Here is a 282,065-nt window from a genome sequence, read left to right as displayed (position 1 = left end):
AACTAAAAGTCATAATTATGTAAATTATGTTATTCCATATAGCATAAATGGAGCAGCCTGTATCGAGTATGCGCCGACCGCCGACCGGTTCTTGTTGCTCGGCCGGCCGCGCGCTCAGTTTGTGATTCTCTGCAATCATTTTGTTGTTTACGAGTTATTGTATATGGAGTATCGAGACAAACCATTCTTGAGAGACTCTCGCTAGGTGGTTGGATCAAGGGTCAGATGCAGCAGGCGGTGATCTTGGACACGGCGCGGATAGTCCGCCGGTTCCTCTCTCTGCGGCCCTGACCACCGGCAGTTTGGGCCCTGTCCCGCTGCTGGCGACACCCTAGGTTAGGTTTTTTATAATATGTTTATATGTATTTTATATTGTTTTTGTACGTGTTTTTGTATTTTTTTTAATATCCATGTTATAAAAACCTAGCCTAAGATGAAAGAAAAATAAAGAGAATAATAATAATACTTTACTAAGTATTATTATTATTCTCTTTATTTTTCTTTAGTATTACTATACTAATTACATAATTTATTTATTAAATTTTTTAAATCAGGCAACAGGGCCCATACTACAAATACCTTACAGACTAACATACATAATGTACAAACTTAAAACTAAACACTATTATGCGACAAAACGGCGTGGCTGCGTTGAATCGGCTGTTTTTGTGTCGGATACGGCAGTTTGCCCCGGAACCTCCGAAACACGACACTCTCCGGCCAGAAGTCGGTGCACTTGATGGTCCCCTGCAGCGGTCGCGGCACGCGCACCACAAAAGAGTTGAAATACACACCGTAGTGGCGCGATCGAAGCTGGAACACCCTCAGCGTGTAACCGGTCGTCTGGTGTACATACTCCACCACTTCAGCCGCCGTGGCGGTGTAATGCAAGCGCGATAAGTACAGCGCCTTACTCGGTGTAGCAATCCGCAAACCAGAATTAACCGGTTCGACGGTACCACACTGAGTCTTACGAGGCTCATCCACGCTGACAACAGGGAGCTTCTCCTTGGGAGCCGCTCGCTCTTCAGTACCCTCTAACCCGGTTCGACGCGACTATCGGACAAACATAACAACAGTAACAGAACAACAACAACACAAGAACACACACACAACACAACAAAACAGCAACACAACACTACAGAAGAACAAGGTTAATTATGTTATCATATCATTTGCTGGCAGAGTACTTATTATTTTAGACGGTCGACCCTAATTCGTTTACCTAATTAAATACAAAACCAGCAAATGCCATTCTAGTTAAATATAGTGCTGGTCTTTAAAAACGAGAAAAAATATTTTAGTATCGTTTAAATAAAAGGTAACACGTTAAAAAATTGTTAAATTGCATCAACCAAGATGAAATTTAACAATTGCTTGTATCAAAATACAAAAAATAATATTTTTATAAGTACTACAATAAAATTAACTGAAAGTAAAACATATTGTTTGCAATAACATTCACATCAATACTATGCAATAAAACAAATGTTATTTTCTACCTCGCAAAGATTTACAGATTAAAAAAGTATAAGGTACCGTGTTTCCCACAATATCGACATTGTGGTGAAATATGATGTTTAAATGGTTGTTATTGGCATTATTAATTAGTTTTTCCATTACAAATGGAAAAATATCGTATAATACGTTGCGATCGCAAATATTAAGTAGAGTAACCGTCCATGTACCAAAAGGTCAGTGTAGCTAAGTCAATAAGTACATAGGTACCTACTTAAGTGGGCATTAATTATGCCCATGTTATGAAGTTAAAAACCATTATTAAATTTCTCGAGGGCCTAATGCCCATGATTTCTTTGATTTGTTTTGACGGCGTTATTTATGTTCTGCGTTTTTGTTCTGTTTCTATTACCTACGTCATGCCTACGTCTGAAAGGCATTCTGCCACTTTTAATGTAAAATAACATCTATCATATTTGGAACATTTGGGCCAGGTAGGGAACAGTTCTGGACTTAAAAGGTAATTTTTGACGGGACTGGTTCGTTATTATTAAGTTTTTATATACTAAGCAGTTTAGGTTTAATAGGTTAGTTTTAATTTTATAATAGTATAGCTTATTTATTGCAATACTTTAATAAATTATTAATTTTATCTAATATAAATAACATCTTAATTTGCCCATCCGCCACCTAAATGTAACGTGATGTGTTTTTTTCCCTTTAAAATTATAAATACTAAATGTTTTAGTTATCAACAAAATATGTCTCCTGATACCGGACGAAGGGCCATGTCGCGCCGAAATTCCGATGTACTACTTCCAACCGGAGACTATGAACTGCAGTACTTTCCGCTGGGGGGGCTGCCAGGGCAATGGCAACCGATTTGATACCCTCAGCGAATGCTTGACAACCTGCACAAGTCAGCCTGGGCAACAGCGTAAGTATAGTTATTTTTTGGAACGGGAAAACTTGTTGTTTATTTCATCATTAATATATACTTACCAGCGTAAGCAAAAGATTCCAATATTGAACCAAAAGTGTAGCGCGTGGTTTGAAAAGTGAAATTTTAAGTGTTGTGAGGGTTTCAAGACACGAGGGATAAACACACTTTGCTACCAAGTGAAATACAAAAAAAATCACTACACTGACGCGAGCAAAATACTAGCTAGAACAATACAAACAAACTTCTAATTAACGTAATTAAATTGGGTTAAGTCATAATTGTTTGTCCACATTTTCGTTAGTCATAATTTGGTTTTTCTCAGAAACGTGTAGCTTTTCAGGATTGCCATAAAACAAACCTAACCTAACCTATCTATAGGATAACCTGAGTAAGATACTGAAAAGTTAACGGTTTCAGAATTATGACTAATGATAATAATATGACAATCATTACCTACATTATAACTTTCAATAATTATGTCAAACAAGGGGACCCCAATTAAATTATATATTTATTATCCAAAATCAAAGTCAAGAATTGACTGCCAGCCATGCCAACATGAGGAACAAACTAAAAATTTGCATCAGATTACTTTGACACTCTTATGGACAAAATGCAACTTTGTCATCAGTTTTTGAAGTATAAAGAGAGCCTTTACGAGCTGACCGTCTAGCATGAGTTGAGTTCTCGCGTGCGAGTCCATACTTATAATATGAAGTCGCGCAAGATGTATGGAGTCGCGCGTGAGAACGCAACTCATGCTAAACGGTCTGCCGGGCTAGCACATGATTGGCGCGAAAGTATCTCGCCGCGACATAGACTACCCTTCCCTCTTTAATTCATACAGTTAATAAAAGACGGTGAAGTGTAGGCATAGAATATTAGGTATTTATAGGATTCGAATAACATGTAATTAGATCATAAGGATCATATAGCTTAGCGGTACCATATACGGAGAGTCATGTAAGAAGACTCTCCCCCATATTAGGTTAGGAATGTAATCCATATACGGAAAGTCATGTAAGATGACTCCTCTATATAAGGAATAGAATTTAGGTAAACAACCATTTGACACCTTTCACGTGTAGACCTCCCAAGCAGTGTGATTCATAGTTAACCTAGATAATTTAGTATATAAAGGATTGTATTTTTAAATTAAGGCATTATATCTACAGTTTCTACTCGACAGTCTTGTGTTTTACTTCTGTCTTGGGTCCCATCTTTACATGGCGATCCTGCCAGTGGCGTAAAGTCTACGCCATATGGCGCCTGCCGGTGCAGTAGGTGGTTCTGCACTGGCAGGGCGCGCTTCAATGGCAAAATTTCGAGTAAATAATTCAAGTAAATAATTTAAAACTCTTAATATGTGGACATTCGCAAGAAAAAAAAAACAGTGAAAAACTAAAATATCAAAAAGCAAAAACTGAAAGTGAAAAACAAACAATAATTTAAATAAACTAAAATAATGTGTGGGAAAGTGGACTCTAGTGATAAACATACGTAAAATTAAATAAAGCAAGACATAATATGGACAAGAAGGCAAGTGATATACCAGCGCCGGTTTGCTAATATAACGTAAATAAAACTATTTTTGTGAGAAATCTATCAGCGTCAATGTGAAAACGTGATTTAACTATTCGGATAAAGTACTGTGCAAATCCGCGAACCAAGACTGCATGTGTATGTGATGACGGTTATTGCTAACCAGTAACGAAAGCTGTGGGCGCGGCTGGATGACTCTAAGTGGACCCAAATGGACAAGAAGAAATGGACTCTTATTATATTAAGGTACACTCAATAATTGTGTTCGAGATTTTAATTATTTTTTAAGTGTACATGTGTGTGTGGAACTTGCACTTTATATTTAAAAAAAAATTTTTTTACCGGATTTTACTTTGTTAACATGGACTTGATGCATAATAAACAAATAACGAGGAAGAAAATAAGTGATATTTATAGAAAAATTAAACGTGGAATACATATATGTAACAAAGATTAAACGAAAAACGGTTAAATATTATGATATGTCTATGAAATAAAACTTGATGTTATTTTACTATGGGATATGGAAAATTAAATGTTCGTAGGTAACATTTTGTAAAGTGATGTTAAATGATTATTTTAGAAAATGAAGTTATTATAATGTAAAGGACTGGTTTAGGAGTGGTTAGAAAATTCGCGAAGATAGAAGGTTAAAATTGTGAGGTTTATAAAGTTGTGTTAAAGATGGCAAAGCTAAGCAGATAAGTTTTATGATGTAATTAGCCTGATCACCTAAGAGCGAATTAAATCCTTATATGTTATAGTTTTGATGGTTTATGAGCAATATGAAGCAGATAATAATTGTTTTTAGGTTATGAGGAAAATTAATTATTTTAAAAGAGATTATATGAGAGCGGTAGTAATGATATTCGTTAGCTTCAGTGGCCCGAAGGGACCTGTTGTGCGAATTAAAATAATGTAGCAAGGTACACCGGGATACAAGGGCAGGCACGAAATCCTTGTTACCTGATCATGATTCGGTCGAGCTACCTTTCGTGAAGGTCCTTGGACACGTGGTATGTTTGTTAAAGAAAGGAAGTGTTAAAAGAACTGCCTGTTAAGTAATAATTAATGGTATAAATAATATATGCGCAATAAAGAAAGAAATAATAATAAAAATATACCTTGTATCCAGAAAGAATAATGAATAAAATAATAAATGAGTGAATTAATGAATATATGATATATTGAAGAGATATTGTAGCGCTACAGAATAGATAATTATGCATGTTTTATAAAAGAAATTGTATGAATACAAATAATAAACATAATAAGCATGCGAAGACGTCGTAAAAGAGAAAGAGATACATAAATAAATTGTGAAACATTATTTTCTTGCAAGTAAATAGGAAAGACGATACTATGAAAAGTTATGCATACTGACAATATGAAAAAAAACCTGTGTAATTTAAGGTACCTAGGATTGTGACAAATAATTAATACGCGTATTAATCAATGACAATGACAATGAGAAATAAGAGAATTAATAGAAAAGGAGATTAAATTAAGAATTACTTTGTTATCAAATAAGTTTAATTTTATTAAGATAAGAGATTTTTGTATTATTAATGGTTTTATTTTAACATGTAAGTAAAATTTTATGTTAGCATAATTATAAAAAAAATGTCAAAAAAAAAAAGAAAAAGAAAAGAGAATGTAAAAAAATATATATATAAAAACAATAATATAAAAAATGTGAAAAAAAGAAAAAATATATTCAATAATATATTTTTCCTTTTCCAAAAGGAGGGAGATGAAGTGTAGGCATAGAATATTAGGTATTTATAGGATTCGAATAACATGTAATTAGATCATAAGGATCATATAGCTTAGCGGTACCATATACGGAGAGTCATGTAAGAAGACTCTCCCCCATATTAGGTTAGGAATGTAATCCATATACGGAAAGTCATGTAAGATGACTCCTCTATATAAGGAATAGAATTTAGGTAAACAACCATTTGACACCTTTCACGTGTAGACCTCCCAAGCAGTGTGATTCATAGTTAACCTAGATAATTTAGTATATAAAGGATTGTATTTTTAAATTAAGGCATTATATCTACAGTTTCTACTCGACAGTCTTGTGTTTTACTTCTGTCTTGGGTCCCATCCTTACAACGGGTAGTCTATCTCGCGGCGAGATACTGTCGCGCCAATCATGTGCTCGGCCTACTGGTGTGGTTAAAATGTATATTCTTACCGACTAACGTCTAAAGTCTTCTGCTTAACGCTGGCAGTAAGTGACTGCAAGCGTTAAGCAGAAGACTCCGTAACTTGCGCAACGCTGTTTGGCAACTTGAAAGAGAAATGCAATATATTATTGAGGTAGCGATGCGAGTTGCCGACCTAAAAACATACATTTTGAGGGTGGTTGACAAACGTTGAATTTTAAAACTAAATCTAGTTAAATAGATAGAAAATGAGCAATTTATCACAATAAATTGGAAACTTAAGAAATGTATGGAAAATAATAAAAAAATACAGAACCTGTTGAAAAAAATTTCAAATTCAAAATAGGAAAAAATTATGGTACCTACCATAAAATAACGCTGCCTGCGTGATGGGCACCCTACCAAGGGCACAAAATTTTGATAGGTATTTTTAATTTTTAGCTTTAGTTATTATAATTGTAGTTAGTTTTAGTTTTATTATTTATTTATAAAAGGTAATTACTAAGTTACCTGTACCTAAATGGTCCTTACATTATATTGAAAAAAAAAAAAAAAAATTGTAATAAATACATAAACGCCATATTTCACTCGCAATTTCCTTGTTTTACATACATCGAAACCGCTTATAAGCAATACTTAGCGACGTTACATGGTGACGTTACTATTACAATGTATTGCCGTTTTGTTAGAAGCGTCTCTTCAGTAAAGTGCGGGTGCCAGACATTGACGATCATTTGTGACTTTTGTATTGCTTTAAGGCAATGGGTCTTATGCAGATATTTGATCCTTTTGATCCTCAAAACAAACCTGATCGACTGATATCATTTAATAAAAATTTGTCAAATACCCTATTACTTATAAAGCATTGTTTGGTTGTTCTAGCGGGCCGCCCAACATACTGTAGCTTGAGCTTTGACTACGGCTTCTGTTTTGGTGCAGATAAGAGATGGTATTATGATGAAAAGTGGCACGTCTGTAGAGAAACTATTTACTCTGGCTGTGGCGGAAACAAAAACAACTTCTACAGTCAAGTCGGAGTGAGTAATATCAAAGAGAATTAAAAAGACAGAGTGCTCACTCCATACATCGGTTTTGTTACGAAAAAGACTATTATTTTCATAGTCTACATCTAGCGTCAAGTAGCAGAACTATCAGTACTGCTACTCGACAATAGATGTCCCATGTGTCGCGATTGACGAAAAGTGTATTGCTCAACAATTTATAACTAATATTATAAGCAGAAGGAGTTGAAAATAGAGTTCCGGTTAATCCGGTTATAATATTAGCTGAAAATCGTTGAGCATTAGACTTTCCGCTTGCCGCTACATCTATTGTCGAGTAGCAGTACTGAGAGTTCCTCTACTTGACGCCAGATCTGATGTAGACTACGAAAATAATAGTCTTTTTGATAACAAAACCGATGTATGGAGTAAGCACTTTATGTCTTCTTAATTTTCTTTGCTGGTAATATTATCAATAACACAGTGGCATTTGGCACTCGACTCTTAGATACGTAGGTAGATAGGCTTTGGAACAGTATTTCCGCAGTTAAGTTTCCACATTTATTACATGATTCAGTAATAAACATCCAATACAACTTTCCCATTTATAATAGGTATGTATATGTAAACTTGATTTGATTTTGAACATACAATCAACCAATTGAAACCCTAGGTCGCTGACAAACCATTTCAAGTTACAGGTGATAAAAATACACAAGAATATTTTCTTACAGTGCGAATCAATCTGCCGGTTTGGTATCGGTCCACCAGCACAGGGAGAAGGAGGTGATGGCAAATTGAAGAAGGTATTGATTATAAACTCGCCCGATCAAACGACTCCACGGAGCCAAAAACAACAGGGCTCTTAAACCCTAGCTAATAGCGAATATTAAGTACTTACACTTAATGTTCGCTTTTTACTAGCATCACGAAAATTTTATAAATAGTATGTAGGTATTCTTAATTAAATAGATAATCCCTCAGAATGCCGATAGGTTTATATATACATTCATCATTTATTGCCTAACGATTAAAAAAATCCTCAATGTCGCCATAATACACTAAAGAGCAATAACACATGCCACTTTTAATAAAATTTCCACACAAAATCATTCATCTGATTTGCTCTTGTGTGTACTTAATACGTACATACGAGTTATATTTTGATATTTAAAAAGATTTTTTTATGCAAATGGTGAAAGAGAATATTGCATCTATTTAAAATTAAAAGAATGAATAACAAAAACAACATTATGTTTTATTTAAAAAAACTCCAAGTACAACTTAATTTATTTCAGTCATCTTATAGTTTGTACTACTTACCAATCCTACCATACCTACACAAATTGTCTTTTGTATGTTTGTTTTGTTTTAATATATAGCAAGACCGTGTCTTGAAGATTTTTGAATAAACATATTTGAATTTAGCTACTATTAAGGTTCAGCAAAGCAATATACAACAAACGGTCCCTGCGAGAGCATAGTCGAACAGAGTGTATTCTTTTCTAACAACATGGCCAGTATATATATAGTTTAGTATAGTTATATATATAACTTTGTAATTTTTCATGTGAAAGAAAGAGACAAACTCCGTTTAAGTCGTCTCACGCGTCCCGTTTTTTCGCTCAAGTACACGATCTTGCTATATAATAAAAAGTCTTTGGTTTGCATAACACATCGAAGGTGTTTGGTTTACATATTGCTGCGGTATCATCATGGTATCATATGATGATACCGCACACTGTCTTCCCCACACTAGCTTGAAAAGCCGTCTTTTATCCTTTAAAACAAGCGGGTAAAAACGCATTTTATCCACTAGTGGGGAAAGTAATTTGACCTTGGGTGGAGCGTGTTTAGCAAGTAGCTTTCGACAGATAAGAAAACGTAAAACGCTCATAATAATGGTTCGTTCGATATTAGTTATCATAAATAAATGGTTTGAGAATTTAATAAAAAAATACCAAATTTAGATTTATTTAATGATTTTAAGTCATAAACCTTAAAATTCCATAAGAAACATTTGTTTTTTTCTTATAATGATGTTGAATGTAATTCTGATCGTACAGGTTGAGTCGATGCAATTTCAAAACGCATCGTCAGAAATGTCAAATTGTCATTTTCTCACGTAAGCATACACAACTTCCAGAGTTTTCTGTTATGTCGTATAAAAATAAGGGATTCCAGTGATGAAGATGATCTGACGCCTGTAGATGTTGCACTTTTCTCGCTATAGTGAGGTGAAAATTTTTGTGTTACACACGGGTGCAAATGTATTTTACTTCTCGTGTGTTGTCAACACTCGCGGATAAAATACATCTTTGCAGCCTTGTATAACAAATAACTATCCTATAGCAACAGTTAAATAAATAAAAAAATTCGATCGTAAAATTCAGGGTGAAGTGAAGTAACAAAACGAGATGCAGTCGAGTTTTGCTAAAACAGGCCCGAGAATTTAAGACCTACTTATGTACCGTTGCACACAATATTTTTTCAAAGTACACATAAAATAATAAAATATTCGCAAAATTACAGGAGTAAATCAATTACGTTTGTAAATTTTTCTGATCAAATTACCTCCTCTTTTGGCCAAAAGCTTCCGAAATACATGATTAGTCTCTTTGTCACTTATGATAGTTATGATCATTATTTTAACTTGATAAATTTTCCACTCAAATGAAGTTGATTTAGATACACGCTGTCAGTCATTTAAAATCACACAATGAAATGATGAAGAAGAAAAAAAAAACTATTTACAAACCGGTAGTGTTAAAACGGATTTAGGTAACTTTTTAATGGCATCTTGGAATCTTTGAATTTTTTTTATATGGCCACATTTTGAAAAGTGACGTCATTAATATTGAAAATGGATTTGCTTGCAAATATGAACAAATTAACTTAAATATCGCTTATATTAATTAATTGCACTATGATACATAATTTAAATAATCGCCATGTCCACCAATGTCCACTTAACCATCACCAAATCATTCTTGATTATAATTATTTAGATTTGACCACCACATTTTTTAGTTGCCGTGATTATAACGATAATGCCATTTTTGCTACTGCTTGAAGATTGTCCGATAGTAATGCAGTTCTGAAACAAAAAGAACTTAAGAATAACTGTTGTGAATTGACATTGCCATTAATGTTTTTATTTAGCTATTAAGATCGTTGACATTTAATATATTTTTATTTTATTCTTGTCTTAAATTATCTGATAAAGTTATTTTTATAACTTAGTATTTTTTATAAATATTTTTGTTTGTTGTTTTTAGGGTTCCGTACCCAAAGGGTAAAAACGGGACCCTATTACTAAGACTCCGCTGTCCGTCTGTCCGTCCGTCTGTCCGTCTGTCCGTCCGTCTGTCTGTCACCAGGCTGCTCGTGATCTGTGATAGCTAGACAGCTGAAATTTTCACAGATGATGTATTTCGGTTGCCGCTATAACAACAAATACTAAAAACAGAATAAAATAGAGATTTAAGTGGGGCTCCCATACAACAAACATGATTTTTGACCGAAGTTAAGCAATGTCGGGCGGGGTCAGTACTTGGATGGGTGACTGTTTTTATAGTTAATGGTACGGAACCCTTCGTGTGTGAGTCCGACTCGCACTTGGCCGGTTTTTTCTTGTTCTTGACATTCGACAATACCTAGGTTGGCCCTAGCTGTATGTGTACATTGACTTCTCTTTTTTTGCGACATTGTTTTATTTATTTATTTATTTATTTTATATTCTTTTATTTTATTTCTGTTCTAATGTTGACAAACTTTTAGTGAAAGCCTTTGTTTATTTATTTCTTATCAAACTATACCAGGGTTGGCATACGATTAGACGGGGTGTTGACGCTTTTAAAATTTGGATTGGCACCGACTTAAAATGTTTCAGTTTCTAGCGCATATAAAACGGGATGATATTTTATGTATCCTTTTTGAAGTCGGTTTTACTTTTTAAAAAAGGTAAATATTATTTTCATTTTTAGTTTTGTTTTTCTCATTAGTGATGCATCATTCTGTAAGACTCGTTGCTGTCTGGTCAAACTGTCATGTCACTAAACATTTTTGCGCTTCGGGTACGTATCAATGTTCAAGGTCTGGATCTGTAGCTATCAAGATTTGAGGAGTTGGACCTCATAGAACCCATGATCAGAACTAGATCTTAATATAAAATGTTCCTTTAGAACGTACTTGCTTAACAAACATAACGAAGAGGACAAATCGCCAAAAGTGAAATATGTGTTGTTAAAGAGTTTCGTTCTGGTCATCGTCAGCAGTTCCACTTCATCAAATGGCACATCAGGTAACATACATAAACAAAACGGTCTAATTGATAACCTCCTTTTTTGAAGTCAGTTAAAAATAAAACATACCACCAAATTAAGAACCTAAGAATCTCCTCCTTTTGAAATAATGAAGTGTGTCAATAAAGAGTAACACTTCTCACGCCTTATTATTTCAAATTTCAACCAAAAATTTTGCTAAGTGCTACTAGCAAAGAGTACAGTCAGTATTGATAATAGCGGATGACACAACCCGCCAAAATTGTCTGCTACCCTGGATAATTAATGTCATTAACGGGTCTAACGCGATTAAATTTCATTATTTTACCTTTTTCCGACGTTTCAGCTAGGTTGCACTAGCGTGGTCACGGAAGACTGACGTTCCAGCAAAATGTTAATTGGAGATTGGTAAACAACACTAAACTATCAGACATTAGTTTAAATAAATGTTTGGGGTAGACAACCACAGCTACCACAGCTACAGCTCCGTCCGGACGTTAGGTCCGTGACCACAGCTAGTATAACCTAGCTGAAACGTCGTCGGAAAAAAGGTAAAATAATGAAATTTTATCGCGTTACACTCGTTAATTACATTAATTATGTGTACAAAACGCGAGTTTAAAGTGTTATACCCTGGATAATAAATTCAAACAGAGATAAATCTCTACAGTTTGCACTCAAAAGTATATGTTACAGTCTAATTGACCTCCATAGAGGGATATATCTCTCTTTGATAAGCTGTTTGAGAATGGTAGATACTTCTGACGCATAGTTTAATCCGCTACTTTTGACGCTGACTGTATGCACTCTTATTTCGTTTTTAATTTATTGTCAAACATAAGTACCTTCCATGGCTAACACCATCCGTGAGCTTGAACATGTAGCTAGGGACAGTCTCCGGATGCATGAACCGGGCGTGGAACAGGGTTCCCTGACAGAGGCAGTACATCAGCTCTGCTAGGGGGACGTTGGTCGGTAGTATTTTCTTCTCGTAGAGAATTGTCGAGTACAGCTGTGGAACCAGCACTGATTAGATTTATACATTTTAGAGTTTTTAGTGCAAAGTATAAATTACACATAGAAATTGCTTTTCGTGTTTATTTTTTATGTTAACTAATGAAATATTTAATAATTTTAGGGAGTTTTAGAATCATTTGTAATATTTATTGAAATTTTACATATTAAAATATGTATATCACTATGTATATAAAAACATAAAACACTTAAACATAATAAATAAGTGCGTCGTTTTGTCATAGCAATTAAATGCCTAGTTGAGAGAGGCATAAACACTATAAACCTAACTGATACTGCAATAACGTCATTTAGTTAAATTTTAATTGGTATCTTGTAATTTTCTAGCTCAAGATTTTTAGGTTTTTAATTAAGTACATTATAGAAGGATGGATTGGATAATACGAAATGTATGTGTAGTGAAACTAAATTATTTTGTCAATATTATTGTTTTACGGGCGCATTTTTTTCAACTTGATATGTTATAGTTATAACAAGAAAGGAACCGAACATTGTAAAAAAAATTAAAACATACCTTAGGCAAATACGTCTTTAATGGAATAGGTACACGCGTAAGCTTTGAAAATAGAAGCAGACTTTTGCATCTGTTTAGTTTCTTAATTTTTTTCCATATATTTATTTGGCATTTGCGGTAGGTTAACCATGTTATTTTTACTCACTTTCAATGCCGCTGTGATTGATGCAGTCGCAAACCCCAAGGTTGGACTGAATAGGAACGATAATCCAGCAAGGTATCCTGCCGGCAGCGCATACAACGCCGAGTCAGCGCCCTCTTTACGGCACAGGTAGCATATAACAGCCTGTAATAAAATATTGATAATTCATAATTGTAGGATATAGTGTTAAATGTACGAGTACAGGTTTGTCCGCGTTTACATATATTACAAATAAATAAAATGTTAAATAAATTGTCGCAATTTTCTTTATAATTTTTAATAAAGACACGTTCCTTTTTTACATAAACAAAGCAAATTGGGTATGATTTTGAGATATGTCCTTAAGTTACGTCAGCAGATAATAGTTTTCCTAATGAAAGTAATGAATTATTGCACAAAACCTCATTTCAGAAACATATGTACTTAAGGCGTAACGGAAACAAAACAAGTAATAATAATTTACATTTTAACATAAATATGCATACAAAGATCTGTCTTTGAATTTTGAATAATTATTTTTGACATTTGGCTTATGAAGCTGTACCTCGTGCGAATTGCGTCATGATGCTAAATAAAGCTTGTGTTGATTGTCTTAGAATGTTAGCTAAATACAATCAATAAGTATTCGATGCTGTTATCCACTAAGCTGTTTTGGACTCATTTTGTACTTCATTTAGTTTCAAAAACCTATCCTCCAGCAAAACCTTATCACGACACGACTAAGGTCGAATAGTCCGCTAGAGCTATCAGTCTTATACCTAGTTAAGCTTTTTTCACAAAGGTCCCATTAAATATTATAATTAAACATATCATTTATTAAGGTAAATATAAATATTCTAACCATCGTGGGTTTCACAGTTTCTCTTGACGACGTTATAAGATGTTCAAAGCATAGTACCTACTCCTAAAGCCGGTCTTTTAAATATTTAACTTCAACTTAAATACAATACATAGTAACAAATCGTACTCTGTAAATACCGATATATGAACCGAAAAATAGGCCCATTTTGAAATGCTTGCGCTGAACTGAAGCGAAGGCTCTGGCGGGGGATCCGATCTTAGGCAGGATGACCCTCGCTAGGGTAAACGCTGATCCTACACCAAAGTACGTGGCAGCACCCTGAAAACAATAAAATCTCGCTATTAAATATATATTTACTATACCACCATGAGCATAAATATGTGTACACCGTCACCAACTTGTTCTCATAATATATAGAAGGAAGTATTATTTATGTTGCAGTGGATTATACATCTCAGTCTCAGTACATTACTCATAAATATGTATAAAACATTTTTACACTAAGCAGATACGGCTGCAAGCGATATTACACATTATTAAATATAAATGAAATTCTTTCATTATATGTATAGACTACTAAAACCGTAGCTCTCTTATTTTGTTTTCGTATATTCGTAAAGCCTATATTCCTACCTTTAAGATATATCGCAAACACGGCCCGTTGTGTGGGCAGGGGTTTTCAACATCATTTGTCTTCTGTTTGACTTTTTCGGGCGTAAATAACCTGGAAAACCAAGAGATCTGTAATCAAAATCTTACACAAGAGTTTAAAAACCAACTGTTTTATGGTAAATTCTAGTTACAAATTTAATAAACAATATGTATGTACGCATCTTTTGAGTTTTTGAATATAAATCCAGAAATAAAATAATGACTGCCCATCAGGTTTTGTACATCATTAATTGGACCCTATCATTAATTTTTAAGCTTTTTTCCATTTCGACTTGAACCTTTCAACTGATATGTCGTTAGTTTTATGTTTTAAAGAGTTTCTGATTCATACGAGTTTACTATTTTGCATTTTTGTTAGGTACTTTAGTTTATTTGTAGGTCTTTATAGAGTTATTTTTTTAAAGACTGCACTGTTCATTTGTACGTTTTGCACTTTTGGCTAAATACATATTATTATAGTACAGACAGGGTAATATGCGGTTTTTGCAACGCAGCTATGATGTTCTTCTCTGTATTATTTATTAGAAAACCCGGGCTTATGGCCATTTCCAGTTCGCTATCGTCTACCATCAGTTTCTTAGAATTGTTTTAACACCCTTTGAACATGTCTCACTGACTACATGGATTAACTTCACTACTAGTTTTTCGTGGAAATGCCTCCATTTTGTGTTTGTACAACATTTTTTCATGTAGTCTTTTCTGTGATGGCGATATCTTCGAAAATGTAAACGAAAGACTTATTTTTATAAAAAATAAGGAAACAGATATTTTTTTACATATAACAGTCTCCTTAAGCCTTTTGTCAGAAGTCTGATGTGCAACCGGTGCGAACACAAACGACATTTTTTTCTGGGACAAGCTTTAGTTATCTATAGCATTCAAAAGTTAAAAAAAATCCTACTGAAACTTGATCATGCCACATCGTGCCACGCTGTGTTTAAACTTTAACTTTACAAACAACACAATCATTTAAAAACTCGCATCCTGTATGAGTAATGCAAGTGCTAACAAGATTAGGCAGGACTGTTATTCCCATAATACTCCTATGAATGATAGAAGATAACACTAACGCTGGCTTATCTTCAGCAGACACTCGAAAAAAATCATAAAATAGGCCGTGGCTAAATTTCGAAGTAAGTAACCAGTATGTATTTATTTTCGTTGTATCATTTCAAATGTTCCTAAATGGGAATCAATCGTTTAATAGCGGGAATGTTTTTGCTGAAAACAAACCTTGTGTATGGTTTCCATATATAGTTAACGACGACCCATCTTCTGTCTCTCTCACTCGTCGTATAGAATCTAGAAGAGCGCCATCTACAATGAGCTTTCAGCGGCTATCCCCATTGCTATTGTTAAAGAACCACACCTCATGGAGGTATCCTAAGGAGGTTAAAATTTTTAGAAGTAAAACATCTGCTAACCAAAATAGTGGCGTCCGTTCCTTTTTATCACCCTCTAAGCGCATTAGATAGAAAAGGACCGCGCTGCCAAGCATAAACATGATTGTTTGTTTCGTTTTAGTCATAGATAAGTAACCAGCTCTCTCCATAGTAGTAATCCAGTATTCTAACATCTGAAAATTTAAACAATAGGCTACGAATTCTGTTTTTGCACTGACAATTTGTAGTTGTATTTACTCGTAATAGGACTCGCGCATGGTTCCCAACCCATACCTACATTTTAACATTTATTCAATATCCTAGTTCACAATCATACGAATTACCGCGAACATTTTGTTGCAATTAGTATATACCATAGTTAGTGCACAAACAAAAGGTCTTTATTACAACCAAATTTTCTGCGTCATTATTTAGCACGGGTGTGAAATAGGGTACCTATCGATATCCATCTTGCATTTGCATCCAAATCACTTTATGTTTTGTTATGGGTACGTGTAAGTAAAATGTAGTTAAATGTATTAAGTAATACATTTAATTTTAACAAATTAAAGCCATAAGTAATTACGATTCTTGTAAGAAACAGCATAGCACATTGTAATAAATATAATTCCATATTAAAAACTTACCAAGCTGGTAAATAAATTGATTATCAGACCTCTTCTGCTTGGTGGTTCCACGTATATAAATATACCATTTATTGTACTAGGTATAAGGAATAGCGAATAGTAGTAGAACTTATTGCCCAACATTTTCCTAAAAAAAAAATGCAATTTAGATACTATTGTGTCTTGAACTCTTGATACTCTTGATCACCATAAAAAATGTAAATAGCGTCAAAAATGTTTAAGTAGATCGAAGAAAACTAGGTAGACGAAAATATACCTACATGAGTATTACATGAGTATATTATGTTATTACTATTGAAAAGTCTAAACAGACAAATCATTTACCTCAAAATGCAACCAAAAGTGCAACAGGTAGCGCAGATAGCACCCCCAAGGACCGCGGATCTGGCGTAATACTCCCCCATTTTGAGCCATTCCTCTTTTTTCTTCAGTTTTTTACCTTTCATTAGAATTTGCGCCTGAAATATTTAAGTTAATGCGATTAAATATAAACAATATAGTTAGGTCCTAAAAGACTAATTGAGACTCAGTCATAAGAAAGAAGATTGTCGGGTATTAAACGTTTAATGGATAATCATGTGTATAGCAGAGGCCAGAAGGGTCTTAGGTCATATCGTGGCACGACATTGCACTTCATGTTATGGGTAATTACTTAATTACCCATTTGCTGGCCAACTCATTATATGTATAAGGGCATCCGCTAGATTGCGCGGTTGCAGTTGCATACGGAGCGGGTAAGCGGGATAACAAAAAATAGTATCATCAACGGTAAGGCTATGCGCGCATCACGAGCAACTTAGTCGCAAGGCGATTTATTTGTCGTAAAGAGACAGCGCGAGATGCGCGTAATGAGAGCGACTTTTGTGTCCGCAACTATTTTGTCTCTCACATCAAGCCTATGGGTAAGTATGAAAGTGCGCGCATGTAGCTACGCGACAAGCGGGATACTTTCTGATAGCCTACCGCGAACCACGTTCGACGTGTTGCCTCCCTGTCACACTTACATACGAATTTACAAGTGCGACAGAGAGGCAGAACGTCGAACGTGGTTCGCGGTAGGCCTTCTGGCCGACCTGCAACTCTTTTGTCGCCCGTGCGCGCACATGCATTGAAACCAATAGGGAAGGAGACAGTTGCGTCGCGGGCTTGTCTCCGAACCCGCGGACTAAAAAATCTCCCGGGAGTCGCGTCGCTACGTGTGCGCACTTCCATACTAACCCATAGACTTGATGTGAAAGACAAAGTAGTCGCGGAGACAAAAGTTGCTCGTGCGCGCATATCCTAACTGGCGCGGACGCGTGCGCCCCCGCTCCGTGCACCGGCGCCAGCTATGGCGGACGCCCAAGCGGAAAGGGTACGGCCGGCCGTTTCTCCATACAACGTAGTCCCCATTTTCCTCTCTGGATATTGACATTTTGGAAAATATTTTTACATAATTTGATGTTTATTAACCATAGCTATATCCCTACGTTTGAATTTCTTTGATTATTGTAAAAATTAGGAGCGAAAAACAGATTCCATACAAACTTTTAAATGATCCTAACTCTTATAATAATTAAAAATTCGAAAATAAATCAAACGTAGGGGCATAGCTGCGGTTGATATATGTGCTATTTTCAACCAAAAGGGTACTTATTGTCGCTTGTCAGTAAGGCGCTATTTCCATATAGCTCCAATTAGAAATCAACCTTATAAACAAGCGACAATGTGGTACCTTTTGGGTGAAAACGTCACATATAATCTAATAATACTTACTACATAAATTATTGAGTAAAATTTGGCGCTTCCTATGAATGAATGGATGTATGTATGAGGCATAGATTTTATACAACTCTCATGCCAGGGATGAAGTAGAACATGGCAGTCCAAATTCTGGCACGCCTGCGCGAATAACGGTTTGCTTATTTCCACCATTTTGTTCTTTTGTGTTCTTTATTTTCAGACATAAATATCTGAAAAAAATAAATTAAACAATTTTAAAGATTTATTAAAAATATTTGTTAAGTAGTATTCTAATATGTATTATTAGGTACTCTTTTTAATTGATGTACATCTATAGCATAATTATTATAGTTTTGCTTGTAGTTTTAAGATTGTTTATACCTATGTTGTAAAAATACATCCTGATTACTTTAGAAAACATAAACGTATACGTCCTGACTGACTATCTGACTGTGAGTATAAAACATCTAACAATTGTTGACTTAAAATAATATTGTTTTCGGTATTTTAATACCGAAAACAATATTACATATTGTTATTCAGACAATTATACAGTTACACAATGAATAATCCAATAAATACAGGTTTTAAACTGCGTTAGAAGAGGATACATTAGTGGTCATATTTCCATACAAACGTTGTCGACATTTTCCTGTCTGGATTTTGGCCCTACATGAGTATTTTTTTTAAATGAGTTCAATATTACCAGTATCTGTATCTGTACGTTTTACTTTTTTTGATGTTCTTGTTTTTACTATAAGAACGTTTCTTCAAGTAGCGCTAAAAATGTATATGCTAGTATATTCTCATAACCTCAAACTGTTTTAAACTTCAAGCCTACGAGCTCAAAATATTCGAAAACCCCAACATATTTTAGGCCTAAAACAATTATTTTAGGTATTAAGATAGGTAACCTATTTTTATACTACGTAGTATGTACTACCTACATCTATGGTGTGGTGAAATAGTACATTTCGATGCTAGTGCGGAAAGTATGTCATTACTTCACGAGTACCGAGATATCTTGCCACGAGCCGTAGGCAAGTGGCAAGACTCGGGACGAGTGAAGAATGACATACTTTCCGCACGTGTATCGAACGACGTTTTTTTTAATACAGTTGCGTAAAAATAAGAAAAGCAACAAGTAAGTAATGGAATTCGAAACTTTTATATTATTAATTCTGTGACATCATTGACATTGACATTATGAAGAGGTGTTTTTCTAGCTTTTATTCGACTAGAATACATTTTGTTATTAATATTGAACCCACTTCAATGAGTTTTTTTTTTCAAATGCATGTTCTATAAGACAGAAACGATTGTAAATATTAAAACATTGTACTATTATTACCTAAATATCGTTATTTACGATTATTTGTGTATCGTATATTTATAAAAACAATATCGAATGTTGCCTTTGGAAACTTAAAACATTCTTGCAGTAAGAAAATACGCCTCTTCTTTGACAGGCGTTCCGTTCCATTCAGACAACTTATTAAGAACGGTTTTTCAACATTAAAATATAAACGTGTTTATATACTTATAATGATGAAGAGGTAAGTAATAAAATATGAAATATGCATATTTTTCGTATTCTTACATTAACAGTAGGTTTTTATGTTGATTACGACGTTTAAAGGAAACTAATATATTAACACTCATCAATAAGTAGTCATGAATTGGAACAAGTAAAAAATTAAAAAAATTGGAAAAGTAAAAAGCACTAGTTCGCGAAAACCAACTTTCCGCACGCTAAACAGCCACGAAAAGTAGCACTTTATGAGCAACTGTATTAAAAAATATTTTTTAAATTGAGAGCCCCATAAGAATTTGACATTTCTGCCACAGCTCATGCTTCAATCGTTGACTCTACCAGGTTCACCATGACCGTGCTCATTCATGGCTGAAGCCGTGATAGATGAATGTGTATTAAATTGATATTATGAGTAAATTACCCTAGGTACGTACACAATAATCAGGATTGGAGATCGTTTCATTTCCATTTGCTGGAATCTATTTACGAATACCTATTATATCTTCAAACGCCAATTAATAGCTATTGCATCGTTCACGCCTGTTTACACTCTTGTGGTCTTACTATTAGAGTCGTAACTATCTCGGGGTATACTGTGTGATTGTAGATTTGTAGAAGTATAATAGACGCACATTGATACTAACTAGGACACGAAGCTATAGGTACCAGTTATTGCGTCAATCTGCTTGCAAGGAAAGTTCCTGGACTTTACTGTTTGGACAACCGGTCTGAGTACACAACACAAGAACAAATAAAAATAAGGTAGCTTTGGTATTTTTTTTACGATGCTTTTGTTTTATAGTGTGACATTACAAAGAAAATACTTAATATTTAATCATTGAGTTAATTGTGAAATAAAACGATATATATTCAATATACGCGATATAATTCGTTTTCATAGTTTTATTTCATGAGTAACTATCGCGGTAACCGAAGACAATATCATTGAGTTAATTATTATACTATAGAGAAGCTATACCAAACAATAAAAATGTCGAAAAACCCACCACGCGACCAAAACGTAAGCGCCGCTTCTATGGTTTGATGTCAAAACAACATCAACTGAAATAATGGTTCTCTGTGCCGGTTCTATACGTTAGTAATAATAGTTCAACGTATTCTATATTCATTAAATTGCAACAGTTAGATAAAGTAGCAGCAGTAATTTTAGCTATAGCCACGTCAAATTTAGCCGAAAATGGGCAATCTGCGGTAATAATTCGTGGTTTTGAAAATTATAATAGTTATACCTTGTGGTGTCCATATGAAAACACTAAAAGTCCTCGGGGGTGGGGGTTGTGCTGAGGGTGTAGGGGGGGGAGGGGGGGTTGAAGGTGCCTTTTATCAGATTTTTGCTCATATCTCGAATGTCTGTACGAATAGTTAAAAGCCTATTGTTTTATTTTTATTTTTCAAGTAAAAATCTTTGTCTGCGAAAGATAACACTATTATATGAGCATATATATTAGACTGTAAGGAAAACAACCTGTGGAAGAGCGGGTCTTCTCTTAAGACAAGTATTTTAAATACTTAAAAAGAGACACCTGCACAGATATTGTAAACGTAATCTTTTGTTGCTGAATAAATACCTATATATTTTAATTTTAATTTTTTTTAATAGTATTATAATTACTTCGGACAAAAGATACTACAAAAAATTTCCTACAAATTAGATCATATTCATTTTCAGGGTGTTTAAATAAACAAAGAGATAAAAAGTAGACGATTTAAGAAAACGTCGTTTTTTCGTAGTTATTCATCATAACTCAAATTTTTGCATGGCCCGACATGATCTTGGCCGGTTTATTTTTTATTTTTGACCAGCAGGTGACTCAACTAGCTTATTTTATACAAAATTAAATTTAATTATAATTTAAGTTAGATTTTGACAAAAAGTATGTTGTAATTATGTGGGTACCTTCATAATAAACCAAGGAGGTTTTATAGCAGCCTAGTTTATTAATAGAATGCTCGCTTTAGCAGCCTAGCTTATTAATAGAATACTCGCATTAGCATATTATCTCATTTCCACCAAGATACCTACAATCAATATTGTTTACACTAAACCCTATCCTCAATGTAATAGGTAGAAAATAGACATGCTTCGATAATTTAATTCCTACGTAGAACTGTAAAATCATTTAATGATTTGTAAACGTACAAGTTATCAAGCTGATAAATACCTTATCTCTATTTAGTGTAGAGTGCAAATACCTTTAACTCGATTTGGTATGGCATCAGTGATGAGCTACAAGGTGTAGCGGCTTGAGGTCTTAGGTCATGAATATTGTACCTTGCTAAGTTATACCTGTTAATAGATTGTGGGTACGAAATGAATTTAACTCGTGTAGTCGTTATATGTATAACAGCGTAAGTTAGTAATTATACCGCATACGGAATAAACGGATACGGAAAAAATAATAAATAATTCACTAAACTTTAAATATTTTTGTTTTTATTTGCGCTTTGTTGTACAAGGACATGTAAAAATATTTGATTGAAAAATATTACATACATGCTTAGGGTTTAGCGCCCTAAGCACTTAAACTGTTTACAATTTCTGTATATATTATATTTATTACACATTATGAATCTGGCTACCATATAGTTTGGCACTGCCATAAACGCTATTGGGAAAGTAAATTACGCAGACGTTAGCGTATTATGTCAGTTTTGACACTGTCAGTGACTCATGGTTCGGGTACTGAAATATTAGTCATTACATGTTCCTGTATATAGGAACATGTTATAAAAGTATACACATAATTTAAAATGGAATTGAATAGGCCACATATTAGTTTTAATAACAGCTACATATTGCTTTAATCTGGCGATTAATTAACCATCAGAAGTAGCGGGTAACAAGATCTGCCAAGCGGCTATGGATTAAACAATTTAATTTAGACGCAAACCACATTTGTTTGACTTCCATTAAACGTTTCTAATTTCTACATACAAATTTTAGTGCAAACAATTCAAGGGCTCTGAATAGAATAAACATAAGTAGGTAGATATATAAAATATTAAAAACAAAAGCAAAATTTTTGCTTACTTGTTTACAAACTTTACTCGTGACTTCGATTGAAAATAATGGAAAATGCTAAGACACAATGTAAAATTTTGTAATGTTCTCAAAATACGAGCACTATCTACTCTTACTATTCAGGAACTTTGCAAATATTAACTGCTTTAATTTTTAATTTAAAATCATTTCATGCTTTCACTGCATAGAATGGAGGAAATATATGTAGGTACAGTCCGTTAACTCTCAAAACGACATTCGTTTTTCGGGTAAAATCGGATGTAATCGAGTAATAGAAAATGACAGTCCCTTACTGATTTAGTAATTAGTTGCAATCCAACACCCAAAGAGTGCAGTCGTCTTTTCAGCCTAAAACTATATAAGACCACCATTACAACAATATCACAATTTTCCAATTGTATAATTTTACCATATGAATTGAAATATTCACATATTTCAATCTGGTATTATCATATTTCTGGTATTATCAACTCTATATAATTTCAAATTTGTTTTCGAATTTCAACTTCTAATTCTATTTTATTTAGATTATGACAAAAAGTCAAATCGCAATAAATCATCAACCGAATATTAAACATAATGTCATTAGATTAGGGCTTATTTTACATTGAGACAATAGGTATCCTTAACTTTTTGCGGTATGTTTAAAACTTTTTGTGAGTTAATAAGAAAGCAGAACAGCTGTATCACCTTCGCGTGTTATCGCCGATACCCGATGTATCTTTCTAAAATCCGAAGGTCATTCTGAGAGTTAACGGACTTGTATAACAAACAAATCACGAAGTTATGTAACATCATAATTCATAATATAATATTTTAAATTATATTTTATGTATCAGTAGGTATGGAACTATGGAGGTATCAGTAATGGAATATGGGACGAACGACATAACATTAATATTTTTTAAGAAAAAAAATTGTGTCTAGAAACAATTATCTTTTTATGTTTGCGTTTCAATTATTCATCATGTATTGTTATATTTTATGATCACGCCTTAAATTGATCAATAATAATAATAATAAATAAAAATAAGAAAACAATAAAAATTTAGAAAAAAACATTACAAATTGATCAATAAATTGTTTAAATTTGTGTTAAAAGATAACTACTACTACTTATTCATAAAACTTTACGGGCTTGATTTAGTTAAATTATGTTTTATCCCGTTCTTACAAACACATCAGTCAAATTGACAGATAAAGACAAACGATATAACGCCATAGGAATATTAGGATAGGTACCTGTACTGCAGCAATAAGACGTAGCTATTAGTTGACTGTTATCAAATTTTTAGTACGAGTACGTGAAGTTAAAAGTGCTGTGCTGTTTTGACTGACGTAAGTGTCAATATCAGAGCACAATGAGCATTGTCTTGGAATTTTAAATATGTATTCAATATTCATTCATTATGCATATTTAATCGAATTAATGCATGATTACCGATAAACGTCAAGTAGGTACTCGTTGGCGTTTTGTACAAAACCAGTCTCTGAATAGTATAATAGCTGCTTGTATATTCATAGTTAGTACGCATCTTTAATGTAATAAAATTAAATGTTAAGAAATTTATTGTGAGTAGGGACTATTGAGGTCAAGAACTTTTCTAGTACATGGATTAGGGTTAATTAACCCTAATTAATTAATCTAATTAGATAAGGTAACAGATTAACTGGGTTGACCAGTTGTTAATCATGATGCTGTCATAAAATCGATTCTAAGCTACTTATTATTTACAAGAAATAAATTTAAATTCTAGTTGATGATTACTTAAAAATAAGTACAATATAAGTTGTCAGTAATGTTTGAGAATATAATTGAAAGCAAATTATCACAAAATATTCTCGAACTGATTTTAAATATGTAACATACTTACTATTAAATAGATCAATATGATAAAAGCTAACTCATTAAGTTAATTTACTTGAAATAAAATATTTGTATATGATATACGTACCACACAAAATCTTACGAGTATATTATAAATTGGCCTTTGTTAATCAATTGAAGCAAAACAGTTTGCACTGAACTTCACACAATAATAAATCTAAGAATACATTCCTACACCATATCACCTCACGGTTTATTTAATAAATGCACACACAATTAACATAACTTCACTAAATTATGCAAGAATATATTTTTTATTTTTTTTTCTACAACACCACGCGCATCGTTGTAGAGCACATAAACGCTCTGACATGCGCATGAGTCGTTCCGTATTACTACTAGCTACGACACTACAATTAGAGAAGCGTTATCTCGCTCATGACTGTAGGAAAACTGCGGTTAATGTTTGAAAAACAGGGAAAGATAGTCCGATAAGGAATAGGTATATGATAGCACAATGTAGTATTTATTTATGGCATTATGGTGTTATTCATAAAACCGCTACAGGCCTCGATTCGATTAATCGTTTGTCTTAATCTGTCATTTTGACCTATGTATTTGTAAAAAATATATAATTCATAAATTAACTAATTGAAGCTTGTAAAGTTTTATTAATAAGGGGGTTAGAGTTTATACTACTTATTAACAATGGTACGCTCCAAAGATGGAAAGTGGAGTAAAGAAATTACAAACTGGGGTACCTTAGAGGATATAGCCGAAAGAAAGGCCCACAGTTCCGCAAGTGGGAAAATGGACGTTGTGGCAAAATGGGCGAACCGGGAGCGACTATGGACAAGGACTCACTGGAGGGATTTAGAGGAGGCCGTTGCCAGGAGGCAAACTGAGTTGCGTGATATCATATAAAAACCACTATAAACGCGTGTTAATTATAGCTCTGTGAGTACTTACGCCGCACAATGCCCGTTAATAGTCCTAAGTAACCTACTTTTGCAGACCAGTTCGTGTTTTCGTTACAGAAAAAAGTACCTAGAATAACCAAATTATTGGCCAATCTAGACACAATGTGTGTATCGGATTGGTGACTTTTAACCAACCAATAGTAATTTAGAAAGTTATATAATAAATAAAAACTACAAATTTTTTTGCTCGTTAAAATTGAGGCTGTTTAGATTACGGCTTTTGAATTAGCAATTTCTATTATTTTTCAATGTATGTAATTGGCCAGTAATTTGCCAGATTGCGACCCTCAATGCGATAGACCGACCAAGTCAAAGCTCTCACCGGGTCACCTTTAAATCTGTGCGTGCGGAATGCAATAAATAGAGAAGCATGGCGGGAAACTACGACAAAAGCCGTACAACTACCTCAATGACCAGGACTGCTCTGACAAGAGTATCCGACAGGAGAAGAAGAGCAATTTCATTTACTAGCAAAAACTAAATATACAATATTTTCAACTTTTGCTAAAAATTAGGCTAAAACAACACTTAAAAATTATAAACTTATATATATAAAAATTGCCCTGAATCGTAGTTGCTCGGTAAGGTGTCCAGAAGGCTGGCCGCGTTGCCCCGCTGGATGGCAACGCTGATCCGTTGGGCAAAATATTGGCCAGCGCTCTGGTCACCAGAAGCCTTGTAAAGCAAAGTACGGCACAATATTGTTTTCCATTGCGTGACAACATAACCTTAAGGACCATAGCTCAAATCGATGTATAGGTATATTTCCGTTCACTGTGTATAGGTATGTAGGTAGTTCTTTTGATGTTTTTGAATAGTAATGTTTACATTGACGCAACCCCGTGTTCGTTAGTCTACCACGATAGGCATTTGATATAAACACGAGTGTGGTCCTAAAAACTTCAGAGTAGATATTAATAGAAAGAAAAAGAGTGTTTGTACAATCGATTTAGATTTTGGTGCAAATCAATGTTAAAATGTACTTACGGATACAAACCACAAGATTACCACACAACGATCAAAACAGCACTATGAGCATTGGTTGACATTAAGATAAATCAATTCGATACCCGGCTAGATAATTATTGTTTGTCTGAATTCGATAAGGACTAATTAATGCTTTAGCTGACTGATTACCTGTAGGTTAATTATAATAATATTGTGTGCCCATTTGCCGTGAAATCGAATTACAAAGGTAGTTTGCTGGATGATTACGGATAGTAGGTGTAGGTACAATCCGTATTCATCAAATGCATGATGTTTAGCTACTTAGCCTTCTTGGACTTGGCGGCGTCATGAGTTTCAAAGGTGAGGGTCCCACAGAACATAATTATGATTTTGTAAATGATTTTATTTCAAGATACAACTACGTATTAAAAATAAAATAAAATAAAAACTTATATATTTCAGACCAATGGTAAGTACCTACTCGTTACATAATTCAATAAACTTCGCTAGAAAAAAAACCACGTATATGTCTTTTTTAGGGTTCCGTACCCAAAGGGTAAAAAAGGGGCCCTATTACTAAGACTCCACTCCTCCGTGTGTCCGTCTGTCGGTTTGTCCGTTTGTCCATCTATCTGTCACCAGGCAGGCAGTTGAAATTTTCACAGATGATGTATTTTTGTTGCCGCTATAACAACAAATACTAAAAAGTACGAAACCCTCGGTGGGCGAGTCTGACTCGCACTTGCTCGGTTTTCTAAGAAGAAGTTACGATTAAGACCTATGATTTACAAAACAAAATCAACGTGAATGAACTCCGGCTTGGATAGGTTGTTTTCTTCACCCCCGAGCATATAATATAATATATGGCGCTCTCACTTTTTGACCCAAAAAAGCACTTACCTTGGCGTTTAGCCAACGTGCCAATCGTTAACGTTCCGTGGCGTAGATCTCTCTATCACTCTTCCATATTAGTGCGACAGTGACAGTTTGCTTTTCGTTCGCTACGGAGCGTTAACGATTGGCATATCTATAGAAAGCCCAGAGTCAACTCTGCAACCAATTTGACGTGAAAAAGTGTGGAATTGTTACAATAAACGTATTTTTTTCGTAGAAATTCGAGATTTATAGGGACACTTCCACACCTCGTCATTGCAAAGTCTACGCAGAGAGCTTAGTATAACTCTATACATATAATAATAATATTATATGCCGTAACATAGTTAAGGGGCCCACTGATTAACAGTCCGCCGGACGATATTAGCCTGTCAGTTAGAACAAAAATTAGACAGTTCCGAATAACTGACAGGCCGATATCGTCCGGCGGACTGGTAATCAGTGGACCCCTTTAAAGAAAGCGTACCTATATAAAACTGTTATACGTGTACAAGGTAGTACCTAAGTAATATACTTTGATTAAAACATTATTGAATAAGTATCATTATTTAGTTTCAGTTACAAAGTTACATTGACGATCTCTTCTTAACACTACGAGTATGCTGGACACTACGCCAGACCCAATAGAAAGAAAAATGGGATTACGCCCATAGGCGTCGATATGTTATGGGCGATATGTATATGTGGGTAGTTTACTAATATTTATAAGTAACTGGAATATTCTTCGTGAGAGCCAAAGTTAATTTATTCGTATTTTTTTCTAATAGCCCGTTAAAGTGTCCCACTGCTGGGCAAAGGCCTCTCCCCTTGATCTCCACAACTCTCGCTGTTGTGCTTTTTCCGGCCAGTTACCGATGAAGGTGTCTAAGACATCCCGCCATCTCCGTCTGGGCCTGCCACGTCCGCGCTTCTTTTGCGGCATCCACTTGGTGGCTATACTAGCCCACCTATCCGGATGCATGCGGCAGACGTGACCCGCCCAGTCTCACTTCAGCCTAGCGGTCTTCACCCCCACGTCAGCTATGCCTGTTTTGGAGCGCAATGTAATGTTTCGGATGCTATCCGTCCTTGTGACACCTAGAATACTGCGCTCCATTGCTCGCTGGCAAACCTTCAATTTGGACTTTTGACTCTCGGTGAGTGACCATGTCACCGTACCGGGCACGGGAACCAGGGCACCGTAGGTTAGGACAGGCAGAATACACATGTCAACGAGTTTACGCTTAAGTGACATTGGAAGGTCGCCTTTCATTAGCTCCTTCATGGACCAGTAGCTCTTCCAGGCGTTGTGAACACGGCGCTCAACTTCCTTGTCTTGCCTGTCGCTGAAAGAAACTAACTGGCCCAAGTATATGCTATTAGTCATCACCTGAGTCTTTGCACGATTCATTTGAAGCCCAACTTGAAGGCTTGCGTTGCTCAGATCTTGGAGCATTTGCTGAAGTTCTGTGGCAGAGGAGGCAAAAAGAACACGCAAATAAGGCAAATTTTAAAGTAAATAAATTTTAAAGATAAATATTTAGGGGGAAGTCCCCCCCGTCGCGGACACCTAAGCTTTTTTTAAGAAAATAAAAATAGTATGAAAAAAATGTATCTTTATTTATGAGTCAACAAATTTTAGAATCAAAATAAAATGACACAAGTGCAACGTCTACATGAACTAATTACGGAATAATAGCATGTAAACATTAACCCTCTTATTCATAAACGTCTACTAATGTTGAGACGCCGCTAATAATCGTTTGTCTCTTTCCATCATACCAATACGTCGGAAAGGGACAAACGATTATTATATAGCGGCTTGTCAACTTTAGTAGACGTTTATAAATAAGGGGGTTAATGATTAGGTACATCCTGTATAGAACATCAGATTTTAATATCACTTCTGTTTGTTCTGCGGTAGAATTACGCAAAATTATGTTTAAATAGTAACATGCTATAGACAGGGTTTTTAATCCTATGCAAATATAATAATAGCTAAAATACATTTCAATTTGGGACGTAGGTACGTGGTTAAAACAGACAAAGGGTATCCGTTTTAATTCGGCTGGTTCACAGAACTTTGTATTCGCTTAATTTAATTTGGAAACCAGCGAATAGCTTTTACGAAATGATGTATCTAGGCATAACGTTATTATATCGGCATGTTCACGTAAACTAATATGTAGGTACTACGTACTACGTCTCACAATTTTATTTCAAGTGGAATTTTAAACGAACAAAAAATTCATACATTTTAAGTTAAAAATAGTTATTCAAATTGGCATTGACAAAATAATGACTGACACTAAAGCAGACAACTACATATGTGACATTCAATGTTATTGTTTGCTAGGACACTGCGGTGCGATACCTATTCATATTGTTTGAATATTTTTTTATGATTAACAGTATCGGCCTGTCAGTTGCTCGGAACTGTCAAAGTTGTTCTAACTGACAGGCTGATATCGTCGGGGCCCACCCTTAAAGATATATCTTAACAGAACTGACACTTTTGCCGGATGCGCAATGACTACGCCAGTGAGAAACAAAAGCCATTTGAATCTTTAATCAATACCGACAGTGCTTAGCAACCGAAGCTTACCTATTTATAAACAAGCACGAGTAAGGGTCGGTTGCACCAAACCGTTTGTCACCGTTTTACCGTTCGCAATTTTTTTTTGTATGGAAAGTTTCATAGTTCTATGCTGCTTGACGTTAATCAGTCTATTAATTGTGGTTGGTGCAACTGGCCCTAAGTGCCATGGAATACAAATTTGTATTTAGAACATTTTTAAATGACACTGTTTTTGGGAATACAAATGCCTAAAATGAGTAACTATTAGATATAGTTTGTCAAGGGACTGTCTCATTTCAAACATAGACAGAATCATACTATCTTTGTCTAACACTAGTACTAGCACCCAAAAGGAAAGGATGAGTATAGTTTTTTTGTTCTTATTTACTGAACAAGATATATATTATATTTTCGATTTATTTGTGACTTTTTATGCCATTCGATTAAAAAAACTGAACAAGATTTGCTTGATATATCATCTTTATCAAGATTCAAGAATATTCAACACACACATAGGCGGTTAAATTGCGAACTAGGTTCGGAAATGATTTATTGAATTGTGATTATATTTTTCCCGTAATATTTATGATAATTAAATGTTAATATATTTTTTCCTTTTTTATTGTGGGACGTACCACATTATTATAATCTATAAATTGTATATACAGATGTCAATCACAATGAAAAAATCGAAGATGATCAAACTGGTCAACGTGGGACTCGAACCCACATCCTTGGATTGCCAGTCCAATGCGTTACCAATTGCGCCAGCTGACCATCCCTGAGCATGACCACTTAGCAGCAGCTGCTGCGTGGGATGATGCAAGTGGCGCTTAGTGTTAGAACCCTTAATTTAATACTTATGTTTATGTTCTTCGCGGCGTACGTTTAGGAAAATAATAACATACTACCCGTAGCTAGTAATGTTGTAGAATATTGGCAAGTGTGTGCGGTGGTTCTGGAATGTCAGTACCGTACTAGGCATGTCATAAATTAGTAATGTCATTCTAATATTATAGTGTCTGGTCTGCAAAATACTTCTACGACGACGAAGTTACGGGCTGGAGTTGCTTGTCGACCGCCATCTTGGTTGTATCGATGCGAGATTGTTTTTTTTTTGTTTTTGCTCATTAACGTTGTTTGAAGTGTAATACTGATAGCTTATTATGCAGTAAACTAATGTGGAAATGCAGATAATGAAGAATTAATCTAGAAACGAGTTCATCCATCGTTCTGGCGTCAACGCCCAGTAGCTCCACGTGGCCCTTATACAGTCCTGCTATCGCTATACAAGAACTAATAACCGTACACTATCTTGTACTAACCGTACAATATTGGTCTATTTTATAGCTGCCTATACCTTGACACTGGATAAATTGTCCCAATGGACTGAAGCCATCTAATAAAAAAAAGTTACGGGCAATGGGGAGTTAATAAGGACAGACAAACGATACATGAAGAGCATAAAATATCATTAGGTATGATAGTTAAACAAACGATAAATTGGAGGTTTTAATCGAATTTATATCAATCGCCTACAATCACTTAACTGCGATTAATAATTACTTTAATCTGAATTATAAATGGTAAATTACTATTGTAAACTTGTTGAAGGCTGTTATATAATGAAGCGTAAGTATCTCGACTACCCGTTCCCCTTTAATTCATACAGTTAGTAAAAGACGGGTAGTCTATCTCGCGGCGAGATAGTGTCGCGTCAATCATGTGCTCGGCCTACAGGAACAATTAGTGTAACGTTAATAATTTGAAATATTTAATGTTCAGGTACAGTGCGGGAGTTAATGCTGGTGTAAATAATTTCCGTATATTTACAACTCTTGGAATAAATCTTAAGGTTTCAACAAATCTTTTAAACTACAAAATTAACAAGAAACATTGTGTGGGCTACAAGACCATAAGTATCTACTAATACCAGACATCTTTAGTAACAAAACATAACAATCGCACCATTCATCTACAATGAGTTTACAAAAACGTTTCACACCCGAGTATCCCGGACATAAGAGGCGTCATAAAAATTATATATACACCCATTTACAGATGAAACTGTATACGTTGGCACAGGGCCAATACAATTATATCGCATGTAAGTGGATCCACATCTAAATAACGGTTCTGACCACGGTAGATTACCTCTGCAACGATTAAATGCTCGAGATATAGCGAGATATTTCGACAATAACCATTTCCATACGGGAATTATTGTAGCACAGTAGGTAGCTCTTATTAGAATGTTTTGAATTAGGTTATCAAAAGTTCTCATATCGATATCGAATAATTTATCGACGTTATTATCAAGAGCATAGTCAATCTTATTAGCCGACTAAGGAAAGGGCGCCAAAGTGTTATAGCATCTTAAGGCGAGTATATATGAGTAGGTAGAGGTATATACGAATATGTGAATATGTTTGAGTGGTGACCTCCACTACGGGTTCAAAAACACAGTACTGATTTTGATGAAAGATGAGTCAATAGGGGGTATTACTGCAATATTCTGCCACCAGAGTGCAGCACTAGCCCCTTTAGTAAACCATAGAGTAACTTATACATACTGTGCCTTTAACAGTTTATTGACAAGTTTTCAGAGATAATAAAATATGACATTGATGCATCAAGGCGGTTTGTTTACAGAGGACCTACCGGGAAACGCGAATCCGAACTTTCGCTATCTGCCTCTTTATCGCTCGAATATTATGCAAGAGTGACAGAGATGTTAGATAACGAAATTTCGATTTTCTTGTTTCGCGATAGACCCTCAGATTGTGATAGTGGCGCCCACAACGCAGAGTTTCGCGTAACATTACCTATTGATATAATGACTTTGACGATATAATATACAAGAGCTTTAATCTATTTCCAAATATAGAACCTCTCTATAATACGAATAAGGTCCATAGTCGAACCCCGTTATTCATAAAACTTAGCGAACCTCTGTTAAACTTTGTCATTTTCCAACAGGAATAGATCGGGTCAAACAATTATCAACGGCTTGTTAGATTTAACAGGTTTTTATGAGCAACGTCATAAGTATTTAAGTTATTATTATTGTGGAACATACCTATATTATGCTTCGTATTTATGGCGCGCATCCGCAGTGTGTTCAAATGGACTAATCTGTGAATTCAGCAGGTGGCGCTACTTCTTTATTTAGGGACCTACTTAATTATCTAAATGCAGCTCAGGTTGACAACAGAAATACTTATAGGGAATCTCCCGCGAAAATATACCGTAAACTGGGGTACTTTGTATCGCGGAGCGGAATCGATTTAAGCATTTTACCAGTTTACCGGTACTATATTTTATCTAAGATGATGGAGTAGAGTTTTGATGCAGAGCAGTGTTACTTTGAAACCATTGTAAAACAAAATACAAAGACTTGTGTTGAAAATTTTATATTATCGGGTGAGAGTAAATAATATGTATTTATTTCCTATGCTATCGATAACATTTCGGTCTACTAATAACTAAATATAATTTTCACCAAAAAAGACTTAAATATATCGTAGGTGTTAGTTTCTTTAAGGCATCTTATCGGGATAGTTAATATATATACTTAGGTATACATTTTGTTTATTTTAATAAAAATCCTGCATATATATGTATATATTCTTATTTTACAGATTGACGTAGCCTCGATTAAATTAAGCAAAGCTTTTACTACGGGAACTAGGCGATGATACTTGTACATACTTAAATCTAAATCCAAATTACTTGCTATATTCACATTTACACATAAAAAAAACATAACTCGAGAATTAATATTTATTATAATAAAACTGAAGTGCGAGTCGGACTCGCCCACCGAGGGTTCCGTACTTTTAGTATTTGTTGTTATAGCGGCAACAGAAATCTGTGAAAATTTGAACTGTCTAGCTATCACGGTTGATGAGATACAGCCCGCTGACAGACAGACGAACAGACGTACAGATGGACAGCGGAGTCTTAGTAATAGGGTTCCGTTTTTACCCTTTGGGTACGGAACCCTAAAAACAGAAATACCTATGAAATAAAACTATGAAAACGGATTATATCGCGTATATTGAATTTATAATACATCTCGACGTTTCGAACCCTTTACAGCGTTCGTGGTCAACGGGTGACTGTACTGTGTGACGGGTGGTGGGTGGGGGGGATGTATTATAAATTCAATATACGCGATATAATCCGTTTTCATAGTTTTATTTCATGAGTAACTATCGCGGTAACCGAAGACAATATTAGAAATACCTATGTTTATGTAGTTTTTATTTTCGATGTTTCCAGAGTTTCACAGTTACATGTTTTAATTTAACCGGGTCACAAGCGTAGTAAAGTTCAAAAATAAATTTGCATAAGCATGTCACTGTAATATTTTGTGCAGAAAAATCTCAAAATATGCAAAAATATTCATAGAACCTAATAATCGTTTAGCAACACACTTAGGTTAAGGCGATAAATATAACAGCACTACGCGATTATATTGGCCTCAGGCCAATTTTAATTCCGAATGGAGTTGCATATCTCTAGGAGATACGACTTCGCCGCTGTGTAAATATACGCTTCCATGCTGTGGTGTGGATCTACGAGATTATATGCATGTGTTAAGAAATTGGACTTGCAGATGTTTTAGTGGGTGCAGCATAGTTAATGTTACGCTATTTAGGTACATTGTGCTGCAGTTATAATAGGTATTCCTTGTAATAAACACAAGTCAACATCATTATTATGCAAATGCAAAAATATAAAAAACCAGCAAAGTGCGAGTCAGACTCGCGCACGAAGGGTTTCGTACCATTACGCAAAAAACGGCACAAAAATCACGTTTGATGTATGGGAGCCCCACTTAAATATTTATTTTATTCTGGTTTTAGTATTTGTTGAAATGAAAATTTCAACTGTCTAGCTATCACGGTTCATAAGATACAGCCTGGTGACAGAGACAGACAGACAGACAGACAGACGGACAGTGAAGTCTTAGTAATAGGGTCCCGTTTTTACCCTTTGGGTATGGAACCCTAAAAATAATAGGTAATATTATATATAAATATGCTATAGTAGCTCTGTCTGACTGCCTGTCACGTTTAAACCGCTGAACCGATTTAGATGAAAGAGGAAGGGCATATGATATAGTTTTTATCAATAATCATCATCATCATTCCTAGCAGACAAAGTCAAGGGCAAAAGCTAGTATTTGTATAAAATTGAGCCCTAGTAACATAAAACTGAGGTAAGTTCATCCATTCATACATATTAGTAGAGCTAATATTATAAATGCGAAAAGTAGCTCGGTCGGTCTATCTGTCTGTTACTCTTTACGCTTAAACCGCTGACCCGATTTAAATTAGATTTGGTGTGGAGAGACTTTAAGGCCTGAGAAATGAAATAGAATAGTTTTCATCGATCATCATCATCAAAGTCGCGGACAGAAGCTAGGTCTATGATAAATAAAGGATTATCATAGTAGTATTTAGTTCAATTTTTTTAACATGCAGATACGTCTGCGAGCGATACTCCAAATTTTATATTAAAAGCAAAAATGGAAAAAGTTATACTTCCGGCAGGATTTGAACCCGCAACCTCCGCAATCCGTGCGTTGCTCTTAACTAATTGAGCTATGGAAGCCTACCAGAACCTTGCAAATCTTTCCATTCCTTCCCTTATGTATGCACGCCTTTGGGGTGGCGTAAAGCGACATCTACCGTAAGACGATTACATCTTTTTAACGGCACCGGAGTCTCAAGTTGCATTGAGAATTCACCAGTAACAATGTGCTAACCCATACTAAAATCAATTTTTTAACATGCAGATACGTCTGCGAGCGATACTCCAAATTTTATTGACCGAAGCGTAGCGAAGGTCTACGGTTTGACTCGCGCATTTTGCTTTTGTATGTCCGGATGTTCTCCTCTACAGGTCGCAATTCTCAACCGATTCTCGTGAAATTTTGTGACCAAATTATATGACTAAATAGAATTTTTTTGTCGATCCGGTTTTTAAAAATTTTTCAAAATGGCGGAGTCGTGATAGTTCGCGCCTACACAAATAGTCGTATCGATACCATAATAGTATTTTCTTTTTGAGATATGTTTACAGATTAAATTTCGAAAAATTCAGAAAGTTTGTATTGCTGGTTTTGGCGGTATTTAGATATTTAGTTTTTACTCAAGAATGAGTAGCTGAATTTCGTCAGCTTAGGTAAGCACAATCATGGTGGGTTTTGCAAACATTCGCTTTTTTCGTTTGCACCGGGTGGTCCCTGGTTCGATCCCCAGTAATTGTATGCTGCTACATAACTTTTTGTATTTTGTTTTTTACATTTAAAGTTAAATTTCGTATTTTTTTTAGTTTGTTTTTTATTTTTCTATTTTGAAGTTAATTGATCAAGCGCGGGCTTAGCGTATTCGTTTCATTTTTACAAGCTTTTATTTAACTAGCCCTAAAAAATATGTTTTATTTTCGTTATTTTAATTTTCTAGTGTTTTGAACGGCGGAGGCATACATTTAGTTAGCTTTAAGTGGTTCTTTCCGAATTTCATACAATTTTATTTACAGTTTTTCTTTTAAAATTCGTAGATTTCTTGCACCATAAACTTTGAGGTTTATGTAGTATAGATTCGTTTGTCTGAGCGGGTTTATGGAGCCAATTATTCAATTGAAAAATTCAATAAAGAATTGAGAAAATATTACTCAACGGCCGTTTGTGTGAGTGACCTTTACACTATACATGTCAAACAAGTTGTTTAATAATAACTAACAAAGATGTCACTTTAACACAGGTGACCTAACTAAGTAGTACCTAATTTGTTCGACAGCTGGTGACATCGTCAGGTCGAAACGGGCCGATTTTTAGGGTTCCGTACCCAAGGGTAAAAACGAGACCCTATTACTAAGACTCCTCTGTCCGTCTGTCTGTCACCAGGCTGTATCTAATGAACCCAAATTTTCACAAATGATGTATTTCTGTTGCCGATGCCGCTATAACAACAAATACTAAAACGTACGGAACCCTCAGTGGGCGAGTCCGACCCGCACTTGTGTGCGGTTTTGAGTTTCGTGCGCTTGATTTCGTGTGGCTCCCTTCGACATATCTCCACTACTAAGCAATTGAATAATTTTAGAAATTCAAAAATCAGCCAGGTATACAGGTTGCAGGTTGGTTTGGGCAAGTTTGGGTCAGTGAGGGCAGCTACCAGATCCCGTGCTGGTACGCGAAAATGGTCTTAGAAAACCTTCCCTCAATTTCAAATTAATAAATTTTGGGGTTTACAGATTTTGGAAAAAACATAGGTACCTACAGGATGCGAGAAAAAGGTCATTTTTGACAAACGTTTTTTGACGTGAAACGTAAGGTGCACGTCTTTAAAAACCCGTAGAGGGGCTCGGATCGAAAACCGATATTAACGAAAAAGTGTTATGGCGCGGTGGCGGTATATCATGAATGGTTTTGATATCAGTGTATCAACGAAAGTAGCCATTACTCGGAACTGCATGTGCTGCTGACATATATAGCGCTGATTCTGCCCTAGAAACGACGCATTCTGAGCTAAAATTACCCCTATTTGCAGTGTTTATTTAATAATTACTCATCAGTCCATTAACCGATTTCGATACAATTGAGTTCATTTGATAGATCTTTTTGAAATATTATGAAAATAAAATACGCGGTATTATAAAAAGCTGGAAAAGAGTTAAAATGTGGCATTTTTACAGGAATATCACGACTGCGTTTGTTTGAGGCCACCGTGTGCGAAAATTAAGGCATAAAAAGCTCAAATGCGCTCTTACCTACAGGCTTTACAATATAGGGTCGGGTAAAGCCTGATATTCAAGCGCGCGAAGCGCGCTTTTTATACATGGCTCCCGGGGCGCCTTTTATATTGTAAAGATTACATGCAGGGCGCCTGTGGCGCCCTTTACACTGTAAGGTCGGGCGAAACCCGACATTCAAGCGTGCGAAGTGCGCTCTTTCACACAGGCTTCACACTGTAGGGTCGGACGAAGCCCGACATTCAAGCGCGCGAAGCGCGCTTTTACACACAGGCTTTGCACTGTAGGGTCTAGCGAAGCCCGACAATCAAAAGCGCGCCTTACGTACAGGGCGCCTGCGGCGCCTTTTTCCCGTACCTACAACTTTTTCACTGTAGGTTAGGGTAAAGCCCAACATTTAAGTCTTACATACAGGGCGCCTGCTTTACGCTATGAGGTCCCTAAGCGGCCCTATGCGGTCTTCGCAATGACTGTTTAGATTAGCTACCCAAAATTTTTGTTCCCCAATAGCTTTTTCTTATTCTCCATTCTGCTTTTTAACCAGGCGTTAATTAATAAAACGCGTATGTCCCAGTCGCTTTTTTCCCCAAAGAGTAATGTTTTCACGATAGTCACATTAAGTCGATAGATAGATAGGTAGGTAGGTTAGGTTCGTTAGGTAGCTTCAGATGCCCGAAGGGCAAACCGCCCAGAAATAGGAGCCCCGCGTAGCGGGGCTCCGTCGGCTCAGGGTACGAAGGGCTTGTTCTCGGAAATATTACTTTTTCGGGAAAAAAGCGACTGGGACATACGCGTGTGATTAAATTAACTACTGAAAAAATAAACGCCTGGTTAAAAAGCAGAATGGGGAAAAACGCGAATGGAACAAAAGCTATTGGAGAACAAAAATTTTGGGTAATTAATCTATACAGTCTTCGCAATAACTTCCACGTCACGTTTCACATCAACCACTGCGGCTGTATCCCTGATACAGCCCATCGAGGAAAACTTTTCCCATACAGTTTGTATGAAAATGAAAACTTTTATTTTTCACATGCTATTTTTTATGAAAATTATTTTTAAAGCGAAATTAACAAACCTACAACATATTATGCTGAAGCGATCAACATCAAAATCAAAGTGATTTGTTAAGATTTAGTTAGTGGTTTCCACTGGAAACCGTTTTCTGCCGAAATGGAAATTGTATGAAAGAAGTACCTACTGTCTGTAGCTATTCTACCCTCTTAAACGTAACAGGACTGATTGGCGAGATAGAAAAATGTGAATAAAATTTCACGTTTTCTCCATAGTAAATGTAAAAAAAAATTACCTACTCAAAAATGTGACTCACACGCCAACAGCACTAAGCTATCAATAGAAGCGTTTTTGTAGTTATCGGTAGAAGAATTCGCGACACTCAATTGATAATAAGAATAACATACACTTAACTTAAAAAATAATGTTAAAATTATTTAAAAAAAATTTGCACCATGGGTTTGAACCATGTGGGTATCTCAGCTATTATCTGTTTTTTTTTCAAACAAGAGATTACGAATGCTACGAGCACATGACAATTAATGTCTGAAAATATCAGTGCCTTGTCAAAGTCTCAAACAAGAATTTTAATTTAATTTCTAATCTTTTTTAACAATAAACATTCCATCCGCTATCTACTGATCTTTTGTTAGTTAGTCGGCAGGACAGCTCTACACATCCATCTTATCTTAAGCTATGCTCGCGAGGTCTAGAGCTCACAGAGCCACTAGTATTAATTTTTTTATTATTTTTGGTTGCGGGTTCAAATCCTGCCGGAAGTGTAACTTTTCCATTTTTTCCTTTAATATAAAATTTGTAGTATTTAGTTATTAAAAAAACCGGCCAAATGCGAGTCGGACTCGCGTTCCAAGGGTTCCGTACATTACACAATTTTTAACAATGCATTTTTTTATGTGAAACGTGAGTGAATTGTCTTTAAAAAACCCGTAGGGGTCGGATCAAAAACTAAGTAATTAAGTCTGACTCACTTTTGACTGCATATTTCTAGTAGGTTTTCCTGACATCTATAGGTAATTATAACTGTTTTGTGTATTTTTTTCAAAATTTTAGACCCAGTAGTTTCGGTGCTAAAGGGGGTGGTGGTCATTTTTTGCCCATTTTCTTGAATAACTTCTAAATTGTTTATCCTAAAATTGTAAAAAAATATATATTTGAGATACTCACAGTAAGTAAGAGTTTGATATGTAACACTATTTTTTTTTTTTTTTGCATTTACCCCCCAAATTCATTTGTTTTTACATTACATGTTAATCTTTGGGACACAAACTTACATATACATATGTGTACCAAATTTCAATTTAATTGGTCCAGTAGTTTTGCAGAAAATAAGGTAACTGCAGGTATTAACGACCCCCTTAAGGCAATTTTGGAACCGACCATAGTTTTTAAGCATACAGGATGCCCTCAAATATACTTTTCCATTTTTATATGCTAATATTATGTTTATAAAACGTAATTACTAAATATAAAAAAATAATTTTTAAAGTTAATGAGTCAATTGTTACTATTACCGACCCATAATAATGGCTGTGAGGGTATTAACGATTTTTAAGCAGCTATTACCGATCCATCGATTATAAGAGAAGGTATTAGCCCAGCCAGTGAGACGTATAATACCTAGGCTGGTGTGGTGAAACAAAATAAAAATGCAAATATTTGCTTACATGTTTATATTCTGTTTTTTATTAAAACAAAAAAAAGTACTTATTTGCTAAATGTTTTACTTTTAAGAAATAATCAACAAATATAACTAAATATCGCACGCACGTTTTTTCCTTGGACTGTATCCATCTATTACGGAGTTATATCTATCTTTGATATGACGAATATTTTATTGTGAGTTATATAAATAAATACATAGGTAACTACTTGTATACATAGATGTATTTATCTATATCAGATACATACTTATATATATTATCGTTGCCTACTTTCCATAGTACACGCGTGTATTTATAATAATAGTGGGTACCTAACACAAAAGTAACTATGAACAATTAACATTATATTATCTACGATCGGTAATACCTTCTTATGGTTGCTATGACCGATTCCTATGAGTCGGTGTTAACATATGTAAGTACGAACATACAATGTATTACCGACTCATAAAAAAATTAATGTTTTTTATCTAATTGACCTTGTGACTAAAAACACGTTGTAATTTTTTATGTGATTTAAAAAAATATAAGCACATACACGCAATTTTAAGTAATAAAAAGTTAATAATGAATCTTGTTGCTACACGACATCAGTCCTCGAAAAATAACATAACTGCGTAATTTTACAACGTTGATAGAAGAAAACTAGATAACAACGTGTATGTCGTTAATAGATTTTTAAAACGAACTATTATTTGGATTTAAAAGGGTCCATTAAAATAATTGTGTTGTTATGATATAATAATATAAAAAAAAGAAAATCTAAACCTTACGTTATGGTTATTACCGACCTACGGGTCGTTGATAGCTGCAAGAACTAAAAATAATGAAGCTATCACCGACCAATTTAAATTTAATGTTTTATGGTTGTAAATGAGTTTTTTTTTCAATAAATTGTGATACAAAATCAAGAATTAACAGTAAAAAGAATACATTTAGTAATAAAAGGTGAAGTACAGGAGTCAATTATTAAAATAAATGTCTTAAGGATCGGATTGTCTTTTTCGACTCAAACTAACGTAAAAGTACCCGATACTCAAGGAACAAACGCTTGTGGAAGTTTACCTACCTACCTCTGAATTAGTTCAGACAACGAAAAAATATCTAATTACTTCAATAGGTCGGCAATACCTGCAGATTTTCGGTGGGTCGTTGATAGCTGCGTTTACCTTAGGCTGTGACAGACGGACAGACAGACAGACGCACGAGTGACCCTATAAGGGTTCCGTTTTTTCCTTTTGAGGTACGGAACCCTAAAAACATCTATGTTGTGCCGAACCCTGACTACCTATAAGCAAAACTGAAAGAAAAGTCAGCGTATTTTTTCGGTACTCGACTGTACATAGGCCGAGTGAAGATATAAAAATTGTTATCATTAACATCGTCTGTGAGAGAGCACAGTTCTTAGGCTGTCGTAAAAGTGAGCATTCTTTTGAATTCGGCTGCCTTCGACAGAATTAAGGAGATGGGGTCTACTACATTTCGTGCTTTGTTTTTGTTTGGTCTCTTTTAATGATTGTTATAATTCTCTACAACTGTACAAGCATAAATTTAAATATATAAAAACAACTTTTTTTACAATAATCAGCATTGCTTATCTGACCGGAGGAGCTGAGCTAAAACAACAAAATACATAGAAACCCTGCAATTTCATTTTTCGACAATATTAAGTACCTACAGGTTATTATAGGTAATTATAGGTAATGAAGGTAGTTTATATACTTTTTAGCCTTTGTTTTAGATATTTGGATTCGATGAGTACCTACTTTTATATTTTAAATGTATAAAACACCATTTATGAAAATAATAAGATTTGAACCTTTTCATATCAGTGGCCGAGAAACTAGTAATGCGAAAGTTAAACAGCCAGAATTATTAGCAGTATCTTGATCTAATATATACATCATTTATGAAAGGTTTTATTTAGCCCGTCTAGTTACTAGCAAGTAAGCGAATGCAAGATAAATGTATGTTTTTGGTTCTTAAATCAACGGTTTGTCATCTGTGATATTTAAACCGGGTCATATTAATAGTCTTAAGTAGATGTCGACACCGTCAATAAATAAATCTGTTCCAATTAGATTTATCAATACTGCGCCGCGCTGAGAATTCGTAACCCAAATAACAAAAAAAAATCGAATGACACTACTAATTGTAGAAAAAAAACATATTAAAAGTTAAAGGGGTAAACAATAACAACAACAATACAGTACCGGCCAATAATATGTCACCTCCATGTTTTTACGGTAACTTTTTTTTATATTTGTGAATGCCTTCTACTTCACTGCTTTAGGTAGTCTAGTAGTATTCCTTTGTGCGGCGAAGAGATAAATTGGTCTCATGTAATGGTTTTTTCATAGAGGTTTTTTTTTTAATGTATTGTTAGCTTCATTTTTTTTACTAGAGGTTTTTAGTAATATGCTGAGTATCCTATTGTAATTTACGGTATTTTATTGTAATATTCATTATAAATTTGTATAAAATGACTAGCAAAATATGCAATCTACAAACTAACCTATATTATTTACTCTATACAAGCATATACAAAAACACTCAAAGGTGATATATTATTGGCCGGTACTGTACTATAAAAGTGGTCCATATAAATACTATAAGTATAAATACGCCTACAGTTACGTCGGTATACTTGTAGTGTGGGATCGCATTCACGTCCGATTCTACATCACCGTACATCACCGTAGTACACGTTGGTAAACGTCATAAACTCCAATCACATACGACCATTAACGTCCATGTACATTCGGCCTTAGAATTGATCACGCCATCTATCAAAATTACAAGGCACTCGAAATCTAACATGAAGGTAACATAGTGTACATTAGACAGGTGCTCTTAATATAAAATGGATGACCCGTTAGCCGGTTGTGGCAGATTTTGGTCAGGTATTTGGGGCTTACTTTTTTGGCACGCCTGACGTTTTCTTGCCATAACGTTCCATAGTGCAAGTGTTATTCAGTGCAACTAACAAACATTCAAACATTCCGGGAACAAAATGTTCGCAGACCTTAACCACCAACCACCAGCTGATGCTGATTGATTTAGAATGAGGCAGGAACGATGAAATGGACATAGACATAGACATAGACATAATTTATTGGTAATAAGGTATTACAGGAATGTGTTGCTGACTTGCATGATATCTTTCACTATGTTACTTTTCTATTAAAAATACCCATACTACCTACCAGCCCAAACAAAGCATATTTGATGTACACAAAATATCTATTTTAAATAAAAAAACCTCATCCACATTACAGACAACCCGAATAAAAAGCAATGTCAGTAGATGAATGTTCTTTCATGACTCATTAAAACCGGCCGGTCTCCACAATTCCTTATTATTTTGTGCCCCCACTTTGTCCGGCTTGTTTGTTCGAGTCTTCATTTCCGGTGATATTTCAGGGGATATCATTGGCTTTAACTTTTTTATTTACGTTTTAAAATGGACGCAGTTTTGTCATGACTAGCTATTTTAAGGGTTAAAGATTTTTATTAAAGCTCTTACTTTTTACAGTTTTACCCAAAATTGTTCCGTAAAGTATTTAAAAGTAAAGGCTGGACCGCATACAAAATAAGTTGGTGAGGTTTTTATACCTGAAATGTCATGGTGTTTGTACCCGTTTTACCCCCTTATGTTCCCAACTTTGTTTAGGGTATAACCAGTTGGAGGTTAGGCGGGAGCTTGCTCTAGTGTCCTTTATATTTAAACTATTGCGCTGTAGGATCAATAACCCAGAGCAAAGATAATATATAGAATAGAGGGTTACTGTCATAGTAAATTTTGTAGTTACAGTAAATTTACTGCCATCTATCGACACATGATTAAAACTAAAAATTATAATGTATAATAATACCAAGAAAATTATATATAATATATATATCCCTTAGCTACCTACGTCTGATTTCTATAGCATAACCACCTACGAGAGGTCATGTAGACCACTATTGCAAATGGGTCTAAAATATTTATAAGAATTATGTTAGAGGGACAATTAAATAATATTTACCTATCTAATGGTTTAAGGCATTTCTTAACAATTATCGATAGAACATTAATCAATAACATATAGCTTGAACTTAACCTATAACATTTGTTTTTATTTTTAACAAAAAAATAATTGAAAATTCTTTGGGACAAGGGATCACAAAATATTATTTCATTGTATTTTTTATTATTAATAAATCTTAAGGAACAATAATCAGTCTAGCTAATCAGCTATATTTTTTGTACAAAAACGTATTATTGTTATAAAATTGCAAGCTATTCAAATAGCCATTTTTCGCGGCAGCCAATACACAGCCAATAAATACAATACTTACACATTTTATTCAATTCTTCCACCTCTAAAAAAGGGGGTGCAGTTCCGAATACATAACAAGTAAAACTGATGAGCCTAGGGTTTACATAAAAAGTTGCTACCCGGATTAATGTGTTCCATTGCTCTGAGAATGACTTCATTAAAGTCACTTTGTTTGTGGTATGTTATAATTCTTAGAAATAATTGGATAGGTACTTATATAATATATATGTCTCTACATTACTATTTGCTACACTATCGCATTGGGCAACTGTTATGATAGCTGTACCGTTATTATAATAGTATTTTATACAATCGTGATGTAATAGAGAGCTTTTCAGTCGAGTACCGTGTTTAAGCAACGAAGCTTGCTGAGTTGCTTAAGTTAAGGTAGGAGATTGAAAAGCTTGATTATATCAATATTACAATACAATACTTTTTCTACGAGACAAAAAAATAATACTTTCAACTAGTACAATCATATACTTAAGTAAACAAACCAAAAGTTTACAGCTAAGATACGCGAGCTGCCGCGACCCGCGATACCTTCATACTCGTACGCGCACCGGCAGCCGGGCCCGGCGCCCCCGGCGGGTTGGTCAACGACACCTCCTCGTAACTCATGAGACCCTGGTACCTGCTCCGCGCTAAATTCAATTTTAAGACAGTTTTTTTTTTGTTTTTGCCACCGTAGCCTATGGAGACTAACAAGCAACGCTAAGCGGTTTTCGTAGGATATGGATGTTGCTATATGAAGGGTGTCACATGCGCGTTTATGACTTATGAAGCAATTGTTGGCCGACCAATCACAAAGCAGATACGACGCAGCAGCGTGTTTAAGTAGACTAATTTGCATTGAATGGAGTCTCCTTAAACCACGGATTTAGATTTTAATAAACCGGATGGAGTACACGGGCCAAAAAGTGTGTCCACATGAGTAGTCAAAGTGGGCGGTTGCATCTCTTTCTAATTAGGGTGACCATAAGTCATATGTATGTGGGATATTAGGATAAGTTGGAATGTATAGTTTGGCCAAGATCTTTTTTCATTCATGCATAGGAAGTCAGAGAGAATGGATATAGTTTTTTTCTCCTCTGTAAAACGCTTCACAAAACCGTACTTAATTTAGTCGTTATAAAAGCTGTTACTGATGACAGACAGACTGACAGGGACAGCGGAGTCTTAGTGATAGGGTCCCGTTTTTACCCTTTGGGTACGGAACCCTAAAAATGGTCACTTTTTTCATTTGTAGTCTGCCTCTTTCGCACTCATGGTATGTTCATATACGTAATGGCTTCTCTTGTGCACACTTCAGCTATTCTTTAAGCGTCATCGTAGTTAGTTGCACCATTTTTTTTTATTTGCCGCCTTCGTGTACTGACGGAAATGTGTGTTCAACTTATATAGAATATTATGTATAAATGTGTCTGTAATATTTAAATTTTGGCAATTATATAGCTCTCATTACGTGCACAAATAAATAATTTATCTATCTATCTATCTATCAACCAAATAATTAAACATGCCAAAATAAAGATATACTTATTTAGGTAAACTTATTTTTACATTAAGTAAGTACGTAGGTAATAAGAACTCTGTAAGGCCGATTCACATCGTGCCGACATCATAGTCACCCTAATGAGTTTGACAATGTTTTCTTGTATTTTTATCGTAAACTTTAATAGTTGAGGCTTACCTGTGAAAAGATATACCACAATCAACAAAACTTTCACTTCTGCAACCTTTCACACAACATCTTTTACCCATTTTATACTTTATTTCGCAAATAAATCTTGAGCGCCGCCATTCATGTATTTTGAAAATTTCTTTGTCAAGTTGGGGATACCAATTAATATTCAAAGTTACTACAATGTCTACCATATTAAAATTAATGTATTTTTTGTTGTGCACATGCTTGGTTAAATCAGTTAATAATATTGACATTATAACTATTTACAAATTACGTAAAAGATATCAGAACCGCACTCTGAATATAGCACTTAAATAATATAAGAAGGTATTTAATTTTAGTAGTTATTGATATAAATACTACCAAAATGGTATTTTTTCAACATTGGCAACATGTGCGAGTGGGACACCGCGACCCACTTTTGCTATCTCATGTGGACCGTTTTCTCTAGTCTGGTACGAACACCTTTCTGGCTCGGTGATAAGGTTCAATTTAGTATGGCAAAAAAAGTGACAGCTCGCTCCTGTTTAGGGTATAACTTCATGCCTTAAACAAGAAATATTTTACTGAAATGAAGTTCTATTTTCAAAATTTTTATAATTGACTAAACCGTATCGATAAAATTCTTATGCTTGAGTCGGAAGTGCCATAGACTATCCAACGTTGAAAAGAGTAAGGTTGTAGTGTTGCATGTGAAGTCGTAATACACAGATTATACTCGACGAGTAGAAAAATAAATAAATAACTTGCTTCTTTCAAAATATCGTTGAAATGCTATAAAACGTGATATCTATCTACATTCTGACGTGCCTCTAGAAAAGAATATTACTCTCCGGTACTATGGGCCTCTAGGCTACGCGCGCACTGCGGTGCGGCGAGTTGCGGTGCGTTTTTAAAAACGCAAAGGAAAAAAATCGTGTGTGTCCATACGCGCACAGCGGTGACATCCGAAATTCCGCACGTTTTTCCATTCTAGTCCCAACTCAAGTTAAGAATGGACGTTGAAAATGGACTACTACGCTAGGCGACGACATGACCGCGCAGCACCGTGTCGCGAGAACAACTGCGTCACTTGATGGCTGCCGGCTGATGTCCGCATCAGCACGGATTTTATTCCGCAGTGCGCGGATTTATTCAATAGTCCATAGGATGCAGAAAATTCATGCGGCGCCGCACCGCAACCAACCTGCAGCAAACCACAGATTTTAATCCGCATACAAATTATTTTCCGCAATGCGCGCACTTCAAGGAGGTTGCATACTTCACAGATTTTGCGGAAAAAACGCACGGCAGAAATCCGCAGTGCGCGCGTAGCCTTACTTTACGATAGACACCCGGGCAGTTTAGACGTCAACCACCGCACATAAAGTAACCCCCCGAAATTTGAGCTACCCCGCCGCTACAGAAATCCTGAATATTGAAAGCAACCCCACTATTCAAGTAAATATTACTGATTGAGTGTCGGTCTCTGTAGGTAAATACTTACTCGAAAGTGGGCATTGCGAGAGTAACTAGGCAAGTTTATTTTATTTTTCTAAACAAGTTTTAAACAAAGAAGGTTTCAATATTTCTGCATTATATAGTAAATTTTGTAGTTATACAATAAATCTACTGCCATCTATCGGCACACGATTAAAATTAAATTGCATAAAATGCCAAAATAATAATAACAATAATAATGGCCCGCAGGGCAGCTTGTGGCGAGCTGTTGAGGAGTGACGACCCCACGGACCCGAGTGCTCCAGAGAGTCGGTCAGTGTCTCCGTCTCCGGCGTGTCTTCGTCGGTCGGAGTGGACCCCAAGGGTACCCGCAGGACTCTCAGCTCTGGCTTAACTTCATTGGCCGTCTAGAGGGGAGTCGTAAGAGCTATATGCTACAGGGGTGGAAGTGAAAGATGCATAAGACGCGAGTTGGCACAGTGGCTGTTAACATCAGTCACTGGGTAGAAAGAGCCGCACACCTCTCGACACCCCTGAGCCGCTCACACCGGTGTTGCTCCTGGTTGTCTTCACGACGGCAGTTTCAGGGGCCCATCTAGTCAGCGGCAAGTCACCACTTGCCTCGATAACATTGTTATGGCAGGTGTCCGGACTTCTTTTCAATAGCCCAGTCTCATTGTCCACCCAAACTTCAATCCATAGACCGGTATACTGTTCACTTTTTCTACAATAGTCCCAATGCCTGCTGCGACCGGTTCATGGGTGTCTATTGTTGCACCTGTGAACGGGTTCCAGCAGGCGTTCTACATGACATTAAAGCTCTGCAAGGGGCCTCTACCTGTTGGATCTATATCCCCACGCAAGCTTATCAAAAGACCGGGATTTATAGGCCCGTGAAATCCGAGGAGACAATAATATATATGTGGATAAATGTTTTTTTTATTTGTGTATATAAGAATGCCACTTACAATTAATTTTCAACGGCCTGCATTATAGTGTGAATAGTGTGATAAATTCAGCTTTAAACCCTAAAATATGTTTTTCACATCACTGGCATTGTCCTGTGACCTGCTAGGAGGGATCAAAGTGGCATTTTACTGTTTTAGGGCACATTTTTTTTACTTTTTAGGGTTCCGTACCCAAAGGGTAAAAACGGGACCCTATTACTAAGACTCCGCTGTGCGTCTGTCTGTCCGTCTGTCTGTTACCAGGCTGTATCTCATGAACCGTGATAGCTAGACTTTTGTAATTTTTTTAGATGATGTATTTCTGTTGCCGCTATAACAACAAATACTAAAAAGTACGGAACTCTGCTCGGTGGGCGAGTCCGACTCGCACTTGTCCGGTTTTTTTGTTCATGCTATTTCTTTAGCTTAGATAATATTCTTCATCATAATAATTTCCTCATAGGTGATGTAAAAAGCAGTATGTGTCACATGATAGCAAAAATATTCCCACCTTGGGCGTTAACACGTGAATCCCTCTCTACGCTCAGGATCAATTATAGAATCCTTCGCTTCGCTTCGATTAAATGTCCGGAAGTTATCAGTTGCCATTTCCTATCAAGTAATTCAATTGTCCGACAAGAAAACATGGATTTAATGCTAAAACGAGTTTTTTTTTCCTATTTACTTACCTACCTGTCACAATATCCCGGAGGCAATTTCCTTGTTATACAATATAGAGGAAAAAGAATAGGCTCAAGAATAAATTAGGTATTCGATCGCAATTCGATAAGCCCACGTTATAGGAATATTTACTTTGATCATAAATAATTGAATGTTTGAGATCAACAATGATTTTTATTCTTTAATTTCGAAAGGTTTTAGGTATCGAGGCCCCTTTACATTCAATTTCGTTTTAAACACACTTTTATTTAGCTTCACTGCGTATATATAGTGCACCTTTGTATATATAGTGCTTCAAATCTTGTAACTAAAATTTGAACCACTTCCCGGTATCTGATTCAGCTGAAATTTGGAGTACTGTCGTAATTCCGGTGACAATGCAATAATATGCTAACATGGAGGTGTTCTGATGATGCAGCCGGTAGGTAGCCAAAGGAACTCCTCGTTGGAAAAACACAAACACATCAAATTTAGGCTCATTATAAAGGTCTCAAGAAGTACTCGATAGACATGCAAACGAGAAGAAGTACAGTCAGCAATAAAAGTGTGTCACAAAAAAAAAATTGACAGTTAAAAATTTAATTAATTTCTATGTTTTAGTATTAATTTCTTTGGTTGATTCTTAACGTTACCTAACGCTACGGTATTTTCTCTTTTTACGGATTTATAATCTAATCAGCCTACTACTCATATTACAAGAGTGTGATATTTTCGATTTGGATGTTTGGATGTATGTCCTCCATCACGCAAAAATGGATATACGGAATTTAATGAAAATTTCATACCTAAGATAGTTTTTAGCAAGCAAAAAGAAATACTTTTGATGCTGGAATCCATTCTCTAAGTGATTGCCTGATTTGGTCCTATGAGGGTTACAGTTTAGTACGAAAGTAAATAGGAGAGTACTAAAGGAAAGGGGTTGGGGGAAAATTATCGAGATAAATTCACGGGCACAGGCTACTTTAAAATACATTCACTATATATTTACACTATACTATATTGCTATGTAATATTACTTTAATATTGTCTTTATTTATCTAGATTATTTTTTATAAAAAATATGGAAATAAAATTAAAATATAAAAACACATAAAAAGAAACCCAACCTAGAGTACCGCCAGCAGCGAGCCAAGCTTTCGGTGGTCAGGGCCGCAGGGAGAGGAACCGACGGACTATCCGCGCTAAGTTCAAGACCACCGCACCATCCACTATCTGCAACTGATTCTCATAATATGGTAATGCTTTGTATGGTAAATACAAATACACATCCTTATTTTTTTTTGGATGTATGTCCTCCATCACGTAAAAATGGATATGCAGAATTTAATGAAAATTTCATACCTAAGATAGTTTTTAGCCAGCAAAAGGAAATACTTTTGATGCTGGAATCCATTCTCTAAGTGATTGCCAGATTTGGTCCTATGAGGGTTACAGTTTAGTACGAAAGTAGGAGAGTACTGAAGGAAAGGGGTGGGGGAAAATTACCAAGATAAATTCGGGGGCACAGGCTACTTTTAAATACATTCACTATATATTTACACTATACTATATTGTTATGTAATATTACTTTAATATTTTCTCTTTTTATCTAGATTAGTTTTTATAATAAATATGGAAATAAAATTAAAATATAAAAACAAATAAAAAGAAATCCAACCTAGAGTGCCGCAGTTGCAGATGGTGGATGGTGCGGTGGTCAGGGCCGCAGGGAGAGGAACCGACGGACTATCCGCGCCAAGTTCAAGACCACCGCACCATCCACCGTCTGCAACTGATTCTAATAATATGGTAATGGTTTATATGATAAATACACATCCTTATTTTTTTGGACTTATTTTTATTTGCCCGCTATTTATTTTTGTGCGTTGAAATAAAATCATTGTTCGAAAATTTAAATGCAGTTTAGTATTAGGTACAGTAATTTACAGCTCAGTTACTTATCACAAATTGCATCTTTATGCCCGTCTTATTAACAAAGAACCGCCAGATTTCTGAATCCATGCTAATTTTGCAACCTTGTGACAATACGAGAGTGGTATATCTACCTACTTCACATTCCATTTAGGCGAAGGAAGTGGCGAAGTCGCGTGGGCAGTTAAGGATGACTCACGTTAGACCGGGCCGTGTCCGAGCCGGAGCTTCCGGCGCTTCGTTTTCTATGGAAAGCATCACGTGATCACCTGTCATGTCATAGAAAAGTTAGCGCCGGAAGCTCCGGCCCGGACACGGCCCGGTCTAACGTGAGTCATCCTTTAGGCTAAGCGTATGCTGAGTGAAACGCGGGCGACGCAGTTCACACACAGAACATAATATATTTTGTAAAGTATGAAACGTCCTTACGCTGCAGTGCGTAGTTACATAAAGGACGTTTTATACTTTACTTACACAATCTGCTCTGCGTTGCGCTGCGCTGCGTCTCAGCATTCGCTTGGCTTTAGATTCGACTCGTGTTTTGCAGAAATGATTTTTCACCATACCAGCTCTTAACTTAAGGCTCTCTTGGTACTACAAAAACCGATAAGAAAGTTGTATTTTATTCACATGTATGGCAAAATAATCTGATGTAATTTTTGAGTTGTTTGCTCGTGTTGGCTGATAGAATTGACTTTTATGTGATGATTTTGAATGATTAATTAATAACTTTTATTTGAATTTGATTTGTAATGTTTTCCTCGCATTGGAGTGGTGAAAAAATTCGTGTTTCACTCGGGAGAAAAGTTTTTTCAACCCTCATGCCTCGCAAAACTCAAGGTTCCACTTTTCGAACCACTCACTACGCTCATCGTTAAATTTTAGAATTTTTCACTAGCTATCAATATTAGGACTATGGGTTTAACAACAACTTTGCTCCCTTGTAAAATAAATAACTATTTTTATTAATCATTTACTTAATGATTACATTTACAGACATTACACAAATTATCAAGCACAGCAATTACCACCTATACGCAGATGACGTCCAACTTTACTGCTCAGCCCGACCAAGTGAGTTTGACGAAGCACTTGTTAAAATAAGTGAAGACCTGGAAAATATCTCCACTTGGGCAGATAATAACGGGCTACTATTGAATCCACTCAAATCAAAGTTTATGATATTGGGATCCAAGGTGCACATATCTAGGATTTTAAATAATGAGCCAAAGATCAGCATAAGGGGATCACTGATCGAACGCGTAGATGAGGCAAGAAACCTGGGGTTAGTGATGGACAGCCAGCTAAGGTTTGAGAAGCATATAGGAGAATTGGTGAAGTCGTGTTTTTATCGCTTAAAGGTTTTGTACCAAATTCGAAACCTTCTAAGCGAGGAAATACGTAAGTTGCTGTGCGAATCGCTGGTTCTCTCCAAGTTAAACTACGCAGATATTGTGTATGGGCCACGACTGTTGGAAAAAACTCGCCGTCTTATCCAAAGAGTCCAAAATGCTTGTTTCCGTTTTTGTTGTTCAATCCCGCCGAGAAGTCATATTACACCTTACTTAAACAAAGCGTCCATATTAAACATGTCCTCTCGTAGACACCTACATCTTGCGAGTCTGCTATTTGGCGTTTTGAATGACAAAAAGCCGGAATACCTGTTTACCAAAATTCGTATATCCTCTTTCCATAAACGACACGGTACTCGTTCCACCAGACGATGTCTCCTAGAAGCACATCCTCACAAAACCGTTGCTTTTACAGGCTGCTTTCGGTATCTCGCAACCAGGTGTTGGAACAATATTCCTCCACCTATTCGTGTTATGAAAACTAAGCGTAGTTTCAAATTTCATTTCAAAAAATTCCTTTTAGAGAAGCAAAGTTTGGGAATTCCTCACGGTTACCTAGTTGCTGATTACCGAATTTAGTCTTAGTAATCCTGCTTAAAAATAAAGATTTTTCTCTAAATCACATTTGACACTACCTACATGCTAACCACACTGACTTTTCTATGTCACAACTATGTGCAAGCATTAAATGTCTATATAGTTTAAACTGTGTCACTAGTTATTTATTAATAATTAATTAGGTAAGTACTAACTTTCGACTATTTCATTATTTTCCACTGTTTTTTGTTGACGTGATCAGGTCCTGGCAGAAAATCAGTGCTTTTCCTAATGGGTGAAGCGTAATACTGAGCCAGAACCTTTTTGTTTTGCTGCGACGCACACAGGATTTTTATTTGTATAAAACAGTATTTTTATGTATTTTTTCCTTTTTCTCTATTATGTAAAAATCTGTGTGACTTATTTGTTGTTGTAATTTTTATTTTTTTCTGGATTGTTCTGTGTACCTATGTCATCTCTGTATTTGAATATTTTGTGTGTATTGTGCCAAACAAATAAACAGTTTATCTATCTATCTATCTATTTAATGAAACAAATTAAATAAAAATATAGTTACAAAACTTATAAACTATACGTAACTAAAATATACTACCTATCCTAAACCTTATTTTAATTTAAGTAGGTAATCTAAACGTAGTTAACGAAACAGATAATTTTCAGATTTTTAAGTTGTTATGTACATATTGTGTGTTAGTATTACGCGTGTATTATGGTGTATATCTATACATTGCCCCCTAACTGGTAAATGATTTGTACATAATAATATTAAAGTACAATTTCCTTTTATCCTCTTCAAAGCAAAATTACCCCCACAGAATGGATGTTCATAACCTCTCTCTTACCAAAAATTGTAACGGAATTGAGAAAAAGGCTGGCTGGTCGCATATGTCTCGGCTATTGGCATGGTTCCACTGATTCGGCTACTCCACCGCTGCGGCTTCGTACATCAGCTCTGAGCACGGTGATGGACATTTAGTTGTACATTGCTTCGTGAGAATATACATAGTTTATCTTTTGCTTTAAATATTTTTAAATTTTTCGTCGCGGACACAATAGAGTTATTTATTGAAAACCAGAAGGGTTAACAAGATTTAATAACTGCTTCAAATTAAAAACTTGTTAAGAGCGTGGACTTTAATTTTTATCAGTTGTTTACCTTCTCATAATTATTTCGTAAGAAGTAAAGCTAAATTTATAGGTTTTATATATTTTTATTCCCAAAATGAGGTTCGCTAAACATTGCACAAGGCTTAATCTCAATACCAATTGCTAAGTACCTAGTTAATCTTTGACTTTAATTACCTAAATAATCTTCACCATCTTTCATTTTCATAATAATCTTTTCTGCTTTGCCCTAAAGTTGAGTAGTATATGGCATGGCATTATGTTCGCCTTCTGTATATTAAGTTTTTGCTTGCAATAAAGTTTTAATAAATAATATCTTTGAACAATTTGACATTAAGCGCGGCATTCCTACGGCTTTTATTTCAATTGGCTTCAATGCACTCAAAACAATTGAAAAACTTCGCGCCGCTGAAGGTTAACTTAGTAAAGGGCAGGTCAAGCGGTAGCCAAATCGATTGAAGTGGAGGCCCCAGGCAGATTCATGTAGCTTGCGCCAATGCTGTTTAGGTTAGCTTAGAATTGTTTGAACAGGTTTTGAAAATAAGCCAGCTTTTGTCGTGGAACAATTTGAGGTAGTTTGTAGTGCGCTTTTGTTATTCCAAGGCTTTATTGTCAAGTAAAGGATTATAAAGTTTTGAGAACGACGACTAGTTCTAAGAAAGTACGAGCATAATACATACATAGGTAATAACACTGAGCTATAACAAACATGTGTATACTTGTATATGTATACTTATAGTACTATCAAAGATATATGTAACTCCGTATAAGATAAGTAAAGTCTAAGAATAAAACGTGCCTCGGAAAATCAAGAAAATTTATGTTCGAATAGATGAGTAGAGGGCGACACCTATTGATATTTATCAATTTTAATACATATCAATGAAAGAACATCAAATAAGTCATATGGCGTTCTAAAAATAATAAAAAATAAAAATCATTTACATATGTTTATTTATATTTTTAATCATTTTCATTTTTAGTTTTAATCCTGTGTCGAAAAATGGCAGTAAATTTACTTTGACAATAACCCTCTATACACTCTTTTCTCTTTGGTACTATTCATATTTTAAGAATGTTTAGCAAAATGGGTTGAATGTGATATTTACGTAAATATTTGCTACAAGGCATTTGGTAATTATACCTACTTCCTTTTGTGTAATTTTATTGATGTGCTGCTTAATTGTTTTTTTTTTGCCCATCATTTTGTTAGTATAGTACCTAGTAACTACCTGTACTATCCTGGTATTCATTCTGTAACCCTACCGTACCATGCAGGGAATCTTATTTTTTCTTGTTTCGGCTATTTGCATAACAAATATAAACAAAACTTGTTAACCCAGTGTCCTTCTGAAATTGATATCGAATGTAAGCTTTTCAATCCAAGTATCCATAAGGATGACGCTGACGCGTCGTATTTTCCTCGTTGCTAAACATTCATATAAACATATTTTCCTGTTCATTATTTCTACATTTTCATTGCCAGACAAATACTTATACCTATCTGAAAATATTATCTTAATAAAACCACGGGACTGACATTGACAAATACTAGGGAGGCCAATTCCTTTATTGTAAGTTTTTATCATGCCAAGTTTGACGTCATAAAGTGAAAACAAATAACTTCGGACGTGGGTTGGTCGTGGGAAACATTTTGTTTTGCACAGCTTTCGGGTACAGTCTCCATTTTTGTTTATTCCGTTTTACATTATTCCATTTTTGATAAATAATATATTTATGTAATTTTTATGTGATTGGAAAAGTTTTAAAGGTACAGTACCGGCCAATAATATATCACCAGGTTTTTACGGTATAACTTTTTTTTATATTTGTGAGTGACTTCCATACTGATGAAAAAAAATTGGTCTCATGTAATGGGTTTTTCATACGGGTTTTTTTTAATGTATTGTTAACGTCATTTTTTTACTAGAGGTTTTTTAGTAATATGTTGAGTATCCTATTGTAATTCACAGTATTTCATTGCAATATTCATCACATATTTGTATAAAATTACTAGTAAAATATACAATCTACAAACTTATATATATTGTTTACTCTATACAAGCTCATACAAAAACACTCAAAGGTGATATTTTATTGGCCGGTACTGTACATTGAGCTTTGAATTGAACTAAGGGAGTTATTAGGTATCAGGTTTACAATTTGAAAGTTTACTCGTGCATAAACGAGATAATAATATGTTCTGTATGATATAGTATTTACAATGCATGTGCTCGAAAAGTGCGTTTCCTACGGAGCCATATCATGCGGAAAGTACTACTTTTCCGCACTAGTGCTTTTTGTTTGCAATTTTTTTTTACAGTACATATGGTGCTACTTTCTCGCACTAGTGCGGAAAAGGGCCCTTTTCCGCACTAGTGGTTTTTGTTTTCAATTTTTTAATAATTAAACTTATTTGCCATGATATGTTTTTTTATTTACTCGCACAATGCATAGTAAAACATTGTATGATACACGTGCGTAAAGATGATTTCCGACTCGTATTCCTTTATACACTCGTCGGAAATCATACACTTTCCGCACTTGTTGCATAAATAGCTATTTTTTAGAAGTTTTGTGTTTGTTAATAGCTTTATTGTACTTTTATTACAACACCCATAATCTCAGCGCGCAACGGAACCCTGTTATTTATGAAATAAAATGAAACTTAGCATGATACAGCTACAAACGTTGACTGTTGTGAAGAAAAGAATGTCTTTGTTTACGTGACCATTGAGGAGCTCTGTATTGTTTTCAGGAGCACTTAAAACGCGGCAACAGGAAAATAAGAAATATGATAACCTTTGAGAAATCAAGAAGTATCAAAAGTTTTTTTTTAAATATGCTAACTATCCAGTTACCATAAATAAAGAGGATATAATAGGATAGAGCAGTACTATCATAGTAAATTTTGTAGCCACAATAAATTCACTGCCATCTATCGACACACGATTGAAACTAAAAATGCAGATGTATAAAAATACGATAAAATGTATTTATATATGAATAAATGATTTTTTTTGTTTGCATTAATTATTTCTATATGATTTTGACCCATGTTATTTCACTGATTTGCGTTAAAATTGTTAAATAACAAACGAAACCGTCAACGCCATCTATTCGTGAGTAGGCCAAAGCTACCTTTGGCCTTTGGCACCATCTGTTCGAGAATCAAATTTTCTTGATTTTCGAGGCACGTTTTTTCCTTAGACTGTATCCATCTATTACGGAGTTAGGTATATCTATCTTTGCCATAAGTAATCGCACAGTTATTACAAGCTATAAGATAGGAGATAGGACGCGATGAACCCTCGCTAGACTCTATTATCTATTAACTGAGTCTATTAAATATTTGAGTTAAATGGGATATATACACACTAAGAAAACATTTTCATGCATCAGCCAAAAAAAACACGAAAAGTGCGAAATGAAATATTTGGATCTAGAAATCTTTCCCTTTGTCATTATTCAACGCTCTTTCTCTACCACATCGTAATATGTATTTTAATTTTTTTTCTACATAAATAAAAGTTTAAAGTTCTAAAACCCCTGACTAACATATACATACTTAATCAGGTATAGCTCTAACCACTTCAGCAGTTCATATTAATCTTTTCCCAACTTTTAAAGAAATTTCCCATCTTCTCGGGTTTTCCTTATTCACATACGTGAATCCTCAGGCACCCCATCGCACTTGGCAATACAATAAAACGGTGATCTGAATCGTCAGGTACGCACAATGGCGAGTGAAAGTTTCCGGCGAAAGCAATTTCCTGTCATATTGCAATATACTAGATAACGGAAAGAGCGGAATTCCCGATTATTTCGAGCCGAATACTGAGACAGATTTGGCCCTGACTCCGATCTCGCCAAATCTACGAGTATGTGTAAATAAAGTCGTTTAAGGGTAGGAAAAAATAATCATTTATGGAGAAATATTATAAAAAATGGGATTTTTGTTTCACAGCCATTTAGTCGAAAAACTAAATAGTTCTGGGCGTATTTTATATTACAGAAAAAAATAAAAAAAATCAACCCTTCGGGCAAGACTTGAACTTGGAACCTTTCGGAACACCGCTCCGTTGTTTTCTTTATGAAAAAGTTAGACAACTAGACTGGTCGTATCCTGTACATTCTTGACTATGGAGAGTCGAAAGATGGCTGATGATGATAACGATCGATCGTTACAATTTTCTCCGTATGATAATACTAAAGGCGCACATTTTCCCAGCGATAATGTAATTGATTTTCACCCTTTGACCATTAGATAGTAGATATATAACGCGACAAACCCACATTAACGAGTAGATCTGCTGATAATCTACTGCGGAGATATTATAACACATTAGCAATATAGGTAATATGTAATATGACAGTAAGCTGGGTTGGCCGAACATAATCATGTTGTAGATCAGTCCATTAGATATCTTAATGTTAATTAGTTTTTGCTACCTTTATATCATCAATCAAATCCCAGATGGTATAAAGTTTATATTATCTGGTATTTTAACATTAAGCGATAAATTATGTAGCTTTCTTGAAATCAAAATGAGTATAATAATAATACCATGTCTACTCTAAAAACTTCTGTTTAATTTAAAAATATTCGTCTCAATATTATTTTTTAATACAGTTGCTCAAAAAGTGCTACTTTACGTAGCTGTTTAGCGTGCGGAAAGTTGGTTTTCGCGAACTAGTGCTTTTTACTTTTCCAATTTTTTTAAATTTATTCTTGTTCCAATTCATGACTACTTATTGATGAGTGTTAATATTAGTTTCCTTTAAACGTCGTAATCAACATAAAAACCTACTATTAATGTAAGAATACGAAAAATATACATATTTTATATTTTATTACTTACCTCTTCATCATTATAACACGTCTATTTTTTATATATTGAATATAGAAAAACCGTTCTTAATAAGTTGTCTGACTGGAACGGAACGCCTGTCAAAGAAGAGGCGTTTTTTCTTTCTGCTTTAAGTTTCCAAAGGCAACATTCGATATTGTTTTTATAAATGTACGATACACAAATAATCGTAATTAACGATATTTGGGTACAATGTTATATATTTGCAACTGTTTCTGTCTTATAGAACATGCATTTAAAAAAAAAACTTTCGTTGAAGTGGGTTCAATAATAATAACACCCTGCTCAAAAAACACCTCTTCATAATGTCAATGTCAATGATGTCACAGAATTAATCATATAAAAGTTTCGAATTCCTTACTTGTTGTTTTTCTTATTTTTTCGCAACTGTATTAAAAAACGTCGTTCGATACACGTGCGGAAATGTCATTCTTCACTCGTCCCGAGTCTTACTTTATACTTTACTATTTACTTACTTACTTCTACTTACTTTATATCTTACTCTATACTTTCCGCACTAGCATCGAAATGTACTATTTTCGTTTATAATTTTCAACGACGTCAAATTTTGCTATATAAATGTATACTAAAACGAAATGAAACGGGTATGTTTTTTTTTTTATTTCTCTTGAAAATAACAGAAAAATGAAGCGATATTGTAAATTTCGAAATGATAGCTGTCAAAAGGCATATTAAATCGTATCCCATATTATTGATATGTTCTTTCAGTTTCAGTTCTTTATTTGCTTTCTTAAGATACAAGTATCATGCAAAAAATATGATTCACTTCAATTTGGATTTTTCCTAACTATCGAGAGTCGCCGAATCTACGAATGTAAACACACTTTTTTTCAAGCTGTTCACCTTTGGTTTCCATCAGAAATCCATTTTAGGGCCACACGTCATTAGCTAATGTGTTAATGCTTTGAGGCAATGACGCGACAAAATGTGACTTCATTCGCACAGCGGCACGTCTTTGTACTCCATGGGGATGAATAAATGGAAGCTGAAAGTAAGGTGCGTATAAAAATTACCACATACCTACCATGTCTGTCGTGGCATGTAGTATTTTTTTCATTCTTTTACAGCAAATAAATATATGTCTGATACTGATAAACTTTTAGGCTTCCGTAAGGAACCCACATAGTTTTGCTGATCGTCTGTCTGTCTGTCTGTCCATTGCTGCAAGTTGACATATTACAACAATGCTACATAAGTAGGTAATGTACTCAGGTATTTATTGGGCTATTGGCTGTTTTGTTTATAAAAGTTGCTAAGTATTTTCGTGTCTCTATATGATGTACTGTAAGTGTTGTATAAAATAAATAAATATTATAGGACAAATGCACAAAGATCGGCCTAGTCCCACAGTAAGCTCAATAAGGCGTTTGTTGCGGTTGGTGTTGTTGCTTGGGTAAGGTTGTGGTGTTGTTGTTGTATTGACTTGTAAAAGAGCGCTTGAGGCCTACTTGCAGAATACAGTTTTGAATTTTGAATTTTATTGTAAAATTTTGTAAATATGATGCCAACAACGTGGTAAAATAAAAACTAGAAAAAACATCTACTTAAAGATCTAAACGTCAGTGATTGATTGAAAATGTTTTTTTTTCACTACATCCCTATAGTGTGGGGTGTCGTTGGACAGGAAAATATATTTTAAAAAACCGGACAAGTGCGAGTCGGACTCGCTCACCGAGGGTTCCGTAATTTTTAGTATTTGTTGTTATAGCGGCAACAGAAATACATCATCTGTGAAAATTTCAATTGTCTAGCTATCACGGTTGATGAGATACAGCCTGCTGACAGACAGACGGACAGACAGACGGACAGACAGACGGACAGACGGACAGGCAGACAGAGGAGTCTTAGTAATAGGGTCCCGTTTTTACCCTTTGGGTACGGAACCCTAAAAAGATCTATTTTAATGAAATTATTTTGATAAATTACTTTTCTGAGAAAGGCAATTGCTCCGAGAGTCTAGTGTCTTCCTTCCTCTAACTTTTGGACCGTAGGTCCAAGAAATAAAAATAAACAAAGCTTAGTAAAGCTATTTTTATTAACATGATCGGTTAAGCCTTTATTGAGTTTTCGCAAAAAGTCATCTATTTTTTTGTAAAAGGACTAAACCTCTTTTTAATAAGATGTTACGTTTTACTTTCATACTAAGCGCTGCGAAAATACTCTCTTTTGTTTGTTTTTTACACTTTTTTCGATTTGATCGCTTTAGTTATGATTTTTTTAGATGTCCTAATGTTACTGAAAGGCTCGACCTACCACCATTAAAATTCAGACATCCTTAATAATTATAACGACGTAATAAAGAATACTAAGGCGGCTTTCAAGAAGACAATTGAATTCTTTTTAGGTATTATATTATGTTCAGTACAGTGTGCCTATTTAATTCCGAGCCGTCTCGCTCCCAATACACTTAAGTATACAAAACAATCATAATTTTTATCATGCTATACGACTGAAATGTCGAGGGACCACGAGCTTGCTACATGATATTTTGCACCTTATTTTTGAATGTTGGGTTTATAACTTTATATTCTTAAAGTGAATAATACTTTTTTTAAATACTATCTTCATTGATTGTATTAACAGTATGAATACGAATATTAAATCTCCAGGAATCTTAAAATCATTTGTTATTATCAATAACAAATACGTAACTTTATTGTCAACAACAGAAATGTCACTGTTGACAGCTGACAGATCATATCCATAACGGTTTCATAACAAGATTATAAAGTTCGAACCGCCCGCCCTCCTGGTTGTATATTGTAGCAGTATTCTCCTTGCCAGCCTTTCACAAGTTAAAGAATAAAGCTTTTACTTGACTTAAATTGAGAATATCTGTGGTGGCTCGAGGCCGATAAGTCAAACTTTCGATTGGATTTTCTAGTTCGAAACTTAGTGAAACTGCCAGGTATATCTTTTTACCAAAGAGGATATAATAAGATAGAGCGGTACTGTCATAGTGAATTTTGTAACCACTGTAAATCCACTGCCATCTATCGACATACTTTAAAACTAAAAATGAAGATTTATAAAAATACGATAAAATGTATTTAAACGTGGATAAATGATTTTTTTATTTGCATTAATTATTTTTATATGATTTTGACCCATGTCCTTTCACTGATATGCGTTAAAATTATAAATAACAAACGAAACCGTCAACGCCCTCTATACGAGAGTAGGCCAAAACTAGTGGCGCCATCTGATTGAGAATTAAATTTTCGTGATTTTCGTGGCACGTTTTTTCCTTAGACTATATCCATCTATTACGGAGATATCTATCTTTGTTTTTACGATTACATTACACTATATATATCAATGGACTTACTAGGAGCTTGTGGATACTCGCACTATCAATTTAGTAACAAACGTCTGAATAAGGTTACAGGAATATGTAAAGTGCGCTAAAAAGGTACCTAATTGTGTCTAAACTCGCTTTATAGGGTTGCTTTATAGTTAGAATTTTAAAGATGTCTGAATGTTACTTAAAAGATCTTCCTTCACTTCGGACAACTTAAATATTTCTAGCCATACCAATTATTTAGACAAAATCATAAGTGAAATAGGAGTAAGCGCCAGGAAAATGTAAGAGACCCATAGAAACTAGGTTATTCTCGATAACATCAGATCATTGTACCCCTTCTTTATTACAAGTGAATCAATAACTGTCACCAGCAGGCCCGTAAGTAAAGGGCCAAGACCTTTAGTAAGTAGTAATATTGATAGAACGCCCATTGGCCTCATAAATTACGTTCGTTTCTATAGAAAAGCACCGACGTACGGATATGATCTAGACTGATTGAAATAGAATCGCTTTTATTTATGTAAACCTTTATGTACCCAAAACGATAAAATGTATTTATAATAAAAATACCACACTTATCTTGTACTTTATCTTGTAGGCATAAAAAGATTTAGGTACAAATGGCGGACAATATAATGATGGGTATCAATTGTGATGAAGATAAATCTTAAATAGAATACTTACCTACATAAATTCTATTATGTCGAATTTATATTTTATTGTGATATAAATAAAATATAAAATCGACTATCAGATATGATATTTACTAGATTGTATTGTACACCTCAAAAAACAGACCCAGTTTTTTTTTATTAAAGATAGAAACAGACAACTGGAAGAGATCCCTTATAGGGATAAGTCCGCCTTTGTACATTGTATATATTTATGTTCTTTTATTGTGCTTGTAATCTGTCTTATGTACAATAAAGTGTTTACATACATACAACTGGCCAGGCGGTCTTATCGTTTAAAAGCGATCTCTTCCACACAATGTTATGAAATACGTTGTTAAATTGGCAAACGCAATATACAATTAGCTAGATAAAAGTTTGCACAACGCACATTTGCAAAATTGTATGACAAGTGACGAGGCTCATCTTGTGACATAATCTTGATAAGTAGGTAGGGTAAGTGTAAGTGCACAGTAACTATCGCAAATTCTGAAAAAACGCAAAATATTTCTGATACATTTTCCGCATAAAAGGTGCCCCTTGGCAACAAGTTTTTAAGGAGTGGTTCGGAAAAAAAGGGGCAGCACATTATGTGGATTTTTCATTACATATTGTGATAATTTTTAAGCAGTCTATAAAATCAAACACAATCGTATTGAAAATAAAATGGCGAATTCAAGTTTTCGTCTTTTATATTACATCTCTCCTATGTCCTAAGAGGGCAAATATTTACGATTTTTAAAGTTTAATAATATGTGACGTTTTCAACCAAAAGGTACCACATTGTCGCTTGCCGATAAGGTTGATTTCAAATTGAAGCTATATGGAAATAGCGCCTTATTGACAACCGACAATAAGTACCCATTTAGATGAAAATGGCACATATGTTTATCCGAAATATATAACTATGAATTATTTTATATTTTTTTCTTTTTAACTAATTTAATAAGGTCTCCTACTCCTACATGACATTGATTTATATTTTGACTCATTGTTTATTTTTTTAATAAAAAATATTATGTAATTATGGCCTGGCTCGACAGTGGATCGACTGGATCAGGTTGAGTGGATCAAAGCTCGGTAAAGGAACCCTGACAATGCAAATTTTTTTTGTGAATAAAAAGTTTATTTTGCTTTGAAACTGCCTGGAGAAATTTCCTAAGTAGGAAAACATTGTAATAGGGGCTTAAAACTTGTCTAATTAGGATGTTTCCTCATCAATATTTTTTGACTTATTTACTTAGTAGAATTCATTGATCAAATATTTATTTTCAAAAAGATCGCAAGTCGTTTGAGTATAATAACCCACGAGTCCAATAATTTAGCAGACGAATTTAGATTTTGAAGCATAACATAATGAAACTTGAATAAATTATGTCTACAATATAGTCATTAAATCAAATATGTATCACAGTTACTTGAGATACGGGCATTAGAGAATGGAGTCCAGTGTCAACCATCTCACCCTACTTATTATTATAATTATGTAGTTGTTATGTTATGTAAATGTATTATACTTACTCCACTTCAACTTTCTATCGATAAGTAACATAACCACTAAACTATTCTTGCTGTTGTTAGTCTGTGTAGCTCGTTTCCTACATCCTTAGTTTTCACCAAATTGTAGTCAAAATTTCCCTCTTTGTAATCATAGCAAATCCGCGTGACGTGGCGTCGAGATTAGCGCTAATTGGGTTAGGTATGCATTTCGCAAAATATATCGATCATTGTTCGCAAAATTGGCATTACGGTCGCCATATAAAGAACTAATTAATGCTCAGAGGTCTCTAGTAAAATATAGTGTTATTAGTACTGTCGCGATATTTGCGCGGCGGCCATTAGAACTGTGGGAAAGCCCCTGTGTTTACCCAGCCTTCCTCCTTCCGGCATCGTGCGCTCAGCTAAAGAGAGAGATGTTATTGCATAGAAGGAGTAGTTACCTACCTACAGTTGAATATCATAAAGTACGTGCAAGTTTTCACTCGTAAGTGCGTCGCAATCGCAATAACTCATTTTACATTACATAACCTTGAAATAAATTACACTGCAGAAAAAAAAAATGAGTAGAAAAACTGAATTCGATAGAAATTTTCAAGTAATGTTTTGTTAGAGACTTCTTTCCTAATTTATGTGTATCTATAAAAAAAGGATATATAAAATATAAAAATATGACCCAACTTTGAAGGTATATATTATGTATGTGACCATCACGGCTACTACGAGTTGGCATTTGACACTTACGTTAGCGACTGCGTGAATTCGATTTGCATTCCCTCTCTATCGCACCAATCCATCAGTCAATTTACGCAGTCGCTAACGTAAACGTCACGCATCAACTCATGGTACGGCAACTGCTCTTTAATAAGTTCAATTCAATGACAAGCTAGTCCCAAAGTCACTTGTGAAAAATAGCGTGGTCACTGTCAAATCATTGCAATGAGTGATTGAAATTAAAGTTCCTTTAGGTACTACCATTATACTCTGACAGGCCTCTGTCAAGGTCGCGGTGACGATTCTTGGAGAGTTAAGTATCGGCAGTCTCAACAATAGGCATCGTTATACCTCGAGGATCATTAAATACCTACACATTCCCCCTAATTACATTTTATATGGATTCGTGTCAAATAGCAGCCTTAAAACGTAATCGAATCATACATTGCTATTAGGTTCACGTTTCTCCTGTGAACGCAACCAAAGCAAAGGATTTTAACTATAAAGGTTTATTATTGCCCACTATCCACATAAAGAGTTCTTCTTTTTTATTAACCAGTGTTAATACAGTCATTACAGTGCACACAAGCTGTTGACTATTGTCCATAGGAGTGCCAACGTTTAGTATGTTATAATATAACTTAGTAGGTATTTCTGTAGTGTAATTGTTGCGCTTACATGTGATTTGCAGAGTGATCGGGCGCCCAGCCACGGCTGATAAACTTTTTCAAGTAATTTCTGATTTTCTGATAATACTTAGCTGAAAATGATGTGAAAATGTTTTCGGTCTCGTTGAATATCAGCGTGTACACAACGTTATATCGATGACATAGAAGCCGTCCGGTAACCGAGCCGCACCCGTTAAGTGAGCACTTAGCTCAGTCGCGTCAAATTACAGCGGTGTAAAAAAACGAGATTGCGGACGAGCTATCTGTACTTACCGCGTTTTTTGAGTGCTAAATTTGACTAAATGACGTTGCTTAATGCGACCGACATGATCTGATTTTCTAAAGTCTTCTGACATTTTTAAACATGAATAAAGGTTTAAAAATAGAGCGTACAGAAATAATAACTTCATTAGATAAATTTAATAGAAATAATATAATATAAGCTGTACAAATAAACCTAACCTAATCTCGCAATCGCAGCTCGTAATTCTTATTTAGGCAGATGAGGTGTTAGTACTACTACAGAGCTACGCCTAGAGCGAGGGCCTTGGCATCAATTTACACGTGTGTTATTGCCTTCACTATCCTTGCAGGCGCGCGGTCGTATTCGGACCCCTCTGTTATTGTAAAAACCTTTGACATAAGAGATACAAATGAAGTGCATAATTATTTTCCATCGTATTTTCACGGAAACGTACGAACGTGTCTTGCTATTTCAGTCAGTCTTGGTACAAAAAGTACTGAGATTGACTGAAGTATAGCATGACAAATACGATGGAAAACAATTATGCACTACATCTGTCTGTACCTCAGTAGTATTAAGGTAAAAGGCATACAACGCTCTGCGCGTTCAATATAACAACGCGTACAGGGTGCTGATGGGGCTGCCCAGATTCTGTAGCGCGTCAGGGATGTTCGCGGAAGCGCGGGTAGACTGCTTCTACACCACGATGCGCAAACGAGCCACATCCCTGGTGCGCAGAGTACGGGCCAGCTCCAACAGCATCCTGACCATGATTGCGGACAGGGTTGATAGCCTATATATAAATAACTGCTGCATGATTCATGTGCGCAGGAATGGGTAGGTGGGCAGATTTTCTTTAAACTGGTTTTTGAGAAAATCTGCTTACTTATTTATTTTAGAAACTAGAATTTTATATAGTTAGCTAGTCAGTAAATAATTATGTATATACTAACATTAGCCTTAAGATAAAACTGTCACTAACACAAATTGATCCAAGTTGGTCCTTAATAAATGAATTTATTATTATTATACAGCAATTCTATTGCTCTATGTACCAGCAGAATAGCTTTTATTACTATTTATTTATTATTATTATTCCTTGGTTGCATACCTACTACATCGTACTAAAGTTTTAATAAAAAGTAATTATTACTTAAGTGGAACCACGGATTACCATAGATGGTACAGGCCGGGGGTGCAGGCAGACCGAAAAGGAGATGGCGGGACGACTTGGACGCATCTTATCCGGATTGGCGGGAAAGTAGGTACAAGCAACAGGGTTGAGTGGAGGTAACGAGGGAAGGCCTTTATTGCCCAGCAGACCTGTGGGACACTAAGTTATTAGGCTAACAAAAAATACTTAATAGGGCCGCTGTATGGCTGCATTTACAATTTATAAATGTACCTAGGCATACTTTCCTAAAAGGTAACACTTTCCTACATTAGGCTTATATACTCTTACAATCTTGCATATGTTTTTCAATCTTTACATAAAATAAATAAACGGACAAACTACCTACTAAGGGGCCCACTGATTATCAGTCCGCCGGACGATATCAGCCCGTCAGTTAGAACAAAAATTTGACAGTAAAGTTCCGAACAACTGACAGTCCGATATCGTCCGGCAGACTGGTAATCGGTGAGCCCCTTTAATTATACCACTCCTGTATATTGAATGTAGGTTTTATAGCCACAGTTCGTTTTATTAATGTCGGTAGGTATTTTCCACAACATTAGATTTGATGAAAATAACATAATATTGCTTAGTTATTAACTCTTAATAGCTTCTTGTAACGTGAGTTGGAAGACGTTCTGCCATCAAAACTGACTCGTAAACATATAAAAAGTCCATAATAACTTCATAAGATGTCAATATTATCAGCTACTTACGCCATAAAACATGTTATCCGAACATAAAAATGTAATATACCCGTTTTTATTGTATGAATTTAGGTTTAGAAAATATATACTAGAACCGATATTATGGCCACCAACATAGCTAATACAAAAATGGCGCCTAATGATTTTTCACGGTTTCAGGTTGTGTCCATTACAAATAAAACTTAAAGAATGGGTTATTCAACTCAATCATGATTAAAATTAGCGATTTATGAGTAGGTACGAAGTTCTTATTTGTCTTCAACGGTAACATTAGACATTCAAAAGCACCGTGTCATGTCATACGAACTCTATTTTGAGAAATTTGGATAAACGCTATTTAATTATAATTTAATTGCAAAACACAACGTGTACAAGGTACCTACACAAATACATCCATTAAACTTAATTTTTCATCAATCAATCAAACATTCTAGTCTTGTAACTTACAAAAACTATTGTTTATTGTTTTGCAAAAATATAAATACACCAAAACGACAAAAAAAAAACATTTTAAAAATCAAAATTGTTTATTGCCAAACCATTCAATATCAACACTATTATGTGTGTTAACACTGTTAACAAACACTTTCTTTTTAATTTACCTAATAATAATGTCGAGACATTTTGCTATTACACAAAAATAGAACGGTATATGAAGAATAATTCATAGAAGTGCAAAGACTTACTGTTAACAATAATGAACATGAAGTGTCTGTTTTGCAAATTGTATCTAAGTTTCTTTTTTATTAGTTAGGAGAAAGCAGAAAGTCGGATGAGAAGTATATTTTAGACAAACTGATACATACATCCATTATTGTAAGTACTCGCTACATTATTAGAGTTATGAAAGGTGCTCTCTTAGTGGAATAACTTAAAAGCCAGGCAATATAATACTTACAAATATAATGAAAGTGCTTCTTCCATAGATCGCTTTCCGTATACAAGGCCGTTTATCTTAGTCGGTTTATCGCTTGCGGCTTCTTACATAGCGTATAAAGAATTATGAATAATGGAGGAGTTTGAAACGTAGTGAATTTTATTTATATCTTGTAGACTTTCAAAAGATGTGTTGCTAGACTTTAATCGCCTTGAGATGTAGGTAGTTACCCTAATGTTTTACCACTTTGTCGGCGTTATTAATATCAATGTCAAATGAGAGCTTCATAGAACTAAAAAAATAAACGTAACATAAGAATGAAATGTTTCATCTGAGTTTAATATTTGGTGCAATCATATATGGATGCAGGAAATGTTTTAACAACTTTTTTTCTATATAAGTAGATATTTAAAACTATTCTCATCATTTGCGCCAAACTAGATTGATTGAGTTCCCTCGCACTTGCAATTTGATGGTATATGGCCCGTTGTGTGCCAGAAAGCGGCCAGTATTAAACTATCGCATTACGCCGGGAATATTCATGAACACCGCTGCGCGTTTGTCCCGTCTTAGCCCGATGCAAATGCATTGTCGGGGTAAAACTGTAAAGCCCACTGAATCTACCTAAAAGGTCGACGCCGAACGTAAAGCTTTATATGAACATTGTGTGAGAGAGGCTAACTATTGTTTAATACGAAACTTAACAATTAAAAATGAACAATTAAGCTAAATAGTAGTACCGTAAAATGGTCCTACTTTGCTCCTTAGTGGGTAACTATGCTCCAATACAAAAAAGGACTTAACGTCTAAAATATTCAAACAAAATACTTATTTCTATATTATTATTTATATACTCAGATAAACGAAATTACATATATATTTTGAATTGCCACGTTAGTCATAAAATTAATCTCTCCTTTTTGGCGGGGCCTATTAAATAATTTGGCGCACAATGGGGTAACTTTGCTCCCGTAAGTAAACTGTAGGTAGGAGCAATAATACCCCAAACAATGGGTATCTTGTGCTCCATATTCATAGCTTCGTTTTATATAAAACAACATTATTTTCATTAAGTTGATTTACCGATAAAATATGTTACATAAGATGGTCTTCTGAATGTTCAATTCGTCCAAATATTTAATAATGAACAGTTTAAAAAAATATTCAAAGTTACCTTAAAGTGGAGCAAATATATATTACGATCTAGTTCTAATCTCATGCTTGCTATTCCTCCTAATAAGACGCGAACGTATGCAAAATCTTTCACGGTTCGCGCTGCACTGTAAAGTTGTGGAACGAGTTGCCCCTGTAGCTCAAACAGTCCCAGTCTGTAGCGTCACTCAAGGCTAATCTGAAGAAGCTTTGGCTTTCCAATCAGCGTGATCTGGTTAAGTACTAACCTTTATTTTTATTTTCTTACACTTGTGATATTTATATATATTATAATATATATTTAGTATTGTATGTATGTATGCTAGATGTATTTTATGTATTTTAATCTATAATGTTATTTTTATTTCTGTATTTTATGAGAAGTCAATATGTTAAATAGTTTACTTTTTTAAATATTAATTTGTACATCCTGTAAGTTTGTCTATTTGACCTGGCTATAATAGTTTTCCACTCATCTACTCGAAGGTTAGCTGGAAGAGATCCCTTATAGGGATAAGTTCGCCTTTGTACTACCATTACTGTAATTTATTTTTGTAAACCTGTGTTTTGTACAATAAAGTAATTACTACTACTACTACTACTAATATTGGACCAAAGTAGGACCATTTTACTGTAATAATATTTATAAATAAGGGTAGGTATATTTGTTAAACTAAGCATTCGTACAATGGTAACAGTAGGTAATGTCAGGGGACGCGACGGTCAGGGCTGTTAGCAAGCAAAATTTTAGTCGCAAAAATGTAAAATTGATAGATTTAGTCTGTGAAATTGTACACCTTTTGTAACCTAATTGAAATGTCAAGTACTGGTTTCTTTTAGGACGTCTTCTTATCTTGCCTTTTATAAGAGATTTTTTTTGAAAACAGACTCGCAAACTTAGTACTTAATGATTTTTTTTTCTGATGGACGTTTAGGTAAACGCGCGCAAAGCACTGATTTTGTCGCTCTTATTTGTAAATTTCGTAAAGTTTGCACTACTAAAAATGGTAAATTTGTATTACACATATTCTGTACTTGACCTTTATCAGATTACATTTTTGTTATATGACTTAGAGTTCGAGGAAGTGAAAGTTAAACGAATTCAATTTTATCCTGAAATGACCTCAAAACAAGTGACAATTTCTCCGAAAATCTACTCATTTTCGACGTAATTTTGATACTTAAACAATCTACAACATTTGCTAAAACTATTCTTATACATCAATTTGTATAATTTACCACCATAATTTTTTGATAAGTTTATAAAAACTGCCCCTTCTCTTCATATATTACCGGCGAGCCGGCGACGCACGCTCGCGACCTCATTATTAAAAGGCAAGATGAGAAGACGTGCTAATAGAAACCAATACTTGTTATTTAGATATTACGTAACAAAACGTGTATAATTTCAACGACTAAATCTATCAATTTTAAATTTTTGCACCAAAATCGACACCGGCCTCTTAAAAAGCTGTACTTTGAACTCGCGCCTGATAGACAATAGGGCGCGTAATATGTAGGTCATACGGCATAATTTTTACAAGGGAGTAGTTGTAGGTATTTGTATCATCTGGCTAAGGTAGGTAGCATCATACTCGCATACAATAAACCAGTCTCAGCTCGGTGCCCGTGTTTGATTCACGACTCCGAAACTGAATAATAACTGATTTAAACTTTCACGATTTTTACTAAACGTCGGAGGTGGCTTTAATACTTATTTTACGCGATTAAGTCCCGTCGTTGTAAATAATACTGAATAATAACTGTTAACTGTTATTAATTTTAGTAGGTATTATAAAATATACATGTAGTCTAAATGCAGTTTTTAGGGTTCCGTAGCCAAATGGCAAAAAACGGAACCCTTATGGATTCGTCATGTTTGTCCTGTTCATCCGCATGTCACAGCCACTTTTTTCCGAAACTATAAGAACTATACTGTTGAAACTTGGTAAGTAGATGTATTCTGTAAACCGCATTAAGATTTTCACACAAAAATAGAAAAAAAAAACAATAAATTTTGGGGGTTCCCCATATTTAGAACTGAAACGCATAAATTTTTTTTCATCAAACCCATACGTGTGGGGTATCTACGGATAGGTCTTCAAAAATGATATTGAGGTTTCTAATATATATTTTTTTCTAAACTGAATAGTTTGCGCGAGAGACACTTCCAAGGTGGTAAAATGTGTGACCTCCCCCCCCCCCCTCCTGTCACTTCTAAAATAAGAGAATGATAAAACTAAAAAAAAAATATGATGTACATTATCATGCAAACTTCCACCGACAATTGGTTTGAACGAGATCTAGTAAGTAGTTTTTTTTTAATACGTCATAAATCGTAAACCGCAATTTACCTTTCATTCAATCAACTCAAATATAAAAGTGGGGCTCCCATACAACAGACGTGATTTTTTTGCCTTTTTTTGCTTAATGGTACGGAACCCTTAGTGCGCGAGTCCGACTCGCACTTGGCCGGTTTTTTGTCTGTTAAGGCGGTCAGAAAAATCCTTAAATAATATAGGCAAATGTTAGAAAAACGTCCTGTATAAAAATAAACCCCCTAAAAATTGTATATACAGATGTCAATCACAATGAAAAATTAACTCTGGTCAACGCGGGATTCGAACCCACATCTTTGGATTGCCGGTCCAACGCGTTCAAAGGGAAAAAATATTAACTTTTAAGTTTATACCCCCTTATCTTACACTTCTGCATACAATTGTTTTCACCTTGGTTTTATGAAATGTTACACAGGATATTGGTTATAACATGATACTGAATTTTATACCGACAGGTACAGTCAGCATCAGAAGTACCTGAGAGGGCCAGGTATTCAAAATGATCTCAATTTGCTCTCTTATACAACAAAAGATTTGCTCCGATTATTATGAGTTGAACATATCGCCCATTTAGCTACTGCTGCTTCAACCAATTATACTTTTGTTTATGTTATTTTGTATAGTTTACTGAAAATAACATGTATATATGGCTTTTAAAATAAACAAGAGAAGATGAAATTGAAACATGAAGCCAAAGTAAGTACCTCTCGTAAATAAATATCATATCCAGTAAAGATTAAAAAATAAGCCAACGTTCATAAAACGGACATTAGCAGACAATCGAATTTAACGTGTGAGACATATTTTAAAATATTTAGAGTACAACGGTTACACTCACTTGAATTTTTAGTCGCCACTGACTAACAACCGAATGAAAAATCAATAGTAAGTACTTTATTGTTGAGACGGGTAATGTAGCTATTTGCCGGAGGCGCATTAATTTTAAAGCGGACGACCTTAGTAGTCTATTTAATGTTATATAGGAACGATGCCGCTAAATGCCCTCCCATTCGAGTCACATAGATTTTCTCAAAAATGGTTAAGAAAACTTGAGTTACAAGCAATCTGTATATCGTAAAAAGTTCTATTTATTTTAAGTAGCTTTAAGTTTATTTTTCTCTTTTCAAATTGCACGGTGTTCTTGCAAACGGTGCTAATATAATAAAATTGTTTAATTTTGCTACATAATGTTTCAAATCAATTTGTTTTCTGTGTATTTTATAATTTTTGTCAACCGTACATTAGTTGATAAATTTGCTGTTTTTTTAATTACCTGAAACAAACAAAGTCAAATGGAATGCTAATATTTACATAACGAAGACAATATAAAACAGCGTTTTCATACGATTACATCCATTGCTCTTACAGTCAGGTCAACAAAGTTCCATCATCAGTTCGTGATTATGACAAAACTACTAAAATATTTTATTTTATTAAAACTGTGTGTATTGCAAAACGTTTACCAAACAGTTTCACATTCAATGCAAATAGATGAAAAACCTACAAATGTATGTTTTCTAAATGTATTTTTTTTTTACTTTGCGATACATAATTACGTTTTTAAAATTAACTTAATATTCTACATTTATAGAAACTAAATGGCTTAAAACTTTTCTCTCGCATGTGCTAGTGTGTCACCAATATATAACTCATATATTACATAACTTTATTTGTGCGTGATTCGCGGTAACACATTTGTAATACATTATTTAAACTTTTTCTTTCAGATGACAAGTGATAATGAAAATGTTACCGACGTAAGATTTGATTCGGATCCTTCAGTTTCAAAAAGGACTATTGGGGCGCCTATATCACTTTTGATACATCACATAAAGAAACGGGCATTAAATCCCAACCAAGGATCAAGTGAGTTTTAAGACGTTCGCCAGCGGTAACGACTACCTACCTTTAGCCGTTACCATTTAAAATACTCAATCAATCAAAAGTGGCTGCATAGATTTAAAATGATGCCCAGAATTGGGAAGAAAAGAATATCTAAACAAACAGCATACAGGTAGTTAGATAGGGGTACAGGTTTTAGGCGAAATTAACATATTTAAAAAAAATTCCAGGTTGGTTAAAGTACGTGTGGAGACAGAGACAGTTTAAGATCCCGCAAATGTTCCTCACGAACATCCGGAATCTTTGGGCAGTGGACCCAGCCGGCGGCCGGCACTTGTTCGACTCCGGGGTCCCCTTTGGCTCCGTGTACCTCGTCAAAACGTTGTTGCTCGACAATTTATTCCCCAGAATCGGAAAAAATCAATAAATAATTCATATTTTTGCGCATTATTGTAATACGTAATTTTAAGCACGCAGGTACTGTATTGGGTGGTAGTACAATCCACATTATAATTTTAATACTTTGGCTATAGGTACTTAATTCGAACTACGAGTAGTAGGGGAGGGGAAGCCTAAAACGAGTAAGTCTGTTTCATTGCGAAATTAAGTGCGTATATCAAAGCATGCATATGTAATGATTATGGGAACACTCGTGAGTTCCCGTCCGACACCAGAGTAACCTATGATAAAATGTAACTTCATGGAATAGTGAAATTGTAAAAATTATGAAAGGAATGTTATACCATCGGTTAATTCGAAAACTAGTATATCTATAATAATGTAGATAATGACGGGCGACAGAGAGGTATGGAAGAAAAACACATACTGTGCCGACCCCAAGTGAATGGGACAAGGGCAAGCGAATGATGATGAATGTAGATAAAACTACGAGTATATTATTTGGCACAATTTAACTCCCAAAGGCGATAAGGGTGCAGGCGTTGTTTAAAAAAAAAATTGGTACGGGTCGCTCTGATCGCACGTGATGACGACAAGCGACCTGATGGTATTACGCTCATTTCAAGGAGGCTGGGGAGAGGACGCTGATGTGGGACGCCACATGCGTTGATACGCTGGCGTCGCACCTCTATGCGACCTCCTCTATAGCTGGAGCTGCGGCTGCAACAGCGGAAGCAAACAAAAGGCGCAAATGCTGCTCCGTCCTTGGCGACGGCTATATATTTGCGCCTTTTGGGGTGAAAACCTTCGAGTCATGGGGCCGAGTGCCGAAATTTTATTCAATGAAATCTCCCAACGCCTAGTTGATGCATCCGGTGACTAGAGGTCTGGCAGCTACTTAAACTAGCGGATAGGCCTAGCCATTCAAAAAGGAAAACGCTGCCAGCCTGATGGGCACCTTGACCTACGAAGAAGACCTGGGGAGCATATTTTATTTGTAGATATACTTTAAGTTTCATAGTTTGTTGTTGTTGTTGTTGATGTTGTTGATTAGCTTATTCGATAAATTGTTTTTTTTTTTTTGCTTTGTTGCACCTAATAAATACGTTTAATTTAGAAATGTTTTATTTTCTTTGTTCTACACAGAAAACCTTTCATGGCTTAATCTTATATATGTCCTTAATAATGCTTTTAAAACAATTGTAGTTTCGATTGAGAATTAGTTATTTAAACTCTTTTGTTTTGGAAGTTTGTTATTGAAGAAAATGGGCCTGAAATAAGTAGGTACGTAGTACGTAGGTACGTTAATTAATGATATAACTCTTATGATTAAACATCACGTAATGAATTCGAAAATTCCCCGTTTTATAATAGACTACCTACCTTTATTTAGTTGCAAAATACGACTAAAGGCCACGTGTATGTATCACGTGGCCGAAAGGGTTTAAAACAATTAAATTAAACGCTTAAGAGTTATTGTTATACTTGGAAATTAAAACTAGACGGAAAAGAAAAGTATCAAGTAATTTCATCTTAAAGTAAATTCTAGAAATAAAAACAAAATAAGAAGAGTTCCTTTTACTTAGAAGTTTGGAACTTAAACAATAGGTACGCCTGTTCAGAAAATCCTCTTTGTTTGTACATTACTCTACAGACTAAATAAATCTTTATGTGGATAACTTCCTGACAGACCTTTGTAAATGCTATCTTGTTTGCGGCTAAATTTTGATTATGACTGCAGCGGTGCTACTGTTGCAGTATTGCTACAAACTGCATTGCTGCTGCAGGATGCAAGAAATTTTAAACTTAATAATTTAATTTACACAGGAGTGTAATTAACATTTCCTGCAGCAATACAATGTAGCACAGCAACGCTGCAGCAGTAACGCTTGTGCAGTCTGAATTAAAACCTTTAGTTATCAAACATGCAATAAAATAAGTTTAATTCCTACCTCTACCTAACTCGATTAGTTGTTAAATGGCATTCAACTTGGAAGTCATAACAATGTACTGTGGCACATTGTAATAAATAAATATCATCTGATCATCTTGCACAAACCAACCTAGGCCCACAGTAAGCTCAACAAGACTAGTATTTTGTGTGTCTAGACGACGATATATTGATAAATAATTAAATACCTACATGGAAACAATCATAACTCAGGAACAAGTGTCTGTGATAAACATTTAAATAAATTCACTTACCATGATTTGAACCCGGGAACTCCAGGATTTTCAACATGGGTCTTGAAATGTTTTTTTTTTTTACCCGATGGAACAACAAGCGGAGTTGAGAGCATTTTGTGACACTGTTTTTATACTGTTGTCTTTCTTGACTATGGAAGCCAACACGAAGAGACCCTTTCGACAATTTAATGATATGTAAATATGAGGAGTACACTAAGTGAATGCTGCCCTTGACCGTGTCGTGGAACGCGCGCAGACGAAGTGCCCATTAGGGTTAGGGTAGGGTTTATAGGGTAGGGTTTATTATTGAGAGTTGATGAGATCTAAACTAATCTACATTTCTAAAATGTTATAAATTGAATACGTTAAAAATTTGAATGCACCTCGTAGTAGCTCGTGAACGGGTACAGAGTAGTATACTGGGAGATAAGAAATCCGGAGGTAATTGGGCGATTTATCATGATCCATCTTGCAAGGAAGTGTTTTAATACTTAGCTAAATGCGCCGATATACCGCTTCCAATCAGTCTAATGGGATCCTCATCAATCTGGATATGCGATCAGAACTACATATGACATGTTTTCTTATATAAATTTTATTACTACTTTATTTTAATTGTAACAATTCCTAGTTTTACTGGTATTTTATGTTTGACAATGTATTTTAATTAAAAACTGTAATAGATGTCATATATTAAAGAAAAAGTGACGAAGCCCTCCAGTGGTAAAGGCCGGATTCGAACCGGCGTCTTTAGCTATCGCGGCTAACGCCATGAACCCCTAGGCCACCCCGCCACAAAATATTTAATAAAATAATTTGATTTGTTCCCAAACTTGTTAATGTATTTTAATGTTTTTTTTTACTTAGTTTGTTTTTAGAATATCAAGTACTTATGTTGCTGTGCCCTGACAGGGTAAAGGATGACTCTCGCTAGACCGGGCCGGGGTCGGGCCGGGTGTCCGGGGCGTCATTTTCTATGACGGCTGATCGGTCTAGCGTGAGTCATCCTTAATGGTTCTGCAATGAATAATTAAATTTAATTATTCTTCAAAACTGATTGGAACGTTGCATTTCATCCTAAAGAATAACACAATAGGTAGATACAATCGAGTGTGAAATATGGGTGAACATATCTCACTCAAAAATATATCCCCTATTAGCTCTATGTTGGCCAATTAATTATTGAACTTGACTGTACCTAATTCTTGGAAAACTAAATATAAAGCCATCTTCCACATTAAAAACTAGTAGCCCTCAGTATTGTATACTATAGTTTTTTCTTGAACGTGGGCCAAAGGAACACTTAAAGAAGGCAATCAATCTTGCCTAGACATTGCAGAAAAACTGTAGAAAGAAACTAGAAATTCTGTTTCACTGTTTTTTAGTTCTCGACCCAGATTATGAAATAGGAATTGGTACGCAAATTTTATAAAAAAAATGAAGACTAGATTATCACGAGACCGTATAAAGCCAGACGGTTTTAATAGCTAGAGTTAGACCAAGATTTTGATAACACACGCAGTGCAAGTGTTATTTTAATCGCCGAACTTCTATGAAATTATGACGTATAAATAACAGTTGCACTACGTCATCATCATATATTTAAGAGTAAGACTAGAGGTCGGTAGAGCAATTTCCATGTTTGGCGCTCTGCCTTCTCTTTGACAGCCTGATACGACACGACGTTGAGTTTTTCCTTTATTTGATGCATGTACGCTCTCCTTGGTCTTCCCTTCTTCCTCTTTGCTTCAACTTTCCCTTTTGCACTGCGTATGCTATCAAAATAAGTAATTGCAGATTTTTCTTGTTCTAACACTACCTACGCATATTTTGTTCGTACGGCGACCGGAATGATTTTGACTTTTGACAATTATAACACACTATAAATTATAGTTTTTGTGACATAAGCGTGCATAATTGTTTTCCATCGTATTTTCTCGGAAACGTTCGTATCAAGCTACTTCAGTCAACCTCTCTACTATGGATGGTATAGAAAGGATGCCAATCTCTTATGGCAGAATTGTTGCAAAAGTGACCGCTTTCAGCTTTAAATAATAGTTCCTAATCTCTCCGGTGGCGCTAGTTAGGCTCTGGGACACGAGTATAACATGAACCATATAAGGCAACAAATAACCCGACCAAATTACGTAGGTTGTTTTTGGTAGTATTTCGGTGTATGGTGGCGCCGCCTAATTACTGTTCTTGATGGACACTTTTCATACATAGAGATTTGGCTCCTTTATATAGTCTCCATGCTCAGTACTTTTTGTACCGATACTGACTGAAATAACAAGACACGTTCGTACGTTTCCGTGAAAATACGATGAAAAACAATTAAGCAATCTGTTTTAAAAAGAGGAAGTCTTCAACTCAACGAATGATGTAGAATATCTATTAAATTTTTCTGGAAATCTTAGTACTGAGTTAGTCAATTAAGCGATTCGAAAATTATATAATTTGAAAACTTTAACCTGAAAAACAGCCGATACAAGATTATTTTATACTTAAATATAAATAGCATTTCATATAAGTACGAAAGAAAAAGTGATTAATAAAATAATATAATCAGAGGCAATTAATTTGTTTCCTAGTTATATGGATATCATTAAGTACATAGTTTATTCCTAATAGTTCAATCGTGAACACAAACATAATAATTACGTAAGATCCACATAAAGGGTTGAAAGAATGAACATTAACATTACTCAGAAATCTTGACTGCTTTTCGCGTCTTACATAGTGATGTGTCACACGATGGTGTCTAATATTTCTCTTCGATTTTTTTAGTTTTAGGTATATTAATTATATCCTAATGATTATACTCATTATAAACAACAATTAGTATAATAATTACTAATTTATTATTATATACAATAAAAATATTCCTTATTGCATACCTCTACAGATACATAAAACAATACAATAAATACAACAACTCAAAAAGATGTGAACAATACAATAGGCGGTCTTATCACTAAAAAGTGATCTCTTCCAGACAACCTGTAGGTAGCGGAAATTAATTTAATGTCATTGCAGTAGGGGTTCCAGATGCAATAGAAGAAACCTGGCACAGAATATACACAAAACAAAACAAAACAATATACCAAAAAAAATACATAATATATAAATAAATATAAATACACAAAAATATATTAAATTACACGTAACAATTTCAGCAGAGCTATACGAAAAAGGAAGAAGAAAAAAGTATCACGGAGCAGCAGATAAAGAATTAAGTTTAAGGAGTCTCTTGAAATAAATAAGAAATTGAGTGCACCTTAAGTATGAAGGCAATGAATTCCATATTTTTACAGCATATGACTATCCTTTTTTGAGGGTTTATAAAATCAGTCAATGATTTCCATACTTGCAATGTAAGATTAAAAAAAAAACCGGCCAAGTGCGAGTCGGACTCGCGCACGAAGGGTTCCGTACCATTACGCAAAAAACGGCAAAAAATCATTTGTTGTATGGGAGCCCCCTTAAATATTCATTTTATTCTGTTTTTAGTATTTGTTGTTATAGCGGCAACAGAAATACACCATCTGTGACAATTTCAACTGTCTAGCTATCACGGTTTATGAGATACAGCCTGGTGACAGACGGACAGACGGACAGCGGAGTCTTAGTAATAGGGTCCCGTTTTTACCCTTTGGGTACGGAACCCTAAAAAATGTCCTGATGAGTTTCTTAAATACGTCTGTTGTTCTTGAGACAGAGGTTTCCCCTTACGAAGGGCCTTAACTTGCAGTAGTTGCAGTACAGTAATAAAATAGGTACTTATTTCTTAAGAATTAGTTTTGTCATTTTAATTTTTTATCGTGCGTCCATCTGAAGTGTGTACATGAGAAGTTAGCGAATAATGCTATTCTCTGAGTTTAACATTACCTTGCTTCAATTATTTATACGTTTATGAGTTAGATGCCCATGCGTAAAAAATCAAAATATCTCAAATTCTGTAAACAGAATGTCCCATCCCTATACTTGCGTAATTCAGAACAAACCCGGTGAACCCATACATTATTTACTGGCGCTGGCACGGACAAGTTTACGGGCCCTACATTGCCCTCTCTCTCTATTGTGTCAAAAACACACAGTGAGTGGGACGCTTTCTTTATATCGTTATATTTACTGCAGATCGGTTATTCGTTATGACAATTGGACGAACAAATCATGTCTTTTGTACACGTGTATTGTTTACGTTTTATTTTATTTCTGTATCAAAGCTCTTATAAAGGCTTTGTTTTTAGGGTTCCTTGTTCGAGTAGTGTACAGTAAGCAACTCAAATAATAACTTGTTTTTCCGCGTTCTGATTCCGCGTCCTCATTTAAACTCGTATTTGTTCTAACATATGACCTCTAGACAACTTGGAATGACATATAGCTACCTACCGGGTGACCGGACGGCTGAGACATAGGTACCAAGCCCAGCGCATTGGCGTTGCCGTCCAGCAACGCCGCCAGCCTTCATCTGACCACGCTACCGGACAGCATAGAGCTGGGGCCATTTTTTTTTCTAGGCATTTACTTTTTAGGTGGGTTTAAATTAGTTTTTCTACTCGTCGACTATAATCCGTGTATTACAACTTCATATGCAACACTACAACCTTACTCTTTTCAACTTTGGATAGTCTATGGCACTTCAGACTCGAGCATAAGAACTTTTTCGATACGGTTTAGTCAATTATAAAAATTCTGAAAATAGAACTTCATACATTTCGATAAAATATTTCGGACAAAATCGAGAAAAAAACTGTCTTAAAATTATTATATGAATTAACAAGGAGCAGGTACCAGGTGTCGTTGACCAACCCGCCGGGCCCCGGTGGCCGGGGCGCGTACGAGATTGAATGAAGGTATCGCTCCGCTCGCGTATCTTAGCTGTACCTATACGAGTACCTACTTTTGGTTTGTTTACCTATATGATTCTACTAGTTGAAAGTATTTTTTTTTGTCTCGTAGAAAAAGTATTGTATACAATAGTAAATCAGGCAACAAGGCCCATATTACACATACCTTACAGACTAACTATATATATGCATTTTATAAACTTAAAAACTAAACACTATTTAGGCGACAAAACGGCGTGGCTCCGTTGAATTGTCTACTATTTGTTTAGGCCATAGTTTCATTAATTTCTGTTAATTAAAATTAACAGAAATTACTTACTAAAGTAAGTAGAATATAACGATCATATTTTATTACGATGATGAAGAACTTATCAAGAATGTTACAAACTTCGCCAAAATAACAATTATGTTTCAAAAATTACTTGTGCCTGAAATCGTAATCTGGCGGGCAAAATTAATAACCAAGTTTTTTCGTATATACCTAAATTGTGTTTGCTAGCTACATAAGTATGAACACCTACCTAAATTCTCACTTTGTAAAACTCCTCGAGAATCATGAGTAGCGCATTCTTTACACTGGTAACTCATGTTAGTTTTGTACTTGTGAGATAAAACAATACCGTGAAAGGGTAATCTTGTATATAAGATTTGCCTGAATGTTGTTTGTTACCTACTTCACTCGCGGCTTGCTGATCTCTGGAATGGTTAGTTCAAGCAGGTACTTACCTACGGCAGCTTCTACAGATAAGCCTTTAGAAATGGAAGTGAATGTTTCTGAGCTTGAGAATTGTTATACTAATGTAATAAGGTAATAAGTTTAATACACACAAAATTCGGAGGAAACGTATAGGAAGCCAGTACATATTGATGATATTGACTATAGTTATAGACTAAGCCTAAAATTAGCAATTGGGTAAGTAAGTGATTATATTTCTTGTCGATAGGTAGGTACTTTTAGTTTTGGAATATTATCTTCTTAAGGCGGTTCCCTGAGCCAGAAGGCGAAAAATCTCCTTATATGATCATGTTTTTTCTAAGAGGAGTTGATATTCGTAAACGTGGAAGAAATATATATGTAGTTCTTGACTTTACTTAACAACATAGCTCGATAGCCTAGCTAGCTTATACTTCGCTCGATACAATTAATTCCCAAAGTAACCTCTAACCCGGACTTTTAATCCTGCTTTACTCGGTTATTTATTATGTGATACTATAAACAAAAAAAGAAGAAAAAAACAATCTTAACATAAATAGTAATTTCATAGCTTTAGAATTTCGATATTGTAAGGTAACGTTTTTAAAATAAATAAAAACCGACAAAATTCGATCAAAATTGACACTTGGCGCGTATGTTCTTTCCCGTTCTTTCTTGCGAAATGTGACAAAGACAGCGGCAAACCGATGGAACGGCCTTAACGAACGAGCGAGCGAAGCGAAGTGAAGTTCTTACAATTACATTTAAATTGGAACACACGGCCGGCTAGGGGCATGTTCCGGCATTTCGATGTTTTTAAGCTGAACTATCAGAGGATAGTTTGATGGACAATAACTTAAGTAAATTTGTTATAATTTAAATGAAATTGGGTAAACGTGTAGATAAAGGCATTATATTTTAGTTATTAAATTATGAGCAGGCTCTATCAAGAGGTTATGGAGCTAGAAGAGCGTAGAAGGCCAAAAAACTATTTGTGAGGGGACTTGCTATTCTAGTCATATTATTTGCAGGAGGGCTATGATGCTTTGTCACCATTTCATTTATAATTGTATAAGTGAAAAGACGGCATATCTGATAAGTGATATAATTGGATATAAAGTCGCGAGGATAACGTATAAGTGACAAATGATAGCGATGAGGTTTTGAAAAATCAATTTTAAAGTCGATAACTTAAGGTGTATTTTAAAGAATAGATTGTTAAATCACATTCTACCACTTATCTATGTACAAATGACATAGATAGTTATAAATTATCCATGGTTTGAGCTTTTGAAAAATCAATTCTAAACAAGTTTAATTAAAGTGTATTTTAATGAATATTTGGCTAAATGACGTCCTATCACTTATCCATGTACATGTGATATTGATAGTTAAAAATTATCCATGGTGTAAGCTTTTGAAAAATAAACTCTAATTGAGTTTATTTAAGGCGTTTATTAAAGTAAAACTTTTATACCGTCGCCTCAAATTTAACCGTCTTTAGCATGTCGCATTACAGCAGTAGTAAAATTCTATTTTAATCATATATGTATGTAAAAATGTTCTTTTAAAATGGAAATATGCAATGTAAGAATTTTGTGGTACGGTTTGAAATTGTGTTACGATTACGACCCTATCGAATTCATTGTTTACCGATGTCCCCGAAGGCGCCTGTAAAAACTAGGCCTACCCATTGGAGTGCCGGCTTTCGCCTGCCCTTTAGCCCCTTTCGTTTCGACGCCCTGTCTGAGGCCTAGCGCTCCGGCTCCGACCAAGTCCCCGCTGCCGCCGCTAGATGCGACGGTGCACCGTGCACACATCGAGAGTGTATCGACTCTGCAGTATCGTGCCAGACGTTAATTGTGAATTGTTTAGTTATACATAATTATATACTGTGGTTTGTGTTTGTTATTTGATATAAGTTTCTCATTTACTATGTTACTATTTCATGGTGTTAGATGCAATGAGTTCTCTGTCTGAGTCGTCGTGCCCCTTACTGTCTTGACTCGTCGCGAGTGTTCACGTCCCGAGGTCTTAAGTCGCATATTACTCGTTAACACAAAGATGTTCCCCGCCTCATGCCTCCGCAACTCGCCGGCGAGGCCTCTGTTCGCTTTAATATCACACCACCATCACCAGCTCCAGCTTCACAAACACATAGCTGTAGCCTGGACCAACTTGTTTCATTAAGGGTCAGTGCGAGATTTTCGCCACATTCCAAAAGGGGCGAGGAGTATCGCCGCTAGTAACTGATGTAGTATCATTGATAATTGCATTACAATTAATGGATTGAACGAATGGTTCGCCCTCCTATCTTTTTCCTACAGAGCCCTACGAACGCCTGTATCAGAAGAAGCAGAATTTCTTACCGCCATGCCATTTTAAATGCGTCTATCTTTCTCAAACATGCATGAATTAGGTATTTTATTTAGTAACTAGCTTTTCCATGTGACTCTGATCCTATTAGCAGATGCTTTTAGGGGTAAACGCTATCCTATATGTTAATCTTATGAATGATACTTTTTGTTCCGCCATGTAAACAGTAATCTTCATGTAAGAGTCCCGGGCAAGCTCGGCCGAATTTCACCTTCCCATACAAACGGAGTTTCGTTCTCATTTTAAAACTACGTGTTGGATTTTAATGAAACCTTGCATATACGATAACATGAGGTATATCTAGGTCTGTAATTAGTTTATATAGCTCTCGTAAACGTAAACGAAATAGAGCAAAAACAAGTTTTCTATAAAAACTTATATTCGCTGTATTTTTTTTACTATGGTATCTGAAGCTACATAAACTAATTATAGCCGGGCTAGCACATGTTTGGCGCGAGAGTATTTCGTCACGACATAGACTACCCGACCCCCTTTAATTCATACAGAAAGACGGGTAGTCTATCTCGCGGCGAGATACTGTCGCGTCAATCATTAGGTAAGGGAAATTAGCTAAAATTACGGCATAATTAATGGAAGACTTTTTTAAATTGGGATATGTACGTTATGGACCGAGGTTATTTTTCATCAACCCTCCCCATCCCTCCCCCTCTGCGTCACCCCCCCCCCCCACCCCCCCGCAAAGGGCCTGAAACCCGGGTTTTCTCAATTTTTAAGGAAACCGTTCAAGATACAGAAAAAGTGTGTAGGAACGAAGTGATCCTTAATAAATTTGCTATTAATCTCTTATACACACTACAGTGCTATCACTTATAGTTTTTGTGCAATCTGTCACCAAAGATGCAAATTTTTTAGCATTTAACGTTTTTTTCTTTTTTAAGATAACTTTTCTCAAAAAATTCTCACGATATCGCCCAATTTTGGTTTTATTTAAGTAAATAGTTAATATGTTCTTTAAAACTAAGTATTATTTATTATTAAACTCCTTCATTTGACGATTTTATGCCATTTTGAAAATACATCCTCGTCAAACATATTCAAAGTCAGCGAATATCCTTATTAACCACTTGTCTGTATGAAACGGACCCTAACCGAAATTCATAGCTAAAGCACAACCCGAGGGTGAACCCACGATTTTCGACCACCACATTTACATATGAAAAGTAATGAGCGAAAGAGATATAGATAGTTAGATTTTGCTGTTAGGACACTTTACGAATGGGAAACGTAAACATTTCAAAAGCTCCCTACGTGTGTCCAATGTATATGGTTCCTTGGTTACTTTTTAGGTTTCCGTACCCAAAGTGTAAAAACGGGACTCTATTGCTAAGACTCTACTGTCCGTCTGTCTGTCACCAGGCTGTATGTCATAAACCGTGATGACAACACGTGCGCTTGTTTTTTAAGAAATTCAGCACCTGAATAGATATTCAGGTCAATTTGGTATAAATTCAGATATTCTTTGTCAAATAAACTGGTCGGAATGTTTATCCTACCTATTCATAAACTTTGTCTTAAACTGAAACTGAAAAGTCCAGACTCAAGGTTTGTCAGAGAGCAATGGAACGCAGCATGCTGGATGTTCGTAGAACCGACCAACCGAGCATATTACATATAAACACCGCACTGCGATCCAAAACCGGTATTGTGGATGTGGGCATGAAGGTCGCAAAGCTATAAGTGGGCTAAATGGGGCTGGGCAGGGCACGTTGGCCGAATTAACGAACTAGCCACATACTGGATCCCACAGGATGGACCTCGGAGCAGAGAAAGACCAAAATAGAGATGGCAGGACACTTATTTAGAAAAGAAGTGGGAGTGTACATTGGACAATTTGGATAGGACTAAATAGCGGTGAGAGGGAAGGCCTTTGCCGAGCAGTGGAACACTCTTATATGTATATGTCATCATCATAACTCTTAAGAGCCTGATGGCTCTTGTCGGTGGAGTAACCGCCACGCCACTCCGTTCTTCTTTCTGCCACTGTTTTGAGCTCCTGATACGTCACTACGTTGATTTTCTCTTTGGCTTGGTCCAAAAACGCACGTCTCGATCTTCCTCTGCCTCTCCTTTTTTCTATTCTTCCTTCTATTATATATGTATAGGCTAGTAAAAAAAACACACAAAATAGGTGACATAGACAATATCTAAATTAATTGCGTGACCATAAGAGGTTCAAGTGCTGAATATCTGAAAAAAAGGCATAGAGCATGTCGGGCCATGCTCATTGTAGGGCTCCGTAGTTACCCGTCCGTCACAATAGGCTGCCTTGAATGGAACCTATTAGTAAGTAACAACATAACATAACAGGCAAAAGGGAGTAGGTGCATACCTTCGCAACGCTTTGTACATAGGTACGTCTTTTTACTAAGAAGGGAAGTTTTAGCGATAAGTCAAAAACGACTTTTCATTGAATGTCTTTCTACAGCTCTACATTCACGTTTTTTTTTTTTGTTTTGAACCCATGGTTCAAATGATAGACTTTGTACGACATATAATTTGATGTTTACCAGTCGCTTTTCGGTGAAGGAAAACATCGTGAGGAAACCGGACTGATCCTAACAATGCCTAGTTCCCCCTCTGGGTTGGAAGGTCATCAAATGAATGAGCTCATTGTGAGAATCTCAAATATATATTTTTTATAATTTTAGGATAAACAATTTAGAAGTTATTCAAGAAAATAGACAAAAAAATACCATTCCCCCCCTTTATCTCCGATACTACTGGGTCTTAAATTTAAAAAAAAACACACAAAATAGATCTTTACATATAGATTACAGAAAAACCTACAAAAATGTGCAGTCAAGCGTGAATTGGGCTTAATTACTTAGTTTTTGATCTTACCCCTACGGGTTTTTTAAAGACATTTCACTCACGTTTCACATAAAAAATACATTGCTTAAATTGTTAAATTGTGTAATGTACGGAACCCTAGGAACGCGAGTCCGACTCGCACTTGGCCGGTTTTTTTTATTCCCCATCGTAAATTTGAATGGTTTATGGTGGGCTACTCGACCAATCATATTGTCGCATTGCGTATGTTCTATCCCTCACGGGCGCACGCGGTAGGCCACTTCTATTATAGTTCGATAACTTTTATTATTCGATGACAATACAGCCCATGAGAAAAATCTAAGATCATCAGTATTTTTGTTAAAATGTTTTCAATCCTCGATTTATCGCAGGAAATGTCAGAAACTGTTTAAAAACCTCATATCATTTTTTTCGATTGATTTATATTTTATATATCCATGCCAAATTTCAGCTTTCTAGCACTAACGATCACGGAGCAAAGCCTCGGACAGACAGACAGACGAACGGACATGGCGAAACTATAAGGGTTCCTAGTTGACTACGGAACCCTAAAAAAGAAAAATCCTAATTCTCAACGATAGGCTACTCGCAAGCATGTAGACATCTCGGAAACCCCAGTATAACGTGACCGTGACATTCGTAACAACCTATGCGTAATCGGAGAGCTTACTTATACCGATTTCTTTAGCCATTGACTCGCGTATACACAATACTTGGTTGTATGAAGTAACATTGAGAAGGTTGCATATACCTACCTAATTTTTCAAGCCCATTATTTATTCATAATTTATTATTGATATAAAGTACATATTAATTACTTTCATCAGCTTTATGCATACTTATCTTATGAACTTCATTTTTAAGTTCCACATTTATTTATATTAATACAAAAAAATATAAAAAAAATTATTAGCTATATGTGTATTTATTTATATAACAAATATTAAAAAGTATACAGAAATTTACAAACTTAAAACCTACATCTAAAAATTATGGATACTATATACTAGGGTCGACTCGACAGGTACCCGGGTAAACCTCTGGCGATGGATTGCCGGGACCGCTCGTCTCCTGGGAAGAGATATCCATTTGTCCTTAAGTCAGTAAACAACCCACCACTTTTATGATTTGGTACCTTAGCTACACGTAGCTAATATTGAATAATACTTCCATAAATATGGAAGTACAAGCTTCGAAGAGTCCTAAAGAAGTTGCATTTAATAACAAAAGTTAGGTACATATGAATATGAATATGCATTGAAATATTTAGAAACACTTCAAATTACTTTTAATTTTCAAAAATACACATTCAAGCCTTATTTCTATTTCATAGTCCTCAAAATTCTACGTAAGTATGTATTAGGAAAAATGTATAAATATAATGTTACTGACTATGTATGTGATTACGCCGTATAAAAGGAACATCATTATAGTTCTTATCACCTGCGTCAGTGGTGTTCAGTACCAAAATGGACATACCTTCTATTCACCGCAGTCACAAATTGATCTAGGGACTTGCTGACGGTAGATTGAGCAATGGACAAGCCATGGTCTTGTCCAGTTCCCCTTTGGTAACTACCGTCAGTTAATAGGTGCAGTGATGTTAGAACCTAAAATAAAGAGTTGTAAGTTGGTATGTCATTATTAAACAAGTATTAAGATCAAGGTGGTGGTAAAGGTGACAAGAAAGATTTGAGGAATAGTGCAACATTATATCTTTACTTTAAGATGTGCCGGCAATCCATCGCCATGTTGAGGTTTGAGGTCGGCGTCGAGTTCGCCACACAAATAGAGTGCCAATTTTTTGCGCACTCTATAGGTATATATGTGACGAAACTCCTTGTTAGGCATATCGAATGGGTTGCATGCATCCCTTATGGCCCGTCGTTGCAGTTTTCTTTCCTCTTTTTTTAATAGCAGCAGCTGCCAAGAAGAAATGGTGTCTTGCCATCCCTACAAAGAATGTATTGATAATATTATATGTAAATAAATGGAATCCAAATTGTATATATTATAGTGAAAAAAAAAACAGATACTTACTGATATTTAACTCCAAAAACTGGTATATTTCACAATTTATATTCCACAAGTCTTTTTCGCTAATCTTAGCAGAACAAACGAAAGATGTACTATCCTCACAAAAAGACCTTAAACCAAACTTCACGGTAGAATATGATGGAACTTGCATTAATTCTAACTTAAGATCACATCAATGTACCATATTTTGACAAATAAATACTTTTAATTACATTTCATTTCATTTCAAATCCCCTTCTAGTATTCAAGTCTATGTGTTTCCACTTATCGTGCCCAGTGAGCACTACGATAAATTAATCAAAGGCTAGCCGTCAAAAATCGACTATATATCTATTTATCCAACAATCGTAGCCATTTACCGGCTATTGCTGTCAAAGTGGACAAAAGTGTATAAAAATGTATAAATCTGGACAAGTGTCATATATATCATTTAACTTATCCACTTATCATCGAATTTTAAGGTGGAAATGTGGACAAATGACATATTATCCAACGACCATGTTATGCAGTATATCATTTAACGGCTATCGTTGTCAAAAGTGGATAAGACGTCAAAACTGGATAAAATGTCAGTTTTATCATCATTTATACAGCTATATCATTTATACAGTCGAGCATCATAGCCCGGCAGGAAAGTATGGTCGAGTTTGGTATCAAATGAAAGTGCTCGGTTTACGCCTTTATAAAATATTGTATATTTATATTTACGATATTAAAATAATTGGCAAGTAAAAAATGAAATAAAATAAATATAATATAATATAAGTAGGTATTTGACATTTGACAAGAAAGGTTACGGCTTACTACAGTTACAAATACAGTTTATTTTAATCTTTATGGTGACTAAAACCTATCAGTTAAGGGCTCCACAGACCTTGCAATAAATCGCACGCGGTTTTCGATCCTTTGCCGACTAGGTAGGTAGGTGCATTCAATTGATCTAACTTTTTGGCAAACCGAGAGTTCTCAGTTTGGGGCGAACTACGCGGGGAGTCCACTATGATGTGGATTGGTTATTTCAGTTGTTATAAATGGTCTAAAAGTCTGAATTTATAATCGACTTTAAAACCGTTTTGGTATGCTTTGTAGTTCAATGCTCTTGTTATATCCTTTATACGGTCAAACACTTCTTTCATAGTCAGGTTGGAAATTGTACGTTTCTTTTCTCGTATCTTTGGCACGTACTGATTTTTCTCCTGGAGGGCCTTTTTTATATATCCCGGCAACAATTCTGAAAACGGAAAAAAACAAGTAAAGGTACTACATACTAGTATAGTGTCATTACAATATTTATATCAGTAAAATATAATACTATTTGACTTGAAAATAAGACCTAATAAAGTACCTATATACCTAAGTTCATTTTATGATACTAGGTATACCCAGGTAAACTTAAGTTTACTTAACCTTATAGTATTGACCATAACATTTAAGATGTCCTATAATATTTATAATTTATTATTATCTCCTTTTTTCATTTAACAAGATGCTAATTAGGTTATATATAGTATGAATATAAAAGTAAAATATAAAAAACACGTACAAAACAATACGAAATACATATAAACAAATTATAAAAAACCTAACCGTGGTCAGGACCGCAGAGGGAAGACTATCGGCCTTATTATTATTATTCTCTTTATTTGTCTTAGGGTCTTTATAATATGGACATAAAAGTAAAATATAACAGCACTTACAAAATAATACAAAAAAATATATAAACACATTATAAAAAACCTATAACCTAGGGTGCCGCTGGCAGCGTGGCAAGGCCCGAGCAGCCGGTGGTCAGGGCCGCAAAGTGAAAAACCGATGTACTATACGCGCCGTGTCCAAAATTACCGCCTTCTGCATCTGACCCTTGATTGAACCACCCAGCGAGAGTCTCTCCAGGTATTATTATTACCCAAGCCTTTTGGGTAAAGCCCGAAAATTAAGCCAACTTTAATTTGTATTCGGCGTTTACCCGTAAGTATACATATAGGTCTACCCAACACTCGGAAGGGTAATGTCAGAAGTGATGATGCAACACCTAACATTACCCAGCCAGTGTTGGGTAGACCTAGATGTGTACGGGTAAACGCCGAATACAGATAAATGTTGTTAAAATTTTTGGACTTTACCCAAAGGGCTTGGGTAATACTAGTAATACCAGGGTAAACTTGAGTTCAATTAACCTTCTAACATTACCCGTAACACATACATTGCGTATGTATACGCAGATCGCCAAGATCAATAAAGTTTGTCAAATAAGTTTGTTTGGTGTGGAGCTACTTATTCCCAACAAGACTTGTGTAAACAGTGTTCACGTTCCTCATGCAGGTACTTCTGAAGTTTCATTTGTAAACATTTCTGTTGTTTACACGTGGAACTGCAGTACAGTGTGAGTAATGCACTTACCTGAGGAAGAAAATAAGGCTTAAAATCTTTGTATTCCGTCCAACTACGTAGTAATTGTACGTGTATTTTGTAGACTCCGACACAAAACTGGGTTTTCGTTAGGGGGTGTTCAAATTGTCCGATATGATATCGGATGTCGGATGACCTTTGGGGAAAAACAGCTGCTAGAAAATTTCCGATAGCAAGTCCTTTTTTTTGCATTAACGCTTGCTTTTGAACAACAAACAAAAAACAAATTAAATGTATATTAAAGGCATTTTTTACTTTTTGCTTCTTTGTAGTATCATGTGACATCTGATATCGGATCGGACAAAGTGAAAAAACTCTTAAGGTTGTGTCAATTAAGGAAGTTCCGTAGTAAACAGCTTTTATTGACTTACATCTTTTTGCAACAAATTTAATGTGAATCAAGAAAGATAATACGGATTTAGGATACAACGATCTACCACACTAACAGTATATTATAAATTTGTTCAAGAAGGGTTAAAATTAATTGGTAATAAGACTAATAAGAAATACGCGTTCGGAGTGCTCCAGGATATGAACAAAGCATAAATTTGATCGAATCCGACATAAGTACATAACATACTCCTAAATAAACTATACGGAATTGGCATTCGTGGTACTGCGTATGAATGGTTTAAGTCTTACCTAATGAACCGCCAACAAATAGTTGAAATAGAATTCTACAATGACAATACTAAAACATTATCTAAAGTTAGGCCTTGCACAATAAATACAACTTAGCAAAGTAGCATGTTGGGCTGCATTTTTTAATATTGTATATTAATGACTTACCAAAATTCCTTAATACCAATATCAAATCCCTACTCTATTCAGATGATATTTCTATCATATTTCCTAGCGCAAACACCACTGAAATTACGAACACCTTAGACACAATATTTAATACAGTTTTTCCTTGCCTTGAAAAACATAATCTAATTATAAATCTGCAGAAAACGAACTTAATTCAATTTAGACCCCACCAAAGACTGGCTTTACTAATAAATTATTCATACCTATCACAAAATCTAGAACTTACCAGCACTTGCCCATTACTTGGATTGAGCATCGACGAAAACCTTAACTGGAAAGCCCACATTGATAAAATCTCTATCTAATTATCCAGATTTGCTTATGGTCTCAAACAAATATTAATTAATACCAACTTAAAAACTTTGTAGTTGTATATGCTTGTCATACTTTTGCCAAGTCATGGCTGCATTATGGTATCATTTTGTGGGGCAATAGTGTAAACGCTAAAGACCCATTTTTACTACAAAAAACGAAACGAAGATAAGTAATGAAGAAAGTTGTAGACCACATTTCACGAAATTAAATATACCTTACATCCTTATACATCATGGAAACCTGGAAGTTTGTGCGAAAACACGAGACCTTATTTGTTAAGCCCCAAAATCCCAAACCACAACTATGTACATAACTTATGTATCCGCGATAAACTTGTACAAGCAGTTCCCGCTAACCTCCATATCTTCAACAAAGGCCCTTGCTCGATGTCCATTCGAATATATATTATAACCACATCCCCCAGTATATAAAAAATTAAAATAAATATGATAACTTTGTAAATAAGCTCAAGACTCACCTTTTAACTGAATACCTATACACTCTGCAAAAGTTTATGGACAATTAAATAGGTATGTCATGTGCAATAAAATGGAACGCAATGTGTTATAATATAAATACATAGTTATTTTAATGTACACATTTTAAATATTTGAATTTAATTTGGGTTCTGTTTGTTACTACCTATTTTTTATTTTCTGTGCCATAGAAAAGTGTGTACCTATGTACGTATAAACATGTCGCCACGCCCTAGTAGGGTCCATGACTGTACTTATTTAATTTAAAGAACATCTGTAATACCATGGTTGCATACCATGGTTTGCAAAATAAATGATTATGATTATTGACGTCTCTCTTTTTTACAAAAGTGGCTAAATTTCACAAGCCGTTTTCAATTTAAATTTTAAGTATTTCTTATTAACATATTATTGAATATGGTTAGTATTTAGTTAATGCATACCACCTCCGGGGTACCGAGGAAACTCCAACTCCGCTAAAACACAACCGATGAAAAGGAGTGTCAGTATAAGCGACTGCATCGTCAACTATGTGCGTACTGGCGATTGCGCTTGTTTTCATAATATGTATGCGGTGTTTTCTCGCCAATCGAAGGAAATTTACGCAGCGTAGGCGAACAACACACGAACGCGAAGCGGCGCGGCGCGGTGCGGGGTGAATCAATCCTTTGATACCTATCGAAGGTGTCCTACGTGGGCGATCTCGTTGCGGACGCGAACGCCGTGGGAGCGCCGCGCAGTGCCGCGTCGCGCCACTTCGCTACGCGTTCGCGTATTCGCCTACGTAAGACGTAGCGTTAGGGTTCAATTAGCGTTCTTATAGTAAAAATAATTATGTACCTGCACCTTTATCACAATTAAAATTTAATATTAAGTAAATATAAATTAATTTAATTTTATTATTTTTATCAATATAAATTCATTCGTATATTTAGTTTAAAATAATTTATATTGTAATTTAGAGTATAAACTCATTCAGAAAGCTATTTGTATATAAATATTGAGAAGAGATTTGGCGTCAAATAATATAATAACTTAGTTAAGGGAACCGACACCTTCCTTAATTAAGAAAAATGCCAATGAGCAAAGCCAATTACTTATTCTTATGTATTATTAATAAACATAATTATTTAGACATATTTACTTTTAGTCTATTGGATAAGTAGCCGTACCACGAGTTGACACTTGCCGTTTAACATGAGCGACTGAGTAAACTCGATCGCCGTCCATCTCGCTCGCACTGATGTATTGGTTGGACTGCGATCGAGTTCACGCAGTCGCTAATTTAAATGACAAATGCCAACTCATGGTAGCCGTGAAGGTGCCTAATAGGTATTTAAATAGTAAAGAGACCTAGACAGGTAATAAACGTGTTAGTGTTTTGTGTCCGTGCCCAGAACATCAAACTAGCCTTATTATTTACCTACTAGATCCTGTATTGGCTTTTACACAATGTACTCGAGGTCCATTACCTTTCAGCGACAAGCGTTTACATAAATCAAGTAAACAATATATTAGTAAAGTTTGTCCGAGGAATGAGGCGGTGCGTCGCGTCGCGGCCAGATGTTGCCTGGGTATCGCAGTTCGAACATATTGGGTTTGTTCAGTCCGCAATCGCTACTTCAAGCTGGGTGCCTAGCCAACGTGCCCATCATTTATGTTCCGTAGCGTAGCGTTGTCATCTCTCTCTATCACTCTTCCATATTAGTGCGACAGTGACAGTTGCGTTTCGTTGCTTGTCTACGCACCCTGAGGGCCTACCACCGCGAACCACATTCGACGACGTGTTGCCTCTCTGTGGCACTTGTAAATTTGTACGTAAATGTGACAGGGAGGCAACACCTCGAACGTGGTTCGCGGTAGGCCCTCTGGTGTGATGGTTATGCGTTTTTAAAACTTCCAACTCCACGATGTCTGATATTGTAACCATATTATTTGTGTCGTCCTCAAGTAAACGGACGCTCTGATAGGTTATTCGTATAGAGATGCAAGCAAATTTCACCCTTATGGTAAGCGGCAATGTGGTACCTTTTACTTCAGAACGACACATTTATGCAGGAATAAGCGGCGCTCCTCCATAAGTAAGTTACCTATACGTACTAATTTCATGAAATCCATACTAATATTATAAATGCGAAAGTCTGTCTGTCTGTCTGTCTGTGTGTTCCCTCTTCACGCTTAAACCGCTGAATCGATTTAGATGAAATCCATATGTGTAGTATTTAGATAAATATGTAAATATATGTGTTGCAAATGTATGTACACCTGAAAAGGTAAAGTCTCAGTGTAACTGAACGTGTAATTGTATATTCGACCTGCAATGTAACCTGATTCTTATATACAATAAAAACTAACTAACTAAATACTCCATACTAATATTATAAATGCGAAAGTCTGTCTGTCTGTCTGTCTGTCTGTGTGTTGCCTCTTCACGCTTAAACCGCTGAACCGATTTAGATGAAATTTGGCATAGAGATAGGTTGAGTCCCTGAGAAGGACATAGGGTAGTTTTTATCCCGAAAATCATCCCTTAAGAAAGTAAAAAGCGGGGTGGAATTGAGATAATTAACGAAGTGCCTGCTAATTTGTGTGTGTATGCTCAAATTTAGATTGCTATGAAAAATTTTCCAGGCGCTATTCTTACTCTAGCTGCGGTTACTAAGTCCACGCAGACGAAGTCGCGGGCAAAAGCTAGTTTGGCATAGAGATAGGTTGAGTCCCTGAGAAGGACATAGGATAATTTTTATCCCGAAAATCATCCTTTAGGAAAGTAAAAAGCGAGGTGGAATTGAGATAATTAATGAAGTGTCTGTTAATTTGTGTGCAAAATATGCTCAAATTGAATAATTGCTATGAATTTTTTTCCAGGCGCTATGCTTGCTTTAGCTACTGTTAGTAAGTACGCGCAGACGAAGTCGCGGGCAAAAGCTAGTATATCATAATATTCCGGTTATAAGAAAATATTGTAGTTAGTTGCTAATGTATCGTTTGACGTGTCTTTTAATATGTTTTCTATGTTCAATGTTACAAAATGTAGTAGGCATAGAGTAACTTATACTAGAGCGGTACTGTCATACTAAATTTTGTAACCCCAGTAAATTCACTGCCATCTGTCGACACACTTAAAAACTAAAAATAAATATTTATAAAAATACGATAAAATGTATTTAAATATGGATAAATGATTTTGTTTATTTGCATTAATTATTTTTATGATTTTGACCCATGTTCTTTCACTGATATGCGTTAAAATTGTTAAATAACAAACGAAACCGTCAACGCCATCTATACGACAGTAGGCCAAAGCTAGTAGCGCCCTCTGAACGAGAATCAAATTTTCTTGATTTTCGAGGCACGTTTTTCCTTAGACTGTATCCATCTATTACGGAGTTATATCTATCTTTGGTAGTAGGTAATAAGCTTAATTAATCTGACTGAATAATTCTAATAAAAGGCCCACAGACTATCAGTCCGCCGGACGATATCGGCCTGTCAGTTAGAACAAAAATTTGACAGTTCCGAACAACTGACAGGCCGATATCGTCCGGCGGACTGATAGTCAGTGGATTGGCAGTGTCTTTATTCCGTACCTACAGTGATGACTGCCGTGGGATGGTATCCGTAATATTGATGACAGTAGTATGACTTTGACTAACCCCTCGGCGTACTTAATTAGTAACTAAGAAGAGAGGACTTTCAAATCATAATCAATAATTATATTTCCTGCTTTGAAAAAAGTAACTTACTAGGCACGCGATAAAAAAATTCATTCAAAGTGAATTAAAATTGATGTAGGAACGGATTATATATCTTATTCATGTGCCTATAGATTTATTATGAAATGATACCTACGTAAATCGGGCGGAATGGTAATAATTACTACTCACATTAATCACTCGCGATCGATGCCGTCATCGAGGTAATGATTCAACTTTTGACAGCTAGGCGTAATCATGAAAGTAACAGTCATTATTAATCGAAAGTAATAAAATAAAGTATGCCAAAAAAGCCAAATGCCAAATAAAGTACATATGTATAAAGTGTGTGGCAAAATGCCGGGAAAACGGTAGGAAGATGATGATTATAAAATAAAGTTCCTTTGTGGTGGCGGAATAGAAAGTATTACGCTAATCGCTGCGTAGGGGGCGCCACTAGCACACACTGTAAACAAACCGCCTTGATGCATCAATGTCATATTTATTCTGTGAAATGTCATAAAATAATCTGTGAAAACTCGTCAAAAAACTGTTTAAGGCATAGTATATATAAGTTAGGTGCTCTACTATGGTTTACTATTTGTGCCAGTGCTGCCTCTGGCGGCAGAACATTGCAGTATTACTCCCTATAGATATTAAATAAAACGACTTTGTGCTCCTGTAACATTAAATATCGAGATTAAGTAAAATTTAGGCCTTGATTCGTTTATTATCAAATTTTAAAGCGAATTTCCTAGCCATTAAAGAATGCAACAGTTCAAGAACTAAATATTGCCTAACTGAATATCAAATTTACCAGTACAAGTAAGATCTCTATTCCTATAATTAGTGCTTCAAATTAGGGATAGTATTATGCTGGAGCATCTAAGGCGAGTGGTCGGTAAGGGAAAATATTATCACAGCCCTTATCACGTCTTCAATTAATTTATCTGGGCTACGAATAGGCTGCGGGACTTTGACAAATTGTCGTCAAGTTTTGTTAAATAAGTCAAGTAGGTATCACTGGCTTCTATCTGTTTTGGCACAGACCATTTCTAAAGCCACTTGCCGTTAGTCACGAATTGTTTTCGCAAACAATATTAATGACTGACCGACAAAATACGTTATTCAAAATAATTTGTAGCAGTGTATAGGTTTCAAAATAATGCCTATGGCTCTAACTGGTACCTTTTAAGAACAATGGGTCCAAACTATTGGTCTAAAATTTTGAAAAATACAGAAATATAGATTAAGTACATCAAAAAAGTTATATTTACTTTTTATAAAATATGTGTAGTTCAAAAACCTTGGGGTGTTATTAATAGTCAAATTCGCACTTGGCCGGTATTTTTGAAGTGAATAACTAAATAACAGTCCTAAGTCACAAGTGTTACAACTAGTTTTAAGGAGAAACGCTATTGGCATAGCGAGAGAACAAATCACCTTTATTCAATGTCAATATCAATTGAATCCGTAATATTTTATACAATTTCTTTCAAAATGAAATAGACACTTAGATTTGCCAAACTCGTTGCATTGAGGGAGAAGAAATGTAGCGTAAAATAATGTACGTAGATTTTCCTTTTCAGTATACGGATATAAAAATAAATATTTTTGGTTTATTTATTACAACACAAACCTATTGCATTTTAAGACGGAACTAGCCTCACTTTATCAAGTAATTAATAGCTGAATTTGCTAACATGATGCATAATAAGGTCAGATAAATACTGCTAGATGATTAGTTGGGGATGTATTTAGCTTCCGTTGATCAAAAAACACAATTACAAAAATTAAAACAAAAAAATAAAAAATAAATAAAAATAGATAAACTTAAAATTGTTTTTAATTTGTGTTTTATTGTTGTGTTGTATAAAAATGTACTGTAATTTTAATAAATGAATAAATATTACAAAAAATACTATTTCAACAAATATAATTTAAAAGGGTCACAATCCCGGTATATGACACACTCAATCTTCTTCTCGGGACCTCCCTAACCATTACCAAAAGCAAATGACCCACTCCTGTTTCTATTGAAAATCAATCTGCTCAAAGCTTCCCTAACCTAAAGCATTTAACATTTACTACCTACAACTATTAACAATATTCCTACTAACTTCAGAACTTCGGCATTTCTCGGCGCTATTCGGTGCTCCCCGGCATTTCTCAAGGCGTCTAGCCGATTTGTCAACGTCACTTCTCATATTTATCAACTGGGGACAATGGTAACTACATTTTGATATCGGCTCCGCCACAGTGGGTATATACAGGGTGGATGCCAGTAAACCGAAAAACTTTACCCACGTATTGCGAAACAAAATCTATACCTCATAAGCTAAGCGACTTTTGTGTATATGTTACACACAAAATACGCAGTGGGATATAAAAAACTAAAATATTAGACCTGTTTCCGTAAATTAAGGCAACGACTTAATGATACCGACCAAATAAATTACTCAAAGAAGGCATATATACGATAATAACACAACGATAAATAACAAAATATATTATTATAGAAGCATGTGAAATATGTGAATATTGAAGACAAGAAACAAAAAATACAGGAATTTTAGTTTATTTAATTGTTCACACAAAAATATTTAGCCAGGACGGATCGTATGACCTTTTAAATATTAAAGTGTAGTTAAGTATAGTACACGTACCACTACACCGCCCGGCCAGGACAACACAGGAGTGGTCTGTGGGTCAGGTCAGGACGTTAGCCGCGTAAGTGAAAGACGGCGTTCGATTCCCGCCTCGGCCACCAGTGGACTTGGTCACTTTTTCTTTAGTGTACGATTTCTATTTCAGTTTATAATGTATATAAAGCACCCAGTGTAACTACTTAAGAAAATATATATAACAAAATAATTTGATTTGTTCCCTAGTTGTATAATATACGTACCTACCTTGTGCTTTTAGAGGTCAATATCTGTGTGCTGTGCAGTAGTTTTTGAAGCGTTTGATGGATAGGCAGGGTCGCGACGGCTTGTATTTGATGCTATCGGTTTCTCGTCCGGATTTGACAGGTGTTGACACTGCTCTAGTGAAGATTCACAAACTGTCATAATATTATGTTTGTATTATTTTGATAACTGCCGCTATCAAATAAATAAATCTCATCTTTGTTTAAAAAAAAATACGTATAAAATAATTTTATTATTGAAATAAACCATTACGAGTATCCTCTTCCTGGAATTTAACTATTAGATGCCTGCGATGAATTATTGCTTACTTTTAATTGAAATATTAATTTTCTTCTTCAAATGTATGTAATAAATGATGTATTGATATTGAAATAATGCAAGCTTCTCTAAAGTTATATAAAACAAAAAAATCTACCATTTGCAATTTCGTTCGAATTAATATTAACCTTTCCTTTTCCTGTAATGTTTTTTAATTAGAAGACCATTATGAGCAAAATTTTTTTTTAATTAAGTAAACACACTGGATAGAACCAGTTACCAAATTTGTTAACGCATAATAATTATTATACCTGTCGCATGCACCCAGAAATGTGAGCCAAAACTACTGTTATTACTATACTAAAAGTTACTGAGTGGGACCCACGAAACACCATAGACGGTGCAGGCCGGGGTTCAGGCAGACCGAAAAGGAGATGGCGGGACGACTTGAACGCATTCTATCCCATATGGTGGGAAAAATGCCGCCGACAGGGTCGAGTGGAAAAAACGAGGGGAGGCCTTTGCCCAGGAGTGGGACATCAAAGTAGGCTAATAAAAAAAATACCAACACCTTTGAAATTCATGAAATAAAACTATGAAAACGGATTATATCGCGTATATTGAATTTATAATACATCCCGACGTTTCGAACCCTTTACAGCGTTCGTGGTCAACGGGTGACTGAGGAGAAATTACAAAGTGCAAAAATACCCACATACTAAATATAATGAACAATCATAGACTATAAACTTTAAGGCTGATTATAGTCTATGATTGTTCATTATTTTATTATAGTTTTATTTCATGAGTAACTATCGCGGTAACCGAAGACAATAATTCCTTTGAAATTACCAAATCTAAGAACAAAACAAACCTCTTAAGAGTCCCAAAACATTTAGTTGCAACGGCAGACAAAAAAGGTTTCATTCCTCCGCTTCTCGGCCATGTACATTGTACACGTCTGAATTAACATTTACGCGTTGTCATGTTCCATTTGCTTTCATCAAAGCAATTATTATTATTACCACACAAGACATTGCCAGGGATTGGGGTGGAAAATTGCTTCATAACCACGGCCTATCCTGGATAGATGTACCGAATTATGTTAATGTGTTATGATAATGCGTATAATGGCTTCCCGGCGAAGCTCGTCTTCGAGACATATGGGTACAGCGTTTTTGAAACCCTTAATTTAGTTTGACAACTCCATTCTGCAGTTTATACATATATTTCAATGTGGAACTTCATGTATTCAGGCAACTTATTGGTGGCACGCTATAGCTAGCACTTACCTACTTTGATTAGGTAGGTATGTTCTATCTGGCTTAATCGGAGATTACCCTGATTGCGCAAGGATGCTTTCAAAATAATTTCTCAAATGTATTTTGATGAATTGTCTTAATTTGTTTATGGCACATTATAATGTATATGTGCCATATTTTTACGTGTATAAGTAATGGTAACCACCTCCCATCAAGCGGACCGTAGTTACCTACCTATGGTTTGTTTTAATGGTTCATTTTCCTTACCTTGCTTGTCAAACGCAGGATCTCTGTGACACGCTACTCAAGAAGGCAGATGGCTGCAATTGGACATTATACACCGTCCGTCGAGCAGCTAATCTGCTTTTCCAACCAATTAATCTGATTAAAACTGAAATGAATTAAATTACCTACCACGTGCCTGTTTCGTCAGTGCTACAATAAAATGACTTATTCTTTTCTTTATAAACCCTCGTGAACATTTTAAAGCTTAATAATAATCATTAATTTAGAATTAAAAGGTGAACAATATTGACGGAATTTGAAAAGAAAAATGTTAGGTTAGGTTAGGTTAGCCTACCTACTCGATGCTCCTTAATACTTAGTGCCAGTTGCACCACCCGCACTTGACAGACTGATCAACGTCACCCGGTGCGCCGCGGCGGTTTACTATGAAACTTTCCATACAATACAATTTAGCGAACTCTTTAACGATGACAAACAGTTAGTGCAACCGACCCTTATAACTACCCTTAACTTCAAACATTTTTCATATTTTTTATTAATGTTGTTTCATTTCTTTGAACATGACATGATGACTTGCATTTATTAATTATTATACTTACATCTTATTTTGCAATAAAATATGTTGTTTGACTAGTTGTGTGACGTGTGTGTAATATTTTTAGGTACAGTCGCCATCAGATATATCGGAGCGGCCAAGGTGCTCACAAATAGCGGTATTCAGATTTTACTAACTATCAAGGTTTTGATCTTTTTTTTTCTCGGTGTGGGAATGCTCAGCTGTTACGCATCGTCCCCCTGACCTGAGGTGGGCCTATTATGGGGGGGTATGTGGGACTCTCACCTCCCGGCTCTTTCCATTGAGAAAAGAGGGGAAGGAGCCTACCAACTAAACCCACACCGGCGTTTCCCACAATATGCCGTTTGGGGGGGGGGCGTCCTGGGATCGCGAACATTCTACCACGAAGCCCCCCCGGCGTCCCTGGCCGGCTTACGCCGGGGCACCCGCATGTGAGGGGGGAGGGTCAGAAACGCTTTGACTCTCCCCCCACCCGTGTAAAGCCATGCAGTGTGGGCCCTCTACCCACTGGCCCTACTGGGGAAGTTGGCGCACAGCAGCTGCATACTGCGCTCTTCTTCTTCCCCTCCGTCTGCGCCTTAGTGGATGCGCGTCTACGTCTTCCTCGCGCAGCCGCTCCGCTGCTTCCTTCTGTGAAATCACCACTTCACAGAAGGCCTCCACCTCTTTCCATGTCCTCTTGCTGTGCAACATGGTCGAAACAACGTTGTGCAGCGAGAGGTCCCCTCCCAATCAACGTTTTGATCTTGATATGATACAACTTTGACGATCACGCAAAATAGGCGCCAGTCGTCCAGTTGCGGAAAATCGCCCGAACTACAATACAATACAACTTTGACGATCGCTGACGCTGATTAAAATGCACTGGGATTCGTGTCAAGTAAAAGAGCAATTACATCAACCCTCTAGCGGGAAAAGAATCAGTACGACGCTTTTAAATAATTTTATTATATCCTGAACATTTAATTTTCATGGTAAGTCACAAAACAGTCCAATATCATTGGCAGGTTTCATTTCGCTTTGAAAAATTAATAAGAAATTATTAGCGACACAAAATGTAATTTCCAACTTTTCCGAGATCGAGGTCGCGGAATTAGGTCGATCGACTCAGAAACAGGGGAGTTTTAGGGGTTTGTAAATAAATACAGAGTGACACCGAAGACAATCTAAAATGACAAGGCGTGTTGTAGAATTTAAAGCTAAACTAAATTAAAATATTGCTTAATTGGCGCAAAATATGACAATAACGTCAATGATGCTTGTTTGAATAATATAATTTGTTTTTTCATATCAATATATTATGTAAAATAATATGGCATGTATTTAACAGATCACCAGATTTAGTAAAATTTAACACCAAAAAAATCGTTTTTACCACCAAAAATAATGAATGATCACCAAAATAAGAACTCCTATTTAATGAGAAATGATTACCAAATTTGTACCATTTTTTTATCCTTTTAAAACATATAACACCAAAATAATCATTATTAATCCAAAAATAGTAAATCATCACCAAACTTAGAACTCCATTTTAATGTGATATTATAACCAATATTTTTATTCTTGTTATCCTATTAAAGCAAATGACTCCAAACTAATCATTGTAAACCCAAAAATAGTCAATGATTACCAAAATTAGAACTCCATTTTAATGTGAAATTGTAACCAAATTTTTTAATTTTGCTAATCTATTAAAGCAAATGACTCCTAATTAATCATTGTAAACCCAAAAATAATAAATACCACCAAAATTTTAACCACATTTTAATAAAAATGTGCAAATATTTAACATCTCGTTATTTCATTAAATTAATTAATCCACTTCGTCACCTTTTTCTAGTAACATTTCGTTTCTGTAAGGGTCGCAGTTCTAACCTAACCCACTTTTCTGGTACCATTTCGTTTCTGTAAGGGTCGCAGTTCTAACCTAACCTAACCCACTTTTATAGTAGCATTTCGTGTCTGTAACGGTCGCAGTTCTAACGTACGGTGCGAGGTACGGGGGGTTGAGCGGGAGGGGCTAGTAATTTTGCCATCATTTTACTTTATTTGGTAATACGTACACATTTTTTGGTAATCATAGCGGTTTATTTAGGTAAAAATATCGCATTAATTTGCTGTTCAAGATTTGGTGGTCATTCATTATATTTGGTGATCATTCATGATTTTTGGTGTTTGTATACAATTTGAAGTGCAGTCGTGATTTAAGCAGGTGGTAGGTTTGTAATTTTAGACCTTATTTTTTTGGTGTTTAGTATTTTTTTTTGGTGAACGGGATTTCTTTATTTAGGGTACCAAAGTATTTTTTGGTGGTCATTATATTTGGTGTCAAATAATTATCAGGAAAAGTGACTTTATGTCTGTAAATCAGTATATATTATTACCCTGTATAACATTGACGCCAATTCTACGGGCGTAATTAGAAATGTGACACGTTGACAGTTGATACTCTTTAAATATTTAAAAGTGATTTCCTACACAAAGCTTACGATATTAAAAAATGAAGAATAGGTATAGGTATAATACTGACTTAATAGGTTCATTCAGCATCAAAATAATGTATCATACTACGCGACAAAAGTACTTACCATTCTCTAGTAACTTCACAAAAATAGATATGTCTCTATGTGTCGAATAATTAAGCCCTTACAGTTAGATTGATGCTACTATTGAGGCTGGATATTTTGTTTGTGAAAATATATTTTTATTGAAAGTATTAAGCACAATAATAACTAGATCCTATTTTTTTTAATTTAAAGAAATTTTTGAAACTTCACTCGTCATATTTTTTTATTTCATTACCTAGCGATCATATAAAATAAATGCATTGTGTAAACTATATTCATTTTATCATTTACACCAAAACAGGGATCGGAACCGGTTTTTAGCAATTACTTCGAAATAACCATATATCATATTATGCGAATTATTTTATACCCCAAATGTAGGACTCAGTTGTGTTTTTAGGTATCGGCTTCGCATTATTAGATTGCTCAATCAGAAATGAAATAATTAATAAAGAACGAAAAAAATACCGGCTTCGTTTCCATACAAAAAATACCGGTCTACGAAGCCTGCCCCAAAATAATACTTATCCTTACATACCGGGTGAGGCTACAGGCCTATACGAGAATTTTTTTTAACTGTAAGCTGTACTCCTCACACTGACCAACATTTATTCAGCGACTTTTAAAAATAACTTGTGTTTTGATTTTTAATACACTTTAAAGTTTTTTCTAAGACGCATGTTATGTTTAAGGATAGACCAGCAACGACCATCATAATGATAATGGAGTACCTACATTGAAGATAATATATTTGTATGAAAAACAGGATGTCGAAAGAATTCTTAATTTTTAAAAGTTATTGTACAAAAGTGTCACCTTTTGAGAAGTACAGTCTATAATATTGTCTTCGGTTACCGCGATAGTTACTCATGAAATAAAACTATGAAAACGGATTATATCGCGTATATTGAATTTATAATACATCCCGACGTTTCGAACCCTTTACAGCGTTCGTGGTCAACGGGTGACTGAGGAAAAATTACAAAGTGCAAAAATACCCACATACTAAAATAATGAACAATCATAGACTACAAACTTTAAGGCTGGTTGTACATGCAAAATCGGTTCATAAGGCTAGTTATACACTACAATTATTTTCAAGTAAAGATATATATATACGCGATAAAAACTACGCCGGCTCCAACCCTACACCACGGACCCGAGAAGATTTAATTCCCTCCTAAATTGTAGGAGGGTATCCCAATATGGGACCGGCAACAAACTCGGCGGGACACATCTTTTCAAAACATCAGAATGTCCAGCATCATCCAACACTAAGGTCTCACAGTCTATGTCTCGCTTGCTCCTTTATCAGATGGACTACAGGATCCCAAGCTGGTGGTAGAGAAAAGCCATCTTCCCTATTAAAGTTTGGATATTTCTTAATCTCAATGGCCTCGTGCAGCATTCTGGGTATGTAACGCTTCTCCTTGGCAAGGTTCATTATTTTTGCACTTTGTAATTTTTATTTTTCCTCAGTCACCCGTTGACCACGAACGCTGTAAAGGGTTCGAAACGTCGGGATGTATTATAAATTCAATATACGCGATATAATCCGTTTTCATAGTTTTATTTCATAAGTACAATCTATGTTTTAATTATTTGCTCGTGTTACAGGCCACACCCGGTATAATATACAGTTATTACAAACGAAGCTTAGGGCGATCACTAGAGTATAAGGTAAAAGTATCGATAATTCAATTTATCGATATAGACACTCCCTATCTGTCAATAAATGATGCCCGCTAGAATCCTAGGTCTCTACATGTGACATTTAATTTTGTTAATTCGAACTCTAGTACAGATGTAGTAAATAATTCTTGCCCGTCGTTTTTCCTCGGAAGCGTTCGTATTTGTTATGATTTGATTTGATTTGATTTATTCATAATAATAAATTACAGTATGTACAATTTTATATTAAAGGAAAAAATGGAAAAAGTTACACTTTCGGCAGGATTTGAACCCGCAACCTCCGCAATCCGTGCGTTGCTCTTAACCAATTGAGCTACGGAAGCCTACCAGAACCTTGCAAATTTGGAGTATCGCTCGCAGACATATCTGCATGTTAAAAAATTGATTTTAGTATGTACAATGCCAATCTACACGAATTTATATTATGATCGTCAATATTTTCAATTTAAATGTCAAAAAGAAATACAACGTAATAAAAATAAGTAAACAATACTACTTTAGTCATCAGTCTCTGTACGAAAAGTACTGACTCAGTACTTTTCGTACAGAGACTGAGGTTGACTAATAGTTATTTGTGCAACAAGAGAGGAAGGTCGGTTTTTCTTGCGAGTGTTGATTTTGAGTCCCGAGTAAGCGAAAGATTCTATAATTGAATCACGAGCGAAGCGAGTGATTCCAAGTTAGAATCTTGAGCGTAACAAGGGACTCAAAACACGAGATGTAAAATAACTTTGCTCTCTGGTGCACATATAATTTTTAACCTCAGTAGTGAGAACATATTAAAGGTTAAAATGTATTTCTAATTTGTAATAGACCCCGAAGTATGAAGTGGCAGTTCATGGTCTTCACTGGCCAGTCACTCCCTGGAGTGAAAAGTAGGCTTGTTCGAGCTGCTGAGGTAAAAAATAAATAGCACGACAACTAGCGTTTCCAAAAAATACGTCGGGAAAGAAGTATTCATTACATCTCTATACTATGAGACCCGATGTTCACGACGGCTTCGTTCATTTTTATTCACATTTACGCATCTTGCTTACTGGTGTTTCATAATTAAATAGAAAGTAAGATTTGAATTTAAGAATATGGATGTCACTTCAATGTTTATCGAAATACGTGAAATGAGGATTTTTTCCACGTAGGTAGGCTATTTTGACGACAAGATTACAAGACAATAAGGGAATATGCGAAATACCAGGAGCCAGGCTAACTACCACACTAATACAAACTTATACTTTTACAGACGGCGGTCGCTGCAACGTTGTTTGCAAAAAGACCCAGGTACAGCCGATTCATCAACTCATTCATTTCATTGTATGTTTATTAGTGTGTAGTGTATTTGTTTTAGGTTCCTCTTTTATAGCAAGTTGGAACTCAGCCAGTATGAAGGTAAGGTACTCCTACTAGCAACTTTTAGGGATCAGAACTTCTTTCTACGCAAGAAACCCGCCATGATTAAGTATGATCTAAAGTTTTTGTTTCTTGATGGTATTAAATAACTCTTGACATTTTTCCTGTAGCACCGTTAACTCTAGAATTCCGCCGTTCATTAAAATACTAAAAATACTACTAAATACAATTTTAAGCATTTTAGGCTTCTTTAATTACAACTAAAAAAATTAAGTCATCAGAGGAAAATAATTGCAAATTAGGTATGTGTCTATTCTTTCATTATTAAATAGTGGCATTCCATTTGAAGTCCGCTGAATGTCTATACATACCAGTAAATACATATTATACAATACCAGTAGACCGCCTGTTCTTTAACTTCTTCTTTTATGTATTTTTTGTATTGTTTTCTGTAATGAGGTGTGAAATAAAGTGTATTTGTATTGTATTATTTTATTGTAGGAATTCTGTCCCTAGCCATAATTTTATTCTTTTTTTCTACAATACAATAATTGTACACAAAATTTCCAACTCTATACTATAAATGACCATTTTATTTATCTAATCCCGTTTGAGCAACTTCGGTTAACAATAAATATAAACAGGCAGTAAATTTGAAAGAGAACTATCCAAACCTGAAATAAAATTGTTCGATGTATTTTTCCTACCTGGCTTTAGATGGAAGGTAATTGAAACAAGGTAGGATAAAACAATAGAACCGAACAAAGTTAATATGAGGGCGGTACTAAATTTCAAAACTTCAGCAATAGGAACAACCTAACAATTGTATCTATTTCATTAAATTATGTGCCTTAACATATTGAGCGTAAGATTGAATATTGCAAGAGGTGAAGTTGTATACAAGGTGTCATTCTGTGTATCACGGAATTCAAGTCACCCTACAATGTTGATAAGGGTCGCAGTTCCTTAGGCGGCGGTGTCCTATCGCGCTTTACGCCCACTTAAGTATACGGGTTAAGTGAGGAGAATATTACGGTAGTACGTTATGCAGCTCTTTACTACATAATATTACCTAATCAGTCCTGTGGTCGTGACCATACCTTATTTACAGTTTAACCACAAAATCATAACGAGTATAAACATGTTAATAAACGTACCTGAGAAAATGTCAAAATCAATAAATTAAGTAGCCGATGTTTTCCAAAAACCAAATTTTAGAATTTAATAAAACGGTGGTGACATAGTTGATTTAACTTTAAACAATCGTTACAATATCTGTATCGCCAAGTCGAGCAAAACAAATCCTTTTCTCGAAGCCATTCAGGCCATTTTCGACGTCCTGTAATTTTGTGCTGGCTAAAGCTAGAACCCTAAATATTCAGTGACATATAGGGCATAATATGGCTTAGATATATTCACAAGAACATTCAATTGACACCTCAGGTGACCGGAGGGCTGGCAGCTACCTCGGCCAGAGGATAAGCCTGGCCATCCAAAAAGGTAACGCTGCCAGCCTTCTGGGTACTATAACGCATGACGGTGACCTGGGGAGCATTTTTTTTACCGCAAAAATTAACAGATTTGTGCACAAAATTCGTAAAATTACTTATTATAAGTAAACACTATTTTTAGCAACACTTACCTTCAAAGCGCTTCTGGTAAAACAGAACTAATGGAATGTGATTTCCGCAATCATGAATTTACCTCTCTTAAGAGATTATTGAAATTTTAGTATGCGTTCTTCCCATTACTGTAATAAGTTAAGGTACTAAACGCATTATTGCAAGACAGACAACACGTGTTAACGGATTTGTGTTAACCTTTTTTCTCTTTTGGTATATTTATAAATTTCAAATCACTAAGGTCATTGTTGCAAAATGAAGTCGAGCGGACCAGCTATGGCATTAAAATCTCAATTTTAAATTTTTGTGGGTTGACACATTATTGCTTATCAGCATCCAATTGCGTTGCGAGACTTGCAACTTTTTACAATGTAATGTTTTTGATGGGTTTTCATGTTAGTAGTTAATCTCTGTTTATTTAATACTTAAGCACCTACGATACGATACCATATTCCATATAGTTCAAATGTACTGGTACACTGTCAAATATGTAAATACTTACTTAGAATCTGACAGGCGTATTCTGATTTTTATAAGATGTTATGAATTAGATCTGGATATTATTATTTATTTCACATATTAAACTAACATTAAAACTAAAGTATACCCAATAAATAACAAATCTTAAAGTAAACTTATAAATAAAAAATGCTCCCCAGGTCACCGTCATGCGTTATAGTGTCCAGAAGGCTGGCAGCGTTACTTTTTTGGATGGGCAGGCTTATCCTCTGGCCGAGGTAGCGGCCAGCCCTCCGGTCACCTGAGGTGTCAATAAGGCGCTGGGAAATTTCCTTGAAAAGGGTTTTTGCGCTGGGCCCCCACGGTCCTAGAGTTTCTACGCCAAACGGGGCAAAAATGTAGCCCTCGCCGAGGACAGCATATTTGCGCCGCTTGTTCTGTTTTACGGTTGTAGCCGCAGCTCCCGCCTTGACGGAGGTCGCCTGTAGGTAGGACGGTGCGAGCGTGTTAACGCAGGTTGCGTCCCACACAAGCGTCCTTCTGAGCCTCCACGGAATGGCGTCGGGCCGCTTGCCGTCGTCGCGTGCGATACCGTTCGGCTCTAGGATGGCCGGCACGCTAACGGAAGCTACCGGATGACATCATTCAGGGAGGCGTGGCGAGAGATGAGATGAAATCTGGATTAGTTATGGATCTGATCTAATTCGTAACCTGTTATTCAAATCAGAATATACGCTTGTTACTTACACCGACTCGTAATTCCCGGCAACAAATTGAGTTTACAACATTGGATTAGAAGCCAAATTCGGATCATATTTCGCAGGCCAGTCCGTTGTTATCAGTGTTTATTCCATCTTATTGTATAACAATACTGTTAAGTGATTCTAAATGACTTGAAATTTAATATATACCGTTAGTTGAATATTTTTAAGTCAATTAAATATTTTCCCTAATCGTATTTTCCAAAGGTTTAGGTAAACTGAGATTTATTTGCGTACCTATTGACAAAACGAATTGGTAACTTAAGCTTGCGATTAAAATTGGATTATATCCAATGAGGGTCGTTTTCTTGGAATTTCAACACCTTGAATATTGAAAGAAAAAATCCAAGGGGTAAATACGAAAAATAATGTGTCCAAGTTATAGAAAGGTTAGTGCAAAATTAACAGCTAAAGCTAGTAGAGAGGTATACACAATAAACTTTTTACAAATGCCTGATCTATGAACGAGATTAATGAATGAATGAATAATATTTATTTCAGATTAATAAAAATCCATATTCTTGTCAGTACACATATGTCGAAACGTTGGTTAGTAAACAGTTTAAAAAAATGACAGTAGATGAATTAAAATTAAAATAAATTAAATTAAATCATAAGCATAACACATAATTAAATTAAATCATTATCCACATTTTATTGCAGGATAGCTCTATAGGCTCGATAGGCTCACTATCGTGTCGTCTCGTCACATTTCTGAACAAGTATACATCTATAACAATCTATGCCTTAAGACGAAAGTGGCGGACCCGCGCGAAATCACCTTTTCATACAAACGTAGTCCTCGTTTCCTTCTCTGGATAGTAATATTATTGAAAATATTTTGACACAGTTTCTTGTATATTAACCACAGATTTGCCCTTACGTTTGACTTTTTTCAAATTTTTAATTATTATATGAAGAGTTACGAGCTTTTAAAAATTTGTATGAATACTGTTTTTCGCTTCAAAGTTTTACAATAATAAAAAAGTCAGTCAATAGCTATAGGTAATATACATCAAATTGTGTTAAAATATTTTCCATAATGTCAATATCCAGAGAGGAAAATGGGGACAACGAGAAGCGGCCGTTCCGTACCCTCTCCTCTTAAGTATTATGCAGAAATCAATTTTGTAAAAGCTGAAACACATTAAACTAAATTAAATTACTGCAACGTTGGCTAGTAAGCTTTACCTGTAATGTGTTTGTGCAAATAATTATAATTATCTTCCATGTAATTACAGATTCCGCGGACCACCATGAACGAGCCAGGCTCATGGCTGTGGCGGAAAAAGAATCGGGTTATTGGCTGCACGCGCTCCCTTCACGAAACTTGGGCTCCGCTCTAGAACCATCAGCTCTGCGAATCGCGGTTTGCCTTCGCCTGGGTCTGCGAATTTGCGAATCCCACTCTTGCAGTCGGTGCGCCCTGCCGGTGGACACTCTGGGGCGGCATGGCCTGCTCTGCAGATTGAGCGCTGGCAGGCTTTACAGGCATGCCACCCTAAATGACTTAATCCGCCGCGCCCTCAGCACTGCCTCTCTCCCAGCGACTTTGGAGCCGTCAGGTCTCTGCGCAGCTGACGGGAAGAGACCTGATGGCTGCACGCTCGTGCCCTGGAGCCTGGGTCGCCCTTTGGCGTGGGACGCCACCTGCGTGGACACGAGTGTGGAATGAGTACGAGTTTGCGGCGCTTGCAATGGAGACATTGGGCCCGTGGTCGACCGACACCAAGAATTTTGTAAAGGAAGTGTCGGTCCGGTTGATAGGCGTCTCAGGCGATCATAGGGCGGGCGCTTTCTTTGCCCAGAGGCTAAGTCTGGCGGTGCAGAGGGGTAACGCCGCTAGCGTCCTTGCGACCATGCCGGAAGGAGGTGATTTGGGGGAAGTCTTTTATATTTAAGGTTTAGTTTTAGGTTTTGTTAGCATAAGTTTAAATTGTACATGTTAAATGTTAATGTAAATTATTTGTTATTAAATCCGTAAATAATAGTTAGTAGTTTAGTTAAGTGTTGAATCTATGTAACGCATTGGTGTAAACTGTAATGTTACTTTAATTTATGATTCCAATAAATAAATAAAGTTATTTTATTTGACATTACAGATTTATTCAGGTTCATATTAATTTTTTTAGGTACCTACTTTAGCATAGTTATAAGCACGATTTTAATATATAACTTTTTTTGATAACGAGTCATGTTAGGAAAAAAGGAAAAAATCGCAGCAGATAAACGCAAAAATTTCGTACATCTACGAGTATGTCAGTCAGGACACGTTTAAGCCTTGGCAACCTCCCATCGAATCTGCATACAGGAACTCGGTAACGATTTGAAACTATCTTTCGTGTCTCATTCATTCGCACAAAATACTTTCTGCCATCTCAAACGGAAGGAGGCAGCGCGTTGCGACATTCTTGAGATGTAAATAGATCTTGAGATAAGCCTCGATATATGGTGGCAATTTCCTACGAAGAAGGGTGAACGGAAAAGAGGGATATTTCGCTTCACCCGTTCCTTTTTAGTAAGTGAGAATTCTATAAGTGTGACGCAACTATTGCTTCTACGTTGCAATAAGGTTTTCGCAAAAATAGCGGTTCCACCTGATAGAACCAGAGATCGCACACATGGGATTAGGAATGATACGCGCTGGATGAGTTATAAATGTTTATGGCTATTTCTAAACTTTTTCATAATTAGGTATACTTTATTAAAGTGAACCAAGTAACTAATGAAGGACTTAAAATAATACTAAAATACGTTTTTAATGACAAAAAGTAGGTGGAACGATACAACTTTTATGTAAAATAATTATTGTTCTTATGAAATAAGGAAAAAAAATTTAAATAAAATTAAATAAAATTAAATAATCATTTATTTTCAGGCATGGCTCATAGAAGTGTCAGTAACAAAAAACTTAAATACTAATGTTAAACAGTACAATTAATTAAAACCTACCATGCAAATCAATATACTTAGGGCTAGGACTAGGACAATACAATACCGGGTGAGCTGTACACTTTGGTAACATCATATCAGTAGGTACATTTACTATTACATTAAAATTTAAAATTTGACTAGCATCACAATCATAAAAACATGTCAGTAATCAAAATAATTCATAAAATAGCAGCGAAATTATACATATAAAACTAGTGGCTCTGTGAGCTGTAGACCTCGCGAGCATAGCTTAAGATGGATGTGTCTAGGATGGTTTAAATAAGAGGGTAGAATAGCTATAGACAATAGGTACTTTTTTCATACAATTTCCATTTCGGGAGAAAACGGTTTCGACTAACTAAATCTTAACAAATCACTTTGATTTTGATGTTGATCGCTTCAGCATAATATTTTCTAGGTTTATAAATTTCGCTTTGAAAACTATTGTGGCTTTTTAGTAGGTACATTACCATTAGTTGAAACCTATGCAACTATTGATACTGGATAGGAATGGAATCGATTGGCATAAAAACAAGCATGTGAAAAATAAAAGTTTTCATTTCATACAAATTGCTTTCCTAGGCGAAGTTTTTTATGGTCCCATACAAGCTTTTGATCGTGGATAGGAATGGGATCGATTGGCATCAAAAAAACATGGGAAAAGGCTATTAGGGACACAGCCGCAGTGGTTGACGTGAAACGTGGCGTGGAAAAGTTATTGCGAAGACCGCATAGGGCCGCTTAGGGACCTCATAGTGTAAAGCAGGCGCCCTGTATGTAAGACTTGAATGTTGAGCTTTGCCCTACCCTACAGTGAAAAGCTTGTAGGTAAGAGAAAAAGGGCGCCGCAGACATTTGTCAAAAATGATCTTTTTCTTGCATCCTGTAAGTACCTATGTTTTTTCCAAAATCGGTAAACCCCAATCTTCATTAATTTGAAATTGAGGGAAGGTTTTCTAAGACCATTTTCACGTAGCAGCACGGGATCTGGTTGTTGCCCTCACTGACCCAAACCACCCTGTATACCTGGCTGATTTTTGAATTTCTAAAAGTATTGAAATGCTTAGTAGTGGAGATATATTGAAGGGAGCCACACGAAATCAAGCGCTCGAAACTCTAAAAACCGCACAAGTGCGGGTCGGACTCGCCCACCGAGGGTTCCGTACGTTTTAGTATTTGTTCCTATAGCGGCAACAGAAATACATCATTTATGAAAATTTCAACTGTCTAATAGCTATCACGGTTCATTAGACACATCCTGGTGACATGCAGACGGAGAGACGGACAGAGGAGTCTTAGTAAGTAATAGGGTCCTGTTGTTACCCTTTGGATAAGGAACCCTAAAAATCGGCCCGTTTCGACCTCACGATGTCACCACATATCGAGCAAATTAGGCACTACTTAGCTAGGTCACCTGTTTAAAAAGTGACATCTTTGTTAGTTATTATTAAACTTAACCATCTTCACCATCCATTCGTACTTCACCATCTTGTTTAACATGGATGATCACTCACATGGACAGGCGTTGGGCAAATTTTTCTCAATTTTTATTGAATTTTTCAATAATATTATTGAATAATTGGCTCCATAAACCCGCTCAGACAAACGAATCTATACTACCTAAACCTCAAAGCAAAAAATCAACGTATTTTAAGAGAAATACTGTAAATAAAATTATAAGAAATTCGGAATAAGGTGAACCACTTAAATCTAAATAAATGTATGGCTCCGCGGTTAAGAACACTAGAAAATTAAAATAAAATAAAACATATGTTTTAGGTCTAGTTATAGAAAAGCTTGTAAAAATGAAACGAATACGCTTAGCCCGCGCTTGATCAATCAATAATATTATTTTCATTTTTGAAAATAGAAAAATATAAAATAAATAAAAAAACAATACGAAATTTAAGTGAAAAATAAAATACAAAAAGTTATGCAGCAGCATACAATTACCGAGGATCGAACCAGGGACCACCCGTTGCAAACGAAAAAAGCGACTGTTTGCAAAACACGCCACGCTAGTTCTTATACAAGCTGACGAAATATGGCTACTCTTTCTCGAAAAATAACTAAACATCTAAATACCGCCAAAACTAACAATACAAAATTTCTGCATTTTTTGCCGTTTAATCTGTAAACATATCTCTAAAAGAAAATACTGTTATGATATCGATACGACTATTTGTTTGGGCGCGAGCTATCACGACTCCGCCATTTTGAAAAATTTCCAAAAACCGTGTCGACAAAAAAAATCTATTTAATCATAGAATTTGGTACCAAAATTTCACGAGAATCGGTTGAGAATTGCGACCTGTAGAGGAGAACATCCGGATATACAAAAGCAAAATGCGCGAGTCAAACCGTAGACCTTCGCTACGCTTCGGTCAATTAATAAAATTACAATTATAAAGCGTACCAAGTCAAATTTATCGCGACTATAATCGTCGAGATTAATTAATGCAAACATAAAACATACTACACCTAACTTTTGATTCGTTATCATTTATCCTCGAAAAATAATTGACCGACATAAATTAAACATACTGCTCCATGCTATGTGAGCAATTTGGAAAAAGCAATTGCGACCATACATCACTGCCTTATCGTCGGATCTACGAGCCGATTGTCACTGTGGATTTGACGCCATTCTGTTGGTTTTTTTTTTGGAATCCGTATGGAGCGCTTTCAATGTTTTGGCTAAGCGGCACAAACAAAGGGATCGTTTTGTTTTTAGACAATGCATCGGATACGGTGGAAAACTGTGAATATTGGAAACACTTTTGTGTAAAAGTACCTATTTCGATGTTATGTCAAAAGCGTGCTCTTAGACGATTTCATGTAACAATAATCTTAAGAGAAATGTATATTGAAAATATTTTATGAATTGCAAAATAATCTAAAACGGCTGTCATTGGGTATTTGAAAAATACTACAGGTTTCGAACAAACAAGAAATAACTAAAAACTATAACTCGACTTTTTTGTATAAACTATCCATTATGGAATTATGTGAAAATGTAGACTTTGTTATCGGGCCGAAAACAAATCGATTAACACCTTCGAACACTAACACTTTCGACACGCACGCACATAATACTCGTAAAATGTGTATTTTACCTACATAGGCCACGTATTCAAGTAAAAAAGTCGTGCGACTTAGTGTTGTGACTGCTGATACGTGTCGCGAGACATTTGCCCTCGGCTGAATTCAAGCCTACTTGAGTTCAAATTAACCAAGTTTGAGGAAATACGCTACTTGACAAATTATTTAACCAAATTACGGTTGTATTAAGAAAGTTTACATTCATGACGAACGCAAAGTTAGCAAAGATACAAAATTACACACTAACAAGAGAATCCACAACGTCGCCAATTTTCATAATTACCCCCTAATCCGAGCAGCACTTTATAATTTAGCAGATAACATGCAAACAACTTACAGATCCATTATCCATTAACTTGGCGCACTGGAGAGTTCTAATTAGCATAATCGATACCCACAAGGTACTATTAACTAATTTCTTATTACTTTGGTCACATAAATGGAAATGGCTGATTAAAATGTTAATAGTAGGCAGTGAAAAGCGATATCGTGCATAACGGGTTCAAGGGGGGAAAAGGTTCGGAGGTGGCAAATGCATTAGATATTTAACTTGGCTCTGCTGCAGCATTGGATTTTTATCCATACACTTACGCATTAAATATACTAACAATAGACTTAAATTTATGAACTTAGCAAAATAAGATGCTAACCCATTAGGAACCATGTTTCATCTATATATCATAAGGCCAATCGTGACGAGATAACACAGGCGAGTGCAGCACACGAACCATTACGTTTGCAAAATAATTGTATAAAAACCCCCTGGCTGTAAATTTCAGTGTGGCTGCCATCTTCGCTATATAGTACAGGAAATTAACAGACCAATTCGAACGTACACTGACAGTGTACGTTCAGTGTAACACTGTCATCAGAATGATATCTTTTAGTTACGCAGCGTACCACGTAGGCGAACAACACGCGAACGCAAAGCGGCGCGGCGCGGAGCGGGGTGAATCAATCTTTTGATACACTGTAGAAGTGTCCTACGTGGGGGATCTCGTTGCGGACGCGAACGCCTTGGGCTCGCCGCACCACGCCGCGCCGCTTCGCTTCGCGTTCGCGAGCGTTCGCCTACGGAAGACGCAGCGTTATCGTGCGTCTCGCTCGTGCCAATACATACACGGACAAGTGTACGAGCAAAATGCACGATAACTAATTTACATTTAAATTATTATTCTGAATCGGCAACGGCGACCGTAACTAATTTCGAGCGTGAGCTTTAATATGGCTTACAAAGCCGAACTTCCTAGTCACACCAACAATTAAAGCATATCAATATGCTTTGCTTATATAGTAGGACTTGTCCCATTAGTAGATTGTGTCACAAGGGAGCAAAATGACATATTTACGGCGAGGGCGTACAATTGAATCCTAAACGAAGCGAAGGAATCTATAATAGAATCCTGAGCGTAGCGAGGGATTCTAACATAGAATCCTGAGCGATGTGAGGGATTCAACGATTCAACTGTTAACGCCCAAGGTGAAAATAATTTTGCTACCATGTGACACATACTGCTTTTCACATCACCTATGAGGAAATTACATACATATATTAGGTTCTTCGTTTTTTATAGAAAACACCAAGTGATCACCGATCAGCCGTCATAGAAAATGACATGTCGGACGTCTAGCGTGAACCATCCTTAACTGGCTGTGGTCTAATTAAATTCTGCTTACATCATATTTGTTTATTCTCTATTATTTGGAAATAAGTTTTAATTGGTATTCATATTCGTGGTTTCGTCATAACGAGTTGCCAAACATTTCAGAATTAACGAGAAATTGATGGAAAGTAATTAAATTAATGATTTGGACTGAGGAAGACAAACAAGTGAATGTAGTCAATTTAATAACAGCGTAAAATCATTTTCGGAGTTTTATTTAAAAACTAGACAAGATATTAAGTCACACTCGCGCCTCACCTACGAAAAAACGCGTGTCCTATAATATTTATTTATTATAAATTAAGTACCTATGGTCACACCTAAGTATGTTGTATTGCTGGCTTGTATGCTTAAACGTCACAGTTCAAACTTACATAATGTTAATGTACATTATTAGAGACGTACGTACTATTAGCGTAAATATCTAGTTAGAAGTCCGCGATTATCCGGCGAATACTCGGCAAAAAAGGTCCAAATCCATTGTCGGTACATCACTATAAATTATTAAATAAAAACTTTATTATTAGATCTGAAAACCACAACGTTACCATGGAGATCTGTCCACAACGTGACACTTTTTCGTGCATGCTACCAGTGTTCATCGATTTATCGCGTTATCACGTTATCACGTCAAAAATGTTTATCTATATATATATAAATTCACGTGTCCTGACTGACTGACTCATCAACGCAGAGGCGAAACTACAAAAGCTAGAAAGTTGAAATTTGCACACCAGGTTACATTTATAATGTGTACAAGAGACAAGAAGCGATTTTGAGAAATTCTACCCCTAAGGGGGTAAAAAGGGGATGAAAGTTTGTATGGGGTTTAAGTTTTATTTTAAGCTATGAATTCGAACCTTGGGTAAAAGATATATTATTAAACAACAAGAAAACTAATTTCAGCGTTTTTGAAAATTCATCCCCTAAGGTGGTGAAAAAGGGGTTGAAAGTTTGTATGGAGATAAAAAAATTATCAAGTGCGGGACTTGAAACTTTGTACATGGGCATATTATTAGAATACAAGAAAAGTAATTTCAGCGTTTTTCAAAATTCATTCCCTAAAAGGGTTAAAAAGGGTTTGAAACTTCTTAGAAAGGCATAATCGCCGCTAACAAAAAAAAAATTCGACGTTTTTGGAAATTCAACCCCTAAGTATTATTCAAGTTTTTGTACGCCATCAGGCAGGGTATAGTGCTACAAGTATGTATTTACCGCCACTGTAATCAGTTTGACATATACTCACAAATAAAAACACTTTGAACTTTGAACTTTAAGTAGGTTAAAAAGGGGATGAAAGTTTGTCTTGGGGTTAAAAGTTTATTATAAGCTAGGAACTTAAAACTTTGCAGAAAGGTATTATATTAAAAAACAAGAAAACTAATTTGAGCGTTTTTAAAAATTCATCCCCCAAGGTGGTGAAAAGGGCGTTGAAAGTTTGCATGGAGATCAAACATTTTTTTGAGTGCAGGACTTGAATCTTTGTATAAAGGCATATTATTAGAATACGAGAAAAGTAATTTCAGCGTTTTTAAAAATTCATCCTCTAACAGGGTTAATAAGGGGTTGAAAGTTTGAATCCATTAAAAATGCTTTGAAACTTCTTAGAAAGGCATAATAGCCGATTACAAAAAAAGTGATTTCGACGTTTTTGGAAATTCAACCCCAAAGGGGGTTAAAAATGGGATGAAATTTGTTTTAAGTTTCAGTTTTTATTCTAAGCTAGGAACTTGCAATGAAACTTTACAAATAGGTATTATATTAAAAAACAAAAAAAATAATTACAGCGTTTTTTTTAAATTCGTCCCCCAGGGTGGTGAAAAGGGGGTTGAAAGTTTTTATGGAGATCAAACATTTTATTGAGTGTAGGACTTGAATTTTTGTATAGAGGCATATTATTAGAATAGAAGAAAAGTAATTTCAGCGATTTTAAAAATTTACCTCTTAAAGGGGTTAAAAAGGGGTTGAAACTTTGTATAGGGTTCCAATTTTATTTTAAGCTAGGAATTAGAAACTTTGTAAAAAGGTATTTCATTAAAAGAGTAGAAAACCGACTTCAGCGTTTTTGAAAATTCATCCCCCAAGGTGGTGAAAACGGGGTTAAAAATTTGTATGGAGTTCAAACATTTCTTTGCGTGCAGGACTTGAATCTTTGTATAAAGGCATATTATTAGAATACAAGAAAAGCAATTTCAGCGTTTTTAAAAATTCATCCCGTAAAGCGGTTAAAAAGGGATTGAAAATTTGTAGGGGTCCTAAATTTAAAATTTTGAAACTTCGTAGAGAAATATTTAATTAAAAGGGAAGAAAACTCATTTCAGCATTTTTCAAAATTCATCCCCCAAGGTGGTAAAAAAGAGGTTGAAACTTTGTATGGAGATCAAACCTTTTTTTGAGTACAGGACTTCAGTCTTTGTATAAAGGCATATTATTAGAATACAAGAAAAGTAATTTAAGCGTTTTTAAATATTCATCCCCTAAAGGGGTTAAAAAGGGGTTGAAAGTTTGAATCCATTACAAATGCTTTGAAACTTAATATTACAAAAAAAGTTATTTCAACGTTCTTAATAATTCAACCCAAATTCAAAGAGGTTTAAGAAGAGGATGTAAGTTTATATGTGATTCAAGTTTTCGTTTAAGCTAGGAACATAAAACTTGGTAAAAGGGCATTATATTAAAATAGACGAAAACTGATTGTTAAAGTTTGTATCGGGAGCGAACATTTTTTTTAAATAGTGGACTTGAAAATCTAAGTGTTTAGAGGGATTATATCGAGAACAATTATTTTCAGTTAGGGGCTTGAAACTTCGTAGTTTGTGAAAGACAAATTTCATGCGTTGTATAATTATTAACAAATGATTAACCGTCCCTACTGATATCTTTTGCTGCATAATGTTCTATGCTCATGTACAATATATAACCACCAACATACAAATCCACGCGTACGAAGTCGCGGGCAACAGCTAGTATAAAACAATTTTGTCAGTTTTCGGGTAAAGTAGTATGTTAACCTCAAAAAGCCTAGTACATATAGGTACGGAGGATAGTACTCAATTCAGTGCACCATTCTGTTCTTACAGGATCCTCGATAGTACAATTGCCGTGTTGCGGCTACACCAGCCTTTGCTAATATTTACTGCTCCGATCTATGTACAAATGCACTTAGTGCGGCTATCCGTCTCTCCCACAGAAATATTTGACCGGATTGATACATCAATTGCAAATTAAAATTACTATATCGAGATGTCGATTGTGGTCGATATCTTAACATATCAAGTATTAACAAAACTGTATCCTGGTAGTAAATATACTCATAGTTTGCCCCTCACTCCTATGTATGTAATAAGGCAAAAAATTTAAACATATATTTAACGTCAACTGTAGACATCACATACTACATGTACGAGTAACATACCTATATAGCGTCTTTATAAAGACTATTAGAGTGAATGAAAGGTATCGTTGTATTTATTAAAATTCAAAATGTTATCTATCATGATACAGGACCAGCCGCTTAGCATTACTTGAATTGTTGCGCGCGATTCTATTCTTGAAGTTGCCTTTGACATAGGGAGTCGCGCGTGACAACGCAAGTCGTGCTAAGCGATCAGTCGCTTTCGCCTAGATGACAATCATTGATAGAAAACGCCTTTGCACCCAGGTGCCTTAAAAATGTGTCCCGCGACAGATTACCGATTACAAAATTTAGTTAAGTAATAAAAAAATATAACCATAATGGTTTTTTATTTTATTTTATATACTTACACCTAAAATATAAGAATGGGCAGTTTCGCACCGGGAGCGGCAGGTAGAGGGAGAGGGAGGTTTTTTTTTCAAACCAATATTAAATTATTAAAATAAATAAAATTATAATAAGTAAATAATAAGAAAATGCTATTTACCAATTCAGGCTTTGATAACAGTCTATTTTGCGCTATGCTATACGCTGTACCATACCTTAGTTTGTATTTACAAGGACATTAGTAATCCTAAAACAGATATCTTTAAGTGAACTCCGTATCGTTTACGATGTTTTGTCCTTTGTTCCTCTTTGCAATAGAGTGGATTTATCACCGGTAAGTGATTGGGATACAGTCAATATGTACGCTTGATTTGTTTTGAGCTATATGAGTTACATCTAGCGTTTTGGTACCCTATACCCTAACGTACTTACGCCTGTATCATTTCAAGTGAATAGTTAATTACATTTTAGCTTTGAAATGTCAATTTGATTTCATTTTTACTTATAGTGTATACGTTAGGTACTCAACAATTTAGGTGGTATTTTATAACAGTTCCGGTAGCGTTTTTATTTTCGAAAAAAAAATTAAGACGTTACATTTCAGGTGACATATTCTTAACATGTTTTTCGCTTGCTACATCTTCTACTTTTTTACAGATCAGGTCACGTTGACCTAATCTGTATAAATATATTATGTAGTATTTATATATAAATCACTCATAGTTTTATTTTGAATATGACAATAACCTACGAAAATAAATTTCAATTTTTTACCTACATAAATACTCAACTCTTTTGTTAAGAAACAGAGCCAATATTAATTATTACTCCACTAGCGACCCGCCCCGGCTTCGCACGGGTGCAATGGTGATGTATTTTAACCCTTAACTACCTACATCCGATTTCTATAGCATAATCACCTACGAGAGGTCATGTAGACCACTATTTGAAATGGGTCTAAAATATTTATAAGAATTATGTTGGAGGGTCAATTAAATAATATTTACCTATCTATTGGTTTAAAGCATTTATTAACAGATATCGATACAACATTAATCAATAACATATAACTTTTCATTAACATATAAAAATTTTCTTACTTTTAACAAAAAAATCATTGTAAATCCTTTGGGACAAGGGATCACAAAATATTATTCGCATGATATTTTTTTTTATCAATAAATCTTAAAGAACAATAATCAGTCTAGCTAATCAGCTATAATTTTCATATAAAAACGTGTTATTATTATAAAATTGCAAGCTATTCAAATAGCCATTTTTCGCGGCAGCCAATGCACAGCCAATAAATACAATACTTACACATTTTATACTTCATGATGTCTGTCCTAGAAAGCTGAACTTTCCCATGTAGTCTAGGTTTTAGATACGTACATAGAACAGTAAAACTAATAAATCTGTAACTTTCACCCTCCCACCTCTAAAAAAGGGGGTGGTTCTGAATATATTACAAGTAAAACTAGGACACTTCTCGATGTCCTGATGAGCCTAGGGTTTACATAAAACGCTGTACCTTAACCCCCCTCCCCCCTCCCCCGCTTGCTATCCTAAAACTGCACCCCTTTATAAAGGGGGTGCAGTTCTAAATACTTATACAGAACTAGTGTACCCAGGGCACTTCCCGATGTCCTAGAGAGCTAAAATATTTGGTATGAAGCCTATATGATTTCTATACAAAAATTATAAGAATTAAGAAATTTGTAACGTTTACGCTCCATCCCCTATTAGTGGAGTGCAGGCATAACAATTTTACAAAGATAAAACATAAAATGTGTTAAAATATTAAAAATTACAAGCTCATAAAAACAAACGTAACCTCCTAGGCAAGGTCTCAGAGACCAGCGAGATATAGTATATAACCACCTAGGCAAGGTCGCTGAGACCACCGACGATTTGCTCACCAAATTCACAAAGACACAAGTCCGAAGGCGTCGATCACATGGCCGGCACTGAGACGGCTGCAGGAAAAGGTACAAGGTCACAGAGGTCCGTGCAATGAACACGTGTTGAGTTATTCACTATTTTGTATTTGCAAAGGTCTGAGAGACCTTGCGTAGGTGGTTAAGGGATATATATATAAAACTTCCTCTTGAATCACTCTATCTATTAAAAACCGCATCAAAATCCGTTGCGTAGTTTTAAAGATCTAAGCATACATAGGGACAGACAGACAGCAGGAAGCGACTTTGTTTTATACTATGTAGTGACAATCTAGTATCAGTACACAAAAGACCATAATGAAAGCGTTTATTTATGCCTCTAATAATTCCCATCTTGAAGTTCCCAGTAGGTACAATCTGAATCCTTCGGAGCTCGCAGATATTTCAACTGCTGTCGTCGAGTGGTTCAGCGTATACTTTCTATTGCTATAAATCTTGTAAATGGACATCGAAATGAAGAGGGTTGTCATTAAAAGGTCTGTGTACCCGGCATCTTCATGGCACTACAACGGCATCATAAGAAATATTTTATAACTACGAGTGCGCATATATACCAGCTCGGATACACAGGGTAGATTCTTGAAATGGATTGGTACCTAAGGCCAGAGACTAGTAAATAAAAAAGACTTAAACCTTAGACCTCTATATAACGCCGCGAGAATCGTCAATGTTTTAGATGACACTAAATATTATTTTACATTTTAGTTATTTGCGTATGAAAACTGCCACCATATGACAGTAGCCAGGAAAGTCAGATTTTAGGATAGTAGGTGACAGATTTTATACGTATAAAGCTTGAAATTTAGTAAAAAGGCATGCGAGAAACGCGGTGTTCTATGACTTGTATGGAGGTTGTCCGTCTTGAATATTTACTAATCTCTGGTAAGGATCACTGCTTGATCCCGTGTTAAAAAGCGAAAATGTTAAAAATAATACTTTTTTAGGGTTCCGTACCCAAAGGGTAAAAACAGGATCCTATTACTAAGACACCGTTGTTCTGTGCTAAAGGACGAAGCGAAGTATGTTTACACGTGAAATCATGAGCAAGTTATAATAATCATAATCATACTTTATTGCGACCATGGTTTTAAAGGTGTTCCACAATATTTAAAAAACAGTTTCACATGGGCCCTGTTAGGGCAAAGCAAGGATGTATGTACATAGTTTGACGTTTATTGACGAAGAATGTATGAATGCATACGGATCCGGAAGACTCTTTAAAGGATGACTCACGCTAGACCGGGCCGTGCCCGGGTCGAGGCGTTCGACATGTCATTTTCTATGACATCGGTGATCACGTGGCGCTTTCCATAGAAAACGAAGCGACGGAAGCCCCGGCCCGGCCCCGGCCCGGTCTAGCGTGAGTCATCCTTAAAACTATACAAGTGGTCTGTCGCAAACTGCTCTTGTTTTCTTACCACAAACACTAACATATTGATGCCTTAGAGAAACGTTACTGCTTGTACTTTAGAGTTCACTTTATTGTGTAATACGCAAATATTCAAATGCACGAGCTAAAGCTTTACAAAGTAACGGTTTGTCACCGTGTTACAAACCTCTTATCTAGCTAGTGTATACTTTGTCCTGCGTCTCAACTGGGTGACTTGTAAGAAATAAAATGTATACTTTACCAGACCTTTACTATGTATTTAGAGGCACCAACGTTATAACTGCAATATACCCGCGACGACCTAGTGAAGGTCGTGGGAATTCGGTGGATGCGAGCGGCACAGGATCGGTCGGAGTGGCGAGCCTTGGGGGAGGCCTATGTCCAGCAGTGGACGTCTATCGGCTGACATGATGATGATGATGATGATGATGATGAACTGCAATATTTGTTATTATTGCCACGACAAAATTGTATCCTCTTAAGACTCACACGAACCCGCCGCCAAAAAGCCGCTCCCGTACAATTAAAGTTACACTTATTTTAAAACGACATGTTTAAATAATATGAAACTGCATTAGTATTTTATACAATCGTGATATAATAGAGAGCTTTTCAGTCGAGTACCGTGTTTAAGCAACGAAGCTTGCTGAGTTGCTTAAGTTAAGGTACGAGATTGAAAAGCTTGATTATATCACTATTGTATACAATACTTTTTCTACGAGACAAAAAAATAATACTTTCAACTAGTAGAATCATATAGGTAAACAAACCAAAAGTATACAGTTATACGCGAGCTGCCGCAGCCCGCGATACCTTCATACTCGTACGCGCCCCGGCCGCCGGGCTTAGCGCCCCCGGCGGGTTGGTCAACGACACCTCCTCGTAACTCATGAGGCCCTGGTACCTGCTCCTTGCTAAATTCAATTTTAAGACAGTTTTTTTCTCGATTTTGGCCACCGTAGCCTATGGAGACTAACAAGCAACGCTAAGCGGTTTTCGTAGGGTATGAATGTTGCTATATGAAGGGTGTCACATGCGCGTTTCTGACTTATGAAGCAATTGTTTCTACTCCAACATAAAATAAAATGTTTTTGTTGGCCAACAAATCACAAAGCAAATGCGACGCAGCTTGTTTAAGTAGGCTAATTTTCATTGAATCAAGTCTCCTTAAACAAGAAATATTTTATCGCAATGTATGAAGTTCTATTTTCAAAATTTTTATACTTGACTAAACCGTATCGATAAAATTCTTATGCTTGAGTCGGAAGTGCCATAGACTATCCAACGTTGAAAAGAGTAAGGTTGTAGTGTTGCATATGAAGTTGTAATACACAGATTATACTCGACGAGTAGAAAAAAACATTTGCGTAACACATAAATGTATTTCTAGTACTCGTTATTCGTTGCTAAAAAAAATTATATGTACAAAAAGAATTTCTACCAACGAAAACCAAGTCATATAGGTATGGTATTTGTATGTTCATGTATCAAACTTCGTGATATTTCAGACTGTCGTTTTAAAATAATGAGAGCGTAACCACAGAATAACTAATAGGCGTAACATCGATTGTATGGCGGTGGCTATTATATAGGTTCGTTCGTGTGACTGTTAAAGTAACAATTATGTCAGCGAGCGATCAAGGAATTCAAGGATGACACCAATATATTTACTGAGGCTGTGGGCTGTGTGTTGTGTCCTAGGATTCTACCGTCGAAAGTCGCCTTGGGGCAGTATGTAGAAAGTCGAATCTTCAGTTTTACTGGCGTTTGGTTACTCATCATGCCATAGAAATTTTTATAATTATAAATAAATATATTATATATTGTAAATTTATATTTGCATTTTATTTCAAAATAAGAATGTTAAATTAGGGTGCGTGTGTAAAATATAATTCACAACATATAACACACGTTAGGGATACGAACAAAAAATATATATGTTTATGGGTATATGGTAGAAATTATCTAACATAGGTATATTATATTACTTACTCCTTAAATTAAGTCTAAGCACCCCATTAAAATAATTTAAAGTCATCGGCTTCTGTACAGCATATATACATCATCAAACTTTAACACAAAACTCACAGGAAACTGAAACAAAGATGTGTCGATAAAAGGCAACACAGATACAGAAATAACACACTGCTCGCAAATCGAGAGCTTGAGTTATGGCAAAAGTTGGACGATTTCATTGCAACCCACTGAAGCTGAAAAGGAATTAGAGAAGTCTGGAAATGTCTTAAGAAGCACGCAGGCGAATTCTCATCAAACAATTTGTTAAGATTTTCATCATGTTTTGAAACGATCTTGACGATCGCTCGCCTTTATTGGTATGCGTGAGTTGCCTAACGAACATTGTATTAAAACGAAATATTTAAACCAGCTATCCAATAATGTTGGACTTTTTCATTCTTCATTATTCACTCGCACTCCGAATTATTAAAAAAAATATTAGCCTACAGTAAAAACGTTTACCCTGTTTCTATGTATAAGTGAAAAAGTAGTAGTAGTTTTAATTTATTTTATTTTATTTATTTTTGTCAGCAATGCACCCGATTTATATAAGGTGTGAAATTTCTTATTGCAATCCATGGGCACACCTACCTAACCCACCAATAGCAAATAAATAAAATAAAATAAAATTAATAAAATATCGATACCTACTTTTACTTCTTCTTTTGGTTAACTTTTTGTTTCTTTAGGGTTCCGTACCTCAAAAGGAAAAAAACGGAACCCTTATAGGATCACTCGTGCGTCTGTCTGTCTGTCTGTCTGTCCGTCTGTCACAGCCTATTTTCTCCGAAACTTCTGGACCAATTAAGTTGAAATTTGGTACACATATGTAAGTTTGTGACCTAAAGACGAACATGTAACGGAAACAAATGAATCTTAAACACGGGGGCCACTTTTGGGGGTAAATGAGAAAATTAAAAAACTGTCCGTCTGTCACAGCCTATTTTCTCCGAAACTTCTGGACCAATTAAGTTGAAATTTGGTACACATATGTAAGTTTGTGACCTAAAGACGAACATGTAACGGAAACAAATGAATCTTAAACACGGGGGCCACTTTTCGGGGTAAATGAGAAAATTAAAAAATAATGTTTTTCAAACTATATCGTGTTACATATCAAATGAAAGAGCTTATTATGAGAATCTTAAATATATATTTTTTTATAATTTTAAGTTAAACAGTTTAGAAGTTATTCAAGAAAATAGGCAAAAAATGACCATTCCTCCCCTTTTATCTCCGAAACTACTGGGTCAAAAATTTTGGAAAAAATACACAAAATAGATCTTTACCTATAGATCACAGGAAAACCTATTAGAAATGTGCAGTCAAGCGTAAGTCGGACTTAATTACTTAGTTTTTGATCCTACCCCTACGGGTTTTTAGGGTTCCGTACCTCAAAAGGAAAAAAAGGAACCCTTATAGGATCACTCGTGCGTCTGTCTGTCTGTCCGCCTGTCACAGCCTATTTTCTCCGAAACTACTGGACCAATTAAGATGAAATTTGGTACACATATGTAAGTTTGTGACCCAACGATGGACATGTAACGTGAACATATTAATTTTAAACACGGGGGTCACTTTTGGGGGGTAAATGAGAAAATTCAAAAATAAAGTTTGTCAAACTATATCGTGTTACATATCAAATATCAAATGAAAGAGCTTATTATGAGAATCTCAAATATATATTTTTTATAATTTTAAGATAAAGCGTTTAGAAGTAATTCAAGAAAATAGGCAAAAAATGACCATTCCCCCTTTATCTCCGAAACTACTGGGTCAAAAATTTTGAAAAAATACACAAAATAAACCTTTACCTATAGATCACCGGAAAACCTATTAGAAATGTGCAGTCAAGCTTGAGTCGGACTTAATTACTTAGTTTTTGATCCGACCCCTACGGGTTTTTTAAAGATTTCACATAAAAAATACATTGTTTAAATTGTGTAATGTACGGAACCCTTGGAACGCGAGTCCAACTCGCACTTGGCCTGTCTCACGTTTCACATAAAAAATACATTGTTTAAACTGTGTAATGTACGGAACCCTTGGAACGCGACTCCGACTCGCACGGCTGGATTTTTTTTACTAGCTGATATTCCTTCAAAGCTGATGTTGTAACACAAGAACATGACAACCACTGCTCTAGATATAAGTACCTTATTTTTATCCCCTTCTGTACAATACTAAACTTTATTTTACATATTTAGGTAATAAATTTACAATATACCTACTTTTTGATTAAATGCTCACAAACTAAACTTAATCCAGGACACACGACTTCATTCGCATATGAAAGAAAATAACAAGTGAACGTTCATTTCTGTGTCATTCCTGGTAAGCTGTGTGAACATGAAATGCAAGAAAGTTAAATATTCACTCTTCAGGAACATCATTCGAGTGAACCGTCTGATATCACCTTCATTTACAGGCCTCCCATTCCAACAACAATATACAAGCATCTCACAAAAAAAGTAACTTTTTTGTGGTTTTAATTAAGCTGTCGGTTTGTATTAGTTCTACATTTTTAAAGAAGAAGTAAGAAGGGCGAGTGGGAGTACAAGTGTTATATCCCTCGGCTCTTCCTATTACTGTTTTCCTAATTCTTAAAATGTCCGCTTCCAATTACTTTATCCACGCGTATATACGCAGCCATAAATAATAAGTGAGGGAGCGGGGGCATGCCCCGAACAAAAAGTAACAAACAGCTCTTAAATAAAGAAAGCACCGGCATATGTTAACATCTGGTACAGTCGCGGACACGAGCCCGCGTAAATAAATACGACTACTGTACTCTACAAAAGCGGCGTAAAAGTCGTTAACGATCATACGTTTATACAGTACTCTGCTAGGCGGGTTAGTAGGGTTTAAATTATCTTTTCTATTCGATTTTTTCGTGTTTTTAACGTTTAACGGCTATTCGCTTTTACCAGTACCAATAATTTTATTGTAAAAAAAAGACGACACGGGGAATAAAGAAGACTGTTTTGCTTCATCGTAGTTAACGCGACAAAAAGAAAACATTACTTGTCTTTTTATTTTTTAAATTCTCTTGAAAATCAAGTTTATTGACAACAAAAGATTGAACAGAAAATCTACATTCATGTCTAAATACCGTGGCCGGATTTCTAATCAAACATTTGCTTTCAAAATAGATATGAAAGGATCGCTTACAGTAGTTACAGTTCAGTGATAATTTTATTTGTAATCGAGAGGTATCATATCATGAGCACGGGAGACGGTTTGAACCCTTTTTATTATCATAGCGGTAGTTTTGTTGTCATACTGAAACAACTTCGTCTTTGAAATAACGGTTATTGTCAAAACAATAAGATAATCTAAAATATAAATCCCAATTTCAACGATTGCTCGGAGGCACGGGCCTTCTTTAGGGAGCTCGGGAGTCGGTTGCGTGAGAGGGGTCTTGATCCCCGCTCCGGGTCATTCCTGGTGCAAAGGTTCAACGAGGAAACGCAGCGAGCGTGTTGGGAACTTTTGCGCCTGGAGTGACTCGGGTGGGTTATTTGATTAGTGGTTAATTATGCTGCTTGTGCTTTTTTTTTTGTTTTGTAATTAAATAATTTAATTTAATAATTGAAATTGTAACTGTAATTATCTAAATTGACATTGTAATTTCTATTTAATTGAATTCTGTATTTTTTATTTTTAGTAGTATAATAAATAGTTTTAATAGACAAATAGTAAACATATATAATACAGATGAATATTTAAGCTATAGCTATGTATCATCCAACTTTGTACTTGTTATAATGGTTAATATCTAGCAGAGGAACCGTGTCAAGGCCAAAGCATAGCCATATTTAAAAAAAAAATTGCAACGATGGATAGTTAATATTCTAAGGTAACATTCGGATTCAGACTGCACTAGCGTTACTGCTGCAGTCGGCAGCACGACTGCTTTGGTGCATCAAATGTTAGAAAACCCTGGTATCAACACTGACTTTAACACACAATATCAGGGCTGATTATAATGTGTCGCATAAAAGCTGTTTGTTCAAGGGTTTGTCGCAAAATCGATCAGTGGATCTATCAGCATAATTTTGCCGGTCTAGCATAAGTTGCATTCTCGCGCGCGACTCCATACATCTAGCGCGACTTCAAGTACGGACTCGCGCGCGAGAACGCAACTTATGTTAGACCGCCAGAGTTGAATTTCACCTGTTTGAGTATTCAATAAAAAAAAACAGTTTCAGAACAGTTCTAATAATCTATTTGTTCATTAATAAAATCTGCTATCATTTTTCAACAAAGCCCTAAGAGCAGCTATACCATATCGCAAAACCATTCTAGCGAGAAACAGTTTTTCGCGATTCCGATCTTTCGAACAAACGTTCGTCACGGAGCCGTTCTGTCAACCAAACAACAGTTTTTTTAACGCAATAGCGATCTGTCGCACAATCGTTCATCGCTCGTTTATAAATCCAAGTACAAAGTCGCACTCCGGTGGACTGGTACATTTCATACTTACCAACAATCTTTTACAATCTAAGATATACCTTCACCTAAATGAATAAATTTACAATGTTATTACAAACACTACTCAAATATTGACCCCTAGACAACCTTGAAATCTTGTGTACAATAATTTATCACTCATAGAGTTTTTCTGCCAACAAACCACTGTGTGGCTGCCAACAAACCACTGTGTGGTTTGGCAGAAGAACATATGTATTTAGTTGTAAGTAAGATCTTTGAATAAACGATTTATTCTTTTATTATTATTTTTTTAGCATGCAGCATCTAGAGGAGACTTGTGACCGACTTTAATTTTCTAGTTACTTACAAAAATAAATTACATTTTATAGGTAAGTAATCATACTTATTTTGGACTACGTCGTTTTGATTGACGTTCACTTTAACCTCTTCAAAATTAAAGTTATACTGATTTTGCTCCAAAACTTTCCTATACTGACAATTGTTTGGAGACAGATAATGTTAAATGTTCCAAAACTTTACAATAATTTTCAAAAATGTTGTCCTTTCAGTGTAATTGGTATAAACTTTAATTTTACTGATATTTGGTGTTTATAGGTGCTATATAATGATAAGTATATACTATACCAGTACCGAATAATGATCATGATTATTTATATATCTTATGGCAAATTTGAACATCATAACAGTTCGTACTTATTGAAAGTGTTCCCGTGAAGTAACATCTGCAACGTGGTTATTTTTTTCAAACAATTTATTCAACACATATTTTCGTTTCAGTTACAGGTGCCTAATTTTAAAAGACGGGCAGAGGTTACAAATAATATTATTCAAAAAATCTTAAACATTTCAATAAATTTTAAATCACCTATTATAATATTATTACATTAAAACTACTATATACTTAATTTTATTTATTAATTCATTCTTTTAAATTTAAGGAAACTTTTTGTCCCAGACTTAACGGCCAGCGTTCATTACTAATAATTAATAATGATATGCATTGCATACTGTTCTTATACATTAACATGAAAATAAAAACCAAAATCTGACATGAAATCGCAAAATGAAATTCAATATTTATACTTTGCTGAAAATCTCAAACTTTAGGTCGTGGGTTATTTATGATACAATATAAATAGAAAACGATTTTAGTGCCCGTAGAAAAAGGTTGATGTTACAGCATTGAAAAATTTGAAAGAGTTTCTGTACAGATGGCATACAAATCAAACAGCGATAAAAGTGCATTTAACGCGTTCTATTTCGATTTGGTTCCTGTCATAAATGCACCCATCATTAGCAGAAGTGTAAGCAAAGCATAGAGCAGAGTGCCATATAACGGTCGCTTTTATATCGTGCATCGCTGCCATGTTTTGACATTAGTAATAAATGTTCTGTTTTTATTTACTGTATGGTGGCAAATTAAATTAGAATTTGATAAATAGTTTGCAGCATCGAAGGGATAGTGCGATAAAAAAAAGTATAAATTACATAAAATGGATCCATACTAAATTGTTGCCAAGCATTTTACGTCAAAAATGTAACAGTTACGTAGGAAGTGGAGCCCTCAATACTTTTCTACTTTTTCTTGTCGGGCTATATACCAAGTGGGTTGCCATCAATTTATAGGTAAAATGGGATTCACTTTATCCGCATCTCCACAACGATAATTTATTTGAATTCAGACTGCAATAGCATTACTGCTGAAACCTTGTTGCTAACTGAATTTTTGCAGGAAATGTTATATTTCAGGCATTAACATTGCTTTTGTCATTTTCTGCAGCTCTCGTTACTTTACCTGTAAGGTGACATTCGGATAGCAACTGCAACTATAATGTAGCTACGGTTGCGACATAAATGCTGCGGCCTTGACGTGGAGTCTGTCAATTTATAATTTCTTTGATAAAACGAGTGACGGAATGAACGTTCTAACCACGAACGTCACTCATTTTATCAAGGAAACTGATAGTTGACATTTACATCCACCATCGTGAACAAGGCCACAGCGGTAATGCCGCTACAGTGTAATGTCGCTACAGTAATGCAGCTGCATTATTGGTGCGTACAAGATGCGCTGCACATTATGTCAAATGGCCTGACAGGCCAATTTGAACGTGCACTGTCATCAAACCGATGATTCGAATAATATTGGATCATATCAGTTAGCTGTCATTCGCGCAGGCGTCTCCCTCACACTACTACTTGTGCGAACAAGTCTGAGTGCAATGAATGCGCGAATAACTGACATGATTTCAATATCATTCTAATATCGGTTTGATGTCAGTGCACGTTCGATTTGGCCTGATTGTAATTAATTCATTACAGAGAACTAGGGTTGCATAAAGTCACGCTACAGGCATGACAAGTTTAAGGAAAATACAGTAGGTAGGTATATTTTTTTTAATACTAAGCGCCCTGTCTATTTCTGAAGTAATTTGACGTGACTTGTGTTTAGACTGAAATAGTTGACCTTTCCTCCCCTCCGATCGCAACGACAAATTTCACTAAATCCGAATCAGACTAAAATAAACATCTCGGATCCGACGTGTCGCATCAAAATGGAGTCATTTTTAAAAGTTCCCCCTCCGTTAAATGGTTGGGATTGAAAGTGATTTATTAGTTTTGGAACGAATCCCACTGTGAATATTTGGATAGATTCCGATGAGCTGTACGATAATTCTATTTAGTTAAGCCAAATTTGACAGGGTATTGATGTGCTATTTGAAATATTTACTAAAGGAACGATATGTAGATAATCCCACCTGTTTTATGATACCGTGGAATGGGTTGATCAATTTCAAAATTAATATGTATTTATGTCCCCGAATATGGAATCTAAAAATAAACACAAATGATTATAAGGATTTCGGGGTTACGAGACAAAGAGAAACATCAAACTATCCTAGTTTAGGTAAAATAAACTTAATTGCAAAACAGTCTCATATTTTACTAAGACAAGAAGCATAATTAAACAATAAAAACCTATCATAATTTACTAACAGTATGTAATCAACAATACGATGATGTTCGGATGCTTAGCGTATCGACAGCCTGCCTTCGACCACTTGTCACAGCCCGATTTAAAACTTTTTCAGAGTAGTTCCGATATGCTAATGCATTATTCTAAAACAATAATACAAAATTATAAACTGAAATAGATATAAAATATTTCATTAAATAATTTGATTTGTTCCCTAGTTCAATAACACAAAAATCAGTTAAGAAACCTTCAATATCTAAATAATCTAAAAAAAACTATGTAATTGATCAGTAATCAAAGTAAACCCTTATAGGTGATCACCCCATGCCACAAAAACCGAAAAAATACAAATGGCCGCCATGATTATGATTTGCAACAAGAATCGATGTCATATGCACATGCCTGATTCAATGAATTACCTACATAAAATGTACGTATTTACTATATAGAACATTGTACATTACAAGTTATACAGGCTATTATAACCCCATAACATTCCACGGTACCTAATTTTAATTTATCAATCTCAGAATACCCTTAAAAAATCTACTTTAAGTAATACAATACTTACTATTTATCGAGTTAGTTTATCTTATAGACGAAATGTAGGAAAGGTCAAATTTATAAATAATATATTATATTATATAATACATATATTATATTATTTATATATTTTATTAATTCATATTGTGCTACTTTATTATTAAACGAAAGAAAATTTTACCTTTATTAACTAAGAAGTTACTTAGTTCTTTACAACTGGTGGATGACCCGTTTACAGCTAAATTACAAAGTTTTCAGTTACACAAAACTCGTTTCTTGCTTCTAAGAACCCAGTTAAAAGCAGCGGCGATCCTGAATCCTTAAAGAAACAAACAGAAGGAGTATCGTCGGATTTAATAATTTATTTCAGTCTGAATTCGGAAAATACACAATGTTGGATATGAAACGAGTATTCAGAAGCGTAACGTTCTTTAGAAGCAATAACAGCTTTAAACAAGTCCAACAGTCGAAGATCAAATGAATGACGAAAACACGTGATTTATCACAAATGATTTACTAAATACCTACCTCATAATTTAGTCAAAGCAACCAAATTATAACATGTTATAGTGCTAACCTAATTTCAAAAACATCCCAGCTATTAATGAATTTTATTTTATCTACGCTTAAGAATCTGAACCAACAGTTAATTTCTAGTGACATAAATAAAAATTGAAGAGGCTTTCCTTCGAGGGAAAAAATAACAAATATATCTCTTAAAGTAAGAAAACAAACAACGTATGTTAACATCTGTCGCGGAACTCAGTACAGGCGCGCGCGCGAGTATTAGTGAGCGTCGCTTTGTTGTGGTGTCGGTAAACAGCTTACACTTTACTGTTGTAGTGAGTGCAATAAAATTATATATCATAAAAATAATGTAAGTAACTTTAATCGTGTGTACACATTCACGCTTGCATTGGCATATAAGAAAATAAGATTAAGATTAAAATTACCACCGTCAGCCTAATACATATACGTTATACGCCCCACAGATACTCGTAGTAGGTGTATACGTTATATCCCACAGAAAGTAGGGGTGGGTACAAGTGGGGTAATAGTCTGTATTAATAGCCCATTTTTTGGGCTTATAATAGTCCAAAGCAATTTGGGGACTTCACATTGTATAGGAATATTTTTTTACAAATAAACCTTGAATTGGTTCAAATATAATAACAATAACAATGATATGGATATCATAGAAATAATCTGAATCTATTCTTAGAAATTCCTTAGGTACAGAAGGGATATCAATAGGGATAATTTATGGTCGTCACTTTGTTTGACGTCCAGTAAGTAGGTATGGTATAACTAAGCGAGCGCGCTTTACGTTTTCACTAAAGTGTTAGTAGTGTTTTACATATTTTCATAAATAGGCATGTTTATGTAATTTAGTTTTATTAAGTCCAATCTTTATGTCTCATGATTTGAATTTTCAACGACATTAAAACCCTTTTGTTTTTTTCGTAAGTAGTACCTATAGAATTTTCATCATTCAAGAATTTTTGTTCATAACTGTACAAAATGCTTGAAATTCAATACGTCAGTGTTGATTGCAGTTAATTATAAATCCGTCTCCCTTCCTTTGTGCCCGCTATTTATACTCTTATCTTAGACAATTCGATTTCGACTCTACTCAACAATCACAGAGTTCATAATTGTTAATCGTCTATTTAGAATTCGGTTGTTTATTCTGTACGACCTTAAATCAAATCGAAATCAGTGTTTAGAGTCCCTTTTAAGCGTATTACTTCCGCCAATAAAAAACTTTTCTTTTGTCCGGTCCGTCTGCGTTCAGACGAGAAATCTGTCTCTTAGATCCGTTTGAAGTTGTTTAAATTGGACCTGATTGGTTTCCATCTCGCTTTTAACCTATAAATGCTATTAATATACTTCATCAATATTAGTAGGCTTGGTCTTAAACTTCCGCTGCTGTAAATGTATTAATTAATATAATTGACAATATTTAAGGGTCCCGGCACGCTCGGCCGAATTTCATCTTTCCATACTAACGGAGTTTCGTTCTCATTTTAAAACTAGGTGTTGGATTGTAATGAAACTTCGCACATACAATGGCATGAGGTATATCTAGGTCTGTAATTAGTTTATAAAGCTCTAGTATATAAAACACACGAAATAGAACAAAAACAAATTTTGTATGAAAAACTCAATTCGCTGTATTTTTTTAACTATGCTATCTGAAGCTACATAAACTAATAACAGACCCTAAATATACCTTATCCTATTGTAAGTACAAAGTTTCAGAGCAATCTAGCTAGTCGTTTTAAAATGAGAGCGTAACTACGTTTGTATGGAGAACCGAGCTTGCCGGGGACTCAAGATATGTAAGTACATACTTATGTGTTCTTAGTTCATTTGGACAAAAGTTATAATTATTCGCCGATACATTACAGACATTTTACCAAAAAATCACATGTCACCTACATTTATTTTCAAAAATGTGGTGTTAAACATAGTTGAACAGTAGATAATTTTTCGTGCGTACATTTTATTTAAAGAAGCATGCAAATTTTCTTTAAATGTGCCTCCTTACCTCTAGACGCTACTGTGACCGCTTACCAGGCGGGCCGTATGCTTGTTTGCCACTGACGTAGTATAAAAAGTTTATTATTTCATTTCTTTGATTTGTGATTAAAGTTTTAAAGTGAAACGATTAAAGTACCTACCTACCTGGTTAAATATTTTTTACACAATCTCTGGATCTCTGCTTTTCATGCACAGACTACACAGACACTGCACTATGAAGCGTTTACAAAGAGCACGTGGTTACCACACATAGGTGAAATTTTACTTGTAAAATGCTATGATTCGAGTAGCACAACTAAGTTGTATTCTCCACCATTTTATTATATAACAAACAGTCGAGGTACGTCACCCCTACAGCTTAATTGTTATAAATTTAATATTTTTAATTTGCATAAGTACTGGTCGTATTTGTGTGTGGAGCGCTGTGTGGGTGACCTCGATTGTCATATGAACTCTATCTAGTAGGTGGTATATGCTTTCATGCCTTTACGTCAAAGAGCCACCCCCCACTAGCGTCTTTTGAGCGTCGGCTTCTAGACAGCGCTATGGAAAATGGCGTCGCTACGCAGTTGCGTCAACGTTGCTTCGAGCATCCGCCTAGTGTTGACTAGACGCCGACGCTCGAGAGACGCTAGTATGGGGTGGATCAAAGTGGCTCAAACTATAAACAAAATGGCGGTCTATATTATGCGCTCCACGCATCGTGCTTCTACTCGTATGCTGACTATGCTGACTCGTTAACAATTTTGCCCGTACCTCCTTTATTGCACAAATCACTTAATGTACTATTTAAATGCCGCTGATATTACTAGACATTATTTGACTTCTTCATAAGTTTCTTTAGACATACGAGCCCCGATGCATATGTTTTCGTCTAGTCAGACCATTTTTTGAGGTTCTCGCGTTTGTACAAAAATAATGTTTAAGTTTAAAAATCACTAACATTTAATGCTAATGTTAATGTAGTTGATTTTCCAATAACTAGATCCAAATACAAGAAATACCGTTTGTACTGAAAGAAAAAAAAAAAGATTTTTTATTTTTTATTTGACGGGTATATAGGAATATAACAGATGTGAAAAGGGCTATTACTAGGGATAGCAACACGGCTCTACCAATGTACTGACAATTTTGTTTCGAGTCCATGCAAGCAGCAGTGCTATAGGAGAGGATGATTTGGAGAACGTTTTTGAAAAGTACATTCTTTTCACAATAAGAGTCTCATGCAATTTTGTTATACGATCAAAATAAACTAGATTAAACATTACTATTACGGTTCCCATTACTGGGTCATTTTACCTTCATGTGTAAAATTTATTAGAATAAACAAAATTGTTGTGTGGAACTAGACGAACTTATTTGCATCGGGGCTCGTAAATTATTAATTAAAGTGCTATCCTACATACTTAACACCAATTTTGTATATATTTTTTACAATTAGTAATAGGTATAAGACAGATTCTTATTGTAAGATTGTATGCATAAAAACCAGTATTTTAATTTTTATTAAACGCTCAAACCGCAGTGATTCGCTGTCTTTTGACTAGGCGGCTAGTGTTATTACACTGTATTGCGAAATTTAATTGGCGGGTTTCCCATAGGTATACGTACATAAAGATAACATAACGATGTTGAGATTGTTGAGTTCAGCTGGTATCGGTACATAGTACATAACAGTAAAGTCGACTGATTCGAATGAGCAACGCGTGCTGATTGCTGGCGAATTGGCGATACCTATAACTGTTTCCAAAATACTTCACATTTGCGTTATTATATGTGAGGTATAAGATTATTTTAAACCGGGTCACACGTATTATTAAGTCGAATAGCTCGACATGTTTCGGTCCAGTTTACGAGGACCGTCTTCACGGAGACACGACACGTCTTCACTGGTCGAGGGCGCGGCGTGTATATGTGAGGTATTAAATTTAGTTAGTTCCTGGCAAAAGGGCTTTTCAAACTATAATTTCACCGGTTTAAATCCGTCACCCAATAAACTATAATATGTAACTATACAATGTGTGGCCTGTAATAGGAGCAAAAAATTAAACTGTAGGCTGTACTCCTCATACCGACCAACATTTGTTCAGCGACTTTTAAAAATAACTTGTGTTTTGATTTTTAATACACTTTAAAGTTTTTTCCAAGACGCAATGTATTGCGAATTTTGTTATGTTTAAGGTGGGACAGGCAACGTCAATCACAAAGATAATGGCGTACATTGAAGATAATATTCATTTTGTATGAAAAATACGAAGTCTAAAGTCTTCATTATTTTTTAAAGTCGCTGAACAAATGTTGGTCAGTTTGAGGAGTACAGCCTACAGTTTAATTTTTTGCTCCTATTACAGGCCACACATTGTAGAAGCCTGCCTAAAGCTCAAAAACAGGGTGCATTGTGCAGGGAATCCTCTCGGTTCTGATTTTTTATGGCAAGAACCGGGAATTTCCGGTTCCGGTACTGTTTTTTTACGGAAAACCAGTACCGGGAGAGCACACCTTAGTATTGGGCTGCGAGCGACAACTGTAGGTATGTACAGCGCGCAGATTGACAATCCCAAATATTGTCATTGCCGCGCAAGAGGTTCCTATGGAATTGAATTTTAGCCAATCAAATCTTTTATCGAGCAATCGCAACTACCTATTTTTTAATAGCGGGAAGTTGTGTATTGGGTAATATTTAAAACTGGGACCTTTATTCGAAGAGATAACTATCATACTAATTCCGTATGATACCGTTTTCTGGAGCTCATTTTGTATTGAGAGCTTAGTCTATATTGTTACTAAAATGGAAACTGGGGTAAGGTTATACCTTACTTATACTTATGGAACTATTCATGTAATGGTTTTCCAATACAAAAAAAATACACCTGTTTACTATCAATTAATACATATAAAAGGAAACTAACTCAGCCGTGATTCTACAATAATAAATTAAAGCTTAATAGGTCGGGTTTGATCTCAGATGGGAACTTGAAGACCCGCGAAAAACTACTAAATTTAATAATTTTAAATAATAATTACTGTTGGGCGCCGTTTATAAGAAAATATGGAACGCTGACCTTATAAAATTTGTCACCTCTCGTGTAGGTTAATTGCCCACACAGATGGACTGTACTTCTCAGCCTCATCATCAAGGTATAAAAAAATAGGGAACCTAAAGGCAGTCTTCAAACTGAAGCGCCTGGAATCCAAAAACTAGACGCCCATGGTAGCGGGTAAGCTGTGGAATCTGCGGCCATTATACATAGGTCACATTACTTGATTGTCAGTAGACAAAACTTTATATTTTTTGTAAAATTATGTAGTTTCACAAACGCCCACATTTTATGCCTTGCCGAACGCGGTCATCATTATTCGTTCTCCATTTCGCACATACATATTATGTATATATGTAGTTATTAGCAGCACAGCTGATAATAACTACCTTAGTTCTTTGCCACGTCATACTTTTAACCATTCAACTTTATCTCCTATTTAGATGATATTTGAGTCTACTTTCTTTAATAGGTAATCAAAAATAACATACTTATGTACATACAACACAATGCCTTTCTTAAACAGAGCCTAGCCAAATCAATATTTATTTTTGAAAGTAGCATCTAAATATAATAATATCAATATTATTATGAAATATAATATTATCGAGAGAAGTATTTACTTATATGTATATAAATGAGCCACACCTAGCAGGAACAGGGGTTCAATTACTCCCGGCTTTAGCATAAAATCAATTAGGAACTACCTTAGCTGAGGTTCACTATAATTAAACGTAAATATTTATAGAGAAGGGCACAGAGGGTCATCAAAATAATATTGATTCAGGCGTAAGACTGAAGAATATCATTTTTATATGACATTATATCGATTTTAACATTATTCTAATACTTAACAGTTACCATTCAGGTTTAAGCAATCTAATTATGGTTAAAGGATTTCACATTACCTACTTACTTTGAGAAACCACTACTTAAGCTAAAAATAATTACGTGCAAGAGGTTAAAACAGCTTAAAATAAACAATTAATGCATAAAACTTTGGGAACAAATCAAATTATTTTCTCAAATATTTTGATTTGTGTTTTTAAAGTAATTGTAAAATATAATGTAATGTTTAATAAGCAATGCATAAGTTCCAAAACATGTACCTAATCTATTTGTGGGTAGACTTTAATTCATTAAAAATCCACAATTTCCAATAAATATGTTATAAAGTGTATAAACATGTGTTTCAATTTTACTTTTGTAATAAACCAATCATGTGTGTACTCTTTTTAAATATGAAAAGAAACTAATATAAATTTAATTCTAGAGATAAAACTATGAGGCCGGTGTCGATTTTAGTCGCAAAAATGTTAAATTGATAGATTAAGTCGGTAAAATTGCACACCTTTTGTTACCTAATTGAAATAACAAGTACTGGTTTCTATTAGCACGTCTTCTTATCTTGCCTTTTCTTAGATCATGTTTTTGAAAACAGACTCACTAAGTTAGTAATGTTTTTTTTTCTGATGGACGTTTAGGTAAACGCGCGTAAAGCACTGATTTTGTCGCTCTTATTTGTAAATTTCGTAAAGTTTGGACTGCTAAAAATGGTAAATTTGTATTATACATATTCTGTACTTGACCTTTATCAGATTACATTTTTGTTATATGCCTTAGAGTTCGAGGAAATTAAAGTTAAACGAATTCAATTTTCTCCAGAAATTACTTCAAAACAAGTGACAATTTTTCTGAAAATCGACTTAATTTCAACGTAAGACTGATACTTATACCTATACAATCTACAACATTTGCTGAAACTATTCATATACATCAATTTGTATAATTTACCACCATAACTTTTTGATGAATTTTTAAAAACTGCCCCTTCTCTTCATATATTACTGGTGACGCACGCTCGCGACCTCATTATTAAAAGGCAAGATGAGAAGACGTGCTAATAGAAACCAATACTTGTTATTTAGATATTACGTAACAAAACGTTTATAATTTCAACGACTAAATCTATCAATTTTACATTTTTGCCCCAAAATCGACACCGGCCTCTTAATCGGAGTATAATTAACGCGTATAATGAAATTTTAAATTCAAAATACACCACGACGTTTCGAACGAACCCTTTACCTCCTCCCTTTGCCTTTCATAAACACAGTGCGACCTAAGGTGTTATCGGGTTATATTTTAAATTCATTATACGCAATATAATCCGATTAAATAGCATTATTTTATGAGTAACTATCGCGGTAATCAAAGACGATATTATTTTAATGCTTATTATGAAAATTATTAATTCATAATAGGTACTATAATCCCTTCAAGAGTAGGATTTCTACCTATTACTGGTTTTAATCTCGTTTTTATGAGATAAATTAACAATGAAACCATTGAAATCTATGATAGATCATTGGATAATATTTTAAAGACTTAGTGTATATAGATAAAATGTATAGTATCTAACAAATTGATTATATACCTTAGGTACATTATACATTTGACGCGCTATAGTAAATATTTCTACTAAACAAAACGATATTAACGTAATTTTATTTTTGTATTAGTAGGCACTCGATAAAAGTTGAACACATTTCAAATTAAAGAAATCGCTGACGTAGGAAATTCACGTCTCTTACCTTTTCTACCAGGGAACGATTATAAAAGAACCCATTCGTGATCAGACGCACATAAGTTTAATTAACCAGTAGCTTAAACACTCATTATAAGATTAACTTCAATGTGTTATGTAGAAAACGTATCTCTCTTAGATAAATGTACACTTTGATTGCTTCTTCACACAAGATTTCAGCGGTACGTTTAAACCGATATACGCTGAATGCGAAATCTTTTCCGTCCCTCTCTGTTTGCTTCACACATAGCCTGCAACCCCTACGAAAATGATCTTGCATCCCTATCTCGCAGATCCTCAGCTGGCTGGAGCCAAATCCCTTATGTAAGTCAGTGCTATTCGTCGGGTCGACGGGGCAGTACGCGCGCGACGCGCTGCCTACAATGACGAGATACAATTCACGATTCCGATTATTAGCGGCCAGTGATGTACAAGGTGATTTCGAACTTATATGACTCGGTATAAAACAGTGATTTGCCATTTATGGTTTGCCGTAAATTTAGCGAAATAGCGTGCCGAAGCGAATTTTCTTTAAAAGTTCCGCGCAAGGATTAAAAGTAGATTTATCTTGAAGTACGACGGAGATTTCGGGTGTATTAGTAGTACCAGCATTATGCCTAACAAAATAATCCACGCCACGCTCCTGTTGAAGCAGACTGTTTGGAACGATTTATTTCAAGCAATCCCTTATTTTAAGATAAAATAAAAATAGCTCAGTAACTTAATGGGGTAGAATATATGACGTGACATTCGTTTTAAAGGCTGATAAGTGTCATTCTGTTATTAGTCAACGGGTTAATTACGAACTAGTAAAAATGTTGACAGATTTAGTGGCAGAAGGTTGATCTTAAGTGACTATGAGTTGTGACATGACGCCGGGCTCAGCTTAGTCATTAATTCCTTTCTAGTAGATGCTTAAAAATAAGACGTCGTTTTAAGGGTAGTGAAATTCGGTGTAAACTAATTAAGTGACAATGCCAAGTGTAATAATGAAATTTTATTAGAAAAGTGAAAACATTTAAAATGGCTGGAACTCTGAAAAGGATAAAAAGGCTTTCATTCTTACTAAATGCTCTGCTTCTATTCATCTCTATGATATACGGTAAGTGATTCTCATATTTTTACTTTTTTCACAGGCTTTTTTTTTCCATTGGTAATCTACGAGTACTTAATCTATACAATGTAATATGCAGCGTAACCTACGTCGGACTTATTTATAAAAAACTGGTTACCAAAATGTTTTTTTCTGATATTTTTAGGATTTTTTAAGCGAGGTATGTATGAGGTAGTAATGTTCTTTAGAATTTACAATCCTTGTAACAAAGTTTGCAATAAATAATAATAGTTGCCTAAGTTTTTAGGGTTTTTAGGGTACCCAAAGGGTAAAAGCGGGTCCCTATTACTAAGACTCCGCTGTCTGTCTGTCTGTCTGTCCGTCTGTCACCAGGCTGTATCTCATGTAGCGTGAAAGCTAGACTGTTGAATTTTTCACAGATGATGTATGTCTGTTGCCGCTATAATAACAAATACTAAAAACAGAATATAATAAATATTTAAGTGGGGCTCCCATACAATAAACGTGATTTTCCTGCCGCTTTTTGCGTAATGGTACGGAACCCTTCGTGCGCGAGTCCGACTCGCACTTGACCGGTTTTTTTACTATAACATTACCATGCACCGTACGTACATTTAGTTTGTCAAAAGACTGTCTCATTTCAAACAAAGACAGAGATAATCATACTATCTTTGTCTTACACTAGTGTTAGCACCCAAATGAAAAAACGAGTATAGTTTTTTTTTTGTTCTTATTTACTGAAAATTTGGTTTAACCAAATAAGTATATGTATAAGGTACCTACTGCAAGTTTTTAAAATTGGCAACATAGAGATCCTGCAATAAAAAGAGGCATTTTATTTATGGTCAAGACGGACATGTAACGTAAACAAATGAATTTTAAACATGGAGGAATTTGGGGGGTAAATGAGAAAATTAAAAAATAAAGTTTTTCAAACGATATCATGTTATATATCACATGAAAGAGCTCATTGTAAAAATCACAGATACATTTTTTTATAATTTTAGGATAAACAATTTAGAAGTTATTCAAGAAAATAGGCAAAAAATTACCATTCCATCTTTTACCATTCCCCCCTTTATCTCCGAAAATACTGGGTCTAAAATTTTGAGAGAAATACACAAAATAGATCTTTACCTATAGATTACAGAAAAACCTATAAGAAATGTGCAGTCAAGCGTGAGTCGGACTTATTACTTAGTTTTTGATCCGACCCCTACGGGTTTTTAAAGACATTTCACTTACGTAACTCACGTTTCACATAAAAAATACATTGTTTAAATTGTTTAATGTACGGAACCCTTGGAACGCGAGTCCGACTCGCATTTGGCCGGTTTTTTTCATATATTTCTCTGACGCTCGCTTTTAGCCCAATGCCATTTCTGGTCAGATTATTGGATATTATTCGATCATTGTTTAGTGCCTCACGTGTACTTAAATATACTAGGTACGTCGTTTAATGGGAATTCTAGACGTGGTACGATTTAACGTGAGACGATATAGAAGACGTGGTACAATATAGCCGACTTCCCTAAAAGCTTAATAGAAAATGTATACCTTATAACCAAAAAAGTATAAGGTAAATAGCTCACCCCTGCCGACCTCTGCTTATGACAAAAATATTTCAATAGCAGCGAGAGGCTTTTATAGGATATTGGAGTAATTACAGTTATCCACAAAGAGGCCAATTCAAAATTACACTGTGACATCAAAATGATATCTTAATGATGTCAGTCGCCCCCGCGTGTCTCGTTCGCATGTATGGACAATAATTATGATCGAAATGGACGCACGACTGACATCATTTAGTTACTGGGGTAAGTAAGTGCAGAAATGTATGGAGACATTGGAGAAGTATGTAAAACGATTAATTATAAATTATACGAAAATGATATACAACTTGCCCTAGTGGCTAAGAGCAGACTGAAATTTAGCACAGATTGGACCTGGGTTTGCACGTTACGATCTTGTGGCTACCGGGCCAAATCAGCTTTTTTTGACCTAAGGAACGATCGTGCCAAGCGGCGGTGCCTGAGAAAAAAACCGGACAAGTGCGAGTTTGACTCGGCCACCGAGGGTTTCGTACTTTTTAGTATTTGTGGTTGTAGCGGCAAAAGAAATACATCTGTGAAAATTTCAACTGTCTAGCTATCACGGTTTAGGAGATACAGCCTGGTGACAGACAGACGGACAGAGGAGTCTTAGTAATAGGGTTCCGTTTTTACCCTTTGAGTACGGAACCCTAAGAATGCATAGGTACTTTTTGCACTTACTTACCCCAGAATACCATTTTCATGATACAATGTAAGTTTGAAATGGCCTCATAGCCTATGTTATAATTTTACAGTCTTGTTAAAGCCTGCCAATTCCCGAAAGTTACTAGTATATACCCGCGTACCGAGTTTCATGAAGTTCTCAGTTAATTTAATTATTTTTCCCGCTTTGTAGGAAATTCAGGAAGTTCGTGCGGAATCAGCGAGTTCTGCGGAATAGTGAATTAATACGTGTTTAATTCAATTTTGCTCTAACTTTGGCTTTTCTATTGTCTTGTCATGGCTCGCTTTTGATTTGCTTCGTTTAGAATGTTTTTCAATTAGATACGTGCTTGTTTTTACGTAACTGGCAAAAAGGTGCCTAATCATTTTATTACATGTACCTAACATATGAGTCCTAGTACGAGCTTAAAATACTTCTTGATAACACATAAGTACGACTTAATCTTGATTATTTCATGTTTGCGTACAAAAATAAATATATTAGCGTGAAATTAATTAACTTTGTTTCAGACTTTATTTGTATTTGAAAGCACTTTCAAATAAACCGTTTTCATATCTCTTTAGTGTATTATCATAGGTATAACTTCTTTTTAACATCAAGTTACTCGCCTATTAAAAAGGATTAATAATAAATGATGATATCAAGTTTCAAATCAAATATTTTAATAGGGCCTTGGGGTTATATGGCGTCAGCGGCGAGAGCTCTGCTAAAAATGCTTGTTAAAATCCAGCCTTTGTAATATTTTTTAACCTACCTATCAGGTTAAAAAAATATAACAATAACTTAAGTAAATTTGTTCTAATTTAAGTAAATGAAATTGGGTAAACGTATAGATGAAGGCATTATATTTAGTCATTAAATTATGAGCAGGCTCGATCAAGGGGTTATGGAGCTAGAAGAGCGTAATAGAAGGCCAAAAAGCTATTTGTGAGAGGTTGGTATCAAATGAAAGTGCTCGGTTTACACATTTATACTATTGTTTTTTAAATTACGATATTCAAATTAAAGATTTATAGCAGATTTATAGCAGAGCCCCAGAACGTCGTGTTTTTGGACACTTGTATAGATCTTTCAAAACTGATGCATACGGCCGTATTCGAACAATGCTTCTAAGAGATCACTGCGCTACGATTACGATCCGTTAGTGTCAAAAGGGTCATTCTTTTAAATCAAAAACGTCACTTTTGACACTGACGGATCGGTATCGTACCGCAGTGATTTCTTAGAAGCATTGTTTGAATTGGGCCGATACCTAGTTTCTATCAAATACATATCGTAACTACTTTGAAACTCGTATCTAGTTCTGTTAATCAAAAGCAAAATGTGGTAACTATATATGGGATTCATACATAGTTACTGCCTTTCAACTTTGAGTAGCACTGTGAAATACGAGGTTTTTTCAAAGTAGTGACGATATCTCGAGTATGTACCTACTTTGTAGGCGATCGTACATAAATATGTAATAGTTTCATTTAAATGCGTCTTGTTTTGTGCAAAACAAATGTGAAGACGGGTCTTAGCAACATAGTAAGAAACTGTAATGACGCTGACAAACTGAAACTTTCCAAGTTAAATTCGAGCTTAATATGTAAAGTGTCACAGAGCAGATTAGCGACGTGCCTGGCACAATGAAATTCCCACTCGGGTAAGTTTCGGGAACTATTGTTCCAGGATTAGACCATTTCCCCTATTCACCGGCGTATTGTAGGTATAATTATGTATCTGTGACGGACAGTTCAAATGCGTTATTGTTTTGTTTAAGGTCAGGGTAAGGTTGGGGTACAATTGTTTGAGGAGGATATTTACTTAAATACTTTGTTAATTGAACATTAAATTAGGAGCTCCATAGAATAATTTAACAATGTACATAGTTAGACAACAAAGTTTGCGGACGTATTAAATTTAGCCCGTACAAGTTTAAAGTAACAGTTCAGCAGTTTTGATAACAATTAAATTACAGGCATAATAAAAAAAAATATGTTTTTTTCGAGTTTATTGTCATATCCTATATGTGGAAACATCACACGAAATTTAAATATAAATCAATTTCTTTAAGAATGCTTGAAAAATCAAAACACAGTAATAATAAGATCCAGTAAACTCACTCGGTAGACTCGTAAGACTCAGCTCAGCGGCTAATTCTGACTTGCGGATTGCTACACCGAGTAAGGCGCTGTATGTGTCGCGCCTGCTTTACACCGCCACGGCTGCTGAAGTGGTGGTGCTGGTGGTATGTACATCAGAAGACCGGTTACACGCTGAGGGTGTTCCAGCTTCGATCGCGCCACTACGTGCACTTCAACTCTTTGCGTGCCGCGACCGCTGCAGGGGACCATCGAGTGCACCGACTTCTGGCCGGAGAGTGTGGTTTTTCGGAAGTTCCGGGGCAAACTGCCGAATCCGACACAAGAGCAGACGATTCAACAGAGGCATGTTATGTATGTGTGTTACTCTGTAAGGTATAAGTATGTAATATCACCGGAAGATCAGCGCTGGAAGTCGCCAGCAACATGCTGAGGTGAGACCATTTCGTGGCACTTTTTCTTTTTTATGTTTCTCTGTTTTGTATAATTTTGTATTTGTGTGTGCTAACGAATAAATTATTTCTATTCTAATATGGGCCTTGTTGCCTGAATTAAAATTTAAAATAAATAAATAATAAAGTTCGTTCCAAAGGAAAGGTACCTGTGGCTAAATTTAATCAATTAGTACAAACGTTTGTCAAAGACCTTTTTTTAGGGCGCTCAAGCTTTTAATTCCAATGTACAATTCGTTTTTAATTAGAATGCCATTAAATGTAAACAAAAATGAACATTTCGGCAGGAAAATAATATTTATATGCTTGTATAAAAGATAAAGTGTGGTTGAATAAATATCAATTAAATACATTTACAATTTTATTAAACACTTTTCATATCAACAGTTTCAATTTCATTAGCTTGTCATTTAATTACCTATTAATTCACAATAGGGTGAATTGCAAAGAAAAATGTATATATAGCTGGTCAAGCAAATCTTGTCAGTATAAAAAGGCGGCAAATTTAAAAAAGTAGGAGCGAAGGGATATCGTCCCATAGAAAATTTGAATTTCCCGCCTTTTTCTCCTGACAGGATTTGCTTGACCAGCTATAGTGAAGACATTTAAGTAGTCTTAATTAAGTTGATTCCATTGTGTTGCCAAAACAAGTACTTATGTTTTAACTTAAGTTATACACATTAAAAAAACGTTTTTTTACCAGTATTATTATTATACAGTATAAAGATTATCGACGACTCCCACACTAGGCTATGCCCGTGTCGTGAACGTTAGCTACATGCGTAGAGTAACCAAGGAATAGGTAGCGGCTTGAAAAATTACATACAAAGTGCATGCAAACTTACAGCTATTAAATAATACAATTAATTAATACAGTTTTGAATTAAATGGAAGCAAATGTAAATTATACAATAATTGTAACTTTTAAGGCGTCCGAAAATTATCTAAAGCCACTTCCTATATTTAGGACATCCTGAAAAATCTATTTACTAGTAAATGGAAATTAATACATTATGACAAATAACTATAAGTGCATAACGGCCACAACCCTGTGTCTATTATTTAATAAATTTCGCCTATGGGAGAGAGAAGTCTCAGCAAATATAACATTACTTTTCGAAAAATTGCAAGAAATCTTAGACAATAATAGTAAGTAGACGCCCCTTAGGACAACACAGTTATGGTAAGTAATTCAGATCAGCGTTATCCATTTATATTTGAAAATGTAAGTGATAACATGATAACAATAACCTTCACATAAACTTATTTACTTCACATATACTTAAAAAATGTCTTCAATTTTTTTTATCTACATTAAATTCCGTCGCAAGTTTCGCGCGGCGCGCCGAATTTTTTGTTCCATTCTTATATCCTGGTATTACACCCCCTTTTTAAGTAGGTAGTTTACTGTGACATGTACCTAATGATGAATACTCCGCTAAGTTTTTTCTTAAATACCATGAATTGTTAAAAGAATGATCTGATATTTAAGTATCCCATAGATAAAATGTAAAATAAACATTCGCTCTAGATTTTTTTGCGTTACCTACGAGCAGTATTGGATTTCATAATTTTGTACAAAACTACTTTGCACAAATAGAAATTCACAGAATACTTCAAACAATCACTTTAAATTAAACATATTTCACGTTTGAATGGAAGTAATTTTTTTTTATTTCAATGGTGCAACAATTTTCATCTAACGTAAATTCATTATTTCATCAGGCAGGGTCGTAAGATTATTATATCATACATAAACCAATCAATAGTCTTATTCAACAATCTCATGCTTTTCAGATTAATGAAAGTATTACTCGAAGTTACCCACTTAACTATTAAATGTCTCTTCATGTAACTCAAAATGATCACGACATCGGCACAGGTCTCTATAATAATGCGGGTGTAATAATGCAGGTATTAATTTCGAGACTAAACTCAACGTTGAGCTTCATTCTCTCAAGGATTCGCGATACATTGTACACAAGACATGTCGTATTCAGTTTCTAAAGCAATTTATCCAGGGAAGTATTTACTTTACGCCACAGACGATGATGTTTGCAACAGGGTTATGTTTTATGGCACAATTAAGAATGTAATAACAGGATGGAAGTTTAATTACTTTTCTTAGGTTTATATTACACGTTTTTATAACTGCTGGGAACAACTCTTCTCATTCTCTTTGTGAGACTAACATGCGAAGTGCTTATTTTTATACTTTGAAAAAGTAGAGCACTTTACTAGAATAGTAACGAAATATATTTCAGAGGAAAATACATTGTCTCGATATGTTGATTATTATTTGATGTTTATATAAATTGCTTACAAATACAAAAGTTATACTTTTGACGTTCGAGTTGAGGGGTTTTGCAATTCGTTTCATTCCTGTTTTTAAATATATATACTATTAATGACTACAATATACACCTAACAAGATTCACTAGTTTTATTTTTCTTGACAAAAAGATAATTTTGACGTCCTACTAGTTACATAGTGTAGGTACGTGGACCCTGAATAAAACATGATATTTATATTATCAACTCCTCTCTCATGTAAATGTTAGAAGATATATGGGGCAGCACGTACATTGGGCAAGCATAATGACACATCACAGATTATGATAATTTTGTCCACTCCAGGCAAATATTTCTCATAGGAAGAATATTTTACCAATTTGAAATTCAAAAATACTGTATAGGTTGATTTGTGTTAGATGTCCCATGATATATTATTATTTATTTATTATTATTAAAAATAGAAAATACTTAGTCAAAAGGTTATGTAAATATAGGTATATTAGGTTAGGGTAATTAATACATTATTTAACCTTCATATTCATCATCATATTCAACATTTTGTTTGTTATTTGACATTTTTGTTTGTTATTGACGTTTTGTTTGTTAGAAAGAGAAAAAGATTAACAAAAGTTTTTTATGGTTTATGAATCATAAGAGGGTAGTCGAAGTTGGAAACGTAAGAATTTATTTTTGACAGCTGACATAAAACGAGGACGTACCGTTTAACTGATACCCATAGCTTCACATACATTACTCCGACGACTATAGCCCCCTTATTTATGTTTAATAAAATTACAAAATAATTTTAAATCGAGTACGATGGAGAGTTGTATAGTGGGAGGGATAAGAAAAAGGAAGAAAGAGGACGCACCCGATGTATAGTAAATAAATTTGCGAGGGAAGAGACAAATATGAAGATGACCTTTCTATACTTAAATATTAGTATAGGATACCCAGATAACATAAGAGATGACTCAGTAATTTTCAACGCTTGCTTGATCTAGCCTTCACACATGACTTAGCGTTCTGCGGTAAAACTGCCATGCTACAGTGCTCGGTTTGAAAAGCTGATAAAAGTTTAGTAAAAATTCAAGTGTTGCTTTCATCGCTGTATACATACAGGTAACTTGTCACTAAAGCATAGACAGAGATAATCAGACTGTATTTTTCTTATGCTAGTATTACCGCCTCTAGAAGAGATGATGTAAAATAATTTTTGGTGATAAATGTGTTGCCTAATCAGATTGGCCTACTTAAAAACTAAATAAATATAAGCCAAGCCGTAAAGGTAACTCCAAGACATGTCCTACATACTTGTAAATGAAATATAGTCTACTCTAACTCTACTAAATACCTTGGCATTATAATTAACCAACGCCTTTCATGGTACTCGCATATTGAATATGTAAATAATAGAATTAGGAAACTGAACTGGATTTTTGTACATGTGGAAGACATGTAGCTTCAAGGCCTTTACTTAACCAACTTTATACTGCTCTAACCCAATCTGTAATGTGCTACTGTATTGCTGTTTGGGGAGAGGCGGCAAAAACCAAATTTCTCGAAGTAGAGAGAGGACAGAGAAGCTTAATTAAGGTCATGTATTTTAAACATTATAGATACGCTACTAAAGAGCTTTACAAAATTTCCGAACTACTTTCAATTACAAAGCTTTTTGTCTTGCAATCAGTTTTAAAATTACATAATTCCTTACCTTACAACCCCAATCTAAGGTGGTGAAAAAGGGGTAGAAAATTTGTATGAAGGTCAAACATTTTTTTAAGTGCGCGACTTGAATCTTTGCATAAAGGCATGTTATTAGAATACAAGAAAAGTGATTTCAGCGTGTTTAAAAATTCATCCCCTAAAGTGGTTAAAAAGGGGTTGAAATTATATCGTGGTCCTAATTTTATTTTAAGCTAGGTATTTGAAACTTCATAGAAATATATATAATTAAAAGAGAAAAAAACTTATTTCAGCATTATTGAAAATTCATCCCCCAAGGTGGTAAAATTGGGGTTGAAAGTTTGTATGGAGATCAAATATTTTTTTGAGTGCGGCAATTGAATCTTCGTATAAATACAAGAAAAGTAATTTAAGCGTTTTTAAATATTCATCCCCTAAAAGGGTTAAAAAGGGGTTCAAAGTGAATCTATTACAAATGCTTCGAAACTTCTTAGAAATGCATTGTATTAGATTCCAAAAAAAATATTTCAACGTTCTTAAAAATTCAATTAAAAGGGGGATGTAAGTTTATATTTGGTACAAATTTTCTTTTAAGCTAGGAACTTGAAACTTGGTAAAAAGGGCATTATATTAAAATAGACGAAAATTGATTACTTACACCGTTTTTGAAAAGTTTGTATTAATAGTTTCGGGAGCGATTTTTTTTTAAATAGTGGACTTGCAAATCTTCTAGGAGGGTTGAGAGGGATTATATCGGGAACAATTTTTTTTCAGTTAGGGTCTTGAAACTTAGTAGTTTGTGAAAGACAAATTTCATGCGTTGTATAATTATTAACTGATATCTTTTGCTGCATAATGTTCTATATTATGCTCATGTAGAATATATAATCACCAACATACAAATCCACGCGTACGAAGTCGCGGACAACAGCTAGTTGTTTTATATTTGTTAATTAAGTTCTACACGTGATGTTATGGAAGAACGGGGTCTTCTGTCACAGGTATTTTATACTTACTAGAAGACTCCAACCTTTAAAACTGTAGAGGGTTCTATTGTTAACAAATAAACATTTGTTCATTTTCATTTTTCATATAGGTTATGTTTACAACTGAACATTCTCGTTCATTTTATAAGCAATTTAATGTCATTCCAGTAAATATTATATCCATTATTTTGTAATAAATATGAGTGTTGCCTTTATTTGAATCGGTCAGAGTCACTACCTGAAAAATATTTTCTTTCCATTTGCACTTGTGCATCTTTCAAAGACACTTACAACACCGAAACAAACTCTTGAACAGACAAAGCCAAAAGCAAACGTAATTAATGCTAGTGTATCACACATAGTAAATGCAATCTTGCACCAAGATTAGCGATTCGAGATCCCTGTAAAAAAATCTGAGTCAAGAATGGGTGTTTCGAGATCTTGACCTTTAGACTTTCGAGATCGAGATTAATCTCGACGAGATCGAGATTTGACAAAGTAATTAAAAATGTGTTATTTTGATTAAAAAAATTCTAAGAATTCCGTATATTGTATTTATTTAAAGTATGTATGTCATGTTATATTTTAAAAATAAAAACAATTAATTAAATCAACAATAATAATAAAAAAACTTTTATTCAAACAAAACAATTTGCATGTGTCATTAAACCACACTGGTTAACTTCACTCACACAAACCACGTAACAATAATAAAGCGAAGAAGCAGAGGGACTACCATGCTCATTTCATATTTTTGACAAGCACTGAGCAACTTACAAAAAATAAGCGAGCAATAATCATATAAAAATAATAATTGTTACGCTAAGTTCCCTGATTCTTCGGCACAGAGCGCGCCAGCTAAAGCCGGCTGCACACAATATTATAGGTATAGTACTGCTTGAACAACATGAATCTAAGGTCAAAAATATTACTCAAAACAAAGTAATCGAAATAAGATCTCGAATATATTAATTGAGATCTCGACCGAGAGTGCAAAAGTCGAGTTTTCGTGTCAACCAGATTGAATCTCGAAAACTTGGCGAGATCTCGAAATTACGAGATCGAGATTGCATTCCCTAGTCACACACAAGTCTCTAATAGAATAGAGTAGATATAAAACATGGCCCTCGCCTCAGTGGACCGTGATGTTTACTTAGGGGAGCCGAACTTGCAAAAAGCTACGATAATAAAGCTGAAGGTTGACGCTGCATTACCATACATTATGGTAATGAATCGGTCAAGCAGAAACATGTGAGATGTGATACTGGCGAGGACACGTACAATATAGTTATTCTGCATTTCAGTGGACGATATATTGCACTTCGATTTGTTTGAAACCTCTCAAAGCTTTGTCACATCGGTGATGTTTCAGAAAGTTTTATGAGTTACCTGTAGTTTGTTTATTTATTTTTAACCAACTTAAAATTCCAATAGGAGTTCTTAATCTCCTCGGTTGTATGTATGTATGTATGTATGTATAAACTCTTTATTGTACAAAGACATAGAACACAAATATGGCACAGAAATAGGCAGTACAAAGGCGAACTTATCCCTTTAAGGGATTTCTTCCAGTTAACCTTTGAGTAGATGAGAATTGATGAAGAACGGCAGACAAATATAGCACTGCGTACAATAGACTAGAGGAAAGTCAATAAATTTATAAAAGAGGGCGAAAATAAATAAAATAAGTTAAAAATTTGAAGTAACAGTATAACAGATATATATAATACCTACGTTTTATATAATAAATATACATCCATAGTCACAAACAGTTAATTCTGGTCCGATAGCCACAGTTTCCTTAATAATATAATGTTGTAATATTTTTTAAATGTTTGTTTCCTTTGAAATCCGTCATTTCTCAACCGGATTGTTTTTATTTTTATTTGAAAATATATACTAGAGATGCCACGAATATTCGGCAGCTATTCGGCATTCAGCCACTTTGCCGAATATTTGGTATTCGGCCGAATGTTGCCCACTATTCGGTACAATACCGAATATCTGTTGCACCTACCTAAAAATAAATAAGTATAACACAATCAAAATAAGTCTAGTGAAACTAACCGTGAACCATTCAAAACTCTTACATTAATAATAACCAAAAACTATGTAAATTTGTATTTAAAATGTATTCTTGGCAAGTTGTAATAAATGAAAACCAGAACAGAACTCTCGAGCGACACGTAGGTAAGTACTTCTCGTTTTTAAAATTTGTCTTCTTCGTTAAGTTAGTTCAGCAAGTTAGTTTTTAAGCAACATTTTTGTCAAGATCGAATTCTGATGATGGGTTTCTTGAGGAATTGAGGGAACTCCTTAAAGGATGACTCACGTTAGACCGGGCCGTGTCCGGGCCGGAGCTTCCGGCGCTTCGTTTTCTATGGAAAGCATCACGTGATCACCTGTCATGTCATAGAAAAGTAAGCGCCGGAAGCTCCGGCCCGGACACGGCCCGATCTAACGTGAGTCATCCTTTAATCTTATGAGCATATTTATTAGAGATTTTTTTAATTTTATTTCAAAACCAAGAATTTGCATTAACAGTGCTATTTGGAGAAATGGAACTGCTGGAGAAAAACAAACAATGAAACTCTTCAACTTCTTAGGGCTACGGTCGTAAATAATTAAAATGGTATTTCGAATTGTTTAGTGGAGTAGTTATTTTTTAATTAATATTTTACTTTTAATTATAGATAAATGCTTAATGGGGGCTAGTGCAGCGGCTGGTAAGCTTTTATAATAGTCCGCGCGGTACGTAGATAGCAGCAGTCGACTGAGCCCTGTTGACTCCCTAGTAAAGGAAAACGTGAATATGAATTTTTACTCGCTTTTGCTTTTTAACAAAAAAAAATCCGATGTAAAAGCAGATTCTCATGAAAACAAGCGTTTTGCATCCGAGTGAAAACCGCTTCAGGAACTTAAATAACAATAGTGTTCCAGTTAATGCACTAGCGTCAGCGCTGCCAGGCGCAGAGAACATAAAGGAGACTAACATACGGCAGGGCAGCTATATCTCGTAAATTTATTTTGTACAATGGCAGCGATCACAAAGATCAGACTTTAGGACGATGGCCTTAGGGTTAAGAGTTGATCTACCTTTATATACTTAACATAATATATTATAATAGTTGAAACGGCAAAATATGTAATCAAGTGTAATTCTAATTTCAATAAATGAAATAAATGTCAGATACAAAAAAATAAGTGACCAAGGCCCCCAGTGCCCAAGGCTGGTATCGAACCAGCGTCCTGCAAAATCCGCTCGGCCACCTCGGTCACAGCCAGAGGGTGCCATAAACCCTTAAGAAATTTCATATACGAGGGAAAAATTCGACACGTCATGCTGCTGTGACCCAGGTGGCCGAGCGGTTTTAAATAAGCTGGTTCGATTCCAGCCTCTGGCTCTAGAAGTCTTGATCACTTTATTTTTCTTATACAGGGTGGAATTTCTTAATGGGTCAGTGAGGGCAGCTACCAGATCCCGTGCTGCTACGCGAAAACAGTCTGAGAAGAACTTTCCTAGATTTTAAATTAATGAAAATTGGCGTTTACAGATTTTGGAAAAAACATGCAGGGTGCGAGAAAAAGGTCATTTTCGACAAACTTGATCAAAAGCCTGTATGGGGACAAAAAAAAATAAACGGCTAAAAAAGCCACAAATCGAGGAAAATTTTTCCTATACAATTTGTATGAAAATTAAAACTTTTATTCTTCACATGCAATTTTTTATGCCAATCGATTCTATTCCTATCCAGTATCAATAGTTTCCTAGGGATCAACTTAAGGTTTTTCCATACATTTACTATGGAGAAAAAGTGAAATTTTATTCACATTTTTCTATCTCGCCCATGAGTCCTACAGTAATGTCTTCGTACAGTATTATGGTCCTTAAACGTAACATAACTAATTGGAGAGATATAAATTTTTCTCCATAGTAAATGTATGGAAAAAGTTTTCTTTAATTTGTGGCTTTTTAGTACATTACCGTAAGTTGACCCCTAGGAAACTATTGATACTGGATAGGAATGGAATCGATTGGCATAAAAAATTGCATGTGAAGAATAAAAGTGTTAATTTTCATACAAATTGTATGGGAAAAGTTTTCCTAGATTTGTGGCTTTTCTAGCCGTTTATTTTTTTTGGTCCTATACAAGCTTTTAATTGTAACTGTATATAATTAGACAATAAACCCCTCGCTTGATCTTATTAAGAAACTCGCTGGTTAATTTTTAGAGCCAATTTATAAATACAAGTAACAAAATTAAACAACTCTAGCTCACAGACTCTAGGTAGAAGCATTAAAATAGAGTAGCCCACATCCACAGCATAGGAAAATCGTTTGTGGACATTAACAAAACCTAGCACGACCTTACACGTACTCATCCTAGAGGCCGTCCCACTTAGAAAAGGGTCTTTCTGAGGAATGGATCATAGAATGGAAAGCGTGCGACTAATTGTCTCAGTCTAATGCACCCCCGCAGCTTCCGTCTTAGTTCCGCCTCCATTGTCCCGTTTGTTTCTCTTTCTTTCATTTCCGTTCCTTTGTTTTCACTCTCTGTCCTTTATTTACCATTTTTCAGTTTCATTATAAAACTGCTTTCCATTTGCTGTTTCTTTCCAAAGAATATGTGCAATTTAGAATCCTGCAAACTATAATATTTTGACTAGAGATATTTTTATTTAAAGGAGTTCTAAATTTTTTTTTATACTGTATTCGTTTGATTAAATTTGAAACTGTTGGATAATATAATTTAGGTACCACTCTATTAGTCTTCCGTCAAATGAAAGTATAAATACGGTGCGTTAATTTCTTCGCTCACGCATCATGTCTTTGCAATCTAAGTTAAGACACCGAAATCTTAATTTCCTTTCATTCTTAAGTCATTAAGACTTCATTTTGGGTAGACAAAATATTAGGAGCTGTTTTCAAAGCTCAAAGGATCAAAAATAACATACCAATCAAAGCGGGAATTCAACCGCACCGGGGCAAAACGTACGGTTTAATAGGAGGCAACGAAACTAAATTAATGGACTACTAAATTACTTTTAAATAAAATAACAAATGAATAATTGCTTTATTTTGTGTCGTTATGAGTATTAGGTAGGTAGGTACTTTGCGACATTAACAAAATATTGTTTAATAATTCGAAAACTGCATGCCAACTTTACGAATGAATTTATATTTTTCTTTTTATATGCATCTGTGTCATACAAACTACAAGACGAGTTAAAAGATGGATAGACGCAGTAATAAACGTAACAAAAGTACACAATTATTATAAGGTTAAAAGTAAAACCAAAATAATAGGTAATACTTTGCTATTTAATCCGCAAAATAATAATGTCAATCAGTGCCAACCCGTTATACTTTGCGTATTTTTACATGCAATAATTAATGTTGCATTAGACCATAGAGTAACTTATACTAGAGCGGTACTGTCATAGTAAATTTTGTAACCCCAGTAAATTCACTGCCATCTGTCGACACACTTTAAAACTAAAAATGAAGATTTATAAAAATACGATAAAATATATTTAAATATGGATAAATGATTTTTTTATTTGCATTAATTATTTTTATGATTTTGACCCATGTTCTTTCACTGATATGCGTTAAAATTGTTAAATAACAAACGAAACCGTCAACGCCATCTATACGACAGTAGGCCAAAGCTAGTAGCGCCCTCTGAACGAAAATCAAATTTTCTTGATTTTCGAGGCACGTTTTTTCCTTAGACTGTATCCATCTATTACGGAGTTATATCTATCTTTGATTAGACTTTACTTATGTATTTATTATAATGATTACTATTACCTACCTACTTGTTCGTGTCCCTTCCCTACACAGTGTAAGAATGTATTGGGTTCAACTTGCTTTACGGTAACATTTAGTTTTCCAAATAGGAATCATTGCATTGACCAATGTTTACAAAATATTAAGTTTTTTTTTAAATACTTAACAAAAAAAATATCACTGCAAATAAATAAATGCCAATCGATCCCATTTCTATCAAGAATCAAAAACTCATAACCACTAACTAAATGTATGGTGCCAGAACGGCTAAAAATAAAATAAATAATAAAGATTCCAAGAGTGCATTTAGTTCCGGAAAGTACAAATAGTATTTTCCGATAGTCAGTGAATAATTTAAAATTATGTTTCGTTAAAGAAAATTGTGCTATAAAATTTCTTATCATTTTTTTGGGTAGTTTACCCGGATGGCCCAATAAATACTTCCACCTTGTATAATAAATACCTTCTTGGTAATAAATCATTTGAAAACGTGGCCAACATTTCAATAAAAGACTGATAGGTTGCTTTAACGTCGAGTATAATAAATGTCATTTTTCACAGCCTTACACAATTAGGATAAAGTCAGAATGGTGGTTAAGCAATTTTTGTGCAAATCTAATGTAGTGTTAACGGGTCCGGACGGAGCACCGCGCAGGACAAAGGATAATGTGGATGGAACAAGTGAATGAGAGATATCCTATGATTTTTTTATTTAAAAACGAGAAGTTGTTTACTGGCGTTGGGCACGAAAGCAGGGTCTAAAAAGTGTTAAGGACCTAAGCTATTACTTACTTTAAAAATATTGTTGTCGAAAGAAAAGTACACATTAGTTGCAACTTAGTCAATTTCATTAGAACTAATAATAAAAACCGGTTTTGCTACTGTGAAACAATGCTATTAGTTTCTTCGCCGAGTCTTGACATTTCTAAAGCCTTCGATAAGGTTTGGCACAATAGCCACATAAGCAAGTTTCCATATATAGAGATCTCATTTGGTATGTGCACTTGGATCTCTACTCTCTGGTTTCTTGTGGAAATTTTCGTCGACGCGTTCTAGACATATCCTACTCAAAAACTTACCCTCCCATAGAAAATAGACTAGCCAAAATGTAAGAAACAGCCAAATTTTATTCGCGTATTCGGGGTTGGTCCCATAGTAAAAGTTGCTCAGTATAATCCCGAAACCTCCCTGGCAACGGGAATGTACTTATTTTTTATCCACCGTGTATATGGAGGTGTGGTGTGTGCACATGGGAGTGTTAGCAGTTTAAACTCAGTAAAAATAGATCGGCATGGTTCTCTTTGATTTTTGACATACGTCGTTCGTATGCATTTTTTTTCAGCTATTAATGCTTGATCTACTTCCACCGAGTTCCCACATACCTAATAGGTATATATATATTTGGCTGTTTTGCGTGGTGGGGTATTATTATGTTCCGTCTGAATGATTGTGTCTTGTGTAGCTACATCTTGTTTGTGAAACATGGTGATACATGCATTTAAGAAACAACGCAAGGACGTATTGATTTTTCACCTCAAGGATAGTTTATCAGGTATACTATCTGTTTACCTAGTCGAAGGTGCAAGGCAAACAATCAAGCGCCGCGGTCACTAATGAACGGAACGCTTGTGGATTGAGGCTAGCCACCGATTCCATCGGCAGCTTTAGCTTTAAAGCTTAAGATAACCGGGAGCGTAAGTCTGATTTGTATTTCTGCTATTACTTGGAATACGAATGACGCTTTGCCCATAAAATCGCACGTCTTTAACTCATGTTACTGGCTCATATTTAGTATACTTATGTACGTAGGTTAAACAATTTTATCTATTAATTTAACAAACATTAGGCACACAAATATAAAGCCTGACCAGTAATATATGATTATCCAGTAATATATCAATAGGGCGCTGTTATTATTATTTATATAGTGACAGTTCAGTATAGTATGAAAAAAAATAATTCAATTAAATTCCGCAACATGGCGCCTGATTATATAGGTCAGGCTTTATATACACCGTGGAACGAGTATTCCGACAGATTTTAAGTGTATTATTGATCGCATTTAGAGACAAAAATGTCATACAAAGTTTTCTGAAATCGGACTTGTTTTAGAGATAATGACAACTCTTGTAAAAATTAGTTTGTGTAATAACTCAATAAAAAACGCCTTTTTGACTGCGACGCTGTCACTGTGTGACTTGGTTCAGACATACCTACCTACTGACAGACATTAAAATTCTAAGAGAAACTCGCAAAAATTATCTGTAGGTACCTAAATAAATAAATAAACCGGCCAGGTGCGAGTCGGACTCGCGCACGAAGGGTTCCGTACCATTACGGAAAAAACAGCAAAAAAATCACGTTTGTTGTATGGGAGCCCTATTTAAATATTTATATTATTCTGTTTTTAGTATTTGTTGTTATAGCGGCAACAGAAATACATCATCTGTGAAAATTTCAACGGTCTAGCTATCACGGTTCATGAGATACAGCCTGTTGGCAGACAGACAGACAGACGGACAGACGGACAGACGGACAGCGGAGTCTTAGTAATAGGGTCCCGTTTTTACCCTTTGGGTACGGAGCCCTAAAGAACAACTTTACTTATATGTTGTTTTGGTTTTTTTTGCGCCAAGATGTTAAAAAGAAATAACGTGTTGTGTGCAGAAAACACACACATACACCATTTTTAGGGTTCCGTACCTCAAAAGGGAAAAACGGAACCCTTATAGGATCACTCGTACGTCTGTCTGTCTGTCCGTCTGTCACAGCCTATTTTCTCCAAAACTACTAGACCAATTCAGTTGAAATTTGGTATGCATAATTATGTAAGTTTGTGACCCAAAGACGGACATGTAACGTAAATAAATGAATTTGAAACATGGGGGCCACTTTTGTAAATGAGAAAATTAAAAAAGAAAGTTTGTCAAACTCTATCGTGTTATAGGGTAGGGTGGTCTAAGACTGCGCGGTCGATAAGAATGCGCATACGTCATAACTTAAATACAATGTGAAGTTCGTGGCTAACTTCAGTGCTGTTTTGAAGTGTAATAGCACCTGTTACTGCTCCCGGAATCAATTTAGTTTACTGTGAAAATAAGATACTCTAGGTTAAGTTTGAAGTTTTTATCACATTTTGATCGTATTTTTCTTCAACGTAAATGTATTGTCACTAATAAGACCTAGGTAAATTAAAATATGAGATCTTGAATTTGGATCGCGTATGCGATGGCGCGTTTGAACGGCCGTCGCTAGTTCACGTCATTTTGCATAGGTGGCGTTACCAGTATGTTTTAGTGAAAATGGAGGAATGTGTAAGAATGCGCATGGTACGAATGTGTAAAAATGCGCGCGCAGTCTTACACATCCATTTCCACATGAATGTGAAAAATGGCTCAGAAATAACCCAGGAAAAACTATAAATATTCCAAATGTTTAAAATCTTCACTCCAGCTTATCCCAAAGCTGCAAACCCCGCATGCGCTGCTGAAAGTTTTAAACCTTTAGGAATATCACCTTGTAATCCTGAGTTATTCACTGAAGCTGATTTCTTGGCTAGTTCTGTAACCGAACGAGAAAACACGAGGCTAATTTTGCTGAAGCCAAAGAGCAATCTACAATTTATACAAGCTATGTTGTTGTAAATGATGTTGACCCTCTTGGGCATGCCCGTGATGTGGCGAAATCTATAAAGATCCAATTACTGAAGACTGGATCACGTGTATCGCTTGTAATGAATGGTGGCATGATCAATACACAGCGCACACGGGTGCTGCCGCCTTTGCTTGTGACTTATGTAAATAATTAAACTTGGCCGGATATGCTACCGCGTTTCCTTAGGTATCGCGCATTCTTACACCACCCGCGCAATCTTACACATCCTGCTGCGCATTCTTACAACGCGGGTAGTGTAAGAATGCGCATTTCTCGTTTTCCAATTATGCTCTAATATATCAAGATTGGTTGATCTCATTTACTAATAGAGTTTAAAATTATGTTGTCTTGTTATTCGGGAAGAAAATAACAAAAGTTGACTTCAATGATACCGTTTGTTTTTATTTTATCACGTCTCAAACCTTAAGTGCGCAGTCTTAGACCACCCTACCCTATATACATCAAATGAAAGAATCATCATTGTGAGAATTTCATTTTTTTTTTTAAATAATTTTAAGATAAACAGTTTAGAAGTTATTCAAGAAAATAGGCAAAAAATTACCATTCCCCCTTTATCTCCGAAACTACTGGGTCAAAAATTTTGAAATATATACACAAAATAGATCTTTACCTATAGATCACCGGAAAACTTATTAGAAATGTGCAGTCAAGCGTGAGTCGGACTTAATTATTTAGTTTTTGATCTGACCCCTACGGGTTTTTTTAAAGATATTTCACTCACGTTTCACATAAAAAATACATTGTTTAAGTTGTGTAATGTACGGAACTCTTGGAACGCGACTCCGACTCGCACTTGGCCGGTTTTTTTTTGTCGACTGACTGAAAGTCATAAATAACATTTTTTGCTCCTTATGACTTCAGGAATTCGTGGTTAAATTCTTTCGAGTTACTCATCCCCACGGTGTAGGTACAGTCGCCATCAGATATATCGGAGCGGCCGAGAGACTCAAAAATATCTGAACACCAGCCCCATGACAATAGAGGCGTGTTCAGATATTTGTGAGCACCTTGGCTGCTCAGATATATCTGATGGCGACTGTACATATTTTATAACTAAAGTGCCTTTTACGTAAAGCGTACCTACATAGAACTATACTCACGGACAAATTTAGAGGAACGCAAAAAAAGGTTTCATTACTGGATTACAGCACCTAAAGTAATTTCAAAATTCGTAATTAAACTTCTTTTTGCATTCTTCTAAAGTCCATGAGTGTATATCACAAGAATAACCTACATAGTCTGTGTTAAATTAGAACCTTTACCCATGTAAGCAGCTATTACTGAAACGGTTGTCAAATGGCTCTACCTATCGCATTACGTCCTAAGTTTATATGTTTACCCTCATGGGGAAATACATCCCTGCCTCACATAAATCAGGCATAACCCATACGTTACGACAAATCGGCGAAGTGAAGTCATATTTCAACGTCACCGGTTGACTCAGAACTAATTACGAACATTAGTTATTATACATAAGTTTTGAACTTCGTGCAGTTTGCGCAGTGGGTTTTAATGACAACCAATGACCAACTAAACTTGGCTTGGCTCTGTGGTTGAATGTGGTGTTTTAGGGAACACCCAAATATTCCGAAATACGTTTTTCCGATTTTTATGACCACGATTATCATAATCCCGATTTTTTATAAGTCAGAAATATCAAATTTACGATTTTTAAAAACACGATGGAATAAAATCACGAATCTGCTATTTCCGAAAACTTAAAATCCGATTGTCACTTGACCGAAAGCTTAAAGTTCCGATTTTGCACTTTTCCGAAAATATTTTTTTCCAAATTCCTAAATTCCGAAAAATCATTGTCCGATCGGAAATTTAATAATTCGGTACCTATTCAGAAATTCGGTCTTTTGTAAGGTCGGAAAAATGAAATTAGGCCTGTCGTGCCGCATCATGTTAAATTCGGCATAAAATATTTTTGGCATAAAAATTCGGCATAAATAAATTAGACAAAACTGCGAACCTGCGAACCCGAACTGTTGCTGGAAGTGGGTTAGGTTAGGTTAGAACTGCGACCCCAAGAAAACGAAATGTTGCCAGAAGTGGGTTAGGTTAGGTTAGAACTGCGACCCCCAAGAAAACGAACTGTTGTCAGAAAAGTGGGTTAGGTTAGGTTAGAACTGGGGGGGGGGGGGGGGACGGGGTGCAGGGCTGGTAGACCTCCTTGTGGTGCACCCTGGGAGGGGGAGGATAGCCGCTCAGTTGCGCGTAAGCTATTCTCTCTCTGCGAACTACCAGTCACAGTCGTGGCAATGGCAGTCGAGTTTTCTCCTGCGTTGGCTTTAATGCCGTGTTTGTGTGCCCCAATGATCCTCAGGGCTATGCCGGACAGGGCCTCCCAAACCGGACAGGCCTGAGGAGAGGGGTCCCGATGTGCGGCTCCGCGTGTCCCTCTGAAACCAGCAGAGGGCACAGTGCGAGACGCCAGGTCCCCCTGGGACGGAGTCGGAGCTCAGCTTCACGAGCTACCCTAGGGTGGTAGGGTGGCTTAGACCACCTGGCGCGATGTTGTGGCTACAGCCACCGACGGGCAACCCGTAACCCGCATTGAGCGGACCGGGGACCTCCCTCACTGAGAGGAGGGTCACGTGGAGTTAACCACTATAAAAAATCCTCAATCCCAAGGTGTGACTGGCGTGCCGATGGGATGCGTGGCTGGGGGGAGCCCAGTCACGAACGTCAGGGGGGGGGGCATACCTCCTTTAAAAAAAAAAAATAGCAAAATCATGAGTGGCCAAAATAGTAAATCACTACCCCAGGAGGTCCCAATCCTCTGTGATACCACAGAACGGGCAAGTGCCCGCGCTGTGGTGTCATGCTGCCCACCGTATTCTGGGGGGGCACACCGCTCAAGGACGAAAACCGACGACCATGGCAAACGTTTACTGGACAATGATGCATGCGGATTAGTTTTAAGGTTGCGCGGAGGAGGGGACGAGGAAGGTGCGAAAGCGGCTGCTACGACACCCTCTCCAAACCCCCCAACCATGGAGTTCCGACCAGTCCGGGACAATCAGGGGCGTTACATACATCATGCCGTCCCCGGTAGCGAGGACGGAGAGGAGGAGGCGCCCGTGGCACCGCAGGAGTTCGTGCGGTCGCCCACACCAATCCCTACGAGGGTGTTTTGTGGGAGGAGGGCTCGAGGCGCGCTGGAGAGGCTTTCGCCAGGAAGGGAGGAGTTCTTTTCCCCCGCAAAGGTCGACACGCGTGATCTTCCCAGTGAAAAGTTTTTCAGGTCGCCGTTGCAGACGGACGCCGACACTGAGACAGCCGATTCGGATGGTTCGCTGCCTATTCCCCCCTCAAACCAATCCGGGGAAGGACGGAAGCGGCTGTTAAGCGAGGATAATGGATCGGAAGTATCCAGTGATGATGCTTCCGACCCCGGAGCAAGGCGTAGCTTCGGGTCTAATAAGAGAGGACGTGGCCACCCTACAACAGCACATGGCGTGGGGCTGGCCCGGGCCAAAGCCCAATTCTTAAAGCGGAATCAAGAGGAACTTAAGCTGCAAGCTGCGAAGGAGGTGGCGGAGGCAACCCGTAAGGCGATGAGCAAGCGCCTTACCCGCCTGCCACAGTCCCCCCGGACACCAAGCGGGGACGAAGGCGAGGACGCCCGTTCAGCCCTGGCCCTAACCCAGCAGGTGCTGGACGGCTTGGGCGTCATCAACCACGTCGCCACTAAATCAAAAAACTTAAAAGGGACGTTTGTGCGTGATCTAAAGCAAGCCATGGTAACGATCCGCGAGGCGGTCACGGAGTTAGGGGGGCGCTCGGTCTCAGACGAGACCGAGAAATTGGCCGCGGAAAATACGCGCCTAAAGGCAGATATTGCCGAACTCCGCAAGGAGATGGGTGAGCTTCGCGCCAGTCTCGCGGAACTGAGGGCAGGCACAGATGGCCAGGGGCAGAGCTCCCTTCGGGGCAGCCCAACACCCCTACCTTCGGCACCGAGCGATCCTTCGGTCTGGGATATAGAAAGCATTGCTCGCTCCGTCACGATTCAAGTGAGCCAGATAATCAACGCTCGATTTGACGGATTGGAAAAGGAGGGCCGGCTTTTGCCAGCGCAACGTCTTGGCCCACCACTGGCTGGTGACAAGACGAAGGACACGGATCCTAACATGACACAGAAGCCGTCAACATCAGGGGCACCTGATGCTCCAAAGAAGGGACCTCCTAACTACACACAGGAGCCCCAAAAGAGTAGCGGTAAGGGTAAGGCGAAGGGCAAGAAGAGTGTTGCTGTTGCCCCCCAAACACAAAAAACCCTTGCTCGCGAACTGAACTTAGCGGCCCCCCTGCCCCAGCCAACGCCTCCAGATCCTGTGCAGGTGAAAAATAAATGGCAGGTAGCAGGTCGCAATAAAAAAAAGGGAAAAAAAGATAAACCGGTTAACACCCAGCCACAGCAGAGCCGGCAAAAGGCTCAGCGGCCCAAAAAGGCGAAGAAGTTAACACCTCCACGCTCTTCAGCTGTGGTTCTGACATTGTTGCCAGAGGCGAAAGAGTTAGGAGTGACGTATGCGAACGTGCTCTCCGAGGCAAAAAAGGTGGACCTGACCAGTATCGGCATCACAAAGATGAGAATAAAGCGTGCTGTCACTGGTGGTCAAGTACTGGAGGTACCAGGGACAGCCAGCGACGAAAAAGCTGATCAGCTGGCCAAGGCCCTGGCGGAGAAATTAGGCGAGCAGAATGTCCGTATCTCAAGGCCAACTAAATGCGCGGAACTTCGCATATCGGAGTTGGATGACTCAGTGTCACCGGAGTCAGTGGCAGCCGCGATCGCTATTAACGGTGGTTGTCCCACTGAGAAAGTGAAAACTGGCGAGATCCGTCGAGGCATCCGCACCCTCGGCACACTATGGGTGCGCTGCCCTGTTACGGCTGCCAAGAAGGTGGTTCAGGATGGGCGCCTTGACCTTGGCTGGGGGCTCTCGGCCAGAGTTAGCCTACTAAAAGAGAGGCCAATGAGATGCTTCAGATGTCTCCAAATGGGGCACACCAGTGCCCAGTGCACAGCGACGGAGGACCACAGTGCCCTTTGTTTTAGATGTGGCCAGCCAGGGCATAAGAGGGCAGCTTGCTCAGGGCCACCTTCTTGTGTCCTGTGTTCCGCTGCGGGTAAGCCCGCGGACCATAAAATGGGGTCCAAGGCCTGCAAGAATCCCCGCTCTAAGAAAGATATGCGCGCTGGCGATGGCTCCCCCTCCCACGCTGCTCTCCCCGCCACTGGCTTGGTGGCAGAGGACGAAATAGAGGTAGTGGAATCTGAAAATTTAAATGGCCCTTAAAGTTCTGCAGACTAACCTTAACCACTGTGCCAGGGCCCAGGAGCTTTTATTCCAGTCTCTGGCCCAATGGGGGATACATGTGGCGGTCTTGGCTGAGCCATACTCGGTTTCGCTCCGTGACGACTGGGCCGCAGACCTCGACGGGACTGTTGCTATTGTGTCGAGAGTGGGCGCAGGTTCTTCTGCGTTTGAAGGTGTGCTGAAGGGGAAAGGCTTCGTCTCAGCGAGATGCGGGTGTGCCACATTCGTCGGCATATACTTCTCCCCGAACCGATGTCGGGCGGAGTTCGAGCGCTACCTAACAGAGGTGGGCGCTCACGTCGCACAACTTTCTGGCCCGCTAATTGTCGCAGGGGACTTTAACGCAAAATCCACTGCATGGGGTTCACCGGTGACCGATGTGCGCGGCGAGGTGCTGGAAGAGTGGGCGGTTGCGACAGGGCTCACTCTTGCTAACACGGGAGCAATTCACACGTGCGTGCGGCAACAGGGCGGCTCCATTGTGGACCTGACTTTCACGAATGCTTCTCTGGCGGGCCGTGTAAATGGTTGGAAGGTAATGGCGGACGTGGAGACGCTGTCGGATCATCGCTATATTCGATATGACGTCTTCACGTCTCCATCAGGCTCCGTCCCAAGTCGAGATCCTCCTGCCGGCAGCGGTGGGCGCCCGAGATGGGCTCTAAGCAAGCTTGACCGAGACCGGCTTACAGAAGCAGCAACAGTTCAGGCGTGGCTGCCAGCGCCAGAAGGTGAGGTTGTGGTGGAGGCGGAAGCATCCTGGTTCCGGGATGCCATGACGCAAATATGCGACGCGGCGATGCCCCGGGCAAAGTCTCCATCACAAAAGACTCAAGTGTACTGGTGGACAGCTGAGCTTGCACTCCTGCGGAAGGGCTGCTCAGATGCGCGGCGCCGGTACCAAAGACAGAGGAGACGTCGGCGGCCAGATGAAGAGGCGGAAAGGACCCTGTATGCTCTATACAAGGCAGCGAAGGAGTCTCTCAAGACTGCCATGGGCCGAGCCATGGATGCTGCGAGAGAGGAATTTCTCGAAACACTAAATGCGGATCCCTGGGGCAGGCCCTATAAACTTGTGAGAAACAAGCTGCGCCCATGGGCCCCACCCCTCACGCAAACCCTTGAAATTGAGTTCCTCGAGGAAGTGGTCACGGTACTGTTTCCTGCCAGAGGCAATGTCAATCCTCCAGCAATGGCGCCACCGCGTGCTGAAGAGACCGAAGAAGTGCCGGCGGTTTCTGCCGAGGAATTGAGAGCAGCAGTCCGGCGAATGCGTATCAAAAACACGGCCCCGGGCCCAGACGGTCTTCCTGGCCGCGCATGGGCCCTCGCAATAGCGGAGCTGGAGCCGCGTCTTACTCGCTTATTTTCGGCGTGCCTGGATCAGGGACGCTTTCCTGTAGCGTGGAAAACAGGGAAACTAGTCCTGCTGAAAAAAGAGGGTCGCCCGGCAGAATCGCCCTCGGCTTATCGGCCAATCGTGCTGCTTGATGAGGTAGGGAAGCTATTCGAGCGCATCATAGCGTCCCGCCTCATCAAGCATATGCAGACAGCGGGGCCAGACTTAGCCGACAACCAATTTGGGTTCAGGAGCGGCCATTCCACAGTGGATGCCATCCTGTGTGTCAAAACCCTGGCCCAAGAATCTGTTTCCCGAGGTGAGGTCGTTCTGGCAGTGTCATTAGACATTCGCAACGCCTTTAACACCATGCCTTGGGAAACAATAAACGAGGCAATGCGCTACCACTGCGTTCCTCCTCATTTGGCCCGTATAATCCGGGCGTATCTGAGTGATCGGTTTGTGGAGTGGCCTGGGCAGCGCACTTGGGGTCGGAAACAGATGGAGTGCGGCGTTCCTCAGGGGTCAGTGCTAGGGCCACTTCTTTGGAATGTCGGTTATGACTGGGTCTTGCGGGGAGAAAACCAACGTGGAATAAGTGTATTTTGTTACGCTGATGACACGTTGGTGATGGCCAAGGGACCAAGCTATCGTGACGCGGCCATTCTGGCTACGGCGGGTGTTGCCCAAGTCGTAAGCCGCATAAGACGGTTAGGGCTGGAGGTCGCTCTCCAAAAATCAGAAGCCATCTGCTTCTACGGGCCTCGGAAAGCACCTCCAATGGATGCCCAAATTACTGTCGGCGGGGTCCCAATCGCTGTCAAGCCAACTCTGCGTTATCTGGGAGTTGTGCTCGACAGCAAATGGAACTTCAAGGCTCATTTCGAGCGTCTGGCCCCAAAATTGATAAGCGCTGCGGCGGCCCTCGGGCGTCTACTTAAAAACTTGGGAGGGCCCAAGGCCTCGTGCCGCCGTTTATACACGGGAGTTGTGCGCTCCATAGGCCTTTATGGCGCACCCGTGTGGGCTGATGCCATTGGCAGACAGTGCACAGCTCATCTGCGGAGATCGCAGAGGGCGATGGCGCTGCGAACGGTGCGTGGGTACCGCACTGTATCCACTGATGCTGCGTGCGTTTTGGCCGGATCCCTACCCTGGGACTTGGAAGCCAAAGTTCTGGCGGAACTTTACTTCTGGCGAGTGGCGGCTTGGGAGCGAGATCATTGGCCTACTCCCTCTGAGATTGAGGCTCGACGCGCTGATTTTCTCAATGACGCGATGGGAGCCTGGGAGTGCCGTCTAGAGCGGCCAATAGCTGGCTCCCGTACGATAGAAGCCATCCGCCCGGTCCTAAAAGATTGGGTGGAAAGGCGGCATGGGGTCCTGACCTTCCGTCTGACCCAGATCCTGTCGGGGCACGGCTGCTTTGGTCGGTTCCTGTGGAAAATTGTGGGTCGGGAACCAACCCCTGAATGCCACGAATGCGGAGCGGAACAAGATACGGCCCAGCACACGCTGGAAGTGTGTCCAGCATGGGGCTCGCAGCGATCCGTACTCATTCCTGTAGTAGGGTCGGACTTGTCCTTGCCGGCAGTGATTGCTGCCATGGTGAGGCAAGACACGGCGTGGCAGGCGATGCTCTCCTTCTGCGAGGAAGTGGTGGCGCAGAAAGAGAAAAATGAGCGCGAAAGGGAGATTGCGGCGGAAGCAGACTCCACTCGCCGTCGAAGAGTAGGGAGGAGGCGCGCTGCGCACGACCGAAATCTCCCACCCTAAATAAGGGTAGCGGGCGGCGGAGATGGAGGGTTTCCGTCGCTCCAAGCTGATCCCCTCGAGCGGGAAGCGCGTGGAAGCTCGGCAAAGCGCGTTTCTGCTAGGTCAGCCCGGGGGGGAAGTGTGATTTCTCCCCCCTTTATTGTTCTAGTCATTACTAGTCAGCTGCTGGTGGGTCCGCGGAGAATACGCAAGTGGACCCGTGTTCCCACCTAAAGCCAGCGAAGCGGCCAACGTCAGTTTTTAGCAGGTATTACGGGCAACATACACCCGTCGAGTCCTGCATAACCCGGGCTCCCTCTACAAGCCCGGGTATGCGTAAAAGCATTTTCTGACGAAAAAAAAAAAAAAAAAAAAGGTTAGAACTGGGACCCCCAAGAAAACGAACTGTTGCCAGAAAAGTGGATTAGGTTAGGTTAGAACTGCGACCCTCAAGAAAACGAACTTTAACAATATATTCGGAATATCGTTATTCGGAAATTTAAAAATTGGGATATTTAAAATAGGAATCACGTCAATTCGGAATTTGTGATTTTGAAAATCGTAAATGTTAAATTCGGCGTTTGTCACTGTTGGAATTGTTATAATCGGAATTATGTGGTTCGGAATTTAAAATTTCGGAATAATGGCAATTCGAAATTCGTGATTTCAAAAATCGTAGTTGTTAAATTCGGTGATTGCCACCATAGGAATTGTTGTAATCAGAATTTACAAAATTCGGCTTTTTGGGTTTTCGGAAATATTAAATCTTCGTGATTTTCATCATTCGTAATTACGACAGTCGGAATTTTGATAGCTTTAAAAAATTCGACATTCTAAAATTTGGAATAAAAAAATTCGGAATTATGTAGTGTACCCGGTGTTTTATGCTGTTTTCATAATGTTCGGATCATTAATAAAGATGTTTATACGCTGACGTATTTTATATATTTTGTTAGATCATATACGTTTGAAAATGTTCAAACAGTTTTGGTGTTCTCTCTACTACTAATTAAATTGGTAAATATCGACCAAGTATAAGGGTACGTTCTATGACAATGATAGTTTTACCATACTAGCTTATTAAATATGTACTCCACTTTATGAAACAATATTTTTTTTAGAATCACTAGCTTAGAAATGCACTTTTTACCCTTTTGCATAATATAAAACTATTCCTAGTTTTTGTACCTACACTTAAAGTACCTACCCACAAAAGCCAGCAATAAATTAAAATTTGATGATGAGAAAATCTCAGGGCTTAGATAGTACGTGGACATCAAAATCAATCAATGATTAATAATGATACAGTGCAAAAACATGGGAATCGTTAAAACGTTTAAAATTTATGACTAAATAGTATACAAATATTTTTATTTTATGATAAACCAATTTTATTAGTCTGTGCATAAACACAATTGTTTTGATTCTCTTATTCACACCAATAATCGTCGCTGTTCACGGAATTCACATCACCGTCTATTGTTAGCAAAATTCAATTTCGCAAAAAAAATCTACGTGTACGATAACCCGATAGCCGGCTTCTCTTTTTGTTTGAAAGCCACTCACCGGTTCACAAAAAAACATTTATCGTCAAATTGAATTTCGCTTGTACCTTTATGTGAATTTTGTTGTGTTAAAATCTCTAACGGGTATCAAACACACATTTTATCGGGTGTACTGAGGCTTCCGAGTTAGGTAACGTCAGCATCATTAATAGAGTTTCACCATAGAAACTACGCGTCAACAATTATTCTCTAATAGCTTCAAAAAATCTCTATACTCGTATGCCAAACATAGTGTAGCACATACTATTGAAAAATATATTTGCATAGGTACATAGTAAATTCAGATTAACAGAAATATTTGGCGCGAGCATCATATGAAATTATAAACTGTAGTTTTTGAGGGAAACAACCATTTGACGAAATGTTTCCACTTCCATGTTTTCTCGTAGGGTTTATGTTGGATAGAATCATAATTTGAACTAAGAACCCAAACTGAATAATAGCATCTTTAGCCCGGATTGCTAAATATTGTTCGAATCCGGCCTTCACCACTGGAGGGCTTTGTCACTTTTTCTTTAATATAATGACATCTACTTCAGTTTATAATAGCATCTATATCCAATATCTAAATAAAAGCTTCGGTTTTTAGGGTTCCGTACCTCAAAAGGAAAAAACGGAACACTTATAGGATCACTCGTGCGTCTGTCTGTCTGTCCGTCTGTCACAGCCTATTTTCTCCGAAACTACTGGACCTATTAAATTGAAATTTGGTATACATATGTAAGTTTGTGACCCAATAACGGACATGTAACGTTAACAAATGAATTTTAAACACGGGGGCCACTTTTGGGGGGTAAATGAGAAAATTAAAAAATAAACTTTTTCAAAATATATCGTGTTACATATCAAATGAAAGAGCTTATTGTGAGAATCTCAAATATATTTTTTTATAATTTTATGATAAACAGTTAAGAAGTTATTCAAGAAAATAGGAAAAAAATTACCATTTATCTCCGAAAGTACTGGGTCTAAAATTTTGATAAAAATACACAAAATAGATCTTTACCTATAGATTACAGGAAAACCTATTAGAAATATGCAGTCAAGCGTAAGTCGGATTTAATTACTTAGTTTTTGATCCGGCCCCTACGGGTTTTTTAAAGACATTTCACTCACGTTTCACATAAAAAATACATTGTTTAAATTATGTCATGTACGGAACCCTTGGAACGCGAGTCCGACTCGCACTTGGCCGGTTTTTTTTGCTGCAATCATTGAAGCCAATCGTATTAAGCAATCACTATTATCCGTAAGTCAAATGTTATCATAATTTATGGTACTCGAACAAAATCTATTCCCAAGGCAATCCTAGAGCTATATGGGGTGTGTTACATATTCAGTGCTCCTCGCTTTATGCCCAAAGGAAGCTGTATAATAAGAAACGTGAATCTAAAGAGGTTCTATAAAAAATGGGGAGCACAATCATTAAGTTGCGGCCGCCAATACTGGTCAAAAACAATGCGTTTAAAAAAGCATGCTTAGTTTTTATTTTTTTAAACGCATTGTTAACTTTTACTTAGCCGTAAAATTAACTTGATGTTAGTATGACCGCGACAGTTTAAATTCCATTACCGAAAATATATTATCCTGATAAACGGTACAAAATAAGGTTTATTCATAACAATCGTATACTGAAGCACAGTCTTAAATACAGGACGTAAAAATAAAAATGCATCACTAAAGGTAGCTACATAAAGTATTGTAAGAGATACCATCGCTGATCTTCCGTAGCCCTATGGTCAACGTTAAAATACACATAATGGACGTAATGGCCCTTGTTATCCATACCTTAGGTTACCGTCGCTGATCTTCCGTAGCCCTATGGTCAACGTTAAAATACACATAATGGAAGTTAATGCACATGTTATCCATACCTTAGGTTACCATCGCTGATCTTCCGTAGCCCTATGGTCAACGTTAAAATACACATAATAGACGTATTAATGCACATGTTATCTCCACGTGGCACTTTATTATTATTATGTTTAAATTAAGAATTTGACATGTTTTGTTTTTCTTTTCCTAAAACTTGACAAGAAATGTAAAAAAATTAATTTGAGGTCGAAATAAATGGCTATTTTATTTTATTTCATTTTATCTCCACGTGCGGTAACATAAATAAACGAAAACAAAAAGAATAACTATTAAATTAAAAATTTAAAAAACTCCCTACGCTTTATGACAAAAAATTCAATTTTATGCCAAAACTGCCTTACATCATTTTGGAAAAGAGCTGATACTCTTCAGCTGGATAGATTTTTATCAAACATAGCTCGGAACCACCGCAAGGAAACTCGCTTTCACGTAAAAAACCGCATCGAAATCGGTCCATCCGTTTGAGAGCCACGATGCCACAGACAGACAGACAGATTGGCGTAAAACATACACCTAACACCCTTCTTTTTGCGTCGGGGATTAAAAATGCATTCAAAAGAAGAATAATAAATAATAATAATAAAAGGAATGCAAAAAAAACACGGTATATATGTACGTACAGAAAATTGAAAAACACGTTAACACTATTTGGTTTCAATCACAATTATTTTATTAAATTGCAGATAGCTCCGGTAACCTGTGCAACAATTTCCACTTGAAAAACAAAAAGCTATTTTCTAGCTTATTTTAATCGATTTACAGGCAAAGTAAATGTTTCAGAAATTTCGCTAAATTCGTCGCTGTTTGCAAAATAGTGTGCTAAAAGCAGAAAAAGGTTCTGAATGCACAAGTGATTCTACTTCCGTCCGTGACCTCAAAGTCTAGACGTCTGGGTTAATCTAAATGTACTAACTGTTAAAGTTGATATGTATGTAAGTCCACAAACAAAATTAGGGGAGACCAAGGAGAGTAGACATCATTATGTATCAGTTGCATAAACTATAGTTTAACACTAAATTCGTAAAGTTTCCTAAATATTCAGGATTTTCCTCGAGTCCGTCTGGGTAACCATTCCTGTCACTAAATCTATCCTCCGCCCCACCGGTGACCTAATCCCTCAACCTCACAACCCCTCCGCCCCTGACCACTGAACCCCTCGACCCTGAACGCCTACCCCTCAACCGCCAATCCCCAACCCCTCAACCCCAGACCCCTTAACTCCTAACCCCTGACCCCTCAAATCTCGAACCCTCAACTGCCTGCCACATTATCCCTTAGTCCTCGACCCATCAACTCACGGCTTTTGTAAATATTAATAGATATAAGTAATGAAAATAACGTTACAGTTATTTTTATTCCATTTAGTGTAAACAGATGTACCCAAGTTTTTAATTTGAGAAGATGATTGATTTCGAAAATAAAATTAACCTTTTGCGGGTTTTACCTAGAAGTTAGGAGTTTAAAAAAAAGTACAACAGTTAACGAAATAAACGAACGGTGAACGGAGTTTTCTATGTAAATAAGTATGTATATATAGATAAATATAAATTAATAAATATTATAGGACATTCTTACACAGATTGACTGTCCCGCAGTAAGCTCAAGAAGGCTTGTGTTGCGGGTACTCATAAAACGATATATATGATTTACAAATACATAGACAACACCCAAGACTCAGGAACAAATATCTGTGCTCATCACACAAATAAATGCCCTTACCGGGATTCGAACCCAGGACCATCGGCTTCACAGGCAGGGTCACTACCCACTAGGCCAGACCAGTCGTCATAAAAGTATGTATATCGTCGCCTAGCGCCCATAGTACCAGCTTTGCTTAATTTGGGGCTAGGTTGAGCTGTGTAAGATGTTCCCTAATATTTATTTATTATAAAATATTCCAGACTGTAAAATTATATCAATAAAAACTTAAAACCTTTTATTTCCGAGATATATCAGCTAGAATTTACAACATCCGTCCCAGTGAACGTTAAACATATATTATAATGATAGTTTCCAACAAGGTGGACCGAGTTTGTTATTTGCGACGAATAGGTAAGTTTTGTTCCTAGAATTGTCTAAACTTTAGACAATTCTAGACTCTAAAGTATTTACCTACATATATTACAATATTGCAAGATTTATTCTTTCTAGAAAATTCTTGTTATTGTCAGGAAGAACATTAAATAATAGTAGTACCTATGTCGACATACGTTTTTTTTTAGGTAGAAACGAAATGCGGTCAAAACACTATCTCATTAAAACTGACATAATTTATTCCAATGTAGATAACTTAATTTCAATAGAAATACTACGCTAGTAAGTCTTTTTATAAATAATTTAAAGGTATATTTCTGATAGTGACTCGACTACAGAACATTTATACTAATACATATGTCACTATCCTTCTTATTAGGTACCTACTAATAAATTGATAATTATTATAAATGTGAAGTATTAGGTCTCGGAGTAGATGTTTGTAGTTGAATAACATAAAAATTACTGAACTGCTTAATCTTAGTGCATACCTAATCATAATGAGTCTGCGCTCGATAAACGATCACAATTCCACCCTGGACCCTGATCGTCGCCTTAAATTATCACGCAAAACGCTGTTTTAGATTTTACTTCACAAAACCTTTTAAGAGGATTTCTTAGCTCCGTTGAATTTCTAATTATCGGATTTTAGCTGCGTAAATGATAAAATCGACGGGTAATTAAGGCGTATTTTTTGCATTTAAAAAATAGAGCACGAGCCAATGTCCGTATAAAGCTATAATAAGCAAGTTTCAAAGCTTCAAAATGCACACGGTGTTATACAAGACAGTTGATCACAGATTTAATATCAGTTGATTGTTTTGTTTGTTTTGACGGTTAAGTTCGTTAAACAGTCGCATTATGACAAAATGGCAGCCAACTAAGTTAGATAAGATATCCAGATTTATCTCTTAGTTGTTTAGTACCTACGCTTCACGTCATGCTAGGGAGCACAGATGTGACCAAAAATTTTTTTTTAAAGTACGTAAAATTCTTGTTGATTTTTTGACTAGTGCAAATATTTTTTAGAAAGTTCATACTTTACATGGTGATGATGCTATTGTCTAATACTAATGATGTTATTTGCTTTAGGTGCAAAGTACACGACTGTAGTTTTGTTCTAACCTAAAAAAGGATGAAGCTCGAGTCTCAATTTATCTTAATTTTAGGCTAAGCCAGCTCTCCCGGACGGAAAGGAGAGATGGCCTGTTCAAGTCGGGGTATTATGGCCATATGGACGTGAAGGTACACAGTAGTGAATATGTATCTATCACGGAGAGGGTACTCCGAAGGTTATCAGATAGGTGACGATGTCTCCCTATGCATGATATCGAATTAAAAAAAAGAAAAAAGAGTCAATTAAGAAAGATAAATACTACGGGTGCTGGCAAGTCCAACAGAACCTATATATAAGTCAGTGCTCTGTACTACTCTGTGTTCTTTTACTTTTCTATTTCGGTTACCATGTGAACGCTATAACATTAGAATAATAAATCCTTCACATTTCACTTCTCAAAATAATATTTATTGTGACCATATCAAGGCGGCTTTCTGTTTCCTCGCCCATCTATTACTGAACCAGCTAGTCCACCTCTACCGCTGAATAGCGGGTACTTATGGGAAAAAATATCACGAGCCTCTTCTCATCCAAGATTGTGAGTGCGCTGTTTGCTGGTATTGAGTGGCCTAAAAGAGATCTTGAGAAGAAAAGGCACATGGGAAATAAAAATTTCAAACTAAACATATACCTACTAAAATGAAGAGATATTTTAAGGCCATCTCTCCTGTAATCATCATCCCCCGGACACCCCGGGAGAGATGGCCAATTGTCCATTTTGTGAGACACTTTCAAGTTGATCTCAATAGAAATAATTTTCTATTCGTTTCATTTTCGAAAGTCAATGAAGAAATAAAGATTTCTTCAATTACATGTAAATTTAATTTTTTATCGCGTTCTAAAAAAATATGGCCAACTACCCTGGACTTACCCTAGGCTTATTTATTCCTTAGCCAATGAAGTTATACGTATGTGTATTGATAAAATATGTTTTTAATAAGTAATTGCTGCTACGAATCAACATCATTCTAGAATGACTTGAGGTCGATCACAAGATAAATGATTTTTTTATTGCGATTCTAATTTTGTATTCAGCAAAAAGAGTAAACAATCAACAATCATGAATTTATGAAGGAGGTGCTTAAACTAAAAGTATGCTCACGCGCACTAGGGACTGCATACTTTTTCAACAGCATGCGCGAAACTTTGCTGGTGGCGTTCAGTTGAGAGCGTCAGGAATGTCGGGGGACTTATTAACGCATTCCCTGGCGCCGTGATTCACCGACATATTTCAAACGCGTCTCTTTGCCCAAAGCATAAGAGACAGTCGGTGTGCTAATAGCAGTTTATGGGACTGCTACATAATGAAAGGCATTAAAATACGAGTGTAGGTTTATGAAACGAATGAAATGAGTTTCATAAAAGGATCACACGAGTATTTTAATGCCTAATTATGTACAGTTACATACACTGCTTTATCTACATCAATATCATAACCTTCAACAATGGCGGTAATGCAAACTTTTTCGCGCATGTCACTCATCCGTTGTTTTCTTTAATTCAGAGACAAACTAGATTAGATAAAAATGCATATGTATAAAGCCTGTCCACGAAAAAAAAGTTGGATGATCTGGTATATCTTTTTACCGAATGTACATTTTCAAGATTTTTTATTTTAATAATTTGTATATATAAAAATAAAAATAAAATCGTATTTAGATGTATAGGTTTGTGTAAGTTTTCGCCAAATAAAGTCCATCATACCTTTCATTGCTTGTACAGCATTTTTTAACAATCTTCATTCGCTTCCCGCTACAATGTCACAACTGCATTTTTATTTTTACAAGCTGTTTTCGGCAGATTAGAATGTCATCTTACCAAAAAAAAAATTATTGTAAAAAAACAAAAAACCCGACTGCACACTAAAAAGAGGAAAACAAGCCCCACAAGAAATATTGTTTAATCAAATGCTAAAACCAAGCTATGGAATGTAATCGATAGTTAAATAAATAAAAACTTATTTTAAAAACTAACTAAATATAATTTATAAATGTTGATGGTAAGTATTGCAGGCGGGGACCAACACAGGGTTACTTATAGTAATTTTGGTTGTTGGTTGTTAAGTTCACTATTTAGCAGAATGTTACTTAGGTAGGTATTTTCGTTGGTGGCGGTCAAGTTGGTCCCCGCCTGCGATACTTACCATCAACATTTATAAATTATATTTAGTTAGTATTTAGAATAAGTTTTTATTTATTTAACTATCGATTACATCCCATAGCTTGGTTTTAGCATTTGATTAAACAATATTTCTTGTGGGGCTTGTTTTCCTCTTTTTAGTGAGCAGTCGGGTTTTTTGTTTTTTTTTTAATAATAATTAATTTTTTATTTATAAAAGAACAAGTTATTACTTTATAATTTTCGATTCGGACGAGGAAGTATCGAAAAAAATCACTTAGAAAAGTCGACCGTCAACGACGTGTGCCTTCATGTCATGCGCGTGTGCCCGCGTTCGGGTTGTAGACTCGAGAATATCCCCCTCCGTACCGCACCACGCGCCACAAGGCAGGCCACGCCCTTCTTTGCCTAATGATACCTCATACATCAAATTCTTTCAAAGTGAAAGTAAAGAAAATATTATCTCTGTATCCCGTAGGACTTTCGGGATAAAATGTATCCTATGACACTCCCGTGATCAAGACGAATCTAACGATACCTCATACATCAAAATCCAGCAAGCCGTTTAGGCTACAGGATGCCACAAAGAAACAGACATACATACATACATACATACGTACATACATACATACACTCGAAAAACATTACCCTCCTCCTTTGGCAGTCGGGTAAAAAATACTTCTTGAAACTCATTTCTATTTGTGGTAGTCAGGAAGACTTTCTACTCCAAACACTGAAAGTAGTTTTTATATGGGAGGCATTTTTTTGTCAAAAAGTCAAATTCACCAAAGTTAAATAACCGCAGAACTATCTCAATCTGAATTCAATTAGAAAAAATATTTGTGAAAAAAGGACGTCATAAAATAAGGTATAATTTGGATTATCTAATAAAAAATAAACAATATATTTTGCAGGAAAACTTGGAAAAGACTGCCAAAAGACGCTGACAAGAAAACATTGGTACCATGGGATATCTATTGCTAAAATTCATAGAAAATCTAACGGTATAATAATGTTTGTACTTTTAATATGTAGTTTTATATCCACAAATTACGTACAAAACGCGCTGCTTGAAAATTCACATTCATATAAAAGATATACACTATTATGCATGACCACTTTTTATCGTGGACAGACCTTATTTAGTTCTTCATAACCTTAAATAAATAAATAAAATGAAAATGTTATTTATTTAAACAAGAATGAATTTATTTTAATCTTAATTTATTAAGAAGTTAACTCCATTAACACTCCGTATCAGTAGATACAGAGTGCTCTATTGTACATGTACAAAACTTTATTTTTACTAATATGAAATGATAAATATAAATTTAAAAATAAGACAATTGCTTCGTGAAACGCCAGGTTACACTAGCTGTGGTCACGGAACACCACACGGGCGGAACGTTTAAAGTGTTATATTTACTGATGAAATATCAGCTATTAGCTTCAAGTAAATCGCTGTCGCTTATCCCAATAGACCTTAAATCACATTCAGAGTCCACACTCCTACTTATGCAGAAGCGCTTTTTACGGTTTAAAAACAGACATTTTGATTTGTGGCGGTTTTACGGTGGTATTATGAATATTTCAGAATAAAGCCGTACATACTTGACTGGCTGGAATTTTTAAAATGCCTTTTGTGTTTCTCTTTAACAAGTTCATTGTACGCGGATCAACTTTTTTAACTTTAAAAACATGACACCAATGGAATGTGTTTTAATGGAAATAATACAGAAGGTTTATGTTTAAACAAACCTTTGCCTCTGACGAAATAATCAAGTTGATTATGAAAACAAGTTATTAAGTTAGACACTCAATACTTTACAGAGCAACGATCCGCGTATAATTAAAAGCGATTAAATTATAAGTGAATTGTGCGGTCGGATATGTGTAGAAGCATTAAATTACTCGAGTGCAACTATAAAAATAAATCTTATGTGAATCTTGGCCTTGTCTCATTTTCATTGTTATGTGTCTACTCATATCTTTTGGACCTTATTTTCAATAAAGTTTCTTTTTATAAAGGTCTTAGCAAATTATAACCCTAAATGTAATCTTTTCATTCGAATTCAAAAGATAATTTCGCCATTTTGAACATAAAGGCTAAAGTAGGTATTAGGAATTATAAACAAGACATTGACTTCAATCTTGTTCGAGTCAGTAGATAGTAGACACTCTGCGTATCCCTACAGAATTTTGTATTTCATAAATGAAAAAAATGATAAAATTCCCGCTCAAAAGAAATCTGTATCTATCTTATCTACCTAGAATTATTAATGTTATGATTTTTAAATAATAATTTCACATTTTACAAATGTTTGGTCACAAATTTCACAATTATTAAGTCTAGCAACATAAATGTTTACATAAACTGACAGTCCGGTTCTAACCATCCAATCACGGGCGAGTATTTAAAACTGCTAAGAAATAAATTAAAAGTCATCATCATTCGCTTGCCCTTACCCATTCATTTGGGGTCGGCGCAGCATGTCTTTTTCTTTCATACGTCTCTCGCCCGTCATCTCATCATTCACTCGCGTTCGTTTCATATCATCTCTCACACAGTCCATCCACCTTTTCCTCGGTTTTCCTCTCTCGTTACTTCCCTCCACATTCCTTCGTAATACCTCAAACATTTATAAGTTTATTTAGTCTAGAATGTTTAAGAGGTGTACGTACACCGGGACGGTGTACGAGTCGGATGGCCGAGTGTTATGATTTTTTAATAATAATTTGATATTTTACAATCTTTTGGTCACAATTAGCCTAGCAACATAAATGTCAAAACTCACGGTCCGGTTCCAAGCTGCCAATCACGGGTCACGGGCGAGTATTTAAACGCCAATCCGACTCGTTTCCGGTCCGGTTCTAGGCACCATGTTGGTTGCTAAGCGGGCTATATGGTAACAAAGCTTGATGAGTGCGGTGCGGACGTAATGTTAAAAGTGAATACTTTGAATGTAGCCATGTTTAATAAAATCAGTTACAACTAAAGATTGACTTTGAATTTACGAAACTAATATTCAGAAGTTTTTTGGAATACCGGGATCAAGAACTTCAGATAATTACGGCTAACGGCTTATGGAAAATGTAATATCTACTTCAGTTTGACGAATTTAAATATACATTTAGTATTGTTTTTTTTTTAAGTTTAAATAGTAGTTTAGTTTTTATTCGATTATGATTTCTATAAAAACGAATCATATTTTATTGAACTATAATTGTGTGATATTCCAAGAACATTGAACAAGAAAAGGAATCGTAAATTATTCGATTATGAGCTCATACATTACGTTAAAGAAAATCAATAAATCGCTAGACTTATATTGACCGGGATATAGACCGTGATTACCTTTTAAATAAAATCGTTTGCAAACGCAAACCCCAAATTTTCAAATATTGGTCGTAAATGACAAGTAACAAATAAAAAACAATACAATAGAAGAGGTAAATGATTTCAAACTGTTGGGTATAACTATAGATTCAGGGCTAAACTAGAAAGAGCATATCCAAAGTCTCAAAACAAGAATAATCAAATTTATCTACGCTCTTGGTATATTAAAAGCGAACACGGATTTTGAGTCGGCTTTATCAGTATATTTTGCTTATATCTACTCTGGCCTCCGATATGGCGTTCTCTGGGGAGATAGCACAGACGCCAAAGATATATTCATCCTACAGAAAAAGTGTATACGAATCTTAGCAAACGTACACATTCCTAACAGCTGCCGCCCTCACTTTATACGGTTTAAACTGTTAACGTTGCCCTCAATATACATAATGGAGGCTGTACAATTTGTCAGACAACACACAGAATTATTTCCATTAAAAGTCGATACGTGTAAAACTAGAAGTCAATATAGAAATAAGCTGCGACTACCTAGACCTAACTTAGCAATGTATAAGAATGGACCACAGTATAAATGTATCCAAATTTTTACTAAAATCCCTAATGCTATCAAATACGAACTAAATGAGAAAACTTTTAACTCTAAACTGAAAAGCCTATTAATAGAAAATTGTTATTACACAGTAGAATCATTCCTGGAAGATAATACGTTAGATAAATCATCATCATCATATACTTAAGAGTAAGTTTCTTGTCGGTGGAGCAATTTCCATGTTTCGCGGTCCTCTGCCTTCTCTTTGGCAGCCTGATACGACACGACGTTGTTTTTCCTTTATTTGATGCATGTACGCTCTCCTTGGTCTTCCCTCCTTCCCTAGATAAATATGACATCGAATTAGTGTAAACTTGACATATTGCTGCATCACTTTAATATTAATTGACATTCATTAAATAAATAATAATTATAATAATTTGATAAGTTAATTCAATCAGACATTAATATATCGGTGCATTGTTGACGTTGCTATTGTTGAAGTTACTAAATTAATTTATGAGACTAACTAATAGGTTACTAAACCACTGATACGCTAATATGTTAATTTTATTATGTTACCTTAATTACAATATGTAGATTAGAATTAATAGAATAGAAAAACTGTACTATTGTGTGCCCTTATTATGTACATGACAATGCAATATTGAATAAATGACTAAATGACAAAGTTTACGTAGTGTTGTCATACATAGGTACTCGTAATAAAATTCAGCTACTATCAACAATAGGCATCAAACGAATCGTCAAATTGTTTTCCTCTTTGCCCGCGGGTGGCCGCTCGTTACATACATTAATACCACTCGGCTACTTATTACGAGCCATAAATAACTTGAGATCACCCGAACAATTGTTTGTTTGTTCGTCATGAAGGAAGCCACCTTCGCCATTAGCAACGCTCAGAATAGCATGTTTACGTTTAAGATAATAATACTATCTCAAAATGCTGTACTTATGTTCGCGGACGCTCAGTCACACCAGTTGGATACCTGATTTTTATATGGAGATTTTGAGACTGTTATAGCATTCCCGTCACTACAAACATATCAATCAGGTTTCTATATGACGCGTAATTCTATGCAAGGCGAATGCTATGCAATCCGCGTCAATATGAAGTATATTTTTTATACGCTATGTGACAACAAATGCTCTACAATTCGGTTGCATAACCATGTCTATCACATGACGTAGTTAATTCTGATTATATTTTTAATTACCCATTCATATCAGTATTTCAATTAAATACTTATTGAAAGAAGCTTTAAAACCGTGGCGTAATTATTTACAATTTTCCTACGCTAGCTTGTCTTTTATCTTCAATAATAATTTAATTATGCAAAATGTATGAATGTTTTTTTTAAGAGTACGATTAAGTAATAATTAAAATTGTGAGGCCTTTTATACAGATATTTAACTGTGGTATAAAATTCGCTTTATAAATAATTTAGAAAAATATTATTAATATTTTTTTTTTATATTTTTGATTTATTGAATAGTTTTTTTTAATATTTTAGAAATCAGAAATTATATATTTGCAGTTGGGATGTTACAATACATTAGTTTTACAGTTCATGCAACGTTCTGATAACAGAATATTAATAGGTCCCTTTTTGTGTAGTTCCATAACTATAGTATAATAGTATGATTTTATGATTTTCAATTAATAGTAAGTTATGTGTATGTGTGTAAGTATGTAAGTGATTACTTTCATAAAAAGGTGCTTCTAATGGGCAAAGATGGAATCAGTTTTGAAACACCAGACAAGGTGTCTACAGTAGTTGAAGAGGTGTCTTAAATTTGTGTTAGTTCAATTTCGCACTTTATTTAAAAGTAAGTACCTACCTAGGTCCTAGTCGTAGAAATGCCTTGTACCCATGCAAGGTTCCGACTTCGTCACCGGCTCTATTTTTTACCCACGTCTCTCGCCTTTTTTTACCTGTCTTATAGTTACAGCTTACAGCTGATGCATAAAATACTATTGTGTTGGAATAGTATTTTAAATTAATATTTTGTACAATTTTTTTTTAATAGGTGCCAATAAATATTAAAAATAAAAGATGCATCTTATATTTTGAGCCGAAATGAGTTATTTTATAACACTGCTAAATGAAATAATAGGTTAAAGGTATAAATAGGTACTAACGCAGCTTTCTTTCATATAGTAAAAGTATATCAAACTATTTACAGTTGACTCTCGTTAATTCGAAACTCAAGGGACTTTAAAAATATTACGAACTAGCTTTTGCCCGCGACTTCGTCTGCGTGGACTTAGTAACCACAGCTAGCGTAAGAATAGCGCCTGGATAAAGTGTAATAGCAATCATGCAATTTGAGCATATGCTTAATTGCTTATGTACACAAATGTATTAGGCACTTCATTAATTATTTCAATTCCACCCCGCTTTCGACCCTCTTAAGGGATGATTTTCGGGATAAAAACTATCCTATTTCCTTCTCTCAAACTATCTCTATGCAAAATTTCAACTAAATCAGTTCAGTGGTTTAATCGTGAAGAGGTAACACACAGACAGAAAGACGGACAGACAGACTTTCGCATTTATAATATTAATATGGATTATCGAGAGTCTGAAATATCAAATGGTTCGAAATTTTTGAGAAAAAAATATGAGATCGAATTATTGAGTAATAATCAATTATTATTTATTAACTGCAAATATTTTAACAATATCAAAAGGTTAGAGGTACTTACATAATGTGAATTAATTATTAGTCTTTCGGAATGAAGTCTGTAATATTAGTTTGCTTTAAAGCACATTGCTGAGACTGATCAATAACTTTTTTAAATCAAAAATAATGCCTGAAATGCTATTGTAAAAGCATGCTCGTGCAACGATGAACTTGAACTTGTCTCAAATTATAGGGTACGTAACTCTGCAATCTGATAACTTTTAATTGTCGAGTGTTTGACGCCTATGAGTTCGAATTAACGCGTCGTTTTAATTTGTTCCGTAGCGATGATTTTTTTTGTTGTTTGAATTACCAAGTGCATAAAAATGTATAGATTTTTTTCAAAATATCAAGATGTTCTAGGGAACTGGTGATAACTTCGAATTATAGAGGTGTTCGAATTATCGCAGGTTTGAATTAACGAGTAAACTAAAACTAAATCAAAATATAAACTAAAACTTTCTTTAGAAAGCTAATTGAACTATATTTTTACATCAAGAAATTTAATGTCGAAAACAGTAATATAAAAGCTTAACTAACTGCTACGTTGGCCCGAGCCCGACTACACAGTTCCTGGAGATTTATTTTTATAATTTATTTCAAAACCATCCTACTTTTCAAATCGCATGTTAGTCGTAACATTCGTACTTAATTTATTTCAAAACGATGCTAAGTTCTTTCTAAATCGCAGGTATTCCCACTTAGTCGGCATAATTTATATTAAATATAGGTGCGTATCGTTAGTGAGAAGCGTTGTAGGATTGAATAAAATAGTTCTATCTATATATGATACCCATAGGCTGCGATCGAACGGACAGACTAAAAATCTTATTAGCTATCTATGACTATAATGTTCTCTACTTAAATCCGTGACACGACAACATTGTTGTCGTGCGCAATGCCACGCCTCCCTGATCAAACGCTTTGACTGCAGGCGCGTGATGCGTCACATTATTCAACTCGGCATTCAATGTTTGTTAATGTAAGGAACTTTTACACTTCATTAGATGTGAAAATACAAAGAACATTTAGTTTAGTTTTTTTTTGTAAGTAGAAGTAAACCCCTTAGAGAGAGGTTTCTTAGTGGAACTACACGGATATATTAATGTAGATTTCGACCACATAGCGTAGGCTAAAAATTTACTGACAATACGTACGCACAGGTAACAGGTGTAGATTAAAGTTATGTATATATATCCTAGGTCCTTGACTAAAATTATAGTTTAAGCGCAGTTAGTTACTTATGCATTTCAAATTAGTACATTATGCATATAATTAAATGGCAATTTATTTGCTCAAAAATGGAGTAAACTACACAAAATCACATAAAGCACACACAATATCTATACTAATTAAATAAATTCAATTTTAAGTAAATAGCATCAATACTCAATAGGCATATATTGATTTTGGTTAACCTTATTCTATAAACATATTAATAACGGGTCACTAACGTATTTTAAGTCGAAAACCGCAGTCTGCGCCGGTCCGTCACCGTCGACGCAAGCTCCTGATGATGCTCCTCGGTACGGAGTGAAACATGTCGAGCGTTTTCGACTTAAAATACGTGAGTGACCCGTTATTAATATGTTTAATATGTCTGTGTCTCACGGAAGTTTCCTTATTCTATAAGATTAATTGTTATGATTAATTGTTATCAATAGGTACTCGATTATCATGTAGCCATGTAGCTTAACATTTTGCCACATATGGCCGAAGTCTTGGCGTCATCATTTACTATGTACAATTAGGCCATCAAAGCGTGTATTGTTAATTCTGCTTGATACAACCTCAAAGCTCCCTTTGAAGCATCATAAGTGCCCAATTACAGCTAATCTGAGTTTACTTCAACTGTAAATTAAGATAGCTCATTGGAGGAAAGCTTTAGGTTAATAATTTTGATTCGTCATAAGTCATAAGCATACTTCGGGTTTTCGGGTGCGGGAATGTTTTACACTAGCCAAAAAATAGGTGAAAACTGTAAAAACAGATAATATTTAAAGATTTCTAAGCAGGGGGTATCTTATTAGGTAATTCATAGTTTGGTAAATATTTTACAGTAAATGAAGTTAATATAAATACACGAAATCATTCCCGAACCCAAGACCCAAGGGTATGGTTATGAGCGATATATCATAAAGTGATTCGCGGAAACAATTAACACTTTTAATATCTTAAAACATTGTGCCGGGAAACCGCCCGACGGGCGCTCTGTTCGTAGTATTTCCTCTACAAAGCGGGAAAACTAGACTCGGCTACGCGTGAAGCGCTACGAAAACGTTGGTAGTGAATGCGTTAAACATACGGAAGTCGCTTTCTATTATAAATATTTGAAGTTGATTTTATATTGATTTTTAATTTATCATAGCACCTATCTCCTGTGCTCAACCTTATAAGTAACATCGAGATGCACTGCGAATTATTTCAAAATATGTACTATCAAATCAAATTAGATTGTTAAAGTGCGAATGCCTCCCTAGCTCGCTTTAAAGTAATATCAAAGCGAGCTTGGATTTAAAATGTACGAATAATGTCTGTTACAATTGCTACTTCGTAGCCCGTAGCAATTTTTTACCTCCTATCCTATGTTATCCAACGACGAATTACCTTCTCGTAGTCGTGAATACGTAACTTCGTAGCGCGTAGAAATAGCACACAGTAGTCGCATTATAATTTTATTTTAATCTAATGGGGCCCAGTATCACATATCTCATAGTGTATGGACCCTGTAGCTGAAAATACACACAACAGCTGGCTGTACATGTGGATAAAATGCATATTTCTCATTAGTTTTTGAACAATCAAGTGTGGTGAAAATGAATTTACTTGGTCAACAATCACAGAAATACCAAAGGTACAATTTTTGCGAGTGTGATATTTTTAACACTTGAATTAAGTTTGCGACATGGGAAAAATGTCATTTCAAAATCTCCTACATTACGGTCTGATGACTAAATTGGCTCAATTGGGGCGTCCAGATACGCAGACTTGCGGATGACTCAATTGAAAAATAAATGAACACGAAGCAAGTAACAATTTCTTTATCACACTTGCTCGTAGAAGGTATATTATACTAGGTGCTATTCCACTGAGACGTTTTTTTTTTAACGAGCCTATAAAGTGTCCCACTGCTGTGCAAAGGCCTCCCCCCTAGACTTTCAATCCTCCCGATTAAGGGTCTCCGGCAAGCTTGGTTCCCCATACAAACGTAGTTGAGCTCTCATTTTAAAAACAACTAGCTAGATTGCTCTGAAACTTTGTACTTACATTAGGATAGGGCATAATATCTATGTCTGTAATTAGTTTATGTAGGTTCAGATACCATAGTAAAAAAACCGCCCAAGTGAGAGTCGGACTCGCGCACGAAGGGTTCCGTACCATTACGCAAAAAACGGCAAAAAAATCACGTGTTGTATGGGAGCCCCACATAAATATTTATTTTATTCTGTTTTTAGTATTTGTTGTTATAGCGGAAACATAAATACATCATCTATGAAAATTTCAACTGTCTAGCTATCACGGTTCATGAGATACAGCCTGGTGACAGACAGACTGACGGACAGACAGACGGACAGAGGAGTCTTAGTAATAGGGTCCCGTTTTTACCCTTTGGGTACGGAACCCTTAAAATTATTGTTTACATGTTCTTAGTGTGTGTAAAAAAATGACTTCTATCAAAATTATATGATGATTTCGCCAATATCAAAAGTATTCTCGCAGAGCATGACGTTGTTCGGTATAGTTGCTTTTAGTAAGTGATAGCTGGGCTTTACAAATAGCCATTGCCCGGTGTTGAATAAAGAATGGTTAAACGCATTTCAAGACTAATTCTTCATTAGCTACACACTTTCACATTAGTGTACTGCATAAAAAGCTATTAATAGTTACACTTTAAACAACATTAATGAGCAAAAAACAAAATGAAAAACTCGACACACTTTCACCATTTTGAAAGTCAACCGGAAGTCATTAGTGTTATAAATAAGTTTATAACTAGACTAACTGTTGCAAATAATATCAAATATTAAAAAAAAACTATCCAACGATACCCCACAATTGGATTAAAGCGAAAAAAAAACATTAAAAATAAACATTTTTTATGGGAGGATTTTGCATTGTAGTTTTTATTTTACCGTTCTGTCGCCGTGTATGATTTATATATCCAGGCAGAATTGCAGCTTTCTAGCATTAACGATCACGGAGCAAAGCCGCGGACGGACAAACAGACGGACTACGAAACCCTAAAAAAGGATTATACTATTATATTTAGTCAACACACTCTCACTTAAATAACAACGTTATATTTTAACATCATTAACTTATGTAAGTTAAGAAGATACTAATTAACTCTTTTACCATGTACCTAATTTGGTCAAATATATTTAGCTAATTACTTTAGCTTAAATGGTCAAACGAATTTGGTCGTATCAATAATGTTCTAAATAAAAATAAGCATATTATAAATGTAAAACTTACAATTTATATTTGCAGTATTATGCCATAACAAATAAAACATACAAACAACGCCACGGCGCGAACAAATAGAAATAAACAATGAATGTATCCCGATTCACAGATTTAGATCTACGTACGTATCTACGTATAAAGCAATAATGCTGGTATAATTCGGTTTGCTTATAGTAGGAGCGAAAGCGATAAAACGTCGTTCGTAAATAGTTCGACTCTAAATGTCGATAGATAGAAATTTAGTAGTAGTAGTAAACTCTTTATTGTACAAATATACATATTAAAAATTACATGGTACAAATAATAAGATGTACAAAGGCGAACTTATCCCTTTGATTGAAATTTAATTTCAATCTAAGCATGGTGTGTTAAATTAAAATATCAATGAGAAGCTTGACTGTCCTCTATGACATATCAGTCGCGTTGTATGAGCTGTTTTAAGTTTCTCCCTCCGCGTATAAAAGCAGTAAGAGAATTGTATTTATTGAACGAGCAATGACTTACTTGCAGTATTTATTATCTGTTTATGCATTTGTTTAAATGCAAGTGAATTAAGAGGATAGGGGACGATCAATTCTCCATACAAACGTAATCCTCATTTTCCTCCCTGGATATTGATATTATAGAAAATATTTTTGCATAATTTTATGTATTTCAATCATAGCTATGCCCGACCGTTTGATTTTTTTCGATTTTTACTTGATTATAGAGTAAGGAGCTTTTAAATTTTTTTATGAAACTTGTTTCTCGCTCCTAACTATTATAATAATTAAAAAATCGAATTAAATCAAACGGTCGGTCATCAAAATACATCAAATTGTGTAAAAATATTTTTAATAATGTTAATATCCAGAAAGGAAAATGGGGAATACGTTTGTATAGAAAACCTGTTTCGAGGCGGTCGTCCCTTTTCTCCTTAAGAAAAAAAAACGAGCCAATTGTTAAATATTAAATATTAGGTTAACATTTCAGAAAATTTGTCATTTATTACTTGAAATGCTTTAAATAACAAGTAAGCGTGTTTTGTTCGACCCACTAAGTCCGCTCCAGATAAAAAAGAAAACAAACTGGAGACAGCGAGAAATATTGCCATTCGGACGGCGGCAGGTGCGCGGCTATAACAAGCTACGAGTCTATATCGGAATAAACTTATGAGTATGGCTTTATTGATTTGGTGATTTAGAAACGTTTAGTAGATACTGGATTTGTTGGACGTATTTTGCGGGATTTAACAATATTTTGTTCTATTACTTTATAGCTATATTATAAACATTTCGAATTAAAAATACTTGTTTATGGAATGTCTGGTTATGATTTTAGTATTCGAATATGTCGTTCGAGTATTCGAAAATCGCCTGTCATTTGACAAAATAACTTAATTAATGTTGTTATTTTCGCCATGTCAAATTCACTCGTAGTTAAAAATACTTATTTGTATTAACTTTCAAATATTTGTTTTCACTATTTATATTTCAGTTAAATCAGACTTAGCGAAAATAATAAGTTGGGTGTCTAATGCTAGGTGATTAGCTAACTTATTAAAATACTAAAATTAGACCCATTGCCATAGTCAAGCATCTTTACAAATACTTTTATATCGTTTTATAAAAATAGAAAACTGTCTTGTTAATATTGTCTTCGGTTACCGCGATAGTTACTCATGAAATAAAACTATGAAAACGGATTTTATCGCGTATATTGAATTTATAATACATTCCGACGTTTCGAACTCTTTACAGCGTTCGTGGTCAACGGGTGTTTTCATAGTTTTATTTCAACTGTCTTGTTATTTAAATCCCGCAAAATAGTTAAACACAAATCCAGCATCTACTAAGTGTTTCTAAATCACCAAATCAACAAACCCAATAGTTATGTCCATTGGACTCGACTTTCAAGAAGGAAGAAATTATAAATAGGAACAGCAAAATTCGTAATCAGTTTAATGTATTTTAAACAATAACCTGGTTTAGTTGTTTAATGAAAAAACCGGACAAGTGAGAGTCGGACTCGTCCACCGAGGCGAGGGCTCCATACTTTTTGTTATTTGTTGTTACAGCGGCAACAGAAATATATCATCTGTGAAAATTTTAACTGTCTATGTAGCTATCACGGTTCATGAGGTAAAGCCTGGTGACAGACAGACGGACAGTGGAGACTTAGTAATAGGGTCCCGTTTTTACCCTTTGGGTACGGAACCCTAAAAACTAACACTAACAACGTACTCGATTTAGAAGAAAACCACTTTCAATAGTGGGTTTTTGTATGCATTGTTTTTTTCCAGTTTCAAGAACCCTGGGGAAAACAGCGGATTCTTTCTCATTGTAATGCATTACATGTATAAATAAAATAATAACAGAACAGAAGCCAAATTGTTATTTTACCTTTATTTGACTAGTAAGTACTTACTCGTAAATAATATGAAGCATTTTATTTATTTTTGTTTTGTGAAACCTCAAAGCAAGTACCTATACTATAGAGTTGCCACATGCGTGCACCCGTGAGGGACAGAACATACGCAACGCGACGAAATTGTAAACAATATGTACTCGTACGTAATTTAGTCGGGTTCATTGTTGGTGGGTAACAGTAATACGTCTACCGTTTTGACGTGGCACTTGGGGCTTTTTAAAAGAAGGCAGAAATGAAAAAAATAAGAATATGACAAGGACAAACAATAATAGCGCTTTCTGTGCTACTCGTACTGAAAGTTCCATAAGATCTTATCAACAATACTCTAGAAGCAACAAGGGGGAGGGGGGAGATGACCGAACTAGACGGTCGATGTTGCTGAGTGTGAGACAGTATAAATATAAAGAAAATATGAAAGAATTTCTATGGTTTATTTGGAAAATAATATTTATAAACTATCACAGTAACTAACTATGATCCCATTAAAACATACCCAAATAGAAAAACGGGAGCCAAGTCAAATATTAACAACACGCGTATTGTCGAATTTGCCGACAATTTTTTTAAATTTAAATGCATCATAATATTCATAATCAGACAAGCAGATAATTTTAGAAGTGCTAGTGGCCTAGCGGCGGTAAGAGCGTACTACTTGCAATCCGGAGGTCACTGGTTCAAACCCCGTCTGACGTCTCGTACCAATGAGTTTTTCGGAACTTATCATTTGATATTTATCAGTCGCTTTTCGGTGAAGGAAAACATCGTAAGGAAACCGGACTAATCCCAATAAGGCCTAGTTTTCCCTCTGGGTTGGAAGGTCAGATGGCAGTCGCTTTCGTAAATAACTAGTACCTACGCCAATTCTTGGAATTAGTTGCCAAGCGGACCCCAAGCTCCCAAGAGCCGTGGCAAAATGCCGGGACAACGCGAGGAAGAAGAGACAAGCAGATTATTTTGGGCCAAAATATAGTCGTACTCAAGACGGCAATTTCACATTGAATATTTTGCAGTGACATTTACGATATAAGTTATGTACCTACTTACATATTGTTTTAGATTTTTTCCGTATCTAAGCTATATTCATTGATATTTATTCTATTCTTTTTTCATTTTGTATGTATATGTACAGTCGCCAGGAATATTCCGATATATAAAAGCGGCCTAGGTGTTCACAAATATCTGAACAGTGCCTCTATTGTCAAAGACATTAAAGTGTGTGGAGTTATTTTTTAGCACCTTGGCCGCTCCGATATACCTATATCTGACGGCGACTGTAATTTGCCAAAACACATTTTTTAATCCATCCCCAAATTGGGTCAGTAATGTTGCCATTACTCTTCTTCTCGATTACGCCTGTCCATCCAATGCATTGCCATAAACCCAGCTAATGTGTTGGGAACAGCGGGATTTCGAGGGTTATACATAATGGCAAGGGGTGGCAATAACGCTAATGATGACTTCTAGACTAAGTGGTTTTGTTTGTCGAGTTACATATCTTAGGGTGGCTAACTGGTGTTTTGCTTTGGTACAGTAAAGTGTAAAAATATGGGTGCATATTATAACTAACCTAGGTACTCAAAAATATGTCCCATAGTTCTTAATTCGCTGACATAAGAGCTATGGGACCTATTTAGAGTATGATGAGTGCACCCATATTTTTACACTTGACTGTACATTAAACCGTCTACCACTATGTACAAGTACTACAAGTATATGTTTTTCCGTATTACGTTGACAGCAGTTTATCATTTTTAATGAACCCATTTCAGTAATACCTTTAAGCTTTTTCATTTTCAACATCTGTCTTTATAGCATTCACACCAACTTTTTCCCCCAAATTAATTTACCAAAAAACTAAACCAGTATCTCATTGTTCACAGGCGCGGGCGGCCTCCGTACCACGGAACTGCGAATCACGCCACGCGTCGTACAACGCGGTAGAAACGTGACGATGGCTTGTCTGTACCAGCTGCGAGAGTACGGAATATACTCCGTAAAGTGGTACAAGGGCACCCACGAGTTCTACAGATATTCGCCGTTCGAGTCGCCAACGACGAAAGTTCTGTCTGTCAACGGGATTAAAGTCGACGTGAGTGGATTTGTAACGTAAACTTTCCCGTTTTGACGATTTCATGAATTACGGTGTGACTGATATTGGTTTTGACGTCAAAAGCGCAATTAAAGATTAAAATGATTTTGACATAAATAGTGAAACGAAGCGACTTTTTAAAACGATTACTCGGTGACAACAAAAGCTTTATACATAACTAAACGGCATTCATACTATAAATATTTGATCTTGGTTTGATAACGATTTGACATACCTATTTATAAGTGCAGCTCGAACTCTCGAAGTGCACGCGAGATGCATAGCGACTATAGAGAGATTAGCGAGTATAGTCAAATCAACATCATGGTAATCAAGACGACTGCTTAATTTACTCGTGAAGTTCGATTAGCTCCAAACATTTAGCAAACAAACAAACATAAATACTTGCACATTTTAGATAGTTTTACTACTTTAATAAAACTACATCTTATACCTTTAAACGAGCAATTCTTGTATGTATATTATATATATATATATTTCTTGGATCTCGGAAACGGCTCTAACGATTTCGATGAAATTTTCTATATGCGGATTTTCGGGGGCGAAAAATACATCTACGTATTATCTCTGGGAAAACGCGCATTTTTGAGTTTTATATGTTTTCCGAGCAAAGCTCGGTCTCCCAAGTACTAACCGAAAACTGCGAAAAACACTCTATTGTTGCAGAGATTAAAATCTAACGAAACCCACGTAGTGCTTCTGCGGGTGGCTCCGAGCCTCACGGGCAACTACAGCTGCGAGGTGATACTGAACGCGCCGTCGTACCCGCACCACACCGCCGTGGCAAGGCTGGATGTCGTAGGTACGTAATTATGTTACCGCTTTTTCACTTTGTAACGCATGTTTATATCAGTTCTGAATTCAACAGGCTATCTTTTAGAAGAACTAGCGCCTGCTATCTGGCCTTTCAACACATAGGATTAGAAGATTTGTTAGTATACTTATTTATTCATAAAACAAAGATAAACAACTGGTTCGCTGGCTCAGCCTTGTCTGTTCATTATGTACTTAAATCTAATATTAATATTATAAGCCTAAGCATTAAGTATTGTAAACCTGACATGTAAAATTTTATTTTCTCAATAAAGTATTGAAATTCAAGTAAAATGTATTCGGTAAACAAAGCACAGATACAAAAGGTACAGCAATCATCAAAGCATCAATTTTTTTACATACATATTTCGTCGTCAAAGCGCGAAAAAAATGTAGGTATTGACACGGTCACACAACCACCGTTAAAATTATGTGAAAATCAAAACTCGGGTACTAATGGGGAAATTATATCTTCAATGTCGTTTTTTCATTTGAAACAAGTTATAATTATTAATAACATGCTAAAATTACATAAAAAAATCTATTGTACAAAACACTTTAATAATTTCTAAATGTCACACTCTTATTTCAAGACATTACAGTACAAAGAAGCATTTTCCTTTGTCAGTGTACGAAATAACTACTCTTTGTTTTGTACACGAGTTGCTCAAGACAGAAACAGGGTTGTCACGAAATTCATATGTTATTACATTTTGAACGCAAGTGAAACGTCTGGATTTTTTATTAATAAATAAATGATTAGAGTATACTAAACAATATTTATAAATATTTTACTGATACTTATTATAGTCACACCGAATAAACTAAGCTTTAATCATACAGCTTTTAAGAAATAGAAGGTTTGTACAGTCACGCTCCGAGATTGTTGAGCCATTTAGGATTCTAGCTAAATTGGACATTCCTTAGCGTAAGTATTGAACAACCAATCTAGCTAGGACCCTAAATCACGGAGCGTGACTGTACGTGCCTGTAGGGGTCCAGCCAGAAAATCAGGCTTGATATTTTTTTTATTTTAAAGATGATAGTTTACGACCGCTTCCCCATATAAACGTAGTTTCCATTTTCATAAAATATGTTTACAAAATTTAATGTATATTGACCATATATTTGATATATATTTTTCGATTTTATATTATTATAAGTTAAAATTTTGTAAAATTTGTAAGTATGGAATTTGTTTTACGCTCCTAACTTATAATAATCAAAAGACTTTGAACTACCCTTTGATATATATTTTTCGATTATATATTATTATAAGAGTTATAAAAGTTTGTAAAATTTGTAAGTATGGAATTTGTTTTTCGCTCATCAATCAAAAAACTCGAAAAAAAAATCGGACAAGTGCGAGTCGGACTCGCCCACCGAGGGTTCCGTACTTTTTAGTATTTGTTGTTATAGCGGCAACAGAAATACATTAGCTGTGAAAATTTCAACTGTCTAGCTATCACGGTTCATGAGATACACAGACAGACAGACACACAGACGTACAGACAGACAGACAGACAGCGAAGTCTTAGTAATAGGGTCCCGTTTTTACCCTTTGGGTACGGAACCCTAACAAAAGAAGGGGCTCTATGGTTAATTAACGTACAATCAACGCAGTCAGCTGCAGAGAAAATTTGTTTATTATTTGTTTATTATTATACATATCAGCACTTACAGATAAACCTTACGTGCTAATATAGGTAGTGTTGTTAGTAATAAAAAGGAACCCCCCCGCATAGAAGTTTCTATGTAAGCGAATAGTATTTCTGACTGTACACTATTAGGAAAATAGCAAATTCAGGTAAAAAAAAACGGCCTAGTGCGAGTCGGACTCGCGCACGAAGGGTTCCGTACCATTACGAAAAACAAACAGCAAAAAAGTCACGTTTGTTGTATGGGAGCCCCATTTAAATATTTATATTATTCTGTTTTTAGTATTTGTTGTTATAGCGGCAACAGAAATACATCATCTGTGAAAATTTCAACTGTCTAGCTATCACGGTTCATGAGATACAACCTGGTGACAGACAGACAGACGGACAGACGGACGGACAGCGGAGTCTTAGTAATAGGGTCCCGGATTTACCCTTTGGGTACGGAACCCTAAAAATGAATGTAAAAGCAATCCGTCTATTGATTACTGAACTCAAAGATTTCGATTTTCGGTACAAAATGACAGAAGCCTGCTAGTCTCTACGAAAGCCGCTGAGATAAGTTTGTTTGTTATACAAGGGTGCAAAGATGTATTTTACCCGCGAGTGTAGAAATGAAACACGAGCAAGCGAAAGGATTCTGATTCTAGTTCTAAAATAGAATCCTGAGCGTAGCGAGTCTTTCAACACACGAGAAGTAAAATACATTTGCACCCGTGTGTAATACAAAACTTTTCACCTCACTATAGAGAGGAAAGTGAAACATGCAAAAAAACAGCTCATAAAAAATAAGTCTTTATTAGTACACATTATACTCATCATCAGGTTAATGAGAATTATCAATATCATCATCAATATAGTATACCATTATGTAAACAAATTAAAAAAATGTTTCTCAAGGAGAAGGTAATGTAGGAAAGTTACCAGCCCTGCTACCAACTTAAAAAAAGAAGAATTTCAAACAAAGCCACCCTGCCCTGAATAACTCTTTTCTCAAAACTTTCCTACCATGTTACCTTTATACCAGTGGTCATAATAGTTTTAGTCTTATATTATTAGAAGAAAGATATACATAGGTATGTACAAACTTGGAGCTGATAAATATAATTTATCAGTTTTATTACTCTGTACAGTAATAAAACTGAAACTTTAGTTTTAAAAGTAGTTTTTTGATTCAAGTATGTCGATAAAATATCTGCAAGTAAAAACTCACTCACAAAATACATGGGAAATACTGAAAGTTGGTTAATGGTTCGATTTTAACATATCAGTCCAATTATGAAAATCGTGTAAAATTATTCTATGACCTCTGGAAATGTTTTAAAACGTTTTAAATATACATTAGAAAGATGATAATAAAGACTACTGGTGAATGAAAAAAAAATGTGTAGTATGACAACTTTGTAAGCTCTGTAAGTCAAATATAGTTAGTCATAATCTTCCTCGCGTTGTCCCGGCATTTTGCCACGGCTCCAAGGGAGCCTGGGGTCCGCTTGGCAACTAATCCCAAACTAGTCAAATATAGTTAGTATTATGACAAAAATGTAGGTATACATAAGTATAACCTTTTTGTAAGAAATTTTGTCCACTTGTTTGTACATACAACACTTTTAATTTTAATGACAGATTCTTAGAAATATGAAAAAGTTGCCTTTTACCCCCCTCCGACCGAAATTCGAACGTTTATTATCAACGTTTAAGTACGATAATTAACTCAAATAAAAAAAAACCGGCCAAGTGCGTGCGAGTCGGACTCGCACACCGAGGGTTCCGTACTTTTTAGTATTTGTTGTTATAGCGGCAACAGAAATACATCATCTGTGAAAATTTCAACTGTCTAGCTATCACGGTTCATGAGATACAGCCTGGTGAGCTTGGCCAAACACAAGGCGTGACGCAGCGCCGCGGTCGCGCGGCGCGACCGCCGCCCATGCTAACAGGTTAGCGACGTTAAACAGACTGCCGTCCCGCCGGCCCCTTGCGTCCACGCGGCGCGGACGCAGCGCGGACGCGGCGCTGCGTCATGCCGTGTGTTTGGCCAAGCCTTAACACAAATTAATAATAATATGTGCAACAACAAATGAATCTACCAGTCTATTTAAAAAAAAATATTAATTCCACTTACGCATGTCTCTCCTGAATGCTTTATTTTGATTGTATTTTTTTTTGTTTGTATATATTTTCCTGCATGCAATTTTTTGTAGTTCAATTAATTTATATTTTATATTTGATATCTCTCGTTCAAACAACGGCCATCATATTCAGTATTGTTAAAATTTCTCAGTAAATTGTATTTACCCGGTTCCCGAGATACAGGCTGCGCCTAGTTTGGGGCCGATGGATATTAGCTTAATTGTAAAATCAAATTTTTTATGTTAAGTTTAACCTGTGATGTCAATTTGTTAAGTTCAACCTGTGATATTTGCGTGGATACGAGTAAATACCGGGTAGATGGGTATTTACCTGGGTGGGCAAATACCCGCGAACACCCGACAACATTAAGTATACGACTTTTAATGTGCCATCACTCGACAACAAAGTTATACCAGCCTTCGAGTATTATCTTATAATTAAACCCATTTCTCGTGAGACTATTTGTAGTACTGTGGGTACGTTTTAATATTTTAGAGGATAATCGAGAGGGACATCTTTCAATAGCGATTCTCTGAAAACTAAAATCGCAATTGTGTGCTCATATACTGTATATTTACTTCGCTCCTCTGGCAACCTTTCTTTGTCCATATCATCTCACCTACATATCCAATTCTTTCTCGATTCAGGTAGCTCGCCTTTGGAATAGTCTCCCTGTTAAAATTAGACAGTATCCGAATAGATTTGCATTTGAAAAATCCTTATTATGTAAGTACTTTGTTGGGAGAATGATAAATGCTTAGTGTTTCTGTTTTGTAAGTTTCATCTGATATCTTATATTTTGGTTTGTATGCATATTGTATGTATTCATATGAACATTATATACCGATATATGTATTTATATCTATGCCTATGCATTATTTAAGTAAATTACTTGTATATATGTAATCATAATATTGCACCGCCTACAAATTCTCTGCTTTGCCCGAAGGTTGACTGGCAGAGAATGCCTCATAGCATTAAGTCCGCTTTCTGTACCATTGTATTTTATTTTGTGCAAGAAAGATTAAATAAATAAAAAAACGTCAGTTACATGAGTCTAAATAGATACCCCACAACCGCCATACAAAACCACTGACGACCCAGATTTTCATATAAAAAGTGCCTTCTTAGGAAAAATGGGCCGTGTACTTTTGGGTTGATCCCATCGTAAAAAAAATTGTTAAGTGAGTGTAGAGTTAAGGAAAGCATCATCTTCAACATCATCTTCCTCGCGTTGTCCCGGCATTTTGCCACGGCTCATGGGAGCCTGGGGTCCGCTTGGCAACTAATCCCAGGAATTGGCGTGGGCACTAGTTTTTATGAAAGCGACTGCCATCTTTGCCGCTCTTACTATCTAAATCTTACGAGCCAATTCGTGTTTTAGTTATGCGATCTAATTCCAATACGATACTGATCTGTCAGTGTCAAAACGTGTGTCGTTTTTGGTTGAAGAAATGTCACTTTTAGAAAGAAAACAATGTCCAAATTATTTATTCATAGCGCTAAATTCATGATACGACGCGCGTACCGGTCCAATTGCACAACGCAGCGAATTTATTTAACCATGAAAAATTTCGCGTAAATTTTTCAAGTACCTAACGTTTTTGCTCATTCTGACATGCATGCTTTCACTGAACATTTTTAATTTAGTTAAAATGTAGTAAAATAGTGCTTATTATATTGAAAAATAATGTAATTTAAGACTTAAGAAACTGTGGATTCTTTCCTTTAAAAATCGATCGTTTTTGCAAACTACTCTTACGACACCGTATTTTTTTTACTCGCAGGAGCAGGCGGGCTTCGCGCTACTGAGCTTCGGATATCTCCTCCAGTGGTCCAGCGAGGAGCAGACGCTACTTTTGCCTGCCTGTACGAGCTAACTGATGCCCCCCTTTATTCTGTAAAGTGGTACAGGGGGCGCCAAGAGTTCTACTGCTACTCCCCTACTGAAACACCTTCGACGAAGATATTTCCATTTGCTGGTATTAATGTCGATGTAGGTATTAATTTTCACTACCCAAGCTAACATTAGGCCCCACTTGAGTTTGTTTCATTTACCTTAAATCTGATGAAAGATGCCAAAGTTCGTTGGATTATGGTAATAAGTGAGGGATACCCTATGTTCTGTATGTTCATCAATCGACGTTATATTGCCTGATATAATGACGATGATGCATATGTTAGCATTTTTATACTAAAAAGATTATGTAAAGCTTGTGTTGTATTTCTGTCATACAATAACCGTAAATCCTCAACTTTGTTGCACCTCTGTGTTGCACCTAATGGTGATAATATTTTTATGATAGTACTTACTCACGCGACGCTGGAAGGCTATACAATTACGTACGTACGTACGTATTACGTAGAGGTGCAAAAGTGCCTAAGAGATTTTTTTATTAAGTACCCTGTTCCTGGTCATCATAGAATTATCATTATCGTCGGGTGTATGATATAGATGTCTTCAACTTCTGGACTTTGATGGATAACGTCAAGTACAACATCAATGTTCGTTTTGCCGACGATATCGAAGGTCCAGATCCCGAAGTCCTAGGCAAAATGCTGAACAACCTTAGTGGAATCTCGCAACGAGATCAAACTTCTGTTGACCTCCCTTGTTGCACATACATATTCCCCTGAAACTTGGATTGTGGATAACTATGTACGAGTATATACCTGGATGCTCCGAGAATCTGCGTAACGCATCTTCTCGCACAGTTGCGCAGTTGCCGGACACAATCCTTGTAGAAGGAGCAGAAAGGTTCCTGAGACGACCGCGAAAAAAAGGTCGCAGCAGAAGAAAGCCCAAGAGGATATAACCGATCCTTACTTAATCGAACCCAACAAGATAGACCGATGATTTGTTTAAGATCACAGAGAAGCATTGGATGATAGCAGCGTTGGATAGGGCGGTAATGACATGTAATGAGATCCTTGGGGGAGGCCTGTTCAGCAGCGAACTTCTTTCGGCTGATAATGGTGATGAAATGCTATGAGATATCAGAAAATCGGTCTCATGGCATATTATGACGATAATCCTTTTGAACATAATTATTTATGACGATGGTGATGAAGATAATGATGATGATAAAACATGAGAACTTTTACTTTGATATCAAACAAAAGAAAATTGCCGACAGCATTACGTATCTAGTCTGCAGGTGCAATAAAGTAGAATTCAGATGTGTATAAAAAACTAATCCCAGAAGATAGTTACCTACTCAAATTCGGTATAATACTCGACTTCAGGAACTCAACATTACAGGTGAAATATTCGAGATCGTAAAGAAGCAATTTTTAAAGGATGAAATACACTGTTTGATGTCGGGGTATTTTTCTGTTCCTTTTAGTTCTTATACATTTATTTATTATAAATTGCACGAAACCTTGAATGTTATAAATTGTAAGATTCGCGTAAAAGCACTTTACTCATAAGCGTCTGTTTAAGTAGGACCTTGAAAAAAGGTGTTCTGGTTTTGTTAATATTCCGTATGACAAGTTAATTTATTTAGCCAAGTAGATTGCCTATGTAACTATCTTTTTTGGCAACATATGGGGAAAGCCCGGTGAAAGCTAACTGTCGATAGCGCTTTTCTATATGTCTTCCGTTCAACTGAGGAGGTAAGTTATTATGGTCAGCTACGGTTTGGTTGAAAGTTTGGCTGCATGGAGCTGATTTGTATTATGTAAGTAAGTAAAATATAATGTATATTTAAAATTGTTTCAGTCCCAAACTCAGTTACCTTCTACTAGAAATTGGGATAAGTAGTTAGCCTATAGATTCCATACGATAAGACAGAGAAAGGGAGAGAGCAGATGGATGATTTTTATTTATTTAGGCAGTCAGGAGAACCTGGATTATACTGCATATTACGCGGTGCCTTCCCCGTGGCTTTAACCTACAATCTTTTCATATTTTTTTCGGAAAACCGTGGATTCCCATTTTGGTGCAATTCGGGGCGAATAATTCGCAAAACAACAAAAATACAACTTCTTGCCATAAAAAATAAGACTTCTTTTACGTTGACAGCGTCATTTGGACAACATAAAACAGAGCCTACAGGTAAAACGGGTTACTTTTAATTCTTGTGTTAAACGGGCCTTATTACAAAATTTGGTCAATTTCGTTATCGAATCATCTGATACCTTTCCATGAATTACATACATGTATAACATTATTATGTATTTTAAAAAGCTGTAAAATATAACCGGAGCATTTTAAAGTTATTTTTTCCGTATTATGTTATGTCGTATTAAAACATGATGTTTCAAATGTTCAATAATATATATCGTATAACTATATTAATTACTCCAATGTTTTCAACCTTTCCCCATTTCAATTCAACAGGCTTTATCTTGCATCCCTCAAACCGGGATCCGTTATCCATTTGACATTTGGATTATTATAAACAGTATTTAGTAACGTTTTCCATTTTGAATTAATTGCATTCCTAGTTGAAATCCTCAGCTCTATGGAACGTGGAACAAACGTTAAGCGGGAGCAAAAGGAGAGAGAGGAATAAACACTACGAGGAGCAGGGTAGACCGAGGTGAATCGGATTTCAGGACGGATCGGATCAGCCAAAAAAATTTGTTGATATATAAAATATTTCTTATGACTGGCGACGCAGGCTACGGGGAGAGAGGTAGGGCTAATTAGGCACCATTCTTATACGGGGTAGAGAACAGCGTATTTATTACAGCTTTGCGTGTATAAGTGCCATTGACGAGAGTCAGATGTCCACGAAGTTAGCCGCCAACACAGCCGTCACAAGCGACATAAGAGGAAGTGATGCGTTTTTTAACTCTCAAAGTAAATATTTGGACCATATTCTCAGATGTTTCGTGCTGAAGTAGAGTGTTAATTTCTATGGAACTGCTCAACGGTAAGTAACTATGGTCACGAGGATAGTTAATGTATATATGAATCTACTACAGTCTTGTCCAATGCGCGTAGCGACATAGACGCATTGATATGTAATTAATTTATTAATTGCGAAATTAGCGCGGCTCGGCCGCCGCTCGGAAATTGACGCGATGAGTGACTCCGAACAGACTCAACCCATCGTGAATGAGTTCCTCGCCTTCCTGCAACTAAAAAACAAGCTGGTGCAGGAAGGAGCGATGGATGTGGTCCCTTGGGATCGTCGGCACATATGTACCTCACCGATGAGGAGATCAAGCATCAAGCCGGGAAGAAGACCCTTAAGGACATAATGAAAATCCTGAGGGAAAACAAGGATCGGATTCCGGAGTTTGTGGCGACGGGTGCCCCAATCCTGCCGTCGTGTGCTCCAGATAAAGTCGACGTTCGTCTCTTGTTTAAGGAAATCGTGGCCCTAAATACAAGATTAGCCGAAGTTATTATGAAGTTTGAAGCTAGCCGAGTTACGCGACGAAATTACATGTTTGCGGAATGCTCCAACTCGGTCGGCGGTTTCAAATTTCAAGAGCGATTATCGACCTGACACTGGTGTCGAGTCGGTTAGTTTACGTGCTGCTGACACTGTTAAATGTGCCGCACGCGCCGCTGCATCGCCCGCGCACCCCCCGCGCGTGCGACCGCCTCCTGTCTCTTCCAAGTCACGTCAGCATGCTTATGCTGACGTTGCCGGTCAGTCTGTCGCAGCTAAACGGGACAACACGCCTTCTAAGTCGTGTAAATCACGGGCTCCCCTTTTAGAGAAGTCCTCCCGCACGGATGTGGATAAGGAGGGATTCACACTGGTGTAAAAGAATAAAAAGGCACGCAGATCGCCCCGTAAGACTCTGTGTGGCACTGCGGAGCCGGTTAATTCCGGTCTACGGATTGCAACACCGAGTAAGGCGCTACGTGTCTCGACTGCATTACTCCGCCAGAGCCGACGAGGTGGTGGAGTACATCCGCCGGAAGACTGGCTATACGCTGAGGGTGCACCAGCTACAGTCGCGTCACTATGTGCACTTCAGTTCATTTGTGGTGCGCGTGCCGCGGCCGCTGCAGGACACCATCGCTAGCGCGGACTTCTAGCCGAAGGGTGTGGTGTTCCGTGGTGGTTCCGGGGCAACTTGCCGAATTCTACACCAAGTCAGACGACGCAACGGAGCCAAGCTGTTATGTTGTCGCCTAAATCTACTTAGATTGTATTTTGTTATTATTTGTGTTTTCTCGTATTTTTGTATTTTTATTTGCTTTGTAGTTCGCAGTGCCTTAGTAGTAACACTGTAATGCTGTGTAACTAATTTGAATAATAAAATAAAATAAAAATATATTTCTACATGATTTTTTGGACAGGTAGAAATCTAAAAATTTTACCTTTGGGATAGGTTAGTACACCTACTAAAGGGGCACATTCACATTACAAATATACTGTATATTCGTACGCCAATTACCAACATTTCCAAAAATCGTAGATAATCATATGTAGAAACACAATAGATCCACATTAATAGATAAAAGAAAATATGACATCGGCAAAAGATGTTTTGGAAGGAACATTTTGTCTTACAAAAACCTGTCCGTACCGTGTTACATTTTGTAATGTAAGAATAGTATGTTTTTGTTGACAAAAGATTTAAATATTTAATTACATTACATCGTTGCTATTTTCATGGCCAATCAAGACGATATTAATTGATAATTATTTTGATAGTGTCTGAATGTTCCCCTACCTATGTACAAATATAACCCCTCGGTGGGGTAGATTCGTACATTCGAGAGCTTCTACAAAAATTCAATTCATTCATTTATTTTAAAAGTTATCGACTTCTAATCTAACTTTAAGAGTAGCGAGCGAAATGTACGCAGAATGTTATAATAAAAAATTGAGCAACCTATCTTTGAAGACCAATTTTTGAAAAATCTAAATCAAAAAAGCGTCCGAATGGTGCCTATCTTCCCTTACGGTGATATTTCAGTATGCTCATTTTTCATATTGATCCCATTCGCCCTGTGATCCTGATATTGAATTAGTACTTATAAGTTTTAAGAATGTTTTTGTAGTAAGTTTCGACAAATAGAACGCTCATCGCCGCAATCGCCGCGCCCACGGGCCACGGTCACGGTGGCAGTAAAACTAGAAACGGAAACTGGTGGTAGGAATTTGGCGGTAGTAGGTGTCAGCCAATGGTGAGCGGCTAAGTCATCTGTCAAACAGGGTTGCCTCCCTCAAATAAATAAGTATAGATTTAAAATATCGGTAGGATGCTTAATTACATATTTAACTTAGATAATTGACTTCTCGTTTATTATTATGTTTACAGTAAAATGTAATTTCATATTAATAATTCAATTACCTCATTCTCACATCACAGTGTAGTAGGCACAGTAAATTGTAATTTTATATTAATAATTCAATAACCTCACGTACACATCAAAGGAAACTTCTTTATAAATTAATATGAGTTTTGTGTATTTTAAACATTTGCACAATGAATATACTTTTATTTCTTTTCAAAAATCAGAAGTTTCCTAGTCAATCAAAGTCTAGTTTAATTGTATTCCAAATACTTATAACGTACAACTCCAATTGGGACAAAAGCTTGAGTACGCTTTGACGCTTCTAAATTGTAAAACCGCAACATCCTATAGGTGTTTGTTATCTTTCCGTCCCTTTCCTGAAAATACAAACCACTTAAATACAATTTCAAAACCAGCATCCTCGGGACCACCTCAAGAGCTTCTATTGGAATTAGAAATTCAGCTTATTAGAAAATTTTATGTTACTTTTAAGTTTTTGTTTTTAATTATGAATTCAATCTAGCTTGGATTGTTTATAAGTTTTCTAGACTTCATTGAAAACGCCTTTGAAAGGCAGAAATTTCAATTATTCTACTCTGTATTGTTTTGCTGGACCATTTGATGTTTTGTATAATTAGAATATATTATATTTCTATAGTCTGTATCTATAAATGTAAACAATGTGTTTTTAGCTTTTCGGGTACTTGAAACATTTCTCAGTTAACCAACCAAATAGAAACCTACCCGGATCTGTTCCTTCATCGTTCTGGCTTTAACCTATTTCCTTTAATCGTGTAATGATTTCATCTAACCTCAAATGGCTAAGTACACAGATATTCCACGTAAGTACTTAAACATTTTATTTTTCAAACTGAAATAGATGTCATATATTAAACCCCTTACAAACATATCTATGCGTTCGTTTGAAAGAAGCTTGTAACTATTGAATCTGGAGCCCGTTCTGATTTTCATTTCTTGTTCTAAAACTGTTATGGATTTGATCTGTCAGTTGCCAACCAGGAACATTTCTGGTCCAGAAATATCGCTTTCGATAGTTGACAGATCTAATCCAGCACAGGTTCAGAACAAAAAATTCGCCGGACTCGTCTCTTGGCAGAAAAAATATAAAAATAAAAATTTACACGGGTAATAACAAAGGAGGCGCTGAACCATTCATTTACCTATTTTACCTAATTCCATTGGATATTAAATGTTTATCTCAGCTATAAAAGATTGAGAGCAAAGGGGAAGCTCATTGAGTATTGAGTTATTATTACAGAAAAACTGTGAAATAAGAGCACGCCGAGATAAAGGGGTAAAATTTATGTACAGACGCCGGGACCGAGACAGGGAAAGATGGACTTGTTCTAAGGAAAAATGTGCCCTTGCTACAGCATGTGAAAATTGCCTGAATATACCCGGAAATGCGGTAGAGATTTTTTTGCGAGAATTATTAAATGTCTACCTTGATGCTGAGTTTGATAGAAGATGCTTTTTCGTTTTTATTGCGAAGCGAGTGCTCGCTTATGGTAATTTTAATTTGGGTAGGTACCGGATTTTAATTGCGTGAAGTACTACATATAAATAAAGACTGTTGTGATTTAGATATCATTCAACAAAAAGTATAAAAACTTAAAGCTATAATCACGTTTTATACAGAAATTGAATAATATAATAAATAATTGTCGTTTTTGAACAATATCTCGCAAGACCTGTTTCGGAGCCTTCAACAACAGAAGGGACAATTGATAGGTCAAAAGGGTAAAAAAATTGGAATTCCATTTCACTTACTTTTTATGAAATGGATACTAGATAAGATAAAGATAGTTTATTTTTCAAGTGGGCATATTATAATGCGCGTATGAACCTCAAATAAAGCTACGCCGGCTCTAACCCTACATCTCTGCCCGAGAAAATTTAAATAAAACTAAAACTAAATTAAATGATAATACTAAAAATAAAACTACTGCACTAATAAAATTTACTTAAAAATGCTTACGTAGAAATATTTTCCTCATGTGGTTTCTCTTGTCCCGTGAAAAATAAAGTAGGTATGTCTCTTTTACAACCCGATATTTGGGTCTCCCTCGCAATCCCTAAAGTCACTTGCCCTAACCGTTTTGTCCTAATGGGTAATGCTCTAATCCTGAGTTCACAGTCAAAACACAAATTTGCCATAATGTAATGATTGTCCTAAAACTCATTAGTCTCAAGCGTTCTTGTCATAACTATCAATTTATATCAGTTTTCATAAAAAATTATGACCTAAAAGCACTTGCTTTTTGTCGTAACGCTCCACATTTCGTTATAATGCTCCAGCTTCCACGAACACGAACTGCTGCTAGAAAAGTGGTTTAGCTTAGGTTAGAACTGCGTCCCCCACCAAAACAAACTGTAGACAGAAAAGAGAGTTAGGTTATGTCAGAATATTACGTCCCCCTTTTGTCAATTATCAATAATTATCTTTATGTCAAGTTGCTGTTGGGAATAATATATTAGGTCTTGAATTCATTAAAGCAACTGATATTAGGACTAATACGTAAGGACAAAAAAATAAGTCATACGATGTTATGAGAATCATACAAATGAATAAGGGCATAATATGAACGTAACGACAATTAATATATGATCCTCATCAATTAGACTCATCCAGGAATCCCAAATTAATAGTAGATCTTCATAGTTACTTTTATACCTAAATTTAATAGCTGCTAATAAATAACACGAGATAGTGAGTAATTGACCTGTATATTTAATAATAATTATATTATTTTGTTACCAGCTATCTCGCTCTAACCAGAGCCAAGTGGTTCTGACACGAGTGAGCTTCGGGCTATCGGGAAACTTCAGCTGCGAGGTGACTGCCGACGCGCCCTCATTTGCCACCTCCATTGTCTCCAATATTATGGAAGTCGTCGGTAAAATTATTTGATTTCTAGAACATAAAACATACCCTGAAATATAATGTGTTAAATTTATCTTATTAAGATCCAGTAATAACTTATGCACCATACACTTTTTGTCATCAAATATGATATCTTGAGAATATATTTCCGGAAGTTCCTGACTAACTACTATTAATAAATATGTACAAATAAATTAAAATTGGCTCTCATGCAAAATATTATCTGCTAGTTACTTATTAGTAAACTACCCACATACACTTATCGCCCATAACATTTTAAAGAAGAGATATCCGATTAATCACACTTATTCAATAATGTTCTAAAGCAAGGTTTAGACTAGCAAGAACTTGCATGCAATTTTCATTACATTGCAGTATCTGATCAAACTTTTGAATGCAGTTTACCTTAATAGCCGGCAACGTAACGTAAATTGCATGCAAGTTATATGGGGTACCCACATACACTTATCGCCCATAACATTTTAAAGAAGAGTTCGTCAATGTATCTTTCCCATATATATCCGATTAATCACACTTATTCAATAATGTTCTAAAGCAAGGTTTAGACTAGCAAGAACTTGCATGCAATTTTCATTACATTGCAGTATCTGATCAAACTTTTGAATGCAGTTTACCTTAATAGCCGACAACGTAACGTAAATTGCATGCAAGTTATATGGGGTTCTTCAAAAAAGGAGTGTACAGGTTTTTAAAGGGTCGGCAACGCGCGTGTAATATCTCCGGTGTTGCAGGCGTCCATAGGCTACGGTAACTGCTTACCATCAGGCGGGCCGTATGCTTGATTGCCACCGACGTGGTATAAAAAAAAAGTTCTTACTAGTCTAAGCCTCGCTTAAGAAAAAAAAAATTCCAACAGTCTGGCCAGCATCGCCACCGATAATTCACACGAGCCAGCACTACTACATGCCGGGCGATGTGCTGCGCGCTAACTGCTCGTCGGGGCCCAGCCGGCCGCCATCCGAGCTCGCCTTATTCCTCAACGACCAGCCTGTAAGTCAAATCAAATCTGATATATAAAGTTTCAGTTTTCCCATTGTAGTATCGTCCAAATTTCAAGCGTAACGTTTGCGCACTAACTACTCGTCGTGACCCAGCCGGCCGCCGTCGAGTACGCGTTTTTCCTCAATGTCCAGCCAGACTGTGAATAGAAACAGATAATATGTAGAACGGTAGTTTTCTCATATTAGTGTCACTCATGCTTTCAAAAAAGTAAGATATAAACATTGAACTACTTATTAAAATGTTCTACGTAAAGAACCGGCACAGAGAACCAGTATTTTGCGCCATGTGTTGTTGTTGTTTTGACAACAAACCATAGAAGCGGAGCGTGTGAATCTCGCGACCTAAACGCGTTAAGCGCCATGAATTTTTCGGCGCATATGACGTTTTGGTCACATGGTACAGGTTGCGATTGGGACAATTTCATCGTTTGGTATGGCTTCTTTATAATTAGTAATAATAACTCAAATAAAAAAAGAAGAAAAACTTGGCAAAGAAAGTAGCAAAGCTTTTTTTTACTAGTCTAATAAACCAATCTTTAAAATCTAAATTGTGATAAAATGGTTCATGAAGTAAATTATATATTTTATTTAAAAATGCATAAAGTCGGTTTGATGCACTCAGTCTCAGACACTAAAAGCGCCACTTACACCATCCCACTAACCCAGGGTTAACCGGTTAAACCGTTAACCCAGTGTCAAATTGTACTGGTAACCATTGTAACTCCAGGTTTAACCGGTTAACCCCGGGTTAGTGAATGGTGCAAGTGGCCCTAAACATCTAAATTAAAAAAGCTGACAGCAAGCTAAACATTGTGTCAGTAAAAACGAGTATATATATGCATAACATGCATGCAAATGCCCCACTTTTTATCATTCTATGCATATGTTTCTCTACGTACAACATCAAATTTCTAAAGTTCTAACCATAATTCCTTTATTTACTTTAAAAAAAAACCTGAGTAAACTAAAGAGCCTACGTTTGTGTTGCCAATATGATACATCTATTGCCATTAGAAACTTAGCCAACTTTAAAGTGTTTAATTCTTTTTCCAAAGTCAAAACGTTAAACATATCTAGAGAGCAAAAAATAAATAGAAATTTCCGTATTTCAGGCGCAATAATAAATTACCAAAATTCCTGTCATATCTGAAAACATCTGTAAATTGGTAAACCTACAATTAAGAGCAAAACGCCTCCACAATCTCCTTTCCTGTCGTTAATCGCGTAAAAGTAGACAAGGGAATTTAATTAAGAACGTTAAAATCAGGAAATGATGTTCTACTTCAGTCATTGTTTAGAGTCAAGGCTTTGATTAATTCAACACAAGTATTTATACGATTTCAGTTACATTCTTTATGTAAGTAATTCATATATGAATATTTATTTATTTATTCATTTTAAACTTTATTGCACAGTAAAAAATATACAGTGACAAAAGGCGGACTTAATGCGACACGGCATTCTCTACCAGGCAACCTTTAGGCCAAACAGAGAAGCATAGTTGGGGTGAAAGCATTTCAAGCTGTCTCTTTTTATTAAAGATTATCCATATTATCAAACATACAGAAGTAGGTATATTGTTTACTTGAAAAAGTGCAACGCAGGGCAACCAAGATGGTATATATGGATTGGGTATGTAATAAGCCATACGACCAAAGGTTTGCCAATCTTGGTTTGAAAACCCTGGAGCGAAGAAGAAAGAGAAGACCTCATTGAAACACTCAAGATCAAACATGATTATTACGACTTAACTGAACTAAAGGACCTGTTTGTTATGAACAGGAATCATGGTCTAAGAGGCCACAGCTTAAAAATTACTTGCGTTCCCATTCCGTCATTTTTTCCTTCGTATATGAAACCACCATAACATCACCATACCATTACCACTACGAGTACCATTTATTTCGGTTTATAGTTTAAATAGTAGTGTGTCTACTTGAAGTAACACAAATTAAAATGTAATAAAATATTTTCATTTTCATTTCATTTTCAAAATATTTTCGTAGAAATACCAGGAAAATTCATTTATTTACATAATAGATATATACAGAGGTATTACAATAACTGTACAAATACTAAATGTTGGCATCCGTACTTCCATAGAATAGCTTTCGTACAAAGATGTTTACTCAATATCACGCTAGATGTCGCTGAACCGACCGTGCAACTAGGTAACGACATTCTTATCGAGTTTAGATATAAGGTTCGGAAATTATTTTTCACATCACCTATTCGAAAAGGGAACTTTTCTTCCCTGCTAGGAGGGATCAAAGTGGCACTTTTCTGTTCAAGGACATTTTGTTGCCAGTATGAAATATTGACACAAAGACATATGAAATTAGTATGCATATAATCGATTACAATTTCTTTATAATCGATTACGTGCATACAATTTTTCTAACTCAAATAATATTTTGTTGTAATTGTAAACAATAAATGTAATTAGCGTATTTCAAATTAATTAATAGCATATTTAAATTAAGTAAATTAATTAATTAGCGTAATATTTACAAAGAAACGTAAAAAAACATTAGTTTAGTAATTAAATTTTTATTTTGATATTTTAGGTCTCCTTAAACGCAGCCATACTTGTCTATGCAATTTAAAAAGTTTATATTTAAAAAGTTACGTACAAATATTTCACAAAGCATAATTATGCGGTTCTGTATTGTGTATAAATATGTAAATACTTAGTTTAAATCAATAACTTTATAATAATAAATATAAGTGATATCAGTCTTCATAGTGTTCTTCCGAAGATTTGGTTCAAAGGGGTAAGAGCTTACATTGTTACCAGAAAAATCTACAAAAATAATGTACTTGATTTTCATTGTATCATTTTAGGTGTTTGCTGCTGGCTTTGAAAAGATATTAGGTACATAATTATGAGCTGTAGGTACTTTTAATTTTTCAGTACAGTCACGTCTGAGAATATCGATACGGACAAAGTGCCAGAAGTATGTACCTATACTAAGGGCGTGTATACATATTTTTGGCGCTTTGTCCGTATCGATCTTAGCTTAAAATAATAATGTTTTGAAACCTAATATATGTATGTAATTTCCTCATAGGTGATGTGAAAAGCAGTATGTGTCACATGGTAGCAAAATTATTTTCACCTTGGGCGTTAACACTTGAATCCCTCACTACGCTCAGGATTCTATGTTAGAATCCCTCGCTACGCTCAGGATTCTATTATAGAATCCTTCGCTTCGTTTAGGATTCAATTGTACGCCCTCGCCGTAAATATGTCATTTTGCTCCCTTGTGACACAATCTACTATTAATATACAGGTTATGCTGCAATGGCGTTGCGGTATGTTCGTGGAAATACGTGCAAGAGGTTAATATATGTATATTGTCTTTACTTGTGATGTTAATGTTAATGGTTCTTTCATTCTATCCCAAGTAAAGAGCGTCCTTTTTGAAATTAGGAGTACAAACACTAAACTAAATTAATAACTAGCTTAAATGTAAAATAGGCCCTAGAAACAAATTTAATTCGTTCTTAGAATACCTATTATTATGCTCGTGATTGTTTCATACTTAATACCTTTATTAACCCTAGTGGAGTTAATTACAATAATAAAGAAATATTTTGGATCGAAAACAACAATGATATTCTTTTATTATTAGATTAACCTGCAGCTGCAATGTAATATACTTTTTCTTTGTAATACGTTTGTATGAAATGTAGTTTACCATGAATAAATGAATTCTACATATTCTATTCTATTCAATACATCACATTGTTAGTTTATATCATTCATTTTCAACGTAACATAATATGTATGTAACACAATTAGTTTCAATGCTTTATGAATCGCTGTGCGGTTTCCCGTTCCTGCTGCCCGGTAAACATTATTAATAAAGTGGCCCAAGCTCTAGGGCCGGAACAGCCGCTGCTAATGGAGGAAATAAATTATTTCGTCGACTGTCTGTCCGCCTCTGAAAAGTGAGGCCTATTATAAAGTTGTGGATGAGATTAATTCTGAAGTGAAGACCAAAGTTTTCATGCATTTAGCTCTACCAAAGATTCATTGATTGTATAAGATGTGTAAAAAGTCTAAGTAAAAATTATGCCCGAATTTTACAGCTGAATATGTTTGTGCTTTGTGCTAAACGGAACTATATGGTTTATGGTAACTGAATCGTAAACTTTAGACTTACAGAATAATGAATGGAACCATACTGCGCCATCTACATTAAGCTGTTAATTTCGAAGTACTCATTTGATTAACACTTCACAGTCTTCACTTCACTTCACGTCAATCAATGAATCTTTGGTTTTTATTACATACCTAACCAAGTTCATAACAGCCATCAAAATACATATTTTAATACCACTTGCAATCCGCGCTCAGACACGAATTTATTGGTACTTATGTGAAATTTCATTTTTGTTTACTAATTGCTTTTAGATAAAGGAAATCATTGCGAGAATCCGCAAAAATTAGAAATAGGGTAGAACGGGGACAATTGAAACACGTTATGATTGAAACAATCCCAATTTCTTGAAAAATACCACACCTATGTATGCATGTGACGCTATTCAAATTTCGCATAAAATCAAGTACCTGTGCTCGCATACTTTTTCGTTTTTTTTTTTTACTTATGTATTTTGATTATTTGAATTTGTTTGGTATTTTGGATAGAAATTATGAAATCTTTTAACTGCCATTAAACAGCGATGGAGTATTGTTTGTAAATAGTATTTCTCCTTGAAGTAAAACTTGCGATGTAGGGACGGTAGAAACAACGCACTTAGGGACGATTGAAACGCTCCCCGCGTTGAATCGTTGTATTTTAAACGTCCTCACATACGAGTATACTCTGAAGAGCTACTCTGGAAAGCTAGCAGTAGAAAAGAACCACCATTACGGTGTCAATAGATAACCGATTTGGATTCAGAAATGGTTTAGGAACACGAGAAGCCCTAGTTGCAGTTCAAGTGCTAGTGCAGAACAATTTGGAATATAATTAATAATTAAGTATTATATGCATGTTTCATTGATTTTGAGAAACGACAATGTAAAACATGACAAATTAATGCATATACTCAACAAGAACGAAGTAGGCATCAAAGATCAAACAATTATCACAAACCTGTTCTGGAACCAGTCAGCACACATTATAGTCGGAACATCTGGCACTGATGATATCAAAATACGTAAAGGATGTCACCATTATTGTTTAATATTTACTCCGAAACTAAATTTCAAGAACCTTTAATGGCGTTGAAACTGGTAGCAGAGTAAACGTACAGTGATAAAATATCCTCCGATTCGCCGATGATACCGTTATCTTAGCTCACTCCCTCCAATACTTCCAACAACTCTTAAACCGCTTAAATACTGTCGTGGAAGACGGTCTAAAAATTAATATAGCAAAGACCAAGTCTATGATAATGAGCAAGAACGCGGTGGAATCGACCACGCTATCTATCAACGACAAGCCACTTGAAAGAGTCAAACATTATAAGTATTTAGGAAGCTCTCTAACGAAAAATGGGACCCACGGAAAAAGATATACGTACAAGAATAGATAAACTAAAATAAATATCATATACTATTAAGAAAAAGTGACCAAGGCCTCCAGTGCTCCAGGCTGGAATCGAACCAGCGTCCTCTGCTATCGCGGCAGGTGCCTGTGCCATTCGGCCACCGGGCCACGGCGGCATAGGTCGAATTTTTTCAAGTATATGCACTTCTTAGGTACTGAAGGCTTATGGCGCCCCCTGGCCATCCCTAAGGTAGAACAGTATGGTTCTACCTTCTAACTGAATCATCCATGTCAGCATAGGTCGAATTTTTTCAAGTATAAATATGCACTTCTTAGGTACTTCAAGGCTTATGGCGCCCCCTGGCCATCCCTAAGGTAGAACAGTATGGTTCTACCTTCTAACTGAATCATCCATGTGATTCCGAGCTAGCGAGAGAGATGGGGCTACCAATCAATAGTATTAGAAGTATTAGAACAAATTAAATTATTTTCATAAAATATTTAATTTCTTTTTATTTCAAGTAGAAGCTTGTGAATGAGTTAAATGTAATGACTGTGTTTTAAAAAATACAATTTTAAATTATATAAAAAAAGTAGAAACATAAATAAATAAATTATAAACTGAAATAAATGTAATATACTAAGAAAAACTGGGGTCACTTTTTCTGACCAAGGCCTCCATGCCCCAGTTTTAATATATATTAAATTATGATGGCCTATGCCATCAAACATAAACTGTTTCAATTCCCCAGTCTACCCTACTAAATGTTACCTATTTTGAATATTGAAAAATGTAAGTGAAATCCATTATTACTCAGAAAGGCCTTACAATGAATGTACCGTCATTCATATCAGCGTCATAAACCACATTACAACGTGGCGACATGAATGAACGTGGTTAAATTCCACCGCGTCACCATTCCGCGGTTAACGTTATTACCTGAAGTAAAAGCTTGCAGAAATACAGTCAGTGGGTGGATCAACTTTTTAAGGGGCCCACTGATTATCAGTCCGCCGGCCGGGCGATATCAGCCTGTCAGTTACAGCAAAAAATTGACAGGTGCGAACAACTGACAAGCCGATATCGCCCTGCGGACTGGTAATCAGTGGGCTTCTTTAGTGTCACTCGTTGGCATGGTTACGGTTAGTAGTCCAAGGAAAAAATAACATTTATAATCTTGATTTGCTACACTATTTGATAAGTACCCAATTGAATATGTCTGAAAATTGTATTGAGATATAAATATACTAAACTACTAAGCACGTTAGTAAAACGTGATGCAACAATTCTCTAAACAAACTGTGCCACTACTTACTGTCCCTCGGAATACGGAACAGAATAACGACACAAAAAAGTGTATCCATCCCAGTAAAGCTATTAGCCCAAAATAAGTTTATGTCAATAATTTAATTTTCGAAACAAGCTTTTAACTGTACCTACTCCTCTGTACAGCTACATCAATATTTCAATAGCACAGTGGCAATAGCTCAGCGAAACGAACCATTTTAAAATTCAGTTTTTTAATAAACTTGTAAATTATTCGTAGAAGGTACCTACTTACAAAAGTAGGTACTTACAAACAAATATAGTGTCCCTGTCACGCAAACTAAACACTAAACTTTGTGTACTTAAAACATAATATTGAGAACGAGCAAGAATTTCCTTTTGCACCACAATAGGGGTATTAGTGCACTGTTCCTGCAATGTTCCGGATATGGAGTGCTAAGCTTGGAAAATCTGCTTACTTTTTGTTCTCTTAAACAGTATTTTAACACGTTAGTTGCGCGTAGGTACTTGTTGTTGTTACAATCTCCTCATTTGTTAGTTTCTGTCCTATTTCTTATGACCTATTTTTTTCACAGAAGTTATATCATCATAATATGTATCCTATTACATATAAAAGCCATTTTCAACTATTCTCTAATCAGCGTTTGTTCCCGCCTTTCTGTTATTACCTAACTTAGAAACACCTTACGAGCAATAAAAAAGGATCACTGCATGGAGGATTCTATACCTACACAGTTAACGTAGTCATTTCTAGTGTGTTTTTACTTAAGTACATGTTAAACAGCACTTGATGTGATGAAAACAGAGTTCTGTAAACTATTTTTATAATTTTACAAAAATAGGATTACGGTTGCATCACAGCACACACAAAACCTACCTATTTGGCGATAAGAAACATTTTATTTTTATAGAAGGTGTTAACAAATTAGCTACCAATATTTATTCAGCTGATAGTACTCTGCTCCTGGAGTATATTTTATGTTTTTTTGGAGAAAATTGGAAAACAAATTTGCTGCTTAAAATAACCTCTTTCTACCTAACACAACACTTGACTGGCCACTAACTTCACGTTGATAATGACATTTAAGACAAACATTTGTTGACATTGCAGAGAGTGTTCAACATCTTGTCAGTTAAATGCACATGATGACATGATGATTATTTTTAAATAGAATTATAATTTTTTTTTTGTTCGGTAAATGAAAACAAAAAAAATGATATGAAAAGTTTTCTTCGTGTTTAGGGTTCCGTACCCAAAGGCGGGACCCTGTTACTAAGACTTCGCTGTCCGTCCGTCCATCTGTCCGTCTGTCACCAGGTTGTATCTCATGAACCGTGATAGCTAGAAAGTTGAAATTTTCACAGATGATGTATTTCTATTGCCACTATAACAACAAATACTAAAAACAGAATAAAATAAATATTTAAGTAGGGCTCCCATACAACAAACGTAATTTTTATTGCCCTTTTTTCCGTAATGGTACGGAACCCTTAACACCTTTGTACATTGTATGACAATGCAATATTAAATAAATAACAAAATTACCCTTCGTGCGCGAGTCCGACTCGCACTTGGCCGGTTTTTATTTAAAGTTAATTGTTTTAATGTAAAGTACCATCTCTTAAAATCTCGGTAACTTAGCACCGTATATATTTTAAGTATTCGAACAAAAAGGTATTAAATGTTTCCATTCAAACTCCATCATTTGTGGCCCCCATTGTAAAGAAAGCAATCACTTGTCGATATATGGCAGAGTTCTTAACATTTCTTTAAACTTACCAGGTAACACCGGGTTCGTACGAGGTGCAGCCAGCTCCCGAGGGCTTGTTCCGAGCGGAGCTCCACGTTCAGATCCAGCTGTGGCCTGCCCACTACGAGAGAGGGGCGCCCATTCTGAGATGCGAGGCCAAGGCGGGAGGAGATCTTTACAGGGATGATTCAACAATTGCTCTTTATTCTGCCAATGGAGATCCGAAAATAGAACGTGGTAAGTGCACTATTATTTAAAAAAAAAGAATGAGTAAGTCACAATACCTAATTATAATTTATTTTATGTGACGCTTAATATACCTATAGACAAGTATGTTTTTTGTAAATTAGTTCGACTCAATTCGATACTTACTCACAGTCAAACTATCTAATAAAAATTTGACAACTAAATCAGATGAAGGGTACACGGAAAGAACATGTCTAGTCACTTTGACAACATTTTGAGTTATCGCGGTTTGAAAGGAACGATGTAGGTAATTAACCACATTATTTTTGTGTATAGGTGTTTTTAAAGTGAGACAAAAAGGAGTTATATTTATAATTGCCGCGGTAACAGAAGTTGTAACTAATAGTTCATTAAGGGCTCTACATTTTGAGATTAAAATCTCATTTTCCAAAAAAAGTGACTAGACATGTGTTTCCGTGTACCCTTCAGATGTTGTTTTAAGTAGGATTATCAGATACCTATTCTTACACCATTTGCGTTGTAAATAACATAGCAAGTTGCATCTGCATTAAATTATTCGTTTCCCTTCACGCAAAATATATTTTTATCAAAAGCGCTACTAATAAGATCATTGGGCTAAAAGGGGCATTGAGAGCCCAATGAGTTATTGCTTCCCGCCTCGTTTCTGAGACAATATCCTCCAAGGGCAACAGTAGGGCGTTGTCTGGAGATAATAAATTTATCTTCGACGCAACGCAAGGCAACCCTGCCCGTACACTGAACCCTGACAGTAAATTATTTTGAGGTTCATAAATCTCAAAGGTTATGATTTGTGAGCGGTTAAAGCGACGTGTTAATATTAAAAGGCTTTTCTAACGTTGTTTTAATATGAGAACTATTTCTATTTCAGTTAACTTTAACACAAATACCTAATGAATTATTATAATATTTGTTTTCTTTTGTATTTTTGTAATATTTCAAGCTGGGCTTGCCCTGACATCAACGCACGAGGCATGCGCCCAATCTGAGCACTTCAAGCAGCGAAGCCATTATTTATTTACCAATACATACTTGATCGTGATAAAAGTATACAATATGACTGTGATACGAACTTTTATATATGATAACGAGATAATGAAACAAGCCCGTTCAAAGTTTGGCAGTTTTAGGGACTTTCAGGAGTTTCAGGACACATGACGTCAATGTTAGTTGCACGCTTAGTTTTGCCAAATCTAAAATATGCAATCTAAGATATCGATTTGTTATATTTCGAAATGTACGTACTTATATATGACCTAATGAATGAAAACGTGCACTAACAACAATCATTATCATTTGAATATTTTAGTTACCTATTACATTATCATGACAATACAATTATGTAGTTCTGTGAAATAAGTATTTTTATCAAAGCTATTTATTCGTTTTTTCTATCCATTAATTACATTTTAGTATACATACGTTGAAAGAGGATATTATATTTACAAACACGAAACAAAGGTACCTTTTGGGACCTAAGAAATATAATATACAGAGGATAAGGTAAAGAAAGAGCACAATGTTATGACAATAAAATTTAAATACTCGTACCAAAAGCCATAATATATATTTAATATTAATTCTCCAGTACTACTTCTAATCTAATATTATTCCTAGATGATGCTGGGTTAACTGGATAGAATTGCAATTAATGCGCTTTACGATATAAAATTGTGAATTTACGCTAAGAGTAAGTTGTAGTCTCAAATTAAGATACCAGAGTAAAAACTTGAATCCATTAGTAACTTGCCAACAAACACCAAAGGTTTAAGTAAATTATTTGTTGTCGTAAAAGACTTATATTATTTTAATTGAATAGGTTAATAATATTATTTTCTCGGAAGACTCCGTAAAATTTGTTCTGTTCTCTGTGCGTTCAGCTCAAAGCTGGGGAAATTAAATTACTAAAGGCTTTCAGCGGCGAAACGACGCAATGTTGCCACATGAAATAACATTTTGTAGTGAAATGTTAAAAATATTCTTAAAAATGGTGCTTGTGTTTTTAATTGAATCTAGCTTGAAAATTAATTATCGCGTAGTAGAATAGTTATTTAATTTTGTACAACAAGAGAGCCAAGTTTGATATTTCTTCTAGTGCTTATTTTGAGTCTCGTGCAAGCGAAAGATTCTATAATAAATCATTTTGAATTTTGAGCGTAGTAAGGGACTCAAAAGCGCACGAGATGTAAATAACTTTGATCTCGTGTTGTACATAGAACTTTTCACCTCAGTAGTAAGAACTCACTTCATCACTTATTCACTCATGTTTTCTTAAGGTATTCTAACTATCAATTTTAATTACCTACGGCAATAAAACACAAAAATAAAAAGAAAGAAATTTTAGTAAAATAATATGGAAATAGCGAACATCAATTGACAGTTCTATAGACAACTTTTTTGTAAAAAAAAACTGTTATATAGGGTCCGAATTGCGGATACTACTTTTTGTCAACTATAGTAGATACTGTTAAAAGTAGAATTATTTAGTTTGCGTGATAATCTTTATATTTTTGAAGTTCATTATTTTAATTGTACAAAAAAAAATGTAAAATATAGTGTTTTTATAAAATTTTAAACTTTTTTTTTTATTAAATAATTATTACGAATTCATATTTGTAGGTAGTTTGGAACGATGTGTTCTGACGTTTTTTCGGGAAGTCTATTATAAACTCTCAATATACTTGCCGTTGAACGTCGTTTGAACTTATTTGTCTCTTTCTTTATGCTAACAACGTGAAAGGGACAGAGGGAACAGAATCCAAGTATTTCGAACTTGTATTAGACCCCGCACGCTGAAGTAACATTTGGGACAATATCATAAAAGTTCAAGGGAAATTAATAACCGTAGGTGTCATACTTATGTAACCAATATATTTGTTTCAGTGATTTTTTCGAAAATCTATTTAAAAAAAAACGTCGTTTATTGCCCGTGTGCAAGTGTCATTATGAACAAGCCCCAAGATGTCTGGGACACTATGCACACTTGCAATAAAATGTACTATTACGTAATATGTATGTATTTTAGTATACTATGTTATAATTAAGTCACACGAAAATTAATGTAGGTACAGAAAACAAGCGCAAAATGGTGATAACTAGGTACATATAAACGATACATATCAACGAATACAAATTCGACATTTACATTATACGTCACGATGTAATTATACATATAAATAAGGAAATTGAAAACGAGTAACTTTTGATGGATGTAATGTATAAGAGTATAAATATGTCATTATAAAATATGGTATATGTATAATGACAATGTTTTATCACATACTTGTGTTAACTGTAGTGTATATTTTTTTGTTTCAGTTACATCACCAGGGTCCGCTACTACATTGCATGGGTGTCAAATTCTTCTGCTTATGCATACAATTATTTGGGCAAATAACACTTAGATTAGAAAATAAGAATGAAAATTATACAAATAAATAATTATACTAGATGTACTCATTCTTTCATGGATGATTGTGAATTAAGTTGAAAAACCTAAACGAGCTGACAATTATACCAAAGAATGTAAAGACTAAGACATATTGTTGATTTAATATAAATTATATATGTGAATGTAAGTTTCATTTACTTTGATACCCTCGCATCGTAATAAATACAATCTAAATTATTAATATTATTAAGCCTCGCCCCAAATTTTTTGGTCTGTCTATTAACATGTCGCATTACATAATTACAGCATTAGTAAAATTCTACTCTATTTCTAAACTTAAGAGTTCAGTTTTTAAAATAAGCATCAATATCTGACTAAGGTTAAAATACTTAATTCATGAATATTTGCTTGTGATTTCATACAAAATTTTAGGGACAGTAGACCTTATTAACCTTTAATACCCTAGCCTTCTGTCAAATTCAAATAAATTTTGTCAAAATCAGTAAACGGAATAAAACATGGAAGAACATTATCGTTCAAATTCTCGGGACAATTAGCACACATACACAATTACTCCTACATTTAAATAAGACGATACGTTTACAGAGCCTGTAATCAGAGCTGGTAAAAGAAATAAAAGTCATCTCTATTACACTAATGTACACAGCCAAGTGTATATGAAATGCATATAATGTCAATAACTATTAAGCAGCGACATTAACCCGCTTATAATTAACCTTCTTGCTGTACGTAATGGCCGCTGAGAGTTCGCGGTTTATATTTATTTTGATTAGAATATGACCTGGGCCGTGTTGCATAATAAACTACAACTAATATTACAAGTGGAACTCCTTTTCTAATTCCACTTATTAGAAAAGGAGTTCCGCTTGTAATATTGGTTGTAGTTTATTATGCAACACGGCCCTGGACAGGGATACCTACCTTTATGCCATACATTGAAGAACCAGTCAAATATTCCATGTACATAACAAGTTCGCGGGATGGTGGGCGGCACGGCGCTACCGTCGTCGTTCAAGGTCGAGTTCTAGGCAAAAAGAGTACCAAGAAGATCGGCTTTCTCTTTTGCACTGTGGGCCAGGTCACCATCAGCTTTTCGCAGTGGTGGTAAGGACTGACAAAAATTTCCCTCGGCAGCTTTGGCAAGCGACCAGAACGCGCGACTCCCAGTGGGGTAGCCCGCTAGTTTCTCACCAATTCTGCCGACGAAATCGTATTTAGCCCTGGCAATGGCTTTTTTACTAAACCTCGAGGCAGCGTTTAATTTCCGTTTCACATCAGAAACGTTCGGATTCTTATTAGCTACGGCCTTGGTCCAAGCCCTGTAAGCGGCTTGCTTGCGAACTGTAGCTTCTTTACAGGGCCGATTAAACCAAGGACGTCTGTTTGCTCCCGCAGCTATTACCGAGTTGGAAATGAAACAATCCATTCCCACCAGTATTGTCTCGGCGACATTGGCTGCGCAGGAGTCAGGATGTGAAACAGAGCTGACTTGACTGCCACACGCGTCGCAAAGCTAGTTGGCCGTGGTGGATCGGGCCGCGCACATGGCGCCCGAGTCTGGACGAGACAGTGATCTGATGAACCGAAAGGGGCGTTCACTGAAACGGAATATCTGTCCGGACGTGTGGTCAGCAGGAGATCCAGTAGAGAGCTTGTATGGTCCTCGATGTCTGGTATTCTCGTGGGAGAGCGTACCAGTTGCGAAAGTCGATAAGCCAGAAAAAAAATAGAACGTGAAGTTCTTCATTGTGGACAAACAGAAAAAAAACGAAATCATTAAGTATTAAGCGGATGGAAAGGTGCATGAAAATCCATTTCTGTATTGTTTTTTACCTTTTAAGAACGTTCAACTAAAGAAAATCAACAGCCAATTATTAAAGCCGCGTAAAAATAATTTACGTTGTAGGTATGCCACAGAAGTACTTCTTTGAAAATATGTCGGTCAAAACCCGGAATTAAAAAAAATGTTATTCCTGCTTCCTTGTTCTTCCGTTTATTCAAACATTCGTAAACAGAACAATATCTATAGATTTAGGTTAAGGCATTATGTATTTTCAATTTTGCGCGAGTCGAGCGGCAGCCCATTGCCATACGCCTGCCCGGGAGGCGCGCCGGCCAAATGTACCTAAACTGCGAAGTGACACCCCCCTGCCTGTGGCCTACTTGCTGAATAAATGTTTGATGTTGATGTTGATATGGTCTAGGTGACAAAAAAAAAGAAAATATTAAAATTTGAAATATTTTGAGCCTTGCCCAAGATAAGGGTTCAAAATAATTCAAACCTTACCGCAATGTTATTTCTTATTTACATAAAAAATTGCTAGATGAAACACTATATAACTGATATAAATATGATTATAATTACTAAGTGTCAAGCTGCATATCAAAATTAACATTACGGACAAAAAATTGGGTAAAATAACCAAAACTAAAAATTTCGACGTTTTGACGAATTTTACGTTTATATACGAACTTTATCTATGGTCACAGAGCTACCCAGAGCTAAACCAGAATTAAAAAAAACCGGACATGTGCGAGTCGTACTCTCGTTCCAAGGGTTCCGTACATTACACAATTTTTAACAATGATTTTTTTTTTTGAGAAATGTGAGTGAAATGTCTTAAAAACACGTAGGGGTCGGATCAAAAACTACATAATTAAGTCCAACTCACGCTTGACTGCACATTTCTAATAGGTTTTCCTGTCAAGGTAAAGAACTATTTTGTGTATTTTTTTCAAAACTAGACCCAGTAGTTTCGGAGATAAAGGAGGAGATAAATGCTCATTTTTCCCCTATTTTCTTGAATAACTTAATTCTAATTTGTTTATCCTAAAATTATCTTCTTCTCTTTTCTATTTTCTTTAATAACTTCTACACTCGAACAACTTTTGGGAACAAATCAAATTATTGTATTAAATATTTTGATTTGTGTGTTTTAAGTAGTCACACTACTATATATAAATTATAAACTGTAATAGATGTCATACATTAAAGAAAAAGTGACGAAGCCCTCCAGTGGTGAAGGCCGGATTCGAACCGGCGTCTTTAGCTATCGCGGCAACTCTAAGGGCAAGCAGTGCGCGCTTGCCCCCTATAAGTTGTTCATAGATGGCAGCACCAGTCTCTCCCGCTATATCGTAATTCCGTAATTAATTCGTATTTTACTATTTATATTAAAATTACTAAAAAAATATATTTCAGATCCTTAAAATAAGGTCTTTCATTTGATATGTAATACGGTACAGTTTGAAAAACTTTATTTTTAATTTTCTCATGAAATACATTCTCATTTACCCCCAAAAAGTGGTCCCCATGTTTAAAATTCATCTGTTTACATTATATGTCCGTCTTTGGGTCACAAATTTACATATATGTGTATCAAATTTCAACTTAATTGGTCCAGTAGTTTTGGAGAAAATGGGCTGTGACAGACGGACAGACAGACAGACGCACGAGTGATCCTATAAGGGTTCCGTTTTTCCTTTTGAGGTACGGAACCCTAAGAAGACCAAAAAGTTGGCGCAAATATTTCGGTAATACTTCTAAAATGAGTTTATGAAAACAAAGTTTGACCTACCAAAACCAATTCGTCATGTCTGTCTGTCTGTCTGTCTGTCCGTCCGTATGTCACAGCCACTTTTTTACGAAACTATAAGAACTATACTGTTGAAACAGTAAGTAGATGTATTCCGTGAACGGCATTAACATTTTCACACAAAAATAGAAAAAAAAAATTTTTTTTTTCATCAAATCCATACGTGTGGGGTATCTACGGATAGGTCTTCAAAAATGATATTGAGGTTTCTAATATCATTTTTTCTAAACTGAATGGTTTGCGCGAGAGACACTTCCAAAGTAGTAAAATGTGTGGCCCCCCTGTAACTTCTAAAATAAGAGAATGATAAAACTAAAAAAAAATATATGATGTACATTACCATGCAAACTTCCACCGAAAATTGGTTTGAACGAGATTTAGTAAGTAGCTTTTTTTTAATACGTCATGAATCGTAAACCGCAATTTACCTTTCATTCAATCAACTCGAATATAAAAAATATAAAATATAAAAGTACGGCGCGAGTCCGACTCGCACTTGGCCGGTTTTTTTTAGTATCTAGTTACCTCAGTATTACGTCATTTGTGGATCAATTCAATTTTTATTTTATTTTAAAGTAAACTTCCCGATTACTTAGCTCCGTTCTTGTCAGTCTAGTTCTGATCATGGGACGGGATGTAATTATTTTATTTTAATTTCATATTTACTATGCCAAAAGTAGCGTTTAAGTTAAGACTTGATCAATATTTTCCCAAACTTAATTCGTCAACCTTGGTATTAAGCACAGTGCGAACTTTACGTACCTGTCTAATACGCGTCCCCTCATTGTCGTTCAATCACGTGTCATCGTTTCATCGTCACTGATTGCAACGCGCAAAATACGTAGACTTCACTGATGCGAGAGTAAATGCACTTTTTAATTACATTTCCCGGTTATTTTAAACTGCATTTTAATTTTTGCTGCAGTAAATTTTATGACAAGTAGACATATAAGTGATATGTTGCGCGAATACTGTTATTTAAAATTGGTTAGTTCTTCTGATAAGTTGGATTATATTTAACCATACCCAATAATTTACGGAATTAATATAACGACCAAGCCTTCTTGAGCTTACCGTGGGACTTAGTCAATTTGTGTAAAGAATGTCCCTATAATATTTTTTTATTATGCCTACCTACTTAATTTAAGTTTACTAAGATATCTAGTTTCAGGCGAAAAAATGATTTATATAATGGTAGTAAGTAAAAGTTGCTTAATTATAGGAGAACACGCAAAAATTTAACAAAGTTTACAAATTAAATTTAATACGTTCCTACCTATGGCGCAATTTGGAAACTCAGGACAGTAATTAAGGCCAATACTTGTTATAAAGTTGTTTCAAAATGAACGAAACGTAGTTAACAACTTAACAGGCGTCGGAAACCTTTTCCAAATTAAAATTTTTGACGATAAAACGCAAGAGGAAGGCGAGATTAAACAAAAAGTTACCTACCTTTTATTTTACAGCAACTGAACAGGGAGGCGATTATAAAAACACATTGTCCACAGAAAACAACCATTTGAAACCCAATATTATCCACAAAATTGCCTTTATGAGCAGACCTACGGATTTAATAACTTCAACCTTTCACATTTTTTTGAATCGATTAAATTCTGGTGAGTATGGAGCGGTGGTAAGTTGGAGTAGGACAGGTATCTTATGCAGCGGTTAAATCGCAATAGATGCACGAGAGTAGAATAAACAAAGTTGTAGTATTTTATTTATGTACACACACCATTAACCTTCTATGATGCGTTCAAAATTCGCTAATTACGGCCAGCCAAGAGAAACTTTTTATAGAACCACATTCAATTAACACAACTTTGGGAACAAATCAAATTATTTTATTAAATATTTTGATTTGTGTTTTTTAAGTAGTACCACTACTATAAAAAAATTAGAAACTGAAATAGATATTGTCATATAAAAAAAAGTGAGGGCTTCGTCACATATGTATATATTAAAGAAATAAGACATTTTTCAAGACATGCGTCGCTTAATGACATAATCCGTCGGTCTCTTGCCACCATCAATGTACCCGCTCTTCTTGAGCCGACTGGTATTATCAGAGATGATGGCAAGAGGCCCGATGGGATGTCCTTGGTTCCTTGGAGCTTGGGACGGATGTTGGTGTGGGATGCTACCTGCGTAGACACACTGGCACCGTCCCACCTCCAACGGACTAATGTAAAAGCGGGCGGAGCGGCGGAAAGCGCCGAAATTTTAAAACGTAATAAATATAAGAGCCTCGGTAGAGAGTATCATTTCGTTCCATTTGGAGTTGAAACTCTAGGTCCATGGGGTCCCAGCGCACATAAGTTGTTTGCAGAAATCGCGAAGCGTCTGGTTGACGTAACTGGTGACCGAAGAGCTGGCGGCTTTCTCGCACAACGTATCAGCATTGCGATACAGCGGGGAAATGCCGTCAGCATCCTTGGTACAATGCCCCAAGGGCCTATTTTAGATTTAAGCTAGTTATTAATTTCGTTTACGTAGTAGCACTGTATATATCTTGTAATTAAAGAAATTAATATATACATCTATGTATTTAAGTTTATAACATTCAATTAATTCAGACCAAACTGAGTTAGCTACAAACTGTGCAAGTGTTATTTTAAACGAAAAACTTCTATCTATGACGTTATAAACTTTTAAAATACTACTACTATTATACTTTTATATGTAATTTTAAAGCTTACCACGAAAAATTATATCATGATTTTTAGGGTTCCTTACCCAAAGGGTAAAAACGGGACCCTATTACTAAGACTTCGGTGTCCGCCCGTCCGCCTGTCACCAGGCTTTATCTCATGAACCATGATAGCTAGACAGTTGAAATTTTTACAGATGATGTACTTCTGTTGCCGCTATAACAACGAATACTAAAACCAGAATAAAATAAATATTTAAATAGGGCTCCCATACAACAAAACATGATTTTTTGCCGTTTTTTGCGTATTGGTACGACTCGCACTTGGCCGTTTTTTTTAATGATTTATGAGCATTCAATAAAATTATATTCTAGTTGGTTATGTTGGTAGAAATGTATTTTGTTGTAGGTAGCAATGGAAATCGCGAAAACGATATTGCGTGTAACTAAATATAACTTTTCTTACACTCAATATCGTTTTGGCGAATGTAAGCGCAAGTGATGTTAAAGGGAATGGAGTATACATTTTTTCAGGTCTATTCAAATTCTTGCTCTTTTTTAAGTATAATTCACAGATGTAGGTATAAATGACAAATAAAAGGACGTAAAGTAAAATAAAATCAGCGTCGCAGAGTGTGCCATGTTGGCTCACACCGTGACACCAAGCTGAGTAAGGACCGTTTAGCGCAACCTCATTCTGTTTAATTATTTCTAGTTTTAGTCTTGTTATGTTGTGCTAATAAATGCTATTTCTTTCTTTTTTCTTTCTTTCTAAAGGTACTCCTGAACGACTGACTGAATGTTCTACTGTGAGGTGTGGCGTCAATTGAGACAACTTGTTGGTTGGTAGTATAGTTTAATTATGAAATATTTGTTAGGTTTGGCAACAGTTCGTTTTTTTGGAGGTCGAATCGCCGAATCCGAATTTATTTATGCCGAATTTTTATGCCAAAAATATTTTATGCCGAATTTAAGAATGCCGAATTTAACGTGATGCGGCACGACAGGCACCCGTAATAATTACTAAAACGTGAGTCTTCATTTGAATATGACGAATTTCATTTTTCCGACCTTACAAAAGACCGAATTTCTGAATACCGAATTACTCAAACGAAACGTGTCTTCATTTGAATATCACGAATTTCATATTTCCGACCTTACAAAATACCGAATTTCTGAATTACGAATTATCTTATTTCCGATCGGACAATGGTTTTTCGGAATTTAAGAATTCGGAAAAACATTTTTTCGGAAAAGTGTTAAATCGGATCTTTAAGCTTTCGGTAAAATGATAATCGGATTTTAAATTTTCGGAAATAGCACATTCGTGATTTTCTTCCATCGTGTTTTTAAAAATCGTAATTTTGATCGGACTTATAAAAAATCGGGATTATGAAAATCGTGCTTATGAAATTTGGAAAAACATATTTCGGAATTATTGGGTGTTCCCGTTTTATGCTAGTCTGATTATCTTTATTAATTGTCGCTGTTGTGTTGTTTCTAGGAATCGGTACCTACCTCAAAAGGAAAAAGGATCGCTTCTTTGTACTCGTACGTCCGTCTGCCTGCCTATCCGTCTGTCTGGCAGAACGGCTATTATATGTAGAACGAGTGAAATTATCAAGTTTAAATTTATAACAAATCCTCTGGAAGCCAATACGAACTTACATTCTGATGTCAAAATGATTTTATTTTGTTATCATTCACCCATGCGTCTCGCTTTCCCCAGTGTACATAAACTCTAAAACCTAATTAGATTCCAACATACGTCAAAAAAGTGTTGCCATTAAAATGACATATTAGTGGATCGGTAAATTTTCACTTCTGTAAATGTTATAGGTAGCTGTTTATTTTATTTATAATATTAAAGGCAACATTTAATTTTCCTTCTTAAATAAACAATCTTATTTAAATACTCGTCGCAAAAAAAGATATTTAGTTAAATTGTTTTATAGGAGAAAAGTTTAAATTACAATGGCAATAACTCAGGGTTTAATAACATTTGGTACCAATTATTATTCTCATTATGTGCGATTACATTTTTAGGAAAAAAAATCAATCATATTTTTACGTACGTCTTCAAAACTTGACAACTGATCATGTGTGGTAGCCTTTATGGTGGACATGGTGGTTCTGTGGCGGCCATAACATCTATTGTCACTTCATTCGACATCTGACGTTTGGATAGCTCGAATGTTTTCTGTATTCTGTGTTCGCCCCGTGGTGATTTCCATTGTTAAGTTTTTGTTTTCCGTTAAGTTTTTGTTGTTTCATTTCGTTATTGTTTCAATCACAAGTCGTTTGTGTTTTGCTCGTGGGTTTTGCTTTATCGCAAGTAAAATGGAGCCTGTACCAGGTTCCTCTCACAGCAAAGAGAATGACCCTATATCTCTACCAAAAAAGCGTCCTAAAAGTCATATGAGTGTCTCGGAGAAATTCATGGTCGTGAACTGTTACAAACATACCCACAGTACATGGCCCACGGGAAAACATTGGTCACGTGTGGACTGTGCAATGAAAGTGGCTCAAATATTGGGAATATCTGATAGAACTGTCAGGCAAATTATGAAAGACCACAAAACGGATGAAAACTTTAGTCCTCCCAATAAACCTGGCCCCAAATTAACCATATAATAACTTTATTGTTTTATTTTAACATAATTATTGTACCAAAAGGTTGGTTTTCCCTGAAACGTCAAAATGATGATGACATAACTGTGACATTCCGCCATCTTTGGTAGTTTTTTTGACGTATATTGGAATCTAATTAGGTTTTTTAGTTTAGTAGGTACAAGCCAAATGCGCGAGCGAATGTATGTTAATATGTATAATTTGTCTTCGTTTACCGCGATAGTTACTCATGAAAACTAACTATCTATGCTTTGCTGCGTATATATTTACTTGAAAATAGTTGTATTGTATAACTAGCCTTATGAACCGATTTTGCATGTACAACCAGCCTTAAAGTGTATAGTTTATTAGGGTTCATTAGTTTTATATGTGGGTATTTTTGCACATTGTAGCTTTTCTTCAGTCACCCGTTGACCACGAATGCTGTAAAGGGTCCGAAACGTCGGGATGTAGTAGGCCGATATACATTCAATTACGCGGTATAATCCGTTATTCCGTTTTAAATTAATATGTATTTTATATCAAACTGTATGTACGTTCGAATTGGGCTCCGGGTCTGTTTTCTCTTTAAAATGCGAGAAAATCATCAATCAATCATCGCTATCAAAAGATACGTGTGTTTATATTGCATATTTCGAAGTAAACCGGGTTCTTCTCATTGACCTATAAATATAAAATTTTGCAATAAGCTATGTATAGGTAAGTTTGCCATTATGTGGCCTATTTAAAATGAATACCTCAGCCATAGTCACAGTTTTTAATAAGCTGGAATTATGGTACGTTGGATGACATAAACAATCTGGTAATACAAAAAAAGCACAATTCACCACTATATAGGTATGCAAATGTTTACAACTTAAAATATTAGATAAGCGTCACTTGCACCATCCCACTAAGCCGGGGTTAACCGATTAAACCTGCAATTACCATGGTTACCAGTACAATTTGACACTGGGTTAACGGTTTAACCGCTTAACCCCGGGTTAGTAGGATGGAGCAAGTGGCACTAAGTAATTTCCAATGTCAAACTGTGTGTGTAGTATGTATATTTCAATGCTTTTTATTTCTAATAACGATATTTGAAATTCTTCATGCACCGACTTAGCAGATCAATAGGAGAGCCATTAGAGCTTTATTAACTCAATCAAATTCTCTTCCGTGTTTTATTCCTGTTTTTAACCTATTGGTAATTATTCAAAACCTTAAACAAAGTAACTTAGCTGGGAAGTTTTAATTAAAAACTTGAGACACTTCTCGTAGAACCAACTTTTTAAGCTCAGTCTGGTTTACGTGTTAGACTTCGAAGTTACAAAAATTTACTAAGTATTGAATAGAGGCTCTAATTATTCAACAGTATTAAACTCAAGTGTTCAGAAAATTTGCTGTTGATTATTTTTTGTTATAACAAAATCCTATCACATCGGTTAGGTAAGTTTTCCTTGACTGCAGCTGGATAATATTATTGTGTAATTACAACTATTGCGTCATCAACTGTAGATCCAATTTTGCGATTTTTAGATTAGGTAAGGTCAATACGGGTAAGTGAGGCTGTGGGGATAGCGAGTTCATACATTTGAGCAGGGATCGGAAACCGGTTTTTTTTGTACGGGAACGTAAATTATATTTTGTCGTTCTTTGTTAGTTATTTCATTTCTAATTGGGCAATCTAATAAAACGAAGTCGTTACCTAAAAACACAACTGAGTCCTACATTTCGAGTACAAAATAATTTAGAACATAGGTATGGTTATTTTGAAGTTTTTACAAAAAAACTGTTCCGATCCCTGCATTTGAGGCACTAATGCAAGTAGCAAATGTATGAAATTGCAATACTTGCACTAATCAATAAGTAGGCATTGAATTGACATTTTATGTAAAATAAACTTTATTTATTATCTTTATTCCTGTGTCATCAATTAAAGATAGTTCAGAGAGGTTTTCATGCGAATTTTAACATTTTAAATCCGCATCTTCAGGTGGCGCATTTAGTTTGTAATTTTGGAAAACTGGACCATATCTACGTAGTAATATTATTTAAATATTCTGTGCCAAGACTGAAAATTTAAATTAAAAAAAAGTATTTTACTTCATTCTAATGTGAAATTGTAAACTTCTATTACTCATCATATTGCTTATAACACGGAATATCCTAAAATTCAGGTATTTTTTCCGTAACATTACGCATTTGGGAATTCGTTTTTCGCTTAACAATTTTCAGAAGGTTCGGCGTCTAATGGCCGATCTACGTGTGTTGATAATGTGATCAGCGATCCTGCTTAATGGAAACATATAGCTTTTGGCCTGAGCTATGTCACCGACGGGAAAATGGTAAATGGTAGATAAAGAGTCATATGTGGTACAAGTATCAAAATGGGCCACCAAATAATGGACAAAATACTAAGATACGATACGCTCACACAATTTGATTCATTAGTAGGTAATACTTATCGTCAAATAGTAGATTGTTAACCAAGGGATTAAAGGCACCCATTTCTGACGAGGTAGTTTCTGACCCATTTCTGACGAGGTAGTTTCTGACCCATTTCTGACGAGACACCATTTCAGTCTCGGGCTATTGGCGCTCGAACGCAGTGAGAAATGTTGCCTTTCACACGAGTTAAACAATACGTAGGTTTTCATTTAGAATACGAGAAAAGTAAAATACATGTGCATTTATAAAAACCCGGCTAAGTATAAACTTCAGTATTATTTCTTGAGGGTACTTTTAATTAACAATTTAGGAAAAAAATATCGTTATTTATGGAATGGGGAAATAATTATCAGAATGGAAGTTGTACAACAAATCCATTTAAAAACAAAATTATAGTTGCTTATCGTAAAAAAAAAAGAAAAAAACGTACTTTGAAAGTACAGAGCTCTAGAACCGAAACGTATCATTTTCTGCACACTTTAGAAAAATAACGACCCACTTTCAGAGCATGAGAAATGAAAAATAGATTTTCATAACATATTAACAATAACATTCCTCGAAATCTATAATATTAAGTCGGTACCTACATACCTCCGCGCATTTGTGTTGCGATAATACATCGGTATTTTTTTAAATATCACTTCATTTTATTCAGTTGCCAATCTGTTGAATTTTAACTTTTAAAAAAGAAAAATTTAAACTTTTTTATTATTCATGATGGGTCTGGCCGTAAAACTCTAGATATTCAGGTCACGTGAAGAGTGCGTGTTTCAATTAAAAACGCGGAATTAAAAGCTACGCGTGTCTGGCCGCCGTGGCGTATATAAGAGAATCCCTGCGTATCGTAAAAACGTGGTTACCATTAAAAAGTGACTGTATGTACGAGTATAAAATAACAAATATTACTGTGCTCCTACGTAAAGTTAATAAACGCAATATACTTACTTAATGTAGCACAGAGATGCAATGCTAGCAATTCCTTTCTGGCAAAGAATACTCGAAAAGTCAACTAGCCAGACCATGATGTAGGTAGATATCCCTAAGAAGTTGGAAATTAAGTCTACAAACATGTTAATGTACTAAATTCATCCACCCACGTTTTCCACCATTATAAGAAACCTTTGACAAAACTCCATACTCCTTAAACCCAAATAACACATAGGTATCTTTTATTGTTCGGTAAGAATGGAAATCTTTTCTCAGATTCCTTCCTTTACAGGGCCCATATGTGAATCATTATAAAAACGTGGGGTTTTAGGGCAATATTTTATTCCGAGAGGGTTTTCATTAGAAGTGAGAATATTTTCGTGCACCCAATGTTGAATTTAAGAAAGCTTCGGATGTTCTTTTATATCAACCAAAGACCCAGAAATAAAGTGAAGTGTTTGTAGTTTAGATACGCAGCTAAATCAAAATAATATACGAGTTTAGGGGCGAGCAAGATTGAAGCCACTTAAATTTATTTATTTATTTCTCGATAACATTGTTATTTAATAACAGACCTATATTTGTACCTAATTTAGGTATCAGTATTACGATAATATTGTTGAACTGAAGCCAGAGCGAGCGGCACAGTCTATAATGCATTATTTTTATGTTTATACATGTTATTACCCAAACGTAAAGTATTTATTACTTTATTAATAATAAGAGATTTATAAATTTGATTATTCATTATAATGGAAGCAATCGTTGATATTATAATGGAAGCAAGAATTGGTTTGTAAACTACTTAGTTTAAGATTTATGTAAGCAATTACTTTCATATGCATGTTGTGTTCTCCTGTTATTGGGTGAATACTCGAGCAATTTGTTTTTATTGTCATGTTTTCAATAAATTTAAATATGTATTACACCTGTTGGCAAACCTTAATAAAATAAAATAAAGAATAAAATATCACTGTAGGATATATGGCTTTTAGGACTTCTTCTAAACAAGAGGGACACATCATCTGCGAACATGATGCAAGTGTGTTTGGTAATTTTGGGCAAATCATTGTTAAAAACTAGCTTTTTATTTAGCTTTTTATGTACACCCCAGGCCAAAAGAATGGAAACAAGCTTGTATTTTAATAGAAAAGTGTGATTTTTTAAGCGATGGATTTTATACTAGTCATTGATAATTTGGTAAAAATAATAATAGAACATTTTAAAAGTAAATTACTCTGGCTGTGAGTTGCCAATTCAACATTTTGTCATGTAATTTTAAAGGGTAGGTATAAATATGTAACTTTTCCTACATTATTTTTTTAGCTTTTTGACAATATTTTAGGATGTTTTGATATTAATCGTGTATTTTTAATCTTTTGGGTTTGCCTTATGTAAGTCAGTTTACAAATAATTATATAAAACAAAGATAGAAACTAGAGATATTAAAGAAAATTACGTTGTTTCCATACTTTTGGCCTGGGGTGTACACTGTGTAGAAAATGTGTTGCGGCGTTACCCAGCATATAAGTTTTGCTCAGCTAGGCAATTATTATACTCCTACTTTGCATATGATAGTTTACATGTAAATCCGCTGGAGCTGTAAGTATGTAATTAACTCGACGCTGCCCTCTAGAGCATTTATTTGTGAAAATATAACCTTGTATAATATTTATTTTATATATGGAGTGAATATGTTCAGTTAACCAACACCATAATCTACCTGAGACTTCACAATCTGATATAATCTGCGCTTTGTCCCACCGACGACCGTTCGGATGCCTCAATTTATTTAGTGGTTCAGAGGCAGTGGGATACCATTCTGGGCAAGCTGGGAATTCAAAGTTGAGTGAAGCTTGATTGGTGGGACTGATTTGGCGTGTCTAATGGAGGTTTGACACCGAGAATGTACGTAGTTATGTACTTGCTTTGGGTACAATTATTACTTGAGGATAGTAGTGGGCTTGAAGTTGAGGTTGCGGTGTAATTGTGGACGAGAATGGTCATCAGCTCATCATGGCCTAAGTCGACAAAGATATTATAGGCTGGTCGTTTTCCCGCCAAGAAATAATCTTATTAATTAGGTAATGAAATTATACGTCGAGCCATGGCATCGGTTAATATTCCGTGTGTTTTAAAACCGCCGGGTTTACCGCAGTCGGATGGCAAGAGACTGGACGGGCTTATTTCGGTTCCTTGGCTGAGAGGGCGTTCTCTCTTATCGGATGCAATAATATGTAATAGCACAATTACCCTTGTATACCCTTAAGTCCATGGGGTGTACCCTGAAGTCAGCAGGATCGACAAACAGCTGCTAGGCTTAGGGCCAGTAAGTAGCAGCAACCACAACAACTTGGTACAACTGATCCTTAAACATATTAAGTACATAACAAGGAGGAGTAGGGTCTTGGAGTACGATTTCGTGATGGTCGCTGTGGCAATGGCTGGATCCTGGGTCACTTGAGAGTGTTGGGTGGGCTACTCATTACTAATGAGCCACGCATTAGGTCTTGGCTGGTCCAACAAGTTTGATCGCAATACAGTGCGGAAATATAAAATTTATATATACATTTATAAATTTATAATGTCTACAGATTTACAATTGATTGATGATTAACTTATATTTTATACATAAATCACTATAATGGGCATTTATTTGACTTGTTCAGAACGAAGTAGGTTTTTGAGCAGCACGGTAAACGTGTTTTAAAACCTCCTGTTGCTATAGACCGCGGGCCAGGAACAGATTTCCATGACCAATCGACTCCCGGGCGCAAACTCGTATAGTCGTTAACGGCTATGTATGATGAACCCTCGTGAACGCCAGCTGCCGCTCCGTTGGTGGGTTGAGGAATGGCAGCAAATAAAATATATAAAAAAAATTTGTCATCGATAGTTTAGATGCTATTGTAAATAAACAAAATCGTCAGCTGATTGTATCGCTGTGGAAAGACCGTCAGCTGGTCACATGAACATGTAAAAAAGAATTTTTTTTCAGTCAACGGCGTCATCGCCTCCCGTGTGGTACTTTGTCAGATGATAGTTTAGATGATATTGTTAATAAAACAAATCGTCAGCCAGTTGTATCGCGGTGGAAAGACCGTGTTACGCGTTTTGGTGGCTGCCATTCCTCAACCCACCAACGGAGCGGCAGCTGACGTTCAAGAGGGTTTATCATACATAGCCGTTAACCGCTATACGAGTTTTCGCCCGGGAGGCGATGCCTGACGAAATTTGCGCCTGGCTCGCGGTCTACGACAATATATGAAAAAACACACCTGACTGTTATTGCTTTGAAATATTATTTTACGAGCAATGTCCAGTAATTAAAACAGATAACAACTGCCGCAACATATTGGCAATTTTGTCTTTATTTTTAACTGTTCCGTAGCTAAATTAGCTAACCACATAGGAGGAAAAGGTAGTATTACAAATTATTACCTTTACCGCATACAATGCCATATATGGCGGATATGATATTCAACTTTATTGACGGCTATTAATAACAAAACTTTTGTGAGACACAGACATATTAAATATATTAATAACGGGTCACTCACGTACTTTAAGTCGAAAAAACGACAGATAGGGAGCCTTTAAACAGTCCGGGTGTATATACTGTATATATCGCTGCTTATCTAAAAGAACGCTCTATCGCGAAATAGTTCATTTTGCAACTAAGTATACAGCTAGACGCGCAATACGCCAAAGTTTATCGTGAATAAAACTCCCGTGGAGTTACGTTAAAAAATGACCAGATGGCAGCTTTGTGCCGTTATGACATTGGTCTGATTGTGACGCCATCTTATGAGCGAGACCGGCCGCTGACCATTTGTGCCACGGCTGTCCGCGTTGTTACTGCGTTTGTTTGGTAGATAACGGCTCAACACGAAATAATACACGAGTGGTTATTAATTTTATTGTGCAACAGAGTAGTATTCACAAATCGTTTGATGCAATAGTAAAGAAAATCTGTGCAACAGTGTATCATTTATGGATAGGACACTGTTCAAGAAAAAGTAAGTACAAATATTTTGCAGTAAAAACAAATGAACTTGTATTAATTAAAATCATAGTTATAGGCGCGGTCGCCATTGCAAAATAATCCCCTTTACTTGATAAAAATAATTAAGTATTGTTATTTAATATGAAATAGTTCACTGTTATTCATAAAATCACATTTAGTTGCCTGACGTAAGACAAATTCAAGAAAGTGATAACTAGCATTTGCATGAATAATACTACTTTTAACTTAGCTGTGGGGCTTGTTTATTATCTACACATAGCTGAAGGTTGACGGAAACATAGACGTCTCTATAGTTTATGTCTTTTTGCATTAAATGGAAGCTTTGTTAACATAATTTTTTGTTCATGCCTGTGTATTCTTCTTTGTACACTGCGTGTCAGTATTTTTATCTAGTCCCGCACGTTTGTAACTTCTACTTTTTTCTTGTTTGTGCCTATTTGGGGGTGTAATCGGGAGTGTTTGTGTTCCAATGATGTCACTCGACCACAAGATGTATTCTCTGAGCGTGCGCGCGTGAAAACTCTGACGCCGATCGCCACATACTTACCTACCTATTGGCTATAAAATATGTAAGACATCGGGCCGCTTGCATTCGTCCGCGGCCTAAATGTATGGCGGTCTGAATCAGCTCTGAACGTATTGTAGGTACACGTTTGGAGCATTACGTGTAAGTACAATACGTTATTTCAGTGTACAAAACATTAAAGTCGTTTGTTTTTCACTCATAAATACGCAACCAGGAGAGTTGTTTCAGAATCTTCACATCAATCTGAATATTTGTAATAAAAGACGCTGTACAGAAACGTCTACTACAAACGTCGTAGATGACCGCCATGTAACCGACTATAGTAACTATTCTTCTGACGATAGTGTCAAAGACCCCACTTGGAAATAGCCCACATCGAGATTCGCTGCGATCTTGTTCGTCGAGTGACAGTGATAACGGTGCCAGTAGACCTCAAAGAAAACGAAAACCTTACACAAATAAAACCTGTAAACTTTTGAGTGAAACACGCATGATTCACAAAACCTCATGGAACTTGTGAACAGGCACAGCCCAAATACAGTTACAGTGGAAACTAGAAAAGAACATAACATGTTGATGTTAATTGGCACTCAGAAATTAGATGCCACAGAAACAGTTTAACAGTAAAAAAAACAGCTCCGAAAATTTTACCGATCCCTATTTCTAGTGTATGTCTGGTTTTATATGAGCACTAAGTAAAAGTAACTGAATAGTAGGGCTCATAAGAACACAAGTAGGTACTATAATAATTATGTTCATGTTCTCGGAGGACCTGAACTCCGCTAGAACCCCATAACTCGATATTCCAAGCTGAGTGCAATGGGCATCATAAATGCGGCGGCTGCCATCACTGCAAGGAAGGTAGTAGGATCCTCCATCCGCATACTCTCCGACAATAGAGCAGTCTTAAAGGCTCCAAAAAGCCATATAGTTACATCCAAACTTATACACGAATGCCCCGAACGACTAACGGAGGTATGTCATAATAACAATATCACCCTACAATGTATCAAGGAACACAGTAGATCCCGGGCTAACGATGCTGCGCACGAGCTTGCCAGGCAAGGATCGAGTGCGAGAGCGATTGGCCCGGAACCAATTCTCCCGATACTGTTTAGCAAGGTACGCTCAATGCTGCTAGCACGTACAGGGAAACTACACACAGAACACTGGCTAAACCAGACTGATTGCAGACAGGCCAAACAATAAGCCATGCCTGGCATCAACGAAAAAGTCACAAGGGCACTCCTTCAACTAGGTAGGGTCCGAATGAATATATGGTAACCACTAACCAGTGTCATAACAGGTCATGGACTATTTAACGAACATCTTTTTATAACAGGTGTCACAGACAGTCCCCTATGCAGAGGATGCATGGAGACGGAAGAGACGCCTCTCACGCTTTTGGAATGCAGCGGAGTGGCCCATACAGGGCAAAACATCTCGTATCCACGAGAGACCTCCCCGAGGTCCTACTCAACATCAAAGGTTTGATAGGATTCCTCGAGGAGTTGGGCTGGCAGGACTAGCCCACACCCCTGTCACGCAAAATAGGCGCCAGTCGTCTATTGCGGGAAATCTCCTGAATTACAATACAATTAAGACAATACAATACAATACAATAAATTTATGTTTAAGTAATTGCTGTTTTATCATTTCTTCATATTATGACAAGTTTAATAAAGATTGTTTTTAAATTTTGTTTACTGTTTAAGAAAAAAAAATACATTAATTTATAAGATATGTAACACAAAAAATATTACAGTTATGTTTGTAATAATGTTTAGAAAACAAAATATTGCTTTAAATACTATTTAGATTTTTTGTTTACTGTTTAAGAAAAAAAAATTACATTAATTTATAAGATATGTAACACAAAAAATAATACAGTTATGTTTGTAATAATGTTTAGAAAACAAAATATTGCTTTAAATACTATTTAGATTCGTGATAAAGGAGATTATTCTTATGACGCAAGCACTGAAAAGTCATTATAGTTGATAAGTAGAAAACATTTTTTTTATATAAAACGTAATACTACGGTATTGCTCATAAACTTATAGTTACTTTTATAGTTAAAGACGAATATGCCGATATTCGACATAAAAGTAAACCATTTCGTAGAACTATTTTGTGTTGTGTCCATATTGCTCAAAAACACTCGATCATACCTTGAAAATTGCACGTCACAATGCTAAGTATGTGCAAATATTTTTGATTTTGAAGTATAGTTTTTGTTATTTTTATTACTATTTTTGACTTTCCTTGTACTCTATTAAAAAACAAGAAGGAAACAGAAAGAATTTTTGATTTTAGTTTATTACAATACAAGTTATGGCATGATACATTTTGTTTTTTTTTCAAACCGCTCTCCTGAAAAAATACGTTTTTTGAAATACTGCGTTATTTTAGATAAGCAGCGATATGATTCCTTGCTCCTGTGGGAAAAACTACATAGAGACGGGCCGAAACATTTCCACCAGATTATCCGAGCACATACGTAGTATGAAGAACAGGGATATCCGGGGCTCTGCGGTGACGAAACACGTATTGGATTCGGATTCGACTCACTATATATGTTTCGACAAGGTAACCGTGCTGGCGAAAGAAAAGTTTGTGATTCAGCGAAAAGTAAGGGAGGCTATTGAAATTAGTCGTCATCCGAATTTTAACCGTAATTGTGGTTGGTCAGTGCCTCCTAGCTAGAAAACTGTTTTGGTTACTACGTCGGTGGACAGTGTGGACGAACCATTAGCGAATGACGTAGTGTGTTGGGTGCAACCCATCATTCTGCGCCGGTCCGTCACCGTCAACGCAAGCTCCTGATGATATTCCTCGGTACGGAGTGAAACATGTCGAGCGTTTTTCGACTTAAAATACGTGAGTGACCCGTTATTAATATATTTAATATGACAAGTATTAAATTTCAAATTTAACCAAATATTTTTTATTACCTGCAGTAAAGGTTTTAGCTTCAACGAAACGAAAAGTTAACGTTGAAGTCGTTAACTAGTTGATTTGTCAACTACATGTACATGTGAATGCGATCGATGGTAACGTTAAAAGTGAACGCAGCCGACGCGCAAGAATGAGGGTAGACCGAGCGCGGTCTACACAAACTGACACCCACCCGCTATCTTCAGTCACCCGTGAACATGATGCATGTAATTGCGTCGAAATATCGGGAGCTCATTAATAATACAAAAGGTAATCACGGTCTATATCCCGGTCAATATAAGTCTAGTATATGTACATGATCTGTCGAGAGGTGATAATGGAAGTTCAAGTTACGAAAGTTAAGAACTGTTTGTAAGAGATGTTCTTTATTATAATGAAGCGAAGCGTAAAGGGGGTTATTGTCAGCATCGGAAGGGTTACTGCTAAAATCTGATATGACGATAGTTTACCTCCTTTTTCAGTTTACTTGAGTGATAGCTATTATTAGGTTTGGAACATTTTCAACACTATATACCTGCGCTACGGGATCCGGGACCGTGTTTTTACGATCATACTATTAAGGTAACATATCTTGCGACTTTACCAGAACAGCGAGAAACAAGCGATGTCACTGCCGTTATGTTTGATAAATAAAGTAACTGTCGTTGCCGCACTGTGTATTGCATGGTGTGGCAATTACAACGTTCAACTCCGTAACTGAATTTATAAAATAGATTAACAGTGACATCGTCCGTTTTCAGCTGTCAGAAGTAAAGAAATATGAAAAACGAAAATATAAAAATAACAATTAAGTATAGCATAAGAACAGATTTCCTTGTTTCGTGAGTGAGCACATCTGCAAGGGTTCGGTAAATCCAAATGAAATGAAGGGTATCCTAATTACGAGCAATCCTCGGGAATGAGATGCAGTCACGCGAACCCTGCACGCACGACTTTTGTCAGAGAGAAGAAAACGAGAAGTAACAATTTGTGTTCTGAGATATTTAATAAAATTCATTTGACAGCTACTATTGCAATGGGGAAGGCGGCTGCCAAACTTTGCTACTAGGTGGCGCCACTAGAGTTTGTGACATGACATTAGTTTGAAAGATTACTTTGGGCTGTGGCGTTGCTTGACAGAAAATGAACAAAACACTTTTTATTTGGATCGTAATATATTAACCTGAAATAAACAGGAAATCAATTTTAAATGTTGATATTGTACATTTTCCTTTTTCGAGTGAAAACAGTACATAGCCAAATATACTTAACCTTTCTATGAGATTTTTTTTTTAGGGTTCCGTACCCAAAGGGTAAAAACGGGAACCTATTACTAAGACTCCGCTGTCCGTCTGTCTGTCTGTCATTAGGCTGTATCTCATGAACCGTGATAGCTAGACAGTTGAAATTTTCACAGACCAAATCGGTCATGTGGCTTCAGCTGTACTGAAACTCCGTTAGCTACTTCCCTGAACAACCTTTTCCTATAATCTTCGTGCTGGCAGGCCGCGGGCGGTGGGTGCGGGTGTAGTGGGGTGGGGAAAAAAAAGAAAAACAATGTGGGCTCAGCGACTTTTTTTTTTTTTTTTTCAAACAGTTGCTCTGTACTCCCTGTGCACCCAAAAAAAATTTAAATCGATCGGGTGGTGGGAAGGGGTTGCCAGCGTTAATTAAAAGTACCAAAATAATAATAATTTTCATGTGGGCTCAGCTGTATTGGCTTTTTTTCTGACGCGAGATTAATCAATACGTAAGCCCAAAAAAATAGCCATGCAAAAATATCGGTGGGAAGGTATCGAAAAAAATTGTTGAAATTCCCGGATCTTTCAGTGCAGTGCGGATGCGAAGCGCAGCGATGTACATTAAAGCAGCAATGTAAAGCGTCCAAGCGGTTACCACATGCAAGGCAAGCCTACATGCTCCTGTCAAAACAAAACCTTTTTATTTGAATGGCTTTGAAACTTTATCCGACAGTTTTTTGGCCTCAGATACTAAGTTTAATACTTATACAGAGAGTTTAATTATGAACTTTTATTAAACATTGGTTTATTATATACAAATAGTATTTTTTCAGTTATAAATTTCATACGAGTTGGTCGAGTTGTCTCAAACTCTAGTGGCGCCATCTACAGTTAGCTTTCAGCCGCCTTCCCCATTGGAGCAACGTTGGCTATCAGGGGCCTAAAATATTTTTGGACAAACATGACAGTGAAACAGTTCAACACTAATATTTTAAAACATTTTAGTATTAGTAAGGAAAAAAACGGAACCCTCATAGGATCATTTTGTTGTCCATTCGTCCGCCTGTATTTATGTCTAGACCCTTTATCTCGGGAACGCCTAGAGGTATCCAGTTGAAATTACAACCAGTGTTGGCCGAAACGTTAATGCAAACTGTAACCGTCCGTTACGGTTCAATTTGTAATGGTTAATGGTTAATTGCAATTAACGTTCGGCCAACACTGATTACAACCATATACTTATATCTATAGTTCCTTGAAGCTGGGAAAAAAATCAAACTTAGTTAACGTAAAAAAAGATACGGCCGGTTATGCCGCATAAAAAACGTATAAGTAGGTACCTACTTCGACACTCATTGGTATCAAGATTTATAGGGTACTTCCCGTTCACGTAGAACACCCGGCAAGTAATAATAATATCGTCTTATACTACAAGTACAGGGAGAATCTTAAAAGTATAAAAAAAAACTCGGTGCTCGAATCCGACTCACACTTGTCCGGTTTTTTTCTTCTTGAGTTGCATGAAACAGTTCTACAAAAATAATTTACTACAAAATAATTGTAAACGCTATTACTGACTCTCAGGCCAATTCGAACGTGCACCTGACATTAAAACGAAATCTCAAGTCAGTTAGTTAATATTCGTTCATCTCGCTCGTGCTAGCAACACATGTACGGACAAGTCCGAGCGAAATAAACCCGCAGATGAAAACTAACTGGCATCATTGAGATATCACTCTGATATCACGTGCACGTTCAAATTAGCCTGTATATGGTCTACTCTACACTACGAAGTATGATAAATTTATTTTATACAGTGTATAAAAAAGAAGTGAAAAATGAACTCTCTCAGATTGTGTCCTCACTAATTGTTTGCTGCGGTGGGAGAAATTCTTGTTTCCTACGACACAGTGTTCATAGAAAGAAAGGTCCTATAGACAAGTTTTGCTTAGAATTAATACGTTTAGCACATTGGTTCAAGGATAATCTCATCAAAAACATTACATATAAAAAGATGAGTCCCGCAACGCAATTCTTCTACTAAAAAAAAGTTTTGAGATGTAATGTGAAATCAAGTCGGTTATTCTAGTCAGTGCCAGGGGATGTTAAAATAAAACCGTATCAGTATTATATTTCTTAATTTTTTTATCTACAGACATATCATAAACCCTCTATGATGCCTTGAAAATCCGTAATTAATGGCCAACATTAAAAATAAAAATAAATAAAGTTTTATTTCAGGCAAAAGGTACATTCGTACAACCATATCAAGATACAATTTAAAAGTTAAAGCGCCAAAAGAAGTAGTACTTAATAATAAAATAAAATAAAATAAAAGTTTAAATCTTTTTTTTTAATATGTCATAAATCGTAGACCGCAATTTACCTTTCACTCACGTTTCACACAAAAAATACATTGTTTAAATTATGTAATGTACGGAACCCTCGGTGCGCGAGTCCGACTCGCACTTGGCCGGTTTTTTTATAATATTTTTCTATATTTTAGAGTAAAAATTAAACTCTTAACACATAAAATAAACTTACAGCTCTACCAATTGAAATGTTAAATCTTCGAAACTTGTTTTCTCAGTTTTAACTCAGTGCCGCTTGATTGTTTTTTGCATAACGTAGTCTAATCTCACTAATTATGTATCACACTTTTATCCCGTTTGCAATCAAAATTACTACCATATGCGACTTCCTAGGGGTATGCAGTGGCAGCAACTTATGACGTATATGCTTGTTGTTTATAATTTGTCCTTCAGTTTTATTGTAGTAAATAGCTAGGTTTGGCTATTTAATGAATGACAATAATTAGCTTAAAAAGTGAACCGTTTTGTAATGACAAAACGGTTCACTTTTCAAGCTAATTACTATTTAAGCAGGATTCTGTTGCGATAAATCAGGCTTAGTTAAAAGCGCGGTCAGAAATGGAAGGTCGGTGAGCGTTTTCCAAAAAAAAAAGTACATTATATTCATGTCTTCAGAATATTGACTTCTTGGGCTCATTTTATTCAGAACCATTTGTACATTCACGCCTCATATATTATATGAAAAATTGTGTCCCATGATTTCCTTTCCAGTTCGTCACATTTTTGTATGAATAATTTATTTATTTGTACGAACGTGACGTACTGGAAAAATATTTTTTCATACAAAATTTTGGGACACATTTTTTAATGTATGTTTGTTTTCTGCATCAATCCGATGCAGAAAACAAATGTTTTTTAAAGGTTTCAATTACAATATGGTGTTACCGTTTTGGGTGGTAAATGGTTATGTATACAGACTCCGTAAATCTAGCTTCTAATACAACAGAGTTATGACCAAAACGGTAAAATTTGTGTCAACTCTCCTTGGTCTCCCCTAGTCTTAAGGCAAGGCTTAAAGAAATATTGTTGAATAATTATTCTAAAAGCCATTGTTAGTATATACTCGTATGTCGCAGGCAAATTGTAAGAATCAGTAAAGGTAAAATTGCCGAAGGAAAACTATAAAAGTCCGCATTTTGTAAAATACCTTATGACATTAACAGCGCCGTTTCCAATTCGCCGCGGCAGTTTGGTCAAATTAGTTCTTTAATTTACCACGCGTGGCGTTGCACATCAAAACTATGAAAAACGCACAAATAAATGACCTTAACGGGATTCGAACCCAGGACCATCATCGGCTTCACAGGCAGGGTCACTATTTCCCACTAGGTCAGACCGGTCGTCAAAAGTAAAAAGTAAGAATTGAAGTAAACCATAATAAAGATTGTCATAAAAATGATGACGATTAAATGGATAATCATAAAAAGGAAACAGCGTACAGTTGGAATAATAAATTTTTAATTGACCGAACAGACAATGCTCAATTCCTACAGTTGATTGGTTGGAAACGTCTTGATTTTATGTACAACCGTTTAATTTATGGGTATTTCACTTTGATTAAATATAATTTTCTGGAGTGCGCGCTTAAACGTTCCGAAGATTTAGTTGTATGTATTTGCACGATACGACAAAATGAAAATCAGATTAATAATAAATGAATAATAATTCAGCCTATATACGTCCCACTGCTGGACACAGGCTTCCTTTTATGCGCGAAAGGGATTGGGCTATCGTTCCCACGTTAGCTCAATGCGGATTGGGGACTTCACATACACCTTTGAATTTCTTCGCAGAGGTATGCAGGTTTCCTCACGATGTTTTCCTTCACCGAAAAGCTAGTGGTAAATACCCATCAATTGATATTTTGTACATAAAATCCGAAAAACTGATTGGTATGAGCCAGGATTTGAACGCGCGACCTCCGAATTGAAAGTCGGACGTTATATCCACTCGGCCACCACCGCGATAATAAACGAGAAAAAGTAGAAGGGAAAAGTAATAAATAATACCTAAGTATAACGCGTGTAATCATGAAGTCCCAGAAACTCATTGGTACTTTGTTATCGCCGTTCAAAATCAAATATTCGTTAAGGGTCTCCGTTAAGCTCGGTTCTCCATACAAACGTAGTTCCGCTCTCATTTTAAAACAAGCAGCTATATTGCTCTGAAACTTTGTACTTACAATAGGATAAAGTATATCTATGTCTGTAATTAGTTTATGTAGCTTCAGATACCATAGTTAAAAAAATACAGCGAATTTAAGTTTTACATACAAAACTTGTTTTTGCTCTATTTCGTTTGTTTTATAAACTGGACTATATATACCTCACATGTCATTGTAGGAAGTTTCATTACAATCCAACACGTAGTTTTAAAATGAAAGCGGAACTACGTTTGTATGGGAAGGTGCAATTCGGCCGTGCTTGCCGGGGACTCTTAATGCGCCAATTTTAACTTTATTACCTGGAAAATCTTACTCATTTCAAAGTTCTTAAAATAAATATCATGTTGGAAAAAAAGGAATTGAAATGTCTACTAAATGTATCCAATTTCATCGCTATATATAGGTATCGTGTTGATTTCATCGAAGTGAGTGATATCTACAATGTTTTTACCTCTTAAACGCGGCTTAAGCTCGTGTGCACATGTGTATACGACTGAGCAAGCAATAAAACGTCAGAAACGCACTTTCTACTTTAATTATTTATTCTTCCTTTTGTACAAAGTGAGCAGCTGACCTGGATCCATTTGGGGAGAAGTGTAAACATTAAGTATTTTGAAGATTTAACGGGTACTTTACGGCTACTATCGCCTTGCAGTTGTGAAATTGTTTCGGTGCTCTACATAAAATGTGTATTGCTCGTACAATAATGTAAAATACCGTACAATAATATGTTTTTTCTCCAATATGCTCGGAAATGTTCGTCTTATTGTTTCTTCAAGATCTCAACTTCTTTAAGATCTTGGAAGATCTTCATTAATGTTAAATTCAAAATACTCAAATAATAAAATAAAATAAAATAAAATAAATATTATTGTACTGTTTTAGCGGACGGGAAGTTCATTACTGTATTGTAGTTTACCTTTTAAAAACATGTTACGACTAAAGGGAAACAATGCAAACAGTCAATTACTAAAGTCTTATCCACACGGCCCGGTACAGCTCGTTCTTGCAGAAATACTGCTTAGTATACATAATCAAAGACTATACAACAATTTTTAGGGTTCCGTACCCAAAGGGTAAAAACGGGACTACTACTAAGACTCCGGCTGTCCGTCATGTCCGTCTGTCCGTCTGTCTGTCACCAGGCTGTATCTTATGAACCATGGTAGCTAGACAGTTGAAATTTTCACAGATGATTTGTATTTCTGTTGCCGCTATTATTTACAAATACTAAAAAGTACGGAACCCTCGGTGCGCGAGTCCGACTCGCACTTGGCCGTTTATTTTTTATTTTTTTAAGGGTGCAGGTTTGCAAAGACATCAGATTCCGCCTTAAATAGTTTAAAATTTTTACTTATCTTATTTACAAATCTCTCTTTTAAAAAATATAAAGAAGAGGTGTTTTTGATGTTAAGATTCCATTGTACGAGTGATGCTTGATACAATATAATTAATGTCACTAACGGGTGTAACGCCATTAAATTTCATTATTTTTACCTTATTTTCCGACGTTTCAGCCAGGTTGCACTAGCTGTGGTCACGGAAGACTGATGTCCCAGCAAAATGTCGATGGAGATATTGGTAATCAACACTAAGAGCCCGCGCCCACAGAGAGCGGTCTGGAGTTCCGCGTTCTGTCTGTTCTGTCTGACCGCTAGATTCACGAAAGCGTTCTAACACACACAGAGCAGCGTCCAAAATCTTGCGTTCCATTTTTCCAGCGTGCAACATGTCGCCAAATAGTTCATCTTCCGAAGACAACGCGTTGCTTTTTTGGAGCCTTGAGACTAATCAATCAAAATAATTTTACTTTACGATCAATAATACTTTAGGAGTACAGGCTGCTAAAGTTAACAAAGAGAAAAATAGACGATTCAAGAAGCCTTGGTTTTTTCGTAATTGTTCCATCCATGATCCAGAGCTAAAGGGGAACTAGAGGGGAAAACACAACTTTTTTTCTTTCAGACCGATTATTTCCTAAGATGTTGTTGATCAAAAAATGGTTCTTGAAGACCCTTATTCGTTTAAAAAGACCTATCCAACGACACTCCACATTATAGGGTTGAAGCGAAAAGTCTGTCTGTCTGTCCGTTTGTCCGTCCGCGGCTTTGCTGATCGTTAGTGCTAGAGAGCTGAAATTTGGCACGAATATATAAATCAGTTACGCTGACAATGTTTTTAATGATGTTTCACATTACGAATTATGTGTAATTGCGGTTCGCATACTACGATTTTTTTTGACTAATATCGTCTTGTTACTCGGGAGGATTGGGTAAATTTTGTCTAAACCATACGCTTTACGTCGAGCTCCCAAGACGAAATGTGTACCTTATTAAAGCACTAATTAAACACATATGTAATTTTTAAATATAAATGTTATACAAAAAACGGCTAAGTTGTATTTATAATAAACGATAATGTCTTTATTTATCCATTTTTTGTCAGTCGTATAATATTGTGATGATTTGAAAACAATTTCAACATATTCAAAATCATTATGGTTATGGCTCCAGGTTCAAAAAGGTTATTGTATAAGCAGAACTGTGAAAAACTTATGATTATCGAACAAAAGAATATCACAAAAACAAGTAGGCACCTAAAATTTAAACTAAAAATAAATATTGCATTTGATTGATTATGGGCTTTCTGAGTATCAGACGATCTCCAATCAATTTCTTCAGCTTGAGTTACTTAGGTAGTTTAAGATTGTAACGTATCGGTCCCGAGGCATGGGTCCTCGATGCATCATACCGTGATGGATGGAGACACTGCTTCAATTCCCATATTTAGTCCCCCTTTTTACGCAAAACATTTTAAAAGTATAATTTCAATAATAAGCGTAAGAGCGTTTTCACATTGTCCGATCCGATAATGGATGTAGGATCCTTTATCCGCGTAGTCAGGCCGCGGGGGCGCGCCCCGGGCGCCGTCTTTAGCGGTCACGCACACTACAATAAACATTATGCCTACATACGCACACAAACAAATATTATCGGTCCGACAGCTGACGGGGGGCTCCGACATAGCTGACTTTATCGGAAGCGCCTTTCCGATATCGGATGTCGGAAGGCGCCTAATAAAAACAGCTGCAGGAGAGTGCCATTGGCATTAAGTCTGCTTTTTTGCGTTATTTAACGTTTTTTAGTAATAATGAATTATTAAATGCATATATAAATACAGAGAAACACATATATTATCTTACATTTTACTTCCTTCCGACATCCTATATCGGATCGTACAATGTGAACATTGCCATTGCGTGATGACTGATGACATTCGGATAAATACATAAGAGTATAATTCATCCTTTATCCAATTTTCACTACATCCCTATAGATAATTGTTTTGATAAGGTAAATTACCTTACGTACATAACATTACAAGCATTATAACGAATATGGCGATAAAATGGTACCTCTGTAGTTTTATTTTATAGGGATTTTGGATTTTGAAGTACCTAATCATCATTACATTTATTACGCAAGTAGACATATTTTAGTAACCAACTTCAAAATGGAAAAGGTTCTAAATTCGTCGGGATCCTTTATATATATGTACTTATGGTATTAGTTACCATACAAAACCGTTTTTATGAAAACGCGTTTTCCCCAGTTAAAACTAGTTTTCCGTAAAGCCCTTAATCCACAATAGTTATTTGTGCAACAAGAGAGGAAAGTTGGTTTTTCTTGCGAGTGTTGATTTTGAGTCCCGAGAAAGCGAAAGATTCTATAATTGAATCACGAGCAAAGCGAGTGATTCTAAGTTAGAATCTTGAGCGTAGCGAGGGACTCAAAAAACACGAGATGTAAAATAACTTTGCTCTCGTGTGACACATATAATTTTTCACCTCAGTAGTGAGAACATAATATATTAAAGGTTAAAATGTATTTCGAATTTGTAATAGACCCCGAAGTATGAAGTGGCAGTTTATGGCCTTCACTAAATTAAAATGCTACTTTGTTTCACTCCCTGGAGTGAGAAAAGTGGCACTTTCGTCACTCCAGGGAGTGACGAAAGTAGGCTTATTCGAGCTGCTGAGGTGAAAAGTACTTTAATATATCATTCCTTTCACTAGTAAATTAGGTACATAATAGAATTATAAAGTTCGCAGTGACTCCAACTTATCGCCCGTATTATTGTAGAGCGGGCTGGGTTTCATCCTATAATTAAATGGCCGGCAGTGTGGTCACCCTTGTCACTTGTAGAGTGACCACATGATGCGGGTCCGTTCCGGACCTAGCCCATTTAATTTCGTATACTCTAGTTCTATAGGAGAAATGATTATGTTACTTAAACTGGAATATGCAAAACAAAATCTTAAGAAAACTTGTACCCTTATTAAACAATTTAGGAGAGCGTCACTTAAATAAAATTTCAAAAATAAATAATTCAGATCAACGGATCAACTTAGGTGCGCTCTAAGGCCTGACCGTAGTACCATCGCCCACACTGTTACCTGTCCATCGGTGGACCTTATGCATTTTATAATAAGGTCCACAGTGTGTTGCTTCTCTTCTTCAGTCGGTCCCTCAATACTGTGGATCGTGACATCATGTCCTTCTGCTGAAGACCAGGTTCCTCCATAGGGGTGTGTTGCTATTTGTACTGTAAAATAAAGTGGGATCTGTAGTGACTAGTAGAAATTAAATAAAACGAAACCAAAAAAATCCATTGTTGCCATGTTTAAGCATTTTACGTCAAAAATGTGACAGTTACGTAGGAAGCGGCGCCCTCAATATTTTTCTACAATTTCTTATCGGACTATACCTGTGACAGTACGCGTCGACGTCGTCAGTGTTGCTATAATATATATTACGTCATCGCGGTGTGATGCGATACCTAACTTTTTAAATTTTTGTATTTTATATAATAAAGATATTTTACGTCTTATATCTTATATAAGTCCTCCTTACGCACGCTAGAGGATAGGTAATACATATCTTATCAAAAACGTGAATGTGGAAATAGAAGCCAATTTTAATATGCGGGGTTGTACTTGCTTTTTTAATTCCGACAAAGGAATATAAAACTTGAATTAAATTAAAGCGCAAATAATAAAAAAAATGTTTCATGGTTGTAGTGACGGTCCCAGGATTTTTTGAATTTTAGGTAGTAGTGAGTCGGTATTTTGTCGAGAAGTCTTCTAGAAATCGATTTTCGCTCATGTCATCTCGGATATGGGTATATTTATTATCAATGCATTCAGTATGATATCCTGAACACGAATATATGAGATGACAAGCGCGAAAATGGTGGGGGTAGTTAATGTGACGTCATAAAGTCGGCAGTACAGTTTAAAAAATAAAATAAACATACCATGTGGGGTTCCAAATGAAAGAGTTTTATGAGTAGATTACAAATATGTAACATGCTATAACATTTCCACTACTTGGTCTAACAGATTAGAAGAAAACGTCCAAACATTTCACAATACCTTAGGGCCACCCCTTGTATAACTACTTTTTAGATAAGTCAAATCTTGATCTACAATGGGTGCCAAGTTCGTTAGGTAATCGAATAAGCTGAAGGATAAAAAGAAACTCAAAACTGGACTTGCCCAGTTTTTACTAGCATATTATATATTTAAATGAGTAGGCAAGATTTGCTGCGAAATTACAATTTCAACAGAAAATTGCCAGTTGCCAGTCCTGCACAAAACCCAGCGCTTCGCATACGCAGATGACCTAGCACTAGCGGCTCAAAGTGACAGCTTTGAGGGTACAGAAATATCACTATCTTCGGCGTTAAAGGGTCTAACGAGGTACTATGAGATGAACTGCTTGAAAGCAAACCCCCTAAAAACTCAGTCGTGCGTATTCCACCTACGAAACCGGGAAGCAAATAGGCAGCTCAGTGTTGCCTGGAATTGAGTCGCTATTGAGCACTGCCCCTGCCCAAGGTACCTTGGAATAACCCTAGACAGAACTTTGTCCTTCAAGAACCACTGTTTAAAAACGCGTCAGAAGGTTAGTTCGCTGCGGAAACTCACGTCAACCCACTGGGGCGTTTCTGCGCACACCCTTCGCACCACTGGTCTGGCACTTTGCTATTCAGCTGGCGAATACGCGTGCCCGGTGTGGCACCGCTCTACCCACGCGGGACAAGTTACCTCGGCACTTTACGACACCTGCCGCATAATAACCGGATGTCTTAAACCAACTCCGCTTAATAAGCTGTACCCTCTGGCAGGAATCGCACCCCCGGAAGCCCGCAGAGAAGTGGCATGTAGCGTTGAAAAATTGAAGCAGGAACAAGATCCTAGGCATCCTCTCCACGGCCACAAGCTACCACCATCTCGTCTAAAGAGCCGTAGGAGCTTTATGCGGTGTACTGCAGCGATCCGGATTCCACCGTCCCAGAAGCGACTTGCCCAATGGGAGAGTTCCCGCGCCCCTCCTGACGACTACGTCCACCCCGCTGAAGCGCTTCCCGCTGGGCATAAGCCCGTGGCCGATCTGGAAAGCCTTAAACAGACTGCGTTCCCAGGTCAGTCGTAGCAAAGAGAACATGCTGAAGTGGGGCGCTCTAAGCGGCTCAGATGCCCAATGTCCATGTGGGACGACTCCCCAAACAATGGAACACATGTTATCTTGCCCAGCGTGCCCGCATTCCTGCTCTGAGCAGGATCGGATCTCCGTGATGCGACGGACAGGGCGATAAATGTCGCTGCCTTTTGGTCCCGCACAGTCTGAAAGTCTGAAACCATCGACACGAGAAGAAGAAGAAGAACAGAAAATTAAGTGTAACATTAAGATATTATTAGGCTGATTTCTAAAAGTATGTGATAACTTGCAAAGTCAAATCTTGAGCTTCTTTTTAGAGATTAATAAGTAAGATATTATGAATTGTTACGAAAAACTAGCCATGTAATGTCTAACTGTAGGTATCTACTAGATTCGTTTAAATTGAATAATAAAACCACAAAACAGGTATCAGATATTGAAACGTTAACAATACTCCGATATTTGAAATTTGTGAATTAATTGCCAGTTGGCATAATAATTGGGGCCGAATTATGTTTAAACAAATTATACGCAGTATGAATATTGAGATTTCGCATTCGTATTGGAAATGAATTTTTTTATTAGTTTGATTGACAACAAATTCTTGCTCCGTCTAGTGCCGACACTCTGGAGGCTCTGAGGGCTAAGCATCCTACACCTTCTAGACCACTTACTTTTCCGCCTGAACCTGATCTAACGAGTCCTTTTCTTGCAATATCAGTACCCGACGTTATTAATGCAATAGGTTCTTTTTACAATGGCTCTGCTGCCGGCATAGATGGCCTTCGTCCACAACATTTGAAGGAACACCTCGTCAAATGTGGGTGACAATGGGTACAAACTTCTCGAGTCGCTTACTAAATTGTGTAATTTCCTTTTGCGTGGTATGCTTAACCCCCAAGTCTGCCCTTATTTGTATGGTGCGAGTTTATGCGCATTAGAGAAAAAAGATGGAGGTGTAAGGCCCATTGCAATAGGTACAACCTTGCGGCGACTTGTTGCTAAGTTGGGTTGCCGTTCAGTAAAGGATGAGATGGCAGCATATTTTCAGCCACGTCAAATAGGTTTTGGTACTCCTTTAGGTTGCGAGGCGGCAATTCATGCGACTAGGCATTTTGCTGAGTCTCGTGAGAACAGCGATACGGTTATATTGAAGCTTGACATCAAGAACGCCTTTAATTCGGTAGAAAGGGATACAATCTTGGAACAGGTAAAAACGCGTGTTCCAGCTTTGTATCCCTTTCTTTTCCAGTGCTATTCCTCTCCGAGTAACCGGTTCTTTGGTGACAGCACGATCTCTTCGCAGGTAGGTGCTCAACAAGGAGATCCGTTGGGTCCTCTGGTATTTTGCCTTGCGATGCAGAATTGTATAACGGCATTGCAGTCACCATTGAATGTGTGGTACTTGGATGATGGCACTATTGGTGGAAGCTCTAATGTAGTTCTGGATGATGTGAGTAGGCTCTTGCCGGCTTTGCAATCAATTGGGTTGGAGGTAAATTCCACCAAATGTGAGCTGTATCCATGTGGTACCTTAGCATTAGATTCCGTGCCCAACTTCCAATCAGTTTTTCCAGGTCTCCGGCTGCTGAACAAAACTTCATTTTCGTTATTAGGAGCACCCATTTTTCCTGACGGGGTGTGTTCGGCGATTCAGGCTAAAACCCAGGCGCTTGAGTCTGCTTTTGTGCATTTTAAACACTTGTCGGCGCACGTTTCACTAATCTAACTTCGAAACTGTTTTGCGATGCCTCGTGTGACGTATCTCTTGGGAACTGCACCGATTTGGAGGTTTGATCAAGATGTACAGGTTTTTGATCATGTGCTTCGGCAAGGCTTAGAGGGTGTTTTGAATGTCAGCTTTAATGAACCACAGTGGCGCCAGGCATCACTTCCTGTTCGGTATGGGGGTTTGGGGGTACGTTGCATGCGTGACGTCGGTTTGGTGGCTTTCCTAGCATCATCTCATGCGGCATCAGGCCTTGCCACTAGAATCCTTTCCTTCGATGGTGGCAATATCTGTATTACATTTCTTCAGGAGGCTCTTTCCGAGTGGTCGTTCCGCTTTGCAGGAGTTGAACGACCAGAGAACCCCTCATCACAAAGACTATGGGATGATATTTTGTGCCGTGAGTGGCATAAGGGCCTGTTGGAGGGTGCCGTGGGGAAAGACGTTGCCAGGCTAAAGGCTGTTAGGGAACCTGAGTCCGGGGCATGGTTACATGTCTTGCCGACACCACACTTAGGAACCTTACTTGATAATGACACATTACGGATGGCGATTGTACTAAGAATTGGGGGCAAGGTGTGTGAGCCATATCAGTGTAAGTGTGGGGTAATGGTGGAGGCGGATGGACACCACGGGCTCAGCTGCTTGCGGTGTGTGGGTAGGATACCCAGGCACTGTGCCATTAACGATTTAATAAGGCGAGCTTTAGTGTCGGCGAACGTCCCATGCATCATGGAGCCCCAGGGTCTAAGTCGTTTGGACGGTAAGAGACCGGACGGCCTTACGCTTGTTCCTTGGGCGAAGGGCCGCAGCTTACTTTGGGATGCCACGTGTGTGAGTACTTTTGCTCCCACTCATCTCGCGCGCACGGTGAACAAGGCAGGTGCAGCGGCTGAAAGTGCTGCTAGGTTCAAGCACAGCAAGTACGCGAACCTTGAACAGGTGTACGATTTTATACCGATTGCCGTCGAGACACCGAGGCCAAAGCCTTTATTAAGGATATAGGGCGACGCTTAAGGGAAAGGGGCGGCGACCCTCGCTCTGGTTCTTTGCTCGTCCAAAAGATATCCCTGGCAATGGCCTGAATGCAGCGAGGTAATGCCGCCAGTATTTTTGGCACATTTGGTCCGGGGGATAATCAGAGTGGGGGGTAATATTGTATTTGTTGTAATTTAGTTTTACTTTTTTGCATTAATTATTTTTATTAATAAAATTATGCACGATAATGAAACAATGACAATTCAAACGCTAAAGATCAGTTTGTAGATTACAATTAATGGAAACCTGTAAACCACATTCCATTAGGTTCAATATACTAACCCTGCCATGTCTATACATTTTTGAAGGTAAAATGAAAAATGTGAATATGTTTTTTCTGTGCCGGTTTTTCAAATAAACTATCGCAAGTCTTAATTAATAACTAACAAAAAAATAATTTACAAATTCACTTCCGCAACAAGTTCCGTATGTACCTACACCCGCAACTTTGCATGGCCACTTTGTGAAATAATTAATTCATAATAACTGTGCTCGTACGCGGACGCCACTCCAGAACCTTCCGGCCCCACCGGCCATCAGTTCTGCGAGCAATGTGCCCCGCCCACTGCCACTTAAGGTTTGCAATTCTGCGAGATATGTCGGTGACCCTAGTTCTACTGCGGATATCATCATTTCTGATTTTATCACGCAGAGAAACCCCGAGCATAGCTCTCTCCATTGCCCTTTGCGTGACCTTGAGCCTTCTTATGAGGCTTATGTGGCGTCCGCGTACCGGAAGACGAACTGCCGGTAGGCCTCCAACGAGGTGGAGCGACGACCTGGTGAAGGTCGCGGGAATTAGGAGGATGCGAGCGGCACAGGATCGGTCGGAGTGGCGAGCCTTGGGGGAGGCCTATGTCCAGCAGTGGACGTCTATCGGCTGACATGATGATGATGATGAACTGTGCTCGTGAAATTTTGCAGCTTGGTGTAAGTACATGTGTACGTATGGTATGTACTAAATGATAATTTCAAAGAGGTGTGTACAGGTTTTTAAAGTGTCGGTAGCGCTATAAGTATAAGCTTATACTTATTAGGGTACTTCTTACCATCAGGCATGTATACTTAATTCCCTCCGACGTGATATTTATAAAAAAAACTACTAGGTATACAAGTACGGTAGTACTATTAGTTATTCTGTGATACAAGTCCGGGAGGAAAAATGCTGTTATAGTAAGTACATTATTGTACGATGCAATTTGCAGGACATAGTATTTATTTTAACCGAACGACCTTGAGAGTACGTAGTTTATTGATGATGATGATGACGATGATGATGATGATGATGATGATGATGTTCTCCCAGACGTATCTGTCGACGGCGACATCCCGACATGCGTTTTAGTTTTATATTATTAATATTATTATTTTTAAAAGGGTTTTTATTAACTATTACGCGCATGGGCGCGAGCGTGACTAGCAAATCCAAATTTGGTTTTGAAAGTCCTGCAGCACGAAACACAGTAGAGCTGTCCAGATGAGTTGTAGGTGTAGTTGTAGGAGGGCTTGGGCCGAGTTTTTCGGAGCTGACGTTTGGCGTCAAGATCTTCAAGCCGGGTGCGTTCAAAGTTATCAAGACCCGTATTGACAGCAGCTCGCCAGTACGTAGTTTATTACAAAGCCCGCAAATGCCATTCAATCCGAGGCAAATATAGGTCTACTAGCTGTTGCCCGCGACTTCGTACGCGTGGATTTGTATGTTGGTGGTTATATATTCTACATGAGCATAATATAGAATCATAGAACATTATGCAGCAAGATATCAGTAGGGACGGTTAATCATTTGTTAATAATTATACAACGCATGAAATTTGTCTTTCACAAACTACGAAGTTTCAAGACCCTAACTGAAAAAAATTGTTCCCGATATAATCCCTCTCGTCCCTCTTAGAAGATTTACAAGTTCACTATTTAAAAAAAAAATCGCTCCCGAAACTATTAATACAAACTTTTCAAAAACGGTGTAAGTAATCAATTTTCGTCTATTTTAATATAATGCCCTTTTTACCAAGTTTCAAGTTCCTAGCTTAAAAGAAAATTTGTACCACATATAAACTTACATCCCCTTTTTAATCCCTTTATGGGTTGAATTTTTAAGAACGTTGAAATAACTTTTTTGGAATCTTATACAATGCATTTCTAAGAAGTTTCAAAGCATTTGTGATAGATTCACTTTGAACCCCTTTTTAACCCTTTTAGGGGATGAATATTTAAAAACGCTTAAATTACTTTTCTTGTATTCTAATAATATATGCCTTTATACTAAAATTCAATTCCCGCACTCAAAAAAATATTTGATCTCCATACAAACTTTCAACCCCATTTTTACCACCTTGGGGGATGAATTTTCAATAATGCTGAAATAAGTTTTTTTATCTTTTAATTATATATATTTCTATGAAGTTTCAAGTACCTAGCTTAAAATAAAATTAGGACCACGACAAAATTTCAACCCCTTTTTAACCACTTTAGGGGATGAATTTTTAAACACGCTGAAATCACTTTTCTTGTATTCTAATAACATGCCTTTATGCAAAGATTCAAGTCGCGCACTTAAAAAAATGTTTGACCTCCATACAAACTTTCTACCCCTTTTTCACCACCTTAAGGGATGAATTTTCAAAAACGCTGAAATTACTTTTCTAGTATTTTAATAATATGCCTTTATACAAAGTTTCAAGTCCCGCACTCAAAAAAATTTATGATCTCCATACAAACTTTCAACCCCTTTTTGACCACCTTAGGGGATGAATTTTAAAAAACCCCTTCTTAGTGGATACTAACGTCATAAAAGCTATCTATTGTGAAAAATTCAGCTCTCTAGGTCCAACGGTTTGGGCTGGGCGTTGATTAAAGTGAGTCAGTCAGTTAGGACTTTTACGTTTATATATATAAATTATACACTCCTTAGTTAGATTACAATATATGAAATAAGCTTACATATAATATAATATACGATTAAATAACAAAAGAAAAGTAAAAAAATATATTATTTCTGTCCGTAGGCACGCAATTTTACTAAGCAACCCGGTGTCAGCATGGTTGCATTTTTATCACCTGTCACTATGCCTGTCACTTTCGCACTTACCTACTTGTTAGAACGTGACAGGCATGGTGACAGGCGATAAAAATGCTACCGTGCTAAGCCCGCTGTTTGCAATGTGTCAATGTGAACATAATCAATCTTTTATTTCTTAACCACAAATAAATAACAGATGATGGTAGATATTCCTTAACACGTATCTCCTACTAAAAAGTATTGTTATTAATATCAGTTGAAATAACTTACTTACTTTAACACTTCAATCTGTCAATTAAATGACTGACAGTATATAGTGACAGTGATATCTTAATCAACTTCAGGTGACGCGCGGCGCGGTGACGGTAAAGTTTACTTGTCTTAAGATCATAAGATTCATAAGACAACTTGCTCCGCCATCTTGTGAATATAGTACAACTGTTGTATTTTTTTAATGCTGATTTCTGGGCAATACGAGTATGTCCCAGAAATCAGCAAATCAATGATATGTATTTTATTTATGAAATCCTTTTTATTGGATAATCCATATATAAATGCGTGTGTCCATTATAATAATATTCTGTTAGTAAATGAAATATGGAAAACTGGAAATGCCATTTAATATTACGGTTTGTTTTTAATTAATTATCATTGTTCATTTGTTATGCCTAGTAATTGAATTTGACGATCATTTAATTTGAGATGCTATTATTTATTATTTGACATTGTGAAAACTAAAATTTAGTTATTCATTTTTGGTGATGATGATTTTTAGGGTTCCGTACCCAAAGGGTAAAAACGGGACCCTATTACTAAGACTCCGCTGTCCGTCTGTCCGTCTGTCTGTCACCAGGCTGTATCTCATGAACCGTGATAGCTAGACAGTTGAAATTTTCACAGATATTGTATTTCTGTTGCCGCTATAACAACAAATACTAAAAAAGTACGGAACCCGCGGCGGGCGAGTCCGACTCGCACTTGTCCGGTTTTTTAGTTTCGTGAGTGTTGCAGATTGATTAATGACAATGGAACGCTGGCCAGCAGAGCAGCGTGCACATGCTTTTGAGGTTTATCTAATCAACAGCTTTTCACTTAGTAATGATAGCCCGATTCTGAATTATATTTGTGCTAGAACTGTTAGGGATTTGAATTGTCAGCTGTCAATAATGACATTTCTGGTTCAAAAAATTCAGAACAAAGTTGTTAAAATCAGAACCGGGTAACGTGTAGGTATAATAAATAAACAAAATAAATAAATTGCTTGAAAGCTGGTTTGAAAATGGGAGTTTCATAAAAATAAAAAAACGGATTAATTTTTTTTTATAAAAATAAATAGTTTTGGTATATACTTTAGTTTTTTTTTAATCAAATTTGAAATGGGTAATCTGCCTCGGGATATCCTGTGTTTAACTGAATTTACGATTTTGCGCCATTTTTTTAAACGCGTGTATTTTTCGGCCTAAAAATATTTCAAACAAATAAATGTCACAGTCGGTTGACATCTTTGGTTGAACAGGACCTAAGCCTACTTTTTATATAGGCAAACTTTAAAAAAAGATTGTACCGCGCCAAATAATAATACATACCTAATTAAAAATGATGTTGCATCGTGATCGTTCTATGTAGAAAAACAAAACCGTGCAATTTGCGACCAAAAGTAAAAGCTTTTTCATTTTAAGTTTACCCTGACACTACTTAAAAAAAAGAGTTAACAGGTATTGGGTGCTAAGACGTTTTTATTTTCTTCCCGCATTAGGGTCCCGTAGTTAAACGCGCATTACCGCATCCCAATAAAGATGGTGGGGGAACAGTAAATCTTTCCCGCACTCGTAAAAGTACGACTTTACGACGCGCTTACCGCAAAATATACGGGACCCTTCTTAATCCGAGCGGGGTTAATTAAGGCGATGCCTGTTTTTTGATATGCCGGAATGAGCGCTGAGCACGCTGAGATTTTAGTGCGAACGTGATGGATGACGTGGTGAAGTTTTTGGAGTTAAATCATCTTCTCTTTTCGGTTTTTGTTTGCTGTTAAATTTTATGCTTAAAAACTTATTTGTAGGCATAAAATAATCTAATTTATTGCTTCAGTTGAAATAGATTATTTAACACACAAAATAAAATAAATTGCTATGTTATGCTAGTACATGTGTGTAGGTAGGTATAGCTTGTCCGATTTCTAAGATCAAGTTCGCCATAGTATTACTATGGCTTACTTGATCTTAGAAGAGCGGACAGGATATACCTAGTCTTCAGTTTTATTATAGATTGCATGATACTCGTTTTAGTTCCCCGTTGTAGAACCCTTTACAGCGTTCGTGGTCAACAGGTGACTGAAGAAAAGCTACAATGTGCAAAAATACCCACATACAAAAATAAAGAACCATAATAAACTATAAACTTTAAGGCTGGTTGTACATGCAAAATCGGTTCATAAGGCTATAGTTATTTCATAAGTAACTATCGCGGTAACCGAAGACAATATTAACAGTAGCACTTTTTTGTTCTAGGACATTTCATTACCAGATTAAAAAATTAACACAATGAAATATGAAAATAGTATGCACACAGTCGATTACAATTTCTTTATACTTAATCGATTACGTGCATACAATTTTTATAGCTTAAATAATTTTGAAGCATAATAATTTCCTTATAGGTGATGTGTAAAGCAGTATATGTCACACTGGGGCCCTTTTCTCAAAATGTTGTAACTTGTAATACAAGCGGCTGTCTCTTTTTGTCAGCTTTTGTTAGAAAGGGACACACTTGTATTACAAGCTACAAGCTTTTGAGAAACGGGCCCCAGCTCACAAAACCTTAGGAGAATGCGACCTGTAGACGAGAACATCCGAACATACGAAAGCATTTTTGTCCAAATTAAAATGGCGACCTTATCTAACGCTCGGTAAATTATTAGCAATAACTAAGTTGTCTTCATGTCAGTGTATTTTAAAACAAAAATGAAAGGGTATACCTACTTAACCCTTAAATGCATATTGTTGCCAAATGTATACAAAGCAATAATGATGCATAATTAATTATAATACGCTTAATTAATTAATTAAATAATTATATTACATTAATAAATTTAATCATGCATTGAAGGAGTATTTAATCTAAGCAATATTTTTATTTATAAAAATTACATTCGTTTTAAGACAAAATGTCGGAAAATTTGAAAAAATCTTGAATTTGATGATTTTTTGTATGTGATTTTGGACGTTTTTTTCGGGGTTTGTAATTATTTTATATTTAAAAACTTTATCATAGGTGTATTACAAATAGTGTACCTTTCTGATGTCAGTAAGATGTCATGTATTTTATGTAATGTTCTTTCATTGAATACCCGATATTTAGGACTATTCTTTGCATAATATGAGCGCATTAAGGTAGAATTGTTGGCGCGCTTTAGTTTTTTTTGTACAACTTCCACAGTTTTTATCGGAAATTAAAAATTTAAGCTGTGACGTATAGTTGAATAACTGGTTTCTTTTATATTAGACGCAACATTGTTATAAGGTTGTTAGTTGAGCAATAAAATATATATACACGAACTTATCTCAAAAAAAGTGGTTTTTCTTTGTTTGTAGCTCCTAAAATATACATTGTTTTTATAAATAATGTATTCAAGAATCATAATATATTTAATAACCTTTCGTTTGATATAGCACACGTGTATGTATGACTCATGGTATAGTTATAATTTAGATTATGCAAATTTCGGCAGCGGTCACATGTATGACGCCATTATTTGTCACTCAGGCACTATAGAGATTGTCTCCCGGCAGTTTTATGATCCTTTTTATATTGCTAATAACATACTAGAAGCTTATGCGGATTATCCTGAAAATGACCAATTTCGATTTTTTTTTTACTTTCATGCATTTGTTCTAGCAAATACCTACATTTGGATGCATAATTTTCACATTTTTGGTCTGATTTTGATTATTTTGATGTCAGTGTATGGCTTAAGACATCAGCTTTAATTTTGTAGTACATTGTTTTAACGTCCGACTTTTGGTTTGGTTGAAAAACCCAAATAATCGTTTTTTTTTTTTTGATAATTTTGATTTATTTATAAATTTCTCTTAAACTATTGTATATTTTGGTACATAGTGTATTAGTGAAATATGCAATATTTTATTGGCTTTCGCTTAATACCCCACACGTGTATGTGCAATACATAGTTTAGGTGCAAAATGCAATATTCGCAACGAGGCGGGAGTCATTTTGATGACGTCATTCCGCTGAAGTAGATGGCCGGCGCCGCTGTCTCCCGGCAGTTTTGGAGACCCAGTGCCATGCCCAACAGCATACTAAAATTTGGTAGTGGTTTCCGGATCTGAACTATCTCTTCGACCGTTTCCCATAAGGCATAGTACTATAATGACATACTGCGCCGGGCCCTCGTCACCGCCGGAGCGCCGTCGGTTCTAGAATCGACGGGTCTAGCGCGTGACGATGGGAAGAGGCCAAATGGCATGACACTGGTTCCCTGGAGGCTGGGTCGACCCCTTGTCTAGGACGCCACGCCACGCCGTCCCATCTTCCAGGGACCTCTGCTAGGGCTGGCGCTGCTGCCGATGCGGCCGAGCGTCTCAAGCGGCGCAAATATGCAGCCATTGACACCGGCTGCATGTTTGAGCCGTTTGGTGTGGAGACGCTTGGGCCGTGGGGTTAAGGCGCGCACAGCATATAGGAGTTGGCCAAGCGCCTAATAGACGCAACGGGTGACCGGAAAGCTGGAGCATACCTCGCCCAACGCATCGGCGTTGCCGTTCAGCGCGGCAACGCCGCCAGCCTTCTGGGCACCCTACACGGCACAGACCTGGGGCCAATTTTTTATTTGTAGAACATTTTCGGTAGTTTTAGTTTAGTTTGTTTTAGTTCGTAGTTTAATTTATTTTTGTTAGTTTTAATTTGTTTTAGGTTTATAGGTTAATTTTAATAATCGTTTATAAGTTTTGTTATTGTTTTTAAGGTAATTTTGAAAATGGAAAGTTTTAATGCTGAAAATTATATATTTACATAAATATGATTTAGCCTGTGCAACTTCTAACACTGATTTTTCAGTGAAAATCGATGTTATTATTTTTTTTTAATTTTTTTCCATAATCAGCAAACAATTACGTGACACATATATTAATATCGGGCAAAAGGAAAAAATCATGCATTTAAGGGTTAAATAAATATTTTTTCGATGTTTTTAGGACTTTTCGATCAGCGTCAGCGAGCTCTACACGGAAAAGACAGGCAGCACATAATAAAAATAAATGAATTTAATTTAAATTTAAACATAATGGTGTAAAGAAAAATTCACTGAAAATGTGAATTACAAGATGATTATACTGCTTTATTTTCAAGTAATAAAAGTGTAAGTACTTGATATTATATATTTAATCCAGTTTAAAATAATATTTACATATTAATACTCTGATAGTTCAATAAATCTTCTATCAATTTATTATAATAATTATAATCTTACCCTTCTCGCTTAGACAAGTACACAGAATAGAATAGTCCGTGGGTAAAGCCATAATGTCTTAACACTCTTAACAATATGACTGTCAGCCCGAACACTACTTGACCGCTACGCAGCCACCACCTGTGACACATAAATCTCATCTTATACAGCCTGCTTTCCCTACATATCAATGAAACGTATTGTTTGCCGTGTTTAACGTATTGTTAAACGTACAATATTTGTGTCGATTTCACTAATTTCTTAGTTTTTTTTTGCGTAGTAGTTACCTCTTACGAGGCATCAAAAACTGTAACTAAGTAGGTTTTCTTATTTTCCAAGTCCTGTAATATTTACAGTAATAGACAAGTGTTATTTTTTTAGATGGCTGTTTTACTGCTATGGATTATGTCTGATCAGAGTCAGATACATTTAAATATAAATGGAATTTTGAATTAAAAACTGGTATGAATTAGAATGTATTAATAACGACACTTCCGTTACCTTCATGCTGCTGTAAAGTATAACCAGATGAAATGTTACTAAAAAATAACAACAATTATATTGGTATCCAAAAAAATAAAGCCAAGGAAATAAAATAAAACAAAAAATGCAAAATGATTGGTGGTGTGCAATTTGTGAGTTCCTATAATTGGCTGCATCTACTACAATTTATATATTTAGTGTCACAGTTGTTGGATCTTCAAATAAATAAAATAAATAAAACCTTTAAATAAAAGTTAAGCCCTCATTTCACATTAACCAGTTGTTCCTCTATTAAACATTTTATTTAACGGCGTGGATTAATATAAAAATGCGGAAAATGATAAACCATTTTTCAAGTTCAAGTCATAAACATCCTGCCTCGGCGAAGCTCGAATAGTACTAGTAAGTTTAAAGTAAGTTTAAATCTTACGGGTTATACGCTGTCGCAGGTTGCGAGAACTTAGTCAGGCCGGAGAAAACAGAACTTTTGAATATAAATTGGCAAACATTTGGTCAAGGAGGCTAATTCTGATTTAACAATTCGTTACGTTTTTCATGATATGATTTTGAGTCGTGTCTTCAGGCAGCACCAATCAGTGTTAGCGGTGATCACGAAATGTAATCAGGAGTCGTCTCATTACGCATCTCGTTCACACTTATTGGTGCGCATGAGATGCCTCGACACGACACGACTCGACTTAGATCGTATCAAAATCAGATTAAAAACATATCAAGTTGTTAAAACAGAATTGGCCTCACGATCTCATCTTATAACTTGACTATCTCAGGAATGTAGATACAGACAGCCCCATGTGCAGCGCGTGCATGGAATAAGAGGAAACAACAAGACATATTCTCCTAGACTGTAAACAGGTAGAAATAGATGAACAAGTACCAAGGGACTCCGTGCACACTAAAGGAGGCAGTTAGAAACCTGAAAACATTGCTAGGTTTCGAGGAGGAGCTGGGGTGGTTAGAGTAGCGCTACCTCGTTTTTCACGCGATATAGGCACATTGGTTATCGATTTGCGGAAAATGCCCAGCAAAACTAACAAACTATAAGACTGTGGTCTGAATACGACACAGAAATTGTAGTGTAAACTTACTATTTTTATAACGGTGACCTTCGGATGGCAGCTGCATTACTGTAGCAGCATTACTAATACAGCGTTGTCGCGGGCGCAGTCACTGTCAATAACTTTGATAAAATGAGTAACGGATTGAATGTTTTTGTCGCGGCAGTAATCTGACAACGAACGTCACTCTTCTTATCTCAAGGAATTTGACAGTGACAGCGGCCGAGTCAACACCGCAGCATTAACGCAACAGTGATGCGATATGGGATACGATGCCATCCGAATGTCATCTTTATGGTGACAATCTCAAAAACGTTGAGCTCTGTAGAAAAAGTAATTATAGATGAAATATATTTACTCGTAATTGTAAGGGGTGCGTATCCTCAATGGGAGGTGTGGACTCCGCACTTGGATGAATTTTATGCATGTGTCAATCAATAGATAAAATGAGCAATGCAAACAGAATCTTAAACTTTTCTAGTAAAAAGTGCACGCTATCAAAACTGTCGTCATATTTAATTACCCACCGAAAGCGGTAGCGCATAAAGGTTATTGCCACATTGCCGGTCGATTTCCACTTCATCTCGCAGCACTTTGTTCTTAAGGGATATAGAGCTGACGTGCGCGGAATATTGACGAATTGGGTGTTGTGAGTGCCGTCGACTTGAGCCATATTAAGTAGGTAGGTAAGTACGAAATTTTAAACAGTACAGGAGGCATATTCTGATTGTAATAACAGATTTGATCTAAACTTGTTGTAGATCAATCATCGTTAGACCATTGTCCACCATTGTCAGTGAGACAGAGAGATCGTATCCATAACGAATCAAGATCAAATTCATAACGTATTCGTATTACAAATAAAATACGCCTCCTAGACTTGTAAAACTTAATGCGATACGGTAAGAGTTTGAAAACAAAGAAAAACACCAGGTTTTTAAATACTTTTTTAGGGGAAGACCGGGTAATCAATTATTTAATAAAACAAACTGCTAAGATATCAATTACTCTACATTCATTGATGCACATGAATTGATACATTAGCAAAGTTTTTTTTTTCATTTAAGCAATAAAATGCATTACCTTAAAGGTTATCAGTGCCAATTACAATAACAACAAAATGAAATAAATCTTGGTGTCAAGGGTTATTCGAATTACTGGAATCGAAATGAATAATTGTTATTTGATATGATCACGTAAAATATTTCCCTTTGTAACATTACATTTCAAGATAACCACACCACACACCACATATCCTGGATGCAGCTTTCCATATTTTTGCTTAATATAAAATGATAAAAACATTCGTGTAAGATTACTCCGTCTGTTGCGACGGCATCCCTATCAGCAGCATACGTATCGATATATGAGGACAGTATCAATTGCCGAGCACGTGCCAGGCGATCATATTGACCGTTCCCTGGAGATTCCGTATCCGAGCATGCTTCATGGCACTGAAATACCTACGTATAACTCCTGATTTGTTGACTTTGTTTAAATTGCATAAATACGATATTGATATCAATGGGTGACGCCTGCAAATGCATATCTTTACTCATAGGTTACATTCGTACAACATTATTAAATTGTAAAATGAGCCTTAATCGCGTATTTTAGTTTTAAGATTTACCTCGGACGTTTCGAGGACGGCGTTGTCCCCGTGGTCTAGGAGAAGACTGGTTAAAGTTGACATTAATATTTTCTAGCCGCGTGAGTTTTTCGAACTACCCGCACTTGGTCTTGCTCAATGTTCACGTAGTTCGAAAATTGTGAAAGTTTAAATCAGTGTTTTACATTCCTACAATCCATCAACATTACTCCTGCAGGCTCCATTGCTTCAAAAATTACATATCACATAATTTAATTTTTGACATTTTGCTGGATATTTAAGTCAAAACTATTGTCGAATGTATAATTGATATTTCCTGCAGAAATGCAGTCGGCAGCAGTGCTGTACAGCAACGCTGCAGCAGTAACGCTGCTGCAGTCTCAATTCGAGTGTAACCTTATGGCGTTCGCGAATAACAATCCGCTCCGTGGTCGGATACTGAATCAGCTTTTTGTGGCTCGTAAGTAAGGCGTTTATACTTTTGTGCCTACTAGGTACAGCAGTAAGGAGTACCAAGCCTATTTTAAAATATTGGAATATCGGCATTAATTTCAGATGTAATATGTTTCTTAGGGTTCCGTAGTCCACTAGGAACCCTTATAGTTTCACCATGTCCATCTGTCCGTCCGTCCGCGGTTTTGCTCCGTAATCGTTAGTGCTAGAAAGCTGCAATTTGGCATGGATACTTAAATGGCAACTGAACGGTAAAATAAAAACTACAAGAAAACAATTTTTTTAGGGTACCTCCCATACAAATTTTTTTTTAATGTTTTTTCGCTTTAACTCAATAGTATGGGCCATGGGTATCGTTGGATAGGTCTTTTAAAACGAATAAGGATCGACAACAACCATTTTTTGATTATATAATTTTTTCGGAAATAATCGCTCCGAAAAGAAAAAACCGGCCAAGTGCGAGTCGGACTCGCGTTCCAAGGGTTCCGTACATTACACAATTTAAACAATGTATTTTTTATGTGAAATGTCTTTAAAAAACCCGTAGGGGTCGGATCAAAAACTAATTAATTAAGTCCGACTCACGCTTGACTGCACATTTCTAATAGGTTTTCCGGTGATCTATAGGTCTATCTCTTTTATGTATTTTTTAAATTTTTTTGACTCAGTAGTTTCTTGAATAACTAGTAAACTATTTATCTTAAAATTATAAAAAAATAGTTATTTGTTATATAAGGGTGCAAAATTGTATTTTACCCGCGAGTGGTTCAACACACAAGAAGTAAAATACAATTGCACCCGTGTGTAACACAAAACTTTTCACCTAACTATAGCGAGGAAAGTGCAACATCCACAGGCGTTAGATCATCTTCATCACTGGAATCACTCATTTTTTACGATATTATAACAGAAACCTCTGGAAATTGTGTATTTTTACGCGAGTCGGTAAGAAAAGTTTTTAAGTAAAAATTTTGTTGACGCTGTTAACATTTCTGACGTATGAAATATCATTTATTTATTTATTTATACTTTATTGCACATAAAATAAGTACAAATGGTGGACTTAATGCCTTAAGGCATTCTCTACCAGTCAACCACTGGGCCAAAAAGAGACGTTTGTTGGTGCAGGCTTTGTACTGTATTTGAAAATAATTAAACGATATCACTACCTACTATTTACAAATTAAATACTAATTATAGTATACATATTATCATCGATGCGTTTTGAAATTGCATCGACTCAACTTGTGCGTTCAGAATTATATTTAAGATCATTATAAAGAAACAAACGTTTCTTATGGAATTTTAAGGTTTATGTCTTAAAATCATTAAATAATGCTAAATTAGGTATTTTTTTATAAGATTCTCAAACCATTTATTTAATGATAATTAATATCGAACGAACCATTATTACGTTTTGTTATCTGTCAAGCTACTTAAACACGCTCCATCCAAGGTCAAATTACTTTCCCCACTAGTGAATAAAACGCGTTTTTCCCCGCTTGTTTTGAAGGATAAAAGACAACTTTCCGAGCTAGTGAGGGGAAAAAATATATTTGAGATTCTCACAATGAGCTCTTTCATTTGATATGTAACACGATATAGTTTGACAAACTTTATTTTTTAATTTTCTCATTTACCCCCTAAAAGTGGCCCCAGTGTTTAAAATTTATTTGTTTACATTACATGTCCATCTTTGGGTCACAACTTAATTGGTCCAGTAGTTTCGGAGAAAATAGGCTGTGACAGACGGACAGACAGACAGACAGACGCACGAGTGATCCTATAAGGGTTCCGTTTTTTCCTTTTGAGGTACGGAACCCTAAAAGTATTGGTCCCCTCCTCTAACTTATGAACCATGGATCTAAAAAATATGAAGAAATACGTAATACAAAATCTTAATAAATACTTCCAATGAAAACTATAGCGAACATGATCGGTCCAGCCGTTTTTGAGTTATTGCTAAAAGTCTTCTCTTCTTAGTAAAAAGACGTAAAACTTGTAATGTATAATGCTGATACTTACTAATAGCCCCCGATTAGCCTATTCTGGAATGGTAACTACGAAACCCTACACTGAGCATGGCCCGACATGCTCTTGGCCGACTTTTAATTCCTTTCTTTGTTTTATTTTTTTCAGAATCTTCGTTTGTGCATAATGTTCCTCCTTTAATTCTCGAAGGACCCATTTAAAAAAAAAACATAATTATTTTTGTTTGAAGTGCAATACTGAACAGTTTGTTAGGATCTGACGATGATAGGATTCACATCTCTGGTGGAAATGCAGCCCTATCCCGGAGGATAGGGCTGCATAGCCACCAGAGATGTGCGAGGATGGATGTGTTTGTTAAGAAGGTTGATTGAAACACTTAATTTACCTATCTTCGCTCGGCGCAGATCTAGTCGGCAATAACAATAATTACAATAAGGAAACCTCCTTACAACCGTCATACCTGACAACCGTCAGTTACATTGATTATCCTTAACCCGATACAAAACTGCAACGTTGCAGCAATGCTGCTACAGCCGCAATTAAAATGTAACAAACTGTTTTGTGAAGTTGTTTTTCTTTTGGTTAAAAATCACAAGACACTTTTATTTTACTAAATGAATACCTATCTACTGGAGAAGCGTAATTACTTGGCCAGAACATGTTTTCTCTTTGTTCTATCTTATTAAAGAAAAAAAAACTATTTCGGAACGTTCAAAATTTCATACAATATTGTTTAATAGGCATCCGTGGCCTTAAATATTATATTTGAAATACTTGGAAATTCCTATTAAGAAATAGACTAAAACATAAAGTTCACAAACTGCCCTTAACTTAGTGTGACAAATCGATGACGCAGGTTTTGACACAATTAGCGGGTCTTACCCTTATTTCCTAACATGTCGAGTAAGATGTCGAGCGAAGTCCGATAACGCTTCGCCTTATCACTAGGCACCGTTGCCGCTGGCTCTACGTGTCGCGGGACATTTGTCCCCCCGTGAATCCCTGACTTAATTATTCTACTAGGTAGGTACTTTATCAAATCGTGTTCCTACTATCAAGACAGGGCGAACTGTGGAGCTGGAGAATAGTGCTAGCGGTATAACGTAGCCTGTACTTTTGGCAAAACCCGGAAAACTCGCTTGTTTACTTTGGCAAACGAACCTATTCCGATTCACCGCAAGGTGCGTTCCTAAATCAAGTATTGATTAACTGATTATATATGTCCAGTTAGTTTAAAAGGTCAATTATAATTAAACCTAACTTTCGGTAACTAAATCTGACTTATGAAATAAAACTATGAAAACGGATTATATCGCGTATATTGAATTTATAATACATCCCGACGTTTCAAACCCTTTACAGCGTTCGTGGTCAACAGGTGTCTGAAGAAAAGCTACAATGTGCAAAAATACCCATATACAAAAATAATGAACTATAATAAACTATAAACTTTAAGGCTGGTTGTACATGCAAAATCGGTTCATAAGGCTAGTTATACAAATTATGCAATACAACTATTTTCAAGTAAAGGTATACGCGATAAAGCTACGCCGGCTCTAACCCAACACCTCTGACCCGAGAAAATTGTAGGAACCCTCCTACAATTTCCCAATATGGTACCGGCAACAAACTCGGCGGACACATCTTTACAAAACATATTATAGGTACACAGAATGTCCAACATCATCCAACACAACGGTCTCACAGTCTATGTGTCGCTTGTTCCTTTATCAGATGGACTACAGGATCCCAAGCCAAGGTAGAGAAAAGCCATCTTCCCTATTAAAGTTTGGATATTTCTTAATCTCAATGGCCTCGCGATAACCGAAGACAATATTAAAGATTTAGACTTAGATTTATTTATTTCATAATATTAAATTTCATTATAAATCTAACTTAATTAAGGGAAATTAAATCTAACTTAATTAAAGTCGTTCCATGTTTTGCCACCCAATACCTAAGTGTTCAAACTCCGCGTATTCAATATGTCTTACAGGTTCAATAAATTATAAAATTAGTTGCTAATAACCTAATAATAATTAAAGTTTTATTCAAACCTAATATTTGCGTAAGATTCAAGTGCCCAGGGGATGCCAGGGCGAAGTTAACAACCGACAGGTTTAATTAGGGAGGGGAGCTAATTTCCAAGTTTTGATGAATGCGATTTCACGGGGTAGAATAATTTGAAAATTAGATCTAAAGCCTTGTTGGGATAATTGCTGTTAATACTAGAGATCTTGGTCCCCGGGATCATTTAGTGATTACGCTGAAGCCTTATGGGGATCAAACTAAGTAAGTGTATCAGTGAGTTACAAATCTTGTTTCGTGAAAGTTTATTTAGGTGAGTATGAGATCATTATACCAGATCAATACTGATAAAATTTCCACAACCACTTTATTTATACAATAACAATAAAACATGGTATGTACATTCAATGAAAACAAAAAACTTATAGGTAGCTCCGGAAAATAATATACGATAATGAGTGAAGCCCAGAATCACAAGTCAGCAAAGATTTTCTGTTGGATAAAGTAATGCTAGAGTATGATAAGTTAAGCGAATTAAGTGTTTTTCTTAACTAATTTCAAAAGACTAAATTTAAAATTTATTTTACGCGATTAAGTCCTGTCGTTGTAAGTAATAATAAGTAAAAATCGTGAAAGTTTAAATCAGCGCTAATTTCAAAAGTAAAGACCCATTCGGACAAAAGCATGAAACTTAGCATGCATGTAGCTTATGTAGGTAAGCAATATAGAAGGGGAAGCTTGTTATCAAATCGATGCTTTACCCCACTTTTGGGTCCAATTTTCCAGTTTTGCGTTTATAGTAGAGAAATGTGTATAGTTTCAACAAAATTTACAATGAACATAATAATCTCCATAAAATCTAAAATTGTTGCCTTTAAAGAATTCCCTTTATAACAAAAGCTGTCAAAAAGGGACTTCCACTTGTAGGTACCTAGAAGAGAACAACCGAATACGAGACCTTCACTTTGGCTTGGTCAATAATGCATTTTACTTATAAAATATAAATACAATAAATAACACCATATACAAAATTGAATAGCACTCAACGTTATATGGAGACTAAGTCTTCTATAGGTACGAGTACAACACCGATAAGTCTCTATTTACTGTAGTCTGCTACGTGCAACGTTTCACGCGCTCTTAGCTAAGACCGCAATTGTTATGACGCTATAAAAGCATAGCCTTTAAATCTCACCTATCCCAAATTTCACTTCACATTTCTCAGCAAATGGATCGTCAAAAGTTCCCCCAACGGCCTAAAGTAGTGCAAACATATTCGCACCGAGAAATCTTGTAACCGGGAAAATAGAATCGAATTTATAAGAAAAAATGTAAAAACCACCCCGCCATATGCTGCGTAAAGGTCGGGATCCGTTCCATCGAAACTCGCTTAGTGGAAAATAGCTCAAAAAATGTGGAATCACGCCGCGTATGGGTGTTACAGACTACCAACAAAGTGTTACTTACTCGATTGCTAGATATAATAAGTGTAGTTATTTTCACCATCTTAGTATTTAGACCTACTCGTAGTAACAAGTATGATTTTTTGGCAACACTACTTCCACATGTCACATGTTTTTTTGTGTAATTTAGAAATCTCATGGGTAGGATTTAAACTTTAGTAAAAAAAATAACTATTTTTATTAGGTACTTCTATAATAGAATACTTTAAAAACAGAAAAAACTACAGCTGATAATTGATTATTTTGATAACTAACTAGATATTATAAATATTTGTACGAAACTTGGTTTGTAGGTATGTGAACATATAACATTTGCATATTTTGTGTTTCTTTTGGTCTATGAACCCCTAAAATGATTCAGCCAAAATACATCAGTACATAGTCTACTATACAAATATTCCCCAAATATTAAAGTTTCAGCTCATTGAACCAAAACTTGTAAATAGACTGAAAATGCCAATATATTGCTATTTTTATGGTGCACTAAAATGTTTCGTTCCACTCAAAATTAAATGCCAGTCGACCGTACATCAGTCTCAATGCTGGTATTTGCGTAGCTGAATACGAATACATGGAAAGTGTAAAACGGAAAATATATCAAATGTTTTAACCATAAATACAAAAATCTGCTTCAAATTTTAATAAATTCGTGGTCCGAATCTTGAGTTAAAACTTCAAATACTCGTTTGGAATTTTGTAATCCTATTGGATGTAGTTCGTATATACAATTCATGTCAATTAAAATGTCCATTCACGGTATGAATGGAGCGGGTAAAGGTTTTGGCACACTGGGATTTGTTACGGCAATTGTATATCAAAAGCGAAATGAACGAATTGGAGATAATAATAGCATGCCAGTTAGTTGACCAGTGCACAAATCTTAGTACAAGAAATTTAACACGTGTAAAGTAATACAAAAGTCCTAATTTTTTTATCGTGGTAGTAGTGAAACCAACCAATCACCGTCAACCCGGAATAGGACAGAGCATCAATAAAATTTTCTGCGAATGAAAAACTGGGGTCGATTTATAGGTAAGTTTGGCATTTAGATTCAGAACAAATATGTAAAAAGTAGAGGGGGTAAGTGGAAGGGGGTGATTTCTGGTGGGAAATGATTTCCCCTTGTTTGATGACCACATTTTGTGAAACTTGTTAGGGTTCCGTAGCCAAATGGCAAAAAACGGAACCCTTATGGATTCGTCATGTCTGTCTGTCTGTCTGTCTGTCCGTCCGTATGTCACAGCCACTTTTTTCCGAAACTATAAGAACTATACTGTTTAAACTTGGAACGTAGATGTATTCTTTGAACCGCATTAAGATTTTCACACAAAAATAGAAAAAAACTATAAATTTTGGGGGTTCTCCATACTTAGAACTGAAACTCAAAAAATGTTTTTTTCATCAAACCCATACGTGTGGGGTATCTATGGATAGGTCTTCAAAAATGATATTGAGGTTTCTAATATAAAGTATATACCTAAGTGGTAAGATGTTTGTCCCCCCCCCCCCTGTAACTTCTAAAATAAGAGCATGATAAAACAATAAAAAAATATATGATGTACATTACCATGCAAATTTCCACCGATTTATGATTTCGTACTAATCTTAAAAAAAAACAATAATGGTTTATTTTAATAAAATGGGCATGAAAATACGAAAGTGTGTTGTATGTTTTACTAAAATCACATAGTACGGGAAATTCGAAACGTATTTTTTTTAAATCATGAATAAACAAAGGGAATTATTTTCCCACTTGAACCAGTTATATTGTATGCCAAATAATAAACAATATACTTAATATTACATAACTGCAAGCAAAACCATCTTAACTGATTCTTTTACCATGATACCGGACCGGACACACGTCGCCTACAAACACCGTTTTTAGGGTTCCGTACCCAAAGGGTAAAAACGGGACCCTATTACTAAGACTCCGCTGTCCGTCTGTCCGTCTGTCTGTCACCAGGCTGTATCTCATGAACCGTGATAGCTAGATAGTTGAAATTTTCACAGATGATGTATTTCTGCTGCCGCTATAAGAACAAATACTAAAAACAGAATAAAATAAATAATTAAGTGGGGCTCCCATACAACAAACGTGATTTTTTTTGCTGTTTTTTGCGTAATGGTACGGAACCCTTCGTGCGCGAGTCCGACTCGCACTTGGCCGGTTTTTTACAATGATTTCACCACTTGTGACTTTGACATTAACGTTTATTGACAGATGAAGTATAAGCAAAAAGTGTTGCCAGTAAAATAAGTCTAATATTTACCAATAGTCTAAAAATGTATGGTAAACTTTGTAGATTGTCGCCATTTAAAAAATTATATCAATTTTATACGAATAAACCAAGTGGGTAATTATCGCCTTGTACTAAATAATAAGGGTTAATTTTTTTTTTTTCTAACAATTCAAATATTTTATGTCAGCATTTACACAACTGACGATACAATTTGAACATAGACAACTTATGGGGTAGACGTGTATACGTGTAGAATCCGTTTTTAGTGAAACGCCTTTTTCCCTATTAGTTAAAACCAGTTTTCAATATCGCCTCAGCGGAAACTAATTTTCACTAGTTTGAGTTAAAACTAGTTTACCGAAACGACTTAGTGAAAACTAGTCATACCTAACTTGCATTACTCAGTCAAAACTAGTTTTCCCAAAGTGCCTTGACGAAGTGACTAATTGTTCAAAAGTTGGTTTCAGTGAAAACTAGTTACAAGTATGACTAACCGATACACATAACACATAAAAAGCTATTCTTCTGGATTAACGACTATTATATACACGACTATGATAGCGTTATTCATTTATGACCGTGAACCCTGTATGCACCTAACAGAAGAACTAAAAACTTGTGATCCCCGTTGGAATGGAAATCCAGCAATTTTTACGCCGATCTCTCGGTGTAGCAGGAGATATTAGAGTGGATTTTTTAAATAAAATCCTAGTTGTATTTATGAAATAAAACCTATTTCGTAAATTTATCTTTGACTCGTATCCATAATAGTAGATTGTTATCCAAGGGATGAAAGGTACTCATTTCTGCCGAGGTATTTTGGCGCTCGAACGCAGTGAGAGCGCCTATAGCCCGAGGCAGAAATGTTGCCTTTCACCCGAGTTAAACACTCTACTTTTCATTTCGAATACGAGGAAAGTAAAATGCATGTGTTAAAAACATAACTAAGTATACATTTCTATAGTATTTCTTGAGGGTACTTTCAATTAACAATTCAGACAAAAGTATCGTTATTTACGATACTTTGGATACTTTGGACAGTTTGGACGATACTTTGGATATTAAATATCAGAATGGAAATTGTATAACAAATCCATTTAAACTCAAATTTCAATTGCTTATCGTAAAAAAATTTAAAAAATCGTACTTCGAACGTAAAATGCTCTAGTGCAGACACGTATCATTTTCTGCACAACTTTTAGAACAACATTGACCCTCTTTCAGATCATGAAAAATTTATTTTGTCAAAAGTTATTTTGTCTGAATTGTTAACTGAAAGTACCCTTAAGAAATACTATAAAAATGTATACTTGGTCATGTTTTAAAAAAAACACATGCATTTTACTTTCCTCGTATTCGAAATGGTAATGGCTATATTAGGTAATCCGTATTTTTTGACATTTAGATTTTTATTCTAGAAAGTTTCTAGACTAGTATTTTTTATACAATTTCGGTGTTTGACGATCCTTTTGTGAATTCTTATTATTAAGTTTGACATATCTATAATAATTTAATGTTTTTAAGAATAATAATAACTGCATCAATAAATTGCTCTGATATTTAGATTAAGGTAATATTTAAAACTTGACAATTTAAAAGTGCTTGTTGCTAGGCCTATTTGAATAAAGATTATATTGACTTTGACTAAATGAAAAGTAGAGTGTTTAACTCGGGTGAAAGGCATCATTTCAGCCTCGGACTATTGGCGCTCTCACTGCGCTCGAGCGCCAAAATACCTCGGCAGGAATTAGTGCCTTTCATCCCTTGGTTAACAATCTACTATTACTTGCATAAAATATGTTTCTAAGGACATCATTGTGTTTACACATACAATACGTATAATATGAATACCTAATATGCAAGTTGCATGTGGGTTAATAATGAATATAGGCCAAATAAATAAATGGATAATTAAGATTTGATATAGTCATAAGGAGATACTTATTTAGCTTCCTGTACCCAGCAGTTGGACCTTACTACATGTGTATACAAATTTTCAGCTTCATTGGAAGTCGGGAAGTGGGTCAAATTCAACTTGCAATATTTGACCCGTACAAACATATATAAGTACAT

General features: G+C 36.0%; 3 protein-coding genes, 1 long non-coding RNA gene and 1 other non-coding gene across 5 annotated transcripts; 3 read left to right on the top strand and 2 right to left on the bottom strand.

Annotated features, from left to right (window-relative positions):
- The first annotated feature begins 1,481 nt into the window (after positions 1 to 1,481).
- On the top strand, positions 1,482 to 7,987 carry LOC134748874 (BPTI/Kunitz domain-containing protein-like). Its single transcript, XM_063683708.1, has 4 exons — positions 1,482 to 1,694; positions 2,207 to 2,395; positions 7,000 to 7,154; positions 7,853 to 7,987. The coding sequence occupies exons 1-4, from the start codon at positions 1,574 to 1,576 to the stop codon at positions 7,985 to 7,987; spliced, it is 600 nt and encodes a 199-aa protein (XP_063539778.1). The 5' UTR covers positions 1,482 to 1,573.
- Positions 7,988 to 10,055: 2,068 nt separating this feature from the next.
- Positions 10,056 to 18,530, bottom strand: LOC134754139 (transmembrane protein 135-like). The gene is made up of 9 exons (XM_063690224.1): positions 18,351 to 18,530; positions 16,920 to 17,053; positions 16,596 to 16,722; positions 15,991 to 16,142; positions 14,528 to 14,618; positions 14,060 to 14,212; positions 13,096 to 13,236; positions 12,247 to 12,413; positions 10,056 to 10,215 (listed from the first exon to the last, which is right to left on the bottom strand). The coding sequence occupies exons 1-9, from the start codon at positions 18,507 to 18,509 to the stop codon at positions 10,158 to 10,160; spliced, it is 1,182 nt and encodes a 393-aa protein (XP_063546294.1). The 5' UTR covers positions 18,510 to 18,530; the 3' UTR covers positions 10,056 to 10,157.
- Positions 18,531 to 30,806: 12,276 nt separating this feature from the next.
- On the bottom strand, positions 30,807 to 30,878 carry Trnaa-ggc (transfer RNA alanine (anticodon GGC)). The gene has a single exon. It is a non-coding gene; the product is annotated as a tRNA-Ala (tRNA).
- A 41,811-nt stretch (positions 30,879 to 72,689) lies between these two features.
- Positions 72,690 to 229,394, top strand: LOC134754489 (uncharacterized). The gene is made up of 2 exons (XR_010128894.1): positions 72,690 to 72,825; positions 229,114 to 229,394. It is a non-coding gene; the product is annotated as an uncharacterized LOC134754489 (long non-coding RNA).
- LOC134754129 (uncharacterized) lies at positions 144,749 to 225,549 on the top strand. The gene is made up of 8 exons (XM_063690211.1): positions 144,749 to 145,524; positions 197,235 to 197,443; positions 198,131 to 198,266; positions 203,856 to 204,064; positions 212,067 to 212,202; positions 213,067 to 213,200; positions 221,784 to 221,988; positions 225,295 to 225,549. The coding sequence occupies exons 1-8, from the start codon at positions 145,446 to 145,448 to the stop codon at positions 225,378 to 225,380; spliced, it is 1,194 nt and encodes a 397-aa protein (XP_063546281.1). The 5' UTR covers positions 144,749 to 145,445; the 3' UTR covers positions 225,381 to 225,549.
- Positions 229,395 to 282,065: the final 52,671 nt, after the last annotated feature.

Source organism: Cydia strobilella, chromosome 2, assembly GCF_947568885.1.
Source record: "Cydia strobilella chromosome 2, ilCydStro3.1, whole genome shotgun sequence".
NCBI lineage: Eukaryota > Metazoa > Arthropoda > Insecta > Lepidoptera > Tortricidae > Cydia > Cydia strobilella.
Note: the sequence above shows the minus strand (reverse complement) of the source record. Positions and strands in the feature narration are given on the sequence as shown.

What these genes read in the sequence shown, in the direction of transcription:
- LOC134748874 (XM_063683708.1), top strand. Translation starts at nt 1,574, where the DNA reads ATGATGTTTAAATGGTTGTTATTGGCATTATTAATTAGTTTTTCCATT. An exon ending in AACCGTCCATGTACCAAAAG is followed by an intron (nt 1,695 to 2,206) that starts GTCAGTGTAGCT and finishes TAAATGTTTTAG; the next exon opens with TTATCAACAAAATATGTCTC. An exon ending in ACTTCTACAGTCAAGTCGGA is followed by an intron (nt 7,155 to 7,852) that starts GTGAGTAATATC and finishes ATTTTCTTACAG; the next exon opens with TGCGAATCAATCTGCCGGTT.
- LOC134754139 (XM_063690224.1), bottom strand. Translation starts at nt 18,509, where the DNA reads ATGGTGGAAATAAGCAAACCGTTATTCGCGCAGGCGTGCCAGAATTTG. An exon ending in CAATCACAGCGGCATTGAAA is followed by an intron (nt 12,414 to 13,095) that starts GTGAGTAAAAAT and finishes CTGGTTCCACAG; the next exon opens with CTGTACTCGACAATTCTCTA. An exon ending in GATGGTGTTAGCCATGGAAG is followed by an intron (nt 10,216 to 12,246) that starts GTACTTATGTTT and finishes TTTTTGTTTCAG; the next exon opens with AACTGCATTACTATCGGACA.
- LOC134754129 (XM_063690211.1), top strand. Translation starts at nt 145,446, where the DNA reads ATGGCTGGAACTCTGAAAAGGATAAAAAGGCTTTCATTCTTACTAAAT. An exon ending in ATTCATCTCTATGATATACG is followed by an intron (nt 145,525 to 197,234) that starts GTAAGTGATTCT and finishes CATTGTTCACAG; the next exon opens with GCGCGGGCGGCCTCCGTACC. An exon ending in GGCAAGGCTGGATGTCGTAG is followed by an intron (nt 198,267 to 203,855) that starts GTACGTAATTAT and finishes TTTTACTCGCAG; the next exon opens with GAGCAGGCGGGCTTCGCGCT.